The 288,358-nt window shown below is 45.8% G+C and overlaps 5 protein-coding genes across 10 annotated transcripts in view; 2 read left to right on the plus strand and 3 right to left on the minus strand.

Moving 5' to 3' along the window:
- The first annotated feature begins 40,761 nt into the window (after nucleotides 1–40,761).
- On the plus strand, nucleotides 40,762–73,988 carry LOC146046395 (histamine H3 receptor-like). The gene is made up of 4 exons (XM_083165675.1): nucleotides 40,762–40,946; nucleotides 41,989–42,228; nucleotides 43,992–44,158; nucleotides 69,502–73,988. Exons 2-4 carry the CDS (start codon nucleotides 41,991–41,993, stop codon nucleotides 70,390–70,392), a joined length of 1,296 nt encoding a protein of 431 aa, XP_083021801.1. The 5' UTR covers nucleotides 40,762–40,946; nucleotides 41,989–41,990; the 3' UTR covers nucleotides 70,393–73,988.
- Nucleotides 73,989–82,654: 8,666 nt separating this feature from the next.
- Nucleotides 82,655–163,337, minus strand: VPS35 (VPS35 retromer complex component). Its single transcript, XM_083164914.1, has 17 exons — nucleotides 163,198–163,337; nucleotides 150,725–150,823; nucleotides 127,432–127,528; nucleotides 124,578–124,701; nucleotides 123,144–123,326; nucleotides 122,481–122,715; nucleotides 118,478–118,561; nucleotides 116,911–117,020; nucleotides 116,535–116,631; nucleotides 115,245–115,393; nucleotides 111,400–111,607; nucleotides 109,747–109,902; nucleotides 92,456–92,578; nucleotides 89,573–89,752; nucleotides 89,013–89,252; nucleotides 86,446–86,589; nucleotides 82,655–83,739 (listed from the first exon to the last, which is right to left on the minus strand). The coding sequence occupies exons 1-17, from the start codon at nucleotides 163,198–163,200 to the stop codon at nucleotides 83,560–83,562; spliced, it is 2,412 nt and encodes an 803-aa protein (XP_083021040.1). The 5' UTR covers nucleotides 163,201–163,337; the 3' UTR covers nucleotides 82,655–83,559.
- Nucleotides 163,338–168,730: 5,393 nt separating this feature from the next.
- On the plus strand, nucleotides 168,731–176,649 carry ORC6 (origin recognition complex subunit 6). The gene is made up of 7 exons (XM_083164174.1): nucleotides 168,731–169,045; nucleotides 169,722–169,851; nucleotides 171,264–171,427; nucleotides 171,985–172,074; nucleotides 172,239–172,351; nucleotides 173,760–173,834; nucleotides 175,851–176,649. Exons 1-7 carry the CDS (start codon nucleotides 168,981–168,983, stop codon nucleotides 175,982–175,984), a joined length of 771 nt encoding a protein of 256 aa, XP_083020300.1. The 5' UTR covers nucleotides 168,731–168,980; the 3' UTR covers nucleotides 175,985–176,649.
- Nucleotides 176,650–181,112: 4,463 nt separating this feature from the next.
- Nucleotides 181,113–268,794, minus strand: MYLK3 (myosin light chain kinase 3). Of its 3 annotated transcripts, none has more exons than XM_083163695.1 (13): nucleotides 268,519–268,794; nucleotides 216,598–216,688; nucleotides 216,036–216,399; nucleotides 213,725–214,116; nucleotides 213,062–213,167; nucleotides 209,291–209,384; nucleotides 206,797–206,906; nucleotides 201,128–201,269; nucleotides 199,958–200,028; nucleotides 199,749–199,877; nucleotides 198,986–199,138; nucleotides 184,142–184,274; nucleotides 181,113–181,979 (listed from the first exon to the last, which is right to left on the minus strand). In XM_083163695.1, the coding sequence occupies exons 1-13, from the start codon at nucleotides 268,609–268,611 to the stop codon at nucleotides 181,908–181,910; spliced, it is 1,950 nt and encodes a 649-aa protein (XP_083019821.1). In that variant the 5' UTR covers nucleotides 268,612–268,794; the 3' UTR covers nucleotides 181,113–181,907. The 3 variants fall into 3 exon arrangements, with proteins under 3 accessions (XP_083019821.1, XP_083019822.1, XP_083019820.1); XM_083163696.1 differs by lacking the exon at nucleotides 268,519–268,794 and adding an exon at nucleotides 268,223–268,303; XM_083163694.1 differs by lacking the exon at nucleotides 268,519–268,794 and adding an exon at nucleotides 240,491–241,151.
- A 17,480-nt stretch (nucleotides 268,795–286,274) lies between these two features.
- C11H16orf87 (chromosome 11 C16orf87 homolog) overlaps nucleotides 286,275–288,358 on the minus strand; it is a 20,699-nt gene continuing 18,615 nt past the window's right edge. For all 4 annotated transcript variants that reach the window (XM_083164200.1, XM_083164202.1, XM_083164201.1 and 1 more), the window contains one exon: nucleotides 286,275–286,750. In XM_083164200.1, the coding sequence (XP_083020326.1) occupies nucleotides 286,632–286,750 (119 nt within the window). In that variant the 3' untranslated portion in view covers nucleotides 286,275–286,631. The remainder of the gene's footprint in view (nucleotides 286,751–288,358) is intronic.

Below are 288,358 nucleotides of genomic sequence, written 5' to 3' on the forward strand. Positions count from 1 at the left end.
ACTTTTCTTCCCCCCCAGACCGTAGAGATTCCATCTTGAAATGGTCTACCCACAGATGGAGATTCAAAGACTTTAAATTTAAGATTGGTCTGAAGGACCCGTCTGGCTAGGGCACCAAAAACAGAGTGGAATAAAAGCCTTTCTTCCACTCCGCTCGAGGGACCGGGATCACCACACTTTTCTCTAAGAGAGATTGAGCCGCTCCCAGAAGAGCAGCACGGAGCCAAGACTCCTTTGGCAGTGGTGTAGGAATGAATCTTCTTGAAGGAAGACCTTTTGAAGGGAATCCTGTAACCCTGAGATACAATGTCCAACACCCAAGGATCCCGGCCCAACAATGCCCAAGCGTCCCTGAACCATCTCAGACGCCCCCCCCCCCACCTTGACTACCGCTGGGATATTCCCCAGGTAGTCATGCTGAGGTCTTGTCCTCACCTTTGGTGCTTGGTTTCTTATGAAAGGAACCGAACTTTGACTTTGGGGCCTTGCCCCTGGAGGACTGAAACTTTCACCTAAAGGACTGTCCTCGAAAGGACGCACCCCCTCTAGGGGAGGGCCGAAAGGACGGCCTAAAAGCAGAAAACCTTGAGGCCTGTTTAGCTGCAGGAGCCGGCAGGAAGGTACTTTTGCCTCCCGTGGCCTGCTTAATAATCTATTCCAGCTCTGAACCAAACAACAGCTTTCCTTTAAAAGCTAATGCCTCTAAAGCCTTTTTTGATTCATTATCCGCCTCCCAGGCTTTAAGCCAAAGCACTCTCCTGGCATTGACGGACACTGTGGATACTCTGTAAGCAATCTTGAGAGCTTCCTCCTCAGCCTCAAGTACATACTCCGCAGCTGCTTTTAGCTTCTCAGCAAGCAGTAACACACCTGGATCAGCATGCAAAATTGTACATATGTCCTTGGCTCACACAATCATGGCCTTAGAGACCCAGGCTGATGCAATCAGAGGGCGTAAAGTAAAGCCCAACCCTTCAAATATTGCCTTGAGGTTACCTTCAAGCTTCTTGTCTACGGGGTCCTTAAAGGCTGCCCCCCCCTGGACAGGTAGCACCATGGCTTTAGAAAGCCGTGCAATAGAAGCGTCTACCACCGGAACTTTTTCCCAGAGGTCTTCATGAGCCTCAGGCATGGGGTATAGACTTAAAAATCTCTTTGGCATCTGCAGCCTTTTATCTGGCTTTTACCAAGCCCCTTCCAATAAATCCTGTAAACCTTCATCCGCTGGGAAGGTAACAGTTCCTTTACGCTGCCGTTTAAATACACCTTTTGCAGGAGTTTTATCCTCCACAGACAAATCCAAAGCCTGTTTAACAGCAGTAATCAAATCCTCCACCCCTGGGGCAGAGGAATCCTCAGAGTCATCACCCTGATCCCAGGGGATGTCTGTGTACTCTCCCTCCTCTTCAGCAACAAGCAATGGCACTGAATAAGACCTTTTTGGGGTCCCCACAGTATCACCATCAAATTTGTCTAACAAATCATTAAACCTGCTGATCCCCTTAGCAGTATCCTGCATGACCTGTAAGAAACCAGGATCTGCTTGGGTCAGAGGCAAGGAGCCAGAGGACTGCTGAGATGATGACATAGGTCTAGGGGAAGCTACCAACACATTACTCTGCCTGTCCAGCAATTGCACTAAGGCATTTACAGACCTGCCCAGGGCACTGGCCCACGCTCTACCCTCTGGGGTTCACTGCCCATGGGTCTCACACCAGCGCAAGTAATACACAAGCCCCCCTTGGCCATCTGCTCAGGGACAAATTTTAGTGTACAAACACTACAAGCGCACAATGCATTAAGGGCTCCCTCCCCCAAAGCCACAGACTGTTGCTCAGACATGATGCAAAAAGTAATAGAAGCTGTAAGCGCTGCACAGGGAGACCAGACAGTGTCTCCCCTGTGCGCAGTGAGCTGACAGGACGCGCTTCTGCCAGCTCCTGCTGCGCTGTCAGTGTGAGGATTCAATGAGAATCCTCCCACTGTGCCTACCTAGCTAGTGTAAAAGTTAATAAAATAAAAAACTCCTAACTAACTCTAATCCTTTGGCTGCTCCAGCAGCCCTTTAGAATAGCACCCACTCCAGTGGGCACCTAACACAAACTGAGGAGTCTGGGATGCAGAAGGGGAGGAGCCTACCCTCCAAAAGCTTTAGGATAGGTGCCTGGCTCCTACGGACCCTCCTACATCCCAATGTTGAGCTGTGTCACCAGGACCATTGAAAGAAAAACCCCATTTTGACCTTTTGACTGTCAACCTGGACCATGTCGACCTTGTGCCATGTTGACCTAGAGCCCTGTCGACCTTCCAGTATGTCAACCTAGCGGTGTCGACCTTCTTTAGGTCGACCAACCGTATCCCGTGTGATGTCTGGTCCGACGGTCCGGGGTCTTGTCTCGGTCCGGTTTTTACCCAATAACCTGACTCAGTTGCACTGGATGCACATCATCCAACACATATGCAGAAGGTTTCTAGGGTTATAAACTCAGAATATTTTGTATAACAAAAGACAGTTCTTACCCGGAGAACTAACCTTTGCAATTTACTAGGCACATATTGGCGGTATTACCACCGGTATTTATTTTATTTATTAACAGTTTCTTATATAGCAAATACAGTTTCCACAGCGCTTTACAGAGTATAGTTGAACATTCACATCAGTCCCTGCCCCAGTGGAGCTTACAATCTATATTCCCTACCACATATACAGGCACACAGACATTGTAGGGTTAATTTGTTGGGAGCCAATTAGCCTACCCGTATATTTTTGGATTGTGGGAGGAAACCGGAGTACCCGGAGGAAACCCACACAAGTACGGGGAGAATATACAAACTCCGCACAGTTAGAGCCATGGTGGGAATCGAACCCATGACCATGCTAACCATTATACCATCCGTACTGCCCATACGGCACATATTGGCAGTATTACCACCAGTAGCTGAATGTATTGCGTTCAATGCATAGTACATTCGGCCCTGAATGAAAAAAGACAGTGCAAGTATAGAGTAGTCATTGATTAATGTGTTATAACTATATACTTGTATCTATAAATACCATTCCTTGTTTTAAATACAGATATAATAGTTAATAAAGGCTATTTGCTTATACCTTGCAATGTGCTGGCTGTAGGAGTTACATCACCATAGAAACTGTTAGATGATGCAGCTCCCATAGCAAATGCTGTGGACAAGACTGTGCTAAATATATATAAAGCAGCGTGCTTATCTTTGGATCAGAATGCTTACACACTGCAGCTACCGTACATGTTATGTGCTTCTTTCATTAGGAAATATTTAACCAAATGAAAATAAATGTTCTTTTTTTTTTTTTATATATATAGTCTATCAGGGGGTCACAATGGGGGCACAGGGATGTGAAAGTGACTGTAAGGCCACACAGGTAGACCTTAACCAGAATGCCAGGTTATTGGTATCAGCAGGTAACAGTTTAACAGCAATAGCGCAGTGCTGAACAGCAGTAGCGTAGTGGTTATCAGCAGTAGTGTAGTGGTTAACAGCAGTAGTGTAGTGGTTAACAGCAGTAGTGCAGTGGATAACAACTGTAGTTATGTGGTTATCAGCAGTAGTGCAGTGATTAACAGCGGTAGTGCAGTGGTTATTAGTGGTAGTGTAGTGGTTAACAATGGTAGTGCAGTGGTTATCAGCAGTAGTGCAGTGATTATCAGCAACCATACAGTGCTTTTCAGCAGTAGTGTAGTGGTTAACAGCAGTTGTGCAATGGTTAACAGCAGTAGTCCAGTGGAAACAGCAATAGTGCAGTGGTTAACAACTGAAGTTAAGTGGTTATCAGCAATAGTACAGTGGTTGTGCAGTGGTTAACAGCAGTAGTGAAATGTTATCAGCATTAGTGCAGTGGTTAATAACAGTAGTGTAATGGTTATAAGCAGTACTGCAGTGACTAACAGTGGTAGTGCAGTGGTTATTAGTGGTAGTGTAGTGGTTAACAATGGTAGTGCAGTGGTTATCAGCAGTAGTGCAGTGGTTAACAGAAATAGAACAGAGGTTAACAGCAGTAGTGCAGTGATTAACGGCAGTAGTCCAGTGGAAATAGCAATAGTGCAGTGGTTAACAACTGTAGTTAAGTGGTTATCATCAATAGTGTAGTGGTTAACAGTGGTTGTGCAGTGGTTAACAGTAGTAGTGCAATGTTATCAGCATTAGTGCAGTGGTTAATAGCAGTAGTGCAATGGTTATCAGCAGTACTGCAGTGACTAACAGTGGTAGTGCAGTTGTTGTTAGTGGTAGTGTAGTGGTTAACAATGGTAGTGCAGTGGTTATCAGCAGTAGTGCAGTGGTTAACAGAAATAGAACAGAGGTAAACAGCAGTAGTGCAGTGATTATCAGCAACCATACAGTGCTTTTCAGCAGTAGTGTAGTGGTTAACAGCAGTTGTGCAATGGTTAACAGCAGTAGTCCAGTGGAAACAGCAATAGTGCAGTGGTTAACAACTGTAGTTAAGTAGTTATCAGAAATAGTGTAGTGGGTAACAGTGGTTGTGCAGTGGTTAACAGCAGTAGTGCAATGTTATCAGCATTAGTGCAGTGGTTAATAGCAGGAGTAGTGCAATGGCTATCAGCAGAAGTGCAGTGATTAACAGCGGTAGTGCAGTGGTTATTAGTGGTAGTGTAGTGCTTAACAATGGTAGTGCAATGGTTATCAGCAGTAGCGCAGTGGTTAGCAGATATAGAACAGAGGTTAAAAGCAGTAGTGCAGTGATTATCAGCAACCATACAGTGCTTTTCAGCAGTAGTGTAGTGGTTAACAGCAGTTGTGCAATGGTTAACAGCAGTAGTCCAGTGGAAAGGGTAATAGTGCAGTGGTTAACAACTGTAGTTAAGTGGTTATCAGCAATAGTGTAGTGGTTAACAGTGGTAGTGCAGTGGTTAACAGCAGTAGTGCAATGTTATCAGCATTAGTGCAGTGGTTAATAGCAGTAGTGCAATGGTTATCAGCAGTAGTGCAGTGGTTAACAGAAATAGTGCAGTGGTTATCAGCAATCATGTAGTTGTTATCAGCAGTATTGTAGTGTTATCAGCAGTAGTGCAGTGGTTAACATCTGTAGTGCAGTGGTTAACAGCAGTAGTGCAGTGGTTAACAACTGTAGATCAGTGGTTATCAGCAGTAGCGCAGTAGCGCAGTGGTTAACAGTGGTAGTACAGTGGTTAACAGCGGTAGTGCAGTGGTTATCAGCAATCATGCACTGGTTATAAGCAGTCATGCAATGGTTAACAGCAGTAGTGCAGTGGTTAACAACTGTAGTTCAGTGGTTAACAACTAGAGTTCAGTGGTTATCAACAATAGTGTTGTGGTTAACAGCAGTAGTGCAGTGGTTAACAGCAGCAGTAGTTAACAGCAATAGTGTACTGGTTACAGCATTAGTGCAGTGGTTATCAGCAGTATTGCAGTGGTTAACAGTGGAAGTACAGTGGTCAACAACAGTAGAGCAGTGGTTAACAGCAGTAGTGCAGTGGTTAACAGAAATAATACAGTGGTTAACAGCAGTGGTCAACAGTGGTAGTGGAGTGGTAATCCGTAATCATACAGTGGTTATCAGCAGTAGTGTAGTGTTTAACAACAGTAGTGCAAGGTTTAACAGCAGTAGTGCAATGGTTAACAGCAGTAGTGCAGTGGTTAACAACTGTAGTTAATTGGTTATCAGCAGTAGTGTAGTGGTTATCAGTGGTAGTGCAGTGATTAACAGCTATAGAGCAGTGGTTAACAGTGGTAGTGCAGTGGTTATCAACAGTAGTGCCATGGTTAACAGAAATTTTGCAATGGTTATCAGCAGTAGTGCAGTGGTTAACAGCAGCAGTAGTGCAGTAGTTAACAGCAATAGTGTAGTGGTTATCAGAGGTAGAGCAATTGTTACTAGTGGTAACATAGGACCGAAATAGCTTCCTAATGTTATTTTATGGCCATAGTAGACGAATTAAGCTGGTTGCTTTGGGGACTTCCGAGGTATCTCTCTCCAAGGCTTGATATATCTTTCCCTTTGTGTCCTTTCTCCTACAAATGCAGGCATGGGATACATACAGGCAACATGGAAAGTCATCTCTAGCCAAGAAGAAGACATTGCAAAACAATTTTCATGTAGGTTCTGCGATTCTCATATGGATAAATGTATCATTTATTCCTATTGTAAAATGGATTCTGGGAGTTGACGGTTCAGTTGACGGAAATGTTTTCTTCCCTGCAGTCCTGTTCTTCATCAGTGGCTATGAATTATCCTGTAGGTAATGGGAAAGTTGGTTCTAAGGGTTTGTGGGGGAATTTAACTAGGTACTGGGTGGATTCACAAGGTGAATCTGTGCAGGACTGCTGCACTTTATGGCGGTGTTGATCTCGTTCAAACGCACTCGCTGCCCCAGTGGGCATGCACTTATAGACAAACCTGTCAATCAGCTGAGCGGGCAAAAGGTGCAAAAATGGGCACATCATTTTGGCTTTGATGTTGACACCTGTCGAAATGGACCCCCAATTAGTGTATTGCATGCTCGCCCTCCTGCGCACGCGGCCATCATGAAAACCGTCGGCCCATGCCAACGATGATGTTGTATTCAAATGAATTCTTCGGAACTATGTAAAAGCCGTACCCGGACTAGACCCCGGACCGCCGGACCGGACATCACAATCTGCAGTCCGGAGCTTGTAGTGTCTGGTCCAGGGGGTGTCCCATCCTGGGGGTGTCTTGTGATAGCTATCACCAGGGACATGGTAAGGGTAGATTACAGCCTTCCCGTGTGGTCCGGACCGTCCGGTTTTTGCTACATGCCTGGACCATACAGGGAGGCTTTATTCTCCCCCTCCTCCACTCCCTGGAGACAGGTGTCACAGACAGCCCCCCCGGACAGGACACCCCCTGGACCGGATGCTACAAGCTCCGGACTGCAGATTTTGATGTCCGGTCCAGCGGTCTGGGGGTCTTGTCCTGGTCCGGTTTTTACCCATACCTGAATTCTTCCTTTCAGCTGCAAGAGTAACCAGCGCAGAGACACATCCGCCGGAATAATAAGCACGACTAAAAAATTTTAAAAGATTTAAAAAACGCCGGGCACCTGAGCTGAACATTTAAATATGCTTTAATTTTATACTAATATATGTTAATCCTAATTGCGAAACGCATTAAATTAACTTGTTCTTATGTTGGAATATAACCAGGGGATTTCAACAGATGACTGGAAACACATCCGAAAGCTTCTGACAGAATTAATTACACCACTTGAATATACAAATCTTCAGGACTGGAGGACAGGAATCCAAATTTGCCCAATTTTGGACACAGCAAAAGCAGATTCCCTAGACAGAAATGCGCCCCCCAACATCAGTATATCAGTATTAACCCCTTCCCGACATTTGACGTACATTTACGTCATGGTCGGGAAGCACTTCCCGACACATGGCGTAAATGTACGTCATGGATTTAAACTGTCACCGCGTCTATAGACGCGGTGACAGTTTCAACATGTCTGCTGTCCCTGACAGCAGACATGTCCGTGCATGCCCCGGGGGGGCTGCGATGCCGCCCCCCCGTCGGCGATCGCTGTGATTGGCTGTTCAGTGTGAACAGCCAATTACAGCGTTTTCCTGTGTCACCGGCGAATAACGTTCGCCGGTGACACGGGATCAGAGGTGATTGGTGCTGTAAAGTACAGCACCAATCACCGCGGGGTGTAAGGGTGACACTGGTGTCACCCCACCTCACCCCGCCCGCCCCCAAAGGCCGTGATTGGTCCGTCAGACCGACGGACCAATCACAGCCAAGGAGGGGGATTTAAACTAACGGTGACTGCACTGCAGACGCCATTCCGGTCTGGAATAGCGTGCAGTGCGGTCACCGTACCCCCCTGCCGCCATACTGACCAGAACCTTGCTCCATACTTGCTCCATACTTACCTGATCGCTGCTTCATCACTGCTTCCTGGATCCTGTTGCTACTTGTGCCTTCCTGTGAAATTGTGCTGCTGCAGTGTACTAGCTAGATAGAGAGATAGAGAGAGAGATAGAGAGAGATAGAGAGATAGAGAGAGATAGAGAGAGATAGAGAGAGATAGAGAGAGATAGAGAGAGAGATAGTGTCAGAGAGTGCTATATTTTGTGCTGCTGCAGTGTGATATAGTTATAGATAGAGAGAGAGAGATAGAGAGAGAGAGATAGATAGAGAGGCCTAGTGACAGAGTGCTATATTTTGTGCTGCTGCAGTGTGATAGTTATAGAGAGATAGAGAGAGATAGAGAGAGAGAGATAGAGAGAGAGATAGTGTCAGAGAGTGCTATATTTTGTGCTGCTGCAGTGTGATATAGTTATAGATAGAGAGAGAGAGAGAGAGAGAGAGAGAGAGAGAGAGATAGATAGAGAGGCCTAGTGACAGAGTGCTATATTTTGTGCTGCTGCAGTGTGATAGTTATAGAGAGATAGAGAGAGATAGAGAGAGAGAGATAGAGAGAGATAGTGACAGATTGTGCTATATATTTTTTATATAACTGACTGCTGCCCCCTCCTTTTGTGCTGATCAGTATAAATTAACTGATCAGCAACTTTTTGGGGGCGCAGGTTTTTTTTTATATATAGATATACCTGTCAGTGCTGCTGCTGCAGTGTCATAGAGTGATAGATAGTGAGAGATAGAGAGATAGAGAGAGATAGTGACAGAGAGTGATAGAGAGTGCTAAATTTTGTGTCTGCTGCCCCCGCCTTTTGTGCTGATCACTATATCTGAGGTGATCAGCAACTTTTTTGGGGGTACAGAGGTTTTTTTTTTTTTATATATATACCTGTCAGTTGCACCAAAGGTTGTGCACCTGCTGCACCTCACTGGTAATCAGTGTCGCATCACTGATCACCTTTTTTTTTTGTGTGTGTGCTGTGGGGTCTTTTTTTAATTTTTTTTTTACACACACTGTGATTTTGTGGGTGTCCTGTGGCCGCTGTGCGCTGATCAGTGACGTACATCACTGATCATCTTTTTCGGCACAGGGTTGATCTATTTTTTTTTTTTTTTGATCAAATTCCTGTTGCCTTTGAGCGCTGTTCAGTGACAGACGTTACTGACCAACATCTGTGCTCAATTTTTGGCGCAGGACCTTTTTTTTTTTTTTTAACCCCTTAAATTTTTTATTTTTAACCCCTTCATTTTTTTTTTTTTTATTGGTATAAAGTATTTTTTTTTTTCTGCACCACATACACACTACACACTACATACCCCCCGGATTGAAATAAAGTTTGTACCCCCCCCTACACTATACACGTGTTGAAACATTTCACTACCAGTAACACAAAAATAAAAATGGCATCCCAAATGTCCTCCCAAATGTCCTCCCAAATGTCCTCCCAGTCATCCAGGAGAATGTATTCAGTGGAGGAGGCATATGCCATGCTTGCTTCTGACTCTGACACAGCCAGTGATGCAAGCGGGGAATTTGAAGGATTCGCCTTAAGCTCCTCTTCCTCCTCTGGTGATGAGGGACCCCCTCAAAGACGCCCCCGTAGAGCAGCTGAGACCCCCCCCCAATAATTGATCTCGTATGGACCCCACCACCAGACAATTTTGAGCCCCAGGTTCCTGAGTTTTTGGCCATGCCAGGAATCCAATTTGATTCCACAGGTCTCAGAGAAATTGACTTTTTCAAATTATTTTTCTCTGATGATTTTATAAATTTAATGGTGGACCAAACTAATTTATATGCCCAGCAGTTTATTGCTCAAAACCCCACGTCATCATTTGCTAGGTGGACCCCTGTAGATGCAGTAGAGATGATGACGTTTTGGGGTCTGGTGTTTCATATGGGCATAGTAAAAAAGCCAGAAATTAGGCAATATTGGAGTACAGATGTTCTGTACAGTACTCCATTTTACCGTATGGCCATGACCCGGACTCGATTTGAGACAATTCTTAAATTTATACATTACACCGATAATGCACAGTGCCCACCCAGAGATGATCCCACCTTTGACCGGCTATTCAAAGTCAGGCCGGTCATTGATCATTTCAGTGCCAAATTTGAAGAGGTGTACATCCCTGAAAAATTTATTTGTATCGACGAGTCCCTTATACATTTTAAAGGAAGGGTTAAATTCCGCCAGTACCTTCCCAGTAAGAGGGCAAGGTATGGCATAAAAATGTATAAACTGTGTGAAAGCACCTCAGGGTACACCCACAGGTTTAGGGTTTATGAAGGGAAGGATTCAAGAATTGAACCGCCAGAATGCCCCCCCTCCCTCGTAGGTGTTAGTGGGAAAATTGTCTGGGATTTAGTGCACCCCTTCCTGGATAAAGGTTATCACCTCTATGTGGATAACTTTTACACCAGCATCCCCCTGTTTAAGGCCCTTGGTTCAAGAGGTACAGCAGCTTGCGGTACTGTGCGCAAGAACCAAAGAGGCCTCCCAAAAACGCACATTGCCCAAGTAATGAGAAGGGGTGAAAGCAGGGGAATATGCAACGAAAATATGTTGTTGGTCAAATATAAGGACAAGAGGGATGTCCTTATACTGACAACAATTCACGGAGACAGTACCACCTCCGTCCCTGTACGAGGTACCAGTACCCACACCTCAAAACCTAATTGTATCCTGGATTACAATAGGTACATGGGCGGAGTGGATCTTTCAGATCAGGTACTGAAGCCGTACAGTGCCCTGCGGAAAACAAAAATCTGGTACAAGAAGGTGGCCGTGTATATCATCCAGATGGCACTGTATAACGCTTACGTGCTATTCCGTTCTACCGGCCAGAGGGGGACATTTATGCACTTTCAAGAGGAAGTCATAAAGGGCCTAATATTTGGGAACCAGCAGGCAGAGGGCCCCAGTACTTCTAGTACTGGCCCCCGTATTGTACCAGGGCAGCATTTTCCTGATGAAATCCCCTCCACTGGAAAAAAGGGCAGGACACAAAAAAGGTGCAAAGTTTGCTATAAAAAGGGAATAAGAAAGCAAACTATTTTCCAGTGTGACACTTGCCCCGACAAACCCGGCCTATGTATAAAGGAGTGTTTTAAAATATACCACACATCTATGGAATATTAGGTTCATAATTTCACCGTGCTTCGGGGGTCTTGCTAATGCCACATAGCACCCACCATTCATTCCACCAGAATCTGAGCCGCAAAATCCAAAAATCACTCCTTCCCTTCTGAGTCCTGCCATGCACCCAACTGGTATTTTTTGGTCACATGTGAGGCATTGCCGTACTCGGGAGAAATTGGGGCACAGATTTTGGGGTGCTTTGTCTCCTTCATTCCTTGTGAAAATGAAAAATTTTGAGCCAGAACTGCATTTTTGTGTAAAAAAATGTAATTTTTCATGTTCACTGCCCACTTGTATCAAAATTGGTGAAACCCCTGGGGGTTTGAAATGTACACTATACCCCTAGATGAATTCCCTGAGGGGTGTAGTTTGCAAAATGGGGTCACTTGTGGGGGGGTTCCACTGTATTGGTGCTTTGGGGGTCTTGCTAATGCGACATAGCACCCACCATCATTCCACCAGAATTTGTGCTGCAAAATCCAAATATCACTCCTTCCCTTCTGAGTCCTGCCACTTTTTGGTCACACATGAGGCATTGCCGTACTCGGGAGAAATTGGGGCACAGATTTTGGGGTGCTTTGTCTCCTTCATTCCTTCTGAAAATGAAAAATTTTGAGCCAGAACTGCATTTTTGTGTAAAAAAATGTAATTTTTCATTTTCACTGCCCACTTGTATCAAAATTGGTGAAACCCCTGGGGGTTTGAAATGTACACTATACCCCTAGATGAATTCCCTGAGGGGTGTAGTTTGCAAAATGGGGTGACTTGTGGGGGGGTTCCACTGTATTGGTGCAACATAGCACCCACCATTCATTCCACCAGAATCTGTGCTGCAAAATCCAAAAATCACTCCTTCCCTTCTGAGTCCTGCCATGCACCCAACTGGTATTTTTTGGTCACATGTGAGGCATTGCCGTACTCGGGAGAAATTGGGGCACAGATTTTGGGGTGCTTTTTCTCCTTCATACCTTCTGAAAATGAAAAATTTTGAGCCAGAACTGCATTTTTGTGTAAAAAATTTAATTTTTCTTTTTCACTGCCCACTTGTATCAAAATTGGTGAAACCCCTGGGGGTTTTAAATGTACACTATACCCCTAGATGAATTCCCTGAGGGGTGTAGTTTGCAAAATGGGGTCACTTGTGGGGGGGTTCCACTGTATTGGTGCTTGGGGGGTCTTGCTAATGCGACATAGCACCCACCAAAATTCCACCAGAATCTGAGCTGCAAAATCCAAAAATCACTCCTTCCCTTTTGAGTCCTGCCATGCACCCAACTGGTATTTTTTGGTCACATGTGAGGCATTGCCGTACTCGGGAGAAATTGGGGCACAGATTTTGGGGTGCTTTTTCTCCTTCATACCTTCTGAAAATGAAAAATTTTGAGCCAGAACTGCATTTTTGTGTAAAAAATGTAATTTTTCATGTTCACTGCCCACTTGTATCAAAATTGGTGAAACCCCTGGGGGTTTGAAATGTACACTATACCCCTAGATGAATTCCCTGAGGGGTGTAGTTTGCAAAATGGGGTCACTTGTGGGGGGGTTCCACTGTATTGGTGCTTGGGGGGTCTTGCTAATGCAACATAGCACCCACCAAAATTCCACCAGAATCTGAGCTGCAAAATCCAAAAATCACTCCTTCCCTTCTGAGTCCTGCCATGCACCCAACTGGTATTTTTTGGTCACATGTGAGGCATTGCCGTACTCGGGAGAAATTGGGGCACAGATTTTGGGGTGCTTTGTCTCCTTCATACCTTCTGAAAATGAAAAATTTTGAGCCAGAACTGCATTTTTGTGTAAAAAAATGTAATTTTTCATTTTCACTGCCCACTTGTATCAAAATTGGTGAAACCCCTGGGGGTTTGAAATGTACACTATACCCCTAGATGAATTCCCTGAGGGGTGTAGTTTGCAAAATGGGGTGACTTGTGGGGGGGTTCCACTGTATTGGTGCAACATAGCACCCACCATTCATTTCACCAGAATCTGTGCTGCAAAATCCAAAAATCACTCCTTCCCTTCTGAGTCCTGCCATGCACCCAACTGGTATTTTTTGGTCACATGTGAGGCATTGCCGTACTCGGGAGAAATTGGGGCACAGATTTTGGGGTGCTTTTTCTCCTTCATACCTTCTGAAAATGAAAAATTTTGAGCCAGAACTGCATTTTTGTGTAAAAAATTTAATTTTTCTTTTTCACTGCCCACTTGTATCAAAATTGGTGAAACCCCTGGGGGTTTTAAATGTACACTATACCCCTAGATGAATTCCCTGAGGGGTGTAGTTTTCAAAATGGGGTGACTTGTGGGGGGGTTCCACTGTATTGGTGCTTGGGGGGTCTTGCTAATGCGACATAGCACCCACCAAAATTCCACCAGAATCTGAGCTGCAAAATCCAAAAATCACTCCTTCCGTTCTGAGTCCTGCCATGCACCCAACTGGTATTTTTTGGTCACATGTGAGGCATTGCCGTACTCGGGAGAAATTGGGGCACAGATTTTGGGGTGCTTTTTCTCCTTCATACCTTCTGAAAATGAAAAATTTCGAGCCAGAACTGCATTTTTGTGTAAAAAATGTAATTTTTCATTTTCACTGCCCACTTGTATCAAAATTGGTGAAACCCCTGGGGGTTTGAAATGTACACTATACCCCTAGATGAATTCCCTGAGGGGTGTAGTTTTCAAAATGGGGTGACTTGTGGGGGGGTTCCACTGTATTGGTGCTTGGGGGGTCTTGCTAATGCGACATAGCACCCACCAAAATTCCACCAGAATCTGAGCCGCAAAATCCAAAAATCACTCCTTCCGTTCTGAGTCCTGCCATGCACCCAACTGGTATTTTTTGGTCACATGTGAGGCATTTCCGTACTCGGGAGAAATTGGGGCACATATTTTGGGGTGCTTTTTCTCCTTCATACCTTCTGAAAATGAAAAATTTTGAGCCAGAACTGCATTTTTGTGTAAAAAAATGTAATTTTTCATTTTCACTGCCCACTTGTATCAAAATTGGTGAAACCCCTGGGGGTTTGAAATGTACACTATACCCCTAGATGAATTCCCTGAGGGGTGTACTTTGCAAAATGGGGTGACTTGTGGGGGGGTTCCACTGTATTGGTGCAACATAGCACCCACCATTCATTCCACCAGAATCTGTGCTGCAAAATCCAAAAATCACTCCTTCCCTTCTGAGTCCTGCCATGCACCCAACTGGTATTTTTTGGTCACATGTGAGGCAATGCCGTACTCGGGAGAAATTGGGGCACAGATTTTGGGGTGCTTTTTCTCCTTCATACCTTCTGAAAATGAAAAATTTTGAGCCAGAACTGCATTTTTGTGTAAAAAAATGTAATTTTTCATTTTCACTGCCCACTTGTATCAAAATTGGTGAAACCCCTGGGGGTTTGAAATGTACACTATACCCCTAGATGAATTCCCTGAGGGGTGTAGTTTGCAAAATGGGGTGACTTGTGGGGGGGTTCCACTGTATTGGTGCTTGGGGGGTCTTGCTAATGCGACATAGCACCCACCAAAATTCCACCAGAATCTGAGCTGCAAAATCCAAAAATCACTCCTTCCCTTCTGAGTCCTGCCATGCACCCAACTGGTATTTTTTGGTCACATGTGAGGCATTGCCGTACTCGGGAGAAATTGGGGCACAGATTTTGGGGTGCTTTGTCTCCTTCATACCTTCTGAAAATGACAAATTTGGAGCCAGAACTGCATTTTTGTGTAAAAAAAATAATTTTTCATTTTCACTGCCCAGTTGTACCACAATTGGTGAAACCCCTGGGGGTTTGAAATGTACACTATACCCCTAGATGAATTCCCTGAGGGGTGTAGTTTGCAAAATGGGGTCACTTGTGGGGGGGTTCCTAACTTTTAGCATCTTATGGTGCCTTGAAACCTACATGGTGCCTAAAAAATAATCTCATAAAAAGGAGGCTCCAAAATCAAGTAGGTGCTCCTTCTATTATGAAGCCTGTGGTTTGGTCACCGTGCACACTAGGGCCACATATAGGATATTTATGAAAACAAAAGAATTGGGGGAATCAATTTTTAGTCACATTTCTCTAGTAAAATGTACTGTGTTCCTTATAAAAATGTATTAAAATTGCAAATCTGCAAAAAAAAAGAAATTTTGAAATTTCACCTACACTTTGTTTTAATTCCTGTGAAACACTTAAAGGGTTAACAAACTTCCAAAATGCTGTTTTGAATACTGTGAGGGGTGCAGTTTTTGAAGTGGCATCATTTATGGGGGTGTCTCACATACAAGTCCCTCAAAGTCACATCAGAACTGAACTTTTGAAAATTTGAGAATTTGCTATTCATATTGTAAGCCTCCTAGTGTCCCAAAAAATTAAAAGGAAGTTGAAATAATGATGTCAACATAAAGTAGACATATGGTCTATGTTAGTTATTCACTATTTTGAGTGGTAAGATTATTTGTCTCACAAGCAGAAAATTTAACATTTAGCAAATCGCTAAATTTTCCATTTTTTCACGATATTTTGGTATTTTTCACAAAAAAACACAGACTGTATCGACCCAAATTTACCACTAATTTGAAGTACAATGTGTCACGAAAAAACAATCTCAAAACCACTGGGATAAGTAAAAGCAAAAAAAAGTTATCCCCACTTAAGTGAGACATGTCAGATTTGAAAAAAAGGGCTCTGTCAGGAACGCAAAAACTGGCTCTGTCAGGAAGGGGTTAAGGATCCACTGGTTGGCACTAAACATCGATGTTTGCATTGATACTATTTGCTTATATAATAATATATGTGATTAGTAACGCACAGGACAGCTCTTTCGATAAGAGGTTACGTTTGCGATGCTGGTCCGTTACTGGGCTTCCAGTTCTGTGACCCGGGAGTCCATCGGCACATACACAAGTGATGCCAGTAGATGCAGGATGTTGATCCGTTTCGTATACCTTATGCTAAGCACCTGAATATTACTCCACGTTATATAGAAAAGTTTATTTAAATTATTCTGAATAGCAGTGTTTAGTGTTTAGTATTTAGCGTGTGCACCTGCAATTTCTCTTTTTTCTATGTGGAACTACAAGTCTCAGCACGGTAGCAGCTCTCATTATGTTTAGATTGAATTAGGCAGTGCAACCGAAAATCCCCACTATGCCACCCCCACCCGTATATACTGCCTGCGAACTGAACACTCCAGCTGACCACTTCCAATTGGCTGCTTGTGAATCAACCTCTCCGATTGGCCATTTCTGATTGGCTGCTTGTGAAGCATCCTCTCCAACTGGTCACTTTTGATTGGCTGCTTGTGAACCTACCCCCTCTCTCCCTAACCATTTTTGATTGGCTGCTTGTGAACCAACCTCTCCAACTGGTCAATTCTTTTTGGCTACCTGTGAACCTATCCCTTTCTGGCTAGCCACTTCTGATTGGCTGCATGTGAACTTACTCCTTTGGCTGGCCACTTCTGATTGGCTGCATGTAAACTTACTGCTTCGGCTGGCCACTTCTGATTAGCTGCTTGTTGGCCACTTCTGATTGGCTGCTTGTGAACCAAACTTTTTGCTGATAGAATTTAGCTTTGGGAATATATTATGTAATCTTGCTGCTGTCTACTCCTATCATTGAACTGACATTTCCTTCTGGAGAAAATAAAATTCTGCTTTGAGTTTGTAAGCAGTAAACAAGTGGTGTTTGTATTTAATTACATTTTATACTGGAATTGCAACTTTTGCAATTATTAATAGTTGTCAAGGCAATATTCTCTTTTGTGTATATGACACTTCATATCATTATATACAATATAGTAACTGCTTCATTAATTACTGACCACATTTCTACATCTGAGATACTGTGCACAATAGGGGGGGGGGGGGGGGGGGCATATTTTCCAAAGTCCAGTACGCGATTTATTAATTTGCAGTTCACTACATTTTGCAAAATTATAGGGGGCATCCAATTATTAATGATGCCCCTGAGATGCCAGTGTTCCAATGTTCCTCTGGCATCTACAGACTATTAGCCCTTCCATATCTCACTCAACAGGTGCGCTTTAAAGTCTACAATGCTGGGTTACCTGTAATTAGGGGTGACGTGAGCAGTAGAACATGGGCAAATTCAGTAACAACCAGGACAATGATGGTCTGTTAATTCTGCTCTGTGGCTAGGTTGGCGCAGGAGCTGCCACACTCAAGCCGAATGGTGAACGTGTCACGGCCAAATGCACAGGATAGTAGTACAGTCATTCCTCAGAGCCCCAAGCAGTTTGACAGCTGAATTTGCCCCATCACCACATCAGGGACAGCTCTGCCCCTGGCTGCTGGACTCTTGGCTGCATAGGAGATCTCACACATGCCCCAGGTGCCAGCTGGGTGGAGAAACGCAGAGTGCCAGCACTAGGCTGAGGTGCTGTGCTCTATGGTGGGGACCACAGAAGGATCCAGTCTGCACTTGCGTCTTGTGAGGGAGCACTGGGAGGGATTTGATTGGTTAACTTATGTTCATATGTTTGTAATTCCAATTATTAGGACAGAGAATCACTGCTGGACTCCTTTATTACGTTGCTAGCTTTAAACGCACAGTACACTGAACTACACCCACTTCCCAGCACCCCCTGGTCCTTGGGACTGTCACTGAAGATTCATGCTTACACATACAAGTAAGGGAGTGTCTGCAAATATAAAGCGTTCTAATGCAATAACATCACAGTAACACTGGGGGTTATTCAAGGCCGGACTTTGCAGCCTTATGAGTCCACCAAACCCCCGCCATGCAAATGGTGGCCTGGCTGCCACCAATTTATAGAGTGTGTTCACACGCACTGACTGTGAATGGATGTTTGACATAAACAGCCATTCGCAGGCTGCGGCAGAACACCCACATCATTCGATGGTCGCTGACCATCGAATGATGTGGAAGGCGCACGCACATCTAAGGTTGCTCAGAGCAACGTTAGATGTACATGGGCATTCTGAAGGAAGTTGGCGGGCAGTTGACATCAGGTGATGTCAGCTACCCATCCAGGGCGCCCACGTCATCGGGCGATGTCCATGGGAACAGCCAGCGTTTTCATGGCAAGGTCCTTGAAATGCTGGACATTCCCATGGGTGTGTCCCCCGGCCCGCCCCAACCCCCATCGGCCACAATGTTGTGTGCGTGTTAGGTGGATGCACGCATACGGCGGAGGCACATGCGTAGAAATGTGCATGCACATTTCATAAACATTGCGCTTACATGCGAGTGTACGTACCTGAATAAGGGCCATTGTCTGAAAACGCTGTTCTACATCTGGTCGCAGCTCCGGGATGCATTACATTCCAGAGCTTGGTACATATGAGGTACGGGCTCCTGTATCCCGGCCATGGGGAGGCTCAATAATAAAATAATGCTCCATTTTGCTTTTATTTGGTAAGGAAATGTATCATGTTTCTTTCTTCACTTCACAATTAAGCTTTCTTACATAAACTAAAAAAAATACCTTTAAATAAACAAATATATATTAAAAAGAATAACTGCTAATTATTTCTAAGATGTGGGAGAATTAATGTTTTGAGCAGATTGCCTCATTATCAACTGACAATACATTTATAACATGATTATCCAGGACACAGATAACCTCTCACACAGCTACAGAGACCCGAGCATTTAGTATTCCAGAGCTATCCGCAGGAAACATGAAGACGCGGGATAACGATGTGTCTGCTAATTAAAATTGCAAACAAAAGGGAGCAAATATCCCCAAGTTTCTCTTTATACACAACTATATAAAAAGTTTTGAGATAGATAGATAGATATATAGAAAGATAGATACAGATAGATAAGGACAGATATATTTATTATTTATTTATTACCAGTTACTTATATAGCGCACACATATTCCGCAGCACTGTACAGAGAATAGTTGCACATTCACATCAGTCCCTGCCCCAGTGGAGCTTGCAATCTATATTCCCTACAACATATATACGCCCACACTGACATTCTAGGGTTCATTTAGTTGGGAGCCAATTAACCTACCAGCATATTTTTGGATTGTGGGAGGAAATCGGAGTACCCGGAGGAAACCCACCCAAGCACTGGGAGAATATACAAACTCCGCACAGTTAGAGCCATGGTGGGAATTGAACTCATGTGACTAGATAGACAGACAGATAGATAGATAGATAGATACAGGGCCGAAACTAGGTGTTTCGGCGCCCGGGTCGGCAGTCATTTGGTCGCCCGTCGCCCCCCCCCCCCCCCCCCCCCAAAAAAAAAAATCACTGCCTTGGGGTCAGGCAGCGGGGGACTGGAGAAGGTTAACTCCGGCTCCTAGCGCTGCCGGGCGGTGGGCGGGAGGCATATTTTGAAAAGACTTGCCGGACGCTGATTGGCTGAATTCAGCCAATCAGCGTCCGGCAAGTCTTTTCAAAATCATCAGCGCTTCCTGCCGCCAGGCACATAGTGAGCGGCTGTGTATGTGAAAGCCGCCAGGCAAATAGCGAGCGGCTGTGTATGTGAAAGCTGCCGCTACACCAGTCCCTGGACCCCCCGCTGCCAACATACCTGTGTGTAGCGTCCAGGGGTCCAGGGACTGGTGTAGCGGCAGCCTTCACTCACTCCGTCTCCTAGCGCTATATGCCTGGCGGCGGGAAGCGCTGATGACTTTGAAAAGACTTGCCGGACGCTGATTGGCTGAATTCAGCCAATCAGCATCCAGCAAGTCTTTTCAAAACCTGCTTCCCGCCCACCGTCCGGCAGCGCTAGGAGCCGGAGTTAACCCACCAGTCCCCGGGACCCCGCTAGGACTTGGCGTTAACCCACCAGTCCCCGGACCCCCGCTGCTCATCCCAGGGACCACGCTGCCGGGACACCACACTAGCACCCCACCCTCCAGCGCCCGGTGCGCGTGACCCCCTAGCCCCCCCCCCCCCCCCCCTAGTTACGGCCCTGATAGATAGATAGATAGATAGATAGATAGATGATATAATAAACCTGCAATGGTTGATGATATTAACATAACATGCTCACAGACAATGCAACTAAATGCAACTATTTTATGGTATACATCAATAATAGATATATACTGTAATTACCATGTTGTAAGTGCCCCAATGATGTCATAGATTCCTAATGAATTGATAGGGTGCTGTCACATGAATATTAATTAGTTCAGGAAACAAAATAGTCGCCTTGTATCAAAGTTTCTTTGCTAATAACTCTGGTATTGTGCTCAGCGATAGAACAGTAGTCTTTACACGTTTACTTCAGAGTTCTATGTACAATTATAAAGGCGTGAAGAGGCTTTTATCAAATGACAACTATTTATGCAGATTCTGTTCTTATATATACTCTTCGCAGTTGAATAGGCGATTGTTACAGATTTACAAGTGGTACATTAATTACAGCCTAATAGAATGGTATCGAGTGTAAATTATATTCACATTATTCTGTCACAGAATGTGACAGCACAGGTAAGAACGGTGGCAGATTGGTGTGTGTATAGTATAGGTAATAAAGCTAATAGAAATATCTATTGCAATCAGGAACAATGCCATGACTCACAGCTGATGGGATCCCCATGATTGGCGCTACACTGAGAGACAGCGAGTCAGCTACTGGAGCAGACCTTCTGCAAAGCTCCGGGGAATGTAGTATATAAAACAGCCACACTTCTTACTGTAATATTATTATTGGCGTGTCAGAATTTGCTTTGACATGCATCTAGATGGGATTGGGAATACACCTCCATCTGCAGGTTCTGAAGTGCCCATTCTCTCCTTCATGTGGAAAACATTTCTACTACTGTATATAAGGGTAAAAGCAATTACAGCAGATAGCAGGCCACAGCGCAGACCTCTATTATCTGTGAGAACAAGAGAGGGCCATAGGGCAACACAGAGGTTTAGCCGCCTGTGATAGCATTACACAGACATAGAATGTGATGGTGGATAAGAACCATTTGGCCCATCTTAACCAGGGGAAACATGCACTAGGACAAAGTGTACAAGGAACACATTGCACAACAATAATTTTCCATGTTTACCCTCAAGGACAACAGCAGCAGCAGCAAGGCAGAAATCACCAGGGAAATGGCATGGAGGCCATTTTTCTGGGGTTTTGTGCCGGCACAGAAATAAATCACTGGGAATATGGCAGAAGCATAGGCGTGCGCAGCACATTTTATTAGGGGGTGCACCGTCAAGGGGGTGTGTCTAGCACCACCTTTTGGGCATCTCTAACACCACGAACTGGGTGTGTCTAACACCACCAATCAGTCATGTCTACCATCATCTATTGGCACTCGCTACAATATAAAACTTCTCTCAGCCACACCAAAATCTCCTACCTAAGTTTTAATCTTCTAATTACTCTGTGTAACATGCAAAAAAAGTCAGAAACATAATATGGATGATGCAGGTATGTAATGATATGACAGTTGTCTAGCACAATTATTAATGCAAAACACACATTATTGATTGATAGGTGCTTATTTTAATGGAATACAAATCTAAAAAGCAAAAGTCTGGTAAAAGGTATTGCTAGCGGCAGGGAGGTGTTCATAAGGGTGTGCACAGCATTAGGGGGTGCCTGTGCACCCTTAACACTCAATGTGCGCACACCTATGGGCAGAAGCACCATTTTCCTGGAGACCTGGAGCACAATACACTCTGGGACAGAACTAGGGCCCCCTAGTGGCAGGAGTCTACAGCGAATTCCACCCTGACCGATTAAACCAGAATGAGGGCCAGTGTCAGCTCCATTCGCTGCCTCCTTTCTCACCAGGGCAGCCGAGAGGGGGGTGGGGGTAATAATTACCTGGGCCCAGGCATGCTGGAGGGGACCCGGGCCCAGGCTTGCTGGAGGGCCTCCCTTCCCCCTCCGTCCCTCCCGGGTAGCAACAGCAGCACACACTTCTACAGCATGTACTGTGCTGTCTCAATGACCATGTGAGAGGTCATGCTGAGCCTGCTGTCTGCACAGCACATGCTGTAGGTGTGAGTAGGGATGGCCATCGACCATCTATGATTAGAACTCATCAAAGGTTTACGGCCGATGTCGAATAGTTTTTCCATCGATAGGGAGAACCAGATGTTTTTCCACCATCGATGTAAAGCTTAAACGAATAGTTTCGTTTTTGCTTTTTCCCTAAAGTGCCAGGACACAGAGCATAGCTCCGCCCCCAACACCCACGAAGCCTCGCCCCCTCATTTTGATTGGCCCACAGGCCACTCAATCACAGAATATGGATGACTATCGATATACAAAAACATCAATTGTCATCCATTGAATAGTTATACACTATCGATGGCCAGTTGCACTTTTGCCATCAATGGCAACAATCGATGGCAAAGGCAATGATGGCCATCACTAGATGTGAGCTGCTGCTGAGATTATAGTTTTTAGCGTTTTCTTTCACCCACACCTCCCACACTTAGGCCACGCCCCCAAAATTTTACCAGGGCCCAGCATTCCTCCTGGCTGCCCTGTCTCTCACAACCAATCAGCTTCTAGTTGTCATTTACTAAAACAGTCGGTCATGACAGTAAAAAGCTGATTGGTTTCTTTGAGACTACTACTACTCCAGTTTTGCTCCCTCTGTGGTTTGATACATCTCCCCTTAACAAGTTGACAACCAGGTTCGTGAACTGTAACGTTATTTCCCCAGCCATCCCCGTCTAATAAACGCTATCAGCGGCCGGAATATGGTTTCTACTAATTGACACTTTAATTGCGAGGATTTCCACATGAAAACCCCGGATACATTTCTCTTGGATTGTTTTAGAGGATTAGAAGAGATTGTGCGATAGGGATGGATAAAGTTCTCCTATCAGAGTTGTGGCATTAATTACTGTTTGTGAAAATGATCGGAAATGATGAATTTCCTCCGTGGAATGAGCGTCTCAGAGCATCATTATTCCACAATATCACAATCCCAGCCGTGAGTTCCTGTCTACCATTCATGGTCAGATACCCTGCACAGTACAATGAGGTGGATTCCTGGAAACACGGGATCTAATAACGTCTCTATGTCATTGTTATCCCCTGCGCTGCGCGGTGGAAAACTTCTACCTTCCAATGACGGATTTCAGGCAGAAAATAGATGTATGATAATAGGTTCCTTTAACCCTTTGAGTGCCAAGGGAATTGGACAAAATAGGTGTGAAAATTGCCAAGCAAACATTTGTATTCATCCTAATGACCTGTAATGTTACCTTATATAGGAAATACAGTATATGGCGAGATTTAATGGGATGCGATGTTATCGCATTTTCCGAAATCCCACCATATCGCACGTTTTAAAATTGCATTTTTTGCCAGGAATCGCATATTTAATGAGATGCTAATTTACGGCAAAAAAGTGCGATATGGTGTGATTTTTAGTCATGAAAATATGCGAATTTGAGGACATTTTGTGTTAAAAAATGAAAAATAAATGGCATGGGGTCCCCTCTCCTAAGCATAACCGGCGCTCACCCTCTCCGCCACGGGGGGGGGGGGGGCTACTTTGCTCCAGGCAGGGGGGGGGGAATATGTTGCCGGAGATGAGGGGGGAGAGAGAGTGAGGGAGCAGCGTCCCGCTCCAGGGAGGGAGGGGGCGGATACAGATGAGGCGATAGCCGCAGCTCCGGCCGGTCTCCAGGGACGTCAGTGGAGTGCGGGTGCTATCCAGGGGTGTGGGGGTATGGCCATAGTTGTCGACTTTCTGGCTGCTCTCTCCGGGAGAGAGCAGCCAGCTCAGTATGGCAGGGGGGCGGGCCCAAAACCGGGAGGGAAAAGGGGCGGAGCCACTGCTGCGATGAGCCATTTAGGGGCGTGGCTAGAGCGAGCGCTTCATTTTAGCCACGCCCCCTGTCGTGCAATGCCGGTATTTTATGCATTGCACTGAGGGGAGCGGGGTTTAAGTGACACGATTGCGTCATTTAACCCACGGAACCCCCCACGGACCCCCTCGCGGCCGGAGAGGTAGGACAATGCGGGAGAGTTGCCGTGCTTTCCGGGGGGCCGGGAGGGGGACCCGATTTCCGGGACCCTCCCGGACATTCCGGGAGGGTAGGCAACCCTGGGTATGGCTCACTCACCTGCTCCAGTCCCAGCTGCTTTCTTCTTGCTCTCCTCGGGCACCGGCGGGAGCTCTGTTGCTGCTGCTGCTTCTGCTGCTACCGCCCTCCAGTGGCCTGCGCCCTAGGTAAATGCCTAAAGCTGCCGAGTGGTGGCGTCGGCCCTGATCCTCCTCTCCCATGGCCTAATCATCCTCTCCCGTAGCCTAGCCCATTCACTACCGCAGCCTAACCCTAATTCTCCGCTCAGACGGCCTAATCCTAATCCTCCCTTCCCACGGCCTAATCATAATCCTCCGCACCCGTGGTCTAACCGTCCTCTCCCACAGCCTACTCCTAATCCGCCACTCCTGCAGCCTAAACCTTCTCGACCCCAGCCTAACCCTAATCCTCCGCTTGCGCAGCCTAACCCTCTGCTCACGTTGCCTAACCCTCTGCTCGCTCAGCCAAATGCTTCATGATACACGCATCAAATACACTGAGAATGATTGTGACATAAACTTTATTGTGACCAATTCATGTAAAACTTCATGACATAACATTTAGAACTAACAATAAAGATTACAGAAGAGTGTAACCTGTCACTATAAAGAAAAAATATACATTGAAAGCTTAGGGCACAGCGCCACCTACTGTCTCCTCCATATAGTAGCTCAATTAATGCTCACGTTATTCTCCAATTCTATAAATATTCACATTTGGGATTTTTAATATCTATTGAATGTTGCTGTGACGTAGATGTTTCAGAATGCTATAATTTGGCAGCATGGAAAGCATCAAACTGGTGCAGGATTGTGGACAATTGGTTCCAATGTTCTGTAAAAAAAACACTTTGGGCCTTATTTTGGTTCACTCTTACTGACAAAATACTTCTTAGATGGACAAAACCATGTGCACTGCAGGGGGGCAGATGTAACATGTGCAGAGAGAATTAGATTTGGGTGAGTAATTTTGTTTCTGTGCAGGGAAAATACTGGCTGCTTTATTTTTACACTTCAATATAGATCTCACTTTGAAATAAAACCCCACCCAAATCTAACTCTTTCTGCACATTTTGCATATGCTCCCTTGCAGTGCACATGGTTTTGTCCATCTAAGAAGGATTTTGTCAGAAAGAGTGAACCAAAATAAGGCCCTTTATCAGGACGCAGCATGCAGCATTTCACCAACTGAGGAGCTTCTTGGGTGACATGAAAATCCTGGGGAACAGTCGTGTCACACATGAGTCGTGTCACACATGAGGTTGTTACAGTAAATATCTGAATACAAAGAAGAGTTAATGGTGGATCTGAGTTTAGACAGTCTAAACCAGTGGGATTGGGATTTAGCAGTAAGAGGCTAGACTGGATCCAGTGAGAAGGTCTAGGACAGCGGATCTCAAACTACTGTGGGTCCTGACCCCAAAGTGGGTCCCGACCTTCTCAGAATGGGGTCGCGACTTCATGTTTCTGACCACCAGGCTGATAACTTTTCTAATCTCAGTCAGTGATTTAAGGTGTCTGAAAAATCTGTTTTATTGTCTGTTATTTTAGGCTCCTCCCATCATTTTGTGCCTCCACAATGCTGTCATGTATGTGATGTCTGCTGACTACACATGTGATGTGATGACCTTCTGCAGTAACTTGCTGGGGTCTTGTAATTATTTTTATTGTCTGATGGGGTCACAGAGCAAAATAGTTTGAGGAACCCTGGTCTAGGACATTAATGCAGGACAGCAAGCTGCTGGGATCGGCTATCTGGAAGCCAAACTGGAATTGTTAATGCTAGATTATGGGCTGGGGCTGTCTATGCTGGATACCAGGCTGGAACTGGCAATGCAGAATGAGGAGCTGGGACTGGTACTGGTGAAACAAGGCTGGAACTGGTAATGCCAGAGGCTGTGCTGGGACTGGCTTGCTGGATCAGAATGAAACAGTAACCCAATGGTTGGACTGGAATTAGAATACTGAGCTGGACTAGAACCAAATTATTTGGACTGGAATCAGAATGGTAATTCATACTGAACTGGATGACTGCTGAGGAAGACTGGATGATTGAACTGGGCTGGAGCCGGAATGCTGACGAAGGAACTAGGTAGGAATAACTGTTTAGTCTGCAGACCGCAAGAGACCAGGTTGGTGTCTGGAAGATCAATGTTGCACTGGCAACTGGCTGGTGCTCAAGGAAGTCCTTTCATAGGGCTGGCTGTTTTCTGATTGGATGATGTGACCAGCTGCGCTTTAGAAGACTGGCTGAGAGCAAACAGGTGATTGGATCCAATATGGCGACATCCACACACTGATTTTCTTGGAACGTGGAAACAGATTGGACAGCACAATGTGGGAAGGCCTGATTCTGACAGAGGTTGCAGACCACCTGGATAAGCAAGAGAAACAGCAATGAAGCAGGTAACAGACACTAACAGTCTGGCCGCAACATCATGCAGTTTTACTTACAGATACATAATATATATTTCATAGTCTAGTCCAAATCCCTGTGAGTACTACTTTTTATTTTAAAAACAATTGTATGGGCAATTTTTTTAATGCCCCTCCAGGGCGGCAATTAGCGGTGTGGGAGTGGTGTTGCCAGCTCAGGGCTGTGGGGGTGGTACCATTGTCACCAGCCTGCCACCTGCATTTGGCCTGCAGTTTTCCTGGAAATCCGGAATATAAGTATGTGGGTGGGTTAGCATTTTGCTGAAGAGGAGTTTAGCACTAGCTAGGCACTAGCAGGGGACTTAGGGTTGGGCTGCAGACCTGTGACAGGAAACTGGCTTCCACAACCTCACATTTGTAGCGGAGGTTGGCTGTTCCTCACCCGGTTTTACGCCTCCTATACAGCTGTTTCTGTTTCAGTTCATAACTGTGTTTCAACCTACATAAGAAAATGATTATCATTATCACCAGTTTGGAGTAGAGATGTGCAGGTTCTGATTTACTCTGATTTATTCTGATTTCAAAGCAGGATCTTATTGGCTATTCCAAATCACATGACAGTTGTTGACAATTGATAGCCAATAAGATCCTACTTTGAAATCACAGTAAATCAGAGCCTGCGCATCTCTAGTTTGAAGTGATTGGTTAATCATACAATTGACTATAATCCTACAAAATCCATTTTTGCAAGTGTACCTAGAGTCACACCAAATTAGAAAATGATATATATCACCTATATATATGTCTAGTGTCTGTGAGTCTCCGAAACACTGCCATCTGCTGGCAGAGAGTGAAACTCCATCCCTTTCTCACACATGCACAAACATAGAAGGTAGCAGACTAGCTTTCGAAGCATTTGCTTTGAGTAGGCTTACTATGCATGTATTGTGTGTATATATATATATATATATATATATATATATATATATATATATATATATATATATATATAGGCGGTGATGCGGCGGCACTCGGTCAATAAACACACAGAGAAACGGCCTGATATGCCAACGTTTCAATGATTTCTCATTTTCGTCAGGGCAGCAATACAAAAATAAAACACTCACCAAATATGTAGTGCTCGCCATCACCAGAACCTCCTCCAGGCGGAAATCGGCCGGCGCCGCAGTCGCCCCCGGAAGCTGTCACCCCGTGCACCCATCACCACCATCTTGAGTACTGGAAACTGCATGTTAATACAACATTAAGTACTGGCAAAAATTGACATACTCTTACACAACTGAATGCAGTCAAAAATACATAATTATGAACAGTACAAAATATTAGTTAGAGAAAACACTGAAGTCCCATGGTTTCATTAAGTCCGTTTGGACTTAAGGTGTCTAATAGAAAAATCCATTTGGATTCCTTTTGAAGCAACAACTTAGATCTGTTGACTCCCCTTCTAAGCGGGGGAACGTGGTCTATTATAATGTGTTTGAATGCGGTGGGAGAATGTCCCTGTTCCGCATAATGTCTGGCTACCGGCTGCGTGCTGGTGCCAGACAGAACAGCGGCACGTATGGCCTGCCTGTGCTGGGCCATCCTAATTTTAAATTGACAGTCCGTCTTACCTATGTAGTATTTCCCACATGGACATATGAGGGCATATACCACATAGGTAGACGAACATGTGAGTCTGTGGTAGATTTTGAAAGTTTTGGGTAGAAATGGATGTTTGACAGTACTACCTGTCAACATATATCCACAGGTTGTACACCCCGTACATTTCACACAGCCCAATTTTGGTGTACCCCAAAATGTGTTAGTGGCCCGGGTTCCCTGATTGGTGACATCGGTGTGTACTACATAGTCACGCAAATTTTTCCCTCTGGAGAAACTCATCATAATTTTTTTTTTTTCTTCTTTTTTAGGGTGGTGAGGCTATTATCCGTGGTGATAATTGGCCAGTGATTTTTTATGGCTTTACGGGCTGCATGACTGGCAGTATTGTACCGGCTGGGCCATATGATGGTGTTAGATAGGTCCTTTTTATCTTTTTTGGTCAGGGTGCTTGCTCTGGTTCTTTGCATCACCTGTTCCTTGATTTTAACCAGTACATTCCGCTCATAGCCCCTGGCAATGAATTTCTCTATCATGATATTAAGTTGCTGATCTGCCTCTGTGTCATCATTACATATTCTTCTCACCCTAAGAAATTGGGAAAGGGGTAACCCTTTTTGTACTGATTGGGGATGAAAAGAAGAGGGGGGCAAAAGAACATTACGATCCGTCGGTTTTACATAAAGGGTGGTTTTGATTTGGTTGTCAAACTTTTGTATCTTGACGTCCAAAAACTCTATTTCGGTATGTGACAGTTTGAGTGTCAATTTGACAGGACTGTCACTGCAATTCTGGTCGTTGACCAATTGCTCCAGGGCTTCGGCGTCTCCACCCCAAAACAACAACATATCGTCTATATATCTGGAATAATAGACTATGTTGCTGGAGATGGCACTGTCCGAGAAGAAGATGTTACGTTCTACCATTAGCATGTATGCATTGGCATAGGCTGGCGCGACCGAAGCGCCCATCGCGCAGCCCGCCAATTGTAGGTAGAAACTACCATCATACATGAAATAGTTCTTGGTCAGTACCATCTCCAGCAATCCACAGAAAAACTCAATGTCAGGTCCTATGTAGGCAGGGTGACTAGAGATCAATTGGCGGGTAGCCAGGATCCCTTGGGAATGTGGGATACATGTATATAGCGAGCAAACATCAATACTGGCTAATATACATCCATCAGGGATTGACACCAAATTGTCAAGGGCTATCAAGAGAGCAGTTGTATCCTGTAATACATATTCAGACTGTTGTATACACGGCTGCAAATATGTGTCCAAATACATCGACACAGAGTGGAAGATGGATCCCCTGGCAGAGATGATGGGTCTGCCAGGGGGATCCACCAAACTCTTGTGCACCTTGGGTAAGGTGTATAACAAGGGCTTAGTTGGATATTCAGTGATCAATGCATTATAAATCTCCTGATTAATGATACCCGCATCCACTGCAGATTTTAAATACCCCTCCAACTCTCGTTTATAGATGTTTGTAGGGTCACCCGACAACCGGGCGTAAACTGTGGAGTCAGCCAATTGTCTTTGGATCTCTCTCTTGTAGTCACTTAAGTCCTGCACCACAATGGACCCCCCCTTGTCCGAAGCACGGATCACAATGTCCTCCCGTCTCCCCAAATCCTTCAGGGCCCTACACTCTGATTGGCTCAGATTAGAATGGTGTCCTTGCTCAGGTTTGTTGGCCAATGCAACCGTAGTTTCGACCATACGCGTAAATGATTTGATGGACGCGTTTAATACAGGTGGATCAAATGAAGATTTCTTTTTTAATTTCTGCAGCTCAGATGGTAACTGTGGTTTTGTAACAGGTCTAACATGGTCCTTGAAGTGTTCCTGTAGCTTTAGCTGTCTGTTCAATTTGTATATCTCAGTTTTCCAAAGGAAAGGGTCATGTCTGGTAGTTGGAATAAAATTCAACCCTCTGCTCAGAACGCTGGATTCGTCTGGTGTGAGCGGGCTAGTAGAGAGGTTAAATATTAGGTCCTCTTGCCCCGAGCGGGGGGTTTTTGTCCCCGTGTTGCGCCGCCACTGGCCTCCTCTCCGACTGTACCGTCTGGGAGTTTTAGCTGGGCCCTGGTTCGTGCCGCTAAAGGGATCGGGGCCTTTTTTGCCCTCCGTGTATTCCTTTCCCCCTCACTGGCTGAGGTACCAGATTCATTCGAGGTGTCAAAACGATATCCGCGTCTTGGTCTTCTCGTGTAGCCCCCACGGGCTTCTGATTGTGTGCCCCCCGTTAGCCATCCGTACACATTGTGAGATTCATAGTCATTATTGACCTTGGTGAATTTCTCACGTTTGTATTTTATGAGTTCTTTCTTGTACGTATCCATTTGGCTTTGTAGCTTCTGGAGCCAGTCACAAGATTTGTCATCCACAAAGGCTTGTTTATGGGATGTTTCAAAAGAGGCAAGCTTCTCTTTAGTAACGTTAAGCTCCCTGGTTGACTCCTCTATTACTAGCAGGAGCAAATCCAGGGAGCATTTGTTTAAGATGGCACACCATCTCTTACAGAATGTGACGTTGTTGCGTCCTATCGTGGGTATGTTTTTAACTCGAAACCCGCGAGGGATCTTTTTGGCAGTAAAATATTCAGAGAGTGTGACTCCATGGTAATAGAAGTCTGTCTCCCTTCTCTTTAATTTAGCCCAGTCTCTAAAGAGATCCTGCAATGCAATGTCTTCAGTAGTAGCAAGTACTTTTTCTGTATAGACAATGCCAGACGCCTCCACATCAGAGAAGGTTAAAATATCTCCCACTTCCAACGTGACCCGTTCAGATGCTTGTTCCATGCTGTACACAAGACGGCTACTATATCTTTAAAAGCACTCCGTGTTGTCCCCAGACATACACCAGCATACAAAACTGTAAATCACCAGTCCTGAAATAGCAAGCCCAATACACGGGTATAATTACACCAGGGTGCACTGAATAAGTGATGAATCCAAGGTAACTTGTATCATCCACATGTAAAACAGCGTGATTCTGGCACTCACTGCATAAGCGTTATGCTTCTCCCGGTGCCCTCCGTACAGTTGCTCAATACATGAGGTGACTGGATATGGACGGTGATGCGGCGGCACTCGGTCAATAAACACACAGAGAAACGGCCTGATATGCCAACGTTTCAATGATTTCTCATTTTCGTCAGGGCAGCAATACAAAAATAAAACACTCACCAAATATGTAGTGCTCGCCATCACCAGAACCTCCTCCAGGCGGAAATCGGCCGGCGCCGATTAGACACCTTAGACACCTTAAGTCCAAACGGACTTAATGAAACCATGGGACTTCAGTGTTTTCTCTAACTAATATTTTGTACTGTTCATAATTATGTATTTTTGACTGCATTCAGTTGTGTAAGAGTATGTCAATTTTTGCCAGTACTTAATGTTGTATTAACATGCAGTTTCCAGTACTCAAGATGGTGGTGATGGGTGCACGGGGTGACAGCTTCCGGGGGCGACTGCGGCGCCGGCCGATTTCCGCCTGGAGGAGGTTCTGGTGATGGCGAGCACTACATATTTGGTGAGTGTTTTATTTTTGTATTGCTGCCCTGACGAAAATGAGAAATCATTGAAACGTTGGCATATCAGGCCGTTTCTCTGTGTGTTTATTGACCGAGTGCCGCCGCATCACCGTCCATATCCAGTCACCTCATGTATTGAGCAACTGTACGGAGGGCACCGGGAGAAGCATAACGCTTATGCAGTGAGTGCCAGAATCACGCTGTTTTATATATATATATATATATATATATATATATATATCACATCCGTGGTGGTACCAGCGCTAAACCAGCAATAAGTAGGTCCAAATGAAGTTTTTTCAGGCAATCAATTTTTGCCTATCTGAACACGACACTCTCCCTTATTTTAGGGCGGCTGCTCTTTTCCAACGGGTTGGTTCAAAACTGCCACTTCAAGAGAATCTGGAAAAAATGGGGTGAAAAAAGCGCCTCCTAGTGTAGTATTTTAGTAGTACACACACACTACACCTCCACCAAAGGTATATAACACCCCAAATTCAAAAGGTGTACCATAGGAAGTGGTCTCCAACCACTTTGTAAATAGCTTGAATGATCACTCTCATGAGTCCGTCAGGCAAAAAACTCCCCCTCTCTTCAATCACCAATATACATCAGATGGACCAAGTAACCACAAAGGAAAAAAGAGAGATCCTAGCGTAATATTGTTATGTACAATTTTTAATGAATAAAAAACATAAGGCAAGTGCCCGTACAATAATAAAAACAGATGAGGCTTATCTGTAATGCTTTCGGCCAAAGCATAAGATCCCGGGGTGTCTAGTGCATCTCCCCTCTCTGCTCAACGCGTTTCGTCCTACAGCTTGTGCCTGGACTTCCTCAGGAGCGTATATTCTATCCAGAACTAATGCCCTTATTTATAGTGCTCTTAATAAGATCAAAGCACTTCCAAGCATAATTAAGAGCACTATAAATAAGGGCATTAGTTCTGGATAGAATATAGGCCTTATGTTTTTTATTCATTAAAAATTGTACATAACAATATTACGCTAGGATCTCTCTTTTTTCCTTTGTGGTTACTTGGTCCATCTGATGTATCCTGGTGATTGAAGAGAGGGGGAGTTTTTTGCCTGACGGACTCATGAGAGTGATCATTCAAGCTATTTACAAAGTGGTTGGAGACCACTTCCTATGGTACACCTTTTGAATTTGGGGTGTTATATACCTTTGGTGGAGGTGTAGTGTGTGTACTACTAAAATACTACACTAGGAGGCGCTTTTTTCACCCCATTTTTTCTATCTATATATATATATATATATATATATATATATATACACACACATTACATATATAATACATATATGTCTATGTCAAGGTGAGCAGGTAACTAGGTAAAACTACAGCCATGTAATACATTAATTACGGGAAATGTTATACGGTATTTGGCTGTAGACGTGACTGTTGCAATATTCATGACGGTTCCAATACTCATGACAACTCTCACGTATGATAACCCTCCACACACACATCATGAAGCCACAATTACTACCGGCTGACTGACTTTCCTTGCAATCTTCAGTTGACGTCAGGGACATTATGTGACATTGTTTTCTGTCAGGGAAATTGATTGATGTAGAGAACTGTGAGTGTGAAATGGAAATGGGGACTGAGAACGGCTCCCCCCGGCCTCATGGCTGAGTGATTTCCCCTCGTGCCGAAACACATGAAATATAAAAGATAATATTTGGCTACAGCTCTCAGACTCCAAACCCCCAGAGAGGCCGGCAATTAGTGTATGCTAAAGATGGGCCGTCGCAGAAGAATGGAAGTGACTGGCGGAAATTGTTGTCATGTCATCGCCTATAGATGCAACATGTGTCACACCGTGCGGCTGACCTAATGTTCTGCCACAGAAATGTTGTGGAAAACATTTCTCCCACTGACATAAATTACAGCCAGGCACACCGCATAGTGTCATGTAATCACTGCTGTAGAATGTTTCACAGTGACACAGGCAACACAATAAACCATATACTACCTGTATCCCATCTTTCTGATCTGCTAGTGTTCCATGCGGGCCAGGGACAAACGATGTTTGGGATCATCTGTTCTAATTATAATAATAATATATTCTAGTTTTAGGCACTGGGGGGGGGGGGGGTTAGGGTCAGGCACTATGGGAAGGGTTATGCACTAGAGGAGGATTAGAGTTAGGCACTAGGGGAGGATTAGGGTGAGGGTCAGGCACTAGGGGGAGGGTTAGGCACTAGTGTGAGGGTTAGGTACTAGGGGGAGGGTTAGGGTCAGGCACTAGGGGGAGGGTTAGGGTCAGGCACTAGGAGCAGGATTAGGGTTAGGCACTATGGGGTGGGTTAGGCACTTGGGGGGTTAGGGTCAGGCACTAGAGTTAGGGTTAGGCACTAGGGGAGGATTAGGGTAAGGCACTAGGGGGAGGGTCAGGCACTAGGGGGAGGGTTAGGGTCAGGCAATAGGGGGAGGGTTAGGGTCAGGCATTAGTAGGAAGGTTAGGCACTAGGAGGATGGTTAGGGTTAGGCATTAGGGGGGTTAGGGTCAGGCACTTGTGGGAGGGTTAGGGTCAGGCACTAGGAGGAGGGTTAGGCATTGGGGGGTTAGGGTCAGGCACTAGTGGGAGGGTTGGGCACTAGGGGGAGGGTTAGGGTTAGGCATTAGGGGGGTTAGGGTCAGGCACTCGTGGGAGGGTTAGGGTCAGGCACTAGGAGAAGGGTTAGGCATTAGGGGGGGTTAGGGTCAGGCACTAGTGGGAGGGTTGGGCACTAGGGGGAGGGTTAGGGTCAGACACTAGGGGGAGGGTTAGGGTCAGGCACTAGGAGGAGGGTTGGGCACTAGGGGAGGGGGGAGGGTTAGGGTCAGGCACTAGTGGGAGGATTAGGGTTAGGCACTAGGGGGTGTGTTAGGCACTGGGGGGTTAGGGTCAGGCACTAGGGTTAGGGTTAGGCACTAGGGGAGGATTAGGGTAAGGCACTAGGGGAGGATTAGGGTTAGGCACTAGGGGAGGGTCAGGCACTAGGGGGAGGGTTAGGCATTAAGGGGGGTTAGGGTCAGGCACTAGTGGGAGGGTTGGGCACTAGGGGGAGGGTTAGGGTCAGGCACTAGGGGGAGGGTTAGGGTTAGGCACTAGGGGGTGGGTTAGGCACTGGGGGGTTAGGGTCAGGCACTAGAGTTAGTGTTAGGCACTAGGGGAGGATTAGGGTAAGGCACTAGGGGAGAATTAGGGTTAGGCAGTAAGGGGAGGGTCAGGCACTGGAGGGAGGGATAGGGTCAGGCACTAGGGGGAGGGTCAGGCACTAGGGGGAGGGATAGGGTTCAGGCACTAGGGGGAGGGTTAGGGTCAGGCATTAGTAGGAGGGTTAGGCACTAGGAGGATGGTTAGGGTTAGGCACTAGGGGGAGGGTTAGGCATTAGGGGGGTTAGGGTCAGGCACTTGTGGGAGGGTTAGGGTCAGGCACTAGGAGGAGGGTTAGGCATTAGGGGGGTTTAGGGTCAGGCACTAGTGGGAGGGTTGGGCACTAGGGGGAGGGTTAGGGTCAGACACTAGGGGGAGGGTTAGGGTCAGGCACTAGGAGGAGGGTTAGGGTTAGGCATTAGGGGGTTAGGGTCAGGCACTAGTGGGAGGGTTGGGCACTAGGGGGAGGGGGAGGGTTAAGGTCAGGCACTAGTGGGAGGATTAGGATTAGGCACTAGGGGGTGTGTTAGGCACTGGGGGGTTAGGGTCAGGCACTAGGGTTAGGGTTAGGGTTAGGCACTAGGGGAGGATTAGGGTTAGGCACTAGGGGAGGATTAGGGTTAGGCACTAGGGGGAGGGTCAGGCACTAGGGGGAGGGTTAGGGTTAGGCACTAGTGGGAGGGTTAGGGTTAGGCACTAGTGGGAGGGTTAGGCACTAGTGGGAGGCTTAGGGTTAGGCACTAGGAGGAGGGTTAGGCACTAGGAGGAGGGTTAGGCACTAGTGGGAGGGTTAGGCACTAGGGGGTGGGTTAGGGTTAGGCATTAGGGGGTTAGGGTCAGGCACTAGTGGGAGGGTTAGGGTCAGGCACTAGTGGGAGTGTTGGGCACTAGGGGAGGGTTAGGGTTAGGTACTAGTGGGAGGGTTAGGCACTAGTGGGAGTGTTGGGCACTAGGGGAGGGTTAGGCACTAGTGGGATGGTTAGGCACTAGTGGGAGGGTTAGGGTTAGGCACTAGTGGGAGGGTTAGGCACTAGGGGGAGGGTTAGGGTTAGGCATTAGGGGGGTTAGGGTCAGGCACTAGTGGGAGGGTTAGGGGTCAGGCACTAGTGGGAGTGTTGGGCACTAGGGGAGGGTTAGGGTTAGGTACTAGTGGGAGGGTTAGGCACTAGTGGGAGTGTTGGGCACTAGGGGAGGGTTAGGCACTAGTGGGAGGATTAGGGTCAGGCACTAGGGGGAGGGTTAGGGTCAGGCACTAGGGTGAGGGTTAGGTTCAGGCATTAGTGGGAGAGTTAGGCACTAGGAGGAGGGTTAGGGTTAGGCACTAGGGTTAGGGTTAGGAATTAGGGGGGTTAGGGTCAGGCACTAGTGGGAGGGTTAGGGTTAGGCATTAGGGGGGTTAGGGTCAGGCACTAGTGGGAGGGTTAGGGTCAGGCACTAGGAGGAGGGTTAGGGTTAGGCATTAGGGGGGTTAGGGTCAGGCACTAGTGGGAGGGTTAGGTCAGGCACTAGGGGGAAGGTTAGGGTTAGGCATTAGGGGGGGTTAGGGTCAGGCACTAGTGGGAGGGTTAGGGTCAGGCACTAGTGGGAGGGTTGGGCACTAGGGGGAGGGTTAGGTTCAGGCACTAGTGGGAGGATTAGGGTTAGGCACTAGGGGGGGTGTTAGGCACTGGGGGGGTTAGGGTCAGGCACTAGGGTTAGGGTTAGACAATAGGGGAGGATAAGGGTTAGGCACTAGGGGAGGATTAGGGTTAGGCACTAGGGGGAGGGTCAGGCACTAGGGGGAGGGTTAGGCACTAGTGGGAGGGTTAGGATTAGGCACTAGTGGGAGGGTTAGGCACTAGGGGGAGGGTTGGGCACTAGGAGGAGGGTTAGGTTTAGGCACTAGGGGGAGGGTTAGGCACTAGGGGGAGGGTTAGGGTTAGGCATTAGGGGGGGGTTAGGGTCAGGCACTAGTGGGAGGGTTAGGGTCAGGCACTAGTGGGAGTGTTGGGCACTAGGGGAGGGTTAGGGTTAGGCACTAGTGGGACGGTTAGGGTAGGGCACTAGTGGGAGTGTTGGGCACTAGGGGAGGGTTAAGCACTAGTGGGAGGGTTAGGCACTAGTGGGAGGGTTAGGTACTAGGGGGAGGGTTAGGCACTAGGAGGAGGGTTAGGGTTAGGCACTAGGGGGAGGGTTAGGGTTAGGCATTAGGGGGGTTAGTGTCAGGCACTAGTGGGAGTGTTGGGCACTAGGGGAGCATTAGGGTTAGGCACTAGGGGGAGGGTTAGGGTTAGGCATTAGGGGGGGTAAGGGTCAGGCACTAGTGGGAGGGTTAGGGTCAGGCACTAGTGGGAGTGTTGGGCACTAGAGGAGGGTTAGGGTTAGGCACTAGTGGGACGGTTAGGGTTAGGCACTAGTGGGAGTGTTGGGCACTAGGGGAGGGTTAAGCACTAGTGGGAGGGTTAGGCACTAGTGGGAGGGTTAGGGTTAGGCACTAGGGGGAGGGTTAGGCACTAGGAGGAGGGTTAGGGTTAGGCACTAGGGGGAGGGTTATGCACTACACTTTAAAAGATTCCTCTCAGATGTAGCAGTGCACACCCATGCTTCTAGGTGCCACGTTCACATTCTCTTTGAACCATCTCTCCATATATGGAACTAGACACGTCCTTTGTGTGGAGCATGACACGCCCCCTTAACGGGGAGCTGTGCAAAATTCTGCTACCAACTATAATCTCATGGAAACTAGTTTTCAAAAGTAGGCAAGTATGAATAACAGGTATGTCCACAGTGTCTAGGTCAGTAGTCAATACCTCACACCAGAAGGTCGACACACAAGGTCAGCACTGGAAAAAGTTTAACACAAGCAGAAGGTCGACACAGAGAGGTTTAACACCTGAAAAAGGTATCGTGAGTTTTTCATGCTCTTTGGCGTCAACAATGTTGACACCGACCTGAGCATGTGAAACCCTGATTATTGTACCTTGTACCCTCTAGTGCAGTGGATACCAACCTGGGGTAGCTGTACCACTGGGGGTACACTGCAGACCAATTGGGGGTACTTGAAAAAAATATTGGTAATGGTGGAGGAAGAAGAAGTCTCCAGATGGCGTAAGAAGTCTTCCATTGGCATGGAGACGAACCACACCGCGTCACTTCCGGTTCAGTCTGCAGCCTCATTCATATTTTTGCCTGACCAGCAATCCACTCCCGCTCTGCCCTCAGACATCAGCAATCATCTGCTCCGCGCTGACACGGGTGGAGGAAGCTGTGGATTTAATCCTACAGGCATTAGCGGGAATCCCGGAGACAGTACGCAGTTGGTGCCCGGGCACAGACACATCTGCCTGTAACAGAATTATCGCGTCCGTAAGACTCGATAAACGCGCTCTAATCCTGTCAGTGACGAGATGTGTACATTCCCCTCGCTTCAGTCATTAGTGGAGGGTTATCAGTATAACAGCAGGGATAACTAAATAGGGGCGGCATCCTTTTAGGGTTGATGCAGATAATGGGCTCACCGGGGGGCTAGCTAATTAGCACAAACACGGGGAGAACATGCAACACACCACACACACACACACACACATACATACATACACACCACATCAGACAGAGAATGAACTCACGGCAGCAATGCTAGCCACTAAGCCAACCCTGCGGAAAAGAACTCTGAGCTGCAGGGAGGCTCTGAGAACACACTTCTAGCTAATACCAGTGGAGGCAGACGGCCATGCTTGGAACAGGTGTTGTTTATCACACCATCTGTACGAGCCATTGAAAATGGAAGGAGCCTGCTATATTCTAATGTTGCTTTTTTGATCACATGGAAGCAGAATAATCTAAAGCAAATGTTACTAAATGAGGTAATCTGCTGAAGGACATGAAGAATTCTATGCGATGTCAGTTTGCTGGTCTCCCGGATACAGGGTGATGTAGAACCAGAGCCCAAATATAAGGCCTGATCGCGCAATTTGGTATTTTCTACCCATGCATGCGTCCCACATGGCTCCAATATGCTGCCCAGCACCACAGCATCTATTCACTGCCCGGTTGACAATGGGTCTCCCAACTGTCCCCCGCTGCTGATTAAGGCCCATACACACTGGGCGACTTTGAGCTGAAAGTCGCTCAAAACAGCAGGTTTGAGCGGCTTTCAGCTCAAAGCCGCCCAGTGTGTATGTCCCGGCAATGAGCGGTGAGTGCTGCTGCGCGCTCCCGCAACATCGCCGGGAAAGCCGCTCATCTGCTGGTTATATTAGATGAGCGGCTTTCAGGACGGCTTTGCATAGTGCTCCGTTATTCAACGCCGTCCTCCCCCCTCCGTCGGCGCCGGGCAGGGGGAAAGCCGCTCAGTGTGTATGCACTGAGCGGCTTTCCCCGCAGAGATGACAGCGGTCATCACTGTCCATACATGCTGGGCATAGTCGCCCAGTGTGTATGGACCTTTATTGTTGCTTTTTTCATGTTCCGATCTATAGAAATATGTATCTATATAATAGGCTAACTACTCCTCACCTCTATCTATGAGGTGAAGTACCGCCACTGACCACTATAGACCACTCAATATACCAAATTACTCCTTTGTACACTAAAACAATGTCATAATAGAAAGTGAAAGCAATCTTTGCAGGGACACTGGTCTGTTGTTTCAAACCTGCTGGACAAGGAGAGAGGGAGCTGTGAGGACAGAGATTGGAGATAGGAGCAGATAGGGACTGGGGATGGGATGGAGAGATTGTGGGCTAAAAACTGTCACCGCTCAAAGTGCAAGAAAAAACTGTCACAGTTCAAAATAACAGTAGAAACCGTCATCGCTCAAAGTTAAAGTACATTGCAGGAGCTGTCATTTTGACAGGCTTTTAATTAGTATAATATATTTACTGCAAACAATGCTCAGTGGACACCTGATGCATGGATGTAGGGTTAATATTTTGTGACATATGGAACTGTCATGTAACATATGCACACATTAGGAGTTAGCACAGTCTGTGTAACACATATGGGTTACTGGGCACACATATGGCAGTACGGACGGTGTAATGGTTAGCATTACTGTCTCACAGCGCTGAGGTCATGGGTTCTATTCCCACCATGGCCCTAACTGTGCGGAGTTTGTATATTCTCCCCGTGTTTGCGTGGGTTTCCTCCGGGTACTCTGGTTTCCTCCCACAATCCAAAAATATACTGGTAGGCTAATTGGCTCTCAACAAAATGAACCCTAGACTCAGTGGCGTAACTATAGCACCGCAGCCCCCGCAGGCGCGGGGGGCGCTGTGTATATGGGGGCGCCGGGGGAGCTGCGGTGCTATAGTAATCCCCCCGCCCCCCATCCCCCGCATGCTTACCTGTCCACGCGTCCCGACTCCCCTCCTGGCTTCAATCAATGATATGGAGACGGAGCACGATAAAATGGCCGCCACATAAAGCAGACTGTTCTCTGAAACTGTCTGCGGTATGGGGGCGGCCATTTTATCGTGGTCCGTCTGCATAGAATTTATTGAAGCCAGGAGGGGAGCCGGGACGTGCGGACAGGTAAGCATGCGGCAATGGGGGGAGGGGGCACGGGGGGCCGGCCGGAGAGGGGGAGGCGCCCCCCCCATTAACGGCGGGGGGCGCCCCAAACAAAGCTACGCTACTGCCTAGACTGTGTGTGTATATGTGTGATAGGGAATATAGATTGTAACTCCACTGGGGCAGGGAATGATGTGAATGTTCAACTGTACTCTGTAAAGCGCTGCAGAATATGTGTGCGCTATATAAGAAACTGGTAATAAATAAGTAAAGCTATAGGCACAATTTCTTCTTTATAATAAATTCCAAGTAGCTTCATCCTAGGTTTTAAAATAAGCTAGTGTTGTGCATTGTCACCCCCATTATAGCACATTGACACCCCCATTATAAAACATTGTCACCACGATTATAGGAAATGTACCTGCATACTATAAAATCCATGTGTTTAGGGGGATCTGAGCTTGTCTTATTTGATGCAGCCATGCACCTTTCTTCCTGCAGGTGGCGCAGCTGAGCCGCTTCTCGGTGCTTAGTCCTCCTCAGTGCTATGGATCGTCTGCTGTGTGCCGGGATCCCCCCTGTTCTGCAGCCAGAGGGGCAGTAAGTCTGGTGACATACCCTGTGTACAGATGCAGTCATAGGGGAAGGAAGGCTGGGACATACCCTGTGCCCAAATGCAGCCAGAGGAGCAGTAAGAGGTGAGTTACCCGGGGGCAGTAAGAAGTGAGCTACTCTGTGCACAGATGCAGCCATAGGGGCAGTAAGAGGTGATACCATGTGCACAGATGCAATCACAGGGGCAGGAAGGATGAGGCATACCCTGTGCACAGATGCAGCCATAGGGGCAATAAGAGGCATGTTACCCAGTACACAAATGCAGTCATAGGGGCAGGAAGGCAGGTACATACCCTGTGCACAGATGCAGCCAGAGGGGCAGTAAGAGGTGAGTTATCCTGTGCCCAGGGGCAATAAGAGGTGAGTTATCCTGTGTCCAAGGGCAGTAAGAGGTGAGGTACCCTATGCACAGGGGTAGTAAGAGCTGAGATACCATGTGCCCAGGGAAAGTAAGAGGTGAGGTACCCTGTTCCCAGAGGGGCAGTAAGAGGTGAGATACCTTGTGCCCAGGGGCAGTAAGAGGTGAGGTACCCTGTGTCCACTCCCCAGCACCCCTGGGAGCCTGTGCCCAGAGGGGCAGTAAGAGCTGGGGTACCCAGTACCCAGAGAGGCAGTAAGGTGAGATACCCTGTGCCCAGATGGGCAGTAAGAGCTGGGGTACCCTGTGCCCACTCCTCAGCACCCCTGGCAGCCTGTGCCCAGAGGACAGTAAGAGCTGGGGTACCCTGTGCCCAGGGGCAGTAAGAGGTGTGGTACCCTGTGCCCAGAGGGGCAGTAAGAGGTGAGACACCCTGTGCCCAGGGGCAGTAAGAGGTGAGTTACCCTGTGCCCACTCCCCAGCACCCCTGGCAGCCAGAGCAGTAAGAGCTGGGGTACCCTGTGCACAGAGGGGCAATAAGAGGTTAGGTACCTTGTACCCAGAGGGGCAATAAGAGCCTGCTCCCCAGCACCCCTGGCAGCCTGTGCCCTGAGGGCAGTAAGAGCTGGGGTACCCTGTGCCCACTCCCCAGCACCCCTGTGCCCAGAGGGTAGTAAGAGCTGGGGTACCCTGTGCCCACTCCCCAGCACCCCTAGCAGCCTGTGCATGATATGACTGTCTCCTGTATCCCTCTGACTTGTCGGCAGCTATGTCAGGAGCGAACATGTCGCAGCCCGGAGAGCATTGCCCGGAGGGAGAGCAGTTTCAGCACTACGGACAGTTCTCCCCCAGTGTCTCCATCCTCCTGGCTGTGCTGATGATTCTCATGGTTTTGGCAACGGTCCTGGGCAACGCGCTGGTCATCCTGGCATTTATAGTGGACAAAGGGCTCAGGACGCAGGGAAACTTCTTCTTCCTCAACCTGGCAATCGCTGATTTCCTAGTGGGTGAGTGCAACTCTAATAAAATCACTATATCTATCTATCTAATTATATCGATTCTATGTATCTATATAGCTAGCTAGCTATCTATATATACCATTTCTGTATCTATCTATCTATCTATCCTTCTAACTATCCTTCTATCTATCTATATCTATTCTATGTATGTATCTATCTATCTATCTGTCTGTCTATAGTATATATCTAACTTTATATTCTATTTATCTCTATATTCTATCTATCTATATATCTAACTATATATCTATGTATCTATCTATATATCTAACTATATATCTATTTATCTATCTACATATCTATCTATTTGTTTATCTATCTATCTACATATCTATCTACTTGTTTATCTATCTATATATGCTTTCCCTATCTATCTATCTATCTATCTATCTATCTATCTATCTATCCATCCATCTCTAATGTTTTATCTATTTATCTCTCTATCTTCTCTTTATCTACAGGATCTATTAATCTATTTATCTATCTTTTTATCTATCCATCTATCTTCTGTCTGACACTCTGGGCCAAATGTAATAGGGTGAGAGTTTCAGAAAGTGAGAGATTTTGGGAGAGTTTTCCCCTTTTGTTTAAAGCAGCAATCAATTACACTGCAAAACCAGGTTGATTTTGCCATGTAAATGATTGCTGCTTTAAAAAACATGGGAAAACTCTCCCAAAATCTCTCACTTTCTGAAACTCTCATCCTATTACATTTGGCCCCAAGTCTCTATTTGTCTGTCTGTATGTCTTTCTGTCTGTCTGTCTGTCTGTCTCTCTCTAACTATATAGGGAACTAGATAGACACCCTGTGCCCAGGGGCAGTAAAAGATCCAGTAAATCGAATGTGTACAATGTACCATGAATGTAAATCGAATTCGATATCTAGTGCAAAAGTATAGATCTAATGCCAAATCAAATGGAAAGATCCAATGCCAGATCTAATAGAAAATCAAATGTAACATCGAATGTAAAGCAAAACGAAGTGTGTGTACATAGCTTTCGTTTTGCTTTAGATTCGATGTTAGATTTGATTTTTTATTAGATCTGGCATTAGATCTTCCCATTCAATTTGGCATTAGATATCGATTCCGATTTACATTCACGGTACATTCACACATTCAATTTACTGGATCGAATTCGATATTTCCTTGGCTGCACAGTTGTTGTTTTTTTGTTTGTTTTTTTGAGAAAACGGGAGCGCGCATCGAATCGAATGCAGATAGAAAGTGTCCTAAAAAACATTCGATGTGGATTCGATTGTGCTTCTATAAGCAAAATCGATTCGAAAACAGGGAACAATCGAAGTATGTGTACACAGCTATAGATAGATGATTCATTGATAGATAGACAGACAGACAGATAATAGATAGATAGATAGATAGATAGATAGATAGATAGATAGATAGATAGATACGATGAAAGATTGATAGATAAACAGTTAGATAAATGAAAGATTGATAGATAGATAGATAGATAGATAGATAGATAAACAGACAGATGGATAGATAGATAGATAGATAGATAGATAGATAGATAGATAGATAGATAGATAGATAGATGGATAGAGAAAGATAGGGTCAATAGGGACAGATAGATAGATAGATAGATAGATAGATAGATAGATAGATAGACAGACAGACAGACAGACAGACAGACAGACAGACAGACAGACAGACAGACAAATAAATAGTTAGTTATTCTTCATAACTCCTAGCTTTGGGCGTGTGACGCTGAGTTTTCCGTGTCCCTCCTAGGTGGCTTTTGTATCCCACTGTATATTCCCTACGTGTTGACGGGACAGTGGACCTTTGGCAGAGGCCTGTGTAAGCTGTGGCTGGTCATGGACTATTTGCTGTGCACAGCATCTGTCTTCAACATCGTCCTCATCAGCTACGACAGGTTCATCTCTGTCACCAAAGCGGTAAGCCGAATGCTGTACTATAATCATAGCGTCTCACCTACATATACTAGCATATCTCTCCTGTATATACAAGCATATCTATCCTGTATATACTAGTGTATCTCTCCTGTATATAATAGTGTATCCTGTGTATACTACTGTATATATCTTATGTGTATATACTAGCGTATCTCTCCTGTGAATATACTAGCATATATCTCCTGTGTATACTAGTGTATATCTATGTGTATGTACTAGTGTATCTGTCATATATATAAATATATATATATATATATATATATATATATATATATATATATATATATAATCCAATGCAGTAACAGCACTCCACCCACTTGAAAACAGAAAAACATTAAACACAGCGTGTTTGGACGTGGATTAAAGTTGTTCTGTTTTCATGTGGATGGAGTGCTGTTACTGCATTGGATTGTGTCTTTTTTGGATTAAGGGCACCCTCCCCCAAAGGATTCTAAGTGACTGTGCTGGACCCTGTGGAGATTATATATATATATATATATATATATATATATATATATATATATATATATATCTATAGTGTTCACCCTAGGAGTGACAGCGGGCAGGGCGCTGGGGGGGGGGTGGACCGGGCACGCCGACGTCACAGCTGGGGGCGTCATGAAAGGGGTGTGCCCGGGCCGCCGACGTCGTGAAGGGGGCGTGCCCGGGCCGCCGCCGTCATGAAAGAGGCATGCTTGGGCCGCTATTGTCATCAAAGGGGGCGGGCCCGGCCGCCACCGTCATCAAAGGGGGCGGGCCCGGCCGCCACCATCATCAAAGGGGGCGGGCCCGGCCTGTCCGAAGCCACTGTGCTGCCGGGGAAGCGCCAGGCATCGCCGTCTACGGCGACGCTGGGCTTCACCGTGAGGCTATTTTAGCGGGGCGCTGCAAGAGGGGCAGGGCGCATTTTGCCCTTTAAAAATCGTGCAGGGCGCAGCGCCCCGCTGAAACAGCCTAGCGGGAACAGAGGGGTACACCGTGGAGGTTGCCTTGATCCATTATATGCTTTGGACAAAAAGCATTTTCAGATAAGCCTCATTTGTTTTTTATCTTGTACGGGCAATATTTGTCTTTTGTTTTGAATAAATTCCTTTTTACTATAATATTGCACTAGGATCTCTCTCTTTGTTTTCTTTCCTCTGTGGTCTTTGGAGACACATTGCCAGTGGATTCTGGGATAGGATCTTCTCCATACATGCTGATTGTGGCTTGGGAGTGACGTTAAAATGCGATATATGAGGTGGTTGGATACCACCGCTAACGGTACACCTTCACGATTTGGGGTGTTACTTGATTGGTGGAAGTGTAACTCTGAATACACTAATTACTACACTAGGAGGCGCTCTTTTCACCTCTTTTTTCTATATATATATATATATTAGTGTTCACTCTAGGAGTGACAGCGGGCAGGGCGCTGGGGGGGGCGGACCAGGCACGCCGACGTCACAGCTGGGGGAGTCATGAAAGGGGCGTGCCCAGGCCACCGACATCATGAAGGGGGCGTGCCCGGGCCGCCGCCGCCGTCATGAGAGAGGCATGCTTGGGCCGCTATTGTCATCAAATGGGGTGGGCCCGGCCGCCACCGTCATCAAAGGGGGCGGGCCGGCCCGTCCGAAGCCACTGTGCTGCCGGGGAAGCGCCAGGCATCGCCGTCTACGGTGACGCTGGGCTTCCCCGTGAGGCTGTTTTAGCGGGGCGCTGCGAGAGGGGCAGGGCGCATTTTGCCCTTTAAAAATCGGGCAGCCTAGCGGGAACACTAATATATATAAATATATATATATAGACTGGGGGTTGCGGCTTGGCACTCCTGCTCTCACAAACAAATTCCCAGGTGCCCTCAGGATCCAGTATGCAATGTAGGTGTAACCAGGTGTGATCCAGGTAACAGACAGACAGCGGCACTCAATGGGTTTTTCAAAAGTAGATTTAGTGGTACTCCAACGTTTCGGGGACTAGCCCCTTTGTCAAGGTGTAAGAACAACAGCAAAAGTGAACAAACATAAAACTTAAATAGGGTGATATTACCGTGAGGCGAGACCACTGCGACGCCGGTAAGTCCGCTGCCGGAAGCCGCTGGGACCGGAAGGCGGAGGCCGGAAGTGAGATGAATCATGTTCTGCGTGTCAGCGCCATGGTGCTGAACCGCAAGCTTTAAAAGTAAATAGAGGTTCACGGAAGCGTCTGTCCGGCGCTGTTAGGTCAGCCCATCAAAAACATCCTGTGAAATAGGCAAAGTTATGCAATATAGTCCAATATCATGAAACACATAGCAGTGAATATACCATAGGTGTGAATATTAGGACAGCCAAATTGGCTGAGATCACGAAAAGTGTGAGAATACCTGGGGGATTTAAAAGTGCAATCTTGGCCGGCACGTAATGTTATGTGAATAACGGAATGTCTGAAGATGATGTGTAATATGTGGTATAGTGTGTGCCCGGACTGTCGTGTCAATCAATCGACATGGGTCTGGTGTCGGTCCGACCTGATGTCGACCGATCCTTCATCCAAATGAATTCTCTAGCGCTGTGTGTGTAAGACAAGACTTACAGAGGCTGGGATGTTATTCAAGTCATAGGCATGGAAGTACCTATGTGTTAAAAGGTGTTTGTATGTGTCAAAAAATCAGCCTATAAAGGCTAATGTCAATGCAGATATTGTATCGATCATTGATTATGGACACATTTGTATCTGTATATGATCTGGATCTACAGTGTCGACTCCGTTATGTGTCGACCACCAGGTCTGTTCAACATGTTTAAATATAAGAAAAATGCGTGAAGAATAAAGGATAGCGAGAAAGATCAGAGATGAAAAGAAAGCACACTACGATCAGCCTGTATGGGCTGGTTATAAATCAAGAATGGCAAAGAAGCACTTCATCAATGAATCTGCCTGGGCTGTTCATTTTCACCATATCAGGATCATTGTGGCCTGTTTGGACACGATAAATATACAACAATGGGAAAAAATAAAGGATAGCGAGAAAGATCGGAGATGAAGAGAAAGCACACCAGCGATAGGCCTATAAAGGCTACTAATTAAATGTCTTCATATCTAAATCGATGTTGACTGATTGGGCACAATATACAATAAATGGAAGAATACAGGATAGCGAGAAAGATTGAAGATGAAAAGAAAGCACACTAGCGATTAGCCCGTCTGGGCTCACTAAACTGGTTGTTCCGTGGGGGTCTATGGCGGGCACAGAGCACAACGTATGTGCCTACAATAAAGAAGTTCAGGAAAACCAGGTGGAAATCTATGGCACATTGTCATGGACCAGATGAGGCACTGTCAACATGTTCGATGGTTTTGAATTCGAGGTCGTATCAGAGTCACATGTAGTAGTTCAACATGGTGTGGTCAGAACTGCAGACAAGACTCGACTTCAGTGAGAATGGAATGGATTAGAGAAATACACTCAGGGGTAATTAATCATTAAGGCCGTGTGGCTTGGTGGTGTTCAGACGATGGATCCAAACTGACTCTCTCTTGAGTAAAGCTCCATCCCTGTCCCCCCTTCTCATGGTTTCTGGAATGTGGTCCAGAATCATGTGTTTAAGATCTGTCAGCTTGTGTGACGCTTGAGCAAAATGTTTCGCCACGGGTTGGTCATTCTCTTTCCCGGCTAAGGCCTTTCCGATTGCTGATCTGTGGAGGGCCATTCTGGTCCTCAATGATCTAATCGTCTTACCGACATATAAAAGTTTACAAGGACATTGTATGACATAGACCACATGTGTAGTGGTACAAGTCACTACATGTCTGATGGGAAAGCTTCTGTCATCACCAGGATGGATAAATCTGGGCCCAGTCACCATATGCTGGCAGGTTGTGCAATTAATGCATTTATAACAGCCATTGGCTTTCTTTAGGAAATTCTTGGTCTTCAACTCAGAGCTATTCATGAAGCCGGTAATGTCATTATGCACAAGTATATCCTTTAGATTTCTCCCTCTGGTGTGGCATATAAGAGGGGTTTTGTCCTTTAGAGCCGGCAGGCTTGAATCAGTTCTCACAATCGGCCAAAGGGCCCTTGAGGCTCTCGGCAAAACAAAACTGGCAGTACTGTATCTGGACACAAAGGGTAGGGCTTTGTCATCTGTTATTTTGGTTTTAGATACAAGCAATGTGTCTCGGGGGATTTTCATGATCTCATCTTTCTGTTCCAGTAAGGTTTTTTTGCTGTAGCCCCGTTGGGCAAACTTGTTGACCATGGTGTCAAGGGCGTCTGGTAGTTTATCAGGATCACTGACAATTCTGGCCACCCTCAGCATCTGGGACTTGGGGAGGGCTTTCCTCAATGGCATTGGATGGAAGCTATTCGCCTTGAGTAGGTTATTCTTGTCAGTCGGCTTGGTATATAGATTGGTTTCAATTCTTACACGAAAAGAAGGGGGGAGATGATGCCCGCACCAGTCTTTAATAATGTAACTTTCTTATCTCTTACAATACTGATATTTTTTTGGGAATACTTTAACCGCTATTTATCAGTAAGAGGTGCTACCTACTACTTGAATATAGACTCATAACAAAAGGAGGGGGGAAAGAAAGTATATTGCAGGTGCACTGAAAGTCATTTAATGTCGCTTAAAATTTAGCTTTTAATTGGTATGCAATAAAATCGGTGAAATATTAAAATATATAAGAATGAAATAAAGAGCAGAAATAAGATTAAAATTTGATGGCCACAGTGCTGCTCTGTCCTGTATTTGCAGGGTTAATAATCCCTGTGTGTTGTCACTTGTGTCCTATTGGGATTATATCACCTTGGATTATTTTCCGTGATATTTAGCTCCTTGCTGCATATATTTACAGTGGGAGAGGTAGTAATATCCTATACTTTACAAGGACTTTCGTTCAGGCTACAGTGGCCTTCCAATAGGATTTGTGTTACTTCTGTGTGTCAGGGCTATTGTGATTTTTGCTTTTAATGTATGATTTCTTTAAGCTTTTCAGTGGAGAGATGTCTCCTATCACCAATAAATTCAAGGCTGTCTTTAGATTGGACAGTGTGTATTTATGCCGTCATTCATCCAATTCGTTATTGGATGAGGCTTATATATACACGGGTCATCTGCTTGTATTATGATAAAGAGGAGGTGTATCTCATTCACAAAGTGCAGTGTTGTTTGAGCTAAGGGAGATAAAGTATATAAACCACTTAATACTAGTTGGTAATTACCCCACTCAGACAGTACACTTATATGTCTGTCACTAATATTGTGCAGTATGTGTTACTTCCACCAATCCTTCAATCTGCAGTTTTACAATTAGGCTTTAGTTGAACAAATGTTTTATAGATTTTCTTATCCTCTATTGACTTTTAGAGAGAAGATGTTCGTATTTCACCTATATTCATACTGTTTAGTTTAGGGTGGACACAATTTTTCAGCCGCTTTCTATTTATTGGCTAGTGTCCCCTTTAAACAGTATCTTTCGATGTGTATGGATGACAACAGTTCTTCAATCTCTGGGAAACCTGCTTGTCAAAATAGAGCCTTAATTGTACAGATATTCTTCGCACTTTTAGGATAGATGACCAGTGATCAATATTACACAGAAATTGGTACTATTAAGTTAAGGGAAAGTAATTTAGCCGTCACTTTATATTCAACGGTTATTGTCCCACTCAAACAGTGTCTCTGTGTGATTGTCACCGCTTATTGGACGGTGTGTTTGGAGAGCATCAATCATCCAATTTCTTGTTCTTTTTAATCATAAATTAAACTTTTTATCATACGTTTATAACGAATAGATGGTGTCACAGTTTATTACTGAAAGGTATAGCAATTAGGGATATATGTTGTGTTTAATTATTTGATCGTTTTATTAATTGTATTCACAACAATGATTTCCTCAGATTGCTACTGAATATTTGGGCAGTGTGTACCCAATTTTGTAGCAATACAACAATTTGTACAAACAACCAGGTTTATTTATTGGAGATGGCAATATCTCTACATTATATACATATTCATTCCTGGGCTGTGTGGAGGTTTTTATCAAGCCGTTCATTTACCGGCAAATATCCCCGCATATCTAATCCTCATACAGTAGCTGCCGTCTATATAATAGTAGGCGGCTTTCTCCTATTGCTGCCGGTCTTTAGCGGCTGTGACTAGCCACTCTTGTGGTGATATTCAGCGGCTGTCTGGTGTGCCGCTCACCCTCTCAGACTCAGTATTATGCCAGCGAGCCGCAATGGGCTGTCAGGCTGCTTGGATATCACTTGCGCTGCACCGTTTATCCGTTATAGGCTAAATGTACTTTACATCAAACATAGTCCTGATTTACACATATTATTACACAATTACACATTTGAACAACACAAACAGAGGAGCTGTGGTCATTGCTAGCCAACGGCCGTTTCACCTAAGCTTCCTCAAGGCATGCCTTGAGGAAGCTTAGGTGAAACGGCCGTTGGCTAGCAATGACCACAGCTCCTCTGTTTGTGTTGTTCAAATGTGTAATTGTGTAATAATATGTGTAAATCAGGACTATGTTTGATGTAAAGTACATTTAGCCTATAACGGATAAACGGTGCAGCGCAAGTGATATCCAAGCAGCCTGACAGCCCATTGCGGCTCGCTGGCATAATACTGAGTCTGAGAGGGTGAGCGGCACACCAGACAGCCGCTGAATATCACCACAAGAGTGGCTAGTCACAGCCGCTAGAGACCGGCGGCAATAGGAGAAAGCCGCCTACTATTATATAGACGGCAGCTACTGTATGAGGATTAGATATGCGGGGATATTTGCCGGTAAATGAACGGCTTGATAAAAACCTCCACACAGCCCAGGAATGAATATGTATATAATGTAGAGATATTGCCATCTTCAATAAATAAACCTGGTTGTTTGTACAAATTGTTGTATTGCTACAAAATTGGGTACACACTGCCCAAATATTCAGTAGCAATCTGAGGAAATCATTGTTGTGAATACAATTAATAAAACGATCAAATAATTAAACACAACATATATCCCTAATTGCTATACCTTTCAGTAATAAACTGTGACACCATCTATTCGTTATAAATGTATGATAAAAAGTTTAATTTATGATTAAAAAGAACAAGAAATTGGATGATTGATGCTCTCCAAACACACCGTCCAATAAGCGGTGACAATCACACAGAGACACTGTTTGAGTGGGACAATAACCGTTGAATATAAAGTGACGGCTAAATTACTTTCCCTTAACTTAATAGTACCAATTTCTGTGTAATATTGATCACTGGTCATCTATCCTAAAAGTGCGAAGAATATCTGTACAATTCAGGCTCTATTTTGACAAGCAGGTTTCCCAGAGATTGAAGAACTGTTGTCATCCATACACATCGAAAGATACTGTTTAAAGGGGACACTAGCCAATAAATAGAAAGCGGCTGAAAAATTGTGTCCACCCTAAACTAAACAGTATGAATATAGGTGAAATACGAACATCTTCTCTCTAAAAGTCAATAGAGGATAAGAAAATCTATAAAACATTTGTTCAACTAAAGCCTAATTGTAAAACTGCAGATTGAAGGATTGGTGGAAGTAACACATACTGCACAATATTAGTGACAGACATATAAGTGTACTGTCTGAGTGGGGTAATTACCAACTAGTATTAAGTGGTTTATATACTTTATCTCCCTTAGCTCAAACAACACTGCACTTTGTGAATGAGATACACCTCCTCTTTATCATTATACAAGCAGATGACCCGTGTATATATAAGCCTCATCCAATAACGAATTGGATGAATGACGGCATAAATACACACTGTCCAATCTAAAGACAGCCTTGAATTTATTGGTGATAGGAGACATCTCTCCACTGAAAAGCTTAAAGAAATCATACATTAAAAGCAAAAATCACAATAGCCCTGACACACAGAAGTAACACAAATCCTATTGGAAGGCCACTGTAGCCTGAACGAAAGTCCTTGTAAAGTATAGGACATTACTACCTCTCCCACTGTAAATATATGCAGCAAGGAGCTAAATATCACGGAAAATAATCCAAGGTGATATAATCCCAATAGGACACAAGTGACAACACACAGGGATTATTAACCCTGCAAATACAGGACAGAGCAGCACTTTGGCCATCAAATTTTAATCTTATTTCTGCTCTTTATTTCATTCTTATATATTTTAATATTTCACCGATTTTATTGCATACCAATTAAAAGCTAAATTTTAAGCGACATTAAATGACTTTCAGTGCACCTGCAATATACTTTCTTTCCCCCCCTCCTTTTGTTATGGTTTCAATTCTTCCATCTCGGATGCTCACACTGACATCTAAATAATTAATTTGGTGCCTTGAGTGCTGGTAGGTGAATTTGATAGGTGATTGTCGTCCATTCACCTCTTCCATGAGATTTGCAAAATCTTCCTCAGAGCCGAGCCAGACCATAAATAGGTCGTCTATATAGCGGGTCAATTTCAGGATTTTCCCTGCTGCCAAATGGTTTTCTAAGAACATCTTTCTCTCCTCTTTGAACATATAAATGTTGGCGAATGAAGGCGACACATTGCTGCCCATTGAGCAGCCGGCGAGTTGCTTATAGTAACAGCCGTTGAACAAAAAGTAATTTTTTGTAAGTGTCATTCATAGCAGGTCGAGGAACAACTCTCGATCAAGAGTATGCATCTGGTTTTCAATCAAGAACTCCTCCATAGCCAGCAAGCCTTCATCATGGGGTATACTTGTGTAAAGGCTATTTACATCCATGACGCAGAGGAGGGCCTCAGCCGGCATCTCTGGAATTAACATTAAGGTGTTTAAAAAGTCGGTAGTATCCTTAATGTAGGTAGACTGGTTACAGATGAGAGGCTGTAGTATCCCATCTAGGAATTGAGATATTGGCTGGAAGATTGAATTCTGTGCCGAGATTATCGGGCGTCCCGGGGGATTATGCATACTCTTGTGGATTTTCGGCAGAGTAAAGAAAATTGGTACGGTGGGATTCTCCTGAGTAAGTGCTTTTTGCAGCTGTTCGGAGATGAGTCCTTGTCCAAGCGCCCTAGACAGACGTATATCCAAGGTTTTTTTGTATAATTCTGTGGGGTCTCTGTTCAGCTTTTCATAGACATTGGTATCACTCAGTTGTCGTTCACACTCTTTGATGTAGGTAGTCAAGTCTTGTATGACAAGGCCGCCGCCTTTATCGGCGGCTCTAAAAACCACATCTTGGTATTTGCTCATCTTATTCAGGACAACTTGTTCGGTACTGGTTAGGTTGTGATGAGTAGGATGTGGGGCATTGACAAATCGAGTGATAGATGCGTCCAATAAGCGTGTATAGGTGGAAATTGCCGCATTCTGAGACTGGGGATCGAATGTGGACTTGGACTTACTCCTGATGAACTGCTGATGCGGTGCCTCAATAGTGGTGCATGGTCGGTGCTGGAAATATTCTTTTAATCTTAGATTTCTACTGTGTCTGTGTAAATCAATTCTCCAGGTGAAATCATCATGGGGGGTTGTGGGGACAAAAGAGAGTCCATAGTCGAGCACTCTTTTTTCGATGTCACTGAAGTGTCGACTGGAAAGGTTGTATACAAGTGATTCGTTCATTCAGGTGTCTTTCTTGATGATACGCGAGTTTTGCCCGCCCCTGCGGGTGGTCTGCCGACTCCTCTTTTTTTGGAAGTAGTGGGGGTATTTTCCCCTCTCGAGTTCCCCAAAGGGGCTAGTTGGTCCGGAGTGTCAGAGTCGACATTGAACTCGCTGTCACTATTGGATGACGGTTGGTTCTTCCTGCTGTTGTAATGTGGGTTTCGTCTGAAAGGGCGATGTTTCTGTGGTCTGTTGCGGGGGTGGCTATCTGTGTCAACACCCGCCAGCCAGCGGTAGACCCTGTTGCTTTCGTAGTCTTCCTTTACAGTATAATATTTATTTCTCTTAAATTTCAAAAGATCTCTCTGATAGTCATCGACTTGGATCTGTAGTTTATTGAGCCAATCTTGGGTAGAGTCTTGGATAAAATCGGCTTTATGCCTGTGTTCGAAGTTGCTAATGGCTTCTTTGGCTGCTGTCAACTCGTGTCCGGCTTCTTCTATAACTAACAGTATTAGGTCGTGACTACACTTATTCAATATCCCGATCCAACGGCGGCAAAAGTTGGGATTATGCCTGCCTATGGTCGGGGTTAATTCCAGAGATGCCGGCTGAGGCCCTCCTCTGCGTCATGGATGTAAATAGCCTTTACACAAGTATACCCCATGATGAAGGCTTGCTGGCTATGGAGGAGTTCTTGATTGAAAACCAGATGCATACTCTTGATCGAGAGTTGTTCCTGCTACGAATGACACTTACAAAAAATTACTTTTTGTTCAACGGCTGTTACTATAAGCGGTACTTGTTTCCTAGCACGGCCACAACGATCATGATCGTGGGCATCGTGAGGAAAAATCGGGGGCATCGCGGCCATCGCAAGCACTAGGAAACAATGTTAAATGTCTCAATTTAGCCGCGATGCCCCCGATTTCCCATAGGAAACAATGTTAAATGGGTCAATTTACCCAAATCATCATAGGGAACAATGTTAAATGGGCCATAAACCCCCCAAAACACCCCTGAACAGTGAAATGTCCCCCCAAAAGTATTTTACGCCACCCCACGATCAACGCGAACCTGAAGCGTGGTGAGCGCCCTCCGACCTTTTTATACCCCCACTATCCACGTCGGCTTGGAGTTAAGAATAGTATAGTGTGGCGAGCGCAGCGAGCCACCGAGCCCGAAGCGTGGCGAGCGCAGCGAGCCCCGCGAGGGGACGCGGATACCTGTGAAGCCCGCGAAGGGAGGCGCTTACCTGTGAAGGTATCTGCGTCCCCTCGCCACGCTTCGGGCTCGGTGGCTCGCTACGCTCGCCACACTACTCTATTCTCAACTCCACGCCGACGTGGATAGTGGGGGTATGAAAAGGTCGGAGGACGCGTACCGCCGCCCCTCGCGGGCTCGCTGCGCTCGCCACGCTTCGGGTTCGCGTTGATCGTGGGGTGGCGTAAAGTAATTTTGGGGGGACATTTCACTGTTCTGGGGTGTTTTTGGGGCTTTCTGGCCCATTTACCATTGAGCCATTTAACATTGTTTCCTATGGGGAAATCGTGGCCATCGCGTCTGGACCATTTAAGGCTTTTTTAGCCGCATACGACGCGACCGACGCGATTTTGACTATTTTCAATGCATTTCAATGGGAAAATCGGGGGCATCGCGTCGGTCGCGTCGTATACCACTAAAAATGACACACGATGCCCGCGATTGTGGCCGTGCTAGGAAACAAGTACCCTATAAGCAACTCGCCGGCTGCTCAATGGGCAGCAATGTGTCGCCTTCATTCGCCAACATTTATATGTTCAAAGAGGAGAGGAATATGTTCTTAGAAAACCATTTGGCAGCAGGGAAAATCCTGAAATTGACCCGCTATATAGACGACCTAATTATGGTCTGGCTCGGCTCTGAGGAAGAATTTGCAAATCTCATGGAAAAGGTGAATGGACGACAATCACCTATCAAATTCACCTACCAGCACTCAAGGCACCAAATTAATTATTTAGATGTCAGTGTGAGCATCCGAGATGGAAGAATTGAAACCAATCTATATACCAAGCCGACTGACAAGAATAACCTACTCAAGGCGAATAGCTTCCATCCAATGCCATTGAGGAAAGCCCTCCCCAAGTCCCAGATGCTGAGGGTGGCCAGAATTGTCAGTGATCCTGATAAACTACCAGACGCCCTTGACACCATGGTCAACAAGTTTGCCCAACGGGGCTACAGCAAAAAAACCTTACTGGAACAGAAAGATGAGATCATGAAAATCCCCCGAGACACATTGCTTGTATCTAAAACCAAAATAACAGATGACAAAGCCCTACCCTTTGTGTCCAGATACAGTACTGCCAGTTTTGTTTTGCCGAGAGCCTCAAGGGCCCTTTGGCCGATTGTGAGAACTGATTCAAGCCTGCCGGCTCTAAAGGACAAAACCCCTCTTATATGCCACACCAGAGGGAGAAATCTAAAGGATATACTTGTGCATAATGACATTACCGGCTTCATGAATAGCTCTGAGTTGAAGACCAAGAATTTCCTGAAGAAAGCCAATGGCTGTTATAAATGCATTAATTGCACAACCTGCCAGCATATGGTGACTGGGCCCAGATTTATCCATCCTGGTGATGACAGAAGCTTTCCCATCAGACATGTAGTGACTTGTACCACTACACATGTGGTCTATGTCATACAATGTCCTTGTAAACTTTTATATGTCGGTAAGACGATTAGATCATTGAGGACCAGAATGGCTCTCCACAGATCAGCAATCGGAAAGGCCTTAGCCGGGAAAGAGAATGACCAACCCGTGGCGAAACATTTCGCTCAAGCGTCACACAAGCTGACAGATCTTAAACACATGATTCTGGACCACATTCCAGAAACCATGAGAAGGGGGGACAGGGATGGAGCTTTACTCAAGAGAGAGTCAGTTTGGATCCATCGTCTGAACACCACCAAGCCACACGGCCTTAATGATAAATTACCCCTGAGTGTATTTCTCTAATCCATTCCATTCTCACTGAAGTCGAGTCTTGTCTGCAGTTCTGACCACACCATGTTGAACTACTACATGTGACTCTGATACGACCTCGAATTCAAAACCATCGAACATGTTGACAGTGCCTCATCTGGTCCATGACAATGTGCCATAGATTTCCACCTGGTTTTCCTGAACTTCTTTATTGTAGGCACATACGTTGTGCTCTGTGCCCGCCATAGACCCCCACGGAACAACCAGTTTAGTGAGCCCAGACGGGCTAATCGCTAGTGTGCTTTCTTTTCATCTTCAATCTTTCTCGCTATCCTGTATTCTTCCATTTATTGTATATTGTGCCCAATCAGTCAACATCGATTTAGATATGAAGACATTTAATTAGTAGCCTTTATAGGCCTATCGCTGGTGTGCTTTCTCTTCATCTCCGATCTTTCTCGCTATCCTTTATTTTTTCCCATTGTTGTATATTTATCGTGTCCAAACAGGCCACAATGATCCTGATATGGTGAAAATGAACAGCCCAGGCAGATTCATTGATGGAGTGCTTCTTTGCCATTCTTGATTTATAACCAGCCCATACAGGCTGATCGTAGTGTGCTTTCTTTTCATCTCTGATCTTTCTCGCTATCCTTTATTCTTCACGCATTTTTCTTATATTTAAACATGTTGAACAGACCTGGTGGTCGACACATAACGGAGTCGACACTGTAGATCCAGATCATATACAGATACAAATGTGTCCATAATCAATGATCGATACAATATCTGCATTGACATTAGCCTTTATAGGCTGATTTTTTTGACACACACAAACACCTTTTAACACATAGGTACTTCCATGCCTATGACTTGAATAACATCCCAGCCTCTGTAAGTCTTGTCTTACACACACAGCGCTAGAGAATTCATTTGCATGAAGGATCGGTCGACATCAGGTCGGACCGACACCAGACCCATGTCGATTGATTGACACGACAGTCCGGGCACACACTATACCACATATTACACATCATCTTCAGACATTCCGTTATTCACATAACATTACGTGCCGGCCAAGATTGCACTTTTAAATCCCCCAGGTATTCTCACACTTTTCGTGATCTCAGCCAATTTGGCTGTCCTAATATTCACACCTATGGTATATTCACTGCTATGTGTTTCATGATATTGGACTATATTGCATAACTTTGCCTATTTCACAGGATGTTTTTGATGGGCTGACCTAACAGCGCCGGACAGACGCTTCCGTGAACCTCTATTTACTTTTAAAGCTTGCGGTTCAGCACCATGGCGCTGACACGCAGAACATGATTCATCTCACTTCCGGCCTCCGCCTTCCGGTCCCAGCGGCTTCCGGCAGCGGACTTCCTGGCGTCGCAGTGGTCTCGCCTCACGGTAATATCACCCTATTTAAGTTTTATGTTTGTTCACTTTTGCTGTTGTTCTTACACCTTGACAAAGGGGCTAGTCCCCGAAACGTTGGAGTACCACTAAATCTACTTTTGAAAAACCCATTGAGTGCCGCTGTCTGTCTGTTACCTGGATCACACCTGGTTACACCTACATTATATATATATATATATATATATATATATACTAGTGTGTCTCTCCTGTGTATATTAGCGTATCTCTCCTGTATATACACTAGTGTATCTCCTCCTGTGTATACTAGTGTATCTCTCCTGTGTATACTAGTGTATATCTCCTATGTGTATATACTATTGTACCTCTTCGGTGTATATATACAGGTTGAGTATCCCCTATCCGAAATGCTCGGGACCACGAGCATTCCGGATAGGGGAATTTTTCGGTTTTTAGAATATTTTTATTTTAGGCTTACTTACCTGTCCCCCGATGGTGTCCGGTGGTCCCTCGGCGTCCACGCAGTCCCCGGGCATCCACAGCAGGCCTCCGGCATCTTCTCCAGGGTCTCCAGCGGTCCCAGGTTTGCATTGCGCGGGTGTGCGCCCGCACCGGTGACGTCACCGGCGCGCGCGCACACTCGCGCAATGCATTCCTGGAACCGCTGGAGGCCCTGGAGAAGATGCGGGAGTCCTGCTGTGGACGCCCGGGGACTTGGTAAGTATGAAAAGAGGGTTAGGGGGGTAAAAAAATAATAATAATAATAATAATTCGGATAATAGATGCACAGATACAGGATACTCAACCTGTATATACCAGTGTCTCTCTCCTGTGTAAATTAGCATATCTCTCCTGTATATACACTAGTGTATCTCCTCCTGTGTATACTAGTGTATCTCTCCTGTGTATACTAACGTATCTCTCCTGTGTATATACTAGTGTATCTCTCCTGTATATACTAGTGTATATCTCCTATGTGTATATACTATTGTACCTCTCCGGTGTATACTAGTGTATCTCTCCTGTGTATACTAGTGTATCTCTCCTGTGTATATACTAGCATATCTCTCCTGTATATACTAGTGTATCTCTCCTGTATATACTAGTGTATCTCTCCTGTATATACTAGTGTATATCTCCTATGTGTATATACTATTGTACCTCTCCGGTGTATACTAGTGTATCTCTCCTGTGTATACTAGTGTATCTCTCCTTCGTATATACTAGCGTATCTCTCCTGTATATACTAGCATATCTCTCCTGTATATACTAGTGTATCTCTCCTGTATATACTAGTGTATATCTCCTATGTGTATATACTATTGTACCTCTCCGGTGTATACTAGTGTATCTCTCCTGTGTATACTAGTGTATCTCTCCTTCGTATATACTAGCGTATCTCTCCTGTATATACTAGCATATCTCTCCTGTATATACTAGCGTATCTCTCCTGTATATACTAGCATATCTCTCCTGTATATACTAGTGTATCTCTCCTGTATATACTAGCGTATCTCTCCTGTATATACTAGCATATCTCTCCTGTATATACTAGTGTATCTCTCCTGTATATACTAGTGTATCTCTCCTGTGTATACTAGTGTATATATCCTGTTTATATACTAGTGTATCTCTCCTATAAACACCTTGCGTATCTCTCCTATACAGTATATACTACTGTATATCTCATATATATATATATATATATATATATATATATATATATATATATATATATATATATATATATATATATATAGTGGGTCCAGAGGGTGGCCGGCACAGAAAACAAGACCCACTCCAATATATAACAACACGCAGACGGGTGGCACTCCAAAAAAAATGTCAATAATCAAACGATCAGGTGATCCAACGTTTCAAATGTTATTACAACATTTTTTCCCTGATGAAAAATGTTGTAATAACATTTGAAACGTTGGATCACCTGATCGTTTGATTATTGTCATTTTTTCTGGAGTGCCACCCGTCTGCGTGTTGTTATATATATATATATATATATATATATATACACTAGGTGATTCATCGCGCCCTACGGGCGCTCTACACACCGTCGTAGGGGGCTGCGCCCCATTAAAATGACACTGACGGAATCTGCTGCGCTATGTAAGACACTGTAACGGAATCTGCTGCGCTATATAAGACACTGACGGAATCTGCTGCACTATATAAGACACTGTGACGGAATCTGCTGCGCTATATAAGACACTGTAACGGAATCTGCTGCGCTATATAAGACACTGTAACGGAATCTGCTGCGCTATATAAGACACTGTCACGGAATCTGCTGCGCTATATAAGACACTGTAACGGAATCTGCTGCGCTATATAAGACACTGTCACGGAATCTGCTGCGCTATATAAGACACTGTAACAGAATCTGCTGCGCTATATAAGACACTGTGACGGAATCTGCTGCGCTATATAAGACACTGTAACGGAATCTGCTGCGCTATATAAGACACTGTCACGGAATCTGCTGCGCTATATAAGACACTGTAACGGAATCTGCTGCACTATATAAGACACTGTAACGGAATCTGCTGCGCTATATAAGACACTGTCACGGAATCTGCTGCGCTATATTAGACACTGTAACGGAATCTGCTGCGCTATATAAGACACTGTCACGGAATCTGCTGCGCTATATAAGACACTGTAACAGAATCTGCTACGCTATATAAGACACTGACGGAATCTGCTGCGCTATATAAGACACTGTGACGGAATCTGCTGCGCTATATAAGACCCTGTAACGGAATCTGCTGCGCTATATAAGACGCTGTAACGGAATCTGCTGCGCTATATAAGACACTGTAACAGAATCTGCTGCGCTATATAAGACGCTGTAACGGAATCTGCTGCGCTATATAAGACACTGTAACAGAATCTGCTGCACTATATAAGACACTGTAACGGAATCTGCTGCGCTATATAAGACACTGTCACGGAATCTGCTGCGCTATATAAGACACTGTAACAGAATCTGCTACGCTATATAAGACACTGACGGAATCTGCTGCGCTATATAAGACACTGTAACGGAATCTGCTGCGCTATATAAGACACTGTAACGGAATCTGCTGCGCTATATAAGACACTGTCACGGAATCTGCTGCGCTATATAAGACACTGTAACGTAATCTGCTGCGCTATATAAGACACTGACGGAATCTGCTGCGCTATATAAGACACTGTCACGGAATCTGCTGCGCTATATAAGACACTGTAACGTAATCTGCTGCGCTATATAAGACACTGACGGAATCTGCTGCGCTATATAAGACACTATACTATATACTAGATATATATGCCCTCACACTGGACACAGCCTGTTACACTGGACACTGGATACAGCCTGTCACCCTGGACACAGCCCCTGGACAATGGACACAGCCCCTGGACAATGGACACAGCTCCTGGACAATGGACACAGCCCCTGTACACTGGACACAGCCCCTGTACACTGGACAAAGCAGTCATTTGTCTCCCGGAGTGTATCATTTATCTCCCAGAGTGTATCATTTATCTCCAGGAATGTATCATTTATCTCCCGGAGTGTATCATTTATCTCCCAGAGTGTATCATTTATCTCCCAGAGTGTATAATTTATCTCCGGGAATGTATTATTTATCTCCTGGAATACATAATTTCTCTCCCGGAATGTATCATTTATTTCCCAGAATGTATCATTTATCTCCCGGAATGTATCATTTATCTCCCAGAGTGTATAATTTATCACCCGGAGTGTATCATTTATCTCCCGGAATGGATCATTTCCTCAGCGCCAAAGAATCTAAAGAAGAATTCAATGGCTTTTCTTGTGAGAATTCTGCATTCTGGCTACAGAAATGTAACTAATTGTGTTTGTATCAATCGCTAGATAACATAATGTTTGGAAACAAATAATTCCATTCTAGTGTTAGCAACATGTGGTTATACTGGTTTGTGTACTTGTGTGCTTTCACGGGGCCAGCATGGTGCCGTACATCAGTGGTCCCTTGCGGTGCTCGCTGCGCTTGCCCGCGCTGCGATCGCCACGCTATCAAAAATCAAATCCATGCCTTCTCAAATACGCTGTGTTCTCTTCTCGCCCCAATCGCCCTCATGTCCTGCCCGAACCTCGCCGCCTCCCTCTATAATGACACCCTATCTTCGGCATTGGACTCTGCCTGCCCTCCCTCCTCTATCCCCCTTCGATGCTCCAACCCCCAACCGTGGCACTCGCCTATCACCCGATTCCTTAAAAAGTGCTCTCGCACTGCTGAGCGCTTCTGGAAGAAATCACGCTCCCTTGCGGATTATCTCTATTTCAAATTCATTCTTTCCTCCTTCAGCTCTGCCCTTGCTCTGGCCAAGGAATCCTACTTTAATTCCCTCATCCTTTCCGAATCATCCAATCCCCGCAGGCTCTTCGCCACCTTCAACTCCTTGCTCTCCCCCCCTCCTCCAGCTCTTCCGTCCTCCATCGTAGCCGCTGATTTTGCTACCTACTTTTCAACCAAAATCTCCTCTCTCAGGACTGCCATCACTGCTGCCATGACCTCACCCTCTCCCTCCTCCCCTCCTACATCTCCACTCCCCTCCTTCCAACCCCTGTCCTCATTTTACCCCACCACTGCTGCTGAAGTCCACTCTATCCTTCAATCCGCTTCTCCCTCCACCTGCCCGCTCGATCCTATCCCCTCCAATATTATCCGTTGTCTCAGTCCGTCAGTCTGCTCTCACCTGGTTCACCTCTTTAATCTTTCCCTATCCTCTGGGATCTTCCCTTCCTCCTTCAAACATGCTCTTGTCTCCCCAATTCTCAAAAAAACAAATCTGGACCCCAACTCTCCATCCAACTACAGGCCCATCTCCCTCCTCCCTTTTGCCTCCAAGCTCCTAGAACGCCTGACCTATAATCGTCTCCTAAGCCACCTTACTGCTAACTCCATTCTAGACCCCCTCCAATCCGGGTTCCGCCCTTTACATTCCACTGAAACTGCCCTGACCAAAGTCACTAACGATCTACTATCGGCTAAATCCAAAGGCCTCTTCTCTATCTTCATCCAGCTTGATCTGTCGGCTGCCTTTGACACTGTTGACCACCCTCTCCTGCTCAACACCCTCCGCTCCTTTGGCATCACTGGCACGGTCTTCTCCTGGTTCACCTCATACCTCTCCGATCGCTCCTTCTCCGTCTCCATTTCGAGCTCCTCCTCTCCTACTACTCCGCAGCCAGTCGGTGTTCCCCAAGGGTCAGTCCTTGGCCCTCTCCTCTTCTCCCTCTACACCACCTCTCTTGGCACCCTCATCAGCTCCTATGGTTTTCATTACCACCTTTATGCTGATGATACCCTAATCTATCTCTCCTCCCCCGACCTATCCCCATCACTCCTGTCCAAAGTCTCCGAATGCCTCATGGCCATCTCAGCCTGGATGACCCAACGCTTCCTGAAACTAAACATGGCTAAAACTGAACTTCTAATCTTCCATCCCCCGAACATCCCCTCTTCTCCCACTATCTCCATCAGCATTGGTGAAACCGAGATCACCTCCACCGACCAAACGCGCTGCCTCGGTGACATCATTGACTCCTCCCTCTCTTTCACCCCCCACATTCGTGCTCTCTCACAGTCTTGCCGCTTTCACCTACGCAACATCTCACGCATCAGACCATTCCTCTCCACTGACGCGACCAAAATTCTCATTCATTCTCTTGTCATCTCCCGCCTTGACTACTGCAACATCCTTCTCTCTGGGCTACCTCTCACCCGCCTCGCACCTCTCCAATCCATTCTTAACGCTGCTGCTAGGCTCATCTTCCTCTCCCGCCGCTCTACCTCTGCCTCCCCCCTCTGTCTATCTCTTCACTGGCTCCCCATTCCTTTCCGAGTTCTCTTTAAACTCCTCACCACCACCTACAAGGCTCTCTCCTCCTCCACTGCTCCTTACCTCTCTTCACCGATCTCTATCCACACTCCCTCCCGTCCTCTTTGCTCCATCGCTGACCGCCGACTGACCTCTCACCTAATCACCTCCTCCCACTCCCGTGTCCAAGACTTCTCTTGCGCTGCCCCCCTGCACTGGAACAACCTCCCGCCACCCATCAGGCTTTCTGATTCCCTTACCTCCTTCAAGCGCTCCCTCAAAACCCACTTTTTTCGACTAGCCTATCCCTCCTCCTAACCTCTTTTGATCCTCCTATCCTGCCTCCGTTCCCCTCTGTTCCTACTTATCCTATTGTTTTTCGTTTGTCCACCCACCTATTTTTAGCATGTTAACTCTTATGAGTAGGGTCCTCCTTCCTCACGTACTCACCCTACCTCTTTACCTCACCTGTGCTCCTGTCCTGTTCTTCCCTTCCTTTACTTCATCTTCAGTCTCCTCGACAATTTCAGTCTCCTCGACACCTACTTCTGAACTGATGCTGATTTTAGTTCTACCAGCTATACCCCTATTCATACTGTATTTTTCAACACACCCTGTACGTTACCTTGTAATTTGTTTATTGTTAGCTATGTACGGCGATGCGGACACTTTGCGGCGCCTTATAAATAAACGTACTACTACTACTACTACGCCAACGTGCCATGAAACTACACAAGTACCCTGATTTGTATATAGGAGTAATCTTGACCGATTGTATGTAAAGCGGACGTGTTTTGGGCCATTTCGCTGCCCTTTTGATGCGATCCCGATCCAAGGCGCGGCCCCGCGGGTCGGTCGGTCAGTCTTTTTCTGACATCCTACCTGCTGCAGATAGGATCTCAGAAATGACCATTGTAGTGGGCAGGGGTCACGTACGTTCCTGTGAGGACCTGCTCACGAGCACCATCGTCCTGGTGTGTACCGGGCATAACACAATTGCAGATACAATGCAATGCCTGCACCAGCCTAGAATCAGTGTTCCAGCCTTTAGCCAGTATTGCTTCTGGCACTTTATGCCAATGCTGCTTAACCCCCCCAACGGCCATTTTCCAGGAGACCTGCACATGCACACTAGAATCTGGGACAGCGCTAGGGTCTCCTATGACATTAGTGTCCAGAGTGAATTGTTCTGGTGGCAAGAGGGGTGAGGGACTGGACTAAGACAGCACATGGGGCTTCCTCTTTTTATTTTAATGCGTCCCTGCTCCAGTGTCAGCAAATAAACACCTGTTCCGGGCCACAGTTCAGCAACCAAAAGACAGACCATCTCTGTGCGTCCGCTTATAGACCTCACAGGCCTGGGGGGAAGAGCAGCTCCTGCTCCTGGCGCTCTGTTAGTCTGCCCAGCAAACAGATATGGGCGCCAGGCCCCTGTGAAAAACTCATGTTGACATTTGTCAACCTTTTTCCTGTTGACCTTTTGACCATGTTGACATTTTTTTCTTTGTCAAACGGTGACGCCCATGAAAACGCCAGGCTGGCGTGAGTTCTGTGGAGCAGCATTTACCTGCTTACTAGGCTGCAAATATATACGCAGCCTAGCGAGCAGGACTGAATTACCCCCTATTTCTGCATGTGTAAATAAATCGGTACTTGTTTCCTAGCACAGCGCCCAATCTTTTGATCGTAGTACATCTTATACAATCGCATCGCATCACATGCAATATAGCGGCATGCGATGCGATTCAATTTTTAATTGTACAAGCACCTAATGTTTAATGCACCCCCATTGGCAATGCCACCCCCACTATCAACGCCAACCCGAAGCGTGGCGAGCCCGCGAGGGGTGGCGGTACGCGTCCTCCGACCTTTTCATACCCCCACTAACCACGTCGGCGTGGAGTTGATTTTAAATAGTGTGGCGAGCGCAGCTGCCACCGAGCCTGAAGTGTGGCAAGCACAGCGAGCCCCGGGAGGGGACACAGATTACTTTACATGTATTCCGCGTCCCCTCGCGAGGCTCGCTGCGCTCACCACACTTCGGGCTCGGTGGCTCGCTCCACTCGCCACACTATCAAAAATCAACTCGCCGACATGGATAGTGGGGGTATGAAAAGGTCAGAGGACACGTACTGCAGCCCCTCGCCACGCTTCGGGTTGCCGTTGATAGTGTGGGTGGCGTTGACAATGGGGGTGCATTTAACATTGTAAGCACCCATCATGGTGCTTGTACAATTAAAAATCGCATTGCATGCCATTTGCTGGCATGCAATGCTATGCGATATTTCACTGTACAAGCACTCCTGTTAATTTCACGTGAATATCTCATCCCACACATCGCACACCACTAAGTATGGTATGCAATGGGCGCCGTGCTAGGAAACAAGTACCAATAAATCTGTAAATGTATATATATATCATCAAACACGCAAATATAAGATGACTACATCGCTCTACATATTACGCATCTTGTATAGGTCAGGAACAAGTCCGTCATCAAGATCGCAATTAGTTCCTTCCAGTTCTTTTTCCAGAACCAATTCCAGCGGCACTTACAGATGCATCCAAACCCGTAATTACTATAATATACTCAGGGGAGACATTTGCTGTGAGCCATTTAAGCCCCCTGAACACAAGGCCGCGTGTAAAGCCTCATTTTACAAACAGCGTTACATTAAGGATTAAATAGCTTTATAAAAAGCATCTATAATTAAAAGTGCTCAGCCATTGCCAGAACCGGCACCGGGGTCTATAGTTAAGCAAATTATAGCATTAGAAGAAATTCTGCATTGTGATTGGCCAGCAGCACCGTGCAATGATATTAGCAACATTTAGAACGGCAGGTATTTAGAGAGCTCTATTAACATAACGTTCTAGCTGGAATTGTGGGTCTAGGAAATAACCGCCCAGACTAATCGCTGTGTTTGTATGAGTAACACATAATAATATACCGATAAACTTTATAACTTTACTGCAGCTTGGGTTTATAATTGGTGAGCAATGACGTCAGTAGGTTAACCCCTTCACTAAAATGGTGCTGAGATAGTCCTGATTGGATGTAGGAAGGATCCCAATGTGACTATCCTGACGGTCAAAATGCCGACGGATGCCGATGGTCAGTAATAGGGTTGGGCCTAGTAGTTTGGCTCTCTTGACGGGGATCGTAGCCCCCGAAGGATGAGACAGCGAAAGGCTCAGTCTAGTATCCATTCCCAAGGAGCGGAGAAAGGCTGGGACTGAGTAGATGGCTCCTGTTCCAGAGGTTCGTAGCTTCTGATGGGGAGACCGTGAAAGGCCCAGCTTAGTACCTTAACCTTGGGATCGGAGAAACACTGAGACTGAGTAGATTGCTCTTCCGAGGGGGCCGCAACCCCTAAGGGAGTCTTTCGAAAAGCTCCGGTGGAGTACCCATTTCCCATGCCAGGGGCTGGAAAGTGCCCTATGATGGAGCAGAGAAACACTTGGTCGGACGCTGATCGGTCGGCTGCTTGGAGTCCGAGGCTGCACTGTGCCCCCGGGGAAACTCGGGGGTGCCGAACATGCACGGGTGATCCCAAAATCACCATGCACTAGTATGGCACTAGCACTGCGCACTTCCTTCTAGGTTAGCGCTTCACGTCCTTACCTCATCCTTTTGGATGGGGTAGGACAATTTTTCACACCCCCACCCCGGCCTTCTGGCTGGGGTCCTCTTTATTATTTATTTCTCTTCCTTCTCACGTTCGTGCACTTTTCACGTTTTCTGTTTTCTGTAGTTTGTCACGTTTTTTTGGGTAGTGTGGTCGACCCTTACGGGCCTTCCATTTCCCCAATGTGCCGAAGCTCTCGCCTTTTGGGGACAGCTTCGGTCCCCTTGAGGACGACCCCGAGCCGCAAGGCGGAGGGAAGTCTACTGAGGGTCTCTCCAAACCTTCGGGTGCGGAGGACCCACCGTCCTAACCCTTCCGGGGGTTGAGGAACGAGGGTCTCTCTAAGCTTCGGCGAAGAGGACGGTTCCCTATTTTCCCCTCTTCGGCCTTATGGTTGAGAGGGGTTAGGGGAAAAACAGGGCCCTTCTCCTTCGGGAGAAAGCCCACTTCGATCGCACGGCCCCTTTTGCACGTGTTGAGGCACAGCACTGGTGGTAGGGAGCACACCTCGGGCTCCTGAGTTTCTTCAAACTCATAGGGTTATACTGTGGGAGGAGAGATGTTAGATTTAGGCTGTGGGAGGGGTGAGTTAAACTGCCAGAGGGGGGAAGTTAGGTTAGATTGCAGAAGGATAAGGTTAGGCTGCTGGAGGAGTGAGTTAAGCTGCAGAAGGGGAGGTGTTAGGTTTAGGCTGCGGGAGGGGAGATGTTAGGTTTAGGCTGCGGGAGGGGAGATGTTAGGTTTAGGCTGCGGGAGGGGAGATGTTAGGTTTAGGCTGCGGGAGTGGAGATGTTAGGATTAGGCTGCGGGAGGGGAGATGTTAGGTTTAGGCTGCGGGAGGGGAGATGTTAGGTTTAGGCTGCGGGAGTGGAGATGTTAGGGTTAGCCTGTGGGAGGGGGAGGTTAGGGTTAGTCTGTGGAAGGGGGGAGATTAGGGATAGTCTGTGTTAGGGTTAGGCTGCGGGAGTAGAGATGTTAGGGTTAGCCTGTGGGAGGGGGAAGGTTAGGGTTAGTATATGGGAGGGGGGAGGTTAGGGTTAGTCTGTGGGAGGGGGAAGGTTAGGGTTAGTATATGGGAGGGGGGAGGTTAGGGTTAGTCTGTGAGAGGGGGAAGGTTAGAGTTAGTCTGTGGGAGGGGAGATGTTAGGGTTAGGCTGTGGGAGGGGAGGTTAAAATTAGTGTGTGGGAGGGGGAGGTTAGGGTTAGTCTGTGGGAGGGGGGAGATTAGGATTAGTCTGTGAGAGGGGGAAGGTAAAGGTTAGTATATGGGAAGTGGGAGGTTAGGGTTAGTCTGTGGGAGGGGAGGTTAGGGTTAGTCTGTGAGAGGGGGAGGTTAGGGTTAGTCTGTGAGAGGGGGAAGGTTAGGGTTAGTCTGTGGGAGGGGAGATGTTTGGGTTAGTCTTTGCGAGGGGAGATGTTAGGGTTATTCTGTGGGAGGGGGAGGTTAGGGTTAGGCTGATAGAGAGGGGAGTTAGGCTGGAGGATGGGGGAGGTTAAGGTTACGGCTAAGGTTAAGCTGCAGGAGAGAATACTTACCAAAATTTGTTGTGATTTTGACCGTCTGGATTCCGCTGCCTGTATTGTGGCCATTGGGGTGACCACCACCAGAATATCATTCCCAACCCATCCTATATAGTTACGATATGCGTCAATAAGCAACAATGGTTTTCAAAGGAGTTTACCTTAAGCTAACTGATAAACAGGCTCCATAGCAACATCCAATGTGAAATAGAGCTCCCATCTTAGTAAATTTCCTCTTAGAGTATTATTTCATAGGGGGGAAGGGGGTGGTGGTGGAGGGGAGTAATTATTTTACCATTTGACCCGTTATTCTCAGTTATGACTCTGTTGTAATGCATAGTAACGGGCATATAACCTGCCTTATATCACTTTTTGTTTTCATGCACTAGGTATCCTACAGAGCACAAAAAGGAATGACCAGAAACGCCGTCTTAAAAATGTTGACCGTCTGGGTGGCTGCCTTCCTCCTCTATGGTCCGGCCATCATCAGCTGGGAATACATCGCCAGGACGACCATCCTGCCTGACGGGGAATGCTACGTGGAATTTTACTACAACTGGTATTTTCTTATGATCGCATCCACAGTAGAGTTTTTCACCCCTTTCATCAGCGTCACCTATTTCAACCTGAGCATCTACATTAACATCAAGAAGAGGACCATGATGAGGAACGAGGAGCTGGCCCAAGGACAGGAGCACTGCGAGATGAGCTTCCAGAGGAGGAGGAAAAAACATTTGATCTTCTTCGTTAAGCCAGCTGAGAAGCCTCAAGCCGACGCTAAAAAACAAACAACCTGCTTGACTTCTATAGAAACCTGTCCTACAGGCCAACGGACACAGAGGATCAAGGATCACACCTTGGACTTCAACATAAGCCAAGACCTTCCACCTCTGCAAGTCGAGGTCCAGGCCAGGAAACATCAAGACTGCTTTTACAAGGCCGTAGAAAACGCTTGTAGCAATGTCCGGACGGATATGGCCAGCAGCATTGCCAACCGGTTTAGGCTATCAAGAGACAAGAGGGTGGCAAAATCCTTAGCCATTATTGTATGTGTGTTTGGCCTTTGCTGGGCACCTTACACCCTGTTAATGATCATTCGGGCGGCTTGCCATGGGCGCTGTGTCCAGCATTATCTCTACGAGATCTCCTTCTGGCTTCTCTGGTTAAATTCAGCCATTAACCCTATACTTTACCCACTCTGCCATATGAGTTTCCGGAAAGCCTTTATGAAGCTTCTTTGTCCAGGAAAGGTGAAAATCCATCCCCATATTTATATGTAAACCTGCTAGACGTGCCCGCTCTGCCCTCTTCCTTGGCCAGATGGCGGCAAAACCTTGGGCTATGGAAACGTCTTCACGTCTATTCTGTTTACATGATCGGACAATGCAGCGATAGGGGAACTAATGATGGATTAATGGGAAATCCCCAGGAATCATTTGTGTCATAAAAGGGAGAGTAATAAACAACCAGCCAATCAGCTCCTACCTGTCATTTTAAAACCCAGCCTGTAACATGGCAGTTATGAGCTGATTGGTTGGTTATTTATCACTCTACATTTTATCACTTTTGAAGCTTGATACATCTGGCCCGTAGACTGTACAAATAACACTTTACAAATCTGGGCTCAGAGAGAACAGAAGCTTTTTTTTTTCTTTTTTTTTCAACGTGTCGGGTACACTTGGAGTATATTTTGTATTTCCTTCCCTACTTAAGAATGTTATATATATATATACATATAGAAGAGGGCTGATGGGGACACAATGGGCTTATTAGCATTACAAAATAAAGACATTACATTGTGCTGACTGCACAGTAAACTGTAAGTGAATTGGAACTGAAGATAGATATTTAATCTTGCACCCACAAATGGATCATTGGACTGAACCTAATTACATCAACAGGCACTGGGCTGATGGCGTATGGTGGAAGTGGTATAGGTCAATTGGGTCTAAAGGTTGATAGGGTCATTAAGTCATCATGGAAAAATGTTGATGCATGAAAAATTTTTACAGGTACAAAAGATTGACAGAAAAAATGTCAACATTGTAATTGCCGACACAACAATGTTCAACAATTTTCTTTAGCCACAGGTAACCCCTATTAGTGTAGAGCTCACATATCTTGCTTCGCTCAGTTACTGTTTCCAATCGTAGTCCACGTGGAGGGTAAAAAAATAAAAAGTTGGAAAAAGAGGGTGATTCAGAGATTCAGAGATTCAAAAAGTGAGAGATTTGGTAAGAAATCTCCATTTTTTTAAAAAGCGGCAATCATTTACACTGCAAAATCAAACTGGTTTTGCAGTGTAAATTATTGCCGCTTTAAAAAAAACCTGGAGATTTCTTACCAAATCTCTCACTTTCTGAATCGCTCATTCTATTAAATTTTATCCAGAATCCTTGTGTCAGCCAAACATGTTGACATCTTGACTGTGTCGACCTAAAGACCATATGGGATCGAGTTATTGAATGTTGACCTAATTGGGGGGGGGGGGGGGGTGGCGGGGGCGTTCACAGAACTAGGTAGTTGCATTAGATCTATAGCCACCTTTATAACCCCCTCCCACAGCCGCCCCACCCCCCCTCTCCCCTTCCAGTAGGATTGCCAAACACTGGAGCACACAGTCACCTGGAAACCCCAAATGCCTTAAATATACAGTAGGGGTTATGACATGTGGGTAACAGCAAATGCATTGTGTGAGCAGCTCTAGCCGGCCACTTCCAAGCATTTCTCCACCTTGCCTGTGGCTGGGACCAAATAGCTAAATAAAAGGAACACTTACGTAAATGAGGGCTACACATTGATTGCAGGTGCTTCCACGCCGTGGTCATCGTCATTCAGCAAAAGCTGTTACATGGCTTCTCACGCAGGCAATGTTCATTCATGGGACGCTGAAAGAGATTACGGGCTATGAAGAGCCTGCGGCTACAAAGATATTGCAACATTGCATGTGCAAGCTACCATTGCCAGGGGGACCTTACAGATCCCTCTCTCATAGGCTACAGTGTCTACACATACATTCATGGGATCGTTAGTACTTGTGGATGTTTCTGGGAGATTTCCTGCAAATGTGTTTTGATAAATATGCCTCAAAGGATGGCCCTGCATGCAAACAGGGCCTGCTTCATGTTTGATAGCAAAGCAACACAAACTGGGCAAAACCATGCTGCACTGTAGGGGGTTAGACAACATGTGATGAGAGAGTTAGATTTGGGTGGGGTGTATCTAAACTGCAGTGTAAAAATTAAGCTAACATCTGTGGGCTACATGCAAAAGCAGATGGTATTTACTCGGCACAGAAACAATATAAATGTAGTTGCTTCCCTTGATTGAGACCTGATCGGACAAGTGGTAATTTTCGGAGATCTGTGATCAGGGAGCCCCCACGCCGCTAGAGCGACATCCCGCCCCATGCAAGACTGCAAAAGGCTTGTAAAAATATAGCAGCCCTGTGATTTGCTGCAAATCCATACACAAGCTGGTCACCATCAAATGATTCCCCAATCTGTGCGTAGCCCAGGACATACTCGGCGGATGCGATAGAATCAGGCTGATCGGGGGCGGAGCTGACGTCACATGACTTTCCCTCACACACCTGACCACGCCTGTGTATTACCTGACACTCCCGGATAACAGCCGCTCACCATTGAATGATTTCCCAGTGTGCGCAGTCTGTGCATAGCCCAGGACTTACTCGGCGGCTGCGATAGAATCAGGATGATTAGGGGTGGAGCTGACATCACATGACTTCCCCTAACCACGCCTTCATTTTCCCAGACACTCCCAGAAAACTTTCAGTTACCACCCACAAACGGCAGCTTCCTGTGAATCAACTTGCGAATGGCCAGCGATAGTCTCTCGCATGCGTACTGTGAGCCGTACACATGTACAATTTATCGATAATCGCCAGTCCTGCGTTTCACAGCGATCATTTCTGAATTAGGCCCCCAGTTACTTGCTTTTCTTACAAACATGAATCAAGCCCACAGTGCAATGTTGACCTGATTTGGTCCATTTCAAATGTACTTGTGATGCTATTGTTATTCATTAAACACAAGGTATATATTGAATATAAAGACAATTATACTTATAGCCATCAGGAAGACCGTATACAGTTCTTTTTGGTTTGATGTCGGACAATGAGTATAGAGCGTCACACTGTCCGTGTATCAGGATAGATTCTGGTTGGATAATCACATCTTCTCCCCGTCTGTACCGGCCAATTATAGGTTACCGTATTGTGACCGCTGCGTGAACACTCCAGGCTAAGGCTTCTATCGCATAATTATAATTATTCACAAATGAGACAGATTGTGTTGTGCAATCTTTCATCCCATTGTTACAATTACACTGATCTTAATTTTTTAATTAGAGTTAAAACATGTTGAGCGATAATGGAATTCAACGCCACTATTCCCCTTCCTCTGTAGCATATGCCTGTAGATATTCACTACGATTGTAAGCTCTGAGGGACAGTGACCTTGCATCTAATGTATCGAATACATGGGCAATAAAAAATATGTGCAAAAATCTCCAAGAAATATTAGGAGCAAACATGGCTCTATACCTGCATTTCCCTACAGCGGATGTACATGCTTATATAAGACGCGGCTGTTTGACCTCTTCGGCTGATAGGTTTATTGCATCTATAATGATACAGACTCTGCAATCGCGCATTTGTATCTGACCACGTTCTGGGCATCCAGATTCCACCACCTGACCTTGAATAAAATAATGTTTACTGTACATCAGTCAATAAAATCCCAGAGTACACTGTATGATATATTTAGTGCATAGAATTAATCGCACATAATATCATGTAAATAAGAAATAAATACATATTTTTCATAGTTTATTGTAGCCAATAAAAAGTTCTAGAATATCTTAACCTCATTTATTGCACTTTTGTCGATTCATTCTGATGAATACTAATATAAAGAAGACTGAATGTGCATATATAGATAGATAGATAGATAGATAGATATACACACATTATATATACACATACTGTGTATATATATATATATATATATATATATATATATATATATATATATTTGTTAAAGAAATGGAGGAGCGCACGCCGCACAATCAGTAAATCATAAAAGCACTTTTAATGCAAAATTTACCTCACATACATGAAAGTTAACAGCAGTGAGTGCTATTATTCAGAGTCACCGGGTCACAGCCTGGATGCGCTTGGTGTTCCGCTCAGCAGCTGGGTTTTCAGAAAGCTCTCAGACACGGATTCTGCAGGTCAGCATACAGCATCTAGTGTCCGTGATTTTCTGAAACACTGCCATCTGCTGGCAGGGAGTGAAACTACATCTCTTTCTCACACATGCACAAACACAGAAGGTTGCAGACTAGCATTCCCAGCTTTTGCTTCGAGTGGGCTTACTAGTATATATATAAAACTGTGAGGGCGCTCAAGTGATTGGGCCAGTTTAAAATACAAATATCCCTCTGCGGCTCCAACTGTATTTTGAAGCTCCATATTTCCAATGGCCTAATATAAAATATTATTTAATATAAAATCTCTGGCGTTTGTCCAAGCAATTATCTATAGATTCTGAAATTGCTTCTTCACACCCAACAGACCCAAATTGTGGCCAAAACTAATAAAAAAAAATATATAAAACCAATGAGTACAGTGAATGGACATGAAAAGATTTTGTTACTAACACAACATACTGTTCAGAGTCCACATAAATGTGATGTGAAATCTCCACTCTTTACATTAGAGGTATATATAGCTCATAGATGTTGTGTCATTGCTATCATACGATAACGCATTTCGACTCTCAGCGAAACTTCTTCAGGGTCAATTTTGATTTGGATGCATCTGCAAAAAATTTGCAGGTGCGACTGAAATTCCCGCTGACTGTGCAATCTCAAACACTGCAAATTGAGGTACTTGTGAGTTATCTGGGCTGCCGATTTTTTGATTGTATGCGATATCGCATCGCATCGCATGCGATCATCGGATGCGATGACCCGATTTTTCAATAGGAATCAATGTTAAAATGGACTGAGTCCATTTTAACATGGAATTCAATGGGAAAAAGGGGTCCTTTTCATACCCCTACTATCCAAGTGGGCATGGAGTTGGATATAAACCTGTGGCGAGCGTAGCGAGCCACCGAGCCCGAAGCGTGGCGAGCGAAGCGAGCCCCGCGAGGGGACGGTATTCTGTGTCCGCTCGCCACGCTTCGGGCTCGGTGGCTCGCTACGCTCGCCACAGGTTTATATCCAACTCCATGCCCACTTGGATAGTAGGGGTATGAAAAGGACCCCTTTTTCCCATTGAATTCCATGTTAAAATGGACTTAGTCCATTTTAACATTGATTCCTATGGAAAAATCGGGTCATCGCATCGCATCGCATCCGATGGTCGCATGCGATGCGATGCGATGTGCCCGATCCGACCCGATTTAGAAATCGGCAGCCCGGATAACTCACAAGTACCCAAATTGAGTCTGCGCACATGTGTCTCTGCCACATTATAGGCATTCTTGGTTGACCATTGATGGATTAATGGCAGGGTTAGATTGTTTTGCCATCGATGGCCGAGGACCCCAGGTTCTACACCATCGTTGTTACAGAGACCACCCAGTGTTTTTTTTCTCCCTAGTTAGTGACAAGAGATGGCGCCTAGCTCCGCCCCCAACATACCTATGAAGCCCCACCCCCAGGTTCTGATTTGATCATGGGACAGCGAGTGAAATAGTATGGATGACCATTGGTGGGTGAAACCATTGGTTTTAATCCATTACATAATTTGCGACAGTCGATGGACATTAACAGTTGCAGCATCGATGGATATCCCTATTGATCACTATTATACCACAGAACAGCTACATTTAATGGGGGAGCCCAGTGGGTATAGCCGGACTTCTGTGCTTGTTTGAAGCATCAACCTGGGACGTCTCTGTCAGATGACCATTTTGCATTGCCCGGCAGACCTACCAAATTAGACGCTAACCAGGTGAAATGCAGGCTTGAAGTTGGCATGGTGGTAGTCTCTGCCTTGTATAGCGGGAGGTGTGGCTACAATGACACAATCTTGGCCGCCACATACCCATAATTGCATTATCATGCCACCTGCCACCTGCCCCCTTGTGATGGATCACACCCCTGCACCACCGCCCAGGTGAGTCGACCTGGTTGTTCTCTCAACAACTGTTCCGTGAGTACAGGAGCATACGTGCAGCACCTTCAGCTACATCCTCCTTTATTTATAACGCACATTACAGTAGGTGCCATGCTCTGTACAATGCATTGCAGCTGAGTAGATCTACTGTATATAGGGGGAAATTTACTAAAGGAAATGTGTAAAAAATAGGTGTATTTGTATCCAGAAATACACTTAATTTTGACATTTACTATCCCGAAAATACGGCAATTCGTATTTGTATTGATAGCACATCAATACGAATACCAATTGCCGTATTTTCGGGATAGTAAATGTCAAAATTAAGTGTATTTCTGGATACAAATACAACTATTTTTTACAAATTTCCTTTAGTAAATTTCCCCCATAGTGTCTGGCTGCAGTGGACTGGATGTGTGACTGCATACTACAGCTGCCATCACAGCATAGTCTGCTCCACCTGTACTGGGTCACACAAGTCCTGATGGCAGCCCTGCTGAGGCCTGACTTGTAGAGATCACAGCCCACTGTGTTCTGCCCAGACAGCTCAGTGGGATCTAAATGCCGCTATCGAGTTCATAGAGGTCAGCTTCTCGGAACAGCATATTAATCAGTCAGGCTCCAGAGAGCCGCAATGATGTTCTCTGTATCTATCTAGCTGTGTTATCCTTAATTCTCAGAGACAGCTCCAGCTTCCCAGGAATAGCGAATGGACAGATCCTCGTCATACGTTCTTATTCTCTAGTCCAGGGGTGGCCAAACAGGTCCTCGAGATCTACCAATGGTCTACATTTCCCATATCACCTAGCTGGTGCACAGGTGCAGTCATAACTAACTGTCACATTTCCCAGATCACCGTCCTAGCTGGTGCACAGGTTCAGTCATTAAAAACGGTCACATTTCCCAGACCACCAGATGGTGCACAGGTGCAGCTGTAGTCATTACTAACTGTCACACTTCCCAGATCACCTAGCTGGTGCACAGCTGTAGTCATTATTGTCACTTTCCCAGACCACCTAGCTGGTGCACAGGTGTAGTCATTACTGTCACATGTGCCAGACACACTAGCTGGTGCATAGGTGCAGTCATTACTAACTCTCACATTACCGGACCAACTAGCTTATAGGGTCGCCAACCCATCGCTCGCTAGCTAGCGGTAGCTTGTTTGAGCAAAACGGGTGGCTCGACCACTGTTGCCCACCTGCGTCTCCCATCTGGCCGCCTGTGTGTCCGGCACTCGCTCAGCCATGGCTTCACCTGGTGGGTGGCATGCAGCGGAATATGGCAGCGCAGGGTCAGGTAGCGCTGGCGGGCACGGGGTCCCCTGCAGCGTATGTGAGATCCCTTCCCTGGGCTTCCCAAGTAGGGGGTGATGCCTCCGTCCGGGGTGGTCCCTGCAGCGCCCACAGACCTTAACCCGACACGGTGGAGGGGTGTGAGGGAAGATGCAGTGACCCCTTGGCAACGAGCAAGAACCCATGGCAATGGACATTAACTCTTTGGTCACGGACATTAACCCCTTGGCAATGAGTATTAACCCCTGTCAATAAGCAGGTATTGACTTAGGGTAAGAAGTCATTACACAGCAGCTACCACAAAAGGCTCTGCAGCTGTGCAACCTGCGTCCATCTGTGAATGAGGCCCATGGTTTATCGCTACAGTGTGTATAAAATGACAGCTGAGCCAGACGCTCCTCCGTGCGATGTCTGTTCGGTAGAATAAACGGTTTCTTCTCCACACATTATGTGGATAATTGAAATGGTAACAATGTGTTCACCATAAAATAAGCAAAATGACGCTTTTTACAAAACTCTCTTGCTGTCAGCGGGTGGGAGTTTGTAGCAGTTTTGTCTGGCTCTATCCAGGGAAATGATATTAGTGTTTTAAATAAACTGTTCTACATCAGGGTTATTTAATTGCGTTAAACACAGACCAGAGGTAACAGATCTTCTGCGCACTTAACAAGACCAGAAATACAGAGATTGCAAACAGCCGGCTACACATGGACTACAATACCGCAACAGATACTCAGGTCTATGTATAAGCTTCAGAGAGAGATAAAAGTAGACATAAAATATCAGCCAACAGGCTCCTAACTGCCATGTTACAGGCTATCCATGAAAAATGTCATCTAATCTGGGTACACATTGGGCAATATATCATAAACTATATGGACAACACCGAAAGTGAACAACATCGCATGAAAAACATTCAGTGTGTACTGTCAATCCCCTTCCAGGTCATCTATACATGAAGTTCAATTGAACATGATCATCGGTGACTGCATGCAGAAAGCAGGGGGGCGAGTGGCATCAAATAGTGATATGCACTATATTGTTCTTCTCCCACTACACTATATCGGTGGCTGTGGGGAATTGGCTAGTGTGTACCCTGCATTATGGGCTGATTGGTTGGTACTTTATCTCTCTCCAAGACTTAGAACATCTGCCCCATTCGGCGCCATTGACATGTTGACACTGATGAAATGTCAACATAATTAAATTGTCAAAAACATGTCCCTGGTGGTCTAGTGGTGACTTATGTGGCACAGCGCGTTCTGGGTGTGACGTGGACGCTCTGGTAACTCCCAACTCATCGTGTCATGCTTCTAGGGTAAAGTAAATCCATAACTCTTCCGTGTCATGTCCCTGGTTAAACTCTGATACCACATCGCTCTTTATCATTAGGTGTCACCATTCTGGGAACATTCACCTGATCACACTTCCACCAATGAGGCTACTTCTGTTGCTCAGCTGATCTTGGCAACCAATGGGAACACCGAAGACCCAATGCAAAACCCTTCCAGGACATCTGCCAGTTGCCAGTGCAACGTTGCTTTTTCAGACGCCCATCCGGCTCAGTGGAGCTCTGTGCCAAGTTATTACCTTGCTCCTGCTACTGATTCCAGCCCTGTCACACTCACATTAACTGTTCCAGTCTGGTCCAAGCCTGATCTCCATTGCATGCACTACAGGTCCCAGAAGGGGAATCGGGACATCTGTCAGAATGAACTTAGGTCTACAGTCATTAGGTCAACTGGCAGGAAGGTCGACCTGACTTAAGGTCGACATGGGCCAAGGTCGACATGACTTAAGGTCGAATTTGCATAAAGGTCGACATGAGGAAGGTCGACTGGTCATAAGGTCGACATGTGTTTTTCACTGTTTTTTTATCCGAATGTCGACACAGTCGACATGGACACAGTTGGCAATGAGAATCGGACCCTCGCATCGCTCGCTATGCTTCGGGCACGGTGCCTCGCAGCGCTCGGCACACTATTTTATTCTCCCACCACGCCCTAGTGGATGGTAGGGCATGAAATACCGCCTGTCGGCACATGTCGGCTCAAACAACAGTGAAAAACCCATGTCGACCTTATGACCAGTCGACCTTCCTCATGTCGACCTTTATGCAAATTCGACCTTAAGTCATGTCGACCTTGGCCCATGTCGACCTTAAGTCAGGTCGACCTTCCTGCCAGTCGACCTAGTGGGGTCGACCTAATGACTGTAGACCTAAGTTCATTCTAATAGATGACCGCTTCCCCCAGAAGGCCAGTGTTGCATGTTACCATTTCCTACATAGGCTTTTACCAGTTCCAGCCTGGTACATTTGTAGACCAGTTATTTCCAATACCTCCTGTAACTCTTCTGTACTCTATGTCACTGTCTCTATGTAATAGAGCTTCCCAGCTTCCTACATGTAGCCTCCTGTCCAGTTCCCACCTCAAACTCTAATCCAAGTGGTAACCAGACATCAGGTTGACAGTCAGTTAGATCACCATTGGTCCACATATGAACCACACCCAATCAGAGTGCAGAGAATACCCAGATTCTGACATCCTACTAGTGCCCATCCCTACTCTCAGACCTTCAGTCCCTGCAGAACATCGATACGGCAAACATGTCAACATTCTGCAGATACTGACATGTTGAGCGTTGACATTGTAATTGTCGGCATTACGACTACATCTCGTCAGTTTTTGTCCCAGGTACATTTTTATTATTTTTAGCCTCAGATGAAGATTTTAAGAATCTGTGCACGTATCCGTTACAATGTGACATCCGTATATAAACGCCCAGGAGTTCATCTCTTCATATAATGCTGCTGTCACATTATAATCTGCCTCCTATTTTCACAGTCATTGTCGCTGCACAAGTAAAATCAACAACGGTAACAGCGGACTTAAAAAGGCACAAAATTGCATCGCTTACACCTAGGAGAGTAAGAACATTCTAAGTCTCACTGCTAAACTGACATAGATGAAGTCGGAGAAGGAATTAGGGGGGGGGGGGGGATTTGGAATAGTTTGTGCACCCACCATATATGTAACATTTGTGCTGATCTGTTTAACAAGATAGCACCAGGGTCTGTATATATCTTCCTCAGTCTCTTTCATTGTTCTACATTGTGGAAGGTTGTTTCTGAAGCACAAATCTTTGGGTGGTTCTCAGGTAAGCAGGTACGGTGTGCAGCGATGGACAAACAAAGACACAAGTAACCTGAAAAGGCAGCTTCCGGTAACTAGCGCTCTCCGGCCTGAGTGGTGTTAAAGTTATTTTGATACTGCTGCAAGTAAGGGATGGTCACCAAAGACTTCACCACCGATGGCCCAAAACCATTGATTCAACATGGTTTGTACTATTGATGGGTATCACCTTCCTGGCAGCTCTACTCTTGGAAGACAGCTGTCCAATCAGGGAATGGGGCAGGGCTAAGTGGCACAGCAGATAGGTGGAGCTATGCAGCTGGCCAACCAGGGAAGTGGCACAGCTATGTGGCATACCAGGGTAGGGCTAAGCGCCGTGCCCTCTGCACCCACTTAGAGAAATCAGTTCCATCGATGGTGAATGGTTATGACTGCCATTAATAAACAAATAAATGCACCAAGGTCACATCCCTAAATATACTTGTAATTATATGGGCACCACCTGGAGGAACTTGCACTAGAAACCAAAACCAAAAAACAGGGATCCGCACTCCATTCCTCAAACTCTTTTAAGAGTACTTGCAGGTCCATGTGCGTAGTGCAGAGTAACTCGTTCATGAAATTAAACAGGATCTATGGGCCTGATCACAGAACAAATTTGTTTTGAAAATGGGCAAACCATGCTGCACTGCCTGTGGGGCAGATGTAACAGGTGCAGAGAGCAAGATTTGGGTGAGTTATTGTGTTTCTGTGCCAGGTAAATACTGGCTGCTTAATTGTTACTCTGCAATTTAGATATCAGTTTGAACACACCCCACCCAAATCTAACTCTCTCTGCAACGGTTCCATCTGCACCAACTGCAGCGCAGCATGGTTTTACACATAATGAGAACACATTTGCAATCAGCTCTGAATTAGGCCCTATGTCAGGATGCACTGCCGCAGCTGGAGATTAGGGAGAATTCATCTGCACGCCCTCCCGGAGAGCACCTTAATATTCCACTAGCCACCCGGCCCGGCACACAGTTACGTCAGGCAGCAATAAGTGCTCAGATGAGATAGGAGACACGGCAGGGTTTCAATTTCCTCCGCCTGACCTTTCGCCGGCACTGGCGTATACAAGCGTGAAATCAAACACTTCTACATAATTTTTTTTTTATATATATTTCTTGTTTGAAAGAACACATGAAATACAATGATCCAGAGCATGGCTGGATGTAGGGGATATACTGCAAATGTCAGATATTTATATAGAATACAAGTGTGCGCGGCGTGGAGATTAGACAGAAATGCGATCCTGACAGCCGCGTGTAAACAGAGACCTTACTTTATAGGAACGTAATTAATGATACTAGTGGTAGATTAGTTAATTGTGCTTTGCAGGGGAGGCCCCACATCTGCCCCCCTGACACCCTAAAAATGCTTATCAGAGCTATAGCTACACAATACAGTCCACTAACCACCTCACTTTTACATGCACTTTAATAAAATACATGGTTATTCAAATTATTCTTACGGGCTGATCTCATTATAAATGAATGAAGTCATATTTTTATTACGTCTGCATGGCTTATTGTACATTTCTACCTTATACGATATTGATGTGGTTCTGCAACTCAGTCCCCAGGGCCCCGAAAAGCTCATATTTCCCAGATCATCCAGTAGGTGCACAGGTGTACTCATTATTCACTGACATTTTCCAGGACACCCGGTCAGTACGTAGGCTCTCCTCTAAGACCGCCCAGAAGTTGACAAACAACTGGCTAGGTTTGTAAGATTATAGAATGTCTGGTTTCAGGTGTAATATGGGTAATGGGTAAGAGGAGAGTGTGGTTGTAATCATAACCAACTTGTGTGAATGCTCATTATCGACCGCACAATCCAGCTCTGCAAAACCAGGAACGTTACTCCCTTCCGCCGTTGGGAAACTGGACCAGGCGGCACCACAGAAGAGGCACACAGCTAAGCTGTTAATAGTTATTTTATTATACCACAGGTGACTGAATAAATGTGCATAACGCATTTATACCTAATTTACAGCAATGGTTATACATACAACTAAATAGATCACAAACTGTCTTTACTGTATATTTCTCTTATACTATCTGGAACATGACAGCCTCTGATAAATAAGTTCTGTGCACAGTACTGGCCCTCACAGAACCCCACAGAACCTTATTAACTAAAATAGAACTTTAGGACTCTGAAATTTTAAAAGTCTCTCGGCGTGCTCCCATTCAGGCCGGAACCACCAGAGGAGGAGGAGGAGACGTTACAAGAAGTCGTTAACGGGGTTAAAAGAAAGTGGGGGGGGGGGGGTAGGGGGTGAAAGTCAGGAGGCCTTGCACGGCAGTCCATAAGGAAGATCACAGAGGGAATGTAAGCATTGTGGGACAGATACATAACAAGCATTGCCAGGATGGGTATACTGAACACCGACAGCAGTGGGCATATACAACTGGATTTTGGGCCACGCCCCTGGACGAAAGCTCCAACCAAACCTCCACATGCAGTCGCTGCCCATCTGGGGACGTTGGTAAACATGAAAGGGGAGGCTAAACAAATAGCGTGCCAGTGGAGCACACCCAGACTTTGCCATGGCACAATACCGAGAATTGAATTGTCCCTTTAATAAGTACTTAGATTGAGATCCACGCAGATTTACTATGAAACAGCCAATTAAGTCTTTTGAAGTGCTTAGAATATTTAATTTGGGAATTATCGGTTCTATCTGTTGCCATTTTCAAAAGACACAACCTATGAAAAGGAGAAATACAAATTAAAAAAAAGGAATAAGTTGGTGGATAGAGCAGATCAACTGAAGAAAGTGATGGAGGGGTAAAGACGGAACAAAAAGGGGGGTTTGGTTTATAGGACAAGACCCTCGTATACGGGGCCTTCGGCATCAGTGGACTCCTTCCGTAGACGTAAATGCTCCAGGGTGTTGTGAAAATGTTTGTTTATCTGTTCTGTCTCTTCGCTGGACTCGAGGTTCGGGAGGTCTTCCCGGATCTTCTGGATGAGCTGGTTCAATACCTGAACGGTGACCTGAAGGAGACAGCGGGAGGCATGAGGTTAGCAGTGCCGCAGTGACAGTATGGTGCAGGAATGAACAAGTGAAGGAAAATAATTTACTTCGACGTTTGTATATTTTTGGGTACATCAACTTCTTCGGAAACCATATAAAATTTACTTTGACATCACAAAATCAGTGGTTTTTCTCAGAATTTATAAAGTCCTTTTTTAAAAATAAATTGCTGAAGCAGCTGAATTAGTTTTTCACTGTAATGTTTTCTGCAATGTTTAGATTAAATGGCGATAGATAGAGATATAGACATACATATATACACACAAACGTACTACTACTACTAATCTGCTAGGTCCCCAGAGTGTGAAGACGGCAATACTATCATTTATTTCACATTTAAGCAGTGGTACGGCTGGATACGTTATTAAGCATTTTTAATCTGTTATTTTTTGGGCTGGGAGAGACTCCGGTTAGTTGATGGGGTCTTATTAATTCCTGCACTGCAGAGCTGAGAGTAAACCAGAGCGGATTTGTGATTTCACAGAATTACAATGGCGGAACAGTGCAGCCCAAGACTCTGATTTACAGGATGAGAACATGTGACATCACTGAAGTGACATCACAGGATTTGTCCAGGTGAGAAACAAGCACAGACACTATGCTGGGATCCCAAAGATAAATCATACTACCAAAAACTTGGGTGTTAAATTACCATTTGCATATGAAGGCTGTGGTGTCACGTACAGACGTTTCACTGATGCAACCCCCGACACATGCTATGAGTGAAGTATAACAGTACAGCCGGACACAGTAATGGTTATATAGGGAATGGGGCTGCTAAAGTGAATTTATGGATCATGTACATCAGTTTGCAGACGATCTTGACTGCGTCCGGTAATTGTGTTCATGTGAAATAGGGAATTCTTTTCAGTTTCCATGAAAACCAAGACATTAAAATGACAGTGTGGACAGGCTGCACAGGCTGTAGGTTAGGGTGATGGAGGGGAGGTTAGGGTTTAGGCACCAGTGTTAGCGATGCTCTCTGGAAGCAACCGCCAGTCAATGCGATTTACACCGGACCCAAGGCTGGAGCAACTGAACCAGGGACATCACTGCGACACCACCAAGAATGCTTCGTCATCATTCTAATCATGTATAGTGAACCCAATAAAATGGATGTCTCATTGTTTAAAACTGAACTTCTTCTCTGACCAGGAATGAGGGATATTAGAAGCTAGGATAACAAGCCTTTGTTAACTTAGTAGTAGAAGCTACAGATACATCTAGCCTCATTCTGCAGTGATCCGCAAGGTCCTGTAAACTCTGCAACATCGGACATCTTTTTTTTTTTTTTAAATAAAATACATGTTTGTAGGGTGTCCCAGCCACACTACATATAAGACGGCCAATGCTAACAGAGTCTCACGGGACCTGTCGTGCCAAGAAGCGATGCATTAGGAAAGCCGTTTGACATTCCCACGTATCCATGTGCGTTACCACTTCCTAGCGAATCCTAGTCAATAACACATTGCTGCAGCTTCCAAGAGACTAATCCGTGGTGAGTATTAAATGTCCTACCTTCGCTGTATGTATAGAAGGCTCTCTGTAAGAAGCTCAGATGTGGGACCTGGTCTAGAGCCAAATCCTCATCACTGAACAGCAACGAGCATAATGCCGGGACTAAAGGAACTTTCATGCAAAATAAACGACCGTAGATCACTTTCTAAGAATGGTCATTAAATGCAGGTCTAAGCAATTAGCCTGCAATCAGGGTCCAATTATAGCCCCATCTGCAGGAGATGAGCAGCTCGTGGCCTTGCAAGTAGGGTGGCCAATCCCGGGATAGGATTCGGCGCGATCCCGGCAATTGGCCCCAAAATGTCCGGGATTAGAGTATCCAGTCCTGGGATTTCGGGATTAGACTGCGCATGCGCAGTCTAATGCCAGGCAGAGTCTGAGCATTCCCTGTCCCCGACCCGGCGTGCGGCCTGCGCAGCGTGATTAGGTCACAGGTCGCACTGCGCAGGCCGTAGCACTGCACCCCCAGTGTCGGAACCCGCTCGCCGCCGGGCCTTCCCCGCTCCACAAAAGTGTGTGGCCCCGGCCCCTGCTCACGGCCAGGCCACCCACGTCATACCCGCCGCCTGTCTCCGCACCGCTGACACCTGCCCCCCTCCCCAAAAGTCAGCCAGTGTGGGGCACAGGGGCAATTTTCTTTTAGGCCTGCAAATCCCGGGATCCCTGGGATCCCAGTATTGAGCATTTTTCAATCCCGACTCCCGAGATTGAAACAATGCCCAGGATTGGCATCCCTACTTGCGAGACCCACAAAGCTCTGTAAGAGGTTAATCTGCAGACCTGGTAACACAGTCATTTGTCATTGCGCGTAACAATGACAGGGACAGAGATGGCCTGGGGGTGCATGTCTCCAATGTCATCTGTCATGTGACAAGAAACCGTAACCTCTGCAAGATCAATAAGCCATGATCTGATGTAGCCAGACGGATTGGCCCTCAGAAGTCCCAGCGATGTCTTGCCACATCCAAGAATACTTAATGATTCTCTCTTCAGATGTAGACGTGTAGCACAAGCGGCATCACACGCCTCCCCCCGGCATTCTCTAGTGTTTGATCCTAAGCCCAACTTCTCTCTGGATGAACATCTTAGCACCTCCTGAAAGATAATGAAGGGGGATAGGAGAATACATGATGAGAGTATTGACGTACCGCGTCATTTTCCTTCTCGTAGAAGTAGATGTATCTGTTCAGAATCTCTATGAAGAGCTGCACTTGAAGAGAAGGGTCCATGCACTGATTAGCGATCTTCAGAGCCTTCTTCAGACACTCCATAACCCGTTTGCCACTGTGAATCTGCAGAAGACAAACCAAGCAGACAGTAAGTGATATAGAATGGGTCGCAGACTTCCACTCGCCCCCATTAAGGCTCAGATCTGTTTGAGATGACTGTTTGTGGCAATGTTACCATGTGTGGGCTGCGTCGCACAAGGTTACACAGTAGATAATCAGAATGGGTGACAGACGAGGCAGGAGGGCAGACTGGGAACAGGGTGGGTAACGTGGGTTGGATGGAGACTGCAACACAATGGAGCTTGGACACACAAAAGGCCTCATCTCTCTGTGGAATGTATTGGATGACAACCTCTAGCAACAAGAGCAGCGTGTCACAATGAATGTATTACAGCCCACTACAAGGACCGCTGTATTAATTTTGTGGAAATAAGCACTTTAGATGGAGCCTAGAAAAAAGGTCTGCAAAGCCTTTCTCTACATAGGCATTCACTGGAGAAGTATCCATATAGTGTAGCAATGTGCCCTTGGCTTCAGTGTTATTTTATACCAATCCCGACACAGGATACCCTTACTAATGCTGAACCCCTGAATTATTATATTCCCCAGGAATGCAGGAGGTGTGGAGGGGTGCAGTTGCACAGGGCCCTGAGGGCAGAAGCTTTGCTGTTCCCTGGCTCCTAAATCTGGCTAGTAGGATGAGTTTTGAAGTATGGTCAAGCACGCTGCAGAGTGTAGGGGTACCACTGCTGCCCCTCATGTGACATCACTCATTGTGTGCAGGGTGCTGGCGACAGAAAGAATGGGGATTACAGTCTGTACTAATATTATGTTAATGAGTGCAATGAGTCTTACTCCATAGAGTGATTGGATTGTTATATCTTTACCATGGATAAATGGGATGTTGCTTTGGGCAACCAATCTGAATCGACTTATTATTACGAACCTTCTAGAACAGGCATTCCCAACCACGGTCCTCAAGGCACACCAACAGTGCAGGTATTAGTGATATCCAGGCTTCAGCACAGATGGATTAATCAGAATCCCTCAGATACTAATTAAGTCACCTGTGCTCAAGCCTGGATATCACTAAATCCTGTACTGTTGGTGTGCCTTGAGGACTGTGGTCGGGGATGCCTGTTCTAGAAGATAATAGATAAAATCTGATTGGTTGCCAATGGCAACATCCAATATTCAACAGAACTCCCATCTTAGAACAAACATCTCTGACAGAAAACATTTTTTCTCCGACAGATCCCATGTGTTGTGAATGGACAACCGCTGAGAAAAGAGGTGGGGGTGCAGATTGCACAGGCGAGTTATAACCACGCCCCCTGCGATGCCACGATCAACCGCCACAGTTATGTATAAAGAGACGATCTTGGCTGTGCCCCCTCCAGTAACTACGTCCCCACACTGCACAGGCCTAACCTGCACTCTCTTTACACTGGCTGCAGACTAACAGGAGGACAGCACAAACAGTCAGGAAGCAAAGAGGCGCGGTTTCTGCTAATGATATTCTATCATAAAGGAGGCAGCTGCTTTACTAGATGCTCATCACTACGGTGCTCTCCCAGGTCCGACAGATGCTTTAATAGGTGTCTGAGGAGCTTAATGGGTGCACAACATGGGAGAGCTTATGGAGAGGTCAATAACAGTACAGAACCATTACAGAGAATTATACAGGAGAGCGCCACTCTCGGAGAACCATTGGAGAATCACAGCAGAATACCACTAATGCCTTTTACCATTAATGGAGAAGTGATAATGGCTCAGTATGTGTTCTCCGGACAGGAGATTATTCGCAGAGACGAAGAAGCAATTTGTCAGATATGGAGGCCAGCAGGATACATCTCCAACACAGAATATTACATTCATTGGATATTCATCAAAGTGACCAAATGTGAAGAAGTTCAAGAGAAAAGGCAATCACTCCAAAGTTACAGCCCTATATATGGTAGGAACTAATATGATATACTCTGTGCTGCTGGGGGGACCCTGCTCCTCCCACTATATAACTCTCAGGCTGTGGCTTCCTGCTGCCTCCATTCCCCTCCACACATCATGTCACTGCCCCTGTCACATGCAGTCCTGTCTTCACTGACACATCACCTTTCTCCTGATATACTATGTGCTGCTGAGGGGAACCTGCTCCTCCCACTATATGACTCTCAGTCTGTGGCTTCCAGCTGCCTCCATTCCCCTCCTCACATCATGCCACTGGCCAAGTCACATGCAGCGCTGTCTTCACTGACAGATCCCCCATCTCCTGATATACTCTGTGCTTCTGGGGGGACACAGCTCCTAGCACTATGTGGCTTCCTGCTGCCCCCATTCCCCTCCTCACATCATGTCACTGCCCCTGTCACAGGCACCCTGTCCTCACTGACACATCACTGATCTCCTGATATACTCTGTGCTGCTGAGAACATTCCAATCATGTAAGCAGGTGGTTACAGCGACACTCTTGGTACATGTCCCTTCACCTCTTCCCCGTTCTTGTCCGTGTTGCACCCGGACCAGAAGAGATGAGCAGAGGTGCTGACGGCCCTGCACTGATCGGGCTTCTTCAGCAGCTTGGATGCAGCCAGGGCGCTCTGCGTCCTCAGAGGCTCGTGGTTCTCCTCACTAAAACACTTCATCTTCTCAAAGGTTCCGATGATGAGGGTAATGGCCGCCAGCTGCGCTTTGGAGTCACTGATTTCATCTTCATACAGCGAAAATGCCTGCAATACAATACAACAGCAATACATCACGATTATGCGTCAATACACAGCTCGGGGTCTAGCCTTATGCACTGCAATGCCCTGGCTGATACGAAGCATCTTGCCCGATATGGCAGTGTGCAGCATCTAACGCGCTAAAAGATGATACGGCAATCCCTACAATCACTGTCACGTGTTACACATAGCGCAAGATGCCAGTTGTGTAGCATTTAGGCATCCCTGTTCCAGAGATGTAACACTGCTACGGACGCACAGCAGCGCGGCAACGCCATCGGCCAAGCAACATCAAGAGAAACTGAAAGTGGCCCGCCGATCCTTACCTGAGACATGAATTCATAGGCCACAGTCTCGTGGTTCTCAAATCCGATTTCCCCTGCGGCCAAAGCCCCCTGGAGGAAAAGCCGGAGTGGCAACTCCGCTAATTCAGCTTTAATCAGCGCGCTGATCGTCTGGTGTGCAAAGGAGAATATCTTCTGGCACTTCTTATCCCACTTGTCATCCTGTACCGGTGGGGAGGAGAGAGATAAAGAGACCACATCATTATGTAAAGCGGGTTTCCTCCTTGAGATGGACTAATTTATTCGGCTTGTATGCGTCGTACTGAAAGTGTTTGTGAAACGCGCTGCTTTCCTTTACAAGCGCACTTCTGTCGGTCAGAGGTCACGTTTTACAACACTGGCTGAGCCATCTTATCCTGGAGACAACTGACATCAAAGAAGCGGTAAGACTTCAAGGAATCCTTTAATCTGCATTTAATAGATGGGGTAATCTGCTGTGTTCTAGATTTCATTATTGTTCACAAAAAAAAGAAGAGAGACTTTTTACACGGCAATCTTGTTTAACAAAAATGCCAGTATTCTTTCCTGCTAAGCATTTGATGACTGGTATAAAATGTAATTATTCATTATTTTATAATGGTGATTTACATGGTGATGTCCAAATCTATTAGTAGCGCAATCGCCAAGTAAGTCCTTCATTAAATAAAATCACAGTTATGGAAAACCGTTATTCTCTGCTTTGTCAAGCGCAGAGGATGGAATCTTTCAAATAAAAAGACACCAGGGACAACATTTTGTATACATTGCAATGGACAATGCATTTGAATGGGTGCTGGCAGCCCATTGAAAAGTGTGCCAACTAATTAAATAGGGAAAGTATAATACGAAGTAAGTACATAATGTTATTCGAATTTACCAAGGAAAAAAATAATGGAGAGATTATACTGTGTAGTTACAGAGGTGCCATCAGCTCTGCTTTTATCAAATTTATCGTTGCCAAGCTTGATTTATTCCCATTGACCAGGGCAGGGCAATTGCGGCCCTCCAGATGTTGATGAACTACACATCCCAGCATGCCTTGCATCAGTTTCAACATGGCCACATAGCAAAACTAATGCAAAAGCATCCTGGGATGTGTAGTTCATCAACATCTGGAGGGCCGCAATTGCCCAGCCCTGCCATTGACAGTACATTTCAATGGTCTTCTGCTTTCAATGAAACGTGTTGCCTATTTGGCAAAGTAAAAATTGTTGCTTTTAAAATAATCGCTGTGCAGAATACATATTTATTTAAACATGTGTTTTTATTTACTCAACAAATATCATCCAGTAATAAATCGCCCTAGAAGTATAAAAAAACAAAAAACATAAAAAAAAAACCACACATTTGATAGCTACGGTTTACCAACGGTCTATCAAAGTTTTTTTGGTACTTTTTTTCAATGGGTTCTGCTTCCTCTGCTTGAAGCAGGAGAAACAGACACCCGATCAGCCATGGCACGCGCTGGCTTATCAAGGTGAATTACATAGCCCCGGGCACGCCTATTACACGTGATAGGATATCCGCCATAGTCATGTCTCTGTACCAAATGAGGCGGATATTGGAGGCTAGAGTTCTTTAAACCTTGCAGCTTCTAAAATTACTTCACGCGAAAGCAGCCCTTCAAAAATAATTCTTTTTTTTGAAGCACGATGTATTAAAAACCTCCTAAAATCGTCCATCTGAAAAGCATTCCCTTTACAATGGCAGCAAAATCTGAAGTATTTTTCATGAAGAGGCAGATACATTTCCAAAGGACTTCTATATTAACAGCAGAGGAGAGTGTACCTCGGTGTACAGAGTGGAGAATGAGATGGGGTAGGAGAGCATAGAGAAGTGTGTGTTTTATTCAGAGAAAATACTGTGTGGTAGATAAGCCTGTACTGCTGCATATTTGGACTATGGTATCCTCTATGGACGCTGTGCTGGGTGTGGTCACTTGTCCGGACTGAGGGACTGGATCCGTGGACCTTATTTCATCCTCCTGCCTGCTACTTGCCGGGGACCATATGTCCTGTGTTTTTATAAAAGTCATTTTATTGTGAGTGTGGTGTATATATTAAACTTGTTTAATTGATCTGCACTGTGCTTGTGTCTATTCTCTCCCCTTATTTATATTAGGAGAGATCCATATTCATTGGTTCCTCTTGTGAAAATTGTGGACCAGAAATCTGCATCCTAAAAACGACTAAGTATTATGTTTGTGCACTAAGTCATCAGCATGTGTAACTAGTTGCTTTTCTCTATCCGATAGTTACCTTTGAGCACTATCCCTTCATTTTACACTCCTTTCTTGCACATTTTATTCGGAGAACCAAATTTAATGGAATGTTCTAGCCGCTGCGGCGTCGGCAAAGGACAAAGCAGCGCCGTAAACAGACTTGTTTTTTCTTGCAGGTACTGTCTGCACATAAGCAAGACTCTGCAAAAATCACATCCCACACTATTAAATAAAGCTATTGATACGTGGCATGGCCTACATAGTTTTTGCAGTGTTTCTCTGTAAAAGCACAAAATTAACCCCCAACTGGTAGATTTTCCATCCTTTTTTTTTTTTTTTTTTTTTTAAGGATTATTTTGGGCCTATTTCATGAGAAAAAAATTCTATCCTTTCTTACCGGAGTAAGTATAGATTAGGTTTTGCAGGCTTTTCTTTGATAGCAAAATCAGAGAAAAATATATACGCCAGCGTTATTTGGGAAGTAGCAGTTAAGAATAGGACAAAAATGCAGATACAACTGTTTCCATGGTTACGTTAATACAATAAGAGCAGGCCAGACCGCGTCCCTAGCGCTCGGGGATAAGGAACAAGATTTTTTAACCAAATGCATCTGCCTGGTTTTTAAGCACACTTGTTTAGAAAAGGGCGATGAAATCGTTACTTGCCACTTTGGAGTTCTCTTTGTAGCGGAAAGCAAGCTGATATGCCGCAAAGACCAGAGGGGGTAGCGTGTAACGTATTCGTTGGTTCCCGCCGGCTCCAAAGTGCTTTCGGGCCGTGTTGAGGATCTGAAAGGGAAGAAAGAAACAGAATTAAAGAAAAAAATTTTTTTGAGGCATTTGATCCAACGGGCACAATCACCCTTTTAAAAAACACGATGAATGAGGAGTTCATAGCGTCAGACAGATGAGGGACAAGACGCCTATTTGGCCCACAGTGTAAACCAGTGTTTCTCAACCTCGGTCCTCAGGACCCCCCAACAGTTCATATTTTCCAGGTCACCACACTGAGGGCCTTATTCTAGTTCACTCTTTCTGACAAAATCCTTCTTAGATGGACAAAACCATGTGCACTGCAGGTGGGGCAGATGTAACATGTGCAGAGAGAATTAGATTTGGGTGGGGTTTTATTTAAAAGAGATCTATATTGCAGTGTAAAAAATAAACAGGCAGTATGTGTTCCCTGCACAGAAACAAAATAACTCACCCAAATCTAACTCTCTCTGCACATGTTACATCTGCCCCCCCCCCTGCAGTGCACATGGTTTTGTCCATCTAAGAAGGATTTTGTCAGAAAGAGTGAACTAGAATAAGGCCCAGAATCACAAGGGAAGTCATTAGCCTCACCTGTGGATCTTTTAAAATGTGTCAGTGAATAATGAGTGCACCTGTAGGGTGACCTGGAAAACTTGAACCATTGGGGGGTCCTGAGGACCAAGGTTGAGAACCACTGGTGTAAACAACAAAAGCAAACCTCTTATGCAAACACACCATGAACCAATAGAGGAATAAATTTCATGTGTATAAGTTTAGAGCTTTGGACATCAGAGACTCCGAAAATACAGACAAGATTTATTATTGTTATTATACATATTCCCCCCCCCCCACATTTACTCCACCCCTCTCCAGTCTTCCTTCAACTCATGTGCTACCCACCCCCCTCTGCTGTTACTCCACTTACTTTAATTCTCCCCCACCGTGGTCCTACTACCCCGCCAATAAGACCTTATGCCCCCACCCCCTCCGCTCACCTCCAACCACATCACAATATCTCCCAACCACCTATCCCTTCCTAGCCCAGGATCCCCTCTGGTCATCATCTCACATCTCTCCCACAAACAATGTCCCTCTCTCCTGGCTAATCTGGATTGCCAGATCTGTGTGTAATAAATGGGTCCCCAGCCATGATCTTTTCCTCTCCAGCTTCTCGAATCTTCAATGTTGCTTCCTGGCTCCCTCCCTTTCTCTCTTTAGATCTTTCTTCCAATATCTTAGGTGAATTAATCTTCCAAATCGATGACCCCATAGGATCTCCCGCCTCTAAACTATTTACCCTCACATTAACGATTAGTCTCTCCCAATGGACCTTCTCACCTTCCCATGCAAGTGGGCATGCTCATGGGCTTCCCTCTCTTTACAGATGATTTTCAAGAGGCTCATCTGCTCCCAGTCCTTAGACACCTGGCATCTCTTGGCCACTTAACTCCCTCCTCTGCCCACCACCACCTCAACTTAAATTGACTCCATATGTCAAGACTTCACAACGAACCAGACCTACAGCACAACCCCCCCCCCCTACCCTCCCGCCCAGACTACCATTCCCCATTCATCTCACCAACCAGCAACATTGACTTCCCTTTCCACTGCATATGGAGAGGAAGCCGTGGTCTAAATCTGGACCATATGTGCTATCATCAACTTCATGCTTCCTTCAACGGCATCTACCCCTCAGTTTCTGCCACCTTGCTGTATATATGGGTGCTACAACCACTGATGCAGCAATGTTTAGATGTTATGTACTTGTACTTGTTTTTATGTACTTGTTTGTGCTTCGGCTTGTGCTGCAAGTAACCGTTTTCTTTTGTGCTCATGTTTATGTACTCTGTTAGGCGCCGTGGAACCCTTGAAGCCCCATAGATAGGAGAATGATAAATAAGTCATACACATTCATTTGGATTAGGACTAAATTTCTCAGAAGCGCTAATATCTGATACAGACAAATGACTAATGTGTTTACTAATATTTAATACAAGTGAAATCTGCTCAGTGGAACCACGGACTGCAAGCTTCGTGCACAGGACGGTCAGCGTTGCTAGGATACCTGTATCATTTTATATTATGTGCCTTATTCAGAGATGATGTCATGAGGATTTAAATTTGTGTTTTGCAGACAAATACAGACTTTCTGGGGAAAGAAATGACACTAAAGAAATATTTCAAAAGATCTAGTTGTAAGTATAAACAGTGCCATAAATGTGCATTAACCTCAGGGAGGTTATACTGTGCCTGACAGACTAATAAAGGTCCGGCCACCATGGAAGTGAGGTTATACTGTGCCCAACAGATGGATGAAAGCCCAGCCAGCAAACAAGAGGTTATACTGTGCCTAACAAACTACTGAAAGACCGGCCACCAAAGAAGTTATACAGTGCCGTCTTGGAGCCCAGAAATTCTGACCACAAGTAAGAGAGGTTATACGGTTATTAGTAAATTACTATAAACATAAATCACTATGGCAGGCTATACGGAGCAATTTGGCAATTATTGTTTTTTTCTTGGTCCTGTAACTACCATGGCAACCACTGTCACATTGGCCCTTATTCAGATATGATCGCAGTACAAATTTGTTTGGAAAATGGGCAAAACCATGTGCACCGCAGGTGGGGCAGATGTAACATGTATAGGGAGTTAGATTTGTGTTAGTTATTATTGTTTCTGTGCAGGGTAAATACTGGCTGCTTTATTTTTACGCTGCAATTAAGATTTCAGTTTCAACACACCCCACCCAAATTTAACGCTCTCTACACATGTTACATCTGCCCCACCTGCAGTGCACATGGTTTTGCCCATTTTCCGAACAAATTTGTACTGCAATCAGATCTGAATAAGGGCCATTGTGTAGTGACTAAAAGGAGACTGAGGGAGAGATTTAGTTTACAGTGAAAAGGCATAAATAGAGCAAATGAGTGATGTGAGAACACGTAAGTGTAAGTGATGAGGCATGAGACACTAAAAGGCGATGTTAGGGAAGTAGGTAAACCAGATGAGAATCTTACCATCACAAGACCTGAACAATAGTGTGGTTGACTATCAAAAAGCAGAGGCCAGGGAGTGTAGGATAAGGCGTAGGGACCCCCAGACTGTGCACTGAATACATTGTTAAGACACTGACTGAGGACAGTCCGTCGCAGAGTTTGGAAGCAAACGAAGGAGATGAATGGACCAGGACCTGGACAGAGAGACAGGGGGTCGTGAAATAGAGTGGGGACAATACATATATAAAAGATGGAGGGAAGAACCCGCACAGAGAAGAGAAAGTGCAGGCAAGTTAAAGAGGGAGAAGAGGAGATGGGAGGAGATCATGTCCAGCAGACAGGTGGAAGACGATGAGGGTAAAGTGTGAAGAGTCGATGGTGGCTGCAGGACGACGGACCTTGCTAATAGATACAGTCAAGCAACACAAGTTCTATAACAGTATAACTAATAAACGGAGCAGGGAATAAAGGTTATACGTTCATAGCCGGCGTATAATGTAGGAGAAATCCTCACCGCTTATTATGCTGGCTAATAACTATATAATTTGCGGTGTGAAAAAATTCTAAACTCTCCAAAGAAAAATGGAACTGAGATTAAGGCAAGAGTAATGAAACGGATGTGAGCCCCCCAGTTAGTCATACAATGGAGTCCAAGGTATCTGGGAAATTAAACCCACGAGAAACAGAACGGAGAACCTAATAAATGGAATACTTCAACATGCAAAGCTTTCTGGTGCAGAGCAGGTCTCCCCGGGACTCTTTGTGTATCAAAAGGCATTTAAAAATGTCTTCTATATAACAATGTGCATCTTGCAGCATGGGGGAAATAATTAACATACATTAGGTTTATACAGGTTTCTTAAAACTCATTTATTAAGAGAGGAAAAATGGAAGCAGCCCAGTTTGGGGTAAAGAATTATTAGTTTAAAGATGCAAGTCGAACATATTGATGCCGGGGCCGCTGTGGCCTGGATACATCATGCGCCTAATAGGAAGCAGAACCTGCAGTAACAGTGGAGGAAATCGTAGGAATTAATTACATGGAGGACTCCGGCGCCACGAGGGTGAGAGTTGGGAATTAGAATCCATTTTGTTGTGGAGAAACCGCCACCTGTTGCACAGTAGAGGCCGCTTGATCAATCCAAGCCAATTAAATGGGTAATGAATAAGATAATGAATCACTTAGCATTTACAGAAGAGGCCCCCTTGGTATTCTGGCTGGTGTACATTGTGGAGAATCAATCACTGCCTGCATTTGCAGAGCATGGGCTCGCTAGATTCCCAAGTGTTGATTTTGCATGCGATTACTGGATAGCGTTAGACAATTAGGAGACGTGTCATCTGCATTCACCAAAAAGATAAAAAGGGAGTTGGGATGAGTGCAGTCACACGGGGACAGAATCGTGTAGCTTTCAGCAACAGAAAACAGGCAGGCAGGCAGTGAGAGCTACAGGAGTTGTAGAGAGACTGTAGGCGCGGGGGTCGTCTGGTCTTTTATTCCAGCCGCAAAACAACTAAGGGGGGGGGGGGGGGGGGGGGGGGTCAGACATCATGTGACTTAAGTCTCCCGCTCCATGCAGGCATTCCCCTACCACCCCCGGACCTCCCTGTCCAGAGCAGATGCTCCCGGGGTTAGCACATGAGCATATTCAAGCATACACATGTGAAAACCCCCATAGTACACAACACTGTACAGAGAATATGGGTGTGGTATATTTTGTTAAGATGGTCATACTGTCGACATGATTGGTAGGTTCGGCATCCCTCCCTTGGCGAACCAGACAAACCCTCCCCGCCTAAGCGCCCCAGACAAACCCTCCCCGCCTAAGCGCCCCAGACAAACCCTCCCCGCCTTAGTGCCCCAGACTTAAGGTGCCCACACACTAGATAGATCTGTGATCTTGCACATAAATTAGCCTTGAAATCTTTTGTCCATCCTGGACAAAAGATTTCAGGCAAGCGCACATCTTCAAAGATTTATCTTAAGACCCCATGAGCGTTCCTATGGATCTTTTGCTAAATCTTCTAATCTTTCATGCAGCATGTAAGATCAGAACCGAAGATTTAGCGAAAGATCAGCGGGAGCGCGCATCCGATCGATATCAGCCAATTTGCGGCTGATTATCGGTAAAAATCGCGGTCGGAAATAGGAAAAAAAAATCGTTCTGGTGTGTGGGCACCTTTACCCTCCGCACTTAGCACCCCAGCCAAACCCTCCCCCCATAGCACTCCAGACTTACCCTTCCACCCACTTAGCACCCCAGACTTACCCTCCCCCGGGTTCACTTCCCTCTCCGAATGTTGACATTGTGTACACATTAATAAATTACAGCATAAATGATGACACCCCCAGGCTACTTTTAAAATCTAAAAAAGCCACCTGTCGCCCACTCTTCCCTGCATAACAATGGAGGGTCCCCTGAATCACCCCCAAGTAGACAGGACAATTTTCAAGATAGTTTTAATCTGCTGCCACAATTACTCACCTCTGAGCTTGTGCTACATCTGCAACACTGATTCTTGGTCACACAACGCACCAAGGTGACATATTACCTGATAACACAATGGTAGGATATCTCAGTAGCTGTGCACCATTCCACGTAAGGAAGCTATATTGTAGCCTTTATACACAATCTATCGGGCCTCGTACCGGTGTCTACTGGAACCATGGTTCTATTAAACTTTAACGGAACCTGAAGCATTAACTCTGTACACACGCATACAAGAACTTTTCTTGCTAGCTAGAGGACAGACCAAGTCATTACCTCCAAAGATACACTTGCTAAATGCAGCCACTCGAGCTTGACCTACACGTCTAGAAGACCACGGCAAGATACAACCTTGAGGGTATCTGATTAATCCTCCCCTTAACGCAAATTGTTTTTAAGAGATTTGTTAAACGTTAGAGCTGTAACTCTCAAAGTGCCTCGTGGCCAAATCTCTTCCACTTATATTTCACCCAGACGCCAGTCCGGACTTGAAATCACACTTCTACATCGTTCTAAGATTGGAAAGAATGCTGCCAAGACCTAGAATTCCGCAATAAGCGATCATTGGGGAGCATGGAGAGAACGGACCACAAAGTCACATTTTTCCTACATAAATACGAGAGAATGAGCGCCTTACAGAGAACTAAATCACCGTCTCCCGCTGTATTCTAGTTCCTCTCTATGCCCATTATCTCCGCCACTGCAAAAGAAGCTCAGGAACACCCAGTTCATATCGGACATAAAGCTGTTAAAAGTACGTCTTGTCATTTATTCAATACACCCGGGAGACTTTGGGAAATTGCTTCTTATTGTGAAAATGGAGATCTGTCAGTGTCACCCGCTACGTCCTGACAGCTAAACAAGTGCTGGAAATGTAACAAGTCTCCGTAAGAGCCAACTTAATCACTACCTTCCCGCTGCCGGAGGGAAGTGTGAGCTCCTAGACAGCGACCTTATTTATAGAGAAGCTGAGGAATAGATCTCAGCGCCTGCTCGTTGGGATAAGAGTGCTGTAGGTCAGGGCATTGATCCCCAGCAGACCTCCGATCCAGAGCTATGGACAGACCGAGTCGCACCAAGGACTATGAGCGGTTATAGAGGAAATGTTAGGAAGCTGCATTAATGGGACATTTGCATAGCCCGCTCTCACGTGCCGATTTACAAACACGACGACACCAATGAATACATTATCATTAAGATAATACAGGAGATTTTCCACCAGATTACATGTGTTCCGTAAACTCCCAAATTGCAGATTAACATTGAACGTGACATGTGTGGTCAGCACTTATAGATGCTGTGCAATGCGTAACACCCGGTACATCAGATTACACTGAAGTCATCATTACCTGTTACAGCCCACGTGTGGCCAGACTCTGACTGCAGCTGGAGCATCAGGTTACACAGACTCCATCAATATCAGGGACCGCTCACGTGTGGTCAGCATATCCCGTATAGTGTGCCATACGCAGAGGGGCACCATGCCCGAAGCATAGCAAGCCACGCTGTACACTTAGATGGTGTACCTGTGCTGACCTACTTCAGGTGTCAACCAAATGCATGTAGAGCTAAATTGGGTCGACCCAATGACCCATCCCCGATGGAGAAAAGGTACCAAACCAGTCAGTTCCTAACTGTCATTTTTCAAACATACTAACATGGCAGTTATGAGCAGATTGGCTGGAGCTTTCTCTTTCTCTGCAAGGCTTCGCACATCACCCCACAATCGTCTCTTCCTCGACAGCACAGCATTTGGCAGGACTTGAAGCAGTGTCAGCGCAGGATGCCGCGCGGCCCTGTCCCTAATAACACTCCGTGGCTGGCAGATCTGCTCTGGCGTGCCCCCCCATCTGCTGAGATGGCAGAAACCGATAAAGGATATTAAAAATGGATTGATAGGGTGGAGAACCAGGATGTTGTGAGCGCAATTTGAATAGACCAGAAAACTCAGATGAAAACGCACACAATGAAAGTAATTATTCCTCCGGCGTACGGCAACGAGACCTTTACACAATCTAGAAGCATCTGTCAGGCTAAACACTGAATAGCCGTCTTAATTACATTGAATACAAACCGCCTGTCCATTTAATACACAAGAGGTAACCGGCTTCCAGGCAGCTTTTGTTATAGGAGAAAATACTGTAATTAAGGATTTATAGAATAGATGATTAAATAAGGAACGCCTAACAGAATATTCAAAAACAACAAAAAAGTCTTAAATTTCTATCAGCAATTTGCATCCGTCTCCACTTCCAATTTGGTCCCGTACGTGTATGGGCAAGTCGGGCAGATTGAGGCTAGACCGCCAGCTATAAACAGAGCTCATACAACCATATCTTCCATCCATAGCGGTAAAACCAACCCTTATTGTTATAAAGATTCGATATTGTCATGCCACCTGAAATCAGCAACATAATTTCACGATCAACACCACATTTACTGCCCAGCTTTAATCTTCCGGCACAAATCTGAGTCCACTGCCACATATATATATAGTAAACAGCAGCCCTGAGATCTTATTTAACCAGTTTTTACACTAAACATTTTTGAACAGTACTAGCAAATGATCATTCTGTTTCCATAGGGGACACTGGTACTCTGGGGTATAGATGGTGAGTGGAACCTGGCACTTTAAAACTTCCTTGATTTGACTGGGCTCACCCTGTGTGTTGGGAGTGTGTCAGGTGTCTCCTATGAAATCGGAGCATAGAGGGATATAGTGAGAGAATCCCAGTCAAAATATAGGAAGACTGAGGCTTCACTCATCAACATCTATACCCTAAAGTCCCAGTGTCACCTATGGTTACACCATTCCTTTAGGCACCGTAATAAGCTCCAAGCTACACACAGCTACAGACCTAACCGTGTCGACATAATGACTGTTGACCAACATGTGGTCGACCCAATTATCACATTCACAATGAGCAATTGGTAGCAAAACAGCAAAGGTCCTAGGAGTGGACATGATGCTAAAAAGTTTCCCTCTGATCAACCACAATCTCTGCCTTTTTACACCGAGGAGGAATAGTTGGGCTCTTCGGAGGATACCACTCGTTAGAATGCCCAATGGTTAAAGTGAGAGCAGACAACATCTAAGAACATCTATACACTCCTAGACAAAAGCCATGTCTAGCAAAGTATGCGTAGAGCCGACATATCAGACATGCATGCACCAGCTATGAAGTCTCCCTGCAGAGCGTCACTGGCTGTAGGCAAAGGGTGCTGGACATTTTCCCGACAGTTGGGATCCCGACAGTCATTACCCAGAGGTCGGGATCCACACAGTCAAAACCCAGACACTCGAGGTCCCGACGGCCACCGGCTTTTCTACCTCTCGACATCACCAACCGGCGAATGTCCACCGCTTTGGACTCTGGGAGGAATACACGATGTAGATGTGTAAATGAGTGGGTGTTAAGTGAGATTTTGGCAGATTAAACATCCATCCCTGGTCTCGGAGAAATTGCGTTGCAATCGTCAGATGTTCCTGCAACTTCTCTGCAGATTCCGCCTTGAACAAGAGGTTGTCCAAGTATGGGATAATCACAATCCCCTTTAACCTGAGAGCCGCTGCCATGACAGCCATCACTTTTGTGAAAACTCTCGGTGCTGTGGACAGCCAGAAAGGTAGAGCCTGAAACTCCTATTGCGAAAGGCAGTAAAGATTGATCCTGTATGTCCACTGATGCTAGAAATTCTCCAGGTTCTATGCTTAAAAGCACTGACCTCAGAGATTCCATCCTGAAGTGGTCCACCCGCAGATGAAGGTTTAAAGACTTCAGGTTTAGAATGGGTCTGAAGGAACCGTCCGGTTTGGGGACTAAGAAAAGAATTTAATAAAATCCTTTCTTTCCTCCTGAGGCACCAGGATCACCACTCCCTTCACGAGAAGTGTCGTTGCCACCCACAAGAGGGCTTTTCGCAAGCGAGCTTCCTGTGGCAGGGGTGTTGGGAGAAATCTCTTTGGAGGAGGTCCCCTGAGATTGATCCTGGAAATGATGGAGAGAACACAAGGGTCCGGGATGGAGAGATTCCACACATCCCGGAACTGCAGGAGGCGACCCCCCACTCTGATCCTAGAGTCTCCGCTCCATCATGCTGAGGACTTATCCTCACTTTTGGACGGGTGCTTCTTCGCAAAGGCCCCGAAACGGGATTTGGGCTCCCTTCCTTTGCAAGAGGGAAACTTTCCCCTACCTGACAACCTCTACTGGACGCACCACCTCAAAAGGAGGAACGACATTATGGCCTAAATGCCCCAAACCTATACACTGAGTGCTTAGGTGTGGTGGGAAGGAAAGTGCTCTTTCCCCCCGTGGCTTGCTTGATAAGAGAATCCAGTTCTGCCCCAAAAAGAAGTTCTCCCTGAAAAGCCAATGCCTCTAGAGACTTCTTGGACTCACTGTCAGCTTCCCAAGCCTTAAGCCAGAGAGCTCTCCTAGCTGTCATGGAGGTGGCGGACACTTGGCACCTTCTTCACCAGCCTCACAAACATACTCTGCTGCACACTTCAGCTCTTCAGCCAAAGCAAATGCTTCTGTGTCAGGTTGGAGCTGAATACACAAGGCATCAGCCCACTTCATCATGGCCTTAGATACCCAAGCAGATGCAATAATCGGACGTAAGGTACAGCCCACGCCTTCAAACACAGCCTTAAGATAGCCTTCAATCTTTTTATCTACAGGGTCTTTGAAAGCAGTACCTCCCTGTACAGGCAAAGCAGTGGTTTTAGGACAACCTAGCAACAGGTGCATCCACCAGAGGGATCTTTTCCCACAATGTCACATGCTCCTCAGGCATGGGCTACATGTTTGCAAATCTCTTGGGCATGAGTAGCCTTTTATCAGGCATCTTCCATGGTTCCCCAAGTAATGCGATCATGCCCTCATGCAAGGGAAAAGTAACTGCATCCCTGCCCAGTTTCTTAAATACACCCTGAACTGGAACGTATCCTCATCTGAGAGATTTAATGTTTGTTTAACTGCTACAATCAAATCCTCAATACCAGGGACAGAAGACTCAAATCTTTCCCTCTGGTCCCAAAACGTATCTTCAGTACATTCCCCTTTATATTCAGACTCTAAATTAAGAAGGGGAGGCGTGGCTAGAGGGTGCCTAGGTGAAGTAACCTCAGGAGCCTAAAGCTGGCCATACATCAGAAAGATCGATCTTAAGATCGATTGCGCTCATGATTGTGTACAATTTCCCTTGAAATCCCCGGCAGTCCTTGGTGGTTTTTGGACACACAATCTACACACAATCGATCATACAATCAATCATACAATCCATCTACTGCATGATTGTGTACACAAGATGTGCACACAATCTGCATACAATCCATCTTACAATCAGTCATACAATCCATCTGCTGATTGATTGTATGATTATGTACATAAGATGTGCACACAATCTGCATACAATCCATCTTACAATCAGTTGAGATTGTATGATTGGGTACAATATCTTTCTGATGTATGGCCACCTTTAGATAACTGCTCCATGAAGGTATTCATTTTGTGGAGACACTGCGCAGTGTCCTGCATAACCTGCAATAAGGCAGGGTCCCCCTGAGATGGGGTAATAGAGCCCACAGAAGGTTGAGAGGAGGAAAAAGGCCTAGGAGACATAACAAGCTAATCGCTCTGCCTATTCAAAGCCTGTACTAAGGCATTCATAGATCTCCCCAAGGCAGCCACCCACGCAGGTTCAGGCTGCTCAGACCTCTGGGCTTGAGCCCCACTGGGCAGAGAGTCACAAACGGGGCACAAATCCCCCTGATCCATCTGCTCAATAGTTAATTTAACTCCGCAAAAACTGCAGTTAATTAACATGACAGACGCTCCCTCGCCAAGAGCAGCTGCACTACACCCTTCTGCCATGATAACACACAGTGCACAATGTCAGGCGTTTGTACAGAATAATATATATTCCAGTACTTATCTGTTTGCTGCAACGGACCCTCAGCGGTAACCAGGGGAAGCGCTGTCCAGGAGAAGCCTTCCACTCAGCTCTGCAGTGTGAAATCCTCCTTCAGCTCCGCAATGTGGAGAGAAAAGGCGCCCGAACAGAGTGCAGGAAGAGACCAAGTCTCTGCTTCAGCGGGGAGGGAAGCCTTTTGGCGCCTTCCCCCACTCAGCAGCTCCTACCAAGTGCTTCTCCTTTCTTCCAGTGTCTCCCCTCCATCTGGGACCACTTGGAAGCATCCAGCTGTGCTGGACTCCTGTAATAGGCATCAAATCCCTAAGGATTTCTGCCTATAAACCCGGTAAAATGACGGCGCCACAGCAGGGGGGGGTCCGTACCCCAAGATCCCCCCCTAAGCAGGGAGCCGGTTCAGGACTCACCTCAGGGCCCAAGAAACCTCCCATTATGGAAGTTAAAGCGATGTACAGAGAGGGCAGACAGCGTCTCTCTGCACACAGTGCTGACGGGACGCGCTTCTGTCAGCGCCTCTGCTGGGCTCTCAGTGTAAACAAACTTCCTCTGGAAGTTTCACACTGTAGCCTGTCACTAAGAGATAAAAAAAAAAAAACACCTAGCTACTCTACAAACTACTGCAGCCCGCAGCCAGTCAGCACAGGACCCACTCCAGTGGGCACCTAAAACGAACTGAGGAATGCTGGGATGCAGAAGGGAGGAGCCTGCCTCTCAAACAAGTTAGCATAGGTGCCTTGCTCCTGCGGACCCTCCTACATCCCATGGTTATGTGGCACCCCAGCCTATTTCTAGAGAGTCCCAGCAGCGGGACCTTAGGGGTAATGCCCGGATCATTTGGGGCGCGCAGAAACGTCCCCAGGCTGAGTGACAGCACTGGAGGACGAATAGGAGAAAGGAGGAAGTGAGGAGAGGCGGATGCGGAGAGGGATCAGAGGTCCCAGCACGGAGAGGAGCAGCGCGCGTGGCGGGGAGAAGGACGAAGAGAGACATGGCAGAGAGCAGCTGGGAATGAGAGAGGAGCCCGGCTGACGGAAGACGGGAGAGAGCCGCCGCCTCCAACCGACAGTGACCTGCCTGGGAAAGATGCGGAAGTGACAGCCCGGCGCGAGAGGGGAGAACAGGAGCCCCAGATACCCGGGCAGCAGCAGCGCGACGTGGCGGGACCGGAGAGAGCGCCTGAGTGTGGCAACGCTGCAGTAGCAGCGCCCACACTAGTGTGCCCTCCGCCGCCGAAGAGATTCAGCAGCCAGCCAGGCGGACGCCAGGCAGCAGCATCGTGACGGGCAGGAGCCTGCAACTGCCTCCGGCCACCAGGTACCGTCCACTGTGCCCCAGCAGAACCCCACTGTGCCCCAGCAGAACCCCACTGTGCCCCAGCAGAACCCCACTGTGCCCACAAATCCTGGGTAGCCCACTTTGACTAAGATACTGGGTAACCAGGGAGCCTGTTTGGCCCATACTCTCACCTTTGACGACCGACGTGGGACCTTACTGTATGTTACCCTACTCGCCAACCCTCCAGCCGTGTGATAGGGGTTCTTATGACCCAGTGAGGCACTCTAACGGAGTACCCGCACATGTACCCTCTATTGTGTTGTGGGAGCATTCCCCTCGTGCTTTGCCCCGGCACGTGGAGAGACAGCTCCATCTTGTGGCCCAAGTTTAGGTTGCAAGGGGTGCTTGATTAAATTACTAGAAGGATCCAGTAACTGTTATTCTGCCCAGGGACAGTATTCTGGACTTCACCCTAAGAAGAGTGTTCATCTAACCCTGTGTTTTATTGTGTCTATTATATGTTATGTGACCTGTTGCTATTGGTGTTTTAAATGTATAGTATGTCAGTGTACTCAGTAGATATACGTATCAGATGCCGAGGGTTATTCATTGTTAATTGCATAGCGAGTGAGTATGCTGTCACCTGTAAGGACCCAGTTGGCGGTTGACAGGATCAGTCTACCCACTCCCCAGTATACTGGAGGTTTACGTGAGAGTGGTACTAGAGTTTATTGACCCCATAGGGGTGGTAGTCCGCAAGGCGGATCTGATTGGTTACTAGATCTGTAAATTGTTCAAAATACTTTTTGTCGCTCACATGCCTATTGATTATTTGCGTCTTCTTTGCACTAAATAAAACATAAGCGGTTGTACCTGCTGGGCGCCTTGCTTGAGTCCCTGGGTGGTGTGTTCTCTACGGCCGACACGGCGAAGAACCGGCGTGGAACCAAGAGTATCCAGCGACTCAAGGTAAAACATACACCCCTGCCGTTGGCGTGTCACAGTTAGCTGTGTCACAAGGATGGACGACTGAGAAATAGATTCTACGAGCAAATATGGCAAATTCGCTCACCACTTACTGTATAGATATATTTGTATAGTTAATAGGTCTATTTATAGAATGATATCTATATATCCTATATAATAATAGCCAAACCCTGCTCCTCACCTCTATGGTGTGTCAGTGGCCAGTAGGTGGTGCCTGACAAAGCCCTGTTTGGGTAAACACACATCCCTACACACCTTAGCATGACAGAGTCCCGGTTGCCAGCAGGTCCACAATTGTGGACAGGCTGGTGACTAATATATCTACACACAAAGAGTGTGTATTTCTTTTGATAATTGTATATACTGTAAAAGCTTTATCGATGTGTCGCGTCTAAAAAAAGTGCCCTTCCCCTTCCGCACTAAAATGTGCCCTGCCAGCAATCAGCCCCCTGCCCTTGCAGAATCCTAGAGTGGGCACTAAGTACCGCCCGCATTGTGCCAGATATAACCTTTCAGCCTTATAACAATAGGCTGTAGGATGATGAATTGAATGCTGAACTGAAAGTGCATTTCTATGGTGTAACAATAGGAGGAGGAAAGGCGAGCACATTCATGTCACCATTATGTGTCATCTGTAAAATCTCGTTACCTATCCACATAAGAGCAGCTGTTGGAAGGGGCTCAATGCCGGCATCGGCGACAGCTAGGATGGAGAACGCTGCACACGATGTGATACACCCTACTGAGGTGACTCATACAGCTACAGGGTAGTGTAGGTAGGAGTACAGCAAACCATTGCATGCATTGGATCGACCACAGAAGGTCAACAGGCCTTAGGTCAACACCTGAAATAGGTCGAATTGGGTAAAGACGACAGGATCAGAAGGTTCTGGTGGAATCGATGCAATAAAGAATACAGTAACTATCCTTATGTATCAATGCCTATTTCCCTATAGATTGTAAGCTTTCGAGCAGGGCCCTCCTACCTTTTATCTGTCTGTAAATACCCTGTTTGTTTTATCACTGTCTCATTTGTAAAGCGCAACGGAATATGCTGCGGTATATAAGAAACTGTTAATAAATAATAAATAAATGGACAGAGTCTAAGTCAGGGGTGGACAAACCTGTCCTCAAGATCTACCAACGGTGCATGTTTTCCAGGCAACCTGTGGATCTGTAGTAGGAATGAATGCAGCTGGTTTGAAAATGTGACCGTTAGTATTGACTACCGCTGTGCACCAGCTAGGTGATCTGGAAAACATGGACCGTTGGTAGATCTCGAGGACCGGTTTGGCCACCCCTGGTCTAAGGGGTAGATCCTATTAGCCGTGAATAATTCACAAGTGCAAATCATCACGGCACCAGATGCACTTTACAGCCGATGGAATTTGCCAAAAAAGGGCAGCGAGCAATTTTGAGCTAATTTTCCTTCAAAGGGTGAGAAATCGTTGGAACGGCACCTCGCACCCGTAGCAATTAATAGGATCGAACCCTAAGTGTACTGCATCCCGTCGCTGTGCTCGGCACACTATTTTATTCTCCAATTACGCCGTAGTGGATGGTGGGCATGAAATCCGCCCATGGCGACACGTCTGCGCCCAAAAAAAAAAAGTGAAAAACTTATGTCAACCTTGACTGTGGACATTCTCATTGATGACCTAATGCTTGGGTCGTCCTTCTGACCTGTCGACCTATTTCAGGTGTTGACCTAAGGCAGTGGTAGCCAACCCTAGCCCTCGAGAGCTACCAACAGTTCACATTTTCCAGACAACCTAGCTGCTGCACTCATTAATCACTGACACATTTTAAAGGATCCACAGATGGAGCTAATTAGCTCACTTGTGATTCTGTGAGGAGACCTGCAAAACATGCACTGTTGGTAGCTCTCGAGGACTAGGGTTGGCTACCCCAGTCCTCAGGCATAAGGCCTGTCAATGGAGCATCATTCATCACTCATAACGTATCACGTGTTCGTAAATCAACTCCTTATGTGGATACCTATTGGCATCATTCAAAACACTGGCATACATACCATACCATACCCAATAACACGGGCTCCACTCCAGAACAATATAAAATCTTATTACATACATAGACAACTTCTTTAGCCCATTCACCTAACTATATTCTTCTCGTGCTTGCGTGGGTTTCCTCCGGGTACTCCAGTTTTCTCCCACAATCCAAAAATAAACAGGTAGACCAATTGGCAACCAACAAAAATTAACCCTAGAAGGTCTGTGTGTGCACATGTGGTAGGCAACATAGATTGTAAGCTCCACTGGGGCAGGGACTGGTGTGATTGTTCAACTCTACTCTGTAAAGCGCTGCGGAACATGTGTGCGTTATATAACAAACTGTTAATAAATAAATAATTAACTTAGTAATGCAATATCATACATACATTACTTTATTATATTTACTTAGTACATGCATCCCAGTAATGCATTGTACTTCGCACTGTGCGCTTCACTGCACTCAACTCTCCTCTCATAACTCCCATGTATCACAAGCCCCCCACAGGTCTGTGTCCGCACCTCTATAGAAATCCATCAACTGGACATCAAGTTACCACAAATAATAACTCTAATGGTGTGTACGCACTGTGAGATTCCCTTGCTATTCGAGTGCTATGCAATCTTTGCTATCTCTGTACTTTTTACATACAATCTGCATTAGATTTGCACTACATGGTCATTGCTGCTCTGTGTATCTGGGTTTCGATTTGTGCTGTCACAGGAGTGCGCATCGGGATCGCAAGGTAAAAAACCTGTGCGATCTGCATACGATCTGCATGCGATTTGGAATATATAATCAAAATGTAATGTCAAATCTCACCATGTGTACACAGCATAAGAAAGATCACAGCAACACAGAATATTACAGTTTCAGGACGTAAGGGGCGGAATGAAGGAAAGCGGGAAGGGTCATACAAAAGCATAACAGATACCCGAGAATTCCATTACAAAGACGGGGGATGTTTGCGTACAAAGTACATTTCTATTTGAAACTAGGTTCATTAAGGAATGAACCTCATGTCAGCAATTGTAGTATTTATCAGCATTATCGTATAGTTATATTAGACCAGGCATCGCCAAACTGTGGCCCTCCAGCTGTTGTGAATCTAAAAGTCCCATCATGCCTTGCCACAGTTTTGCTATTAGGGAATGCTAAAACAATCGCAAGGCATGCTGGGATGTGTAGTTTCACAACAACAACTGGCCATGTCCTCTTCTGTTTGGGGTTTGATAATAAGAATCTTATTAAAACCATGGTTATTTTATAAATTCTACAATGTCACAGTGCCCCCAGTGGCCATATGATGATTAACCTAATCCAATGCTTGCTTTGGTTAGACAGGCAATACCTTTGAGTACAGCATCTCTCTGGGCAGTGACTTGCAGCACCAGCAAACAGCACCGTAGAACAATTACCACTGTGGTGAAACCACTGAGCACTGCTTCACACAATAAGAAAACATCTGTAATCCAGAACCGAGTTAGAAATGCAAATTTACCAAGTACTGCTGATCGTGGTCATCCGACCGCAAAAGGTGAATAAACCGCCCAACGAGCGCCTGCTCATCTGCAAAGTCTTCTGGGTCGGGGTCTTCTGCCGGTTGGTCTGGCTGGTCCTGGATGAGTGTTGATACCAAGTTCATGATGGCATCCACCTGAGAAAATGCAGAGAAGGATATATCCCAGTGAAGATACTCAGTGGGGGTATCATAGGGTCGACATGCATTGGGTGGACCACTGAAGGTCAACATGAGCCAAGGTAGACACATGGGAAGGTCGACATATCATTAGGTTGACATGGGGTTTTTCACAGGTTTTTTTTTACCCGAATGTTGACGCAGTCAACATAGACACTGAAGTGCGGTGCTGCACTCGCCATACTTTGGGCACGATGCCTCGGCACACTATTTTATTCTCCCAACACGATCTCTTGGATGGTAAGGTGTGAAATACAACCTGTTGGCACATGGCTCAAAAATAAGTGAAAAAACCCCATGTCGACCTTTTGATGGTTGATCTAGCCCATGTCGACCTTCAATGGTCAACCCAATCACCATATACTCTCAGTAGATAGAAGGGCATTTCTAGGTGAAGGGCAGCAGGGCTTGGTGTAATGGTTTGTATATTGGGTTCAATCTCTTACCTCAGCCCTGTGTTGAGTTTGTATGTTCTCTATGTGTGTGGGTGGTAGACGTTCTCCTACAATCCAAACTATATTCTCTCGCTTTAAGAAGTCAGGCAATGGTCTATGGGGGTTATTCAGACCTGAACTCTGCTCTGATAAATTGCAGATCCCTGCGACCAGCCAGACTGAAATCTCTCCCTGTGCAAGCCTGAGAATAGTTTAGCGTGGCTTAAGCTGGATCGGTGATTCGCTGCAAATCCATCCGCAAGCCACACACACTGTTGAATGGTTTTCCCAGTGTGTGCAGTCTGTGCGTAGCCCAGGACTTACTCAGCGGCTGCAATAGAATCAGGCTGATCGGGGGCGGAGCTGACATCACATGACTTCCCCTCCCACACCTGGCCATGCCTGCGTTATCCCTGACACTCCCAGATAACAGCCTCTCACTATGGAACGATTCCCCCAAGTGTGTGCAGCCCAGGACTTACTCAACGGCTGCGATAGAATCAGTCCGAGGGGCACTATGGGCTTTACGCATGCACCGTGTATCAAATCGCCGTTCTGCAAACTGCAGCCATGTAGCATATCAGTTACAGGCTGACTGGCAGGTGGTTTATCACTTCTCAAGCTTAGTACATCTGGCCCCATGAGGGAACTGGTATTTGTGACTCTCTAACATGAAAGCTAGGGCCTTGAACGCTGAGGTTGGATAAGCGGACTCTGAGGCTGATTCAGTATCGCTCATATCAATCCAAATTCGGCCCCAGACCCGATGGTCTGAGTTTACGCATTTGTATTCTTGCGCAGTTACACACTTGCCGAGCCATTCGACGAGGCTTGCCCGTGGGAACACTAAGCATTTTATGGGCATCCGCCATGAAAATGCTGGGGCGTTCCCATGGGTATGCGGAAGGTCTCATTTTTGCTTTATACACAGAGAATACAATCAACAGAAAAAGTTAGTGAAAAGTTGGGACAATGAAATGTAGAAGGTCAGCGGATGGGTATCAGAGGGGGCGGCTGTTACCTGTTCCTGGGAGCCAACCTCTGTGTTGTACTCTAAGGCGCTGCTCAGTACGTAGCAGCTCATACTTTTCCTGGACTCGTAATCAAAGTACTCGAAGAGCGGGTGGAAGTGTTTGAGCTTCAGCACAGTCAGGATGTTATTGTAAGTGTCCACCGGGATCTTCAGAAGCCTGGTCAGCTCTTTGGAGACGGCGCTGCTCGTGGCTATGCTGAAAAGAGAGACAGCTTGGGTTACAGGTCGCTCTTGGCCCGGATTAGATTCCTCCTTAGCTGCGATGCCATTTGTAATACCGGGGATCTGCACTGTACATATTGAATCCTCTAGCAGTAAGAATACAAGTCCCTTTGGTGAGGTTCGTTAAACTAAAACTTGACATTTAGGAAGGTCTCGTGGAGGATATAAAAGTGAAGAATCGCTGTACAATCATGTTTCCAATGCCACACGGAATTAGGAAGAGGTGAGAAACTGACATTATAAATGGTCTAAGCCGCCGCGGTGTTATTAAAAATGTTATTTCATAAATGGCTTTTTAACAAACCGGAGAAAGAGGACAAAATGTACAATTCTAATTAAATGAAGGTGATTTATTTCCCCAGACCCTAATGTCTCCTCATACAGAATTATTATTATACAGGATCTGCCTCACACTCCACAATGATGATATAAAAGGTCAACAGGACAGTGTTTAGGTCAACAGTCTATAAGTCGACACCAAATAGTCAACATGGACATAGTGAAAAGGTCTAACACACACACAAAGATATATGGAAAAATAAAGAGTCGGGAAGCCATAGGAAGAGCGGATATCTCTGAGGAGAGGCGCCAATGACCTACACAGTGCGGGTAACAGAGGACCGCACACAAGGACATGAGGGGAGGGGCTGTGGGATCATACACGAGGGGGGATGGGGCTGTGGGGTCATACACAAAGACATGAGGGGAAGGGGGGCTGTGGGATCACACAAACAAGGGCATGAGGGCGGATGGGCTGTGGGGTCATACACGAGGGCACGAGGGGGGATGGGGCTGTGGGATCTTACACGAGGGCACGAGGGGGGATGGGGCTGTGGGATCATACACAAGGGCATGAGGGGAAGGGGGGCTGTGGGATCACACACACAAGGGCACGACGGGGAAGGGGCTGGTGGATCGCAGGCAAGGACATGAAGGGGGCCCTGAGAACCACAAACCCCTCCCTGTAAAACATTGTCTTACGGGTCCGATTTTTGTACTTTGTGTGCAATGTGTAAACCTGTGAATGACCATTGCTTAATGCAAACACTTGATCATTATGCACCTTACTTAAGGGGTGCAATAAAGGCCTGACACGCACTCGCAGCATTAGTCTCCTATTCATTATGGTTACTCAGGGCAACCACTGAGCCGTCCAGGTTCTGCTCTTGCAGCACACACATGACAGGGGAACACTAGTTAAAAGAGTTACCTAAGCAACGAGTAGTCATCCCTGGCATTACAGCACAATTGTGGCATAAAGTGTGTACCGAGGACTCCGAGCAGCAGTACAGCAGCCTACAGTAGTGCAGCAAAAAATAAAACATAAAAAAAAGGGAAAAATAAATCCTGGCGACCTTTTTATGTGTCAACCATCGCCATGTTGACCATTTGTCAATGTCAATCTATTAACTGTCTACCTAAACATGGTCTGTGAGCCATCCAGATGGGTGTGGATCTTTTATCGACCACACTTAGGTCGACAGTCATTACGTCGACACCGTTGGGTCGACAGGCGACAAAGTGGACAGGGTTCTAGGTCAACATGGGTGAAGGTCGACCGGTGTCTAGGTCGACGTGGGACAGGGTCGACACATGCGTTAGGTCGACATGGGTTTTTTCACTGTTTTTTTACCCGAATGTCGACACATTCGACATGGATACAGTTGGATACACATTCAACATGGATACAGTTGGAAGTGACATTTATATGTCATGAATGTCTGTTTGGCTAGATTCAAAACTAGGTCTGTATTATGTAATCCCCGACAAGATGTGAATTAGAATCTGGTCTGCCTGGTTCTAGCCCTGGAAACAGACAAGTGGGCCAGCAATGTGTCAGCTTCTTGGGATAAACTCTAGGCAGGTTGAGGAATCATATCTCCTACCAAAACGTCCTTTATCAGAGTGACAGGAGTTTAGTGGTCCCAGAAATAGCATCGTTTGTATCTACACAGGTTTCAGTGAGCACAAAAGGAACAGTCTTGCTCCGGTCTCTTGGGAGAATGCGAGCTACTGAGGAAGGAGTGCTTTGTGGGACTATAAGGATCAGAATGACACTGCTGGTTGTTGGCTTCAAGTAAGTAGCTTCATGCTAGGAGTGGTCCACTCTTCTGCTTATAGCAAGTCTCCCCTCTCCCAGAGAACACCTAATACCTCAGAGTATACACAGGACGCATTCCCGGCCATTTGCACTGATTCCAGTGTGCAACAAAGATGTAGTCAGACAGCCAACTACATCCTGCCTTCCCCTGCCGCAGCCAAATAAACAGTGCAGGCGTCTAGTCAAAAATATTGCTACTTGTTTCCTATACTTTACTCTTTTCTAATGCCATATTTCTCATCCCTAGAACTTCAATAGTTTTACACGGATATACCTGGTAAGACAATATAGCTTTAACACTGCTATACATTGGGGACAATTCAAAATGTTCTTCTTCCTTAACTTTCAATGTTCAAATATCTGTTCATTTGTTTCTTACCTAATAAAAACAGATTACAAAAACAAAACATTCTTGCTGGCACTGTCTATTTGGCCATGCGATAGGGACGCCGCAGGGCTGCGCATCGCTATCGCCTGCTGTATACACATGGGGCCATTCAGGCAAACCTTCTACACGATTTTGACGATATAGTCAAAATCGCTTAGAAGAATCGCCCCATGTGTATATGGCTTAAGATTATTTAGGTTTTCTGACTTTCCTCTTTATTCACTTGAAGTCGCTACATTTCTTAATAAATACTAAAATCCATCAGAGTTACCCCTGTTCTCTATGAACTCACATGCCAGGAGAGCCCAATGCTAAACACATGTAATACCTGTGAATTTATAAGTGTGATATAGACGTATGGTGATCACAATAGCGCTATTTAATAATCTTCGTGGTGGCAGCTCGACAGAAAACCACACGTATCAGCGTATCTGACCTCAAGTTGGGGTGCGAATTGTGACAATATATTAAGTGTAACAAATTGCTTCATCTTTAAGCAACACAGTATGCAAAACGAGCCTCTCTTTCCAGTTGCAGATTCACGCCGAACACCTTTTACATAACACCGTTTCCGCTCTTTGAAGGATATATGAAGGAATGAGCGACATATTGCTCCCGTCTTTATTTACATCAAACTAGATTGCTAGCATTATCGCCAGGTGTATACTCGGATTTATGAACACTGTGCTTGATCTGATATAGAGTGACCATACTACATACAGCACAACACAGACACCTGACACGCCGCATACCGCCCGCTCCCAATCAGACGGATATGAAGTCCATTAATAAAAAACTCCTCTAACTTCTGCATGAATTAATAAACTGAACAGTAACGCAACAGTTTGAAACAGTTCATTCGGTTTTCAGAGTCAACACACAATAGACAAAAGGGGAGGGGGAAAGAAAACACAAAAGAGCACACAAATTTGACTGACAAAGTGCAAGTTGCTGCAAATAAAACACACATTGTCCATTTGAAGGCCAGCACCGCTAATAATGCGACAGCGGAGAACAATTCATTCACAACATCAAGGCCGAACACAAGACAATCGCTTCTCTTTCAACTGAGTCCTTCAGCAACTTTTTCCTCTGCAAAGTCTATTATTTACATGTACTCACTGCTCAAGGTTAAGCTTGTTAAAGATTTCCACCGTCGTCTCCAGCACTTTATCAACATAATCCACCCGGTCAGGATAGCACTTCATGGCCAAGTTAATGAGAGACACTTGCAAAGACACCACGTCTTCCGAGGGCATGTCCTGCCGAGACTGCGTGCGCCAGGAGAAGACGAACAAGGAGCGGGGTCAGAATAATAATGATGATACTGACACACACGAAGCATACATCAAAGTAGGAATACATTATTTCCACGTCCTCAAATGCTTTACCGACGGTTATTGTAAAGAAACAAAGGACATAATGGATATAAAAAAAATTAAAAAAAAGATAAAATGAAAAACAAGATACTTAAAAATATACATTTAAAATTCATATAAAAAGATAATAAAAAAGCTTAAAATTAAAAAAATATATATATGTGTGTATAAAAGATATTTTAAAAACAAATGTCACATATGGATGTTGCCGTGTAAACCTGAAACCAACATGAAGACACCTGTGTATAATCAAAGATATTATCATTGAATGCCCATGTTGGAGTAGATTTTCTTTTTTCCATTGGAGGCTAACGTGTTTTCATTCTTCCTATCGAGGGCCAATGTGTTTTATTCTTTTCTGCCAGGTCTAATGCAATTTTATTTTTTCATGTGTTTTTATCTTGTGTGTGCCAATGTGTTATTTGGGGCCATCTTGCTATTCATTTCCAGACTGCGGTTGATGTTTTATTTATTTTCTTGCTGGGGAAACCAATTGGTTTGCATTTTGTTTGTGGAGGACAATATGCATGTTTGTTTCCTGTGGAGGTTAAGGAGTTATTTTTTTCTTGAGCTGTTTTTCAGACTCAGATGCGTGAGTACAGACTCAGATGCGTGCACCAAGAAGTGTCTTAGAAAAATGTTTGGCATTACTTAGCGGTTACAGGGGGTTGGCTAATCAGACAAAGATATAACGTAACAGATAGCATCTATAAAGCTTATTTAATTGAGGTTAAAGTGACGTGGGATGTGAAATAGTTATTCACAGGAATATGGAAGCTGGCAGTGAGCAACTTCTAAACAAATATCTGAGTACTGTATATGCTACTTTCTGATATCTGAAGATGTCAACGTAGGCAATGTGCCGCCCTCCCACTGCTGTGGAACTATTGTCCACCGATTCAGCACCCCTTGACAGAACATAAGTGGTCCATCAGCAAGTGGAGTGCAACGCGTGGTCTATCCCATAACGTGGCCTGTCAGAGTGACCACACAAATGAAGAAGCGAGGCCGCTGCTATTCTGGCACTTCTTACCTGGATGACTGTGGCCACCTGCTGAGAGAAGATGTCAAAGAGTTTTATATCTGAAGGAATTCCAGGTCCGTCTTCCCGATGTGCAAATAACGCGAGCCTGTGACAGACAGAGGAACCATTAACAGCTTCAACAGCTGCAGAAGGCCACAGATAACAAGGACAATGTAGCTGTTCCTTACAGCCCGACTGCTGAAGGGAATGAGGTCTATATTAAGCCACCCGACTGGGTTAACACTAAGACTTCCCCTAGTGCCTAATCCCCCCTCTCCTGTAGCCTAAGCCTAACCATCCGGAACATTTTTTTTCTTTCTTAAATACATGCTGTAATAAATCCAGCAGAAAGCGTATATTTGACAATAATTGTCGGCATATTTACCTGTCAATTAAAGCAATAATTATGTTCTTCACATTCACATTTTGGTGGAGCTCAGCACAGGCGCGAAGGAAAGGGTTCAGTGTCTGAAGGTGGAATTCATCAGGAAAAACCTGGAAGAGGAAGACACACAGGTAACACCGAGGTGCCACATCTACTGATAGGAGGGAGATCCGAACGGTAACAAGCAGGACCCTCTATCTCCACATTCACAGGTGTCCTAGCATCATGACCCATGAGTCCTCGTACCACTGATATTGGGCTGAACACAACTTATAAATAACAAATACTTCCAGCCTGGTCTCTGCTCTGGTCCTATAATCACACATTTCTTTAATCGAGTTAAATATCTACTCAACCATCTTACTGTTAATAACGTCGCCCAAGAATTACTCCAAAAAACAAATCGGATATGAAAGTTTCCTCGTTTCCAGGCAACAACTAGCTCCGTTCCCTTAAGGCATCCTCCGGCACCGGCTCTTCATTTCAGCTGACAAATGAAGTAGTAAATCTCCACACGTCTCCTTTTCCCACTCTCTGCCCTAGCGTATCTGGTACCCCCAGAACCTGAACACTTGCTGTCTCCTCCCCCCCCCCCCCAACATCCAACTTTATTCATGCAAATGGTAAATTACTATTATCTTGCAAATTAATTCTGACAAATATCAGCTCTTAAATGACAACAATAATGACCTCTCCTCTCCACAACCTATTTGTTCCACTTCAGTCAGAATTTGGACTGCGATACCCCACAGAACCGGCATTCATACTATGTACTAGCTAAGGTATATATTGTCTGTTTTACAGCGAATTGACATATCGCCTAGTGCATCGGCATGTTTGTACAGAAGATAGGTCTGTGACTGGTGTGGGCTGTTAGGTCTACACCAACTAGGTCGGCAAGCATTGGGTAGACACCACTAGGTCGACAGGCAGCAAGGTCGATATGGGTATAGGTCAACACAATCATAAGGTCGACAGTCAAAAGGTCGACATGGGGTTCTTCACTGTTTTTTTTACCCGAATGTCGACAGTCAACATGGACATAGTTTGAAGTGCACCGCATCCCCTCGCTTCGCTCGGCACACTATTTTATTCTCCCACCACGCCCTAGTGGATGGTAGGGCATGAACTACCGCCTGTCGGCACATGTCGGCTCAAAAAACAGTGAAAAACCCCATGTCGACCTTTTGACCTAGTTAGTGTAGACCTAATGACAGTATCCCTCTGTGACTATCCACTGGAGATCCACACTGCCTGGTGTTAGGACCTTTGCTGTTCTCTATCTAGATCGCATCTCTTGTACTACTAATGAGGAACGTCAATGACTATTTTGCCACCTACTTTTCCAACAGTATTAAAAATTGGGAAATTGCTGTTTGCCACGAACCGTAAAATGCTGCAGAGAACGCCGGTGCTTTATAAATAATTTGATAAGACTAAAAAAAAAAATAAACACTGCAAAAAATGACAACAATCATAACAATGAACGTAAACACAAAAAAGAAGGGGGATAAAAACAGTCTGTGGGGTATTTCAGCTGTCAGATGGGGCCGGGTCCTCTGCTCACCTGAATGATACACTCCATCAGATACTCCTGGGCCAGCGCATCCCTGCAATTGACCACCTGCTCCAGGATCCCGGGTAACACGATCTGAAAGGGAGGGGGACGAATGATGGTCACATATAAATTGAGTAAAAAACAATCTACCACTGATGCTCACAAGTCACAGAACAAGCATTTGCACATTCCTGATTTGATGAGACCAAACAGAGACATTTTCAGGTCATTAGAACCAAATTCAAGGAGATTGTTGGATAGAACTGAACGAATAACATCACTGACTGATAGGTGCCGATTATTTACCAATTCAATAAAAAGTGAGCAGACTAATATCCGCGGCACCCTATCAATTGCAACCAATTAATGACAGCTAAAGGCATTTTACTGGGGAACCGTGTGCTCGGAACAAACTGTTGTATTTGTTTGTAAATAGATGTCCTTAAAGATACAATGACATGGTCATCTTCAGGCACAAATGCCCTGGATCAGATATGTACGGAATACTAATGAGGAGGGAGAAAGATACCACAGACCTACAACAGTCAGTAAATCCAGTATGCAGGCCAGCACAACAGAACAATCATTTCCCATGCACGATCTAGCCAGCTGATATCTGTACATGCTCAGCCGTCCCTCTATAAGTGTCACTATGTAATCCATGCTCAGACCAGGCCCCGCGTTACCACGGGATGCCAGCAGTCATAACACCGCTGCAGGGAGGTGAAGGTTAGGGTTAGGCACTAGCAGGAAGAGTTAGACTGCAGGGGGACGGTAAGTATACTTATATGTACCCTGCCGGGATTTCCTCCTTCGGGATGCTGGAACCAGTATTATGACCAACTGAATCCTCACCGCCGGTCATCCGTATATATCCCATGACCACTTATAGTTCATATTAAAGCACTTGGCTACTTTTTCATTTCTATTCTGGCTACACCCTGGCCCTTATTCTGGTTGACTCGCAATTCTGCAAATTTAGCAGCGAGTCCACCAAACGCCCCCCCCACCCTCTCCTGGCTCGATCCCCGCACAGCTGCAAATGGATGTTTAGCATAAACATCCATTTGCAGCCTTAGGTGTGGGGACCAAATCATTAGATGGTCACTGAACATCGAATGATTTTGCAAGCGCTCGCTGATCAGAGGCACTTCTGTGGTGTCTCATATCTGCGGGCACCCTGTGCGGGAAGCAGGCACCCTGTGCGGGAAGCAGGCACCCTGTGCGGGAAGCAGGCACCCTGTGCGGGAAGCGGGCAGGCAGAAAACATCCGCTGACGTCAGCTGCTGGCCCCCCACACCATCGCGGAATTACCATGAGACCGCACAGAGTTTTCATTGGAAGGCCCATGAAACACTGGGCGTTCCCATAGGCCCGACACCCCCGCCCACACTGTTGTGTATGAGCACCCAGAGAATAATCTATTCGCTGTGGCCGCTCGCACACAGTGGATGCACATGTGCAGTTGCGAAAAACCACTCCCCAGCGAGTACATGCAGGGGAGCATGTCAATCAGAATAGGGGCCCCTGTCTAGTATGCTTATCACTTGCTACAAAGCCACAGTGCCAGCTAGCACAATACAGAGAACTGGAAAATAGCATAAAAATGGACAGGAAAACCCTATGATGAGATCAGGGACTAACGGGAAGAGAAGGTAAACAATGGAAATAAACTCACTGCTCCCATCATAGACACTAGGTACAGTCCTAGAAGATTGCGCACAGACAGCAACTATCTAGGTCTATGGTGCACGAACTTTAAATCGGTGCTGATTAAAGTTGACCACGGTGTAGATGCGCACAAGGGATGCTGCTAAAAGAATTGCCTGCTTGAGAACTGCTATATTTAATTAATTTTTAAAAAGCCATCACGTTTGTGCGCAGCCTGAGGTTTTACTCACTCAATTAGACTACAGCAAAGAGGGAAACAAAGTAGTGGCAAATAACTTGAATGTTTCAGCTTTTAATAAAAAAGAAAGAGGCGTCAAATACTGCAGGATCCTTCCAGGCAAGAGGACATTACTATAAGCAACTGGTCTTAGATTTCACTCCAGATGTGTATCCTGGATATGGAATAGAACGGAAAGCCTCACACGGCCACGTAAACCCGTTTGCAGATATTACCAGACACATTGTAATAGTTATTGAATGTTAGGAGAGTATTAAGGTCCCCATACACTAGGGCGACTTGTCCTTAGGACAAGTCGCCCCCAACTTCCCCCTGAGCTTCCCCGGCTGCTCCCCGGGGGAGCTTGATTAGATTGGCACTTGATGTGCCATTTTTTACATGTGATAAATCGTCTCGATTTATCACATGTAAAAAACCCGGGGGGCTGGGGACGCTGCGGGGGACACAGACGCTGCGGGGGACACAGACGCTGCGGGGGACACAGGCGGCATAGAGCCGGGCAAAGGGAGCCGGGAGCTGTCAGTGCTAGAAAAAAAAGCCTACTGTATACAATGAATGGGCAGCCTGTGATTGGCTAAACGCTCTCTCAGCCAATTGCTGACTGGCTGAGAGAGAGCTCAGCCAATCACAGGCCGCCCATTCATTGTATGAGCTTTTTTTTTTTATTCAGTGCTGACAGCTCCCGGCTCTATGCCGCCTGTGTCCCCCGCAGCGTCCCCAGCCCCCCCTGCTCCCTCCACCGCCGCGCCGCCCCACTAGGTCCCAAGTCGGGTGGTCGGACGTGCAGCAGGTCCGACCACCCGACGCGCACGGGACCGCGCATCGGATCTGAGGGGACATCAAAACTAGCCGATTTAGGCCAGATCCGACTGATCTGGCCTAAATCTGACCAAAATTGGCTAGTGTATGGGGGCTATTAGAGGCTGCATAAGACATCTATGCTGCAGCACAGTGGGTGTGGTGGTTAGCATTACTGCATCCAAGAACTGAGATTTTGGATTCAACGGCCAACAAGGATCTAACTGTGTGGGGTTAGTATGTTCTCCTATATATATTTCCAGGATAACACCGCACTCACACTTTAAATATTTGACAGTATGGGGTGCCAGACAAGGAGTACATGCTCAGTACATGACTCCTATTATAGTCCAGGGCGTATCCACCACTAACCCAGGGGGGAAGGTCAGGCACTCGCCTTTATAACAGAGAAAACAGTCCTTGTTATAAAATCCAATTTAGGGCTTTATTGGATCCAATGTTTTTACTCAGCATGAGGAATAGGAACAATTAAGTTTCCATATGTGCCCCGACGTTTCGGTCCATACATAGCGGACCTTTATCAAGGAGCTTGTTCAAGTCAAGATAGCAGCAATAAACGGTGTAGAAGGCAAAAACTCATGGTGAGGGGAGCAGCATGTATACATACACATACATACATACATACATACATACATACACACACGTGATCGGGGGTAGGTATTCAATGTGTGGCGATATTTACGACAGCCAGAAATATGGGCACACGCCTATTCAATGCTGCAAAGTCAAATCTGCAATGTCTAAGATGGACACTAAATTGTCATCTCTGAGGCCATTTTCCCCATTCCTCAGGGGATTCAGTATTGAATCCCGGCGGTCGGGATCCCGGCGTTCAGAATCCCGACGCCGGAATCCCGACAGCCGAAATGAAGACAAGGGGGGGACGTGGATCGCCCCCCCTTGCGGGCTCGCTGCGCTCGCCACGCAGCAGGCCCGGTGCCTCGCTACGCTCGGCACACTAATTTATTCTCCCTCCAGGGGTGTCGTGGACACCCACGGAGGGAGAAAGTGTCGGCATTTTGGCGGTTGGGATTCTGAACGCCAGGATGGTAACTGCATCCCTCCTCAGGCTCTCCGACATTTCAAAAGATTAAATAAACCGGATGTATGATTCCGCCTATCTTGTCCAAAAGTGCAAAAATTTCCGACCGTCGTAAATATACTCACACAATGACTATACCCCCACAGAGTGCAAGCTCCACTGGTGCAGGGACGGTGTGTATATTCTCTACAGTGCTGCGGAATGTGCGCGCTACATAAATCTAATACATAATGAATACCCACCTGCTTGTATCGATCGACATTCACTCCTTCCAGCTGGCTGAGCCGGACTAAGTTGGTTCCCACCAGAATCCGGAGCTCCTGCCTCTCCCGTTCCCGCTTCTCCTTATCCCTGCTGTGCCCCTGGTGCTGCATCCGCACCCACAGCTTGTTCATCTCCGCAAAATTGAGCAGCACAAAATCCATGGAATCACTGATATCCCCCGTGACTTCCTCACTGCATGACACCGGGATATCACTGCAGAACACACCAAGCAATAGATCAGGTTACCTTCAGTAATTGAACCAGTAATCCTGTGTGTCACAGGTCCAGCAGCCACAGTACCCAGCTTGTGGAAGAGAGTTTTAATATAATACTGTGGTATTTGTAAAACAGTTGAATTCCCCCCATAGAGTGGAGGAGCATTGTTATTTTTTTTAAATAGGATACCACCATTATTACCGATCACAAACTGTGGTAATTGTGGATAATCACGGCTCCCGCGATGTGCATCGCATGCGATTTGATTGCGATCGCATGCGATTTTGTAAAAAAAACTGCAAAAATCGCATCCAATCGCATGCCATCATATATGGCATGCGATGGGAGCCATGATACTCCACAAGTACCCCTCATTTTATCGGTCTCTATTGTACAGAGAAACATGCAGCCCCTCATTTTCTTACTTGGTTTGTTCCCCTTCGTCCGGCAGGATATTCCGTGTGCACTGTAGGAGGTAGTTGCGGAGGAAGAGTCCCCTTAGAGGATGTTGGACTCCCCGGCACATCTCCACCATGTCCTTCAGGATGTCCTTCCTTGACTGGGAAAAGGATTTGACATAGACAACGCCAACGGTGATCAGGAGATAACTGTCAGAAGAAGAACAGGGCAGCAGGTATCAGTTCGTAACCTATAGCCACCAATTACACAGCTACGGAGAAACCCTTACAAAGGGCGATTCAACGGCGTGCCAACTGCCACTGGGATGACCCAATGCAAACACGGCTATTGGATGATGAGTGCGGACACTGGCTTGGGACTCTAAAAATAAACATTTTAAACTAGTGACAGCCAACGTCTCGGAGATGCGGCACATTTGTGGTGAGCAACACGTGGATCGCTATTTGTTGCGGAACTACAAGACCCAGCAAGTACCACCAGCCAAGGCCTGACACATATACTGCGACATTGGAATACAATGACCAAGGCTTATCGGATCATTATTGGACAGAGCAGAAAATGCAGCCGGAACATGACTTATCTGCCTGTAGGCGCGTTCCTGAACAAATACAGATCATTAATACCCCATTTACACCAAGGAATAACCCAGGTTGGACCCAGGTCGGACCCAGGTCAACGTTGGTGTAAAAGGGGTCAACCCAGGTCCAGTAACACTGGTCTCCTACCCAGGTCCTGACCAGGGTTGAACACTGGTTGGACCTGGGTCCTGGGCGGTGTAAATGGTCCCAACCCAGGTTGGGACATCCGGGTAGTGCTGAAAGGATACCAGAAGTGCTGGACGCCTTTCCACAGTGCGCTGCAGTGGCAAAAGACAGCAGCCAGGAAGGATACGGGCAGTGCACACGGAAATCATAATTGGATGCAGTATCATTTATATTGGCTGGGGGGAGCACATGTGAGATTCGGTCTGCTGCTGCAGGGGAAGGGGCTGGGGAGAGCACATGGGTGATGCTGCACTTTTATACCGCTATGTGTGCTTGAGCCCTGAATAAAACTTTTTGAATAATATTTTACAAAATAAACAAACCAACATTTTTCAATGCTAACTTGTCATGTCTTTTAATTTTTATTTTAAATCATTGAGGGAAGGTTGGCTGGCAGTTTATCAGTCCTAAAATGGACATTTTTTTTGTCATCCATAGGGAAAAGCAGTGCTGACCCAGGTTCAGTGTAAACGGCGCAGACCTGGGTCCGACCTGGGTCACCGTGCTGCATAAATGGGGTATGAAGCTGGGTCCAACCCTGGAAACTCCTGTGTTCAAAGACCAGTGTCCGACCAGGGATTTTGGTGTAAAAGGGGTATAAGTTAAAAAACAAGAAGAGTTAAGTACAGAAACAACAACTGGAAGCGGAGAAGATGCAGAAACAAGAATACTTACAGCCTGGGGATGATATTTCCAGCATACTGAACAAGCTCATATAGATCTGCCACTTTCCTTCCTTTTGCAAACTCATCCGTCAGATACACCTCCAGGTAATGCAACTCATCGGAGATGGCCATGTCTGTTGTACAACGTTAGGGAAATTCAATATTCTAAGACATGTATAAATGCGTTCAGTAATATCCCCCACCTTGGTAGTTTTTTTGTGTTCTATTCTCCCTTCACTCGTCAAATGTTAGATGCTTAGCTTCAAATCTATTTTGATAACATGATGTGTTTTTCACTTTGGTGGCGCAGTGACCATGAGGTGGCGCTGTTACTATACTGCTTGCTGGCAAGGAATCATCTGACCTCAGTACCATACAGCCCACCAAGAGTTTCTGCAATCTGGTGGCAATTGAGCAACTGATAGCACCTATCCTCGTGTATCGCCTTTGCAACCCTGTCGGCCTTAGCCAGGTCGAACTAAGCCCTGTCGACATAATGTATGTCAACTTTCATAGTGTCAGTACGACTATCTCTTGACTATTCCAATTAGGTGGTGACTGTTTGGAGCTCAGTAAAAACGAGGCAGTAACAGGATCACACCACAAATGGCAAACTTTGAATGGGAAGACATCACAGACTACATTCATAGTTTCACAAGTCAGGGGCTCAGTAGAAGAGAGCCACCTCTTCATGGATTTCTGTTGCCATCGAATATCTTCTGCCATAAAGAGTCTACTCCGGTGGTTCCCAAACTTACTCACAGCGACCCAGATTATCAGCATGGTTTTCATGGCAGCCCTGGGACAAAAGTTTTTAATTGATCAACCTGGAAAACAAAACTATTTAATTGAATTGTGCCGATCGGTTACCCTTAGGCTCAGTTACCTGGTGGTGGGCAGAGATGTGCTTCCGAGTGCCCATATTTTATGACGGCAGCCACTAACACTGGTTTTGCCTAAATAAATTTGATTCAGTCCTGGAACAGCACCCCAGGGTGCAAGGCTCACAGTTTTGGAACCCCTGATCCTCTCCGCTAACTTCTAACCTAGTAGCCGGTGCCTATTTCTCACCAACAGCAAAATATAAATCCCTGGTATTCTATTTGAAGCCCCGAAATTGCAGAAAGGAACATGTCAATGTAAAAGATTAGACTAAGCCTAATAAACTGTACATTTTCCATAAACCCTATAAAAATATATTACTTATTCATTACAAAGCAAAGACAAGCGACAAGTGTACAACATTTTGGGGAAATAATGTAGACTTTGTAATTGACAATGAAGGACTCCGTAAAAAAAAAAAAAAAAGAAATCGCAAATTTGACAAATCATATTAAATTTGGCCAGAATAAAAAAAAAATCAGCCAGCATACAAGGGCTAAAGGGGGATAAAGATGCGGTAATGAAATCACAAATGTAAATCAGTGCGGATTGGTTGGTCCTGGAAATATAGCCACTAGATTTAAAGCGGCAAAAACCTTACTGGTTCTGCCTCAAAATGAATTGTTGCTTTATATCTAGCAGCTATATATCATTGGCATAGCTCCAGTACCATCGGATCAAAACCTATTACATATGGGACATGGTCTGACAAAGGAAGGAGGACAATTGTCCCGATTTATCAATGCGCAAAAGCCAGTCATTTTGTGCCTGGTACACACCATGTTGCAATGAAAGTGTAGCAAATCCTTTTATATTATTTCTGTGCAGGGTAAGCATGGTCTGCTACTGCATGTAGCCAACACATATGTTAGACAGCCTTATTCTTAAGCCAGATACACACTAGAGGATGTAGTGAAAAATATCGTTCATTACATCATCTAGTGTTTATACTCAATATCGTTAATGATTCGCGCTCCCATGCATCATTACCGATGATTGCTGTCTGCTGAGCATGCAGGTCAACTTGGCTACATAGCCTAATGACCTGCATGTTTAGCGGGTCCCAATGACAACATTGAACGATATCGTTCAGTGTGTACGCACAATAGCAGCCTAAGGCCGCTATAGTTTACTATATCGGCATTGGTCAGGAGGTCAGTTAGTGTGTACGGAGCTTTAGATTTCAATTTCAACAGCCCCCACCCAAATCTAACTCTCTCTGCACGTTACATCTGCCCCTCTGCAGTGCAGCATGGTTTTGCCCAGTTGTGCGCTTCTTTGCTTTTCAAACAAAGCAAAATCATATATTAGCAGCATTGTGTAGCAATGTGCTGAAACATTACCTAGAGAGCGATCTGTCTGTTTTCATGAGGTATTCTGTGTCTGACAGATCTGCCCGACAACAGGCGAACAAACAAGATTATTGATTAGTCTCTTGAACGCAGCCACCTGAAGTAGCAATCACTGCGCCGGGCTCATCCTGCAATCAGCATGAAGGGTTTGTGTCACAGTACAACATGTACAATTACATCAGTCAGAGGGTGCCAACATACACATTAGCAGCTCTCGAGTGATCTGACAGCACAACGCAGAAATCAAGGGGGAAGTCCCATTGGGTGGATCTCAGAGAAACTTCATTCGTATGTTCTTTTATTAACCAAAGAAACAAGAAAATCAAAGAATCTTACACGACTGTACCCAATACCTCGGGGGCCGCAAGATACTGAAATATCGAGAATTTAGGGCCAGATGTATCAAGCTTCAAAAGTGATAAAAGAGAGAGTGATAAACAGCCAGCCAATCAGCTCCTACCTGACATGTCACAGGCTGAGTTTGAAAAATAACAAGTAGGAGCTGATTGGCTGGTTGTATATCAGTCTCCACTATCACTTTTTGAAGCTTGATACATCTTGCCCTTAGTCTTTTGACGACACAGATGAGGCAATAGACTTTGGAAGAAACAAAGAGAGGGGAAAGGATACAGAGCTCATAGTAACTCTTTGGAGACAACATAGAGGTGCGTAGTTCTCCCAGCATGTTCGAGGCGTGCTTCAGGGCATCCATCAGTTTGTTCTTGTCCTACGGAACAAGAAGAAAAAAAAATGACAGAGGTTCACCAGCTTAACCGCAGGAAAGGATTATTAACCCCATCGGACTGACAATTTGCCTCTAAGAGTGAACTAGAATAAGGCCCATAATACGTCTGAAATAATTCAGCAGAAATAATACAACCTAAATAATGGTGTAAGTGCACCAGCCTGCTGATAGCGCCACCCAAACACCCCTCCTTCAAATGGAAGAGGTCTTCTGGTCTTAAGGTGCGTACATACGGATAGATTTGGCCAACGATCTGGGCGTTCCCGATCGATTGAAACGAGCAATCGTTCAAATCGTTCCGTGTGTATGAACAATATATCGAACGATGCGCGTACCCTACGGTCGTTGGTAGAGGTCGCTGATCTTTCCTGCATGCAGAAAGATCAGAGACCAATCGTTAACGATGTGTACCAATCGTTTCATGTGTATGCACGATGAACGATTTGGTAAGGCTAATTGACTGGCTCCCTCTCCCTCCACCATCGTTAAAGATCAATCTTTCATGTGTAATCGTTTGCTCAATCGTTCATCATTTGTCACCAAATCGTTTGTGCAGGAGGTTCAGAGGAAATCGTTAACGAGATTGAATCGTTGGACAAATCTATCCATGTGTGCGCACCTTTAGAGCTCGCTTGTTGCCAAGAGGAGACAGTTTAGAGAGTGACTCGTAAAAACCTTGTCCCTTCAAAATGCCACGGGTCTAATAAGAGTTGGAAGGACTCTCCTCATATTGGCTCCACCCCCACTGCTTGCTTTTGTTCTTCTGTCAGGGGGGTTTCTGGGTACTCAGAACCCCCATGTGTGCACTACTGTTAGTAAAGGATTCAATTTAATTTCCACGAAAACACTAATGTAAAAAATAAAATAAAAATTTCAACCCCCCAAAAAAAAAAAAAAAAAAATTTCAAATCCAATCCTGCTAAAACGAGAAGGACCATTAATCTATACCCACTAGGTAACTCCTTCCTCTGCTATGCATTTTACAGATTTACTTTAATAACCAAATTATTCCAAAAACCAGTCTCCAAAATGTACTTTTATTTTTATTTTTTGCTGTAACTGGCACTACTGGGGACAGGATATGTAACGGGCACTACTGGGGACAGGATATGTAACGGGCACTACTGGGGACAGGATATGTAACGGGCACTACTGGGGACAGGATATGTAACGGGCACTACTGGGGACAGGATATGTAACTGGCACTACTGGGGACAGGATATGTAACTGGCACTACTGGGGACAGGATATGTAACTGGCACTACTGGGGACAGGATATGTAACTGGCACTACTGGGGACAGGATATGTAACGGGCACTACTGGGGACAGGATATGTAACGGGCACTACTGGGGACAGGATATGTAACGGGCACTACTGGGGACAGGATATGTAACGGGCACTACTGGGGACAGGATATGTAACGGGCACTACTGGGGACAGGATATGTAACGGGCACTACTGGGGACAGGATATGTAACGGGCACTACTGGGGACAGGATATGTAACGGGCACTACTGGGGACAGGATATGTAACTGGCACTACTGGGGACAGGATATGTAACTGGCACTACTGGGGACAGGATATGTAACTGGCACTACTGGGGACAGGATATGTAACTGGCACTACTGGGGACAGGATATGTAACTGGCACTACTGGGGACAGGATATGTAACTGGCACTACTGGGGACAGGATATGTAACTGGCACTACTGGGGACAGGATATGTAACTGGCACTACTGGGGACAGGATATGTAACTGGCACTACTGGGGACAGGATATGTAACTGGCACTACTGGGGACAGGATATGTAACTGGCACTACTGGGGACAGGATATGTAACTGGCACTACTGGGGACAGGATATGTAACTGGCACTACTGGGGACAGGATATGTAACTGGCACTACTGGGGACAGTAAATATGTGCAAGAAAATGATTGCTTCGCATTTAAATTCAGTACCTGATATTGTACACAAACTGTTTAATGTTTTGAAACCGTTTCATGCACAAATAAAATATATATTTGTGTGCATTTCATGTGTTTGAGGTGTCTACACAACATAAATGCAAGAGACCTCATTCAAATATAAAAATATTCCAAAATACGGAATAATCAGTTATCCAAAATTCTTTGAGTATTTTTGATCAGGGATAATCAACCTGTAAAAAACAAATATCGCAATTAAATGAAAACTGCTTACATAATATTGGTAGTTTCCATAAATTGATATACAGTAGTTATGAAGCAGCGTCCAACCAAACCCTACATCCCTCATATTCCCGCCGATTGTGCACTTTGTTAATCCAGTGAATGAAACTATCACTAGATTAAATCAAAACCGTAAGAAACTAATGAAGAACTATGGAGCCTTGGGGCGGGATGCGACAGTGGGGCCTGCCGCCATCAGCCGGGCCAGTCAACAGCGCCGAGCCCAGACAGTGATTTACATTGATTAGGGGAGCAATTCCCAGCGCCGTCCTTTGGGAAATTAGGCAGATGAGGATTGATACGACATGCATTAATTTCAATGTGTTTTGTGGCTTATTTCCTTGCGCTGTATTAAAATAAATAGACCCAGAAATATTTTACTCGCTGTTAAAGGACAAGTAGATTGCAAATTTTATCTTAGAGAACAGATGGCATTTTGAAGAAGGAGTATCCCCCCCACCCCAAAAAAAGCAGGGATGTCGAGCGCAATCCAGTAGCTGATTTTTATGCAGAGACAGCCTTGTCATAACATATGGAAGAGACGCTGCAGACAGATTACAATAAATGACTGTAAAAGGGATCAGAACAACATGACACACAGGACGGCCAGCTGGGTCCTGTGTGGGTGGTAGGAAGTATCGCCACGGAGATCGTTATTAATGGCGACAACACTTACCCCAAGCCGAGGTATTATCAGTTTAGATCAAGAGTGCGGGAACCTTCCTCCACAGGGCTCCACAACAGTAAAGAAGACATCATAAAAGCATCTTTTCTTAAAAGTAACTGGAACTAGCCCAACATTCTTAATTAATGGAGAGCGACGGCTAGGACGGCTGCAAATGCACGTAATTAGCAGAGTCCTACATGCAGGTGCTGAAATACAGACCACACTGTGCTAAAAGCAGCACAGCAGAGCGGGACACTCCAGGCAGAAAGGGAAAATGGCCATGTTTTACAAGACGCAGGGTGCTGGAACGATCACTACTCTATAATAATCTGGTCACGTCTCTCACAAGAATAAAAAAGGAAGTTTAGCAGGTTATACACAACCATGTGAGCAGTCATTCCTCTCTAGAACCACCACACCAGAGAACAGACCTATATGCCGACAAGCAGGACCATCGTACATACATGTTGGACATCAACGTTCCGCAGGATTATTGGGAAACCATTGTTGCTATTGGTGAAAAATTATCTAAATGTCCCCTCTCATGGGCAGTGTACCAAGTAATGAAGACATCAATAATCAGGTCATGTACAATCGTGGCCGTGTACAATCGTGGCCATGTATAAGGGTTTCTTGGGATAATTAAATTAAACACAGCTTACATAGTATTCATGTGGTGAAGGGGGGTGGGGGTATGGACAGACTGGACACAGTTCAATAGCTCCGCTGGGTGGCTACTTATGTATAGGTTGAAATAAATTAAAGGCAACACAAGCAATGGGTCAACATAAAAATGGTCGACCTGAGTTCACAGGGGGGGGGGGGGGGGTGGTTGTCAACACACGGGACGCCAATTAGTGTGGCCCTTGTTGCCCATTGCTGTGTTGACCTGTTGCTTGCGTCAATCTTATATCGATGTCAACCTAGCACTTCAACCTTCTGCCTGTGGACCATTCATAGTCGACTTACTGACCAACGACCAGATACCGTCCACACTGGCTGATAAATTGTCGGTGCATCTGTGGGTGTGCCCCCAATAGGTCTGCAGTATAGGTGTGTACACTAGCTACAGGGGGCGACATCACAACTGGGCAGGCATATGGAAACGCTCACCTGCGAAGTCAGGCACGGCACGTTACCTTGGGCCATCGATCCGCAGGTGTGTTAACTTAATCGTCAAGACAGGTCAGTGGATATACCGGACAGCCTATTCATTAGCTTGGGGTGTAACCCAGATCTAGTCACATACAAGTGCCATATCACTTTAATACACAATCTCCTTGATGTATGTAAAGATACGTCCATAATAGATTATGGTGGAACAGGTAACATGACTTAGCACGGATACAGCTGTTACTTTGCAGCAATAGTGGGGGACGTCGTCCTTTCATAGTCAGGAACCACAAAAGTAGCAACTGAGTTTTGCGCCAAACACTAAAATAATGAAATCCCAGCCTGCTGCTTAATGATATTCTGGCATCCGGGCAGCATTGCTATAATCACGCATTTCCATTCCTAGAAAATACATGTTGCCCAATCACGCAGGTAGGAGCAACATATCGAAGACATCGTGCATCGATCTCACAGGCGTCTATCGACATCCTCAGTCGGCCTGCAGCAGGACTAGCAGTGGTAACTGTAGCATAGGAAGGTTGGGGATTAGGTTATGCTTGTACAGATGTAGCCACACTCAACATTGCTGCGCCAATTGCCACATGCAACTTCCAAGGTGATTGTCAAAATCCCTTCACTTCACACTTGCATCTAATTCGCTCCTGTGGCTCAAAGAAAAGCACTGATCTGCGATGTTGCATCGTGTCGATTCCACACCACTAGTGCGATCTTTGAAGCTGCAAACAAGCACTTGCGGCGGGATCGTGGCAACATTTGTATGTGCGACCTAACAAAACTTTGATTGAAAGCTTCCCGGATCTGTTGATCTGACGTCACTGAATGTCTACAAGCAACTCCCAACAGCTCAGTGCCACTTACTCCACCCATGTATTGCAGGTATACCCAGGCAGCACAAACCAATCGATATTAACCCCTTCCCGACAATTGACGTACATTTACGTCATGGTCGGGAAGTACTTCCCGACACATGGCGTAAATGTACGTCATGGCATTTAACTGTCACCGCGTCTATAGACGCGGTGACAGTTTCAACATGTCTGCTGTCCCTGACAGCAGACATGTCCGTGCATGCCCAGGGGGGGCTGCGATGCCGCCCCCCCGTCGGCGATCGCTGTGATTGGCTGTTCAGTGTGAACAGCCAATTACAGCGTTTTCTGTGTCACAGGCGAATAACGTTCGCCGGTGACACGCGATCGGAGGTGATTGGTGCTGTAAAGTACAGCACCAATCACCGCGGGGTGTAAGGGTGACACTGGTGTCACCCCACCTCACCCCGCCCGCCCCCAAAGGCCGTGATTGGTCCGTCGGACCGACGGACCAATCACAGCCATGGAGGGGGGTTTAAACTAACGGTGACTGCACTGCAGACGCCATTCCGGTCTGGAATTGCGTGCAGTGCGGTCACCGTGCCTAGCTGCCGCGATATACTGACCAGAACCTTGCAAAATACTTACCTGATCCTTGCCTGCTTCATCACTGCTTGTAGTGTGCTGGATGCTTCCTGGATCCTGTTACTTGTGACTTCCTGTGTTGTGAACTTGTGCTGCTGCAGTGTAATAGCGTTAGATAGAGAGAGATAGAGAGAGATAGTGTCAGAGAGTGCTATATTTTGTGCTGCTGCAGTGTGATATAGTTATAGAGAGAGAGATAGAGAGAGATAGAGAGAGATAGAGAGAGATAGAGAGAGAGAGATAGAGAGGCCTAGTGACAGAGTGCTATATTTTGTGCTGCTGCAGTGTGATAGTTATAGATAGAGAGATAGAGAGAGAAAGAGAGAGATAGAGAGAGAGAGATAGAGATAGTGACAGATTGTGCTATATATTTTTTATATAACCGACTGCTGCCCCCCCTTTTGTGCTGATCAGTATAAATTAACTGATCAGCAACTTTTTGGGGGCGCAGGTTTTTTTAAATATATATATATACCTGTCACTGCTGCTGCTGCAGTGTCATAGAGTGTTAGATAGTGAGAGATAGAGAGATAGAGAGAGATAGTGACAGAGAGTGCTAAATTTTGTGTCTGCTGCCCCCGCCTTTTGTGCTGATCACTATATCTGAGGTGATCAGCAACTTTTTGGGGGTGCAGAGGTTTTTTTTTTTTTTATATATACCTGCCAGTTGCACTGTCAGTTGCACCAAAGGTTGTGCACCTGCTGCCCCTCACTGGTAATCAGTGTCGCATCACTGATCACCTTTTTTTTTTTTGTGTGTGCTGTGGGGTCTTTTTTTAATTTTTTTTTTTACACACACTGTGATTTTGTGGGTGTCCTGTGGCCGCTGTGCGCTGATCAGTGACGTACATCACTGATCATCTTTTTCGGCACAGGGTTGATCTATTTTTTTTTTTTTTTGATCAAATTCCTGTTGCCTTTGAGCGCTGTTCAGTGACGGACGTTACTGACCAACATCTGTGCTCAATTTTTGGCGCAGGACCTTTTTTTTTTTTTTTTTTTAACCCCTTCAATTTTTTATTTTTTTTAACCCCTTCAATTTTTTTTTTTTGTATAAAGTATTTTTTTTTTCTGCACTACATACACACTACACACTACATACCCCCCGGGTTGAAATAAAGTTTGTACCCCCCCCCCTACACTATACACGTGTTGAAACATTTCACTACCAGTAACACAAAAATAAAAATGGCATCCCAAATGTCATCCCAGTCATCCAGAAGAATGTATTCAGCGGAGGAGGCATATGCCATGATTGCTTCTGACTCTGACACAGCCAGTGATGCAAGCGGGGAATTTGAAGGATTCGCCTTAAGCTCCTCTTCCTCCTCTGGTGATGAGGGACCCCCTCAAAGACGCCCCCGTAGAGCAGCTGAGACCCCCCCCCAATAATTGATCTCGTATGGACCCCACCACCAGACAATTTTGAGCCCCAGGTTCCTGAGTTTTTGGCCATGCCAGGAATCCAATTTGATTCCACAGGTCTCAGAGAAATTGACTTTTTCAAATTATTTTTCTCTGATGATTTTATAAATTTAATGGTGGACCAAACTAATTTATATGCCCAGCAGTTTATTGCTCAAAACCCCACGTCATCATTTGCTAGGTGGACCCCTGTAGATGCAGTAGAGATGATGACGTTTTGGGGTCTGGTGTTTCATATGGGCATAGTAAAAAAGCCAGAAATTAGGCAATATTGGAGTACAGATGTTCTGTACAGCACCCCATTTTACCGTATGGCCATGCCCCGGGCTCGATTTGAGACGATCCTTAAATTTTTGCATTACAACGATAATGCACAGTGCCCACCCAGAGATGATCCCACCTTTGACCGGCTATTCAAAGTCAGGCCGGTCATTGATCATTTCAGTGCCAAATTTGAAGACATGTACATCCCAGATAAATTCATTTGCATAGACGAGTCCCTTATACATTTTAAAGGAAGGGTTAAATTCCGCCAGTACCTTCCCAGTAAGAGGGCAAGGTATGGCATAAAAATGTATAAGCTGTGTGAAAGCACCTCAGGGTACACTCACAGGTTTAGGGTATATGAAGGGAAGGATTCAAGAATTGAACCGCCAGAATGCCCCCCCTCCCTCGTAGGTGTTAGTGGAAAAATTGTCTGGGATTTAGTGCACCCCTTCCTGGATAAAGGTTATCACCTCTATGTGGATAACTTTTACACCAGCATCCCCCTGTTTAAGGCCCTTGGTTCAAGAGGTACAGCAGCTTGCGGTACTGTGCGCAAGAACCAAAGAGGCCTCCCAAAAACGCACATTGCCCAAGTAATGAGAAGGGGTGAAAGCAGGGGAATATGCACCGAAAATATGTTGTTGGTCAAATATAAGGACAAGAGGGATGTCCTTATACTGACAACAATTCACGGAGACAGTACCACCTCCGTCCCTGTACGAGGTACCAGTACCCACACCTCAAAACCTAATTGTATCCTGGATTACAATAGGTACATGGGCGGAGTGGATCTTTCAGATCAGGTACTGAAGCCGTACAGTGCCCTGCGGAAAACAAAAATCTGGTACAAGAAGCTGGCCGTGTATATCATCCAGATGGCACTGTATAACGCTTACGTGCTATTCCGTTCTACCGGCCAGAGGGGGACATTTATGCACTTTCAAGAGGAAGTCATAAAGGGCCTAATATTTGGGAACCAGCAGGCAGAGGGCCCCAGTACTTCTAGTACTGGCCCCCGTATTGTACCAGGGCAGCATTTTCCTGATGAAATCCCCTCCACTGGAAAAAAGGGCAGGACACAAAAAAGGTGCAAAGTTTGCTATAAAAAGGGAATAAGAAAGCAAACTATTTTCCAGTGTGACACTTGCCCCGACAAACCCGGCCTATGTATAAAGGAGTGTTTTAAAATATACCACACATCTATGGATTATTAGGTTCATAATTTCACCGTGCTTCGGGGGTCTTGCTAATGCCACATAGCACCCACCATTCATTCCACCAGAATCTGAGCCGCAAAATCCAAAAATCACTCCTTCCCTTCTGAGTCCTGCCATGCACCCAACTGGTATTTTTTGGTCACGTGAGGCATTGCCGTACTCGGGAGAAATTGGGGCACAGATTTTGGGGTGCTTTTTCTCCTTCATACCTTCTGAAAATGAAAAATTTTGAGCCAGAACTGCATTTTTGTGTAAAAAAATTTAATTTTTCATTTTCACTGCCCACTTGTATCAAAATTGGTGAAACCCCTGGGGGTTTGAAATGTACACTATACCCCTAGATGAATTCCCTAAAGGGGTGTACTTTGCAAAATGGGGTCACTTGTGGGGGGGTTCCACTGTATTGGTGCAACATAGCACCCACCATTCATTCCACCAAAATCTGTGCTGCAAAATCCAAAAATCACTCATTCCCTTCTGAGTCCTGCCATGCACCCAACTGGTATTTTTTGGTCACATGTGAGGCATTGCCGTACTCGGGAGAAATTGGGGCACAGATTTTGGGGTGCTTTTTCTTCTTCATACCTTCTGAAAATGAAAAATTTTGAGCCAGAACTGCATTTTTGTGTAAAAAAATGTAATTTTTCATTTTCACTGCCCAGTTGTATCAAAATTGGTGAAACCCCTGGGGGTTTGAAATGTACACTATACCCCTAGATGAATTCCCTGAGGGGTGTAGTTTGCAAAATGGGGTCACTTGTGGGGGGGTTCCACTGTATTGGTGCTTGGGGGGTCTTGCTAATGCGACATAGCACCCACCAAAATTCCACCAGAATCTGAGCTGCAAAATCCAAAAATCACTCCTTCCCTTCTGAGTCCTGCCATGCACCCAACTGGTATTTTTTGGTCACATGTGAGGCATTGCCGTACTCGGGAGAAATTGGGGCACATATTTTTGGGGTGCTTTTTCTCCTTCATACCTTCTGAAAATGAAAAATTTTGAGCCAGAACTGCATTTTTGTGTAAAAAAATGTAATTTTTCATTTTCACTGCCCATTGTATCAAAATTGGTGAAACCCCTGGGGGTTTGAAATGTACACTATACCCCTAGATGAATTCCCTGAGGGGTGTACTTTGCAAAATGGGGTGACTTGTGGGGGGGTTCCACTGTATTGGTGCAACATAGCACCCACCATTCATTCCACCAAAATCTGTGCTGCAAAATCCAAAAATCACTCCTTCCCTTCTGAGTCCTGCCATGCACCCAACTGGTATTTTTTGGTCACATGTGAGGCATTGCCGTACTCGGGAGAAATTGGGGCACAGATTTTGGGGTGCTTTTTCTCCTTCATACCTTCTGAAAATGAAAAATTTTGAGCCAGAACTGCATTTTTGTGTAAAAAAATGTAATTTTTCATTTTCACTGCCCAGTTGTATCAAAATTGGTGAAACCCCTGGGGGTTTGAAATGTACACTATACCCCTAGATGAATTCCCTGAGGGGTCTAGTTTGCAAAATGGGGTCACTTGTGGGGGGGTTCCACTGTATTGGTGCTTGGGGGGTCTTGCTAATGCGACATAGCACCCACCAAAATTCCACCAGAATCTGAGCTGCAAAATCCAAAAATCACTCCTTCCCTTCTGAGTCCTGCCATGCACCCAAATGGTATTTTTTGGTCACATGTGAGGCATTGCCGTACTCGGGAGAAATTGGGGCACAGATTTTGGGGTGCTTTGTCTCCTTCATACCTTCTGAAAATGACAAATTTGGAGCCAGAACTGCATTTTTGTGTAAAAAAAATATTTTTTCATTTTCACTGCCCAGTTGTACCACAATTGGTGAAACCCCTGGGGGTTTTAAATGTACACTATACCCCTAGATGAATTCCCTGAGGGGTGTAGTTTGCAAAATGGGGTCACTTGTGGGGGGGTTCCTAACTTTTAGCATCTTATGGTGCCTAGAAACCTACATGGTGCCTAAAAAATAATCTCATAAAAAGGAGGCTCCAAAATCAAGTAGGTGCTCCTTCTATTATGAAGCCTGTGGTTTGGTCAACGTGCACACTAGGGCCACATATAGGATATTTATGAAAACAAAAGAATTGGGGGAATCAATTTTTAGTCACATTTCTCTAGTAAAATGTACTGTGTTCCTTAGAAAAATGTATTAAAATTGCAAATCTGCAAAAAAAATGAAATTTTGAAATTTCACCTACACTTTGTTTTAATTCCTGTGAAACACCTAAAGGGTTAACAAACTTCCAAAATGCTGTTTTGAATACTGTGAGGGGTGCAGTTTTTGAAATGGTATCATTTATGGGGGTGTGTCTCACATACAAGTCCCTCAAAGTCACATCAGAACTGAACTGGTCCCTAAAAAAATCAGTGTTTGAAATTTTCTTGAAAATTTGAGAATTTGCTATTCATATTGTAAGCCTCCTAGTGTCCAAAAAAATTAAAAGGAAGTTGAAATAATGATGGAAACATAAAGTAGACATATGGTCTATGTTAGTTATTAACTATTTTGAGTGGTATGATTATTTGTCTCACAAGCAGAAAATTTAACATTTTGCAAATTGCTAAATTTTCCATTTTTTTACGACATTTTGGTATTTTTCACAAAAAAACACAGACTGTATCCACCCAAATATACCACTAATTTGAAGTACAATGTGTCACGAAAAAACAATCTCAAAATCACTGGGATAAGTAAAAGCAAAAAAAAGTTATCCCCACTTAAGTGAGACATGTCAGATTTGAAAAAAAGGGCTCTGTCAGGAACGCAAAAACTGGCTCTGTCAGGAAGGGGTTAAGGATATACACAGTGAATCACTTCATTCTGACACAATATCAACCGTATGTTCCAGCACACATAGTAACATAGTAATTAGGACTGAAAAAAAGACGTTAGTCCATCAACTTTCAACCTATCTGACGTGTAACTACTGACTTAAGTCATATCTATAGGATTCCCTTAGTGGCCAAAAATGCATCCAGTTTTGATTTAAATTAATTAACAGTAGTTGCTGTAATCACCCCCCACCGGCAATGGGTTCCAGAGTTACTGCTCTAATGGTGAAGAATCCTCCTCTTAATTCAGTACAGAATTTATTTTCCTCAAGCCTCAGAACATGCCCGCGTGTCCTAATGTCCTATGTCCTTTTTAAGGTGCAGTGCCCAGATCTGAACACAGTATTCCAAGTGCGGTCTCACCAATGCCTTGTAAAGGGGCATTTATTACATTGGCATCCCTTGAATCCATAGCCCTTTTAATGCATGCCAGTGTCTGGTTTGCTTTTGCTGCTGCACTTGAACAGTGTGCACTATTACTTAATTTTTTATCTATGATAGTAGTAGTAGTAGTTTGTTTATTTATAATGTATATATAAAGTCCTTTTCTACAGCAGAATTGCCTATAATAACTCAATTTAGCCTATAAGTAGCTTGTTCATTTTTGTTCCCAAAATGAATTACTTTACATCTATTAACATTAAACCGCATTGTCCACCTTTCTGCCCACCATTTCAGTTTAATTAAGTCACTTTGTAGTGTATCCACATGCTCTCGAGTTAATTTTGTTACTCCGTGTCGTCCACAAATGTTGCAATTTTACTCACTACGTCACTTCCTAGATCATTAATGAATATATTGGTGGGTCCCAATATTGAACCTTGCCCCAGCTGGAATGTATACCATTTACCACTACTCTCTGTCCCTGATTGTGCAATCATTTTTTAATCCTATTACAAATGTTATCTCCTAACCCTAAATGACCTAGTTTTATTAAATAACCTTTTATTAGGCACCATGTCAAAAGCTTTAGCCAAATCAAGCAGTATGACAACCACAGATTTCCCCAAGTCCAGCCCCCTACTGACTTCCTTCATTTTCCCACAATGAATGTAAGGCTGACCGGTCTATAATTTTCAGGGTTAGTTTTGCTACCTTTCTTCCATATTTGTACTATGTCAGCTATGCGCCAGTCCCTTGGTGCCGTCCCCGAGATTATGGATTCCTGGAATATCAGATATAATGGTAGTGCTATGAAACAACTCCATTCTTTTAGTATCCTAGGGTGTATTTTGTCCGGGCCAGGAGATTTGTTACTATTTAGATTCTGTAATCTATTTTTTTTTTATGTTTTTTATTGCATAATGAAGTATAGCAACAAAATGTATCATTGAACAACATTACATAATGCATACATTTTCAATTTTTCTTTCCATAAAGTCAGCAATGAGTACATCTATGGAATTAACACCTATATAACAAAGGATTTAGGTATTTGAGATATCAACAATAATACATGTATAATGAGAATGTGTAATAAGGAGGAGGGGGAGGCTATGCGTGTCCGAGAAGACTTCCCCAATTTACTATTGAGCAATTGGTGGATCCTGCAGAAGCAGTCTGGTCTCGTACCACAGAGTTGTGTGGAAGCACTTATGTATTTGTCTTTTAGTTTCTGCTGGCAATGTGTCTATATAGCTTTCCCACACCTCGAAAAAAGTCTTGCATTGTTTTCCTGATGAAGGGTTGTTTCAGTCCATTCTAGATTGAATATTTGAAATAATATTTCTTTAAACATTAAGAGTGAGGGAGGTGTGGCAGATATCCACTGTTGTAATATACATTTTGTCGCCACCGAAGAAACATACAACAGCTTTTTACATCCGGCCGAAGTCTTTGGAGTGGCTGGCAAAAATCCCAAAATGGCCCATTCTGGTGTTAATAATAAGTCATTTACCAGATGATCTATTGCAAACTGCCGAACTGCCAACCAAAATCTTTGAATAGCTGTACATTCCCATAAACAGTGATACAAATTTGCATCAGAATGGCTGCACTTAGGGCACGTTGAAGAGTCGGTTAAGCCTATCAAGTTACAACGGTGAGGAGATAAATATCCCCTAAAAAAAACACATACATCTTTGTAAGAAGTGGCTGATATCCTTTTTAGTAAAATATAATAAGGTCTTTAGAATAGTTTTTTCTTCTAGGTTGGGGAAGTGTGTCCACTATTTAGTGATACCTGCTTGGAATTGACCATTATAGTGAGGTTCTTTTAGTATTTGATAAAAGTAATTTATGGCTCTCCTAGAGTAACCTACATTTAGAAAAGCGGTACTTATATGTTAGTTGGGCCCCCACTATAGTTAGTACGCTCATACCCCCACTATCCATGTTGGGATGGAGTGTATTTTATATAGTGTGGCGGGCGCAGCGAGCCACCGAGCCCGAAGCATGGCGAGCCCCGCGAGGGGACACGGAAAACAAAGCAAATAGCTTAGTGGGCGCCCAGCTAACATATAAGTACCAAAAAAGCTTTATCAAGTTGGTTATCCAAATCAGCGTCACTCAAAAATCTTATTACCCTATTGGTATAGTGTTGGGCCTGAAGAAAAGATAGATAACATGGTGGTAAGAAATCATAGAGGGATTTTGCCTGAACATAAGTGTATGGTTTTTTCTCTCATGTTTTGCGAATTGTCAGACAGAACGCAGAGAGCACCATGATCGAAATGGCTGAGCCGCCGTGCCATGTTGAGAATGGACATTGCCTAAAAGGGGAGATGTAAAGAGTATGATGTGTGTAGTTTAGCTTTATTACGTATCGTATGCCATGTAGACATAAGGAGAGGATTATCTAGCACTTGTTGAGGCAGTTCATATTTAGGCAGATGTAAAAGACACATTAGATTAAGAGTAGGAGAAGAAGTTGCTGTTCCAATGTATAATTAGCATATTGGTCTTTATGATGGAGCCAGTCTTTGATGTATCTACATATGGCTGCCTGATTGTATAGTTTAATATTACTCTAGATCTTTGTAGTATTTTTAAGCTAATCCTCGTCTTTTTTTGACCATATGAAATTTCGGTACTTATGTATTATCTGGGCTCCCATGTTAAATTCACCCCATTTTTTCATACCCCTACTATCCAACTACGCATGGAGTTGATTTTATATAGTGTGGCGAGCGCAGCGAGCCCCGCGAGGGGACGCGGTCTCATAAGAAAAACGGGAGCCCAGATATTACATATGTACCGAAATTTCTGAAAAGATCCGTAATTTTTTTTCGTCAGATAAAGTGAGTATAAGTGGAATGACTTAGAGTGGGTACAGGAGCAAATTATTTGGGTGTCCCATCTTGTTTAAATCGCTTTGAATGCCCTCCTTTTTTTAGCGATTTCAAATTTGACTTTGCTGTTAAGCCACATCGGTTTCCTTTTGACATTTGTTCTTTTATTTACTCTAAGAATAACTTTTTCAGTGCCATTCTGCAGTATTGTTTTAAAAGTTTGCCACCTTTTTATCCATACCTCTAAATAATTCCTTCCGATTTCTCAAACTTACCAAAGTTTGCTTTTCTGAAATGTAAGGACCTACCTGCTCCAATATAATTATCTTTGTTAAAATTTAAATCAAATGAGATAATGGGCAGTATACACTGTGAATAATGGCGATGTGCAGCGAATCCTGTTTAGAATTCGCTGCACAGTCAGTGTTTGGGAGGGCTGCTAGGGGACACTGATAGCTGTGAATCCCGCTAGGGGACACTGATAGCTGTGAATCCCGCGAGGGGACACTGATAGCTGTGAATCCCGCGAGGGGACACGGATAGCTGTGAATCCCGCGAGGGGACACTGATACCTGTGAAGGTATCCGCGTGCGCTCGCCACGCTTTGGGCTCGGTGGCTCGCTGCGCTCGCCACACTTTCTATTCTCAACTCCACGAAGACGTGGATAGTGGGGTATGGAAAGGCCGTAGGACGCGAACCGCAGGCGCTCGCCACGCTTCGGGTTGGCGTTGATGGTGGGGGTGGTACAGTGTTAAAAAAGACATTTGGGGTGCATTTAACATGTTTGCTAATAATTTAAATGCATTTGTGATCAAAATCGCATGCCATCGCATGGCATGCGATGCAATGCGATTTTTACAACAAATGCATAAAAACCCCAGAAAAATCGCATCGCATTCCATTACATATGGCATGCGATGGGAGCCGTGATAGTATACAAGTACCTATATATAGTAACCAACTGCGTTTGTTGCCTTATTTCCACGCCGAGTGCCGCCGCTACCCCATTTATGCTATATTCACTTTTTAGTGAACTGGAGGGCACCGGGACCTCTATTACTAGTACAGGAGTGATATATATATATATATAGCGTGGTATGGTCGGCGGCACTCCCAGACTGGGAAATAAAGAACAACTATATGCCCAAATGTGGATCAACGTTTCAGTGCCCGTGCACTTTTATCAAGATCAGCAGAGTGCACGGGCACTGAAACGTTGATCCACATTTGGGCATATAGTTGTTCTTTATTTCCCAGTCTGGGAGTGCCGCCGACCATACCACGCTATATTCTCCCCCCTCACCCGAGGGGAAACTTCGGAAGGCACCAGGCAAGTAACGCAGCACAGCATTTAGAGTGCCGGCCAGCGCGAACAAATATATATATATATTTATTAATTAAAGTACAGTAAGTACATAGCATGCCACTTCACAGATTCTTTGACACCAAATAATAAAAAAAAATATTTTAAAAGATCACAGTTCACCATAAAAATAGGATTTTAATACCTACCGGTAAATCCTTTTCTCGGAGTTCTTATGGGATACAGGGAAGTCGTTCATAACGATGGGGAAAAGAGGGTTTCCGTAGGAGACAGGCACTTATAAAACTTTATACAGGGTGTACTGGCTCCTCCCCTCTGCTCCCCTCCCTCTAGCCAGTTAATAAAAACTGTGCCGAAGGAGAAGTACAATATGAGAGGAATATGTGTAATATTTAACGTGGTGAGATTCATCCAGCACACCCAGACATAACTTTCAACATACAGAGACCACTGTAGCGACCATAGAACACGTGGAAGTCTCAGGGCCCTAATAATATGTCAACTATTGACAACATTTTTAAAACTTTGTGTCCCAACTGGGACAATTTGATAAGAAATGTCACCTAAGTGACAACATAAGCTCGTGAACAGCTGAGGTACACGATGTAAACAATAAAGGTTACCCATGTAACCTTCACCCTCATGACCGCAAGGAACACAGGGTAATGAAAGGACCTAGTATTGGTCCACGGCTCACCAAGTGAGTAAGGCAAAACTCCGCACAGAGGCGGGCGCCCTGTATCCCATAAGAACTCAGAGAAAATGATTTACCGGTAGGTATTAAAATCCTATTTTCTCTTACATTCTTATGGGATACAGGGAAGTCGTTCATAACGATGGGGATATACCAAAGACATCAGAACGGGCGGGATTGTGCGAAGATTGCCGCAGCACCGCTTGCCCAAACTGAGTATCTTCAGTGGCCAAAGCATCAAATTTGTAAAACTTGACAAAAGTGTGTTGGCCTGACCATGTAGCGGCTCTATACAATTGTAAGGCCGACACTCCTCGGGCAGCCGCCCAGGAAGTCCCCACTGAACGAGTTGAGTGGGCTTTCACCCCAGCAGGCATAGGAAGCTTCGCCACCACATAAGCCTGTTTAATGGTTGCACAGATCCAGCGTGCAATAGACTGCTTGGAAGCAGGGCGCCCGATTTTTTGGGCATCATATAAGACAAAAAGTCCTTCAGTCTTTCGAATTCTTGCCGTTCTCCGGATATACACACGGAGAACCCGAACCACATCCAAAGCTGTCGGCACCTCAGACTGAGGGCCACTAGCAGGAACCACAATTAGTTGGTTCACGTGAAACGCTGACACCACCTTGGGAAGAAAACGCGGATTAGTGCGTAATTCTGCCCTGTCTTCATAGAAGATCAGATAAGGGCTCTTGCAGGTTAACGCCCCCAGCTCAGAGACCCGCCTAGCCGAGGCTAAGGCTGATAAGACCATCAACTTCCATGTAAGATATTTTAAATCTATTTCCTCCAGCGGTTCGAACCAGGAGGATCGTAGGAACGTCAGAACGACATCCAAGTCCCATGGTGGAGTAGGGGCCACAAAAGGAGGTTGTGTATGCAAGACACCTTGCAGAAATGTCTGCACTTCAGGTATATTAGACAGCTTCTTTTGGAAAAAGACAGACAGTGCAGATACCTGCACTTTCAAGGAGCCTAAACGTAGGCCCAGATCCAAGCCAGATTGAAGGAATCCGAGGAATCTTTCAAGTTTAAACTCCGCCGGGGCAAACTTCCCTTGTTCACACCATCCTACATATCTCCTCCAGATATCATGGTAATGTGCAGCCGTTACTGGCTTCCTAGCACTCGTCATGGTCTTGATGACTGATGTGTGAAATCCTTTCTCTGTTAGGATCTGCCACTCAACCTCCAGGCCGTCAAACGAAGCTGCTCTAAGGCCTGGAAGCATGAGCAGGTCTCTTTGCAGAGGTAGATGCCACGAGTCCCTTTGAAGACTTAGAAGATCTGGGTACCACGTCCTTCATGGCCAGTCCGGAGCCACTAGAATGACCTCGGCACCGTCTCTCCTTATCTTCCTTAACACCCGAGCCACTAGGGGAATCGGTGGGAAGACATAAATCAGGCTGTTGAAAGCCCACGGTATGGACGTCCACTCCCTCTGCCTGAGGGTCTCTCGCCCTGGAGAAGTACCTGGACACTTTCCAATTGTGTCTCGATGCCATCATGTCTACTAGTGGGGTCCCCCACCGAGCCACCAGAGCACTGAACACCTGGTGGTGTAGACTCCATTCCCCGGTGTGAAGCTCTTGGTGACTGAGGAAGTCGGCTTCCCAGTTGTCCACCCCGGGTATGAATATGGCAGATCCTGACAGTGACTCTCTGCCCAGGACAGGATCTTTGTTGTTTCCCGCATGCAGGACCTGCTTTTGGTCCCGCCCTGCCTGTTCAGAAACGGCACAGTAGTGGCATTGTCTGATTGGATGTGGACTGCCTGCCCGCTAAGGAGAGGGGCCGCCTCCAGGAGTGCATAATACACAGCACGTAACTCCAGGTTGATGATATGGAGACGTGTTTCCCAGTAGGTCCATTTGCCCTGAAAGGACTGACCCATGGTTACAGCACCCCATCCCAGGAGGCACGCATCCGTGGTGACTAAGACCCAATTTTGGATGCCAATCCTTCGCCCTGCCAGCAGGTTGGGCGTGTGGAGCCACCACTGGAGTGATAGTCTCGTCCGAGATGACAACACAATCTGAAGATGCATCTGAAGATGTGAACCGGACCATTTGTTCAGGAGATCGAGCTGGAAAATCCTGCTGTGAAACCTCCCGAATTGGAGGGCCTCAAAGGAGGCCACCATCTTTCCTAGAAGGACAATGCACTGGTGCACTGACAACTGGGGGGTTTTCAACAGGTCTGTGACCAGCTGTTGAATGGCCACAATCTTTTCTTGTGGCAGGAACACTCTCATAAGAGCCGTGTCCAACACCATCCCCAGGAACTGGAGTCTCTGCAAAGGGATCAGAGAGGACTTTGCTAAATTTAGGAGCCAACCGTGACCCAACAGGGTCTGCATGGTAATCTGTAAGGCTGCCTGCAGCTCCTCCGATGACCACGCCTTTACAAGCAGGTCGTCCAAGTATGGTATGACACAGATCCCTTGCTTCCTGAGAACCACCATCATCTCCGCCATCACCTTGGTGGATATGCGCGGGGCTGAGGACAGGCCGAACGGCAGTGCACGGAACTGATAGTGATCGTTCAGCAGCGCAAACCTCAGATATTTTTGATGAGGTGGCCAAATTGGGATGTGAAGGTAGGCGTCCTTCACATCCAAAGATGCCAAGAACTCCCCTTCCTCCAGTGCCGCTATCACGGCCCGCAAGGACTCCATCTTGAACTTGGTTACAGACAAGAATGGGTTCAGGGATTTTAGGTTTAGTATTGGGCGAACCGACCCGTCCGGTTTTGGGACCACAAATAAATTTGAATAATAACCCTGCCCTCTTTCCAGGGGAGGGACCGGGGTTATTACTCTGGCCTGTACTAGTTTTTGGATTGCGTGCTGCAAAACCATTTGGTCCACTGGGGACACTGGAAGGCCTGATTTCAAAAACCTGTGAGGTGGTTGTATTGCAAACTCCAGCTTGTAGCCATGCAAAATAAGAGCCCGTACCCAAGAATTGAGGCATGAGGCTTCCCAAACATGGCCGAAGAACGCCAGTCTGGCTCCCACCTCGACCGGAGCTATAGGTGGAGCCCCACCGTCATGCTGCGGGTTTATTTGCAGCTGCCCCGGACGGCCGCTCTGTGGTGGCCGAAGCAGAAGGCTTCCTGAATTTACCTCGGGAGCCTCTGGCTGCATTTGAACCACCCCTGGCTTTTGGGCGGAATTTGCCAGTCCGAAAGGACTGCTGGGTGTGAGAAGGAAAAGGACGCTTGTGCGCCTGTGGGGTAGATGGCAGGAAGGTGGACTTCCCTGCTGTGGCTTTAGAGATTAACTCATCTAAATCGCTGCCAAACAACCGTTCGCCTGTGAAGGGAAGGTTTTCTACACTCCGTTTGGAGTCAGCCATCCATTTCCATCTGCGACCCGATACCGCCATGGCTGAGCTACGGCCGTTAATGGCTCCTAACTCCTTTTGCGCCTCACACAGAACCTTAGCTGTGTCCTGAATATGGTGTAATTTTTCCGACACCTGCGCCACTGTCATGTCACCCAGAAGGCCCTCCTGAATCTGGGAGGCTCATGTGTATATAGACTTTGCCATATAACAACTTGCTAACACTGGACGCTGACACGCGCCACTAGCATTAAAAATGGACTTAAGGGTATTTTCAACCTTTCTGTCCGTGGTGTCTTTCAAAGAGGAACACCCTGGTACTGGAAGCACCATCTTTTTTGCTAGACGAGACACAGAGGAATCCACCTCAGGTGGCTCCTCCTACACTTTCCGTCCCGCAGGATCAAATGGAAACGTGGCTTTGAATTTCTTAGCCACTTTAAACCTCATTTCTGGGTTTTTCCACGCTGACTTGAAAGTATTCTCCAAGTCAGTCTGCTCAGGGATAACAACCTGCTGTTTTTTCTAAATGGCAAAGAAAGAAAGAATCCCCTTCAAAGGACTCAGCTAAGGGACGGTCAAGCACCTCCCTGATTGCCATAATTAATGGCTCTGTGCCCCGGAGCAGTGACTGTGAAGCATCAGGCTCCTCACCCCCCATGTCTGCTTCTTCAATATCATCCTCATCCCCATCCTCTGCACCAGATTCAGGGGTTTGAGAGGGTGCACTTCTCTTACGAGATACCCCAGGAGTAGGAGTTATTATATCAACTCTAGCAGAAAGGATAGCAAGCTCCCTCTGCACTCTCTGGGTCTGTGCTGCTGTAGCAGCTAACTGTGTAGTTACAGTTTCTAGCATGGATTTCATCCCTGCTGCCCAGGCAGGCTCCTGTGAGATGTCCTGTGTGCTACTTTGCTGTCCAGTAAGTTGTGGGGGAACCCCACTACTTTGGGGGGACATGCATGGCCCACAAGTAACTTGTGAGGAAGAAGCTGGCACAAACTTAACACTGCACACCATACATGTAAGTTTCCTCACCATTGTGACAAACAAACAGTCTCCCCTCACACACAGAGCAAACACAGTGGATATGCAATGTGATTTAGACACAGATAATTACTATGTGTAGTACTATCTGACCAGTCTATAGCTTAACAAGCTAGTGGGGTAGTGTACTGAGGGTAATGGAGGGGACCAATACACCCAACAACCTGAGCTCTCCAATTTTAAGAGCTGGTAATACAGTACAGTAAATACAACAGTACTTTCAGTGTAAGCAGGCAAGTGCACAAGTACACAAGCGCTGAAAACCTGATGCTGTCGCTGCTAGCAGATTCCCTCTGTTCCACACCGCTGAGGAGTGTCTGGAGCAGTACAATGGCGTTTCCAGCAGCCAGGGAAGAAGCAGGAAGCAGGTTTTGGCGCCCTCACAGAGCTATGGTCCCACTCTGGGTAAGCTCCGCCCAGCGTAATGGCGCCGGAGCTTACCTGCATTTTTATACTGAGACTGACATTGAAAAATGTCTAACCTGTGGTAAACTGCCCTGGACAGTACAGGAGGCAGTACCCTGTCCCAGTGTAGGCAGGGGGTTGCGCGGTCCCTGTGCAGGGCACCGCCGACGCCATCTTGCCGCAGTCACCCGGGGACCCCACTGCGGGGGACCCCGGGGTAGTACTCACCACACGACGTCTTCAGACTGGACTAGGGGTGTGCGGCATGCCAGGGGTGTGCGTGCTGCAGCGCAATGCCCGCGGTAACATCACCCACGCAGGACAGTGGTCCTGTGGCAGGGACAGCTCGGTACCATGAAGTGGCCTGCAGCTGAACCCTTCCCCCAGTCTCCAACGACGCAGGACTGCTGTTGAGTCCAAAACAGCAGTCCCAAAATAATAAAGAAATTAAACAGAAGACAAAACTCTCTGGAGCTCTTCCTGATGCGTGCTTCTCCTGAGGCACATTCTTAAACTGACTAGAGGGAGGGGAGGAGCCAGTACACCCTGTATAAAGTTTTATAAGTGCCTGTCTCCTACGGAAACCCTCTTTTCCCCATCGTTATGAACGACTTCCCTGTATCCCATAAGAATGTAAGAGAAAAGATGGTGATTGCTACATGGTGACACACGGCGAAAATCAATTCAATTCGCCATCTGATCATTGAATACATTCACAGCGAATCACATTGAAAAACCACAGCGAATGACGGTGACTATCAGACGGCGAATTGTCCGTCATTCACTGTTCGCCGTTGGCGAATAGTGCATGCTGAATAGGGCTAATCACTGTTCCCCAATGTCTCCGTTATGGTTATGTTAGTAACAAAGGGACTTATTCTAGTTCACTCTTTCTGACAAAATCCTTCTTGTCAGAACAAAACCATGTGCGCTGCAGGGGGGCAGATGTAAAATGTGCAGAGAGAATTAGATTTGGGTGAGTTATTTTGTTTCTGTGCAGGGTAAAAACTGGCTGCTTTATTTTTACACTGCAATATAGATCTCACTTTGAAGTAAAACCCCACCCACATCTAATTCTCTCTGCACAAGTTACATCTGCCCCACCTGCAGTGCACATGGTTTTGTCCATCTAAGAAGGATTTTGTCAGAAAGATTGAACTAGAATAAGGCCCAATGTCCCCGTTGGTGCTCTTCAAGAGCCAGGATTTTATTATTTCTGGTTGGACTTTCAATAAATTGATACAAATAGTGGTCATTTAGGGCATCCAATAAAACATTTCCTTTAGCGGAACTAGTTGATCCATCTTTCCAATTTATTTCTGGGTAGTTAAAGCCGTCCATAATAATAATGTCCCCTAAGCTGGCCGCTTTTCCCACCTGTAGCAAGAGGGCTTTTTCCTCCTCCGTATTTATGTTGGGTAGCTTATAACATGTTCCTACTAGAAGTTTTTTAGCCCCTTTAATATTACCTGTGATTTCTACCCATACCGATTCTACTGACTCCATCGTGCTCCCGTATAAGTCTTCCCTTATGTATGGTTTTAAGGATGGCTTAACATATAAAACCCCCCTCCCCTTCTACCTAATCTGTTTTTTCTAAACAGGCTATAACCTTCTGTGTTAGCCTCCCACTCGTGATTCGTCCCACCAAGTTTCAGTAATACTTACAAGATCAAAATCTTCCTCCAAAACTAGGGTCTCTATAGTTCCCCCATTTTACCAGTTAAAACTCCTAGCATTCAGATAAAGGCATTTCAGATCTCCTTTTTCCTCTGCCCTTGTCGTTTTACCCATTACAGTTGCAACACCACATAGATCTCTGTAGGATGCAAGACACTGGCTAGGACTGCAGGAAACAGCCACTATAGGACAATGACACTACCTCTGGCAGTGGTTCACTTACCAGACATCTCTTCATCTGGAAGGACTGCACCTTCACGGCCTGCACAGCTTCATCCAAGAGCTTCTCCTGTTCATCCTGCGGGGACTGTTGTGTTGTTGGCTGGGAGGAAGGAAAACAAAGGAGAACATACTTGTTAATCATTCACTTCACGCAAATTTTTGTGTTTATACATTTTTTTTATTTTTCAAACCATACAATAGATATATTTTCTATATCTCATACATATCTACTACATTAATAAAAACGGGAACAAGCTGTGACAAATTTGAGGAGGAATTATTACCAAGGCTAACAAATCATTACCTCATTTTCAAATCCTTCTGGTCGGATAACAATTATTGCTGCCAGACGCAATATGGCCCAGATGTACTAAGCCTTGAAATGTGCTAAAATGGAGTGATAAACCACCAATCAGATCCTACCTGTCATTTTTCAAACACGGCCTGTAACATGGCAAATAGGAGCTGATTGGCTGATGGTTGATCACTCTCCATTTCATCACTTTTCAAGCTTAGTACATACAAACAAAATTGACCAAGCAAAAAACCTTAAGCTCTAAAAAATTTAAATTCTGCTGCTATTTGTCCATCAAAAAAAATAGCCCAACTGTAAACTATATACAAGGCACAAAAATTTTTTTAAAAAGATTATCAGGACTTCTCACAGCGCGGAATTATATGGATTTCAAGTGAACTAGATGTAGCATATATTTAATTTATAACTTATTCGTAATCCCGCTTTCACTTTTGTCTGTACGTATTAATATTTGGGAATTTTTTTTGATTAATAAGAGACTTTCGTGGTTCATGTTTGGACAAGCAAAGTGAAAGAAGGATTACGAAAAAGTTATAAATTAAATATATGCTACATCTAGTTCACTTGAAATCCATATAATTCAGCTCTGTGAAGTCCTGATAATCTTTTTGAAGCTTAGTACAGGTCTGCTACACACATTTGGTGACAAACACTCTCATAATATCATGTGATGGTAGGGAATCAATGAGGAGGGGGAGGATGTCACAGTGCAGGCAGAGATCAGAGATGGCATATCAACACCTCTCTGCTCTCTAAATGTTCTATGCAACGGTGGTTGTCATAGAAGTCCAATGACATTGCAGAATTATAAATCATTAATAGCAGCCTGGAAAACCAAAAGAGAAATGAAAAATATAAAGAATATTCTATAGCTCGCCACACTGATCTAGGGGAAAGTAAAAGTAATCCTCACTTTGACATAGGATTGCTGCGTTAAATACAGAATCAGTCAGCCTCTTTTTCAGTCACAAGATAAGGGGTCACTTACACTGACTACTTCTCATTGTTTATGACCAAAACAGTTTGGACCCAGATGATATAAAGGGAATCATAAATCCTAGCTGCACTGCTGCTTCCAGCTGTTTGGCCAGTTGGCTTGGCAAAATTCACCACGTGAATGCAGCATTGATCTTGCGCTGATGTACAATGAACGTAAAATATGAATACTATTGTGTCATGCATACATCAGGGAGCGGAATTCAGACAAGGCATCACTGTTCTAAGACGGTTGTAGCAGATCTGGGAAGAGGCTAATACAACACCCCTATCGTGTGTAAAGGATATAGTAGTTTATCCCACACTATGTCGCCGACGGGAAGCACCAACTTCAACATCCTCAATAGTCGGTACACGCAGGCTGACTGAGGACATCGTTAGCGTGGCTCCCACTCTAGGAACCTATATTGTAGGACTCAAAGCAAAGGTTTGTAAGGGCCTCCCATTGGTGAAATTGTGAATAAACACATGCAACTGTGTCAGGGAAGGTGGCCCTTCTCAGAATCGGGCCCCAAAGTAGCTGCACCTATGGCAGCTACAGCCCTGTATATAACGCGTGTAACTGTGACAGGGAAGGTGGCCTCTCAGCTCTGGATCCCATAGCCGCTACACTTCCTGCACCTATGGTAGCTATGGGTTGGGATCATTTGGTCTACAGCATGATGGCCGACACGGGGAATGGCCGACAGGCCGTTAGTTCAACAATGTCTAGGTCGACAGTGAAAAGGTAGACATGGGGTTTTTCACTTTTTTTTACCTTAATGTCAACAGTCGACATGGACAGTTTCACTGCGCTTGCAATGCGCCAGGCACATTATTTTATTCTTCCACCACGCCCTAGTGCAGTGATTTTCAACCTTTTTACCTTGCGGCACACTAAATAAGATTTTAAAATTGCCAAGGCACACCATGAGATCCCCACAGGGCAAAACACATTGGCCCCCACAGGTAAAAAAACAAACCTATTGCCCCCCATATGAAAAACAATCACACTGGTCCCCCCAGGCAACACAAATAAAATACATTGGCCCTTTAAATGAAAAGAAGAGACTAGTAAATAACACTTGAACTGGTGGTGGCTGTAAACTAGTTTGGGCATCTCTAGATCTGGAGGCACACTTGAGAAACGCTCAAGGCACACTAGTGTGCCACGGCACAGTGGTTGGTAGGGCATGAAATACCGCCTGTCGGCACATGTCGGCTCAAAAAACAGTAACAAACCCCATGTCGACCCTTTGACTGTCAACCTAGACATTGTCAAACTAATGACCTTTTGACTAAGAACCATGTTGACTTTTTCCCATGTCGACCTAATGACTGTCGACCATCATGCTGTAGCCCAAATGACCGCATTCCGGTAGCTATACCCCTGTATATAACACATGTAACTGTGACAGGGAAGGTGGCCCCTATCAGCTCTGGGCCCCATAGCAGCTGCACCCCTGCAGCTATGGTAGCTATACCCTGTGTATATAACACATGTAACTGTGACAGGGAAGGTGGCCCCTCTCAGCTCTGGGCTCCATAGCAGCTGCACCCCCTTCAGCTATGGTAGCTACACCCTGTATATAAGACATGTAACCGTGACAGGGAAGGTGGCCCCTCTCAGCACCAGGCCCCATAGCAGCTGCACCCCCTTCAGCTATGGTAGCTACACCCTGTATATAATACATGTAACCGTGACAGGGAAGGTGTCCCCTCTCAGCACCAGGCCCCATAGCAGCTGCACTCCATGCACCTATGGTAGCTACATTCTTGCAAAGGACTATTCTGAAGTGGCCTCTGCGAGCCGTGACCTGAATCCTGTGGGACATCTATGGACACAGCTGAAACATGCAGCCTGGAGAAGGCACCATTACACCCGCGACAGCTTGGCAGGGATAGTAGCCAAAACTACCCGGTGACCTGTGCAAAGTTCCCACTGACAGGTACAGAAGTCGTATGATTTCCTTTTAACATTGTGCATCAAAATATTAGGTTAAGGGTCCACTTTGTTGATGCCATCTTCATTGGTTTTATTACTTATAATATTCTGTTGGAAAATCTAACGCAAAATCTGATTTCTAGGAATTATGGGGTAAATTATGCTGTGTGCAGGGGGGCATCACAAGCACAGATCCCAGCAGCCTCACTGTGCACGGGAATCAGCATACAGTTAAGCCTGCTCCCTGGCCAATAGTAGTCCAGGGGGCTGGCTTAAGTGTGTAATGCATAAACAGTACAGGTCGAGTATCCCGTATCCGAATATCCGTTATCCGAATTATTCCGAAATACGGACATTCCAGAAAGTGAAAAAATTTTTTTTTTTTTGCTAAAAACTCACTGGGGACATATGTAACAGCACTACTGAGGACATGATATGTAACTGGCACTATATATGTACAAGAAAATGATTGCTTGGCATTCAAATTCAGTGCTGAGATAGTACACACATTTTGTTTCACGTTTTGAAACCTTGTTTTTTGAACAATTAAAATATATTTGTGTGTATTTTATGTGGTAATAAAATATATTTGTGTGTATATTATGTGTTTATACAGCATAAATGCAAGATACTTCAAAATACATCATTGAAATATTAAAATATTCCGAAATACGGAATAATCCGTTATCCAAAATACTCAACCTGTATTATGTTTAACCTCTTCAGTGGTATGGCCCGATATTTTCCGGGCTCAGCTGCGCCAGAATATTTCTGGTCATACCACCAATATGCAGGTGTGCGCCAGTGGTGCCTGCAGCTGTGCACCACTGGCACATCACCTCTCTGGACACCCCCTCAGTGTTACCACCTTCCCTCGCTCCCCCTCGCTGGCGATCATAACCTTGAGATCCCCTGCCACTAGTTGCATTGAGCAGGCGGCAGGCTTGGGGATGTTCGGCGCAGCTCAGGGGGACTTGAGAGCGCTCGGGAGTACAGGCGCCCAAGTCTTCGCGAGCCTTGCCAAACATCCCTGAGCCTGCCATCTCACTGTCTGCTGTGAATGGCAGCTGGGGCAGTTGCAGGAGTTTCGGTGTACAATCACCAGAGCAGAGATGAGGAGAAGAACGACAGGGGGAGGGGGGGTTGGCCATTCGTTCTGAACGTTGATCACATTCTGGATAAAATACGGCTGTGAGGGGCCTACACACTTGGTGATCTGAGCAATGCTACACTGCTCAGGTCGGTCAGCACACAGCGCTGCACAGTGATGTGACAGCCATGTGTGTTGAGTGATCTGTCAGGGCCAGTGCTGTCCGGTGAGAACACTGGTCTGACTGGCGATCTGAATAGATTTACCCAGCCGGCATGATCTACATCGCTTGGCATCAGCTCCTAGTGAACGCATAATACGGTGAATATACTTTCAGCCCTTGTTCTGACTACTTAGCAGGCCACGGTATAAAGCCAATGTGATCACACAAGTACTTAGATTGGCGACAGTCACATACTTCTGAGGGTTTGAGGTCATTCCTAATAATTGCTGTTTATTAAAGTAATACTACATACAATCTTTCATCTACAAGCGCAATCTCCCAGCGCTTTCAAGCTACTAGTACAAGTCACTTAATGGGGATATACAGCATAGATGTTCAAACAAAGCCAGCAGGCTGGAGCAGTGGGTAAGAGCACAGGACAACTTCTATACCAAAACAGCAGCTAGTTTTCAGCTCATAACTGTAATTTTTCAAAGGCAACAGCTGGGGGCTGATTGGCAGGAGCACATCTTATCATACACAACACGTTCCATTGTTTGTTAACAAATGGGCTCCTATGTTCCATACTTACCTTCAGAACAAGTATACTCTGCTGCTTCAGTAACACATGGGTCCAATTACCAACGGCCACAGTGCTATGCCCCCCCCCCCCCCCTCCTGATCTACATGACTGCTTCATGTATACATAGTTTGGTGGTCATTGCCTGCTACAGGTATATACCAGAGAAACCAGAAATGGTGGTGCGCTACAATTTGTTTCTGTCCTATACCTTTTATAAAAAATTAGGATCAATTTGGTATTACAGGTTATAATATATTATAGGAATTCGGAATACACTAGGAATTTTTTGTGGATTACAGTGCAGCATCATGCAGGGATGAAGGGGTGGGGATTATATAGAAACATAGAATTTGACGGTACATAAGAACCATTTGGCCCATCTAGTCTGCCTCTTTTTTATCCATCAGGTAATCTCAACCCTTTTTGATCCTTATTTCTTTGTAAGGATATTCATATGCCTATCCCAAGCATGTTTAAATTGTTCTACTGTCTTAGCCTCTGCCACCTCTGATGGGAGGCTATTCCACTTATCCACTACTCTTTCTGTGAAGTAATTTTTTTCTAACATTTCCCCTGAACCTACCTCCCTTCAGTTTCAGTGCATGTCCTTGTGTTCTATTTCTTCTTTTCATTTGAAGAAAATTTCCCCACTATGTTAAAACCCTTGATATATTTGAATATTGTCATGTCCCCCCTTTCCCTTCTCTGCTCTAAAGTATACATATTAAGATATTTTAGTCTTTCCGGGTAAGTTTTGTGATGTAGGCCATGCACCAATTTAGTTGCCCTTCTTTGTACACTCTCCAATGTATTTATACCCTTCTGAAGATATGGTCTCCAGAACTGGACACAGTATTCCAGATGAGGCCGTACCAATGACCTATAAAGTGGCAGTATTATTTATTTTTTTCTGCTTCCTCTCCCTATGCAACCAAGCATCTGATTAGCCTTCCTCATTGCTTTGCTACATTGCTTTCCTGCATTTAAGTCACTTGAAATAGTGACTACTAGATCCCTTTCCTCCTCAGCAGTTTCCATTGTAGTACCATTGATACTATATTGAGCTTTTTGGGTTTTTGAATCCCAAGTGCATAATTTTTCATTTTTTAGCATTAAACTGTAGTTGCCATGCTCTTGACCAATTCTCACGTTTACCTAGATTATCAGTCATTTGTTTTACCCCTCTTGAAATGTCTACTCTGTTGCATATCTATGTGTCATCTGCAACAAGGCATACTTTCCCTTCAATACCATTTGCAATGTCACTAACAAAGATATTAAAGAGCACTGGTCCAAGTACAGATCCCTGGGGTACTCCACTGGTAACATGTCCCTCCATAGAATGCACTCCATTTACTACAACTGTCTGTTTCCTATCCTGCAACTAGGTGCTTATCCATTTAATTGTTTTATAATCCAATCCCACACTTTCAAGTTTATTTAGCAGTCTGCGATGTGGGACAGTGTCAAATGCCTTACTAAAGTCTAGATATGCCACATCTACAGCCCCCCATTCATCTAGTATTTTGGTCACGGAGTCAAAAAAGTCAATAAGATTTGTTTGGCATTATCTCCCTGCAGTAAAACCATGCTGTTTTGGATTATGTAAGTGCTTTAATTTAAGATATTCCACTATTCTTTCTTGTAATAGTGTTTCCATTCATTTCCCTACTACTGATGTAAGGCTCACTGGTCTGTAGTTACTTGCTTCTTCTTTGCTTCCGCTTTTATGCAGTGGAACTACATTTGCTCTTTTCCAGTCATCTGGAACTGCACCTGTATCTAGTGACTGGTTGAATAAATCTGTTAATGGCACTACCAGCACATCTTTTAATTCCTTTAGTATCCTTGGATGCATTCCGTCTGGCCCCATTGATTTATACACTTTCAGTCTTGAGAGTTCTGTTAGGACTTTCTCCAAAGTAAATGTACTTCCCTCTACATTATTTTTATGAATGTCCTTGCAACTTAACTGTGGTCCCTTCCCTTCTCCTTCTATAGAAAATTATTTAGATGATTAATTGCTTAATGTCCCCATTTTTGCACAGCGCCTAGGCAGCCATCAGTGGCGCCACTGGTCGTTGCAGCAGCCCGGTGGGTAACAGTATGAGGTAACAGTGTGAGCAAAGACAGCACAGTTGGGTACTTATGTAATATCTGGGCTCCCGTTTTTCTTATGAGACCACGTGCGCTCGCCACGCTATATAAAATCAACTCCATGCGTAGTTGGATAGTAGGGGTATGAAAAAATGGGGTGCATTTAACATGGGAGCCCAGATAATACATAAGTACCCACAGTTGTAACAGAGACAGTACAGATATCACAAAGAAGAGAAGGGATACATATGGCTGAGTGCACAGTTCCTAGGCAGCCAATTTGACACCATCTTGAATCTTCCTGTAGGGAGAGCCGTAGCAAGGGTGGTGGGGGGTTGGAGGTGGTGGGGGGAGAGAGTCACTGAAGCCTGGGCAGAGTCAGTCAAGACTGGGGCTGGAGTTGGAGGGGGAGGGAGAGGAGTCACTGAGGACTGGGGTTGGAGTTGGGCCCTCCCTGGGCTGAGTTCCACACCACAGTGTCCTGGGGGCAGAGGCCCCATCTCCTTGGTGAGACAGGGAGGGCCCGAGACTGGAGTCTCTCTCCTGGGGATGCAAGCTGGAGCGCATGATCTGACCAGCGCTGGGGGGGGGGGGGGGGATCTACCACTGGTGCCCTCGCGCAGCTTCCCTCACCTCTCCCTCCGATGGGAGCCGGGAGCCTGGATGCCGCTTGCAGGTGTCTGTGTGGGACCTCCGCTAGGCCCGACCACCGCTTTCTTGGGGATCCTGGCTCTCTCTCCGATGTCTATCCCAGCTCACCCGCCAATGATCTAGCAGTGGGGTTGGGGGGCAGGGAGCTCCACAGTGTGCGTCCACCGCCAACCCCACAAGGGGGGGGGGGGCGGGCCGCACGCAGACCGATGGTGCTGCGCAGGGGGGGGGGGGGATTGCCGTGCTGCTGGTCTCCGGCCATCCTGCTCCAGCGGTTTTCAGCGCTCACCGCTGGGGTGTACAGCACTGCCTCTTCCCTCTCCCCCATCACCACCATGCTGCACGCTGCTCCGGAGGCCGGGGATTGTGGAGCTCCGTGGATGGGGGACCGGAGCTCCACGTGCATGCGACCTCCCCAGCCTCCGCCGGAAGTTAATAATACATATTGTATGCAATTACACTTGAATATTGTTTATGCAAATTGAACTAATAAAAAGGCTTTATATGATTGTAGTCCCGCTTGTTCCTATTGTGCTCTTTGTAATCAATGTGCTTTGTTATTAACCTTAACATCTCTGCCTGTTGGGCAACCATCACCTGCTCATTATTGGATTACAACAACCGGGTTGAGCTGCACTTCCACAGTGGGCTGTCCCGTTAAATTTCCGGGCATACCACTATGCAGTAGGTGTGCGCCAGTGGTGTCTCCAGCTGTGCACCACCTCTAGGGTTTCTCCCCCCCCCCCCCCATCACTTCCACGCCAGAGCTCCCATGCTACTTCCCCAGCCGCCAGCTACAGCAGTGATGAAGGCAGCAGGCTCAGGGATGTTCAGGGCGACTCGAGAGCTCAGGCACCCGACTCCTCCCAAGCCTGTGGTCACTACTGTGACAGCGTACAAACGCCAGAGCGGAGGTGAGGGGGGCTACATCAGGAAAAACCTGCCCTGGTAGGTTTGTCCTGCCCCAGCAAAACCCACCACTCAAGGGGTTAAAGAAGATCAGCTGAAGGATAAATCATTTGGTGGGTGTCCATATATCTTGCAGGATTCAATAACTGCTGGAGGATGTATTGTCCCTTTTAGTTTAGAAGAGTCCTCACGATTGTGCAGGTTGTTGTAATCCAATAATGAGACGGTGATGGTTGCCCATCAGGCGGAGATGTTCTAGCAGATCGCCTGATACACCAGCACTTTATTTGAATTGGACTTTTAAACTTATATCAGGCGATCTGCTAGAACATCTCCGCCTGTTGGGCAACCATCCCCTGCTCATTATTGGATCCTGCAAGGTAAATGGACATCCACCAAATGATTTATCCTTCAGCTGATCTTCTTTAATAACAAAGCACACCAATTACAAAGAGCACAATAGGAACAAGCGGGATCCCACAATCATAAGTATAAAGCCTTATTAGTCTAATTTGAATAAACAATATTCACGTGTAACTGCATACAATGGGGGTTATTCAAGTTCCTTCGGTCCTCCGTGCGATCGATGTAGCGCGTCTGCACATGCGCAGGTGCGTGCACCCTCTGCGAACTTTCGGTTCGCCGGGTGCACGTACCCATGATGGCGTGAGGGGGCTGGAGAAGGGCGGGGAGCGCCGGCCTGCCCCATTACCATATGGGAACACCCAGCATTCCATGGGCGTTCCCATGGTAATGAGGCGGTGATGCAGGAGCGGGCGGCTGCTGCTGATATCACCGGATGTCAGCTGCCCGCCCATATCTGTGCCGGGTGAGCACGCATATGTAAGTGACTTAAAAGTCCCTTCCACATCTTTTGATGGTCGCTGACCATCGAAAGATGTGGGAGGTTACCCGCAGGCATATGAATGGATGTTTATGCTAAACATCCATTCACAGCCTGTGCGGGTGAACCCGCGCTGTGAGGGGGGGGGGCGTTCATTCGCCGGGGCGGGGTTTGGTGGATTTGCAAGTCTGCAAATTCGCAGCCTTCCGAATCAACCAGAATAAACCCCAATATGTATTATGTTGTGTTTTTATTTAGCCAAATGCCGTCTTTATTTAGACAGAAATAAATATATAATCTGTAATACCGAATTGATCCTCATAACTTTAATTAACCCCAATTGTTATTTTCCCACAATTTGCCTATTCAATTGCAAACTCTTGAAACCTGAATTTCCATGAAAAATATTGGCAGCGGGAAAAAAAAGTAAAAAATGGGTAAAGCTGCATGGTCACGAGTGCCATAAGGATACATCATACCCTGGTGCAGTGAATGGGATTGCATACAATACAGCAGGGGTGGCCAACCGGTCAGAGGTAAAGAGGCGAAAAATATCTGTAGTCAAGCTAAAGAGCCAACAACATACGCGCGCCTTCGACGCGCGTGCCAAAAAAGGGGCATGGTCTATTTGGACCCCTTGGGTGGGTGTGATACACATATGCCTCCAAAAGTGCAGTGCCATATATACATATGCCCCCAATAGTGCCAGATATACATATGCTCCCACGGTGCTGGGTATGCCCCACGGTGCCACAAACCGCTATGCCCCCACGGTGCCACAAACCGCTATGCCCCCACGGTGCCAAAAAGCTGGTGTGCCCCCACGGTGCCAAAAAGCTGGTATGCCCCCACGGTGCCAAAAAGCTGGTATGCCCCCACGGTGCCAAAAAGCTGGTATGCCCCCACGGTGCCAAAAAGCTGGTATGCCCCCACGGTGCCAAAAAGCTGGTATGCCCCCACGGTGCCAAAAAGCTGGTATGCCCCCACGGTGCCAAAAAGCTGGTATGCCCCCACGGTGCCAAAAAGCTGGTATGCCCCCACAGTGCTAATTTCCCAGCAGCAGCACTCACCGTTGTTGCTGCTGCTGCCAGGCGTGGAGAGGACAGTCTGGTGTCCCCCTGCAGTCCTGTCATGTCACCGAGGGGAGGAGAGCACAGCACACCACGCGTCTCCTTCCCCCCTTACTTCCCTGTGACTGGGCCGCCCACCAATCAAAGCTCGCGGGCCGGCTCCTGATTGGCTGCAGGCCCGCGAGCTCTGATTGGCGGATGACTCAGTCACAAGGATGCACAGTGAGGGTAGGAGAGATATGTGATGCGCACTCTCCTCCCCTCAGAAGGAAAAGGGATTAGAGGAACCGGCAGCGGGCGATGGGGACATACGGTGGAAGGCGGGCAGCAGTGGGAGCAGGAGCCGCACTTTAACAGGGGGAGAGCCGCATGCGGCTCTAGAGCCACAGGTTGGCCACCCCTGCAATACAGTGTATGCAAAAGGAACTCAAATGATGCATCATATGCAATCCTAGCCACTGGGGCGGCCGGTGGAGATACACATACATTACCTCGGCCTAGTGCATGGGGTCCTTTAGTCTCAAGGTACATTTAATACACTTGTTTTAATAATTGAATTAAACAAAGATTGTGCACAACGAACCATCAGAAAGTAGGAGGTGTCACTATCTCAGCGACGTTGTGGCTGCACCACTACCGGTGCAGCGGAGGAGGAGTACATGCAATGTAGCTGCAAACCGCCTGCAGTGGAGGAAGAGCATGACCTCCAGAGCGCTGTACACAGCTGGTGAATGACTATTTGGTTTCATTAAAATATTATCCCACTGTAGTATTGGTATGAATAGTCTGGTTTGCGGCATACCATGAATTGGGGGCAGGAGCATACTGACAGCTCTGAAGGGGCATAGTGGAAGTATATATACACGGTCATACATTTTGAAGTTGCACGATGGTCTGGCCGCTAAAATTCAAAGCTGGATACACGATATGTGATTTTCACATCGTATAGTGGATATGCACGGTGGCGCAGGTCGTAAACAACAGCCTGTCATGGTAGAGACTAGTTCCCCTTCAATTTTGATTACAGGATGTGACGTTCAGTGAGGGCGGAAGTTGTTAGATGACCTCACAACATTTTTTTTTTATTTATCTGCAATTCCCGTAGGTGTTAGGTTATTTTGTTTTATTTTAGCTGCATTGTACACTTGCACACTTCGGGCACAGTGGCTCGCTTCACTCGCCACAGATTATATGCCCCCACGCACAGGGCATACATTGCACAGCCCCCCACGACCAGGGCATACATTGCACAGCCCCCCACGACCAGGGCATACATTGCACGGCCCCCCACGACCAGGGCATACATTGCACGGCCCCCCACGACCAGGGCATACATTGCACGGCCCCCCACGACCAGGGCATACATTGCACGGCCCCCCACGACCAGGGCATACATAGCACAGCCCCCCACGACCAGGGCATACATAGCACAGCCCCCCACGACCAGGGCATACATAGCACAGCCCCCCACGACCAGGGCATACATAGCACAGCCCCCCACGACCAGGGCATATATAGCACAGCCCCCCCCCCCCCTTGCACAGGGCATATATAGCACAGCCCCACCCCCCTGCACAGGGAATATATAACACAGCCCCTCCCCCCTTCACCTGTACAGGGCAACAGACAGACAGACCCCTATAGCCTGTAAGAGCAGGGAACTTTGCACACACAGGTCGGCAACACTGCAGGATGTAGGGCCTTGTGACACCCTCTGCCCAGATCGTGCCCTGCACACCCCCGGGCCCTCACCCGAGGGGTATGGGGTGCTGTACGCTCTGAGACCCGCCCCAGGCCCGGAATGCCCAGGTCAGGAACCCCAGAAACTCACCATGATGTATCAGCTTCACCTCCTTCCAGTCATGTGACCCTCACACGCCGCCCCGCCCTTCCCTATGACACCTCGCTACTCATTGGTCAGCTTTCGCCATTACCAGCGATTTACGTCGATTGGCCGCCGGACAGAATGATGAGCGGCGGCTGCGCCCAATCACAGAGCAACAAATCCTAGTGACGCGCAGGACTGGCTCTGCCCTGCTGCCGCCATTACAGTCTCTGGCACTGACTGTGCATATGTATGGTGGTACTGGTAGGCTAGGGTTTTGGTCTATAATATATATATGTGTGAGAGAGAGGATGGTGGTGGCTTCCCCAGTCAGCAGGCAGACCCTGACACATCTTACTGTATCACACATTACACAGCATTAGCAAAAAGCAGTGGTCTTTCCAAGTTCTCCTCAACCTGTATTATAAAGCAATATATAGCTAATAATGAACATAATATTTTCTACAGGAAACAAAAACACACCTTTTCTGCATTTAGTTACTGGCACTGTGTTTGTGTAAGAATAATGCAAGCGATAACGTGTTCAAACCAGGCATTGGACACGCTCTTCACTGGCAGCATTGGACATGAAACGCGATGGTGCTTTCACATGGGTTGGCATGTAGCTTTTACACAGTACTGTCGGTGGCTTATAAGAACAGTGTTAAAACCATGGTCTCTATTTTGTTATCGTCGGATCACCCACTGAAAACTAATAGGGTTTAGCGCACACACAGAGATAGTATTATATATACAGGTGTATTATGGGAGCTTCGCTGACAGTGCTTGTGTATTAGGCCATACACGGATGGAGGAAGTGCACCTGCCAAAGGGCTGGTGCAGGAGTTGATGGTGCGACCGATGGTGCATAGTTGCCTACCCTCCTGCATTCTCTGCAGCAGACTACCTGAAATAACAGCAATCTCCCTCTCTCCCTCATTAGTCTAGCAATCTCCCTCATTTTACCTAGTCCACATTACACTGTTACATTTTTGGGGAAAAAAGGAATGTGAGATAGATACATTTACATTGAATCATCAGCGCCATTTCCCATTTCTCTTACTAACTGCTTTGGGGACCATCTACATTTGGATGTAAGTCATTTTAAAAGATTCCTCTCAGATGTAGCAGTACACAACCACGCTTCTAGGTGCCAGATTCACAATCTCTTTTCACAATCTCTCCATATATGGAACTAGACACGCCCTTTGGGTGGAGCATGACACTCCCCCTCAATGGAGCCCTATGCAAAATTTTATTACCAACTATAATCTCCCTGAAACTAGTTTTCAAAAGTAGGCAAGTATGTGATGGTGGTGTCTAGGTCCGCCATCGCAGCAATCTGTATTGAAACATATACAGATGCTTGGGCGCTTCGGTCCTTGCAATTTTAGAAGCACAGATGTACACATGGGAAGAATGCATGGTCTTACGGGAAGGGGGCATGGTCTCGCAGCCTGACCCTCTTCATCGTCGTTTCAGGGTTTGGGGAGATGACAGACTGCGTCAGACGCTGCTGTGCTGCACTGCCGGTTCCTACACTGTGACAGGAGCCAGGTGCGTGTACATTTACAGTGCAGCACCAGGCTCCTGTCACAGAGCAGGAGCCAGTATTTTCGTCTCACCACTCGGCAGGTACCATCCGGGTGTGGCACACACCTCCTTGTGATGACACTGTCCGTGGGGCTTTAAGATTTGCAGTGTGCACATTTGGCTGAGCAGGCCCTGTATTTATACAGATAAGAAAAATTTGTTCCTGCCGTCTCTCTGGAATTATGTTTTGTTCCTGCCTTCTCCCTAAGTAAATCACACCGTCGACAGGTGTTCTGCACATGAGCACTGGGCAGATGTTGCCAGCTCTCACATGTACGAATGGCAAGAAAAGCATCTACAGGTCATTTCCTCCAGGACAGGACTTGGAGCACACAGCCAACAGGACTTGTATATAAATATTCTGCAGTAAAGGGGGCAAACGTTGGGATAAATACAGATGACCGTGATGGTGATGCCCGTGGTCAGAATACAGGTGTCAGGTAAGTATACTTGCAGCGCTGGCATCCTCATTGGTGTCAGGATTCTGGCACTGGGCTCCTGGTGGTAGTCAGGATGCAGCCATCAGTACTGTGACTGGCAACTTCCCAAAAACATTATCTTCACTATTTTGCTATTTATCCTTACACTGCTTCTCACCTCTTGGGGGGGGAGGGGGGGGGGCGTTTCAAGTGTTTTGTGCAACGGTGGTCACTAGTTGGCACCCGCATTAGCAATTCAAGGGCCAGATTCTCTAAGCTTCAAAAGTGATAAAATGAAGAGTGATAAACAGCCAGCCAATCAGCTCCTGTCTGACATTTTTCAAACACAGTTTGTGACAAGGCAGGTAGGAGCTGATTGGTTGTCTGTTTATCACTCTCTATTTGATCACTTTTGAAGTTTAGAGAATCTGGCCCCAAGTGTTTCTCCAATTAGCCGCGCACAGCCGCCAGCATTGGCATTAATGCTATCTCGTTCCATCATTTTGATGGGCTGGTATCAGTATTTATAAACCGCTTACTCATGACAGGTTTACGGAACCCTTTGCTTTTATGGCAATCATAATCTAGGGGGGGTTCAGGCAATATCGGCAACAACATCCCATCTTGCTCCATTCACCTTCCCAACTAAATGCCAAATTCTCAGCCCCGTGGCAGCGAGCACTGTGTACACGCAATGAGATTTTTCCTTCGATTTTGACTATATAGTTCAAATCAAATCGACATTGAATCAAAATCGAATTTGCATCTAATGTTTTTTTTGCCACATTCGATGCAGATTCGATCCCAATGTGTGCTCTTATGTAGTGCAAATTGAATAGAAAAGTAGACTTGTCAGGCAAGACTATATAGTATAAATATAACATCAAAAAGTGAAAAGCGAAAAGCAGTAGAGAAATCGAATAGGCCAAATTAAATCGAAAACCAGATCTCACAGTGTGTACACACCATTAGGTGCAAGATCGGGCTGCACTAAAGGTATGTACACACGCATCAATTTTACTTTGATTCGATTTGCTTTCGATTTCCCCAATTCCATCCCCTTTTGATTTGGCCTTTGCTTTCCATTCGATTTCACATTCGATCTGCACTTTAACATTCAATATCGAATTCGATGTAGGCACAGTGTACACATTTGATTTACTGGATCAAATTTGATATTTCCTTGCCTGCACAGTCTATTTTTCTTTTCAATATAGAGAAAACGGGAGCGCGCATCGAATCGAATGCAGATCGAAAGCATCTTAAAAACCATTCTATTTTGATTCGATTTTGCTTCTATAATTAAAATCGGTACTTGTGGATTATCACGGCTCCCATCGCATGCCATCGCATGCCATATATAGTGGCATGCGATGGGATGCGATTTTTGCCGTTTTTTTTACAGTTTTTGACAAAATCGCATGCAATCGCATCGCATGCGATCGCATCGCATGTGATTTGCTCGCATGCGATCGCATGCGTTTTTTAACAGAAAAGCATCCAAATGTATTGAAATTAGTATGAAACATGTTCAATGGCCCCCAAATGGCATTTTTGAGGCTGTACCACCCCCACTATCAACGCGAACCCGAAGTGTGGCGAGTGCAGCGAGCCCACGAGGGGCGGCGGTACGCGTCCTACGACCTTTTCATACCCCCACTATCCACGTCGGCGTGGAGTTAAGAATAGAAAGTGTGGCGAGTGCTGCGAGCCACCGAGCCCGAAGCGTGGCGAGCGCAGCGCGCCCCGCGAGGGGACGCGGACACCTGTGAAGCCCGCGAGGGGACGCGGATACCTGTGAAGGATTCGCGTTGATAGTGGGGGTGGTACAGCCTCAAAAATGCCATTTGGGGGCCATTGAACATGTTTCATACTAATTTCAATACATTTGGATGCTTTTCTGTTAAAAATCGCATGCAATGCGATTTTTTCATGTACGATGCCCATCGTGGGAGCCGTGATACTCCACAAGTACCTTAAAATCGAATCGAAAACCTGTCAAAATCGAAGCGTGTGTACACCCCTTTAGAGCACAACTATTGCCACACAGATTCTGCCAAGCAAATGTATGCTTCAGCAGTTTAATTCCTCACCTGAAGCTGCCCACATACAGTATGATGCTGCGCACTGTGCATTTTGAACTAGATGCGACGCAATCTAGTTCAAAAAGTACGTGCTGCGGATACTTTTTGGACTTTGAGATGTGATGTGCATCGCATCGGAAACCCAAAGTCCAGAAGCAGAGCATTGTGCATCTGGTGTCAGGGGGGAGGGTCATTTTGGGGATCTCTAAAGTTAATTATTTCAACTTTTTTATTTTTCAATTAAATTTAGGAGAAATTGTAACCTTTTTTTTTTTTTTAACTATTAAAGTAAAGCTGCCCATACACTGGTGAGATGTATCTCAGCAATTGGTTGAATGCATTGTGGGCAGGACCTTCCTGGGGAAAAGGATTGCATATGATACATTGTATGGGGTCATTTTTGCATGCAATGTATCTCATGCGATCCTATGAAGGCCCCCTTACATTAGAACTATTTTGCCCGGTTTTGGACAATTTCGATGTTTTGGGCCGATATATCTTCTGAAAAGTGCCACATCGTTTGTGTTTTCCATCCAATCCGATCCGCTGTCCCGTGAGAATTGGATGGGAGCCTCTAGGTTGGTCGGACCGCACCTGTGATTTGTCGGAATCAGATGTAATCGGATTTAAAATGGAGTGCTTTTGGCACATTGCAGAAAGTATAGTACACATGCAATTTGGCCAGATAAATCTCATACAATTTATTGGACCAAATTTATGCACAAAATCACCAAAGTACCAAATTGGATGCAATCACTCCCGGGAAGGTCCAGGGGGAGTTCAAGGGAAATTGCATCCAATTTCAGCATCAGATAGATTGTTCTAATGTAATGGTGTGTACACACAGGGGCGATATGCCGTGCTTTGCGAGTCCCAATGCGATCAGTTCGCATCAGGACTCGCATCGCGCGGCATGCATGGAGTGGCACAATTTAGACTATATAGTGCAGATCTGCACTATATAGTCTTGGCTGCCCTCTCTATTTCACTGCCGATTTGCGCTCACACGGGAGCACACATCGTCAGCGCATCGGGCTCACAAGCCCTAAAAAAGCATGCGATCTGCATGCGATATGGCTTCCGATGTTCACTATATCGGCAACATCGGAAGCCATATCTTACCGTCTGTACACACTATAAGGGGCCCTTTAGGGATGAACGGGCTGCGACAAATCTTTATGGCAGCCAGTGAGATCTGTGATTGAGATTTGAGCCACACGGGAGCACGCCTCGCATCGCAATCGCACCAAAACCACCTGCAATGTGCCCGTTTTCATTAGATCCATTGCAATCGCATGAAAAAACTGGCCATATCGCACAAGTACAATCACTGCTAATGCACCCCAGGCTGCTGCAACTGGAAAATGTGTGCTAGAAAAGAAAAGAAAAGCAAACGCTGAGCTGCACTAATACCAGGGGCAGCCCCCTCCCTGTGCTATGGGTCACATTGAGACTAGTGGTAGTGACTATTTATGCACACAACAACACTGTGATTACACTATCCCAGCACAGGGGGACGGTCTGAGGGCGGTGGACAACCCCCTGCCCCTTCTCAGCTTTTCCCCGGGCTCCAATCGTGTCGCGCGCGGGGAGGAGATTGCCGCAGCGACCAATCTGCGTCTGCCGTGCGTTTTTGCCGCGATTTTACTTCACCCGGCGGCAGACAAACAGAACGAAGGTGCACGCAGCAAGCATGGAAGCTGAAACATTGAGGAGGCTGGCACCGAAACTGGGGATCACCTCCAGCCGGGTCCTGGGGTAAGTGCCCAGGAGACTCCCACCCCCCGCCTCTCTGACGGAGCTGCTGCAGAACCGCTTGTTACTGATCCGTATCATGCGTCAGCTCACTGCTTATATGCTGCAGGACAGGGATTGCAGGGGAGGCAGACTGAGTTGGGAATCCAGAGTGTTAAAAAAATAAAAACTTTAGACCTGGGTAAACCATGGGGCAATGTAGGGGTGCAATTATTTAGGTGTTTGCAAATACTGCACCGCTTTGTTACTCTGCACATCTTACATCTGTCTGTCTAGTAGTGTATGGCCAGGTGTAAAGTTAAGAGTACTGTATCTATAGCAGAATGAAGGCGAGCCAGTTTATTAAGTGCATTAGGAATGACTGTCAATGGTTGGGAACCATCGATGGCTTGCTGGGACTGATCCATGGTGCGCACGCCATCGATGACAGAGCATGGGAATTTTTTATTTTTTTTACCTCTGCCACATTGGGCACAGTGCATGTAGTTCTGCCTCCCGATTGTCCTTAAAGCCTACCAAGATTCTCCCCCAAACTAAGCTCTTGCAGTGATGGTCATGGTGCAGTACAGGTGTGCACATACGTGTAACATTGTAGCCTCTTGCACACAGGGCCTCTATATCATGTTTTATGGATGAGGCTGTATATTACATGTTACAGAATGTCTTCCGTGTAATGTAGGAAAGCAGAGGAGTTCCTGCGCCTGTCCCAGATGAAGTGCCGCGGTCTCTCCGCCCTGACCACAGCCACCAGTAATGCTGTCATGTGTCTCCAGCTTGCAGCCACCTCATTGAATCACCCTATAGACAAGGTAAGGTTGTCTATGTGCCTCAATATTAACCTTCTGCGGCCTATAGGCTAGTCCAGAGTTACCCAGACTCTACCATTAACTCCAGGTTTTAAGGATATACATGCTTGAGTCCAGGTGGTTAAATCAAAGTGAGGTACTAATTAAGTCATCTGTGCTCAAGCATGGATATCGCAATAGCGGTGCTTGGGAACCCCTGGACTACCATGTATATCTGACTTGCTCTGATTAATGACCCTTTTTAAACGTTAAAGTGGAACTAGTTGTAAATGAACTGTGCAGCTTTCACTAATCCTGAATGTTGGAGTGGCTTTTTTAGTCAGATGTTGCTTATTACACACTTCCATGTTTCTGTAAAAGTCTGCCCCCTCCCACTAAATGCTCCTACTGCCAGAAGTGGGGTGTATGGGATGAGAGCGGCATATCCGCAGATCGCCCTAATAAAACATTGTCTATCTCTGAGCATGACCAATTATGATTCATTTTGGGCTGGATGTATCAAGCAATAAAAAGTGTGCAACCAATCCGTTTCTACCTATCATTTTATATAATGTAGGACGTAAACCTCGAAAGCTCATTGGTTGATATGAACAACTTCACCACTGCTCAATTGCATATTAAGTCAACTCCTATAGCATGGGCGTCTTAAGAGAAGATGGGTCTGTATGTAGCCTGTGTTGGGGCCCCCTTCTCTCTCTAGCTGGCAGCGCGGAGGAACCTAGCACTGTGCCAGAGTGCAGGGCACTGGGAAAGTGGTGGTGCTGCAATTTGTCTACTGCACATGCGCTGGGACATTTTCCCAGGGACCTGCGCGGGACTCTGGAGGGGTAAGGGTGTGCAGGGACTTGCGCAGGACTCTGGAGGGGTACGGGTGTGCAGGGACCTGCGTGGGACTCTGGAGGGGTACGGGTGTGCAGGAACCTGCGCGGGACTCTGGAGGGGTACGGGTGTGCAGGGACCTGCGCGGGACTCTGGAGGGGTACGGGTGTGCAGGGACCTGCGCGGGACTCTGGAGGGGTGAGGGTGTGCAGGGACCTGCGCGGGACTCTGGAGGGGTGAGGGTGTGCAGGGACCTGCGCGGGACTCTGGAGGGGTACGGGTGTGCAGGGACCTGCGCGGGACTCTGGAGGGGTGAGGGTGTGCAGGGACCTGCGCGGGACTCTGGAGGGGTGAGGGTGTGCAGGGACCTGCGCGGGACTCTGGAGGGGTACGGGTGTGCAGGGACCTGCGCGGGACTCTGGAGGGGTGAGGGTGTGCAGGGACCTGCGCGGGACTCTGGAGGGGTACGGGTGTGCAGGGACCTGCGCGGGACTCTGGAGGGGTAAGGGTGTGCAGGGACCGGTTATAAATCCACCACTGCCCTGTGACGCTTGGTGCCTCTCCTCCATCTAATGTGTTACTGTTCTGTTTTGCAGGATTATCTGGTCCGGCTGTCGGGACTGAATAAGAAAGTGTATCACAGCTGTCTGAAGTCATTTGAGTGTTTGCTGGGAGTGGATTCCAAGCTGGGACTTAGGGACCTGGCCGTTCAACATGGCTGCCTGGAGGCGGTGAGTGCTGCATCTAGGATCCTGAACAGGTGAGAATGCGCTTTATCCCCAGGTTACATGACTAGAACAATACAAATAGGATTATAGTATATTAGGAACAACTGTCGTTACTTCAGGAATGAAGCCAATGTAAACGGGGACATTACAGAATAAATGGGCCGCTAGCTCATGAATATTGGGTCGTCTCACAGATTTGGGATGTAATACTGGTTGATTATTCTGGGGGGTTAATCTGGTCAAATTCACAGCCTTGCGAGTCCACCAAACCCCCCCAGGCAAATGCCGGGTTGCCTGCCCCTCCATGCAGCATGTGTTCCTACAAATGGATGTTTAACATAAACATGCGAACGCAGACTAGCTGCAAACAGACCTGAATAAGGTCCTTGGTCTCTATTTTAGTGAGCAGACCTTTGCCAGGTGGTTGCCAGCTACCCTTTGCCACATGCTGCACATGGCATGGTCCTTGGGTGTCTGTTAACGTCCAAGTACATTGTACAGGTCACCAAGTTTATGATTTCGGTGCCTTTGTGATTGAGGTCTTGATGGTGTCAATGTCTATATGTTATGTATTTATTTCCATTGTCAGGTATGAGTCCAGTCTGACCCAGGCTCAGCAGGAAGACCTCGATTTATCCAAGCCTTTGTTTATCACCGCCTCCCTGTACGCTGCATGCAGGTATACAACACCGCTCCCGCTGAATACTAATTACACTAACTACATACCCTATATTATGACACAACATCCTGTACCTCTAGTAATAGCAGTGAGTGATTATTTCCCTTCCCTGGGAGAACTATGTAATCGCGTCACTGTGTGTAACCAGGAATTATGTCCTGTAGGTGCCTGAAGTTGAAAGTGGAGAAGACAAAGCTTTTGGCTGCATCTGGTGTGAAGAAGGGGATCTTCGATCGCCTGTGCCTACAGCTGGAGAAGATTGGCGCGCAGATCTCCCGTGAGTTAATCAACGCGTTTCACTTTCAATGTATCCAGTCTGATTCATACGCAAATCCAATGGAGGGTGGCTATGAAGGATGGACTCGGATACCTGCTGTGATCCTTTTATTGCTGCCTGCAGCCGGCTCCCCTATAGGTTTCTTTCTCAGCGAGGCGAAGCAGGAGGGGAGAGCGACAAGATCTACTAAGATCTTGCCTGCCAAAGCGGGGGAGCTGTAACTCCCCCCTCCGGCAATGCCGCCTCCAGCTGACAGCGCATCAGTTAACACTGACGCGTTGTCTGCTTCTTCCTGGCTGGCTGGACTGCGCGGGATCTCACTACTCTTGTGAGATCCTCAGCGCAGCTCAGAGCCAGCACTGTCCCTGCTGTAGGCATAGGGCATCGCTGCCTGCAGCTGTCGAAGTCGATATGCCGGAAGGTGCGCGCGCATCCCCTTCCGACGGTGCTGCCCTCGGTCGCCTGGTGCCCACACCGGGCAACCGCACCCCCCCCCCCCCCGCAGTGCCCTCGGGTCCCCCCAAGCCCCCTCGAGCGGGAGGCGGACAGTATTGCGTCCGCCTCGCCGCCCGGATACTGAGACGCGCGTGCGTGTGGGACGCACGCGCGTCTCAGTCAGATGGAGCGCCGTGCTGCTGGCTGTTCGCCAGCAAAGATAAAACCGGCCCCATCTGTATGCCCCTTATCACCCCTTAATAAATCTGCCCCTCAATTCCCCCACGTATATTCTTTATTTATTTTTGACATATTTATGCTTATCCAGCCTGATTTACATATTGCTAGTTACATGCAATTAATGTCAACAATTAGTACAATTAAGGAGCTTTAAGTGTGTGTGTGTGTGTGTGTGTGTATATATATATATATATATATATATATATATATATATATATATATATATATATATATATATATATATATATATATATATATATATATATATATATATATATATAATTTATTTATATATATAATTTATTTATTTATTTTTCTCCTAGGAACAGAAGTACAGTATACACCATGTATTTCTTAAATTTTATTTAAACTTGAACCCAAAAGAAAGCTGTATGAGATTTACATATAGAAGCATTCTAACACATTATTGTACAAAAATCTAACAGAGGTAGAGCGCGGCACCAACAAACCCCCCTCCCCAAACTTCATATTGTGGACATAGCTGACAGGGTTTCCATGGTCAGAAGCCCCTGTCCCTGCTTGTGCTATACCATCACCTAAAGTGACTGTGTTCTGTAATGTGATCCTGGGCACCGAATATCAGTCATACCGCATTACAAATGTGCCCATTGATAGATAGGCCCTTATACTGGGGCTTGGTGGGGTCATGTATCCTGTGTACTGCCATGATCCATTTCCTCTGTTCTAACACTAATCCTCTCCTGTATTTTAGAGGAGACTGCTGCCATCACACAGCAGCCGCGGAAGAGGCAGAAGACACTGCTGGAGTGCATAGATCAGGACTCTGGTGAGTGCTTTAAGCAGTCAGGATAATACGATGCCTCTGCATAACCCAGCGGCTCTCAAACTGTGGTACCTGACTCCATGTTGCTGACCATCAGGTTGATGACTTTTCGGTACTTGTGTATTATCAAGGCGGCCGCAAATCGCATGCAAAAATCGGATGCGGTTTAGCGGCCGATTTGCATGCTATTTCCATCGTAGTGCATCGCATGCAATATAGTGGCATGCGATGTGATTTTTAATTGTACAATCACCCTGATGGGTGCTTACAATGTTAAATGCACCCCTATTGTCAACGCCACCCCCACTATCAACACCAACCCGAAGCGTGGCGAGCGCAGCGAGCCCACTAGGGGCGGCGGTATGTGTCCTCCAACCTTTTCATATCCCCACTATCCACGTCGGCATGGAGTTGATTCTAGATAGTGTGGCGAGCGCTTCGGGTTGGCGTTGACAATGAGGGTGCATTTAATATTGTAAGCACCCATCAGGGTGCTTGTACAATTAAAAAAAGCATCGCATGCCACTTGCTGGCATGCAATGCTATGCGATATTTAATTGTACAATCGGGCATTTTCCCTAAAATTGCATCGCATACCATTGCGTATGTTATGCCATGGTATGCGATTGGCGCCATGCTAGGAAACAAGTACCTGGGGGTGTACAAGGATGGAAAAGCCTGCAAATCGGCAGGAAATGGCTGAATCGGACGCTAAATCGAATCGCGGATCAAATCGCCCGATAAATCGTATAGGATTTACATTAAATCGGGCGCCCAGATAATATACAAGTACCGACTTTTCTTATCTGTCAATGATCCAAGGAGTCTGAAAAATCTGTTGAATTGTCTGTTACTTTACACTTTTCGCATCATTTTGTGCCTCCACAATGCTGCCACGTATGTGCTGTCTACTGACTACACATGTGATAACCTTCTGCAGTTACTTGCCGGGGTCCTGTCATTATTTTTGTCTTATGGGGTCCCAGAGCAAAATAGTTTGAGGATCCCTGATCTAACCATTTCTTTGTTCCTTGCATAATCACCATATCTGTCCCAAATCACTGTTGTGGCTGTACTCATTCAGAAAGGGGAGTGGTATCCCCTAATTACAGGCAAACACCCAGATCAGTGCCCCTGGAGGTGGGGTACATGCTTAGATTTACCATCCCATTATAATACAGGTTACCCCATGCTTCATCGGGGTGTGGTATAACTCAGACCAGATCCACACGTGCAAGGTCAATGTTGACATGAGTTTCTCACCTTTGGGGTCCATGTCCACACTAAAAACTCTGCACAAGAAAATAGACTATTTAATCAGAAGTCTGGTGCGCACAATCTGCCAGCGCACATGTTGGAGGTGGGTCAGACCTCAGCCGATTTAGATGCTTTGATAGGTGCACACACTGTTTATGTTAAGTGCAGACCCAAATTCTCATTTATATGGTGCCACAAAGATTCTGCAGCGCCTAACTAAGTACATAAACAAATGAGAAAAACAGGTATTTATAGTACAAGACCATGCAGGACATGGTATATACACTTAAGGTCCATACACACTGTACGACTATGCCCAGCATGTATGGACAGCGATGATAGCCGCTCAGTGTACTCGAGATGTTCGCGCTCCCTGTTCTGATGGAGCCAGGCTCCCTGAAGTGGAGACGAGAAGGATGCTTGCATGCCCCCATCAGATGCAGTGCCTCTCTGCCAGTGACCACCAGTGCAGGGAATCCAGCTATTCCCTGGGCTGGCTGAGAAGCGCTACATCTGAAGGTGGCGTTTAGGTAGTAGATGAGAGGGAAGAGTACCCTGTGACACTCTATCTAATGGTTCGAGTCATTTTATAGATGTGACCGTACATACAAGCACATACACACACTGGTCATCCATGCCACTACTGACAGAAGATGGTTTATATTTGTTATTTGATAAGCGCCCTCAAACTTACTGTAGGGTGGGGATGTGATGCATCTAGTAATGACACATAATTTAATTGTTTTTCTGTCTTCCATACAGCATGTAGAGAATCTGATGAGGATGAGGTTCCCCGTAAACAGGCGTGCTCCGATCCGGACACCAAAGAGAGAGACTATGAGGAGTGGAAGAGGAAAATCTTGGAGAACGCAGCCAAAGCTGGCAACCCGGAATAACCTCCACCTGGCTGGATGCACTTTGTAGCGGTTTAATCCCTGCCATGGACTGACTTAAACCCCATGCTAATTTGTTACTGCATAAACTATACATGTTCAGGATAAAGCCAAGGCGCAGCGTTTAGGTTCTGCTGCTGCCGTTCAGGACTTTAGTACATCGGCTGCCTTCCTTAGCTGTGGCGGGGGTTAGTTACTGGGTTTCCTGCTCACTAATGCAATGGTTCGGATGTCGCTTTACAGTTCTGGCCCCAGAACACCGAGTCTGTTTCCTCATTTTGAAATGAGTGTGTTCTATATTCTGCAAGAATCCCGTTCATGTTGGATAAACTTTCCTGCAGTGATCTGGTGAACTCGTAGGCTCTGCTCCGAGGCTATTCGGTTTTCCATTGGTTGCTGTATTACCCTTTTATGTGTTCTTATTTTATTTATTTTCCCTCGCACAGTAGCACAATTATTGCCCCATTGGGGCAGCCAAGGTGGTGTATCTCCCTCCCTGGGATGTGCCTCGTCTGGACAGCTCTAATTATTGCAAAACCTTTAATTTATAGCGAGAAGTCAACCAGTTGTTTCTTATTAATGAACGTTGAATGTTTTTACTGTGTACATTGAATGGTTTTGTTTTATTGTATTTTATCAAATAAACAAGGCTCTTAGTCCTGTTCTGATCCTATTCTGGCATATATAACACTGATACAAAAGCGGTTTATGCTTTGAAAGCAACCTGCAGAAAGTCTATTTACACTGAAGGCCAGCGCCATCTTCTCAGTGATATCGTCGGAAAGATAGCACCCACATGTTTAAAACAAAGACTAGCACTGTGTCTGAGTCTTTGTGCTCTAGTGCACATGCGCTATCCCTCCAAATATCACTGGGAAGATAGCGGAGGAAGAGGAGCCACCTGCTACAGGGAAAAGTAGTAAGCGGGTGCCCCTTTCCCCAGCTCCAGTTATTCTTTGGATTACAGTGGCACACAATTATTTCCCCATTTTTAAGCTACCCCCTTATTCGCTACTGGAGCTGGGCTCTTTACATCCGTACTTAACTTTAAACTAGGTCTGGTTAAGCACATGTAGGTGTATGGATGTCATGGACAGTGGCAAATCTATACTGGGTGCAGGGAATCCACACACACCGTGCAACTATTTAATTAAACACCCCTCTAGACAGTCAAATGCCTTGGTTTTTTTTTTGGGTGTTTTGGGCATTGGAGGTGTCCCCGGGAATGCGAGACGTACGCATACCCAGTAGATTCTGGCACCATGCCAGCGTTTATGGCATTGCTGGAAAGAGCCTGCAAATGGGTCCCCCTCCTCTCTTAAAGCACCAATACTGTAGTCAGGGGCCACTTGTTTGTGACTTAATTACCCAAATGTTTTACACAAAATTGTCTTCTCACAAAGCTAATGGGGCCTACATACGTAGCGATGTGTGTAGATAAGCGATATGCGCGGCGCTAGATCGCTGAGTACACTGCTATGTGCCAGTGATCTGTCAGGGCCAGTGTTTTCAGGTGAGAACACTGGTCCCAACCGATTAATAACCAGCGTGCTGGTTATTAATCTCCGGGAGACAGCGACGAGTGGGGCTGTGCATCGTTATGGCCCCTACACACATGGCGATGTTGTTAAATTATGTAAAATAGTTTAGAAAATGGCTGCATATTGCCACGTGTGTAGGCCCTATAGAATTGACAAACCTTTACAAACACAGAGATCGGGGAAATGCTGATGTCTATTGAATTTGTGTCAGATTTCCCCTGATGAGTGCACTATATACTCACTCTAATTGTTAATACAAGAACATGCAAAGTATTCTATTGTATATATTTATTTAATTTACAAATCACATAGATCTTATTCACAGTCACGCAATGTCTGACACAACCTAAAATGTTAAAACTAACAAAATTAAACTGCAAATATCGCCATGAAGGTTACCCCATTAAATGACTGAAAGAGGCTGTGTTAAAACCCAAGTGACAGCCTAATGCTGCTTTCCCACTGCAGACCCGTTTTAAGTTACAGGTAATCTTAAACGGTATTTAGCATTCCCACTGCAGCAGATTACAGTTTTAAATACCATTTAAGTACCATTCCCATTGCAGGTAAAACGTTTTAGCTCTTCAAAACGTTTTTACAGCACAAATCTGTGACTTTAATGGGCTTTTCAGGGTTGTGGGGAGTGTCACAACACAGGCAACAACCAATCGCTTGAATTGTAGCCTGTTTACATTAAGAATACCGTTTAAGATGCATTCCCATTGCCTCTTAAACGGTAGATTACTGTTTAAAACGGGTTGAAATATCGTTTAACTTTAAACGGTATTTCAACTCTGGCGCTTTCCCACTGCAGCCTTAAACGGTATTTTGCCCTCAAAAATCGGCAATATACCGTTTTAAGGCTGCAGTGGGAAAAGGGCATGTCAGTGAGGGTAATAGTAATGGATACATTTGTATCATTTTAAAATGAATATTAAGTTATGCAAATGCTTCCATAACCCGGAACTTCATTCTGTAGCGTATAGTGTGTCATACAATGCAGCATAGCCGACACACGGAGCAGAAATAAAAGACTGTCGTCATCTAAACATTAAAATGTAAATATTTGGCTTTTGTGAAATGGTTGTAATGGGAACCACAACTAGGATATTGCCTGAAATCAGCTCTTGAAAACTAATGGTGTGTACACACTTGTACAATGTGCATGAGATTTTGACTATATAGTCAAAATCTCATCTGGATCTCATGCAAATCGCACAGGTTATAACCCTTGCGATTCCGATGCGCGCTCCCGTATCGCAGCCAGAAAGTCTTGGCTGCATTGACTATATAGTGCAGATCTGCACTATATAGTCTAAATTGTATATATTGTATGCAGATAGTCTAGATTGTACAAGTGTGTACACCATATCACTAACCCATAAGTATCTGACACTTCTCAATATCTGTAACCATGGAGACAATGATGGATATCTAACCCTGCTAACATATGTTGGTAAGGAGTGTCTGATTTTCACAAAGTAACATATTTAAGCAAAATTCAGTCTCCTGCTGATTGTGGGCAGCGTTCAAATATCAGGTGTTATTATATATAGGGAAGTCGTGGTACCTGACATAAGAACTGAAATTAAAACAAACACCTAATAATTTCAGTGTAATTATTCTTCAAACACACTTTCTTATCCCACAGTGGTGTATTTCATAAAATGGTTCTCTGGTGACGTACTCTATATAAATAGAGGTATAAACCGCGCTCTGTGACCTACTCTATTTATTATAGTGATATAGTTGTTGTGCATTCTAAAGCTTTTCAATTGTCTCCTCTTACCACACCAGGTCATTAGTAGTAGAGTATGGATTAACTCTGCACTCACCTTCTAACAACCTCCTCTGTGTGTATTAAGAGGGTTGTATTGCTGTGCCCTTATGTGAGTGCAGGATAAGAGATGGCTCAGTGACCATGTGTCCAATGAGATAACCGAATGACAAAAAGAACTGTACTGTAGAAATGATACATATCCACTACAACAGCACAAGTTCACATAAGTCTGCATCCAGCCTTCACCAAGTCTCCTCCCGTCCCAGCAGGGAGTCAAGCGCACATCGCTCCTACTACCCTGTCACTCCCGGCCGACGCTCTCCAGCCGAACCCGGAAGTGACGGCGGCAGTAGTTGCAGCAATGTGGAATCCTAGCCGGCAGACCTGCCATCAGCGTGGGCGCCGGTGAAGACATCAGGAACTCGCGGCGAGGGACATCTGGATAACACCGGCCTACAGGGTATTGGGTAAGTGTGCAATGCACCACCGGCTGGGTTAGGGACGCCAGCCCCCGGAGCCATTCACGCACTCACCTTGACCCCTCCGGACATTTCACACAGAGGGCAGTATTCAATGAGGCTGATTCGCCATGTTTTATGGCGATTTTGTGCTATTTTCGTGCTGTACGGCGATTTTTTGACTAAAACGGTGAATCACCCTATTCAATGACCAGATAGCGAATACATTTCAAGGTTTTTATGATTTACCGAGTAGCAATCGCTATCTTTTTATGGTGAAGTGGAATGTGAACTTTTAAAATAAAGAGTTTTGATTTTTACATTTGGTGTCAAAAAATCAGGAATTTTATTCTGAGGAGGGGCATGCCAGTACTGGGACTACTGTGAGGTCCACACACCGTGTACCTACCCCTTCCCCCCCTTGGCAAGTGTGCATCCATGCAGCTTCACATCTATTGTATGATATTGCACTTGTAAATAAACTCCACTTTTGCATCACAATATTGTATACCTCCTATCATTAACCCCACACTAGCAAGAGCCAGTTGCACTCACATTAATAACATTAGAAGGTGAGCACGGGGCGTATACCGTTTCCACAGTACATAGGTTTTTTTTGTTATTCAGTTATCTCATTGGGCACACGGTCACTGAGCCATCTCTTATCCTGCACTCACATAAGGGCACAGCAATACAACCCTCGTAATACACACAGAGGAGGTTGTTAGAAGGTGAGCGCAGAGTTAATCCATACTCTACTACTGAAGCTAAATCTTGAGCTAGGACGGCTCATAACTCAGCAGCCCCTGTACAGCAGTTATTTGAGCGCTGGCAGAACACCCTATCTGCAAACCAAGTCATTGTTTAATTAATCTATGTAGCTAGGCCAGTAATTTGCCCGCATGGGGTCTATAGAGTATTGGAGAGAGATTTAGGAGATAACATACCATCCAATCAGCTATAAAGACAGTAGCACAAACTTGGCCTGATGTGTCACTTCTATGCTGAATCGGAATGACATATTGGCCAGATTGAGTAGTGTGTAGTGCTATCTACACTCTCCTGTGGTCGTTAGCGATTTCATCTAGTCGGCCTTCCTGCGGGGTCAACTGGGCAGTATACATACCTTCCAACATGGCCCATTCCATTAGGTACAAAATGCTGTTTCTGGACTTACTTGCCAGTGGCAGTTGCAGAGGTTGGGCTGCAGCGCAATCCAATATTCAAAAAGGGGAGCCACACCTAACCCACTCCAAACATCACTGTCCTGGACTCACTGGCAGTTAATGTGACCCCACTCTTTGAATTTTGAACTGTGCTGGAGTCCAACCTCTGTAACTGCCACTGGCAGGAAAGTCCAGGAACGGAGTATTTTGTACCTAATGGAATGGGTCATGTTGGAGGGTATGAGTATAGCATGCAGAACTACACACTGTTTCTACTCTCCTTCATTACATTGTTCTGATGTGTACCACGGATACGATTTGTTGGCCAGTTGCCACCATATCATCTGGGTATACAGTGGTTTAACTAGCGCTTGCAGCTCCCTGTCCTGGCCCCACCCTCTTTGCCTGTGATGTCATGCACAGCAAGCAGCGGTGCCTGCACCCAGAAACCACATTGGTCTCCGGAGTCTGGGCTGCTGTATGGGGCACTACTGCTACGCTACTGGCATGCAGAGTGCCATTCCATGCAGCCTGCAAGGGGAAAGCATGGCAAGTGAGGTGTGCAATGTTGCATCTATACTATAGCATTATTATTGTCATTTTAATGGGCAGGTAATAAATATCATATTTATTTCACTACAATCATTTTTTATGATATGAATAAAAAATGTAAAACGTAACACGAGAAGGTATTTATATGTAAAGTTACTGATGCCGCAATTTTTTGGATTTGGAGAGAGTCACTATGTTTGAGAACGAGGCTGAGGGAGAATTGGAAAACCTACACAGCCAAGGCTTGACCTCCTGAAAATGTCTATGTACATATTCTAAAACAAAAGACTTATATTGTGTGCCCATGGCTGTGCCGGTACTTCAACTGTCCACGTGTCTGTGGTGTAAGTCCCACAGTCCTCTGTGTCATTCAGTTGCCAGGCGATTATGTACAGTCCATGAACTGTATGCTGATGGTCTTGTCCAGCTTTATGAGGGTTTGATGGACAGCATTTGGAACTTCCTCAGGCGATTGGCAGCAGTCACAATATAGAAATACTTCTGTAGAGGAAGAATCCGGAAAGTTAAGTCATTGCATTAATGCATATTGTACTTGTCTGGCACAGAATATCAACGCACGCGGTCTGCATCGGAAAGGAACACGCCAAGATACTTTGCGATGTCCGAGCATGAAAAAAACATTATATCTTTATAAAGGATTAGTGACAGGTATTAAGTTCTTCATGGAGGCTGCCATTTTGTGGGCCTCGTTGACTGAAAGTTGCTAGTGAATGAGTAACCTCATATCAAAATGGCTGCCTCAGATACGTGTGAGGAAGAGGACTCTACAGGGTAAATTTATTAATGCTTCAAAAAGTGCAAAGCGGTGCTTTACACTCTTTGAAGCATAATACATTTACCCAGTAGAGTCATCTTCCTCACACATAGTTGAGGCAGCCATTTTGATAATATGAGGTGACTCATTTACTAGCAACCTTCAGTCATCGATGCCCACAAAATGGCAGCCTCCATGAAGAACTTAATACCTGTCACCATTTCCTAGAGAATTACTAGGCTCCCTTTATAGCAGGCATTCCCAACCATGGTCCTCAAGGCACACCAACAGTGCAGGTTTTAGTGATACCCAGGCCTCACCACAGATGGTTTAATCAGAATCCCTCAGATACTAATTAAGTCACCTGTGCTCAAGCTTGGATATCTAGAAAACCTGCACTGTTGGTGTGCCTTGAGGACCATGGTTGGGAATGCCTGCTTTATAGGAACAGTGGCATGGTCGACTCCATTATTTCTAGGTTATATTTTCAGAGAGTAAAGGCCCATACACACTAGAAGATTATTTTTCTAATCTGGCTGGTTGGAATGAAAATCTGGAAATTTTTGGGAGCAAATGACAATTTGCTCCTAAACATGTAAAATAAACACAAATTGGTCCTAAAGACAAATCGGTCAATTTTAGGACCATACTAGTGACATACACACTAGAAGATTTGAAAGACGAAAGATATTGGTGAACAATTTTCCTTGAGCTGATCCCTCTCCCCCCTCATGGGTGAAATGGCCCCCCATTGTTAACGCCACCCCACTATTGACGTGGCGGTACGCGTCCTCCGACCTTTTCATACCCCCACTATCCACGTTGGCGTGGAGTTGATTTTATATAGTATGGCGAGAGCAGCGAGCCACCGAGCCCGAAGCGTGGTGAACGCAGCGAGCCCCGCGAGGGGACGCAGAATACATGTAAAGTAGTCCGCGTGCGCTTGCCACGCTTCGGGCTCGGTGGCTCGCTACACTATATAAAATCAACTCCACGCCGACGTGGATAGTGGGGGTATGAAAAGGTCGGAGGACGCGTACCGCCGCCGCCGCTCGCCACGCTTCGGGTTGGCGTTGATAGTGCTGGTGGCGTTAACAAGGGTTATTGGGGGCTCACAATTTTTTATCTCATGGATCTCATGCATTTCATGCATCTTATGGATGCATAAGATCCATGAGATTAAAAAAAACGGGTCCATCGCATTGATTGTATGCCTTAAGTACCTTAAACTTAAGGCATACAATCATTGAGACGGGCGCCATGCTAGGAAAGCAGTACCGATATCAGGCATACACACTAGAAGATATTGCCATCAATATTGTTCAGAAGCCTCTTTCTGAATGAGATTGATGTCAATATCCTCTAGTGTGTATGGGCTTTAATGCAGATGACTGCTTTTGTCCATTTTCCAGTCAATTTGTTCCCAGAAATTTCCAGATTTTCATTCCAACCAGCCAGATTGGAAAGATGATCTTCTAGTGTGTATGGGCCTTTAGTTACATCATTATGGGGGAGATGTATCAAGCAATCCAGAGAGATAAAGAGTCAGCTACTGGCATTTCATAGCCTGTGCTAGATAAAGAATAGCTAGATCAGGCATTCCCAACCACGGTCCTCAAGGCACACCAACAGTGCAGGTTTTGTACATATCCAGGCTTCAGCACAGGAGACTTAATTAGTATCTGAGGGATTCTGATTAAACCATCTGTGCTGAAGCCTGGATATCACTAACACCTGCACTTTTGGTGTGCCTTGAGGACCGTGGTTGGGAATGCCTGAGCTAGATGCTGGGATTGAAGGTTTGATACATTTCCCCACGTGTGCGAGAAGAACAGCGCTTTGGGCGAGCAGTAGGTAATTGGGCTCAGATGTGAGAGCAAGGACGTACCTTCCATTTCTTTTGGGCCATGTATTTTTCAAGTAGAATCTGGGACTTGAGGCGAACTTTGTGTTTTTTGGCTTTCAAAGGCATGTTGAGCAGCCATTCGTGTTTCAGACACTGTCCAGCGCTGAGCCGGCCACTGCAAGAAGAAAACTTGGGATTTACCATTCGGTTTGCAGGATCAGGGGCAAACGCAGGATTTTTGGAGAGGGGGGGGGGGGGGGGCTGTAATTGTTTGATTGTCACCAGCCCAAAGCTAGCCCAGGCATTAAGGGGTCCCCAGAACCACAAAGCTGTAACGCAAAGCTAGCACAGGCATCAAGGCAGGGATGGGGAACCTTCAGCCCTCCAGCTGTTGTTGAACTCCACATCACAGCATGCCCTGCAACAGATTTAGCATGGCCAAATAGCAAAACTGTAGCAGGGCATGCTGGGATGTGTAGTTCCACAACAGCTGGATGGCCGAAGGTTCCCCATTCCTGCATTAAGGGGTCTCCTGTAACGCAAAGCTAGCTTTTATGTGCGGGGGCCCAACTTTATGTGCGGGGGTCCACGAACTCCACCTCTTTTTGATTCCAAACCTCAGGTGAGAAGACAATAGCTGTTCAGGTGATGTAAGATAATCAGCTGTTAGTAGATGCATCCACTGATTCACCTCCATCTAATAAACGTGCTGAGCAGCAATAATAATGCTCTTCAGCGGTGAAATGAGTTTGTTCTGCTGATTAGGATGTGCTGTTCTGCTAATTACACCAAGCGTCCTCTTCTGTCTATGACAGCTCCGAGCTCCTTATTTGTTTCTAACTCACTTTTCCAAGTACTGACCCTGCTCAGCTGTCACCCGGACGCTCTGGAATCAGAAGATGTAATGATGCTCATCTAACTCCTTAGCCTGTAGTATTAAACTCGGCCCCGAGTATTTAACTCTCCTGATTGTGGGGTGTATTAATGTAAGTTACCTGACTGCTCTGCAATTCTCACACCTTCACAAAGCCCCTTTTCCGGTGAAACGATCGTTGGTTGAAACAAAGGCCCTTATTCTGATTGATGCGGACTTTACCGCGTTCTTACGGATTGCGTCTTTACGGCGTCTGCGCATGCGTGGAGAACGCTACGCGCATGTGCCACGCCTTGACTCGGTACCAGTTCGGACAAAGACCGTCCAAAACTGGTCACCGCTATCAGTCGGGAAATAGGGGCGTATTATGGGCGTCATGCGGAATGACACATGGGCGTAGTTTCAAAGTGGGCAAAACGGGGCGGAAACATGGGCGGACACGGGGGAGTACACTTATGTTGGGGGGCGTACATTCGGAAACCACTCCGAATGCACGCGAGCAAAAAGGGCTGAAATGTGCGGTGTCCACAAGTGTACTATTGCTTTGCGGACACCACTCGTTCATGCGGTAGGCGAACGTACGCCTAATGACTACAACCATTAACACCTGAACCCAATAGAATCTACTCCTTTACTCATTACTCACTAATAGGCCGCTTGTCAGTGCTTTAATAGAAACCATTGCACTTACATTGCTGTAAGGGTTAATGTGTGCTATGCATGTGTTAGGCATGCTTGTAAGGATATATTGGAATCTAATTGATTCCAATTCCAAATAAGCTGTTTTTTATGAGGGTAGGTAATTGAATAAGTGGGTCATGTGATGTATTGCAGAAGATACTTCATAGTGGGTTGTTTGGCGGAAATCCTCCGCTTACGTGCGGTAGCACCGCTTGGCTCCCGTTCGGATGCGGTATTCCCGAGCATACTCTGTAATACTCTGTAATACCGTGCCGAATCGGAGTGTTTCTCCCGCACACGCATGGTTTGTATGTCGTCCGTAAACACGCCCTGTTCTTAAAGAGTGAGTCCGTCCGAATGCGGAGGACACGTGGGCGTTTCTACGGACGATGGCCGCATGCGGAAAAACACCGTGGCGTGCGGACCGCTCCGTAAGAATGCGGGAATTTCCGCACAGATCAGAATAAGGGCCAAAGACGCGGCTCCTCCGGCGTCTTTTGCATCAGTAAGAGGCAGATTTATTAAGCTTTGGGAAGAGATAAACTGAAGATAAAGCGGAGAAAAGGTAAAAGGAGATAAAGCACCAGCCAATCAACTCCCAACTGTCTTTTTCAAACACAGCTGATTGGCTGGTGCTTTATCTCCTTTTACCTTTTCTCCGCGTTATCTCCAGTTTATCTCTTCTCCAAGCTTAATAAATCTGCCCCACAGATTGACGGCAGCCGAGTCCACCAGTGGAATTGACGGACAGGGACCTCGTGTCTCTGTTACGTCCCCAGCATGGACTGCACACTACGTAACGGCAGCTGAACCCGCATTTGATTGTACGGTACAAATACACCTAAAATCTCATCCTATACCTGCTCCTATTTACCGGCTAATTTCTTTCTGCTTATCTCGCCTTTTCTCAAGCAGGGATTAACTCGGTATCACCTTTCTTTACCACTTCCCTGCCCACTACCATTCAATTCTTCTTATCTATAGTTACTTTTGCTACCATATCCATTACTACTAAAATCCTACTGATCTCTACTCTGCCTAAGCAGCCAATTGTTAGCCAGGTGCCGCTCACCCTCCACCACCACAGCTTGTCTGCACCACAGCCAGGTGCCGCTCACCCTCCACCACCACAGCTTGTCTGACTGCACCACAGCCAGGTGCCGCTCACCCTCCACCACCACAGCTTGTCTGACTGCACCACAATCCAGGTGCCGCTCACCCTCCACCACCACAGCTTGTCTGACTGCACCACAGCCAGGTGCCGCTCACCCTCCACCACCACAGCTTGTCTGCACCACAGCCAGGTGCCGCTCACCCTCCACCACCACAGCTTGTCTGCACCACAGCCAGGTGCCGCTCACCCTCCACCACCACAATTTGCACCACAGCTAGGTGCCGCTCACCCTCCACCAGGGGCGGATCCAGGATAAAATGACAGGGGGGGCACCATGATAAAAGAGGGTTTAGGTGAGGGAGGGGCGGTGTTAGTGGTGCCAGTGTACATGCTAAGAGAGCGGCAGAGAGAGGGTGGGAATGGGATTAAAAATAGGCACTGGCATTTAAAGTACGCAGGCCCACCATGGCGACAAAAGCGAAGGATGTAGTTGTACGCACGCCGAAGGCGCGCTCCGGAAAAGGGGTGTGGCCACTCAACAGAGGTGTGTCCTTGAGTGTAGTCTACAACACCATATACAACTTCTACACATTATGCAACAAAATACTAGACCCCTTTATACTTCCCCCTTACACATGATGCCAAATGGAATGAAACTAAATTCACATAATTCCACATGGATTGAGCCAAAATTCAAATAATGCCACATGGATTGTGTCAAAATTCACATAACGCCACATGGATTGAGACAAAATTTACATAATAACACACGGATTTAGCCAAAATTCACATAATGCCAAATGGATTGAGCCAAAATTCACATAATGCCACACGGATTGAGCCAAAATTCACATAATGCCACACGTATTGAGCCAAAATTCACATAATGCCACACAGATTGAGCCAAAATTCACATAATGCCACACAGATTGAGCCAAAATTCACATAATGCCACACAGATTGAGACAAAATTCACATAATGCCACACGGATTGAGCCAAAATTCACATAATGCCACACGGATTGAGACAAAATTCACATAATGCCACACGGATTGAGCCAAAATTCACATAATGCCAAATGGTTTGAGCCAAAATTCACATAATGCCATATGGATTGAGCCAAAATTCACAATACGCTTCATAAACAGGGACATTGTCCACCAAAGGCACGCATTAAACATTTACACCATAATGTCCATTACACGTTAAGTTACACGCCATTATGTCCATTATTTATTATGCCAAACACCATAATGCCTATTAAAAATTATGCTACCTAAGTGCTGCTTATCTACATGCTCATTGCCAAGGGTTCCATGCTCATTGCCAGAGGTTCCATGCTCGTTGCAATGTGGGATTACATGTTCATTGCCAAGGGGGAATACATGCTCGCGGTAAATGGGGGACAGCCGCCGCCAGGCTGAAGTGATAGCCACTGACAGTGGCAGAGCCTGGCTGTATTCAGAACACTGCAGGTACCGGCTATTTGAAATAATACCCCTTTCACACCAGAAAATGCATTCCCAGTTTGGCCCCTTTTACACCAGCCTAGTCCCTGCATTTTCTGGTGTGAGGGGGAGAGAAAACCACCCCTCCCCCCCCCCCCCCTTTAACCAGTTATCTCATTTATCCGGCTACTATATCTTCGGAACCAACTGACCCATTTACATGAGTATCATATTGAAGAACTTTTGAGTGGGCTTTGAATGATTTTGGTCCAGTGAAACTGGAACGTTTGGTTCCAGAGTAATCTGCCCTCAAAGAACATGAACAGCCATGAAATTAAATTTCAAAAATAAAAAAATCGGTTTACACGCAATATCTCTGGAACCGATTGACCGATATGGACCAGCCTGAATCATATTGAAGGCCCAGCGATTTGGAATTGAATGAGATCAACCAAAAGCTTCTGTGGTGCCAGGGCGGGAACTGGCAGCCGTCGGAACCGGGTGGGGGTCGGAATTGACGGGACCCATATTATCCTATGTGAAAAAAACGTTACAGCTTTGCCAGGCGATATCTCCGGTTCCCGGGGGGCTAGAGACACGGGGCTGGGCTCGATGGAAAGCCCTGGTCCTCACCTACAAAATGAAATGACAGGGGGGGCACGTGCCCGGGTGCCCCCCCCCCCTGAATCCGCCACTGCGGCCTCCACCACCACAGTTTGTCTGCACCACAGCCAGGTGCCGCTCACCCTCCACCACCACAGCCTGGCTGCACCACAGCCTGCGGTTACCACCCTGCACTGGAGCGTAATCTATTCAGGGGGGCTGCAGGACTACTGGGAACAGCAGTTGTTCAAATTTCTCTGAATATCCCAAATACAGAGCGTGCTCACCCACAATACCTTTAAAGCCCATCATAAATATTTAGATGGCAGCTGGCAAACTGTGGCAGTTTCATGATAAATTGAGAGGGTGACCTTTATGACTTTCAATGGAAACATTTCCACTCTATGCCATAGGTATATAAAGTCGGGGCGCAGCATCTCAAGTATAGGATCAGTAGGAGATTTTCCTTCTCTATCCCTCAAAACCCAGTGCAAACTGAGATTTCCCACAATACCTCACAAGCCCACTATTGTATAGTGGAAGCTAGCAAAGGTTTTTTGTTTTTGTTTCTGATCAAGAAAGGACTAGGTGACTCCCCTTATATAAACAGAACTACCCACCTTTGCCATAGGTATACAAAGTCGGTTTGAATATCTCTGACTGGGGCCTTACAGGGAGAATACAACCTACTACTTCACCATTAAACTAACCCCCCCTTCTCTTTGTATATCTACTAAACCCTGTTCAAATATCTGTACCCTATTACTTACGCACTTCGGTATCCTTTGCTGCAGAGTAATTATAGCATATTTTGAAATGCCAACATATTGAATGAAAATATTCTTGTTTGAGAATATTTTTACTAGGGGATACTTATCCTTAAATTGGCTGGATATTTGAAGCCATTATACAGATTTTTTTATATATATCTTTGAAACCATTATCTTGTGATACTATCTAATTACTTGTCCAAACCTTGTCATATCAAGTATCAGAAACTTTCTTTAATTGAGGACTCGGTGACATTTAATATGAAATAATATGCAGATCCTGAGACTGCCTCATTAAAACCTCAAACAAACAGGCTTTACCTCTAAAGCCATATTCGATACATTGTCTCTCTATTAGACTCTGTGGAACACTGTTAGAAACATTGTAAATATTTCTACTTTCCTGCTAGAACAAGCCAGGTTTTACAGGGTACTAACCCAAAACGGAATCGGTACATCTGCCAGACCAGACTTAGGTCTACAGTCATTAAGTCGACCCCGGAAGGTCAACTGGCCCCAAGGTCGACAGGGTTAAAGGTCGACATGAGTCAAGGTCGACATGAGTCAAGGTCGACATGAGTCAAGGTCAACATGACTTAAGGTCAACATGACTTAAGGTCAACATGACTTAAGGTCAACATGGGCCACAGTCGACATGGGTTTAGGTCGACAGTCATTAGGTCGACATGAGTTTTGCACTGGTTTTTTACCCGAATGTCGACACAGTCGGCATGGACACAGTTGGAGTTGAACCGCAGCCCCTCGCTTCGCTCGCAATGCTTCAGGCACGTAGCCTCGCTACGCTCGGCACACTATTTTATATTCTCCCACCACGCCCTAGTGGATGGTAGGGCATGAAATACCGCCTGTCGGCAAATGTCGGCTCAAAAAACAGTGAAAAACTAATGTCGACCTAATGACTGTTGACCTAAACCCATGTCGACCTTGACCCATGTCGACCTTTAACCCTGTCAACCTTGGGCCCAGTCGACCTTCCGGGGTCGACCTAATGACTGTCGACTTAAGTGTGGTCTGACAGATGACCGTTTCCCCCCAAAACGGGAGCCTTTTCCCCAGCCATCATGTTGGTGAGCTAGGGGATCAGAGACAATCTCAGCATAGGTTGTCCATATACATATGTACGTACCTTTCAGAATCACAAGTGTGGTTTAAGAAAATATGTTGTGGTGTGTCTAACCATATAGGTCTGTCTAGTACTTTTTTAATGAAAATTATAAATAAAAGTTAATTTTTACTACACATAACCCTCATCTTTACACCATCTTTCTATATTTACTTGTTATACTAGTATTGACGGTTACAATAAGGGGCGTCTCCAGAGTACTCCCATTTGGCGTTTCCTCTTTTGACTACCCATGAAGCAATTTTCTAAACTGAGATTATGTTTATTAATCTCCAGACAAGAGTGTCCCAACAAAAAAGAGAGTCTTTCTTCTTCCTCTTCGTGAAATGCTCTGCAATTCTATCAATGCAACAAGCTCCAGACTAAAAAATCTTATTAACTAAAAAAAATATAGATATTTTTAAACTAATGTGCACATTCCAAAAAAACTGTGTGCTGCCTCTCTTCAAGGGGTAATGCCCATTACACAATATGCCATACACCGTAATGCTCCTTACACATTATGCCACACACCATAATGCCCAATACACATAATGCCACACACCACAATGCCCATTACATAATATGCAATCCTGTAACCATCCTGACTGCTGTCAGAACATCGGAGTCACTAAATTGTGTTTTTAAGGATTTGGGCTAAGCAGTGTGTTTAAATTTCCTTTCTTGCATACACCTCAGGGTATTGTAGTGTACCCTCACTCAGCAGCTGCCTACCTTAACCCATATAGTCCACAGCGCAATCCCTCTCAATACATCCCAGTGCCTGAACACACAAGTCACCCCTTGCTCCCTGGGTCCCATTGGCCAGTGCACTGCACACAGAGCATGGGGGTCAGTGGCATCATCTTCCGCGGCAAATTAGCAGAACACAACCAGGGCTGGGACAGCCTTCAGCAGTGCAACAGGCATTGTGTCTCTCCATCATTGCCTTCTCCAGTAGGAGTGCAGAGAAGAGAGAGATGCCCGCCACCAATGGCCAGCATGCCACTCAACTGCTGCAGCCTGATCCGGGTATCTGCCCGGAATTACCAGGCTGCACAGCCCCACTCTAATTAGTGGTCACCTTCAATGCTCCAGAACAATCACTTCCTCCGCTGCCCGGCTACCAGTGCCTGTGCTCCCCGCGGCCAGGGCAGGCGACAGGGGGGGTCAAAGGGGACACCTGTACCGGGCCCTAAACTTGTTAGGGGCCCCAAGGTTCTGAGGTGCTCAGGGGCTGTTAGCATAGCTGCGGCAATGCAGTGACTAGCAATGGTTTATAAAGGCACCCCCCTGGTTCCTGTAAGGGTACTTACTCTGACCCTCATCCGGTATTAGTGAAATATTGTAACAATAAAAAAAAAACATTCAATATGTAGTATACGAAAAATGTTTTGCTCAAGGGGGCGGGGTTAGGGGGGCCCGCCAGAGATATCAGTGTACTGTTGCCGTTCCTGCCCGCGGCACCTTCCATCCTCCAGAACGATCACTTCCTCCGCTGCCCAGCTGCCAGTGCCTGTGCTCCCCACGGCACCTATTGGCATCAGCACCGACTCCACCCCACCGACCGGGGCCTCCGGGATGTTCATGGAGGCCACATCTCCACCGCCATTACTCATGTCTCCAGCAGCAGGGTCCTCCGCTAGCGAGTCACCTGCCCTGGCTCCTGGAGTGGCTGCTATTTCCGGGTCCTCAGGCAGGGGTGGATTACTCCCCTCCACTGTATCCATCCCGGCCTGGCTAGGAGAGACTGCACCAGGCGCAACAGTGTCCTGGACGGCAGCGCTCCCCGCAGACCCGCCAGCGCTGGCTCCTCCAAGCCACCGTGGGGTCTGCAGTAGCTTAGTTACGCCACTGCCTCTATGTATATAGGTACGTATTGCTCATGAGAGCAGATTGATTCACTGTGAGGCTTTAGGTGCCCATACCCTCATACGATATGGCCCATTTTTACATTCTTTCCACCCATTGGGCTGATAAATCTATAAATCGTGTCAAAAGTGCCATATTGTACGTGACTAACCTCCAATCCAATGATTGGTGGCTGTCACAAGGACTCACTGGATCCAGATTTAGAGATAAGCCCTTATTTATAATTGGTGTTGCGGCCTGGCAGGTGAGTCCACACAAGTAATGAAGCTCAGGGAACTTGTCATGCCACTGCCTACTGTAGTTCCCATTCCTTATTGCATGGGAGCTCTGGGGGTGATTCAGGGCAGCTTGCTAAGCAGTGGGCCGTAGAGGGCGTCTTAGCACCGCACACCGCCTGGCCAAACACCCAATATTTATCCAGTCTATAGTTGGGGGGGGGGGGGGGGGGGGTAGGTAGATCATTTGGTCTAAAATAGTTAGATAGACAGTCAATAGGTTGACCACTTTTGGTCAACATGTAAAAGGTCAACATGGTCTCTGGATCAACACAATCAAGAGGTTGAGTTTCCTATGGTCGAACCCGGGAAAAGGTCAACGTGCGTGTTTCATGGGGTGTGTTGTGTCTATGTCAACATATATAGTCATGGACACTGTAAGGACAATGGAGGGGAGTGTGTGGGTGAATGATCATTGAGGGTAGTGTGTGAGTGACTGATCATTGAGGGGAGTGTATGAATGAATGATCATTGAGGGGAGTTTGTGGGTGAATGATCATTGAGGGGAGCTTGTAAGTGACTGATCATTGAGGGGAGTGTGTGACTGAATGATCAATGAGGGGAGTGTATGAGTGACTGATCATTGAGGGGAGTGTATGAATGAATGATCATTGAGGGGAGCTTGTGGATTAAGGACAATGGAGGAGAGTGTCTGGGTGAATGATCATTGAGGGGAGTGTGAGTGACTGATCATTGAGGGGAGTGTATGAGTGACTGATCATTGAGGGGAGTGTATGAGTGACTGATCATTGAGGGGAGTTTGTGGGTGAATGATCATTGAGGGGAGCTTGTAAGTGACTGATCATTGAGGGGAGTGTGTGAGTAAATGATCATTGAGGGGAGCTTGTAGATTAAGGACAATGGAGGGGAGTGTGTGGGTGAATGATCATTGAGGGAAGCTTGTGGGTGACTGATCATTGAGGGGAGTGTGAGTGAATGATCATTGAGGGGAGTGTGTGTTTGTGTGTGTGAATGATCATTGAGGGGAGTGTGTGTGTGTGTGTGTGTGTGTGTGTGTGTGTGTGAATGATCATTGAGGGGAGCTTGTGGGTGATTGATTATTGAGGGGAGTGTGTGTGTGTGTGTGTGTGTGTGTGTGTGTGTGTGTGTGTGTGTGTGTGTGTGAATGATCATTGAGAGGAGCTTGTGGGAGACTGATCACTGAGGGGATCTGGTAAGTGACTGATCATGGAGAGGAGTGTGTGAGTGACTGATCATTGAGGGGAGTGTATGAGTGAATGATCATTGAGAAGAGTGTAGGAGTGAAGAGTGAATGATCATTGAGGGGAGTTTGTGGGTGAATGATTATTGAGGGAAATTTGTGGGTGAATAATCATTGAGGGGAGCTTGTGGGTGACTGATCATTGAGGGGAGTGTGAGTGAATGATCATTGAGGGGAGTGTGTGTGTGTGTGTGTGTGTGTGTGTGTGTGTGTGTGTGTGTGTGTGTGTGTGAATGATCATTGAGGGGAGTGTGTGTGTGTGTGTGTGTGTGTGTGTGAATGATCATTGAGGGGAGCTTGTGGGTGATTGATTATTGAGGGGAGTGTGTGTGTGTGTGTGTGTGTGTGTGTGTGTGTGTGTGTGTGTGTGTGTGTGTGTGTGTGTGTGTGTGTGTGTGTGTGAATGATCATTGAGAGGAGCTTGTGGGAGACTGATCACTGAGGGGATCTGGTAAGTGACTGATCATGGAGAGGAGTGTGTGAGTGACTGATCATTGAGGGGAGTGTATGAGTGAATGATCATTGAGAAGAGTGTAGGAGTGAAGAGTGAATGATCATTGAGGGGAGTTTGTGGGTGAATGATTATTGAGGGAAATTTGTGGGTGAATAATCATTGAGGGGAGCTTGTGGATTAAAGACAATTGAGGGGAGTGTGTGAGTGAATGATCATTGACGGGAGTTTGTGGGTTAATGATCATTAAGGGGAAATTTGTGGGTGAATGATCATTGAGGGGAGATTGTGGATTAAGGACAATTGAGGGGAGTGTGAGTGAATGATCATTGAGGAGAGTGTATGAGTGAAGAGTGAATGATCATTGAGGGGAGTTTGTGGGTGAATGATTATTGAGGGAAATTTGTGGGTGAATCATCATTGAGGGGAAATTTGTGGGTGAATAATCATTGAGGGGAAATTTGGGGGTGAATCATTGAGGCGATCTTGTGGATTAAGGACAATTGAGGGGAGTGTGTGGGTGAATGATTATTGAGGGGAGTGTGTGGGTGAATGATTATTGAGGGGAGTGTGTGGGTGAATGATCATTCAGGGGAGCTTGTAAGTGACTGAAAATTGAGGGGAGTGTGTGAGTGAATGATCATTGAGGGGAGCTTGTGGGTGACTGATCATTGAGGGGAGTGTGAGTGAATGATCATTGAGGGGAGTGTATGAGTGACTGATCATTGAGGGGAGTGTGTGAGTGAATGATCATTGAGGGAAATTTGTGGGTGAATGATCATTGAGGGGAGATTGTGGATTAAGGACAATTGAGGGGAATGTGTAGGTGAATGACCATTGAGGGGAGTGAGTGTGTGTGTGTGTGTGTGTGTGTGTGTGTGTGTGTGTGTGTGTGTGTGACTGATCATTGAGGGGAGCTTGTTGGTGACTGATCAATGAGGGGAGTGTATGAGTGAATGATCATTGATGAGAGTGTATGAGTGAAGAGTGAATGATCATTGAGGGGAGTTTGTGGGTGAATGATTATTGAGGGAAATTTGTGGGTGAATCATCATTGAGGGGAAATTTGTGGGTGAATAATCATTGAGGGGAGCTTGTGGATTAAAGACAATTGAGGGGAGTGTGTGGGTGAATGATCATTGAGGGGAGTGTGTGAGTGAATGATCATTGAGGGGAGTGTGTGAGTGAATGATCATTGAGGGACATTTGTGGGTGAATGATCATTGAGGGGAATTTGTAGGTGAATGACCATTGAGGGGAGTGTGTGTGTGTGTGACTGATCAGTGAGGGGAGCTTGTGGGTGACTGATCATTGAGGGGAGTGTGAGTGAATGATCATGGAGGGGAGTGTGTGAGTGAATGATCATTAAGGGACATTTGTGGGTGAATGATCATTGAGGGGAATTTGTAGGTGAATAATCATTGAGGGGAGCTTGTGGATTAAAGACAATTGAGGGGAGTGTGTGGGTGAATGATCATTGAGGGGAGTGTGTGAGTGAATGATCATTGAGGGGAGTGTATGAGTGACTGATCAGTGAGGGGAGTGTATCAGTGAATGATCATTAAGGGGAGTGTGTGAGTGAATGATCATTGAGGGACATTTGTGGGTGAATGATCATTGAGGGGAAATTGTATATGAATGACCATTGAGGGGAGTGAGTGTGTGTGTGTGTGTGTGTGTGTGTGTGTGTGTGTGTGTGTGTGTGAATGATCATTGAGGGGAGCTTGTGGGTGACTGATCATTGAGGGGAGCTTGTGGATGACTGATCATTGAGGGGAGTGTGTGTGTGACTGATCATTGAGGGAAGCTTGTGGGTGACTGATCATTGAGGGGAGTATGTGGGTGAATGATTATTAAGGGGAAATTTGTGGGTGAATGATCATTGAGGGGAGCTAGTGGATGATGGATAATTGAGGGGAGTGTGTGGGTGAATAGTCATTGAGGGGAGCTTGTAAGCGACTGGTCATTGAGGGGAGTGTGTGAGTGAATGATCATTGCCGGGAGTGTATGAATGAATGATCATTAAGGGGAGTTTGTGGGTGACTGGTCATTGAGGGGAGTGTGTCAGTGACTGATCATTGAGGGGAGCTTGTGGGTGACTGATCATTGAGGGGAGTGTGAGTGACTGATCATTGAGGGGAGTTTGTGGGTGAATAATCATTGAGGGGAGTTTATGGAGTAAGGACAATTGAGGGGAGTTTGTAGGTGAATAATCATTGAGGGGAGCTTGTAAGCGACTTGTCATTGAGGGGAGTGTGTGAGTGAATGATCATTACCGGGAGTTTGTGGGTGAATGATCATTAAGGGGAAATTTGTGGGTGAATGATCATTGAGGGAAGATGGGAGAGGGGAGCTTGTGGATTAAGGAAAATTAAGGGGAGTGTGAGTGACTTATCATTGAGGGGAGTGTGTGAGTGACTGATCATTGAGGGGAGCTTGTGGGTGACTGATCATTGAGGGGAGTGTGAGTGAATGATCATTGAGGGGAGTGTGTGAGTGACAGATCATTGAGGGGAGTGTGAGTGAATGATCATTGAGGGGAGTGTATGTGTGACTGATCATTGAGGGGAGTTTGTGGGTGAATGATTATTGAGGGGAGTTTATGGGTGAATGATCATGAAGGGGAAATTTGTGGGTGAATGATCATTGAGGGGATTTTACGGAGTAAGGACAATTGAGAGGAGTTTGTGGGTGAATAATCATTGAGGGGAGCTTGTAAGCGACTGGTCACTGAGGGGAGTGTGTGAGTGAATGATCATTGCCGGGAGTTTGTGGGTGAATGATCATTAAGGGGAAATTTGTGGGTGAATGATCATTGAGGGGAGAGGGGAGCTTGTGGATTCAGGAAAATTAAGGGGAGTGTGAGTGACTGATCATTGAGGGGAGTGTGTGAGTGACTGATCATTGAGGGGAGTTTGTGGGTGACTGATCATTGAGGGGAGTGTATGAGTGAATGATCATTGAGGGGAGTTTGTTGGTTAATTGAGGGATATTTGTGAGTGAATGATCATTAAGGGGAAATTTGTGAGTGAATGATCATTGAGGGGAGCTTGTGGATGAAGGACAATTGAGGGGAGTGTGTGAGTGAATGATCATTGATGGGAATTTGTGGGTGAATGATCATTGAGGGGAGAGGGGAGCTTGTGGATTAAGGAAAATTAAGGGGAGTGTGAGTGAATGATCATTGAGGGGAGTGTGTGAGTGACAGATCATTGAGGGGAGTGTGAGTGAATGATCATTGAGGGGAGTGTATGTGTGACTGATTATTGAGGGGAGCTTGTGGGTGAATGATCATTGAGGGGAAATTTGTGGGTGAATGATCATTGAGGGGAGCTTGTGGGTGACTGATCATTGAGGGGAGTGTGGGTGAATGATCATTGAGGGGAGTGTATGAGTGACTGATCATTGAGGGGAGTGTATGAGTGACTGATCATTGAGGGGAGTTTGTTGGTTAATTGAGGGAAATTTGCGAGTGAATGATCATTAAGGGGAAATTTGTGAGTGAATGATCATTGAGGTGAGCTTTTGGATTAAGGACAATTATGGGGAGTGTGTGAGTGAATGACCATTGATGAGAATTTGTGGGTGAATGATCATTGAGGGGAGAGGGGAGCTTGTGGATTAAGGAAAATTAAGGGGAGTGTGAGTGAATGATAATTGAGGGGAGTGTGTGAGTGAAAGATCATTGAGGGGAGTGTGAGTGAATGATCATTGAGGGGAGTGTATGTGTGACTGATCATTGAGGGGAAATTTGTGGGTGAATGATCATTGAGGAGAGATTGTGGATTAAGGACAATTGAGGAGAATGTGTGAGTGAATGATCATTGAGGGGAGTTTGTGGGTGAATGATCATTGAGGGAACTTTGTGGGTGAATGACCATTAAGGGGAAATTTGTGGGTGAATGATATTTGAGGGGAGCCTGTGGATTAAGGACAATTGAGGGGAGTGGGTGTGTGTGTTTGTGTGTGTGTGTGTGTGAATGATCATTGAGGGGAGCTTGTGGGTGACTGATTATTGAGGGGAGGGTGAGTGAATGATCATTGAGGGGAGTGTATGAATGAATGATCATTGAGGGGAGTGTGTGGGTGACTGATCATTGAGGGGAGCTTGTAAGTGACTGATCATTGAGGGGAGCGTGTGAGTGAATAATTATTGAGGGGAGCTTGTGGGTGACTGATCATTGAGGGGAGTTTGTGGGTGAATGATCATTAAGGGGAAATTTGTGGGTGAATGATCATTGAGGGGAGCTTGTGGAGTAAGGACAATTGAGGGGAGTTTGTGGGTGAATAATCATTGAGGGGAGTTTGTGGGTGAATGATCATTGAAGGGAGTTTATGGGTGATTGATCATTGAGGGGAGCTTCTGGATTAAGGACCATTGAGGGGCTTGTGTGTGTGAATGATCATTGAGGGGAGTTTGTGGGTGAATGATCATTCAGGGGAGCTCGTTACCTCTTTTCCTTGACTAAAAGTCTGGAAATAAAATCTTTGGCTTCTTCAGACACTTGAGCAAATGTCTCAGAGTCGAATTCCCAGTTGCAGTTGACGATGTAGTTCATGGTCTCTGCGTCACTTTCACCCAGAAACGGAGACAGGCCGCTAAGCCTGCAGACAAAGGAGCATCATGTTGGTTAGTAAGGGCATGCCAACAAGTGCCGACAGGTGCAAACAAACAGTGCCTGCTAGCACTAATGTTCTCTTTCCGGGTGTGGACCTCACGTGGATACAGCTTAGGCTGTGCATGCCTTAGTGGGGGGGATCCAGATCCCTCTACGAGAATACAAAAATTGCTACAATAGGCTAACGCCATCTTTAGATATCGTAGGAGCCGAACATTCAGAGCCTGGAAAATCGTTTTACCCTTTCATTAAACAGTAGAGAAAAACTCACCACAGTGTAGCGTGGTTTCCCTGGGACTCTCAGAGTAGCTCTGGCATGATAAATAGCAGCGGAGGATTATCTATAAATGGGTCCAAGATGTGCATCATACATGGGCTCCTGGGTCCATGGGGGCCCACTGGCCAATTTAACAATGATTCGCGCATGCGCAATAGAGCTGTCCTTTTTTGGGACACCGTTGTTTTTGGTGGCCTAGGAGGCCGAGCCTTTGCCCACTACCTTTGTAGCTACAGGATTCTAGTCAGAGGTTTGGCAGTAAGTCTGGTGATTCACATAACAACCTTTGTAGTGTGATCCAAGCCAGTGAGTGACTCACAGCATGTAAGTAATGACTCCCACACTCCACATGTCGGTTGGGAAGGACACAAAATCGTAATTCACCACTTCAGGGGCCAGAAACTCCGGGGTACCAAAATTCACCCTCAGCTTCTCTCGCGGCTTGTACCTAGAAATGACCAAAAGTCAATAATGTCTCAACCAGACCCAAATTGTTATCATCCTGATGACCAGAAAGAGGTCAGTTACCTTCTCGCCAATCCAAAATCAATTATCTTTATCTGGTTTCCGATACGACTGACACACAGAATATTTTCAGGCTGAGGGAGACAAATAATGTAGTTATTACCAGTGTTATAATGGCTTCTATAACCCCAACTAGATTACGGTCTTCTTAAGCATTGACATTTTAGGCTCCTAAAGGTTATCGGCTGTGTTCTTCAGTAGAGTCAGGGACATGCCGCACAGGGCCGGACTGGTGAACCGGAGCACAGGGAAAAGCCCAGGTGGTCCCCACTGGGTAGAGACTACATCCCCTTCAGTTTTGCTTACAGGATGTTATATTCAGTGAGGGTGGAAGTTGTTAGGGGTTGGTATCATCGCTGCACTTGCTATGCTTCGGGCACGGTGCCTCGCTACACTCAGCACACTGTTATTCTCCCACCATGCCTGTCGACCTAAACCAGGCATGTCCAACCTGCGGCCCTCCAGATGTGCTAAAACTACACATCCCAGCATGCCTTGCCACTATTTGGCTATTAGGGAATGCTAGAATGATGGCAATACATGCTGGGATGTGTAGTTTTAGCACATCTGGAGGGCCGCAGGTTGGACATGCCTGATAAACACTGTCGAACTAATGACATGTCGACCTAGAACCATGTCGACCGAATGGTGTCGACCTAATGGCTGTCGACCATCATGCTGTAGACCAAATGACTGCATCCCGTTGTTAGATGCCCTCACAACGTTTTGTATTTTACTGTAATTCACGTAGGCGTAGGTTATTTTGCTTTATTTTAGCTGCATTTTACGCTCGCACGATTCGATTGCAGGGTAGCGTAAGGGGGCAATATCCTACGATGGTCACTGAACATCGAATGATGTTTCCCCTGCTTGCAAATGTAAGTCAGTCTGGGCTGAATTAGACATGTGGCATCCGGTCCGATATCGGGGCGGACAGCTGATGTCCTGTGACTGTGGGTACGCCAAGTTCCAAATTCATATAGGGGATCCACGTCAACTGCCACCAACTGCCATTCCTAACTGACCCTCTGGCAGGGGGCGTGGCTCTATTTGAATTTTGAACTGTGCTGCAGCCCCCTTGCCCTGGATCCACCACTGGTGTGTTCGGTTTTAACTAAATGGTTCCACTCACCACCAAAACCACGTATAGGGTAATATACAGTAGTGCCTAACCTTGAGGTCCAGATGGAGAATGTACTGCTGGTGCAGGTAGTATATCCCTTCACAGATCTGCTTGGTGAACATTATAGCATCCAGCTCAGTCAGGTTGTAGTCATTGTCCGTTATCCTGTCAAACAATTCTCCACCATCCAGACTGGGAAAGAAGTTTATATATTAACAGTTTCTTAAATAGCGCAGCATATTCTGTTGCGCTTTACAAAGGAGACAGTGATACAACAAACTGGGTATTTATAGACATTCAAAGGTAGGAGGGCCCTGCTCGCAAGCTTACAATCTATAGGGAAATAGGCATGGATACGCAAGCATAGATATTCTGTACTGCATAAGGTCCACCAGAATTCAAAGGTTCATGGTGTGCTGTAAGATAAAGTGACCCGGCAGTTTGGCCATGGGTCAGTAGGATGGAAAATGTGAAGAAAATAATGGTTATCTGTGGACTATATAGTGGGTGTCATGCTTTTAGAAGCACCAGCTGCAGAGTAACGTAGGCTGGGTGCTTTAACATATGGGGGTTGCATCCACGACAGAATGGAGTGAAACAAGTAATGTAAAATGAAATAGATTTAATAAAGGAATTACAAGACAATGATACTGATGGCATGAAATATATATGGCAGATATGAAAGCACAAAGTCAATAGTCCAATATATTATTGTAGAAGATGTTGATGCTTGGTCTTGAAAGAATATTGCAATATTGTTTGAAGAATTGTAGTAAAGAATTGGTTTTGAAGAATGAAGGATTGGTTGAAGATTGGATAATTGGATAAAGAATTGGATGATTGGACGAGGATTGGATAATTGGATGAAGAATTGGATGAATGGATGAGGATTGGATGAAGATTTGGATGACGATTGGATGGTTGGATAAAGAATTGGATGATTGGATGAGGATTGGTTGATTGGATGAGGATGAAGAAATAAATTAAGAAGACTTGGATGGTTGGATGAATTGGATGGTTGGATGAGGATTGGATGGTTGGATAAAGAATTGGATGGTTGGATAAAGAATTGGATGAAGATTTGGATGACGAGTGAATGGTTGGATAAAGAATTGGATGATTGGATGAGGATTGGTTGATTGGATGAGTATGAAGAAATAAATGAAGAAGACTTGTCCTTGCTGAGTATGGTTGTGGCTGCAAACAGAGGTGACTGTGGAAGTAACCGTCGGGAATAAAGACAAGGCGAGACCCCTTGGAAGGGCTAACCTTGGAAGGTCCGCTTTGGCGGTAGTGAGTCCTTTTGCACTTGAAGCAGTAGACGACCAGCAGGGGATCTTCAGTGGAGATGCTCAGGATGGTAGCGGAAAGCTACAGAGCCAGGCAGGAGCAATGATGCTGAGGGATAAACATCATTGTACTGACTGCCGGACTAGCCTGGTCAGTCAGTACTTAACAGGTGGACTGCGCGGTGATTGGTCAGGCAATCTGACAGGGGAGGCGGAGCCGCACAGGAGAGGCAGAGGTAACCAACAAGATGGCGCCCACCAGTGAGGGCGACAGATTTCAGCCGGCCTGGATGTACGCAACTACGCAATGCCGGCATTCAGTCAGAGAATAAACCAGGCACAAACACACATGGCGGCACGCCACTCATACCCTGCATAGTAGTGGAGCACATAGCACCAGTGTCACCACGCGATGACAATGCGGCCACATGTACCCCACCGGAGCCAGGGACACAAGCGGAGGTGAGCGCCATGGTTTTATGAGTGCGACTAGAGTGCCTAGGGCTGAGTACAGCACAGGGGTTTTGGGTAAACGCCATGGTGGATGTGACAGTGGGGATGTGATTAGATAGGAATGGTATATGAAAGTTAAGTGGCTGGTTCTGGAATTTGATAAGCTTGCCTGAAGAGGTGAGTTTTCAGGGAACACTTAAAGGTTTGGAGACTGGAGGAGAGTCTTATTGTGCTTGGGAGGGCATTCCACAGAGTTGGTGTAGCCCGAAGAAATTCCTGCAATCAGGAATGGGAGCAAGTAATGAGTGTGGATGAGAAATGCAGATCTTGTGAGGAGCGTAAAGGTCGAGTTGGAAGATATTTTGAGATAAGAGAAGAGATGTACAGTATGTTGGTGTAGTTTGGTTTATGGCTTTGTGTGTAAGTAAAAGGATTTTGTATTGATTAAGGTAAAATACAGGTAACCAATGAAGTTACTGACCAGTGGCGTAGCTATAGCACCGCAGCCCCCACGGTCGCGGGGGGGGGGGGGCGCTGTGCATATGGGGGCGCCGGGGGGGCTGCGGTGCTATAGTAATCCCCCCGCCCCCCCATCCCCCGCAGGCTTACCTGTCCAGTGTCCGCGCGTCCCGGCTCCCCTCCAGGCTTCAATCAATGCTATGGAGACGGACCACGATAAAATGGCCGCCTCATAAAGCAGACTGTTCTCTGAAACTGTCTGCGGTATGGGGGCGGCCATTTTATCGTGGTCCATCTGCATAGAATTAATTAAAGCCAGGAGGGGAGGGGAGCCGGGACGCGCGGCGGACAGGTAAGCCTGCGGCAATGGGGGGAGGGGGCATGGGGGGCACGGGCAGACGAGGGAGAGGGGGGCGCCCCCCCCATTAACGGCAGGGGGGCGCCCCAAATAAAGCTACGCCACTGTTACTGACAGAGTAGCTTTGCAGACAATGAACGTCTGGCTAGGAAGATTAACCTTGCAGCTGCATTCATAATGGACTGTATTGGGGAAGGCCAATAAGGAAACTATTGCAATAATCAATGCGTGAGATGATGAGAGCATAGATGAGAGTTTTTGCAGTGTTTTGTGTAAGGTAAGGGCGAATTGTGAATATGTTTTAGATGCATGTGGCATGATTTTGAGACAGATTGAATGTGGGGAACAAAGGAAAGTCAAGGGTAACACCTAGGCAGCGAGCTTGAGAGGTAGGAGTGAGTGTCATATTCTCAACAGCAATGGAGATATCAGGTTGGTAACTACTTTTTATTATCGGAAATATAATTAATTCTGTTTTCGAAATATTAAGTTTGAGGTGGCGAGATGACATCCAGGATGAAACAGCAGAAACAGGTCCAGGGAGCATAGGTAGAGCTGATTATCATCCGCATACAGATGATACTGAAATTCAAAAGAGCTGATTAGTTTGCCAAGAGATGAGGTAGACAGTAGATTGAGAAAAGCAGGGGACCTAAAACTGAACCCTGAGGTACTCCAACTGAAAGAGGTAGCAAAGAGCAGGTAGAATCAGAGAAACGAACACTAAAGGAGCATTTAGATAGGTAGGATGAGAACCAAGAGAGGGCTGTGTCTTTAAGACCTATGGATTGTAGTGTTTGTATGGAAAGTGTGTGGTCACAGTGTCAAAAGCAGCAGAGAGATCTAGAAGAATTAGTAGTGAATAGTGGACGTTAGACAGCATTGACCAGATCATTCACAACTTTAGTCAGTGCTGTCTCTGTGGAGTGTTGGGAATGAAAGCCTGACTGAAGCGGGTCCAATAAGTTGTGTGCGTTAAGAAAGTGTGTGAGGCAAGTCTTTCCAGTAGTTTGGAGGTGCATGGAAGTTGAGAGATGGGACAGTAGTTTGAGAGAGAGAGCTTGGTTCAAAATTCTGTTTTTTTTTTTTTTCAGATTTGGAGTAATAACTGCATGTTTGAACAAGGAAGGAAAGATACCAGTAGAGAAAGAGAGGTTACAGATTTTAGTTAAGATTGGCATGAGCACAGGAGACAGAGATTTACTTATTTGTGAGGGTATAGGGTCAAGAGGAAGGTAGTAGAGTGGGAGGAAGTGAAAAGTGCAGATACTTCATCTTCATTTGTGGGATCAAATGAAGAAAATGCGTCAGAAGGCTCAGGTAAGGAATTGAGCAGATCACCAACTGAGTTGGAGCGTACCAATTCATTTCCCTACAGGCCAATCAGTGACCCAAAATGGATGACCATCGATAAGTAAAATTATTGATGGTCATTCATTGCATATTTTAATACTATTGATGGCCCGTTGCACTATTGCCATCGATGGCAACCAATGATGGCCATGCCAATCTGGAAGGTGCTGGGATCGATGCATGCGCAGGAGCGTTACTTCCATATGGGTGTACGCTGGGACGGATATGGGCGCGCAGCTGTCATCCGGTGATGTCAGCTGCCAGCCCCCCGCACCTGCGTCACCGCCTCATTACCATGAGAACACCCAGCGTTCTCATGGGAACGCCCATGTAACGCTGGGCGTTCCCATATGGTATTGGGGCAGCCCGGCGCCCCCGCCCTTCTCCGCCGAAAGTTCGCCATGGTTGCACGCACCCGATGTCTGCACATGCGCAGAAACGCGCATGCGCAGACGCGCAACATCAGTCCTCCGTACAAATGCACGGGGGACCGAATGCGCTAGAATAATCCCCTCAGTACAGCATGATTTGAAAACACTTTTCTAACATTATCACTTCTATAATTTCCTTTTGTGGACTTAAAAATAGCGCAAGTCCCCAGATAAGCAGCTATCAGGTCAGTCCACTTTGGTGCATTGTTGCCTTTGGAGTTGTATTCATGGGCATATTTCCGTCTAACTTTTGTGAGTTTTATGTATAAAATGAAATCTGCTTTTACAGTATATTATAAATACTACACTATCATGGCTTTTTGTTACTCACCCCCCAATGTGATACCCACATTTTGGGTTAAGGGTGTTTTATTCTTGTTTTTTTTTTTTGTTCAGGTTCTTTTGTCTCCCAAATGAAGAAAAATGTATACATTTTATCATCTAAAGTTATGTATATTTGACCCCTGTCACTTAAGGGTGTCACATATTGTACATTCAGACAGCACTAATCAGCCACAGATAATTTCCTTTTATGTTACAGTTTTCTATAAGATACATTTTAATTGGTGATGGGGGCCTCAGGAAATGGGACAGGGGACCTTAGGAAAGACGGGGCCACTGTGTGACCGCCACATGCAGGCAGGATATAACATGGCAAATAATCCCCTGTAAGTACAGCAGCTGCCTAGTATAGCGGTAGCAGCCAGTGGCGGGACCCCTTGGTGCCGGTGCCCAGTACCTGAGGCCCTGTAGTCCCTTTTTGATCTCAGCCCTGGCAGCTGAAATAGCAAATGCATTCGTGTTCACTTCTGATTCAGGCTCTAGGTAATGGACGGGATCTTAAAAATGCAGCCAAACCTCTGAAAAATCAGTTTTTGGAGGTTTACCCACTTATTGCAAATACACAAAACTCCAGAATGCGTAAGATTCCAGAACCTGGATGTGGAGATGGCCTTACCCTATAGCAGGGGTAGCCAAACCTGTCCTCAAGATCTATCAACGGTGCATGTTTTCCAGGCAACCTGTGGATCTGTAGTAGGAATGAATGCAGCAGGTTTTAAAATGTGACAGTTAGTAATGACTACAGCTGCGCACCAGCTAGGTAACCTGGAAAACGTGGACCGTTGGCAGATCTCGAGGACCGGTTTGGCCACCCCTGTCCTATAGAGACATGTCCTTCCCTTTCCCCGCAAGCAAATTGCAATTGGATCAATCCCAGAACCTCCAGTGGTGCCACTACACTTTGGCCAACCACGCATGGTCCTTAGATAATACATGTGGTTTCCCAATGGCCCTGGAAACATATCACAGTCAGCTTTATACATAGGGAACATTACCCATTTCATTTCCAAATCCCATCGGGACATCATACGTACTATTCCATGATCAAGGTGAGGTCATTCTTGCACTCAAAGGCATCGTACAATTGAATCAGGTTGACGTGATTTAACTGGTTCATCACATTAATTTCATTCTTCACCTCTTCCTGTTAAAACAAAGACTAAATCTCCATTGTATGAACATTTTACTCCTCTGCATCCACCCATAGAACAAGATTAAGCTCCTGGCCATCTAGACCTCTAGTGAAAGCAGTAAATAAACTGATAATTAGTACACAGAATAACGGCAGAGAGCCTCGGCGCTAGGTGCCCTTTTCCATCCCCCGCCCTACTCTGTTCAAGTTATGGCGCACTGACAGCAACTCCCACTGCGAGACTCATGAATATGCAAATTAATTCCACTCGTCAAAAATTCTGGCTTCCCCTCGTTTCTTAGTTGAAGGGCAAATATATTAGAAGGATGGTTTAAAGTATAGCAAAGACCATTACTGCCAGGCTTTGCTACAGATTTAACGAGGCAACTGCGGCTTCAGAGGATCACAGGAACTAGATTACAGTTCGTTTGTGACTCAAAGTTTAATTATATTTTATTTGACAATTTTTTCATTATTATATTTTATTTATTTTTTAAATGATGTAAAATGTAGAATTTTGTATAGCATGAGTTTCAACTGAGGTCACATTTCAGTGTCAAGAAAATATAGGTTTGCGTGTATAAGGCGCGGTTACTTCAGGCAGTTGCTCTGTGCTGTTGTCTTAGTAGTTAATGCACAGTGTAAGGCATTTTTGATGCTGGATTTTATCCATCTGTTCAAGTTATACAAAATATAGGAGTTTGTGCTTCAGATATTTGGTGGGCTTCTTAATTTGGTCATTCCCAATTATGCCAGGTCTACTGCAGAACACTGACACCAAACTATAAAATAATTTTTCCACCCGGTCTGCAGATCTCTGTAATCCGGCTATGTTAGCAGAATCAATTTGCCTATTCTGGCGGTTCTGAAACTGTGGGTCCCGACCTTCTCAGCATGGGGTCGCGACTCCATGTTGCTGACCATCAGGCTGATGACTTCTCTAATCTCAGCCAGTGATTCAAGGAGTCTGAAAAATCAGTTGAATTGTCTGTTATTTAGTCTCCTCACATCATAAACTCACATTCGGGTATCTCCAGGCCCACAATTTAAAACTTTCCAAATTACCTATAACTTAACCTTAACTTATCTAATAACTTAACCTAAAATAAAGACATGAACACAAAGTGCTGGCGTTTCAAAATGAATGTCAAAATTTATTTTGACAGTTAACTATATAACTATAAATGGTGGCGTCACCAAAGAACGTTCAATATAGGAAAGTGGGGGTTAAACATCACCAACCATGCATACACATCGCTGGTGATCACTCTCCCTACACAACCACCCGGGCAGATGGTGTGGCCATCCCCCGTGCAGAAGCATGGCCCATGACAATCTATGTCAAGGGTGAGTGCACCCACTATCTACATACACACAGATCTATTAGAGATGGCCTTTCTTTACCGCCGCCGAAGAAGAAAAATAGGGAAGGTGGGTGGGGCTTCTCAGGACAGAGGCAGATCACTCTAGCACGTGATCACTCCTAACCATTCTAAACCCTCCCCCCTGCTCTGATTGGCCTTATGCCCACCTTCATTACCATAACACATGACTAGCTACTAAAGTGCTGCCATGCATGTGCAGTCTGCTGACTACACATGTGATATGATGGCTTTCTGCAGCAACTTGCTGGGGTCTGTAATTATTTTTATTGTCCGATGGGGTCCCAGAACAAAATAGTTTGAGGAGCACTGGCCTATTATAATCATGAGACAGGGACAAAAACAATGGCACTCTGCTTGCAGAAGTTAGCATCGCCTTGGAGAAACTGTAAAGAGTCATCAAATGGGAACATTTTATACATGTATCTCATAATGGGGCAGATGTATTCAGCCTTAACAAGAGATAAATACAAGGGTGAAAAAGAGAGATAAACGTCCAGCCAATCACCTGCTAACTGCCATGTTACAGGCTGTGTTTGAAAAAAGTCAGTAAGGAGCTGATTGGCTGGATGTTTATCTCTCTATCACCCTTGCATTTATCTTTTGTTAAGGCTTAATACTGGGGTAGCCAACCCTAGTCCTCGAGAGCTACCAACAGTGCATGTTTTGCAGGTCTCCTCACAGAATCACAAGTGAGCCAATTAGCTCCATCTGTGGATCTTTTAAAGTGTGTCAGTGATTAATGAGTGCAGCTGTGCAGCAGCTAGGTTGTCTGGAAAATGTGAACTGTTGGTAGCTCTCGAGGGCTAGGGTTGGCTACCACTGGCTTAATACATCTGCCCCCATATTTGAATTAGACACATAAATGACTTAAGAAAAAAATATTAAAATGTAACATGTATCTGTTACGTACATACAACAACCAGTGTTGTAAGTTAGTGATGTCACTGACTTTTGCTGAGGTCATACAATGGCTCCTAATAATGATACTAATAATAATTTAACATTACATACCCTATCCTTGGGCCCTTTGACTTTGATGATTTTGGCAGCGAGCCGAAGTCCGGACGTAATCTCAATACACTTGTGAACTTGACCAAAGCGCCCCCTGTTGACAGAGCATAAGAACAAGATGATGGTTCAAAAACACATAAAACAAATATAGCCAGTCATTAACATGGAGAAATAGTTCATACTGTACATATAACACATTGCGCCTTCTCTCCGACATTATCGCTGGTAGTGCTTTGTACAGCCTGCAGGTGTCACTGTTCTTACATCTTTTCATGGACTTTCCTCAGTGGGGCTTATTTTAAATGTGCAAGCAATGCCCCAATGTAACTGGAGGGTCGTTCAAATTAAGGGGGACCAGCTCTGTAGCAGTGGCACATGGAAAATTTTCAACACATGATAAAGTCGAGTTCTTCACATTTTTTTGTGTGTCACATTCCCAAATTGATGTGCGCAGCAAGGCGAAAGCTGTCTGCACATTTGGGGACAACTTCCCTTAGGTGGCGATGTCAATGAGAATAGAAACATCCACATTTCAGTAATTGTATAAACTGAGTTGCTTTTAAGTTATTCACAAAAGCTCAGGTCCTTAAATCCTCTGTATCCAGCACTTAGAATGGCAGATAAAACACTATTTGACTCCGACCCTGCCGCAGAGGACACAACACGGTTTTGTGCTGCACAACATAGGCAGACGGAACGGAAAAAGTTACACAACCTAACTGCGTGCGGGGACGGCTTTCCGCTGCTTAAGGCAAGACCTCAGAGGTGTTTTGGGGGCCTCTGAAAGTGCTGCTATTATCAGGGATTATAAATAGCCTGACACATGGTAAACACCCTGCAGAGGCCTGAGTCCTACAGCTCCTCATTCTCACAATCCAGTCTGGATTAGGACCTCGCCCAGCTGTTCCTTTACCCTGTAATAAAATGATATAGCGCGTTTCAGCGTGACGCAGTGACATGCTGGGTGTAAATATATCAGCTACTGAAAAAACTGTCTTAAAGGAATATTATTGGTTGTCTGTGACATATACAATTATCATACAGATTGTAAGCCTGCGAGCAGGGCCCCTTACTGTGTTTTGATCGCATCCTGTTCCATCACACAGCGAAACGCGTCATGTCTACTTAATGGGATCTGGGGGGTATTTTTAGTTTACCTATGGCAAACTGAATGCGTGCTGTAACCCACGGCAATGGCTCAAATGTAAGCTTCCATTAGTCTGACTACAGTTGGCTTCTTAAAACTAATATGTGTTGCTATGGGCAACAGCACGATCGCTTTATCCAACATTATGTTAAATGGACCTTTCAGTAAAGCTCACTACAGGTAGTTTCTGCCAAGAACACAGAGATAGCGGGTTACATTCCTGTCACCTTTAGGAGGGATTTGGTGACATTTAGGAGTCAGCCAACACAAACAATGTGGAGGTGTGTTATATATATGATGTTCAGGATTAAATATCTTATGTAAAGTAATGTCTGTGCTCCTAAAAATGGTGTCGCAGTGATCATGCAAACACCTGTTCTCCTCTCACTCCCTCGTCATCATTGCTCACTATAGAATAAACGTGGATGGTCGGCGGATGGGATGCTGACAGTCAGGGGTATGGGTCATAGGGTCAACTAACTGCACATTAAAAAGGTTGACATGGCGTATGTCAACAGCTCGAAATGTGGACACAAACAATAGGTCGACATGGAAACGGTCAACATGAGGTTTTCAATTTTTTTGGTTGTCTATGTCGACTTACGTCAACATGGACACATGGACTATGTCCACCTGGATAGTAAAATATGAAAAAACACATGTGGAACACACTGGAAAAAAATTTGAAAACTCATGTCAACCTTTCCCATGTCGCCCTATTGAATGTGTTGACCTTTTGACCATGTCAACCTAAGGAACATCAACCTTTTCTCATGTGTTTACCTATAGCTTGTTGACCAATAATGGTTGACTTATTGACTGTCGACCTATTAAACCTCTACCTCCCCACCCTCAACAGTCAGAAGCCCGACAGCATATCCCAATGATGAGAATCCTGACAGGGGTTCAGTAAGTAAACTTGCTTTCTCCCTGACAGCTGCATAATTTGGGTTAGGTGAAATCAGGGAGATTGCTAGACTCTGCAGGGAGTGGGGGAGATCGCTACCTGTGCAGGGAGTATCCTGCAGAATTCAGGAGGGGAGGAGACTATGCAGCAAGTTGGTATGGCCACGCCCCTTCAGAGGAGCAGTGGGGACCTATTATTCACATGGGAAGCGGTCATCTATTAGAATGAACTTAGGTCTACAGTCATTAGGTCGACCCCACTAGGTCGACTTGCAGGAAGGTCGACCTGACTTAAGGTCGACATGGGCCAAGGTCGACATGACTTAAGGTCGAATTTGCATAAAGGTCGACATGAGGAAGGTCGACTGGTCATAAGGTCGACATGGGGTTTTTCAGTTTTTTTAGCCGACATGTGCCGACAGGCGGTATTTCATGCCCTACCATCCACTAGGGCGTGGAGGAGGTTATTAAAGCTGTGGCGAGCGAAGCGAGCCACCGTGCCCGAAGCATTGCGAGCGAAGCGAGCGTTGCGAGGGTCCGATTCTCATTGCCAACTGTGTCCATGTCGACTGTGTCGACATTCGGATCAAAAAACAGTGAAAAACCCATGTCGACCTTATGACCAGTCCACCTTCCTCATGTCGACCTTTATGCAAATTCGACCTTAAGTCATGTCGACCTTGGCCCATGTCGACCTTAAATCAGGTCGACCTTCCTGCCAGTCGACCTAGTGGGGTCTAACTAATGACTGTAGACCTAAGTTCATTCTGATAGATGTACCGATTCCATTCACATGATGTGGCCATTTTCTAACTTTGAAAAAGTTGTCAGAAGACAAAGAAACGTGTCAGAAAACACTCCTGTTGACAGAGCTTTGGGGACATTCTTAATTCACCCATCTTGGACCAGCTTCCACCTAGACCATTCATCCCCAGTCCATCTGGTTTATCTGGATAACATTAATTGGGATACCACTACCTGCTTATTTTTGGGACTCCAGCAAAGAGGAGGCCACTCACCCAGTCAGGTTCATGGACAACCTTATTAGTACCTCTAACTCAGGACGCTACAATTGGGGATTACGCATTTCCATCAAGGAAGCATAATTAGGAACAAGCATGACTTCTACAAGTATATCTTGATTTATATTTTCTTTCCCAAATCTGTCAACTTTAAGAAATTATTTCAATGAAATGTAATAAATGATTTTATGCAAAATATTGCCTAAGCATTAATCCTATATGGTTTTTAATAAGTATTTTATGTAATAAAATAATATTTGTATATTAATGTGATACCCAGTTGATCTACTAGTTTTCTTTAAGCGCTCCACATATTATCTTTTTAAACCAATTCCTAACTTGCTTGCTAGTCTGCTCCTGCCTGAGCATGCCTGAAATTCCTCTTCTCAGATTTCTCCTCTCAGATGACTTGGTTGCTATGGGCAACACCTCTTTAGAAAATTTTATATGCTAATGAGCATTTTGTTAATTAGTCGGATGATAAAAATAACCATTATTAAACATGTCATTGTGAGGTTAGAGATGGAGGACTTGGTGACCAATTTAGCATTACAGTAAATGCAGTACATGTAAGTGACCATAGACAAGGGCGATACTCAGCTGCCTGGCGGTGACGCTGTTGGCGCGGTGACGCTGTTGGCTCTGTTAGTGCTTATGTCGCTGCTATACTGGGACTGGCTGTCCCGGACAACTTACCCTCCCAGGACTTCGTGCTGGCAAACCTTATAACAGGACGATAAGATAGCCTGCTTCACGCTCACTATCCGGTGGCTGAAGGGTGCAGGCGGAGGTGGGCAGTCATCTGTAACGAGATAATATGCCAATCTGAGAGACTGTAAAACTGTATTGTGCTGGTACTCGTACCAAGGACAGGCCTGTTGGTAAGACCCAGCGGGGGGTCCCCCACTCCCATAACAGGCAACTGCGCAGTACATTGCCCAGGTAGAAAGAAGTGACTGCTGCATCAGCCACTTCTATGACAAGCCCATTACACACTGGATAACATATCTGCACAGGGGGCCTGTGGCTGTTGTGTGGCCTGCGCAGCGTGACCTCTGACGGGAGAAGCCGGGCAGCGTCTGAGCACCAGCTCAGACGCTGCCTATCATTAGACTGCGCATGGGCAGTCTAATCCAGAAATCCCGGGATTGGACACTTCAATCCCGGGATTGAAATCCCGGCGTATTAGGGGCCAAATCCCAGGATCCCGCAGGGAGAAATCTCTGGCAGTTGTTATGAATCCTGGGCACCACATGGCCACAGTGGATCGCTCCAGCACCTATATTACTTACATGATAACATGTATGTTTATATGTGCTTAGCGAAGTTAAGCGAACGTAACTAATATTATGTACCTACCAATGATATGCAAGGAGGAGGCTTCCAGCAATGCCGTTGAGCTGCTTGGTAAATCGCCAGTAACAGATTGGCCTGGTGCCTGGCTGGGGCAATCCTTCTTATTCACTTCTCCCTTCTGGATCTTCCCTGCTCCCTTCTTTCCAGGAACTGATTCTTTACCATCTCCTCTCAAGTCTTCTTGTTCCACGTTCGTGTCTCCCGTTTTCTGCTGTGGAACAGACTCTTGGCCGCCATATTTCTGAAGCTCATCCTCAGAGGACGCCTGGTTGTCCTTACCCGTAACTTCCACGCTCTGACATAGTGGCTCCAGTCTGCCCTTGTGCTGGTCTGGTGCATTTTCTGCTGCTGTGCTGCTGACTGCTCCTTTATACCCCACGGCACCAGCACCTTCCCTGGAAAATATATCATATTGGTTTATTGCCTCATTCACACAGTTATTACTATTCAGTTATAATGAAAACAGCAAGATATTGGTGCAAAATGTATCAAACCATGCAAACAGAACAAATTTATCTGGAACATTCTTTAAATTCATCGGTCATTTTTAGAGGATACCGGGAAAATGTATGAAGAAGGTTCCGCAACGGATCATTTACAATCGCAAAAACAGCCACCATAGGTTTCCATGGCGGCTATTAAATTACTAAAGTTATTGATGGTGTTTATTTTATTACAAAGAGGGATCCTATCAGATCCCTCCCCACTGGCCCTTACTGTACAGCTTTCAGCTCAGCCAGTCTGTAACTAGAAGCAACCTATCAGAGCCGGTATAGAAGCAAATGTGGTAAATTCTAGCAACATTTATGAATAATAAATGATATGGGGCCTGATCCAGAAATGGGCCCAGGTCTTGCAGCTGTCAGAGGCTGCGAGTATATGCAAATGCTGGTAAAAGCCCTTTTCCTGATGTACACGCATGTCTATGAATGTGCAATACCCCACCATAGGTCATGCCATTGACACTGGCATCAGCCTTATGCAAGGTCCCTGACTCTGGCCTCCTATGGCTGTGTCTGTGCTTCTGGAAACTTTCACTGACATGCCCACAACAATCCCAGAGATGGACAATTTTTGTGTGCACTTCTAGGAACTGCCCAGGAATGCTCATCACTGCCCAGGAACACCCAGGAACGCTTTTCACTGCCCAGGATTTCCTTCACTGCCCAGGATCTCCATCATTAACCAGGATATCCATCAGTGCCCAGGAACCCCATCACTGCCCAGGATCTCCCAGGAACTCCATCAATGCCCAGGATCTCCATCAGTGTCCAGGAACACTATCATTGCCCAGGATCTCTCAGGAACCCCATCACTGCCCAGGAATGCTTATCTATGCCCAGGAATCACATCACTGCCCAGGATCTCCCAGGAACTCCATCAATGCCCAGAAATACCATTTACTGCCCAGGAATGCTTATCTCTGCCCAGGAACCACATCACTGCCCAGGAATGCTTACCTCTGCCCAGGAATGCTTATAGCTGCCCAGGAACCCCATCACTGCCCAGGAACCCCATTAATGCCCAGGATCTCCCAGGAACTTCATCACTGCCCATAAATGCCATTTACTGCCCAGGAATGCTTATCTCTGCCCAGGAATCCCATCACTGCCCCGGAACCCCATCACTGCCCAGGATCTCCATCACTGCCCAGAAATACCATTTACTGCCCAGGAATGCTTATCTCTACCCAGGAACACCATCACTGCCCAGGAATGCTTACCTCTGCCTAGGAACACCCTCACTGCCCAGGAATGCTTATCGCTGCCCAGGAACCCCATCACTGCCCAGGATCTCTCAGGAACTCCGTCACTGCTCAAAAATACTGCCAAGGAACACTCAGGAATCCCATCACTGCCCAGGAATGCTTATCTCTCCCAGGAACTCAGTCACTGCTCAGAAATACATTTACTGCCCAGGAATGCTCATCTCTGCCCAGGAACCCTATCACTGCCCAGGAACACCCAGGAACCCCATCACTGGCCAGGAATGCTTACCTCTGACCAGGAACCCCATTACTTCCCAGGAATGCTTATCGCTGCCCAGGAACCCCTTCATTGCCCAGGAACCCCATCAATGCCCAGGATCTCCTAGGAACGCCAACAATTTGTGCGTAAGTTCTGTGTAACGCATGCGCCATAAATGTCAGAAATTTCAGTGCATGCACAAAAGACAAATAAGTGCTCAAATACGTGAACATTGCAGACAATTTGACTCATCACAACGGCATTAGAAATGCAGATTGTAGTGCATATGTCAGTAAATGGATGTTAGGGATGACTTCAGGTATTCATATTATTATTATTATTATTACCTTAGTGGCTTCTCTTCTACACCAGGAGGAGATATGAAGGCTGCAGGATTTCTAGTGACGTAACTGCTATCTCCCCCTGGTTCTGCCAGTATCTCCTTAGGTTCCTCAGGCCTGGTATCCTGGTCTGTGGTAGGGTGATGAGAAGGTTGGATATGCTGAGGATCTGTTTGAGTACTTTTCTCCTCAGGCCTTTCGCCCGCCACCTTCTGTGTCCATGGCTTGGAGCTATCAGGGCTGCTGAGGTGTTGAGATGTTTCTAGCGGAGACTGACCACCTGCACAGTTGGTTTTGCTGTAATGGCTGCCATAGGGAGCCATCTTCTGACTGAGTCTCTTCTCTTCTTGGGATTTGCTCCGGTGGGTAGCTGTAATGCAGAGTGCAGCATGGGTAAGTGGGCAAAAGTAATACAATACATACCTACGCTGGGGAAGTAGACATGTCTAGAATGAACAACCATTGCTGGATATAGTACTATGGAGGACCTACTACTTTGTATTACTGTAGAATTAGGTCTACAAAATTGCTGCTTTCACCACGTGAAAGAACATTAATGGACCTTTACCAGCTGCAGCTCTCTGTATCTCCGTCTGTGAGTCTCTGCTGGTAAATACATTCTTCTGCTTGGTTTCTTTCTCCTCAGAATTATCCTTAGCCTAAAAAAAAAACAAAAAAGGAAATGAAAAGATGAAGACATAACATGACAACTAACATAACGCTGGCTGGACACCATCTCTACAGCTGATGTTGCGTACGTACAGCGCAGGCAGCCATTTTGTCAGTCGTACCAATATTCAAGCAAATGCGGTCCATCATTTCAATGATGTCACTGTGATAAATAGGGCTATCTGAATGCAGTAGATCCGGGTAATAATTAAACACTATTCCAATGCTGTTCTTATAATCAGTTTACGGTAGCTATATTGAGCTGTCACGGGTGATGGGCTGGATGAAATCGTGTGGTGCACAGGAGCCGGAGACGGACCAGAAGGAGAAGGGTTGAAACGTGCAGGTTTAATAACAGATTTCATCAATGATAAACAACTTCACTCAAATACTTCTTTAAGTGGCAGTTAGGGGTAAACAATAATAAAGTCCAGCACGGTACTTAAAAAGGGGCAGGCAGTTCTGTGAAACGTAACCCGAATGGCCAGAGGACATAGAAGAAGATAATGATCCGGAAAGAGACTGATATTGGTGGCAGAAGAAATGGATCCGGAAGACTGAAAGATGATGGAGATTGAATCACTGGATGGAGAGAGCCAGAGGAATGCTGTGCCGGGTAGCTCAGGGATACGAGCAGGTACTGGAGCTAGGCAAGACTTGCAGCATTGGTGTCAGGAGGGTGACTTTCCCAGTAGCAGAGCGCAGAGAGCAAGGCACCAGAGTCTGGAGAGAAGAGTCAGGATTCGGGAGTCAGCTGGGAGCTGTGAACGACTCTAGAGACTCATTGTACTGACTCTGAACAGCCCTAGGCAGATCCCCTATATCTCAAGAGGGCGGCTGCCATTGGCTGTCAGAGCAGTATGGGCGGAGACCTCGGACCTGGGCCAATCTGCTGCTGCCCTGAAGCAAGATGGCGACGCAGGCCTCCCGGCACCGCCAATGACACAAGCCGTCCGTGCCTCCCGGGATTCCCCTGCTGCCGTCCCCACACTAGGCCGCCGCTGCCCGCTACCCAGACGCCGGAGCCCGCAACACGCTAGCCGACGGCGGACGGGTGAGTAATGTGCCCGCCACGCTCTGCCGCGGCTGCGTGTGACATTGAGCTGTATGACATGGTCAAAAGGTCAACCTAGAATGTCAACCTAATGGCCACATACCGTGGTAAAAAGGTCCAATTCATCTACGTGACATATTGCACTAGTGTACTATAATATATTACTATACTGAGATTAGAGGATTTAGAAATATGGAGGAAGGAGGAACAATTGTCATATCCACATAAGCAAATGCCATAACTTGGGCATCTTTTCATAGTAGCACCACAAGATGGTGCTTGAGGATATTTTGTGTGGCACCTGTGGGGTCAGTCCTTCTCTTGCAATGCATTCTGGGCTTCTCCTTCCTTCTGCTCCATTTACTTGTCTTAAATCCGGAAAAGCCAATTGTGGCCTGCATTTAAAGATGTCTGGGCCTCTGCAACAGCATACTCGTAGATGTGGCCACTGAGAGTGACGTAACAATGCTACCGCAGTCCAAGCAGTGGTTTGGGGAGCCCGCACAGCATGGGGGCATGGTCTCTGATGACTGCTTGACATCTAATGTGTGTGATTGAAATGCAGCGTGTTCATCGCTACCCAGGAGTGCCAGATGCCAGGAACGTTTGCGCACCTGCAAGTATGATACCCCTGGAAAGAGCATGTAAGTCCTGGAAATGAGCATGTAACCCTCTGGCAAGGATCATGGTGTAACCGCCTGGCAATGAGCATGTAACCCCTGGCAATGCGCATGTAACCCCCTGGCAATGAGAATGAAAAACCTGGCAATGAGCATGTAACCCATGGCAACGGGTATGATGTAACCCCTTGGCAATGAACGTGTGACCCATGGCAACAAGTATGAAACCCCTGGAAATGGGGATGTAACCCCTGGTTATGAGGATTTACCACATGGCAACGAGCATGTATGCAAAAAATTATAATTAATGTATTGGCGGCACCAGAAAACTTTTTTGGCAGGGGAGGTGAAAAAATTCTAATTACGCCACTGACAATATCTTTTGTAGGATTGCACAGTGTGTATGCTCTATATCGGTTGTCCGTATGTTCAAGAGAAATTGTGGAGAACATTGAGTCGTTGGCATGTTGTCTAGTGTGTACCCAGCCTTGGGTTTCTTCTACGTCCCAGAGCATGCTAAGTCTATGCTCAGTTACAGAATCAACACAAATAAGGGGTTAAAGATAGGAAATAGACTGGGTGGTGTGGTATTAGTTCCAGCAGGACTTTCTTTTTGTTGGCAGTTCACCCGTCTGGGAGGATTGCTTTAACATTTACCAGACTTATTACTGATCCTCTCCCGCTTGATCTCCGAGCAGCAGGTGTTTTACAAATCAACGTTCTCCGTCTCTCCGCTATTAAAATGAGGAAATATTGAACAAACACTCAGCAAACAAAGATGTTCATTGGCATTTGATGTACGTTCCCTTCCAGATGCCATCCAGACTTCACAAGAAGGACGCTTAAATTCCCCAGAACTTTTTTTTTTGTTGTGACCACTACGAATGATGTGACTGTAACAAAGGCCTTATCTTGACAATGCCACGGAGGTTACTGGCGTGCGTTCATATAGGTCTGATCCGATTGGAATGCAGCATTTAGATCTCATCTCACGGTCGTCTCAGAGAGTATAAAGGCGGCTTGAGCTTAGATTGAGCAAGACGGGTTTTTATTTTAAAGGCTTTGAAAACTTTCCATCGACACTTTAAAAGATCTCAGTAGAACTTTCCAGCTTTCTCTGTGGCGACTGTGACATGAACGCGCCGTAGATTGATAAGAGAAAAATGAATGAATTTATGTACAGTTATGGCACCGGAAGCGGCTCTCTGTTGGCAGAAGCGTCATGTATTGGATATTGTACATGATATACCCCGCAACCTCACATGCACAGCTTCAATCAGTAATGCCGCATACAGGAAGACATCAGAATATTTACATTTTGGAGCAGCTTTTCCGTTGCGTTGGGAGGACCTCCAGCGTTAGGACTCGGGAGTCCTATTGCTCATGTCCAAGCCACGGGGAGGGATCTTTAGGAGCTTGATACATATGGAGATTGTGCCAAACCTACAAAAAATGATGTTTGTCCACATTTTGCTGTTAGTACCTCCGGCCCTAGGGCTGCAGTCTGTAACCTACCTGAAGTCCCAAAATGTAGTATGCAATATATTCTACTCGGAACACAATTTATTGAGCTGCAGAAAGATGGCATGCTGCTATGCCTTGGTGTCCCAGCTGCAATGAATCAATAAATGGGTGCCAAAGAGGTATGAGGTGACTGCACACCTCACTTCTCTAGTGCTAATAACATTATCATAAGAATTAAATGGAGAAAATTCTATGGGACCTTCATTTAGTATGTGTATACTGAAAGAAGCTGAAGGTAAGTATCCAGTTAAAAGTGTATACTGAAGGAAGTTGAGGGTAAGTATACAGGTAAAGGTGTATACTGAAGGAAGTTGAGGGTGAGTATACAGGTAAAGGTGTATACTGAAAGAAGCTGAAGGTAAGTATAGAGTTAAAAGTGTATACTGAAGGAAGTTGAGGGTGAGTATACAGGTAAAGGTGTATACTGAAGGAAGCTGAGGGTGAGTATACAGGTAAAGGTGTATACTGTAGGAAGTTGAGGGTAAGTATACAGTTAAAGGTGTATACTGAAGGAAGTTGAGGGTGAGCATACAGGTAAAGGTGTATACTGAAGGAAGTTGAGGGTGAGCATACAGGTAAAGGTGTATACTGAAGGAAGCTGAGGGTGAAGGTAAAGGTGTATACTGAAGGAAGCTGAGGGTAAGTATACAGTTAAAGGTATATACTGAAGGAAGTTGAGGGTGAGCATACAGGTAAAGGTGTATACTGAAGGAAGTTGAGGGTGAGTATACAGTTAAAGGTGTATACTGTAGGTAGTTGAGGGTAAGTATACAGTTAAAGGTGTATACTGAAGGAAGTTGAGGGTGAGTATACAGGTAAAGGTGTATACTGAAGGAAGTTGAGGGTGAGTATACAGGTAAAGGTGTATACTGAAGGAAGCTGAGGGTAAGTATACAGGTAAAGGTGTATACTGAAGGAAGCTGAGGGTAAGTATACAGTTAAAGGTGTGTACTGAAGGAAGTTGAGGGTGAGTATACAGGTAAAGGTGTATACTGAAGGAAGCTGTGGGTAAGTATACAGTTAAAGGTGTATACTGTAGGAAGTTGAGGGTGAGTATACAGTTAAAGGTGTATACTGAAGGAAGTTGAGGGTGAGCATACAGGTAAAGGTGTATACTGAAGGAAGCTGAGGGTGAAGGTAAAGGTGTATACTGAAGGAAGCTGAGGGTAAGTATACAGGTAAAGGTGTATACTGAAGGAAGCTGAGGGTGAGCATACAGGTAAAGGTGTATACTGAAGCAAGTTGAAGGTGAGCATACAGGTAAAGGTGTATACTGAAGGAAGCTAAGGGTGAAGGTAAAGGTGTAGACACATGTGGCAGTAACATTATAAAGGGGTTAGTGAAATCTAGTTCTCACATTGAAAAATTTATGAGACTGTTCTACGTGGTATATCTAACACCAGAAAAGCTTAACAAATTTTGTCCTGAACAACCAAACATATGTTGGAGATGTATGGAGGAAAGAGGTGACCTGCTGCACGTCTTTTGGGCATGCAGCAGATTAAAAGACCTATGGCACGAAATTGAACGCCTAATCTGGCAAGTAACTGGAGTAAAAATAAACTTCAATTTCGGTGAATTGCGCACTCGCTGAGTAGACCAATACTGGTGGACCTCTTGTGCTTCTAATATAGATGATGGTAATAATGTACTGCAAAACTGTTGTTAATCGTGAACAAATGCTTTTTATTAACACTTGTAAAAAAAAAGTTTGTCAAAAAAGTGCTGGGTGGGTTGGGGGTAGGGTAAGTCTCATGGACCTCCAATGCTGCAGATCTCACTTCAGTGTCTTCTGCAACTTGGGTTGTGTTGTTACTCCCTGGGTGGGAGGTCGGGGTGGTTCTCAGCAGACCTCTGTGGTTGGGCAATGCACAGGGTTTGCTAATGTGGATGGGGCTGGGTGAGGTAGGTGGTGGAAGGCTGATCGGAATGGTGGATGGGCACTGGCAGACTTCTGGTCACAGCGGAAGTCTCTTTGTAGACAAAGTCTGGGTGGTCAAGGAAAGTGACCGGTGGTACCGGTGGGCTGGCGTCCCTGACCCTCCGGTGGTGCACCGTGCACTTACCCGATACCTGGATATGTTGCTAGCAGGAGATGCTTGCCGCTTCTTTTCCTCGAGTCTTCACCGGCGTCCTCACTCGATGCGATAGCCGGCAGTCTGATCCGCACCGCTGTTGCAGTTGCTCACGGCACTTCCGGGTTCGGCTTGACGGCGTCACCCGGGGTGTCAGAGGTCCTGCGGCGGTGCACGCTCAACTCCTTCTGGAGGAGACTTGTGGGTTGCTGGGTGGGTGCAGGACTTGTGTCCTGGTGTCCAACGCGTTTCGGCACGTGTGTGCCTTTATCAAGGATGCAGTAAAGTCTTTGGTGTTCCTGTATTTCTACCCGCCCGGGTGTTCAGCCATTGGTTGCTGGCTCTATAGTGGGCGGGGTTATTGCCTGTCAGCTGTGTTGTTAGTGCTGATCTGTGTTATGCAGCTGTAACTGCGTCCTGTGTGGTTGATGTGTAGACACACCTGTGTGTGTTGACTATGTCGACTCCTCTACTTTTGGTTCTTCACTGGGTAGTCGGCATAATGATGGTTATTGGGGAATTTTGGACATTAATGCGGGGGTTCCTATGTTAATCTCAGAGGAGCGCAGATATTGGGAGTGCTGCAGTAGGAGTGCTACACTCTACATTCTATATATAGGTAGATTTCTGATGATGAAAACATAGGGGTGGAGGAATGGAGTGGATTGATCACAGACTGGTGCTTGGAAAAGTAAAAGGGATGTAATAAATAAATAAAATGAAAATAAAATTACAATGAATTGAAATGAGATGAAATAATAAACCTTCAATGTACATGTTGATGGTAATGATGATTCACAAAATAAATAATAAAGATTAAAAATTAACTAATAGTTTGAGGCGTGAAGGAAAATTTCTTTCCTTTAACCATAAATGCACATGATGGTACAGTGTTGGGCGCGAAGGTTTCTGGATAGAAGTGTGTTATGTCTATACTATGTCACTTATATTAAAGTCAATGTTGTGTCCTTTGGGTTGCATTGTCTGTAGTTTGTATATCCACCTAAGTTCTTCTTTGTTTATTTTTTTGAAGTAGCCCCCCCCTCTCCAATTGTGTGGTACTTGTGTGATGGCGGTGAATGTCATCCCTTTGGGGTCTCTGTTATGTGTTTCATTGAAGTGTTGTGACAAACTATGCTGTTCAAATCCCTTTCTGATGTTGCGGATGTGTTCATACATTCTTGTTTTAAGGGGTCTGATCGTTCTCCACAGGTCAGATATACACAATTAAACAAGAGATGACGTGCCACACTAAAGGGGTGGTATATCTCATATCATGTCCATGCAGTAAACAGTACATAGGGAGAACGATCAGACCCCTTAAAACAAGAATGTATGAACACATCCGCAACATCAGAAAGGGATTTGAACAGCATAGTTTGTCACAACACTTCAATGAAACACATAACAGAGACCCCAAAGGGATGACATTCACCGCCATCACACAAGTACCACACAATTGGAGAGGGGGGGACTACTTCAAAAAAATAAACAAAGAAGAACTTAGGTGGATATACAAACTACAGACAATGCAACCCAAAGGACACAACATTGACTTTAATATAAGTGACATAGTATAGACATAACACACTTCTATCCAGAAACCTCCGCGCCCAACACTGTACCATCATGTGCATTTATGGTTAAAGGAAAGAAATTTTCCTTCACGCCTCAAACTATTAGTTAATTTTTAATCTTTATTATTTATTTTGTGAATCATCATTACCATCAACATGTACATTGAAGGTTTATTATTTCATCTCATTTCAATTCATTGTAATTTTATTTTCATTTTATTTATTTATTACATCCCTTTTACTTTTCCAAGCACCAGTCTGTGATCAATCCACTCCATTCCTCCACCCCTACGTTTTCATCATCAGAAATCTACCTATATATAGAATGTAGAGTGTAGCACTCCTACTGCAGCACTCCCAATATCTGCGCTCCTCTGAGATTAACATAGGAACCCCCGCATAAATGTCCAAAATTCCCCAATAACCATCATTATGCCGACTACCCAGTGAAGAACCAAAAGTAGAGGAGTCGACATAGTCAACACACACAGGTGTGTCTACACATCAACCACACAGGACGCAGTTACAGCTGCATAACACAGATTAGCACTAACAACACAGCTGACAGGCAATAACCCCGCCCACTATAGAGCCAGCAACCAATGGCTGAACACCCGGGCGGGTAGAAATACAGGAACACCAAAGACTTTACTGCATCCTTGATAAAGGCACACATGTGCCGAAACACGTTGGACACCAGGACACAAGTCCTGCACCCACCCAGCAACCCACAAGTCTCCTCCAGAAGGAGTTGAGCGCGCACCACCGCAGGACCTCTGACACCCCGGGTGACGCCGTCAAGCCGAACCCGGAAGTGCCGTGAGCAACTGCAACAGCGGTGCGGATCAGACTGCCGGCTATCGCATCGAGTGAGGACGCCGGTGAAGACTCGAGGAAAAGACGCGGCAAGCATCTCCTGCTAGCAACATATCTAGGTATCGGGTAAGTGCACGGTGCACCACCGGAGGGTCAGGGACGCCAGCCCACCGGTACCACCGGTCACTTTCCTTGACCACCCAGACTTTGTCTACAAAGAGACTTCCGCTGTGACCAGAAGTCTGCCAGTGCCCATCCACCATTCCGATCAGCCTCCCACCACCTACCTCACCCAGCCCCATCCACATTAGCAAACCCTGTGCATTGCCCAACCACAGAGGTCTGCTGAGAACCACCCCGACCTCCCACCCAGGGAGTAACAACACAACCCAAGTTGCAGAAGATACTGAAGTGAGATCTGCAGCATTGGAGGTCCATGAGACTTACCCTACCCCCAACCCACCCAGCACTTTTTTGACAAACTTTTTTTTTTTTACAAGTGTTAATAAAAAGCATTTGTTCACGATTAACAACAGTTTTGCAGTACATTATTACCATCATCTATATTAGAAGCACAAGAGGTCCACCAGTATTGGTTTACTCAGCGAGTGCGCAATTCACCAAAATTGCAGTACCAAAACCCCGGGTTTAATAGGCGAAAGAACCCAGAATCTGCTGCACCGCAGAAACATTAAATAGTGGAGCGCAGAACCAACCCCTCAGAACCATAAAAATAAACTTGACCCCCCAAATGGTATTACTACACATATAGAATAAAGAAGTTAAAGTAAAAAATAAATATGTATTAAACCAGATATATATTGCAGCTAAAACAGCAATAGCCCAGAACTGGAAACAGAACCAAGCACCAAACTTTTAAACTTAGTAATAAGCAAAATAAACTATGCGTATAGGATGGAAACACTAGGTATACAAGAAAGTAATGCAACTAAAAAATGGCAAGTGTGGGAAAAATATATTGAAAAGGAAGGAATAACACTTGGGGGGATCCAAGACTAGATCTAAGATTAAGGAACCTATAGAACCCAGAAATAAATCACCATATAAACACCGTGAAATAACCGAGATTAGTGAGCACGGACCTGTAAACGTTAAATGTTTGTATGTAAATGAATGTAAGTGTATATATGTGAGATATAGGACATGCATGTGCAAGTCAAATATATTTAAATGTATGTAATTGTTTTAAAAATGAAATAAATAAATACAAAAATAAAGGGGTTAGTGTATAAATAGATATTTCTCTTTCATTAGTTATTCGGCTAGTCTATGTTAACTTACTTATTATTCCCAGTAACTAATTACTAGAATGCTAGAGCATTTGTCATTATTTAAAGAGTTATTCACTTATAATGCATATACCTTTCACATTTCATATTCATAAAACAACACCCGCTGTCCTTTTGCCCTTAACCCCTTACCGCCGCAGCCTGTTTTTGCCTTCCTGACAGAGCCCTTTTTTTCAAATCTGACATGTATCACTTTATGTGGGGATAACTTTTTTTTGCTTTTACTTATCCCAGTGATTTTGAGATTGTTTTCTCGTGACACATTGACCTTCAAGTTAGTGGTAAATTTTGGTCGATACAGTCTGTGTTTTTTTGTGAAAAATACCAAAATGTCGTAAAAAAATTGAAAATTTTGCAATTTGCAAAATGTTAAATTTTCTGCTTGTGAGACAAATAATCATACCACTCAAAATAGTTAATAACTAACAAAGACCATATGTCTACTTTATGTTGCCATCATTATTTCAACCTCCTTTTATTTTTTTTGGACACTAGGAGGCTTAAAATATGAATAGCAAATTCTCAAATTTTCAAGAAAATTTCAAACACTGATTTTTTTAGGGACCAGTTCAGTTCTGATGTGACTTTGAGGGACTTGTATGTGAGACACCCTCATAAATGATGCCATTTCAAAAACTGCACCCCTCACAGTATTCAAAACAGCATTTTGGAAGTTTGTTAACCCTTTAGGTGTTTCACAGGAATTAAAACAAAGTGTAGGTGAAATTTCTTTCATTTTTTTTGCAGATTTTCAATTTTAATACATTTTTCTAAGGAACACAGTAGATTTTACTAGAGAAATGTGACTAAAAATTGATTCCCCCAATTCTTTTGTTTTCATAAATATCCTATATGTGGCCCTAGTGTGCACGTTGACCAAACCACAGGCTTCATAATAGAAGGAGCACCTACTTGATTTTGGAGCCTCCTTTTTATGAGATTATTTTTTAGGCACCATGTAGGTTTCTAGGCACCATAAGATGCTAAAAGTTAGGAACCCCCCCACAAGTGACCCCATTTTGCAAACTACACCCCTCAGGGAATTCATCTAGGGGTATAGTGTACATTTCAAACCCCCAGGGGTTTCACCAATTTTGGTACAACTGGGCTGTGAAAATGAAAAATTACATTTTTTTTACACAAAAATGCAGTTCTGGCTCAAAATTTTTCATTTTCACAAGGAATGAAGGAGACAAAGCATCCCAAAATCTGTGCCGCAATTTCTCCCGAGTACGGCAATGCCTCATATGTGACCAAAAAATACCATTTGGGTGCATGGCAGGACTCAGAAGGGAAGGAGTGATATTTGGATTTTGCAGCACAGATTCTGGTGGAATGAATGGTGGGTGCTATGTCGCATTAGCAAGACCCCCAAAGCACCAATACAGTGGAACCCCCCCACAAGTGACCCCATTTTGCAAACTACACCCCTCAGGGAATTCATCTAGGGGTATAGCGTACATTTTAAACCCCCAGGGGTTTCACCAATTTTGGTACAACTGGGCTGTGAAAATGAAAAATTAAATTTTTTTACACAAAAATGCAGTTCTGGCTCAAAATTTTTCATTTTCACAAGGATTGAAGGAGACAAAGCACCCCAAAATCTGTGCCGCAATTTCTTCAGAGTACGGCAATGCCTCATATGTGACCAAAAAATACCATTTGGGTGCATGGCAGGACTCAGAAGGGAAGGAGTGATATTTGGATTTTGCAGCACAGATTCTGGTGGAATGAATGGTGGGTGCTATGTCGCATTAGCAAGACCCCCGAAGCACGGTGAAATGATGAACCTAATAATCCATAGATGTGTGGTATATTTTAAAACACTCCTTCATACATAGGCCGGGTTTGTCGGGGCAAGTTTCACAGTGGAAAATAGTTTGCTTTCTTATTCCCTTTTTATAGCAAACGTTGCACCTTTTTTGTGTCCTGCCCTTTTTTCCAGTGGAGGGGATTTCGTTAGGAAAATGCTGCCCTGATACGGGGGCCAGTACTAGAAGTACTGGGGCCAGTACTAGAAGTACTGGGGCCCTCTGCCTGCTGGTTCCCAAATATTAGGCCCTTTATGACTTCCTCTTGAAAGTGCATAAATGTCCCAGTCTGGCTGGTAGAACGGAATAGTACGTAAGCGTTATACAGTGCCATCTGGATGATATACACGGCCAGCTTCTTATACCATATTTTTGTTTTCCGCAGGGCACTGTACGGCTTCAGTACCTGATCTGAAAGATCCACTCCGCCCATGTACTTATTGTAATCTAGGATACAAATAGGTTTTGAGGTGTGGGTACTGGTACCTCGTACAGGGACGGAGGTGGTACTGTCTCTGTGAATTGTTGTCAGTATAAGGACATCCCTCTTGTCCTTATATTTGACCAACAACATATTTTCGGTGGATTGTGCCCTGCTTTCACCCTTTCTCAGTAATTGGGCAACGTGCGTTTTTGGGAGGCCTCTTTGGTTCTTGCGCACAGTACCGCAAGCTGCTGTACCTCTTGAACCAAGGGCCTTAAACAGGGGGATGCTGGTGTAAAAGTTATCCACATAGAGGTGATAACCCTTATCCAGGAAGGGGTGCACTAAATCCCAGACAATCTTTCCACTAACACCTACGAGGTAGGGGGGGCATTCTGGCGGTTCAATTCTTGTGTCCTTCCCTTCATATACCCTAAACCTGTGGATGTACCCTGAGGTACTTTCGCACAGCTTATACATTTTTATGCCATACCTTGCCCTCTTATTGGGAAGGTACTGGCGGAATTTAACCCTTCCTTTAAAATGTATCAGTGACTCGTCTACACAAATGAATTTTTCGGGGATGTACATCTCAGCAAATTTGGCGCTGAAATGATCAATGACCGGCCTGACTTTGAATAGCCGGTCAAAGGTGGGATCATCTCTGGGTGGGCACTGTGCATTATCGTTGTAATGCAAAAATTTAAGGATCGTCTCAAAACGAGTCCGGGTCATGGCCATACGATGAAGTGGGGTGCTGTACAGAACATCTGTACTCCAATATTGTCTAATTTCTGGCTTTTTAACTATGCCCATATGTAACACCAGACCCCAAAACGTCATCATCTCTACTGCATCTACAGGGGTCCACCTAGCAAATGATGACGTGGGGTTTTGGGCAATAAACTGCTGGGCATATAAATTACTTTGGTCCACCATTAAATTTATAAAATCATCAGAGAAAAAGACTTTGAAAAAGTCAATTTCTTTGAGGCCTGTAGTATCAAATTGGATTCCTGGGTTGGCCAAAAACTCAGGAACCTGGGGCTCAAAATTGTCTGGTGGTGGGGTCCATACGAGATCAATCATTGGGGGGGGGTCTCAGCTGCTCTACGGGGGCGTCTTTGAGGGGGTCCCTCATCACTAGAGGAGGAAGAGGAGCTTAAGACGAATGCAAATTCATCGCTTTCTTCACTGGCTGTGTCAGTGTCAGAGGCAATAAGGGCATATGCCTCCTCCGCTGAAAACAGTCTTTGCGATGATTGGGACATTTTTATTATTTTTGTGTTTGTGTAAGTGTAGTGTTTCAACACGTGTATAGTGTAGGGGGGGGGTACAAACTTTATTTCAACACGAGGGGTATGTAGTGTGTATGTAGTGCTTTAACACATGTAAGTTAAAAGAAAAAAAAAAAGCTCCTGCGCCAAAAATTGAGCACAGATGTTGGTCAGTAACGTCCGTCACTGATCAGCGCTCAAAAAAAAAAATAGATCAACCCTGTGCCAAAAATGCTGATCAGTGATGTACGTCACTGATCAGCGCTCAGCGGCCACAGGACACCCACAAAATCACTGTGGCTGTAAAAAAAAAAAAAAAAAAACCCCCACAGCACCCTCAAAAAAAACAACAACTGTTGATCAGTGATGCAACACTGATTAGCAGTGAGGGGCAGCAGGCACACAACTTTTGGTGATACCTGACAGGGTATATATAAAAAAAAATCCCTGCACCCCAAAAAAGTTGCTGATCAGTTAATTTATACTGATCAGCACAAAAGGGGGGCAGCAGGGGGCAGCAGAGACAAAATTATATCACACAATATTATATTCTCTGACACAATGACGCTGCAGCAGCAGCAGGAAGCAACAGCAACCACAGCAACCAGGAAGCACCAGCAGCTGGCAGCACGGATGCCACCAACGCTGATCAGGTCAGTATAAGGGGACAGATGGGCATGGAGACCGCTCTGCACGCTGTTCCTGACCGGAATGGCGGCTGCAGGGCTGTCTCCATTATTTTCTGTGAGGTGTAATGGCTGTGATTGGTCCGTCGGTCCGACGGACCAATCACAGCCTTGGGGGCAGGTGGGGTGACCACCAGTGAGCCCTTTACACCCGGTGGTGATTGGTGCTGTACTTAACAGCACCAATCACCACCGATCCCTGTGTTACCGAGCGACGTTATTCGCTGGTACACAGAAAACGCTGTAATTGGCTGTTCACATTTGAACAGCCAATGATAGCGATCGCCGATGGGGGGGGGGCATCGCTGCCCCCCCTGGGCAATGAGGGAAGATGTCTGCTGTCAGGGACAGCAGCCATCGTCCCTCTGTCACCGCGTCTATAGACGCGGTGACAGTTTACATTCATGACGTACATTTATGCCATGTGTCGGGAAGTACATCCCGACCATGACGTAAATGTACGTCAAATGTCGGGAAGGGGTTAATACTGCATGGATTCTTCTTGCCATAGACTCTGAGATGTTGGTAGGTGGTATGAGGAATTTGAAACCATATCCGATGAACTGCACTTTCCAATTCCTTAAGATTTGATGGTACTTGATCCAGCTGCCTGATGTCCTGTTCGATCTCATCCCACAGATTCTCAATTGGAATGAGAACTGATGATTGTGCAGGCCAACTAAGCAAGGTGGTGGAGAAAACACTAAGTAGGAACGGTATCTTTTACAAAGAATATATTAATAATAATATACTAAAATATATTATGGAATTCCATAAAAAAATATTGTGGCTCAACACGTTTCCCTGGGATCAATCTCCCAGCTTCCTTCTGCTCCTGAGGAAGCTGCGCAGTTGATCCCAGGGAAACGTGTTGAGCCACAATACCCTGCAAATGCTACTGAGGGCTACTATATGGACGATGGACATTGTTTTATCTTCTACTATCAAATTTCCATAAAAACTTATCCGGAAGGCAATCCGAAGCAGCTAAAGACTTGCACAAGTCCATTCAGGTTTTTTCCCCTTTCTCTATGCGTGTGGCTGCTATCACCCACCTGGGCTTCCGAAATCTCAATTTCTGAAAGATTTCTCTGCCTGGCTCCCCCATTTCTTATCCTCTGACATCTCCACTATCATCCTGGGTGACTTCAATATTGCTATTGACAGTCCACCATCTTTGCATGCTTCCAAACTCCTCTCTCTAACCTCCTCTCTCGGCCTCTCCCAGTGGCCCGACGCCTCTGCTAATGAGGGAGGCCACTGCCTTGACCTTGTTTTCACCAGGCTGTACTCTCTGATTTTACGAACACTCCCTTCCCTCTCTCTGATCACAATCTCATTACCCTCTAGCTCTCCTCCTTTATCCCAAGCTCACTGACACAGAAATCATGCATGCCTACTTTAACCCGCAGAAATACTATTGCTATTCATTTTCCACAACTTTCCACCTCCCTGCAACAACAGCTTTCACTAATTTCTACATTTACCTTTCCTAACTCTGCTGTTTCCCACCTCTCAAACAAAAATATCCAAGATAGGATATGAAGAAATCTCCCGGGTGGGGCACAGCCTTCTAGTACAGTGTTATAACTCTTTATGCCTTCACCTGTTAACTGTTTCCCACCTCTACCAGACTCTTGAAACAGCCCTTGATGACGTGGCTCCAGCTACCCACTATACCCCACGTAGGCTTAGATGCCAACCGTGGCACTCCAAAACAACAAGACAACTACGAAATCAGTCATGCAAAGTAGAACGCCAATGGCATAAATCTCGTAATATGACTGATTTCCTCACATATAAGACTAGCTACCACTCCTACTGCAATGCTTTGGACACTGCCAAACAAACATACTACCAATCTCTCATCTATTCTCATGCCACCAACCCTAAGCGACTTTTTAACACCTTTAAGTCTCTTCTGTACTCTCCCCCTCCTCCCCCACCGGCTACCATCAGTGCACAAGAACTTGCCTCCTTCTTTAAGGACAAGATTGATAACATCCGAGATGAAATGGTATGCTCTTCCACTACCTCTAACCCACTCTCTTCCCCACCTGAACCCTCCGGCACTTTCTCTTCATTTGAGCCCACAAATGAAAAGGAAGTATCCGCACTCTTCTTATCCTCCTACTCTACTACCTCTCCTCTTGATCCTATACCTGCACAAGTCATTAAAAATCTATCTCCTGTACTTTTTCCAACCTTAACTAAAATCTGCAATTTCTCTCTTACTACTGGTTCTTTTACATCTCTGCTCAAAAAAACCCCACAATTCTGACCCTAACTCTCTCTCTCTAACTATCGTCCTATCTCTCAGCTCCCATGCCTCTCCAAGCTACTGGAGAGACTTGTCTACTCTCGCCCCACAAACTTTCTTAACTCTCACACCCTAATAGACCCGCTTCAGTCAAGCTTTCGCTCTCAACATTCCACTGAGACAGCACTGACTAAAGTGGTGAATGATCTGGTAACTGCTAAGTCTAAAGGCCATTACTCACTACTTATTCTTCTAGATCTTTCTGCTGCATTTCACACGGTGGATCACACTCTTCTTTTACAAACACTACACTCCCTAGGTCTTAATGATGCAGCCCTTTCCTGGTTCACATCTTACCTATCTGATCGCTCTATCAGTGTTCACTTCTCTGACTCTGACTCTACTTCCTCTTCACTACCTCTGTCAGTCGGAGTTCCGCAAGGCTCAGTCTTAGGTCCTTTGCTCTTCTATATCTATACTTCCTTGCTTGGCAAACTAATCACTTATATGTGGATGATACTCAAATCTATCTATCAACCCCAGAGTTGTCACCAGTGGTTTTGGGCCGAGTCTCTGAATGTCTCTCTGCCATCTCATTGGGTGTGGTATAGGGGTCCGACACAGTGGCGTAACTATAAATTTTGCTCCCCCCTGTCAAAAAATTTGTGCCCCCCCCCGGAATCCTCTCCAGCATGCTTCCCCACGCTTAACGGAGAAGCTGAAGCAGGATAGAGGAAGAGAGACCAGCAGACACTTGGCTCCGACGCATCCCAGGTCGCCCTATCACGTCCATCCATTCTGTACACAGTGGCCAATATCTCTGCCATGGCCGCACCCATGCTGTGGCTGACTAGCCTCTGGTGCTCAGCAAGTGGGCGGCGACAGGCAGCATCATATCAGTGCATTGAGCGGGTGCCTGCGCCCACACAGACCACACTGTGGCTTGCTCCCCCAAGCTCAGCTGGGGCTGCCTTACAGTAGTTACGCCACTGGTCCTACAGTCAGGATCCCGACAGTCATTATCCCGAAGTCGGGATCCCGACTTGCCGGACGCAGACAGCATGGCGAGCGCAACAAAGCCCCTTCGGGGCACGGTGGCTTGCTGCGCGAGCCACCTATTCTATTCTCCCTCTATAGGGGAAAATAGCCGTCGGGAACCCGGATGTCGGTGTTTTGACATTCGGTAGCCCGACGTTGGGTGAATGACTGTCGGGACCCCATCCGGCACCTTTCTTATTTTTTTTAGATGTCTTCTCGCCAACTCAAACTCAATATTTCCAAAACAGAATTACTTGTATTCCCACCAACTAAGAACAGTTAGCACCCTGATATCTTCATCACTGTTGACAACTCGACAATCTACCCTACCCCACAAGCTCATTGCTTAGGGGTCATCCTCGACTCTGAACTATCCTTTCTTCCCCACATTCAATCTGTCTCCAAATCATGTTACATGCATCTAAAAAACATATCCAAAATACGACCGTATCTCACACAAGACACTACCAAATCTCTTATCCATGCACTCATTATATCCCACATTGATTATTGCAATAGTCTCCTAACTGGTCTTCCCAAGAACAGACTCTCACCACTACAATCCATTTTAAATGCCGCTGCTAGGCTGATCTTCCTTGCAAGACGCTCATCGTCTGCCGATCCGCTCTGCCAGTCCCTACATTGGTTACCTGTATCTTACCGTATTTAGTATAAAACACTTCTACTAGCATAAAAAGCTATTAACCATACTGCACCAGCATATATCTCTGTACTTATCACAAAATATCTCCCATCTCGACCACTCCGTTCTGCACAAGATCTGCGTCTCTCTTCTGCACGGATCACTAGCTCCCACTCACTATTACAGGACTTTCATTGGGCTGCTCCCATCCTATGGAATGCCCTTCCACGCACAATAAGAATCTCCACTAGCCTCCAAACTTTCAAGCATTCCCTGAAAACTCACCTCTTCAGGCAAGCCTATCATATTTAAGTACCACATGCATAACCCTCTGAGGCACTTACTGTATGTATTATAAAGCTTTTCTTCAGGACTTGCAACTTGTTGGGACTGCTATGCTATTACTGGTGCTTGTCCTTGTGTTTCCTATGTCCCTATAGATTGTAAGCTTGCAGCAGGGCTCTCCTACCTCCATGTCTGTCTGTTGTTACCCAGTTTGTTTTATCACTGTCTACCATTGTAAAGCGCAACGGAATCTGCTGCTCTATATAAGAAACTGTAAATAAATAATAAATAAATGTCATCCAGGTTTACCTATGCCCCTTCAGAGGAACTCTCTGCTTTTGGGACTTACTGGCCACCTGGTGTCCATCTGCTGCTAAATTGGGAGATAATCCAGTCCAAATCTTCATGCCCGTATGGTAGTATGCATCATACAACTATTTTTAAAATGATTATTGGTTTACAAATGCATTGCATTATTTCATCATATATGTATTGATGTTCATTTTTTTATATTTTTTATGGAATTCCATAATATATTTTAGTATATTATTAATAATAAATTATTTGTAAAAAATACAGTTGAGAACCCCAGTACCAGCTGCAGTTAGTAGCGCACCCAGGGCTGGCAACAAAAATCTTGGGGCCCGGAACACGGATATCTCGGGGGCCCCCAACACTGAACGCGGATTCTTATTACATTGCATATTGAATGTATTTTTTTATTATTAGAAGTAAATAGATCATTAATATTTACAATGCAATACAGGTTGAGTATCCCCTATCCGGATAGGGGAATTTTTCGAATACATTTTTTTTCCATACTTACCTGTCCCCTGATGGTGTCCAGTGGTCCCTCAGTGTCCAGTGGTCCCTCGGCGTCCACGCAGTCCCCGGGCGTCCACAGCAGGCCTCCGGCATCTTCTCTGGGTCTCCAGCGGTCCCAGGAATGCATTGCGCGGGTGTGCGCGCGCACCGGTGACGTCACCGGCGCACACTCGCGCAATGCATTCCTGGGACCATTGGAGACCCTGGAGAAGATGCCGGAGGCCTGCTGTGGATGCCCTGGGACTTGGTAAGTATGAAAAGAGGGTTGGGGGGGGGAATAAAAAATTATTCGAATGATTCCAAAAACCACGGTTTTTGGAATAATTCGGATAATGGATGCCCGGATACGGGATACTCGATCTGTATAATACGGCAGAGATGGGAGGGCACAGCCTTGTGTGTTGTATGGTTTAGTGTGTTGCGTGATGTCACTAAACTCATTAGTACAGGTAGCCAGACGAGTGATTAGGCAGCCATGCTTTCAGACCCTCAGTCCCTCAAAGTCTTGGAGCCCCTCAACTGGTCGGGCCCGGTACGAGTGTCCCCTTTGACCCCCCCTGTCGCCTGCCCTGAGCGCACCAATCACACCTTTCTATTTATCAACTAAGCAAGGTAAAGTCTCTGTCATGCTCTTTGAACCATCTGTGGACAATGCCAGCTTTATGACAGGGAGCATTGTCCTGCTGCAAGTATCCATCCCTGGCAGGGTACACCATTAACATAACAGGATGTACTTGATCTGCAATAACACTCAAATACCCTTGGCCAATCAGACATTGTTCCATAGTAATCAAAGGACCCATACAATGCCAAGAAAACATCCCCCAAGCCATAATATTGCCTCCACCAGCTTGAAGTGTTGTGGAAATGCAGCTGGGGTCCATGCTTTTGTGTTTTCTCCATATTCGCACCCTGCCATCTGCATGGTAATTGAAAACGCGATTCATCGGACCACATGACCCTTTTCCAGTCATCTACTGTCCAATCCTTGTGCTCCTTTGCGAACTGGAGACATTTTGGAGACATTAATAACTGCTGCTCTCAAACACTTCACGTGCAGCCGCTTTGCTGATATTGGTTCCGACGGTTCGAGCGCCTATAATCGTCCCACGTTCAAACTCAGTTAAATTACATTTTTTGCCCATTTCTTCGCAAGCAACACAGTGCAATTGATGCTTCAGTTGTCCTGCATTCCCTACAGCTATCCTGCCCTCTAGCGGCAACAACATGAAGTTATGGCCGATCTGCGTGTAAGTGTCAAGTGGTCATAATAATTTGGCCACTCAGTGTATATACCTAATCATTGTTCATTTATAGGGCACCAGAAGGGTTCTGCAGTGCCTTACAGACACATCAATGAGCCAAAACTCACCGTCTCATTTCCTGTGAAGTGGTTTAAAATCTCTCATTAAATTGAAGTGGGCCCTTGGCCCTTGGTCTTGCCGGGATCACTGGAGTAGGTAAAGGGTTACAGGGACTGAATATTTAATCCTTCACCTCTTTATTGTATAATGAGAGCATGCATCAGAACTGTAAGGTGAGTTATAAAGGACAGCTCTTACACAAGGACTCTGATTAGTTTGGTCCCCCTGCGTTCACAGGGGGGACCAAGGATTTTCTTGTGCGCATGTGCATAATAGCTTATGCGCATGTGCAGGTTCCATGGGCGAGCGGCTTCGGCGACTTGTATAATTGCCAAACTGTTTGCACGGAGTGGTGCAGGCCGGAGGCGTGTGACTGGGGAATCAGATGTTGCCCATAGGAACACCCAGCATTTCATGGAAATGGAAATGCTGGGCATGGGCATGCGGATGTGTGGTGGGAGGCTGACATCAAGGTGTCGCTCAGCGAATTGCTTACATACACAATGACCTACCTACATACACAATGATCCCTCACCTACCTACTGCACATACACAGTGATCCCTCACCTACCTACTGCTCATACACAGTGATCCCTCAGACAGGACATTGCCTACCTACTGTACATCATACTTGCCTACTTTTAAAAACTAGTTTCAGGGAGATTATAGTTGGTAGTAGAATTTTGCACAGTGCCCCATTGAGGGGGCGTGTCACGCTCCTCCCAAAGGGCGTTTCTAGTTCCATAGATGGAGAGATTGTGAAAAGAGATTGGGAGCGTGGCACCTAGAAGCGTGGGTGTGTTCTGCTACATCTGAGAGGAATCTTGTAGAATTACTTATATCCAAATGTAGATGAGGCCAAAGCAGTTAGTAAGAGATACTATACTTGGTACAGTGCTGGGAAATGGTGCTGATGATTCAATGTAATTGTATCTGTCTCTCATTCCTTTTTTCCCCAAAAATGTAACAGTGTAATGTGGGCTGGGTGAAATGAGGGAGATTGCTAGACTAATGAGGGAGAGAGGGAGATTGCTGCTATTTCAGGGAGTCTCCTGCAGAATGCAGGAGGGTAGGCAACTATGCTGTACATATACAGTGATCCCGCACCTACCTCATGTACATACACAGTGATCCCTCACCTACCTACTGTGCATACACAGTGATCCCTCAGACAGGACATCGCCTACCTACTGTGCATACACAGTGATCCCTCAGACAGGGCATCGCCTACCTACTGTACATACACAGTGATCCCTCACCTACCTACTGTGCATACACAGTGATCCCTCAGACAGGGCATCGCCTACCTACTGTACATACACAGTGATCCCTCACCTACCTACTGTGCATATACAGTGATCCCTCAAACAGGACATTGCCTACCTACTGTACATACACAGTGATCTCTCACATACCTACTGTACATACACAGTGATCTCTGAGTTAGGACATCACCTAACTACTGTACATACACAGTGATCCCTCACCTACCTACTGTACATACAGTGAGTGATCTCTCAGACAGGACATCACCTACTCACTGTACATACACAGTGATCCCCCAGACAGGACATCGCCTAACTACTGTACATACACAATTATCCCTCACCTACCTACTGCACATACAGTGATCCCTCACCTACCTACTGTGCATACACAGTGATCCCTCAGACAGGACATCGCCTACCTACTGTACATACACAGTGATCCCTCAGATAGGACATCACCTACCTATTGTACATACACAGTGATCCCTTACCTACCTACCGTACATACACAGTGATCCCTCAAATGAGAGATTGCCTACCTACTGTACATACACTGATCTCTCACCTACCAACTGTACATACACACTGATCCCTCACACGGGACATCGCCTACCTACTGTACATACACAGTTATCCCTCACCTACATACTGTAGATACACAGTTATCCCTCACCTACCTACTGAACATACACAGTGATCCCCCCGACAGGACATTGCCTCCCTACTGTACATACACAGTAATCGCTCACCTACCTACTGTGAATACACAGTGATCCCTCAGACAAGACATCGTCTACCTACTGTACATACACAGTGATTCTTCACCTACCTACTGTACATACACAGTGATCCCTCCCCTACCTATTGTACTTACACAATAATCCCTCCCCTAACTTCTGTGAATACACAGTGATCCCTCACCTACCTACTGTGCATACAGTGATCCCTCACCTACCTACTGTACAAACAGTGATCCCTCACCTACCTACTGTACATACAGTGATCCCTCACCTACATACTGTACATACACAGTGATCCCTTACCTACCTACTGTACATACACAATAATCCCTCACCTACCTACCATACATACACAGTGATCCCTTACCTACCTACCATACATACAGAGTGATCCCTTGCCTACCTACCATACATACACAGTGTTCCCTCACCTACCTACCTACCATACATACACAGTGATCTCTCACATACCTACTGTACATACACAGTGATCTCTGAGTTAGGACATCACCTAACTACTGTACATACACAGTGATCCCTCACCTACCTACTGTACATACAGTGAGTGATCTCTCAGACAGGACATCACCTACTCACTGTACATACACAGTGATCCCCCAGACAGGACATCGCCTAACTACTGTACATACACAATTATCCCTCACCTACCTACTGCACATACAGTGATCCCTCACCTACCTACTGTGCATACACAGTGATCCCTCAGACAGGACATCGCCTACCTACTGTACATACACAGTGATCCCTCAGATAGGACATCACCTACCTATTGTACATACACAGTGATCCCTTACCTACCTACCGTACATACACAGTGATCCCTCAATTGAGAGATTGCCTACCTACTGTACATACACTGATCTCTCACCTACCAACTGTACATACACACTGATCCCTCACACGGGACATCGCCTACCTACTGTACATACACAGTTATCCCTCACCTACATACTGTAGATACACAGTTATCCCTCACCTACCTACTGAACATACACAGTGATCCCCCTGACAGGACATTGCCTCCCTACTGTACATACACAGTAATCGCTCACCTACCTACTGTGAATACACAGTGATCCCTCAGACAAGACATCGTCTACCTACTGTACATACACAGTGATTCTTCACCTACCTACTGTACATACACAGTGATCCCTCCCCTACCTACTGTACTTACACAATAATCCCTCCCCTAACTTCTGTGAATACACAGTGATCCCTCACCTACCTACTGTGCATACAGTGATCCCTCACCTACCTACTGTACAAACAGTGATCCCTCACCTACCTACTGTACATACAGTGATCCCTCACCTACATACTGTACATACACAGTGATCCCTTACATACCTACTGTACATACACAATAATCCCTCACCTACCTACCATACATACACAGTGATCCCTTACCTACCTACCATACATACAGAGTGATCCCTTGCCTACCTACCATACATACAGTGTTCCCTCACCTACCTACCTACCATACATACACAGTGATCCCTTACCTACCTACCATACATACACAGTGATCCCTCACCTACCTACCATACATACACAGTGATCCCTTACCTACCTACCATACATACAGAGTGATCCCTTACCTACCTACCATACATACACAGTGATCCCTTACCTACATACCATACATACACAGAGATCCCTTAAATGAGACATTGCCTACCTACACATTGATCCCTCAGACCGGACATTGCTTACCTACTGTACATACAGTGATCTCTCACCTACCTACTGTACATCCACAGTGATCCCTCACATGAGACATCGCCTATCTACCGTACATACACAGTAATCCCTAACATGGGACATCGCCTACCTACTGTACATACACAGTGATCCCTCCCCTACCTACTGTACTTACACAATAATCCCTCCCCTAACTTCTGTGAATACACAGTGATCCCTCACCTACCTACTGTGCATACAGTGATCCCTCACCTACCTACTGTACAAACAGTGATCCCTCACCTACCTACTGTACATACAGTGATCCCTCACCTACATATACCGTACATACACAGTAATCCCTAACATGGGACATCGCCTACCTACTGTACATACACAATGATCCCTCACATGACATCTACCTGAAGAGAATTCCAGCATTGCCTCTCACATGAATGAAATGCAGCCATGCTATCCAAGTAACCCACCTCTTCCTGCGACTCTCTCCGCCACGGCACTGTACCATTGAGAATAAAATCCATAATTTTTGAATTCCTTAGCGTTTTCCCTACAAACGCCACAACCTTATCAACGGTGGAGACCATTCTTTCCAGGCTGTCCAGCTTTCCCTGCTGGATGATGGAATCAGCATGCAATATTTTCAGCAAGTGCACAAATTCATGGCAAGCTCCTGGGCCAGTGACCTGCTGAGTGTCACCTTTGTGGTCGCATCCCCCTACAATTTCGAGGTTAGGCCCATGGAGTGCCGATAGCTTATCCATTATCGTGTCCATGCCGTAATGGACCAAAGCCAACTTGTCGATGACATCTTCCTGGATGTTTAAGAGTTTGTCCATCTTCTCGTTGAGGACATTGACCTTCTTGTCCAAGCTGTTGACCCCTCCTGGACTCTTGGTTGGAGCTTTTCCAGGCCCTGCAGCATGGTCACACTTGCTCTCGTACATTTTGGCCAAGCAAGATGTTAGGGAATCCTGTTTACTCATGGTTGTAATGGCGCACACAAATACACTTAATCTGCCCTCGTCCTGTTTATCCCTCTAGGGCATCAATGAGTATTTATGGTCCTACAGGAGCCTCCGTGTGGTAACTGTAGACAGCAGGACAGGCATTAAATTACTTGTGTGCTATCTGCTTTTTCATTGTGAGGCCTCTAAACAACTGACTAAACTTGGCACTGAACTTTTATTGGGGGGGGGGGGGGTACCTTTGGACGTCACAGAGACATTTTACATTCTTTCCTGAGAGGCCGGTGATGGATAAGCATGCTGAGAATTGACAGGGTTGGTATCTGATATGAGTGAGGGGAGGACATCAGCTTTTCCTAAATCCAATCTATGACGTCTTGTATAAAACAAAAAAGCCATTAAATAGAGTTTTGCAGACACTGACGCAGAGGCACCAATATGTCTTTTTACAAGAAACATCCACATTGTAATAGGCTGAATGCACAATAGGAATGACAAAGGTCGTCAATTTGGCTGTCACTTCCGGCTAAAAATAGACCACAATTACAAGTATACACAGCTCACATACTTTCAGCTCTTTGTAGACGGAATCTGATGATAGCGGGCCCTGCGTCTCCCAATACACTGACTTACTGGCTTAAGGGAATCAGTTCATTTATGTCTAATTTTATTTTCGAAATATAAGGATTCCGCAGAATTACATTCAAAGGTTGTCCTTTAATGTACTGTTATTTATCATGCACCCCCCCCCCTCCCCCCCAATATGCCCGTTATGGTTTCAGGACCTGCCATGCCGGTGTGGTAATCGCATCTGAAACAGGGGCGGGTCTTGAGATGGGTGGTTTGGGCTAGGGTCAAGGGGGTGTGACCCAGCACCACAGCCCCCATTTATATTATTTTGAGGGCATGTTTAGTGCTCTCTGAGCAGCTGGACTGCCCCCCGGGTCTCGTCCCAGCACAATTACCTTAATATTTCTATGCAGCAGTATATGCGTGCTCAGGGGCGGATCCAGGATAAAATGACAGGGGGGGGCACCTTGATAAAAGAGGGTTTGGGTGGGGGAGGGGCGGTGTTAGTGGTGCTAGTGTACATGCTAAGAGAGTGGCAGAGAGAGGGTGGGAATGGGATTAAAAATAGGCCCTGGCATTTAAAGTACGCAGGCCCACCATGGCGGCAAAAGTGATGGATGTAGTTGTGCGTGCGCAGAAGGCGCGCTCTGGAAAAGGGGGTGTGGCCACTCAACAGGGGGCGTGTCCTTGAGTGTAGTGTACAACACCATATACAACTTCTACACATTATGCAAAAAAATACTAGACCCCATTATACACATGATGCCAAATGGAATGATCCAAAATTCACATAATGCCACATGGATTGTGTCAAAATTCACATAATGCCACATGGATTGAGCCAAAATTCACATAATGCCACACGGATTGAGCCAAAATTCACATAATGCCACACGGATTGAGCCAGAAGTCACATAATGCCACACAGATTAAGCCAAAATTCACAATACACTTCATAAACAGCGACATTGTCCACCAAAGGCCGGCATTAAACATTTACACCATAATGTCCATTACACGTTAAGTTACACGCCATTATGTCCATTATGTGTTATGCCAAACACCATAATGCCTATTAAAAATTATGCTACATAAGTGCTGCTTATCTACATTCTCATTGACAAGGGTTCCATGCTCATTGCCAGAGGTTCCATGCTCGTTGCCATGTGGGATTACATGCTCATTGCCAAGGGGGAATACATGCTTGCGGTAAATGGGGGACAGCTGCCGCCAAAAGTGATAGCCACTGACAGTAGCAGAGCCTGGCTGTATTCAGAGCACTGCAGGTCCCGGCTATATGAAAAAATACCCCTTTCACACCAGAAAATGCATTCCCAGGTTGGCCCCTTTTACACCAGCCTAGTCCCTGCATTTTCTGGTGTGAGGGAGAGAGAAAACCACCACTCCCCTCCCTTTAACCCATTATCTGATTTAACCGGCTATATCTTCGGAACCAACTGACCCATTTACATGAGACAAGTATCATATTGAAGAACTTTTGAGTGGGCTTTGAATGATTTTGGTCCAGTGAAACTGGAACGTTTGGTTCCAGAGTAATCTGCCCTCAAAGAACATGAACAGCTATGAAATTTAATAAAAATAAAAAAAAAATTGGTTTACACGCAATATCTCCGGAACCAATTGACCGATATGGACCAGCCTGGTATCATATTGAAGGCCCAGCGATTTGGAATTGAATGAATTCAACCTCAAGCTTCTGATGCCAGCTGGGGAACTGGCAGCCGTCGGAACCGGGTGGGGGTCGGAATTGACGGGTCCCATATTATCTTATGGGGAAAAAACGTTACAGCTTTGCCATGCGATATCTTCGGTTCCCGGGGGGCTAGAAACACGGGGCTGGGCTCGTTGGAAAGCCCTGGTCCTCAGCTACAAAATTAAATGACAGGGGGGCACATGCCCGGGTGCCTTCCCCCTAAATCCGCCACTGTGCGTGCTGCATGTTTTATCATGCACCAGGGTTGAGCCCAATTAAGTCCTCTCCCTCCAAACCATATAATATGTAGGTGGTCATCCACTGCGCATTTTGCATAGACTGTCACTGCTTTACTGTCCTATGATGACATCTACACACACCCCGGCTCCAACCCCTGGCCCGGCTCCCTTTGCTGTAAGGATTTGTAAGTACCAGGGTACATGCACAGCAGTAATATATGGATGCGCAAGATAACAAAGGCCCTTATTCTGGTTGGTGCGGCCAGAGCCGCACACGGGGCTCCGGCCGCACAAACCAATCCCCGCCCACCCTACGGATCGCCACGGCCGTCCGTACACGGACGGCTGGCGATCCGCATAAAAATGGTGGAGGCGTACGCCTCCACCATGGTGGGAGCTGCCCCCTGCATTCGATGGTCGTCGACCATCGAAGGCAGGTCCGCACGCCCCGGCAGCTCCCGCAAGCTGAGACCACACGGACAATCGTCCGTGTGGTAGCTTGTATGGGGGCTGAAAGCTGACATCCGGCGACGTCAGCTTTCCGCCCCCATGAGTTGCGTCATGCCCTCATTACCATGCATACGCCCCGCGTTTGCATGGGAACGCCCATGAAACGCGGGGCGTACACATAGGGAAATGAGGGCATGAAGCCTCTCACGCCCCTATACGCCCCCTTTGCGGCGGACGAAATACGTCTGCGGCGAAGGGGGCTGCACATGCGCAGATTGACCTCTGCGCATGTGCAGAATAAAAACATCGGCGGTACGGCCGCACGCGGGCCGTACCGTCCGAATTAGAATAAGGGCCAAAGTTAGGACCAAAGAAATGGCCATTGGTGGTTTATCTATTGATGATCACCATCAATGGTTCTATTGATGTATAACCTCAATGGTGTGAAACTACCTGTAAGGGAACCATCAATGGTTTCATCCACCGACAGTCACCCCTGCTTTAGTTTTCATTGAGCTGCAGGACAATAAGAGCCCCAGGGTGGGGCTTCATGGGTGTCAGTGGTGCAATAGAACAAAGTTATTATATAATGCAGTAATGCTATATATATATATATATATATATATATATATATATATATATATATATATAGACGTAGAATGAAGTGGCGGAACTCACGGAGTTAAGGTGAAAAAACGGTTGTATTTAAAACACAAACAGTGGTCACATCAGTTGCCCGACATTTCGAGGCCAGAAGCCCCTCCTTCAAGGTGTGAACAATGTGAGGATAGGTGCGCTTACCTTAAATAGCCAGTGCTAAGTGTGCATTAACTGTGATCAGCTGGCCTGGCGTCCCCCTGCCGCGCGCGCGCCTCGTCAGACACTTCCGGCGGTCGGCTCCTGATGCTTCTGGGTGTACGCCGTGACCACATCCGGCCTCTCCGTCTCCAGTGTTTCCGGGTGCGTGGGTTAGGGGGGCGTGCTTCGTCAGTTGCGTCCGGTTACCTTGGTGATGTTGTCTGTTACCTTGGCAACCTCAGGACGTCATCTGTCTCTTGCGTAGTATTTGTTGCATGGACACGTGATGATATAAATTATGTAAATACTGGAACATGTTAGTACATGGTTAATCTTCACTTCAATGGGTTTGTGTGGATGTCTGCAATTTGAAGTGAAGATTAACCATGTACTTACATGTTCCAGTATGTACATAATTTATATCATCACGTGTCCATGCAACAAATACTACGTGGGGAAAACCACCAGAACCATGAAAGAACGCATGGCATTGCATCGCTCCTCAATAAAACAAGCTTTGGCAGGGAAGAGTTCTGACCAGCCAGTTGCAAAACACTATGTCGCAGCCAAACATACATTGACCCAATTGAAATACATGGCAATCGACCACATACCCCAATCACTAAGGGGAGGAGATCGAGCAAGGAAATTGTTGCAAATGGAAGCTAAAAAAATCTTCAACCTGAATACTCTACACCCCAATGGGTTGAATGAGAGGATGCCCTGGAATGTCTTCTGAGAATAACATCTAAAACACAGATATGGAGCAACACCTGAGCATATAACAACAAAAAACCATCCTAAAACACTACCCCGTTCCAGTTATATACAGAGAATACACTATGTTGCAGCCTTTTAGAAAAATCCTAGAAATACCTCTAACATAGCCTTGCCGTTCCAAATCAGGAAGATCAACAGCTTACAGACCCGGAGACACAAAGAACAGAGGACAATTGAATATATAAGAAGAAAGTGTCCAATAAATGGATCTGACAAGAACCCTGCCTGAAAGGAAAAAATAGCGTAACAGCATTCACACAGACAATCTAACAATTAGGCTGTCTTAGTAGTAGTCTGTGCACCTCACTTCACTATATATGCACATATCACTACAAAGTTAGCATAGTAGAAACAAAGCAGCAGAACGAAGGACTTCCTAGTAGCATGGCGTGGAGTTGAGAATAGAAAGTGTGGCGAGCGCAGCGAGCCACCGAGCCCGAAGCGTGGCGAGCGGACGCGGACACCTGTGAAGCCCGCAAGGGGACGCGTATACCTGTGAAGGTGTCCGCGTCCGCTCGCCACGCTTCGGGCTCGGTGGCTCCACACGCTCGCCACACTTTTTATTCTCAACTCCACGCCGACGTGGATAGTGGGGGTATGAAAAGGTCGGAGGATGCGTACCGCCCCCCCACGCGGGCTCGCCACACTTCGGGTTGACGTTGATCGTGGGGTCGCGTCGGTCGCATCGCATGTGATTTTTAGTGCATGCGATGGCCGCGATGGGCGCCCTTCTAGGTAAAGAGTACCAAATATTTTATAAAATTAACCAAATTCTTAACGCATAATAATTAGTCGCCGGTTTCTTTATACACTGTTTTACATTTTTTAAGTAACGTACCATTACTTTATCTTAAAGATTGGCTGACACCCTCCATAAGTAAAGGGAATATTATTGTCTTAACCATTATTTAAGCACAGGTGGCGCCACTCATCCAAAGTGTGTGTATATATATATATATATATATATTGCTCACTCAGCACAGAGAGGTCTAATTACCACCATTGCTGGAACAAAAGAAAAAAACAGAACACATTTGCAATGTTAAGTGCAGTCTAAATATATTATGTTGGGTAAGAAGATACTCTGGAATTGTGATTTTGCACGCACTTGTTCATTTTGATTTAGATTTTACAAAGTAATGGAAAATTGGTCCGGTTGTGTAATACTGCCAGTCATACTACCCATGTGCATGTAATGCTGCTATACACACGTGTATGGGCGCTCAGGGACTCACCAGTCATACTACCCATGTGCATGTAATGCTGCTATACACACACGTGTATGGGCGCTCAGGGACTCACCAGTCATACTACCCATGTGCATGTAATGCTGCTATACACACGTGTATGGGTGCTCAGGGACCCACCAGTCATACTGTCCATGTGCATGTAATGCTGTTATACACTCATATATGGGCACTCAGGGACTCGCCAGTCATACTACCCATGTGCATATAACGCTTATAAAACCCACGTATATGGGCGCTCAGGGACTCGCCAGTCATACTACCCATGTCCATGTAATGCTGCTATACACACATGTGTATGGGCGCTCAGGGACTCGCCAGTCATACTACCCATGTGCATGTAATGCTGCTATACACACATGTGTTTGGGCGCTCAGGGACTCGCCAGTCATACTACCCATGTGCATGTAATGCTGCTATACACACATGTGTATGGGCGCTCAGGGAATCGCCAGTCATACTACCCATGTGCATGTAACGCTGCTAAAACACACGTGTATGGGCGCTCAGGGACTCGCCAGTCATAGTACCCATGTGCATGTAACGCTGCTAAAACACACGTGTATGGGCGCTCAGGGACCCGCCAGTCATAGTGCCCATGTAATGCTGCTAACACACGTGTATGGGCGCTCAGGGACTCACCAGTCATAGTGCCCATGTGCATGTAATGCTGCGAACACACGTGTATGGGCGCTCAGGGACTCGCCAGTCACACTGCCCATGTGCATGTAATGCTGTTATACACACGAGTATGGGTGCTCAGGGACTCACCGGTCTTACTACCCATGTGCATGTGATGCTGCTATACACACGAGTATGGGTGCTCAGGGACTCACCAGTCATACTTCCCATGTGCATGTAACGCTGCTAAACACACGGGTACGGGAGCTCAGGGACTCACCAGTCATATTGCCTATGTGCATGTAATGCTGCTATACACATGTATATGGGCGCTCAGGGACTCGCCAGTCATACTACCCATGTGCATGTAATCGGTTGACAGGGTCAAAATGTTGACCTGTAAAAGGTAGACGTTAGTTTTTCATACTTTTTTGGTGTCAATGTCGACAAATGTCAAGTAGTTTAACAAGTACCCTGCGCTAGTCAAGCTTCGGGCTACTGCCCCCCGCCAGTATTGGTGCTTTAGGCTGCAGCCTAATCAGCCTATTGGTTAATCAGGCACTGCTTTTCTTTGTGTAATGTAACATAAAGAGAGAGAGGAAAAAAGAGTGTCCTTCAGTGGGTGCACAACAAGAAATAAATAAAATATAACCTTTATTAATATTTTCTAAAAGGCTGCGAAAATATTAAAAACATAGAACACACATTAAAACGAAGGTGGCAGGCAGATGTTGCTTGAAATGATTTATTTATTCACGTGTAGTGGTTATACAGTGTGTGGCTACCCAGGTCTGTGCAGTGGATCGCAATCTACATGAGATCCAATCCCTCCCTGCTAACAGAACCTGATGGGTGCCATGAGAGACTGGGTTAACATGCCTCTAGTCACTCAAAATGTCGACACGAACTCAGAACGGGGTGTGATTCAAATGACACTATCACTTAAATATAGGGTGCTGTGTTTAGTGAGTCACAGTCACCCAATAGGTCTATCTGGTCTGACTATTAGGGGTGTCTTCTCTGTATAAATGTCAGAGAGACCTCAACCCCGGGAGACCAATAAACAAATCACAAATAATTATTGGTGGTTTCACTGAGTGTCTCCATGTAAAGGAACCAGGGGCGCTTCAACCTCCAGAGAACACCACGTAGTATGGGGTGTATGTGAGAAACCCAATATATAGGGTGTCCTCACTGGAGCACACGTGTGAGTTCGAGCCCTTATAAGGGCATCTGAGACACCACTCTGTAGGTACACAAATCAAAATACAGTATAAGAAAAATAACAAAACAGCAACCAATCTGCCTGTGCACCGCTAGCCGGCATGCGCTTCGCAGTTAAGCTTCCTCCGGGCCAACAGTGATAGTGTCATTTGAATCACACCCCGTTCTGAGTTTGAGTGACTAGAGGCATGTTAACCCAGTCTCTCATGGCACCCATCAGGTTTTGTTAGCAGGGAGGGATTGGATCTCATGTAGATTGCGATTCACTGCACAGACCTGGGGAGCCACACACTGTAAAACCACTACACGTGAATAAATAAATCATTTCAAGCAACATCTGCCTGCCACCTTCGTTTTAATGTGTGTAATATCACCCTTGTATGTTTTATGTTTTTAATATTTTCGCAGCCTTTTAGAAAATATTAATAAAGGTTATATTTTATTTATTTCTTGTGGTGCACCCACTGAAGGACACTCTTTTTTCCTCTCTCTCTTTATGCTTCAATTACTGTGTCCAGAGGTAGCACACCCCTGCCCATACAGTTTATAAAACACTTAGGAATTACCACAGGGGTCCATCCAGACAGAAGTGTTGTGCGATTGACCAAACCCCCGTTTCCTTTGTGTAATGTAAACAGCAGGGGCAGGATGAACTATAGAGCAGATTAGTGAAGGGGTGGGGCTGCACCAGATCAGAAAGGAGCTGGTCCAGGTGGGGATCGGAGGGAGGTGCCGCCCACTAATGTCCGCTGCCTGTCAGTCATCTTCCACATCTGCCAATGCCACATCTTCCACAGAACTCCCGATATAATGTGTTACCCACTGACAGCTAAAACTAATGATCTGAATTATTCCAAACCCTCGGTAAATAAAATATTTTGCTTTCCAAAAGCAACTGTGTGGGTGCTGGTGCGTGTACAGCGTTCACATCCAGGTTGTCAGCTGTCTGGGGAATACATGAATATATTTCTAGTTATTAGGTAACCCTGTACTCAGAAACATATGGCTCCTACCCACAGATCTTGGCATCGCTGTGGTTATGGAGGAGCCAAACCCAAAACTCGCTAAACTCAGACAACTTCTCTGTAGTGGCATAACACTCGTATAATTTTATTATTATTATTATAATGAATATTACTACAATTATTATGGGGGAGGGGGTTTAACTACTTCACTGACAATTTGAAATCATATTTTTTTTTATTTAAAAGAGTTTTCAATGTATTTATGCTGTTTTGCACCCCATATGGCCATTTTAAAATAAAATCACATTGCACCTCCCCCCAATAGATCCCCGGTAGTATCACCCCACCACCCCTATAATGGTAATAGAGGCAGAGTACTCACCCCCTGTGTCAATGACACCCGTGTATTTTAGAGATGAGCAGGCTCTGATTTACTCTGATTTCAAAGCAGAATCTTATTGACTATAAACTGTCAACAACTGTCATGTGATTTGGGATAGCCAATAAGATCCTGCTTTGAAATCAGAGTAAATCACAGCCTGCACATCTCTAGACTGTATTTACACCCGCCCTACCATACACCCGTCCTACCATACAGGGCTGGAAAGATTGTACCTGGTAAGCCCATTTGGATTACATCATGGTTGATCCTACGAATCATGACTGAACCCTACGGAAAGTTGCCATGAAGAGCAGATTGGGAAAGGTGTATGATCTCCCAGACAGGATTAATCTAGTGCCAAAACCAGTAGCGGATTCACCACAAATTTACATGCGCTCAATACCATTTTTACATACATGTTCGTTGTCAGTGGTTTCTTGCTGGTTGCTGGAATTTTATGTTCATTTTCCGGGGGTTGTTAGCGGTTTCATGCTCAGGATTTCTTGCTTGTTGCCAGGTGTTTCTTGTCCATTGCTAGGGGATAATTTTCCTTGACTGGGGTTTCATGCTTGTTGCCAGGTGTTTCATGCTCGCAGGCGCTCCAGCTCTGCTAGGTAATGTGCCGCACTTCCTTGATAGACCCTTAAGGCCAGTAGAACCTTATCTTCTCCTAGGTGGCAGACATTTTTTAAGGCATTTTTGGAGCAGATTCCATGCAGACGGCCAGAACGCATGGAATCTGCATAGAACGCGCCCGTGTCCCCCAAGCCACCACTTGCCATTGCTATGCCACTGGGGTAGGGGGGAACCTGCTACATTCAGTGAGGGGAGCACTGACCTAATGCAGTAACTGAGGGGTGTAATCATTGGGATTAGAGGTGAGGGGACATGGTGCAATCAGTGATGGTGAGAAGTAATATACTGTAATAGCGTATAAGGAGGACAAACAACAAGGGGCATCTATCAGGAATGAAAACATAGTGCTATGAATTGTTTGAGGGTGGGGCCCTAAATCGTATCTAGCTTAGGGCCCCATGAGGTATAAAGGTGTATATATATATATATATATATATATATATATATATATATATATATATAATGTATATACAATGTTTGCTCACTGCCTCTTCCACATTCTTTCTGCCTCTCCGTTCATGCAGCCACATTTGTAGCGTCAGATCTCAGCAGATCAGAACGTAGGGATGGGGTGCACCTTCCAGTGCTCGGGGTGAACATTTAGGCGCTCGGTTGCAGAACCAAGGAACCGATTCTAGTTGAATCGGTCCCCTCAGTGTATTTGCACTGGGGAACAATGTTTTGGCTCTGCGCATGTGCAGGACCACTGTACGGACACCTTCAGTGACTTAAACAGCCATTGTGGTATTCATACAGGGGGGGGGGGGGGGCAGGATGGAAGCAGGCAGGGGACGTTCGCATGGGTGTCCCCATGTGAACGAAGGCCAGGCATCTGCCTTCCAGGGACGGGCGGCTGATTCGCTCGCCCGGCAGGGGGTGTTGGATAGCTCGCTAAGCAATGACTTTACACTGCTTAGTAAGTCAATCAGAATCAGGCCCCAAGTACCATTTAACTGCACGGACAGCAATTAACTTTGGCTTTTTAAGAATGACAGACAACTGGCTGAGTCTCTGTCATTACACGGGGAGGGAACGAGGTTACATATCAATTAACCTGACCCATCAGTGCGACACACAGAGGTGTGGACAGGGCTACTGTATCTCCTGCCAAGTAAACACATTCCCAGCACCCACCCTCACGCATCCTTCCCAGCCCTGGGTGCCAACCTTCTGCCAGCTGTAGAAATGACTAAAAACATTTTGAACGGTGATCAAATTGTGATTTAATTCACAGTGGGCACAGCCTGAGCAGGGATGACTAACGCCTTCGGTCAGCTCATAGGCAGAAGTAAGAAGGTCTGACAGAACCCAGCTGTAGGCACTGGAAGGTCTAAATGCCCCTGCTGGGTGTAGTGTGAGATGGATTTCCTGCACCAAGCATACTCGTAGACCCCCCCAAGAATCCGGCATTTATAGGCTGTCCAATTTAGGTCTGACAGTCCCGATTGTATGGGACTGCACCACAGGGGAGGGCAAAGGACAACTCCGCCGGCTACTTGTAACGAGATGCAGCGCTGATTTAATGGACCCTTTGGGGAGGACGTCATGGAGTAATCCCTTCCATATTACAGCAGCCCTAGAATCTCAGACAATATTGGCAACGTCTATATACCCTAGTGGCACCCCTTTGGTATGGGGCCTGGAGGCGTAGGGGGCTAAAGAGGTAGGGGGCCTGTCTCTAAAATTATCCATTAGTCTAATGTAAACTAGGGGTTCAATGTGGTATATTGTGAACTGTGGGCATTACAACATGGCCTAATAAGAACCGGAGATACATGGGCGTTTTAATAGAGGAGGAGGACCATGTGCAGCCTCCTCTGGCCCGGACCCCCTCCTCTTGAATGAATCTTACAGCACAGGTACTGACAGGACCTGGACTGGAGGAATCTTACAGCAGAGCACAGGTACTGATAGAACATGGACCCTAGGAAAATTACAGCACAGGTACTGATAGAACATGGACCGGAGGAAACTTACAGCACAGGTACTGACAGAACATGGAACGGAGGAATCTTACAGCACAGGTACTGACAGAACATGGAACGGAGGAATCTTACAGCACAGGTACTGACAGAACATGGAACGGAGGAATCTTACAGCACAGGTACTGACAGAACATGGAACGGAGGAATCTTACAGCACAGGTACTGACAGAACATGGAACGGAGGAATCTTACAGCACAGGTACTGACAGAACATGAAACGGATGAATCTTACAGGACAGGTACTGACGGGACATGGACCAGAGGAATCTTACAGCACAGGTACTGACAGGACATGGACTGGAGGAATCTTACAGCACAGGTACTGACAGGACATGGACCGGAGGAATCTTACAGCACAGGTACTGACAGAACATGGAACGGATGAATCTTACAGCACAGGTACTGACAGAACATGAAACGGAGGAATCTTACAGCACAGGTACTGACGGGACATGGACCAGAGGAATCTTACAGCACAGGTACTGACAGAACATGAAACGGATGAATCTTACAGCACAGGTACTGACGGGACATGGACCAGAGGAATCTTACAGCACAGGTACTGACAGGACATGGACCGGAGGAATCTTACAGCACAGGTACTGACAGGACATGGACCGGAGGAATCTTACAGCACAGGTACTGACAGAACATGAAACGGATGAATCTTACAGCACAGGTACTGACGGGACATGGACCAGAGGAATCTTACAGCACAGGTACTGACAGGACATGGACTGGAGGAATCTTACAGCACAGGTACTGACAGAACATGAAACGGATGAATCTTACAGCACAGGTACTGACAGGACATGGACCAGAGGAATCTTACAGCACAGGTACTGACAGAACATGAAACGGAGGAATCTTACAGCACAGGTACTGACGGGACATGGACCAGAGGAATCTTACAGCACAGGTACTGACAGAACATGAAACGGATGAATCTTACAGCACAGGTACTGACGGGACATGGACCAGAGGAATCTTACAGCACAGGTACTGACAGGACATGGACCGGAGGACTCTTACAGCACAGGTACTGACAGGACATGGACCGGAGGAATCTTACAGCACAGGTACTGACAGAACATGAAACGGATGAATCTTACAGCACAGGTACTGACGGGACATGGACCAGAGGAATCTTACAGCACAGGTACTGACAGGACATGGACTGGAGGAATCTTACAGCACAGGTACTGACAGAACATGAAACGGATGAATCTTACAGCACAGGTACTGACAGGACATGGACCAGAGGAATCTTACAGCACAGGTACTGACAGAACATGAAACGGATGAATCTTACAGCACAGGTACTGACGGGACATGGACCAGAGGAATCTTACAGCACAGGTACTGACAGAACATGAAACGGATGAATCTTACAGCACAGGTACTGACGGGACATGGACCGGAGGAATCTTACAGCACAGGTACTGACAGGACATGGACCGGAGGAATCTTACAGCACAGGTACTGACAGAACATGGACCAGAGTGGTGGGAGAATAAAATAGTGTGCCGAGCATAGCGAGGCTCTGTGCATAAAGCATGGCGAACGCAACGAGCCATGCGAAGGAATGCGGTGCAACGTTACGAATGTCAACATTCGGGATGGGAAAAAAGTGAAAAACCCCATGCCGACCTAATGCTTGTTTCGACCTAATGACCCTGTTGACCTAACCTCGTGTCGATCTTCTGGGGGTGTTGACCTTGGCCCATGTCGACCTAATGCATGTTGACCTTCCTCCTGTCGACCCTATGACCCATAAACGGTTAGACAAGCGCAAGTGTGTCTCAGCACAAGTGTATCTCAGAACAGGTGTATCCCTGTAAGGGGCAGGGAGATGGGAATAGGTAAGACAAGCTTAGATGTATCACAGCAGGGGGGCAGAGAGCTGCCGGTCGGTCAAACAAGCACAAGTGTATCTCAGCACAGGTGTATCTCAGCAGAGGGACAGGGAGATGGAGCCAGGTCAGACAAGCACAGGTGCATATCAGCAGAGGGACAGGGAGATGGAGCCAGGTCAGACAAGCACAGGTGCATATCAGCAGAGGGACTTGGAGATGGGAGCAGGTCAGACAAGCACAGGTGTATTTCAGCAGAGGGGCAGGGAGCTGTGGACAGGTCAGACAAGCACAGGTGTATCTCAGCGCAGGTATATCTCAGCAGAAGGGCAGGGAGATGGGGGCAGGTCAGACAAGCACAGGTGTATCTCAGCAGATTGGCAGGAAGATGGAGCCAGGTCAGACAGGCCCAGGTGTATCTCAGCAGAGGAGCAGGGAGATGGGGACAAGTCAGACAAGCACAGGTGTATCTCAGCAGAGGAGCAGGGAGATGGGGCAGGTCAGACAAGCACAGGTGTATCTCAGCAGAGGAGCAGGGAGATGGAGCCAGGTCAGACAAGCACAGGTGTATCTCAGCAGAGGAGCAGGGAGATGGGGACAGGTCAGACAGGCACAGGTGTATTTCAGCAGAGTAGCAAGGAGATGGGGGCAGGTCAGACAAGCACCGGCGTAACTCAACAGAGGGGCAGGGAGATTGGGGTCAGACAGGCACAGGTGTATCTCAGCAGATTGGCAGGGAGATGGAGATAGTTCAGACAGGCACAGGTGTAACTCAGCGGAGGAGCAGGGAGATGGAGGCAGGTCAGACAGGCACAGGTGTATCTCAGGACAGGTATATCTCAGCAGAAGTGCAGGGAGATGGGGGCAGGTCAGACAGGCACAGGTGTATTATCTCAGCAGAGGGGCAGGGAGCTGTAGATAGGTCATACAAGCACAGGTGTGTCTCAGAAGAGGGGTAGGGAGCTGTAGATAGGTCAGACAAGCACAGGTGCATATCAGCAGAGGAGCAGGGAGATGGGGACAGGTCAGACAGGCACAGGTGTATTTCAGCAGAGGAGCAGGGAGATGGGGGCAGGTCAGACAAGCACAAGTGTATCTCAGCGCAGCGCAGGTATATCTAAGCAGAAGTGCAGGGAGATGGGAGCAGGTCAGACAAACACAGGTGCATTTCAGCAGATTGGCAGGGAGATGGAGCCAGGACAGACAAGCGCAGGTGTATCTCAGCAGAGGAGCAGGGAGATGGGGGTAGGTCAGACAAGCACAGGTGTATCTCAGCAGAGGAGCAGGGAGATGGGGGCAGGTCAGACAAGCACAGGTGTAACTCAGCAGAGGGGCAGGGAGATGGGGACAGGTCAGACAGGCACAGGTGTATCTCAGCAGAGGAGCATGGAGATGGGGACTGGTCAGACAAGTGCAGGTGTATCTCAGCAGAGGAGCAGGGAGATGGGGGCAGGTCAGACAAGTGCAGGTGTATCTCAGCAGAGGGGCAGGGAGATGGGGACTGGTCAGACAAGCGCAGGTGTATCTCAGCAATGGAGCAGGGAGATGGGGACAGGTCAGACAAGCACAAGTGTAGCTCAGTGCAGGTATATCTCAGCAGAGGAGCAGGGAGATGGGGACTGGTCAGACAAGCACAGGTGTATCTCAGCAGAGGAGCTGGGAGATGGCGGCAGGTCAGACAAGTGCAGGTGTATCTCAGCAGAGGAGCAGGGAGATGGGGGCAGGTCAGACAAGCGCAGGTGTATCACAGCAGAGGGGCAGGGAGATGGGGACTGGTCAGGCAAGCACAGGTGTATCTCAGCAGAGGAGCAGGGAGATGGCGGCAGGTCAGACAAGCGCAGGTGTATCTCAGCAGAGGAGCAGGGAGATGGGGGCAGGTCAGACAAGCATAGGTGTATCTCAGCAAAGGTACAGGCAGATGGGGGCAGGTCAGACAAGCACAGGTGTATCTCAGCAAAGGTACAGGGAGATGAGGGCAGGTCAGACAAGCACAGGTGTATTTCAGCAGAGGAGCAGGGAGATGGGGCAGGCCAGACAAGCACAGGTGTATCTCAGCAGAGGAGCAGGGAGATGGGGGCAGGTCAGACAAGCGCAGGTGTATCTCAGCAGAGGAGCAGGGAGATGGGGGCAGGTCAGACAAGCGCAGGTGTATCTCAGCAGAGGAGCAGGGAGATGGGGACAGATCAGACAAGCACAGGTGTAACTCAGCAGAGGGGCAGGGAGATGGGGACAGGTCAGACAGTCACAGGTGTATCTCAGCAATGGAGCAGGGAGATGGGGACAGATCAGACAAGCACATGTGTATCTCAGCAATGGAGCAGGGAGATGGGGACAGATCAGACAAGCACAGGTGTATCTCAGCAAAAGGGTAGGGAAATTTCTCCCTGTGTTATAAAAGTGGATCAGATTCCCAGTCACTGTGAATTATAAGGATATAATGTACAGAGGCATGTACTTAGCTATTAGATCCATTGCCTTCCAATCAGCCTTGTTCCCAAGTGAGGAAGTTATCACACCCAGGAACACAAGTGATGAGATTTGGTAAGAAATCTCCAGTTTTTTTTAAAGCGGCAATCATTTACACTGCAAAACCAGTTTGATTTTGCAGTGTAAATGATTGCTGCTTTAAAAAAAAACTGGAGACTTCTTACCAAATCTCTGACTCTCTGAGGGGCGCATTTATCAAGATCGCCTGGGTGGAATATTACCGCCCAGGATCGCATTGTAAAATGCGATCATATCACCTGAATGTATCAAGTTTGAGGGTGCAGGGACAGGGCTCCGAAAGGAGCCTGTCCCTGCGAAGCCCTGACCCGGAAGCCGGGAGGTCTGTGCATGCGCGGTTATGCGCTGACCCCCCCGTGACCCCGCTGACCGCACTGCCGCTCGGGCAGTGCGATATGTAGCCATAGGCTACAACGGGCTATCGCCATAGAATGGCGATAGCCCATGGCTGCGATGCCGGGCTGCCCGATGTTGATACATCGGGCAGTTTTGCATCCCCCATAGAAACCTATAGGGGATGCGGCCGGCAGCTCTGCAGGGGGGTATCGCAGCAGGGATCGGAGATCCCTGCTGAGGTCCCCTTTAATACATTTAGGTGATACTTAGTAATTGCGGCTAAACCCCGAAAACGTGTGTTTTCGGGGATTTAGCCGCAAATATTGCTTGATAAATGGGCCCCTAAATCTCTCATCCTATTACATTTCACCCACACAGTCCATAAGAGGACAACATCCTCGCAGAAGCTAGCAATGTTTCTGCAACATGGATAGCATTGTACAATCCCCTCTCAATACTTACTTTGAGATTGAATATTACAATAAATACAAAGGCAATATAAAGAATAACTGGTTCCCATATTGCGACCATATTGACAGTGATGGAAGTGTGCCCCGGCGATAAATCTCTCTGGTCGCTGATGAAAAGGAGACACTGAGCAATATATTGCTCAGCAATATATCTCCCCCCCCCCCCCCATCCCCCCCGTGTGTACGCACCTTAGCATACTGTCACACAGGAAACAAGTGCAAACACAGGTGCACACTCTAAGTACTAAACACTGTAAAGGTGGTGTACAAACGGGGCGATATATCACTAAGTGTCCCGTTTTCATCAGCGACCAGAGATGTCGGGAGAAGATGCAGGGGAAGTCGCTGGTCGGAGGAGAATGCTCCTCCGACCAGCAAGCATTAGGGGGCTGAAAACCGGAGCGCGTACCTGGCGAGTTATCGCTCTGCACACTCCAATCGCTGGCAATATGGTCACTCAGTGCTCACTTTAGTGCCCCACCTGATGACGTCACCTGGGCGCGGCTGCTATGCCTCAGTTTTACTCTGTTATATTGCAGTTTATTCTAATTGTCCTGAGTGGCAGTGTTTGGAAGTTAGGGTGTAATTTTGGTTGACTCAGTAAGCTGCGAAGCTCGCAACTTACCGAGGACCAAAGTGCCCGTCCCGTCACCCCGCTGAAAAAACGCCCCTCCCGCCGCCATATCCCCTTGCAACCATGCGAGGGGATGTGTTGTGAAAACACATCTCATCGCATGTATCCGCAGCAGGAGAAATGATTTCTCCTGGGCTTGCAAATAGAAGTCAATAAAGACCAACTTATATTTTGCAAGCTCCGGGATGAAGACAGGGCGGGGAGCTAACATCATGTGACGTCAGCCGCCTGCCCCTGGTACACTGCAGCACATCTGCATTTGCATGGGAACGTCTGTGTTTGCATGGGGACATCCATGAAAGGCTTTCCCATGCCCCATTGCCGCCACCGCCTGGACCCGAAACCTGCCCCCCCCATGACCACAGTGCAGGTCGGTGATGGTGCCCGCACAGAAGCCCTGTACATTCGCATCGGTCCCCTGTGCGAACACGCGGGGAACAGATCAGATCAAGTGTGCATTTTCTCTTTTTTTTCCCTGTGTGGATCTACAAGCTCAGCTTGGTACTATGGGCCTTATTCTGATCGGTGCGGCCGGATCCGAATATGCGGCCAGGACCGTGCGTGCGAAACCCCGCCTTCCATACGGATCGCCAACTCCGTCCGTACGCGGTAAGAAGCTGGCCGAACGGACCGCACGTGTATTTTTCATGGAATACGCCTCCTCCATCTCAGGGAACCTCCCCCATCATTCGATGGTCGCAGACCATCGAATGCAGGACCGAGTGGTCCACCAGCTCCCGCAACCTCAGACCACACGGACATTTTTCGGTGCCAAAGCAGGGATCTGGCCGGGCAGCTGACATCCGGCGATGTCATATGTCCGCCCCCTACACGTGCGTCACGACTGCATTACCATACGTACGCCCAGCGTTTGCATATGGTAATGAGCCCATATAGCCCTTCACGCCCCTCTCCACCCCCTGTTCGGAGTGTTCACATTTCATGCGGGATTTGGCTGTACGCCCCGCTCGCACATGCGCAGAGACGCCTCTGCACATGTGCAGACACAAAACATCGGCGGCACGAACGCACGCGGATATAACGGCACCAACCAGAATAAGGGCCAAAGTCTCATTAAATATAGAATTAAGGTGTGCAGGCCAGTCCCCGTCCCCTGCCATGTAATCTAACATACGCAGTAATACAAAAATATACAGAAACATGGCATTTGGAAAATAATTATTAACAGTTTCTTATACAGCGCACACATATTCCGCTGCACTTTACAGAGAATATTTGAACATTCACACCAGTCCCTGCCCCAGTGGAGCTTACAGTCTATATTCCCTATCACATGAACAAACAGACATTCTAGGGTTAATTTGATGGGAGCCAATTAGCCTACCAGTATATTTTTGGATTGTGGGAGAAAACCAGAGTACCCGGAGGAAACCCACGCAAGTACGGGGAGAATATACAAACTCTGCACAGTTAGAGCCATGGTGGGAATGGAACCCATGACCTCAGCGCTGTGAGGCAGTAATGCTAACCATTACACCGTCCTTACTGCTGTAATTCACAAGACTGAAAACGTAAGAGACAATTGCCTTATTGTGCAATATGGGGAACAAGAATTCATGACCCTATTTACTATTAAGATGCTGTTTGTTTTTATCTTGAATATAAAAAGGACAATAAAAATAACCCGACTTTTAAGTTGCTAGTTGAATTAGATCATATTAATAGTAACCAACACCCCATGTCACAGATACGGATCAATGTTAGCAGATAGTACATCATTAAACAAGTATTAAGCCGATAGAAGAGCAATGGAAATAGGTTCCACCATAGCTATTGAAGCTCAGACATAACACCAGGTTGGGATTTACTATTGGGGTGACTTCAGAGCGGCAATGATGTTATACAATGGTCTTGGCCCTTGTGGACTACCAATATACTGTTTTATATATTGCTGCCAAATCAATAAGTCATTGATATCCGTTTTCTATTCTCTCGCTCCTAAAGGGTTAAGTATAAAATGAACAGATCTGACATTAATGACAGCGCACATCACAGCCGGACCGAGCCCTCATCTCCTAAATGTATCTCAAATCAGGATCTATACAATTGCTGTAGAAGCCTGAAACGGTAGCACGGTTCTACCACGTTCTTATAGTACCAGCTACTGTACATTACCCAGCAAGGCTGTCATTGAAGGAATGAGACCACGGAATGGAATAATTCAGATAAATGCACATTTCCCACGAAGAAGATGTTCTACAGGGGTCAGTTTGTCAGAATTTTTTGGGTTGATCAAACACAACAGGGAAAGCTCCAGGTTTCAAAAGGCTCTTCTATGGCTATATTCAGAATAATACCTTTTATTCTGTACACGTGGGTTCCGGACTGCCTATTTGCATGGTGTCATGTATTTGTGCATTTAGGGGGTCATTCTGGATGACTCACAAAGCTGTGAATTAAACCAGCCAATTAAAAGTCGCCTGCATGAACACCCGCCCCAGCCTGCATGGTGAATATGGCCGACTATAGATGATTTCTTAAGCGTTCGCAAATCTAAGTCACTCTCTGGTGACTCAGATTTGCTGCACCCACCTACGTGAACAGGGCGGGCAGCTGACATCCAGTGATGGCGCCATTAGCATGGGAACCCATGGACACGACCTGTGCCCTCTGCTCCGAGCGAACGGGCCAGCGGATCCGTTCGAAAACAGAGCCTGCACATGTGCATAATTGCTTATGCGTGGTAGCAGAACATTGCTCTCCCGTGCGAACGCGTGGGGAGTCAATAAACTGGAATTACCTCCTTAGATCACTTTACAGTAAACCTAGACATGAGACATGTTTCCAGTGCTCAGAGGTCCACATAGAAATCTGTCCTATGTGTCTAGAGCAATGGTTCTCAAATTCGGTGCTCAAGACTCCACACAGTTCACGTTTTCCAGGTCACCTGACAGGTGCACTCATTACTCACTGACACATTTTAAAAGATTCACAGGTAAAGCTAATTATTTCACTTGTGATTCTGTGAGGAAACCTCCAAAACATGCACTGAGGACCGACTTTGAGAACCTGTTGTCTAGAGCAGTGGTTCTCAACCTCGGTCCTTAAGGACCCCCCCAACAGTAGAGGTGAGCAGTTTTGGTTTTGGATCTGTATCTGCCTCCGATTTTGGATCTGTATTTGGTTTGCCAAAACCGCCCTTTCTAGTTTTGGATCTGTATTTTCTTTTTAAAACTCATAAAAACAGCTAAACTCACAGCATTTTGGCCTGTTTTTGTTCCTATGGTGTTATTAACCTCAATTACCTTTATTTCCACTCATTCCTGTCTATTTTGAACACTTTCAAAAATAATATTGTGACACTTTAATAAACTATATGAAGAAATGCTCCCAACAGCGCCTAAAGAGAAGAGGAGCAAGATGGAACTGTCCTTGGGACCTCCCAACCTTACGTTGTATAAACAGGCAGGGCCGGATTAACAATGGGCCTGATGGAGCTACAATAGGCCCATTTTGTAGCTGAGGGCCAGGGCTTTCCAACGAGCCCGGCTCCGCATCACTAGACCCCCGGGACCCGGAGATACCTCCAGGCAAAGCTGGAACGTTTTCCCCATAGGATATCATGGGACCTGCTAATTCCGACCCCCACCCAGTTCCAACGGCTGGCAGGTCCCCCTCCAGCATCACAGAAGCTCAAGGATGATCTCAGTCGAACCCAAATCTGACCAAACCTTCAATCTGATACCAGGCTGGTCCATATGGTTTCATTAATTCTAGCGATATTGTGGGTAAACCGATTTTTTCATTTCTAAAATGTAAATTCATGGCTGTTCATGTTGTTTGAGGACAGATTTCTCTGGAACCTTCAATCTGATACCAGGCTGGTCCATATGGGTTCATTAATTCTAGCGATATTGTGGGTAAACCGATTTTTTCATTTCTAAAATGTAAATTCATGGCTGTTCATGTTGTTTGAGGACAGATTTCTCTGGAACCAAATGGCGCAGTTTCACATGACCAAAATCATTTGAAGCACACATGTAAATGGGTCAGTTGGTTCCAAAGATATAGCGGGTTGTTTAAAGGGGGGGTGGGGGTGGTTTTCTCACCCCCTCACACCAGAAAATGACTAGGCTGGTGTAAAAGGGGTGTCCCTGCATAATCCTGGGACCATATTCCCGGGTAAGTCCCTGCATTTTCTTGCGTAAAAGGGGTATTATTTCAAATAGCTGGGACATGCAGTGCTCTGAATACAGCCGGGCAGCCCCCTGCTCTCTGCCTGGCTGTCAATGGCTGTCATTTCTGCCCTGCGGCGGCTGTCCCCCAGTTACCGAGAGCATGTATTCCCCCTTGGCAATGAGCATGGAACCCCAGGCAATGAGCATGGAACCCCTGGAAATGAGCATGTAGGTAAGCAGCACTTATGTAGCATCATTTTTAATAGGCATTATGGTGTTTGGCATAATACATAATGGACATTATGGTGTGTGGCTTAACATGTAATGGGCATTATGGTGTAAATTTTTAATGCATCATTGCTCATTCTGTTTGGTATTGTGTGTATTTTGGCTCAATCCATGTGGCAAAATGTGAATTTTGCCTTAATCCGTGTGCCATAGTGTGAATTTTGGCTCTGTCTGTGTGAATTTTGGCTTATCCCATGTGGCATAATGTGTAAGAGGCAAATACAGTATAAGGGGGTTACTATTGTGTTGCATGATTAGTATAAGGGGTATATGGTGTGGTAATCTTAGGTGACCACATAAAAGGTGCTGAAATGTTGTCTACCAAGTTTCGGCTTTCAGTATTTTTTTTATGACTGGAGTGCTGCCTCACCCTGCAAGTATCTTAGGACATTGACATTCTGCGGGTGGACCTTTGGAGGACACCCGTTAATATATCTCCCTGCATTTTTGCTATTCCAGCCCCCTGCCTTTTCCAGGCATATATAATTAGTTAAAAGTATTCACACAAATAGAGACACACCCATGATCAGACCACCCAAACAGAACACTGGTCACGCCCCCCACATTATTAGGTGCTGGCCACAACCCCTATTATTGCGCATAATAGGCCCTTGATAATTTTCAGCTCCTGGCCCATTTAGACCTTAATCTGGCACTGTAAACAGGACATGCACACTTTAACAAACCAATCATTTCAGCCACAGGGTCTGCCATATGACTGTGGCTGTGTTTGGGTCCCCACAAAAAAAAAAAAGCTCCAAACAGAGCGTAATGGTCACCACAGTCTCACAGTATCGTAATAACACAGCTAGGGTATGGACAGCAGTCACAGTACCGTATAAACAGATGGGGCACAGAAAGCAGTCACAGTACCGTATAAACAGATGGGGTACCAGCAGTCACAGTACCGTATAAACAGATGGGGTATGGACAGCAGTCACAGTACCGTATAAACAGATGGGGTACGGACAGCAGTCACAGTACCGTATAAACAGATGGGGTACGGACAGCAGTTACAGTACAATATAAACACATGGGGTACAGACAGCAGCCACAGTACCGTATAAACAGATGGGGTACGGAGAGCAGTCACAGTACCATATAAACAGATGGGGTACAGACAGCAGCCACAGTACCATATAAACAGATGGGGTACGGACAGCAGTCACACTACTAGAGCCGGCCCTAGCCTAAATGACGCCCTAGGCAAGATTTTGGCTGGTGCCCCCTAGCACGGCCACTAGTTCCGCCTCTGACCCTGCTCCCCTTTCCCATCACCATCAACCCTCATCATAGCAGTCATCATTTTGGTGCTCCTACCCGCAATATTTTAAATAGAAACAGTGCACACATTCGGTGCGCAGCAGTGGTCGAAGTGGAAATTTTGAAGTGGGGGTATGAAAATTTTGAAGTGGGGGTATGGAAAAGTAAAGAGTGAATATAGTGCGCACCTTCGGACACCCCCCTGTCCATCAACGTCCCCTGCCAGACTGCCCCGTTGTACAGGGGTATTACAAAAGCACAATATGTGCTGCTAAGTGATCAGAGAGCATCCTGAGGGGGAAAAAAAACTTTTTTTTTTTATCTTCAGATTAAAGTGGGGGTATGCCATACCCCCGTATACCGCCCCACTTCGACCACTGGTGCGCAGCCCAAACAGGGGTGTGTTCTTGCTGGGAAGGGGCATGGCCACCCAATAGTACCCCCAATTCAAATTATGCCACACAGTAGTGCCACTTTATTCACATTATATCATGCGATGGTGTCCCTTATTCACTTTACATCACACAGTAGTACCAATTTGCCTTATGTACATTACTCCTCACATTATTCCCTTAGAAAAAAACCCTGAGAAAATATTGTATTTTAAGCACCTCCATAACCACACTGCAACCCAGCACAAAGCAATGTGTGCTGGGCAGAGGAGAAGAGCTGCAGCTGCTGCTGTCACTTAAGGGGAGGGTGCCCGGGGCCCCCACTGGGCCCTTCCATCAGACTTTGGCCTGGGTAATTTGTACCCCCTACCTCTTTCTCTCGGCACCCCTGATAATACCACACAGTAATGCCCCTTACACATGACACACATTATTAATGTCCTTATAACCATAATGCCCCTTACACATTATGCCAATCTTTATTAATGCCCTTCATACACATAATGACACACATAATGCCCCTTACACATATGTTGCACATTATTAATGCCCTTATACACGACACACATAATGCCCATTACACATATGTCGCACATTATTAATTCATGTATACATGACACAAATAATGCCCCTTACACATATGCCGAATACTATTGCACAACCAACCCACCCGCAGACAGCTCTCGCACAGCCGCTAACACTGTGACCTCTGCCTCTGCTTGGATACAGATGTTTCCTCATACATCTTGCTTCAATAGGCCATGCAGCTCCTGGCTAAAATGGGTGCATTTTTTGATGAAAATTCATCATATTTGCATTATTATGTGACCAGGACACACAATGAGCTTCCGATGATTAAAATGATATGTGGCATGCCTATATTCTGTGTGCGACTGTGACTGTATCTGCATACGGAATGCTATGTTACAGTGATTTCCATGAATACACTATTTCATATGCAGATACAGCCTCACTCACACACAGAATATAGGCATGCTGCATATCATTTTAATCAGCAGAAGCTGCTGATGCCCCTAGGCATTCCAAATGACCTAGGCAATTGCCTAGTTTGCCTATGCCTAAGGCCGGCTCTGCACACTACCGTATAAACAGATGGGGTACGGACAGCTGTCACAGTACCTTATAAACAGATGGGGTACGGACAGTACTCACAGTACCTTATAAACAGATGGGGTACGGAGCTATGGAGAGCAGTCACAGTACGTGGGACAGAGAAACATTATTTTTTAAAACTTTTAATAATTTTAACCCCTTCCCGACATATGACGTACATGTACGTCATATGACGGTTGCGGGGGAATCAAGCCAGCTCACGGAGTGAGCTGGCTTGAAAGAGAGCAGGTAATGGCTGTATATTACAGCCAGGTACCTGCTCTCACGGCCACGAGCGGCGAGTTCGCCGATCGTGGCCGTTTAACCCTTTAAGCACCGCGGGCAAAGCGCCCGCAGTGCTTAAATAGCTGATCGGAGGGGGGGCGCCCCCCTCCGGCGCCGATCGGGGCCCCCCGCGGCGAGATCGGAGGGTGCCGATCGGTTGTCATGGCAGCCAGGGGTCTAATGTAGACCCCTGTGCTGGCCATGTCAGCATTCCTATTACATCCTGCCTGAGGCAGGATGTAATAGGAAGTGCTGAAAATCACTATGTTCAGCCATAGAGCTCTATGGCTGAACCTAGTACAGGCGATCGCGCCCCCTAGTGGTCAAGTACACTAGGGGGCCTTGTAGTAAAAGTAAAAAAAAAAAAAAAAAAAAGTAAAAAAAAAAAAAAAAAAAATATTAAAAGTTCAAATCACCCCCCTTTCCCCATTTCACAAATAAAAAAAAAATAAAAAATAAAAAAAATAAACATATTTGGTATCGCCGCATTCCTAAAAGTCCGATCTATTAAAATATAACATTAGTTATGCTGCACGGTTAAAGGCGTAAACGGAAAAAAATTCCCAACGCCAAAACTACGTTTTTTGGTCGCATCGCCTACCCAAAAAAATGTAACTAAAAGAGATCAGAAAGTCGCACATATCCCATAATGGTATTAATTAAAAAGTACACTTCAGCCTGCAAAAAATGAGCCCTCACCCAGGTCCGTAGGTGGAAAAATAAAAAAAGTTATAAGCCGCAGAACATGGCGACGCGACGCAAATTAGAAAAACCGTAAAATTTTCTATTTTTTTTTTGTGGTAAAACGTAACGAAAACTATATAAGTTTGGTATCACCGGAATCGTAACGACCCATAGAATAAAGATAACCCATCATTTTAAACGAACTATGAACTCCAAAAAAAACGTAAGTATCGGCACATACTACACACAGTGGGTGTACAGTATGCAGTGCACTGCACACACTGGGTTATGTGGAGTTATACACTATAAAACAATACTGCTGGCGGTGCTACTAAATAAAATTAAAACTTGTGGCCACTGCCTAAAGTGCCTATGAAACAAAGCTAGTGCCTCTGCCCACTGCCAGTGCCTTTAAAATAAAACAAAGCTGCCCACAGTTTTTTTGTTTAAAACAACTTTTTAGCAGAGCGCGCCAGCGGAACGTGATGTCTGCAGGCTTGGATCCCATATAATGGCGCAAGCCGCTGGCTCAGCGCCTTATATGGAATCCAAGTCTAGCGAGAATCCGACGGTGGGAAGGCACCGTTCGGCCTCGCTTTGGGATCAGAGTCTGGCGGGAATTGCCGAGCCGCGACTCGGCAATACTCTCGGATCCCCAAGTTCGTAGAGGTTCGTATTCTTCAGAATACGGACCGCACATCTCTACCCAACAGTGCACATTTTCGAGGTCTCCATGCAGAATCACAGGTGAACTAATTAGCTCCACCTGTGATCTTTTAAAATGTGTCAGTGAATAATGAGTGCACCTGCCAGGAGACCTGGAAACCGTGCACTGTTAGGGGTCCTTGAGGACTGAGGTTGAGAACCACAGAGTGATGGGGAACCTTTGGCCCTCTAGCTGTTGTTTAACTACACATCCCAGCATGCCCTGCTACAGTTTTGCTGTTTGGCAATGCTAAGACTGTTGCAGGGCATATTGGGATGTGTAGTTCAACAACAGCTGGAGTGCTAAAGGTTTCCCATCACTGGTTTGAATGCATCAGCCTAGCAGTAAAGTGTCCATGTAAATGATTATAACACATTACAGGTTGAGTATCCCTTATCCAAATATATTCCAGAAAGTGAAAAAAATATATATATTTTTTTTGCTAAAAGCACAATATGTAACTGGCATTAAGTATGTGCAAAAAAATTATTGCTTTCCATTCAAATTAAGTCATACTTGCCTACCTGACCCTCTCCATGCGGGAGAAAATGCTCTGTTCCTGGACTTCCCTGGTAATGTATGATTGCCATCACCTGTGGGGAGCTAGGTAAAGGTGTTTCACCACAGGTGATGGCAATCATACATTACCTGGGTAGTCCAGGAACAGAGCATTTTCTCCCTCATGGAGAGGATCAGGTAGGCAAGTATGTGATAGGCACTCTATAGTGACATATTCATATAAATAAACTATATTCCATAGCAGTGGTTCCCAAACTCAGCCCTCAGAACACCATAACAGTCCAGGAGGTTTAAGGATATCCCTGCTTAAGCACATGTGACTTAAAAATCACCTCAGTCAGTTTGATTGTACCATCTGTGCACAATCATGAGGATTGAGTTTGGTAAGCCCTGCTCCCGAGCATGCTTAGGTCACCTGTAGCTCACGGTTGCCTACCTGACCCTCTCCTTCAGGGAGAAAATGCTGTGTTCCTGGACTTCCCTGGTAATGTATGATTGCCATCACCTGTGGTGAAACACCTTTCTTTTCAATTACCTAGATCCCCACAGGTGATGGTAATCATACATTACCAGGGAAGTCCAGGACAGAGCATTTTCTCCCTGAAGGAGAGGGTCAGGTAGGCAACCCTGCTGTAGCTCTCCAGCTGGTGTAGAACTAGACGTGCAGTGACTGCCTCTATCCCAGACAAGTAACCGTGCTGTAAAAGCATAATCTATAGACCAAAAGCATACCGCAAATTTCTTTATGTAGTCAGAGACGCTGAATCCTCCCGTTGCCAGGCGGATGGACCTGTGGAGGGTAGATTCCTGATACAGGGTCCCCATTTTCTCCCCTGGGGACCCACCTGCCACCAAAAGTCCTTTGCGAAAGTGGAAAAAAACAAAAAGCTTCCAGTCTGTCGGTCTGTGTGGATCATGTAGGAATTGTGTTTTGAAGATAGTAGAGGAATGTCTTTATCAGGCTCAGTTCCAGGCCTCCCAGCCCTGTCAGAGCCTTATCTCTTGGCCTGCGGAATATAGCTTCCTGCAGAGGAGATACTGGCAGGTGGCAAAATCTCCCAACACTTTCCCTAGAAAGGACCTTATGGATGGGCCTATTTATCATGAATTATTTGGAGGATTTGACCAGCAGTATTATGTACTGTGGAGGTATTGCAGCAGATATTGCCGATAACTGTCACGGTCCTTCCATTTTTATCTGCTATTGCAAATATGCAGTCTCAGATCACAAGCCATGGGAGGAGGGCTGGTTGAGGGATAGGAAGACCCAGGAGAAGGATACAGGCAGGTTGGGAAGACAAGGTATTAAGCAGCCCATACACGCTGCTATGAGTGCTGACCCGATGTGTGCTTTGAGGTGCGCGCTCCCGCGCACCTCATCGCACAGTACAAAAAGTATGTGCTTGCACATACGTTTTGTACCTAGTTCTCATCAAATCGCATCGCATTGCATGCACAACGTGTGCACATGCAATGCAATGCGATCCGTGCTAGTACAGCACGGAAAGCACGCTTATAAAGCAGCGTGTATGGGCTGCTTTAGGGCTTTTGGATGGGGAGGTGGAGCAAGTAGGAGGAGATAAGTGTGTTGGGAAGAGGAGGTGGAGCAAGAGGAGGACACGGGTCGGTCAGGTAGAGTAGGTAAGCAGGTTGGCTGGTGCAGGGGGAGGCGGAGCAAGAGGAGGACACAGGCTGGTCAGGTAGAGTAGGTAGGCAGGCTGGTGGAGGGGAGGCGGAGCAAGAGGAGGACACAGGCCAGTCAGGTAGAGTAGGTAGGCAAGCTGGTGGAGGGGAGGCGGAGCAAGAAGAGGATACAGACAGGTCAGGTAGAGTAGGTAGACTGGCAGGATGGTTGAAGGGGAGGCGGAGCAAGAGGAGGACACAGGCAGGTCAGGTAAAGTAGGTAGGCTGGTGGAGGGAGGGTGGGTAGGAGTGCTGGACTAGGGGTCAAAGGTTGCCATTGTGGTTAGTTATTCTTTGTTGTGAATAGACATTTTAATGGTATTTTATGAAAATGTGGCTTCCCCATCTCAGGGGATCCGAATGTTTTCTTCCATACTAATGTAGTGATGTTTTTCTGTACATAGAGCAGCATAAATAAAACTGATTAATAATCCGATGTGTAATAATCTTTTCTTAGGGTTATTTGTCATCCTAGAACAAAAGGTACATTCAGTCCACACCATGGAAACAAGTCAGCGCCTACGCGCTTTATAAGCTGGTGAAATGTATTAAAAACTGCATATAAACAATAGTATGAAGACTTGGATGTATGGTGTACACTGATACAAAGGAAGGAAAGACCAGCGGCAGAATGAGGCAAATCTTACATGAACATAACATTTATTCTGCTCTGACTTCCATAAAGTTATTAATACCTATATCTCTCGCTACAGCACCCATTGTCAGATGCGTTAGGCCGGCTTACAGCTGTACAATACTTAATACATGCAATGGGATCTGTAGTCATAATGTGAACACCACAGTGTAGGTGAGGGTTAGTGTTAGGCAGTAGGGGGAGGGTTAGTGTTAGGCAGTAGGGGGAGGGTTAGGGTGAGGCACTAGCAGGAGGGTTAATGTTAGACACTAGAGGGAGGGTTAGTGTTAAGCACTAGGGGCTGGGTTAGTGTTAGGCAGTAGGGGGAGGGTTAGTGTTAGGCAGTAGGGGGAGGGTTAGGGTGAGGCACTAGCAGGGGGGGTTAGTGTTAGGCACTAGGGGGAAGGTTAGGTTGAGGCACTAGCAGGAGGGTTAAGGTTATGCACTAGGGGGAGGGTTAGGGCTAGGCACTAGGGGGGTTAGGCACTATGGAGGGTTAGGGTTAGGTACTGGGGGGGTTACTGGGGGGGTTAGGGTCAGGCACTAGGGGGGATTAGGGTCAGGCACTAGGGGGTTAGGGTCAGGCACTAGGGGGGGTTAGGGTCAGGTACTAGGGGGGGCTAGGGTTAGGTACTGGGGGGGTTAGGGTCAGGCACTAGGGGGGATTAGGGTCAGGCACTAGGGGGGATTAGGGTCAGGCACTAGGGGGGATTAGGGTTAGGCACTAGGGGGATTATCATAAATTATATCTATTGGAAGCTCCCCATCCCCCTCAACATAAGGATTCAAGTGGATAAGAGCACCGGAGGTAAAGTTTGATGATATTTGACTTTTGGATAAACTTTTGGAGATATTAAGTTGATCTTTATTATGATATATTTTTTGTCTTTCAAATTAATTGTTTTAAACTGTGTCTTCATATTAATTAAAGATATATTGATATATTAAGTGCGCTCTCTCTTTTTAGTTTAATTCGGTTGTGTTGGTTTAACTTTTGGGAGCAGCACCTCAACTAATTACTGCTGTGGAATATTTATTGTTAGATAATATCTACTTATTTATTTATTTTAAACTTACAATTTGCGCCTGATATACTATTGGTATGTTCTAGGTAGTATAACTGCATTCCGTCTCTACGTACAAGTGTGTGTGAACATTATTATTTTTACCCATACTGCAATGTGGCAGTTAGGGCCTGATTGACTGGGACCTTGGGGAAATTTACTAAGATGGGAGTTCTATTAATCATGGGTTGTTGCTATGGGCGACCAATCAGAATCTACTTCTTATTTATTTAACACCTTCTAGAAGATCATAGGTAGTATCTGATTGGTTGGCCATAGCAACATCCCATCTGAAATAAAACTCCCATCTTAGGCTGTGTACACACGGGGAAGATTTTGGGTACTTATGTATTATCTGGGCTCCCATGTTAAATGCACCCCATTTTTTCATACCCCCACTATCCAACTACGCATGGAGTTGATTTTATATAGTGTGGCAAGCGCAGCGAGCCACCGTGCCCGAAGCGTGGCGAGCCCCGCGAGGGGACGCGGTCTCATAAGAAAAACGGGAGCCCAGATATTACATAAGTACCAGATTTTGTCTGAGCGACCATATTGCCCGCGATGGGAGTGTGCACCGGCGATATATCGCCGGGAGCGCGCTCCCATTTTCTCCCCGTAGTGATCGCTGGTCGCAGGAACATGATCCTGCGACCAGCTGATTTCCACTGCTGGGTTCCCCCGGCAGTTTCTTTTTCATCCGCGACCATCTCTGGTCGCTGATGCAAACAGGACTCTGAGCGATATATCGCTCGGCGATGTATCGCCCCATGTGTACGGGGCTTTAGTAAATTTCCCCCTTTATCTCTCTCCACTATATCACTTTTTGAAAATGAATACATCTGGTCCAATATATCTTTTGTACAGTATAAACAAGTAACTATCACATACATGCTATGATAAGCAGAAGCATGTATGTATGTATGTATGTATGTATGTATGTATGTATGTATGTATGTATGTATGACTGTTGAGGAACGTAGCAATGTTACTGAATCCCAGCAAATGGTCACTTACCTTTGGTCTCTGGTACCAGCCATGTAGACACCTAGTACTGGACACCAGCATATATCACCCCAGCAGGAGAAATGCCACCACTGGGTCTGTGTGATAGGCTGCAGGTGGGACCGGAGGGCAGTGAGAGGCTGCAGGCGGGACCGGAGGGCACCCAGCATCCAGCTGTTATTGTCTCTGAGATCTGCAAAACTGGGAATGAATCATGGTTATAAATGGGTGGAATGTGAGGGCATATCTGTTTTAGCTACTGGCCATGTGCTGCACAGATTAATAGTAAAAGGTCATCCCCTGCCAGCCCCGGCCAACAGAGTGCTACAACTCAACGGTGTAAAAATAGGGAGACTCTTTGTGCATCACTGAGTGATTCAGGTGCACGGTGCTGCAGGACCTAGAGATACATCCAGCACTTATTGTCCCCCTACTAACACTGGGCCCGGGACTGGAGTCCCGTAGTTCCCCCCTGATGGCGGCCCTGCTGCCGACTCTCTCGGTCTTCTATCCAGGAAAAGCTTGGAGAGGAGACGCTACTGGACACTTCGGGGGGAAGGACCAGGAACTCACGCCATTAGGTTCCACACGTACGACAAAGTGGGTAATTCAGACCTGCTCATTGGGCTGCGTATATTTGCTGCCAAGGGAGCAGGTAAAAAGCCAACCCCCCCCGCTGTCCGAATCCCCACAAAATCCGCTTGCATGTGGCCGCACAGAGGAAAAAACATTTAATAGTCGCTCACCATCGAATGATTTTTCCTACCGTCACAGATTAAAGTAAGCCTATACTTACTTTTATCCTGCGTGGAGATTGGCAAATTGGGGGCAGGCTCTGATGTCATGCATAGGCGAGCGCACAATGAGTGTTAGGGGTGCACAGGCACCCCCTAATGCTGTGCCCACCCTTATGAACACCTCCCTGCCATTAGCAATACCAGCAATAAGTTTTACCAAAGACTTTTGCTTTTTAAAACTGGGATGCGGTTAATTTCCCGGCGGTCGGGATCCCGGCGGTCGGAATCCCGACACTGGAATCCCGACAGCCGAAATCCCGAAACTTTCTCCCTCCGTGGGTGTCCACGACACCCATAGAGGGAGAATAAAATAGCGTGCCGAGCGTAGCGAGGCACCGGGCCCGCTGCGTGGCGAGCGCAGCGAGCCCGCAAGGGGGGGCGATCCATGTCCCCCCCTTGTCGGGATTTCGGCGGTCGGGATTCCAGTGTCGGGATTCCGACCGCCGGGATCCCGACTGCCGGGAAATCATATCGGATCCTTTAAAACTGTATTCTATTAAAAGAAGTGCCCATCAATCAATTATATGCGTTTTGCCTTGTGAATTGTACAAGACCATTGTTATATCACTACATACCTGCGTCATTCATATATTTGCTTTTGAATTTATTTGCATGTACTGTTACACAGAGTAATTACAAAATAAAACATTTTATAGGTAGGAGATTATGGTGTGTCTGAGAGACGTTTTATATTGTAGCGAGAGTCAATGGATGATGGAAGACACGCCTGATTGGCGGTGTTAGACATGCCCAATAGGTGGCGCTAGGCACACCCCCTAATAAAATATACTGCACGCACTTATGATGTCATGTGATGTCAGCCGCCCACCCTGAACAGGCACGCCCATAAAATGCTGGACGGACCCCTGCAACTGTCCCTCCCTGCCTTATTATGTAAACACCCCAGCGGGTGTAGAACTCGCCAAAGGCATTCGCTCCGGGAGTGTGCATATGCGCATGAGCACTCCCCCGCCATCAGGGACGGGGCGGAATCGGCAGCAAAATACTGTGATTCGCACTGAGAGGGTGGAGCTAAAAATTACGTGATTCTATGTATTTAGCCCCGCCCCCCCATATGTTGTTGCATTTCCCATAATAATCTCTCAATCACTATATAGCGGGTAGAATGTGGGAAATTAGTCAGCTCTTTCAAGGGTGCGAGGGACTACCAGGTGAGTAAGACAATTCTTGTCAGCTCATTCCCCAGTAATTAATGTTTGGAGGAGATTCTCTTAATGAGTCAGCAGACCTCAAGCCATGAAAAAAGCATAATGTGTTACACTGGCAACCAAAATGCTGGCTCCTCCTCAGTGAAAGGAGCAGAGTGCTGCACCTTACGCACAGCACTTGGCTTCTGTCACAGTGTAGGAGCCAACAGTGTCAGGCAGTCTCCAGGGGTCATCCCCCGGACCCCCAGAACAATGAAAATGGCAGTTAGGCTGCAGGGACACCCTTCTTCCTGTGGAGACACACCTCTTCCTGCAATGTCACTTCATCTTTTGTTGTCGCACAGCGCTGGTCAGTTTCAGCCGCCCCTGATATAGCCCTGTTATAAAACCTGTGTGATACCTGGTGGCAAATGATGTAGAGTCCCTGTAGTGACGGACCAGCAGGAAGGAAGACTATACTAAAGGGGTGATGGAGAGGGAGAGTAAAAACCATTAGCTGTGCAAAATGCTGACCTACCCCCAAGTCCCTCTGTCAACAATGACAAAGCAGTCCCTCTGTAGACAAAGCATCTATTGACAGAGCATCAAGTGATAGGGGGAGTCTACAAGCTACCCCACCACCACCATGGGATACTGTAGTCTGCATGACATTTCCAGAAAAAAATGGTCTATCCAGAGGAAATCAAGACATTTGGGAGGTATGGCCAAGATCCAGAATGCGCTCAGTAAATCTGACAGGGTTGTAGGTTATATATAGCAACCTATTGGGTCTGCTACCAGAAATGGAGGGTCCTCAGCAGGGATGACACACTGGGTGTGGTATATTTCTCAGACAGTCATTACTCAGACGTCGGAATCCCGACTGCACAGCGTGGGGAGCGCAATGAAGCCCCTTGCGGGCTTGCTGCGCTCGCCACGCTGCGGGCACGGTGGCAAGCTGCGCTTGCCACCTATTTTATTCTCCCTCTATGGGGGTCGTGGACCCCCCACAAGGGAGCAGTCGGAATCCCGACTGTCAGGGAGCCGTCCGGCACCCGACACACTCAGGGGTAGATGTATGAAGCAGTGATAAGAAGTGCCTGGTACTTTATTACCGGCCAATCAGCTCTAACTGTCCCTTTTTAAACCAGCCTGCAACTTAACAGTCAGGAGCTGATTGGCTGGTGATAAACTACCGGGCACTTTATCACTTCTCCATTATCACTGCTTCATACATCTACCCCTGAATTGGTCTGGGTTGGCTCCCATACTGCCGGTATAGGGGCCGTCTGTCTACATGCTAGACTGGCATTTTCCTTTCCTCATTTTCATTATAACTTCTGTAGCACAGAGAACACTGCACCCCCACTGAGAAACAGAGGTCTATTAGAAATCACCTTGGAGACCTGGGGCTTGAATTAAAGCAAGTGGCTTTCCGCCTCGTTCTCTATACGTTCATGGTAGTCTTCAGCATTATACAGCAGGCACCTGCTCTTACAGTAACACAATACATATCTGTGTTCATTGCTGCTCGCTCGGCACAGCCACTCGTAAGAGAGCCTGCTATACAAAATGGGCCTGATTCAGACCCATTCGAAGCTTGATCAATTATCGAACAACCATGCATGCGCAAGGTCTGCAGTGCGTATTCACGAGCCGTCCTTGCATTCACAGCCAGCAATGGCAAACAATCGATGGACATTCACAAGTTGATTGACAGGCGCCGGACGGTTGGGAGTGCCCCAGAAAACGCTGGCATTGCCCGGCAGTTGTGAACATCGAGAAAATCATTCCATGGTGAGGGATTAAGAATGGATTACCCCGTGTGCGCACTGCAAATGCATTCGCAGTCATGCACAGAGGTGGCATTTTGTATGTTGAAAGTGGCATTTACCTGATCGTTGGGCTCCGAAGACTTGCAGACAGATGATCAGGTCTGAATCAGGCTCAATGTGCTGGAAGAAAATGGACTTGTGAAATGCCTGATATGTTTGCACCCTTGCCTCGGATTTGCCCACTTCTATCACCACGCTTACGCCACACATCCTATGCGTGATAGGCCCGTGCCACAATCGGAGATCTGTCTGATCATTTCCCCACGGCTATGCATGAGCAATGCATCAACAAGCAACGCAAACACCCTGAGTCAGACACACCAGTTCTCTTACAGACAGGAAGTGCAGTCAATAGATCGGTCCACATACACAAGATCTACCAGGTCAAACATTTAACAGTAAAAAGTTTCGACAAGATTGACATGAGAATGGTCAACACAAAAACATTGACACTTTTTTTTTGTTTTTACCAAAATTTGTCCATTCCAGTCTGTGACCACATAATCTGGCGAGTGCAGCATTAGAAGCATGCTGCTCTCGCCAGATTACTATTCCCAGTCAGAGTCCATGTTGATGGTAAAAGTATGAAAAATTCAAAAAATAAATAAAAAAACAAAATTGCTATAAAACTCATGTCAACCTTTTATGTGTCGAACATTGGCATGTTGACCTTTTGTCAGTTTCGACCTTGTGCATGTCAACCTAGACACTGTCTGTTAGCCGTTCGGTTACCTACAGAATTCCCCCAGTTGAACCACCCACTAAATCTAGATGGTTTTCCTACAGTCATAACGTCCTTTGTGCTCTCTCATGACACCAGCGCCATCTAGCTGCAGAAAGTGTTCATTACCCCATTCCCTAATGCTACAAACTACCACCTCATACATTACAGTAGTGTGGAGGTGCCCATACACTAGTAAGATTTATCTTCAGATCTGGCTGGTTGGAACAAAAACATGGTTATGGATGAGTGACAGTGTCAGTTTTCCAGCATTTCCAAGCAAATGGTCAACTGTCATTTGCTCTCATCCATAACCATGTTTTTGTTCCAACCAGCCAGATCTGAAGATAAATCTGCGTGTGTATGGCCACCTTTAGACTGCTGGTTCCGCCCATCCCATGCTAAAGCCCATTGCTAAATATTTTTGGTATTTATATACAAAACCAGGACATAAATGAGCCTGAATCTCTTTACTCAAATCTAAATTGCGGTGTGCAAATAAAGCAGTCCAGCAATCTCCATTCCCAAGCAGACAGTATTTACCCTGCATGCAACAATGATAAATGCATTTGCCCCACTCGTATTGCTGCATGGTCATTTATGGCTTTGTTATGCTTTAATTCCAACTCCAAATCAGTGTGGTAGCATGTACCACTGATGGGTTATATAACCATCAGTGATACAGCATCTGCAGAAATGCAGGTTAGTTCCACCTTGGAAGCAGGGCCCGGAGAAGGAGTCTAGTTCAGGACTTTGGCATCCTAGCACACTGTACGTGTACCACACACACCAGCGTGCCAGGATACCATTATCTTACCTCACTCTACAGCAGACTTGACAGGCTCAGGTGTCAGTCATCAGCGCTGCACCTCCCCAAGCTAATCACATAGAGCAGGCATGTCCAACTGTGGCCCTCCAGCTGTTGTAAAACTCACATCCCAGCATGCCTTGCCATATTAGTAGTAGTTTGTTGATTTATAAGGCGCCACAAAGTGTCCACAGCGCCGTACATAGCAAAGAAAAAAACAAATTACAAGGTAACGTACAGGTTGTGTTGATAAAATACAGCATAAATAGGGGTATAGCTGGTAGAACTAAAATCAGCATCAGTTCTGAAGTAGGTGTCGAAATTGTCGAGGAGACTGAAGATGAAGTAGAGAAAGGGAAGAACAGGACAGGAGCGCAGGTGAGGTAAAGAGGTAGGGTGAGTATGTGAGGAAGGAGAGCCCTACTCATAAGAGTTAAAAAAGTGGGTTTTGAGGGAGCGCTTGAAGGAGGTAAGGGAATCAGAAAGCCTGATAGGTGGCGGAAGGTTGTTCCAGCGCCATAGTTTTAGCATTCCCTAACAGCAAAACTGTGGCAAGGCATGATGGGACTACGAATAAAGTTCCAAATGAATTTTCATCCACGTAATAGAACACCTTCCTCTCCAATCCAGATGAAATGACATGTGGAGAAAATAAAAAAAAACCAACAAATGTAATGATGCAAGAATTACGGAGAAAAGTCTATAATTTTCTTCTCAGTGTTGGGATGATATGGAAATAGTGCTCCCAAGATGTATCAGACGTCCAGGGTATATTAGGGGTCACCCAAACCGTGCACACATGACAATCAGGCTTACATGTATGCTTACATGCCAATGCTGCGGAACCTCATATAAAGGTATCTTTTTTGGAAGGAGAGTCTCACCATCCGATCCAAAGGTTTATGAATTTTATTATAATATAATAAAATGACAGAATATATACCAGATACAACCAACAGTGTATGTACCACTCTAGATGTAACCCGGGTGTGAGTATGGCTACAAACTACTGTCAGATATCTGGACACTTTTCTGCCAATTAAAATATGCTTGATAATGATTCGACGCGTTTCGGCATACTGCGATGCCTTTTTCAAGAAATATCTATAATAAAAGTGGACATACTACTATGTAGTCACACATATTTAAAAAAAAAAAAATCTTGTTTTTTCTATTTGTCCAGTGGGTGGTTCGGTGACCACATATATAGTCTCTTTGCTGCTTGAGCCATTTTGCAGCGCCTAAGGTGAAAAACATTTTTCTTTGCTATGATGGGACTACGTTTCACAACAGCTGGAGGGCCATGGTTTGGACATGCCTGACATAGAGCAATGCTGAGTAAGGAAAGAGAAGGGGGGGGGGGGACGTCTGGGACCTTGGCAACCATCGATGGTGGAATCCCATGCGGATCTCCATCATCAATGGTTAAACTATTCATCATCGGCTGAAAACCATCAATGGTTTTAAAGCAATAAAATTAAATTGCCATCCCCTACATCCTCTCTCTAGCACCAGGGCCCGCAGAATGTCTCGGTGTCCCCCCCTTAACATTGTCTGGAACCAGAACTTGTAAAGAGAACTAAAGCAAGTATAAAATCTGGTACCAACGTGTAAATGGATTTATACTTTTTGCTATTGGTGTAATACCAGCAGCATAGCCTCTCTATAGCTATAGCTGGGGCTTGACGCAATCTCAGAGAACGCAGCCGGTTACTGCACAAGGAACTGACAACCACCAGAAGGGAACATTACAGAAAACCTGGGCTGCTTGCTGTACCTGTTATGCATGGGAATGTTGTATCACAAAACCTTAGGGGCACTGGAATTGGGACTCTCACATATTAGTGTAGACCATAGGAGCCAGCTCTGTGGGTGCACGAGCACCCGGATATATCCATGCCTATGCACGACACCTCTCAGTAGTAAGTCCGACTGCATATCAGTTGCACTTGGGATTCACTGGTTTAGTAGGCCATTATACTGCGGCTCTTACGTACCACATAGCTGCGGCCGTATCCACTTATCTAGAGAATGTTGGTAGGGTTTTACCTCATACTGCAATCTGCTGGATATAGTTTGTGCACTCTATGTAATGCCTTGTATGTTGCACATTTAGGGAATGCACTTCATCTTGGGCCCCATTCAGATTTGCTAGCAAAGCAAAAAAGCTGTGCAACACCATGCTGCACTGCAGGGGGGCAGATGTAACAGGTGTTAACAATTCTAAATTGCAGTGCAAGTAATAAGCTGTCTTAACATATGTGGGCTATATGCAAAAGCAGCCGGTATTTACCCCGCACAAAAAAACATATACCCGGTATAAATATAAACCACTGCACATATTACATCTGCCCCGACTGCAGTGCAGTGTTGTATGCAGCTCTGAATCAGGTGCCAACAAACTCTATTTCTACACATAAGCGATTTCTTGGACACACACACACTTTTGTATAAAGAAGCTGTGCGACACCCACAAAATACAGCTGATTAGGGACACACTAATCCCTAAGTAATGCCAGGTTTGTGGACAGAGCTATAAAATATGCAGGACAGTCACGCACTTTTCTAAAGCTGGGTACACATATATACAATCCCTGTTTCTTGCAAACGTTCGGCCAACCGTACTCCCGTCGGACCGTCCACAAACAACAGCCGATCACGCGCGTACACACCTGTACAATTTTACTTGCGACGTCCGATGTACTCCCGTCCAAACAGTTGCAAGAAAAAGATTGTACCACCGTATACACTCTCCCGATTTGGGCTTTTGACACTATATTTATATTTATTTATATATATATATATATATATATGTTTCAGAATGGAATAGAGAAGCGCTTCATAGTGTAAAACTGTATTTATTTTAAAACACATACAGTGCTGCGGCACATAAAATCAATGTGGACTCGTACCGTTAAGGTAACCGCTGTGGGCTGGTTACCACAAGATATTTCAATAAAAGCCTCAGGCAAAACTCCAACCTCCGTCAGGACTCAGCCGGGTAACTGGACACGCTCACCGCACGGGGAGTGAGGGAAGCGCGCCGGGGACTCCAGACAGGAACGGACGCGGTGGGGAAGCCGGGGCACAGGTACAGCAGACGTCACCAAACCCCGCCCTAACGCGTTTCGTATCAAACTTCGTCAGAGGGCGTGGTTGGTGACCGTCTGCCGGCGGCTTAAGAGTGAGCAGTGACCAATAAGGCTGTGGGCTTGCCGGAGGTGTGTATTTCCAGACAAGAACCAATCAGGCTGTGGGTTTGCCGGAGGCATATACTTCCCAAACAAAACAGTACATTTGTACAAACAACGAACAATTTCATAAAAATTGTAAAAATACAACATAATTGCAATAAACAGCAATATTATACAGTAAAAAAGGCAAGTTAATACAGTGTAACAAATGAATGGACAGTATATATATCCAATTCCAAACAGTTTCTGCGGAGCAAGAACTGACAATGAAAAGCAAAAAATACATACAGATGGCCAGAAAGCCAGAGGACGAGGCTGATAATAAAATATAATATAATGTAATATATTCATAAAGACCATACAGGAATAGTTATTCACAAAACCATGTACAAAAATTACAAAACAGTAATATATATAGAAAAAGAGTAATCTTTAAAAAGAGAGATTTAACGATTAATGAACGGCGTAATTTCATACCCTTCATTAAGGCCTTGGGGTACTAGGCTACCAAGGGTGAGGATCCAGAAGGTCTCACGTCTAAGCAACGCGCGATCTCTGTCACCCCCTCTTTTCCCAATCGGAACCAGCTCGAGGCCCATAACCTTAGTGCCCTCTGGGTTACTATTGTGACAAGACTTATAGTGTCGAGGAACACTGTGGTTAGTCACGCCATGTTTTATGTTCCTCAAATGTTCCAAAATACGAACCTTCAAGGGGCGTTTAGTCTTACCAATATATATGGACCCACAAGGACAAATTAATTTATACACAACATAGGTTGAGTTACAATTAATAAATTAATTTATTCTAAAAGTGGTGCCATCATGCGACAAAAAAGATGAGCTCTTTTTAACCAAAGAGCAAATCTTGCATCTGCCGCAAGAGAAACAACCCTTCAGAGTAAGGAAGGATGATGAAGGGTTAGCAATGGATGACACAGATGGGACAGGCTCTAATTGGCTCTTAGATGTCCAGGCACTGATAGTTTTGGCCCTTGTAAAGACAATTTTAGGGGCATCTTCCAAATGTTTACCCAATACAGGATCACATTTTACAATATGCCAATGTTTCTTTAAAATAGTAGAGATCTGTTTTTCCCCATCATTATACTTTGTGATGAAGAGGCAGTCACTATTTTTATTTTCAGGATTTTTGACTTTATATTGAAGCACCTCTTCACGTACTGAGTCCCTTGCTTTAATAAGTGCCGACTCTACTATTTTCGCCGGGTACCCTCTTTCCCTAAACCTTTGAGTGTAAATTTGAGCCTGTTCCTCAAAAGTTTGTATGTTGGTACAATTCCTGCGCAAGCGCAGGAATTGGGAAAAGGGGATGTTATTCTTCCAGGGTTTTGAGTGGCAACTCTCATACTCCAAATAACTGTTGCTGTCGACACTTTTAAAAAATGTACATGTCTCAACCTCTGGGATTTGTGGAAAATTTTCAATACTCAAAAGGAGGTCCAGGAACTCAATTTTTACACTCTGGAAATTTGACGTGAATTTAAGATTGAAAGAATTATCATTTATTTTAGATGCCCATATACCTTTATCTCTTTTATAAATGTTATTTCGATTCCTCTGTGGGACCTCTTTCCAGGTATTAGATTCATTTCTATAGGGGCGTCTCGGGGAATTGAACCTCCTGTTATCATTAACCCTATAGTTAGTGGTTGGGCGTTGATAATTCTGGACAGGCTCCTTTTTATCCACATGCCATGATCTTACTTTATTGAGCTCATAGTCCATTTTATCCCTTTGATACTTTTTATGTTTAGTCTCAACCACTTTACTCTCAATACTTAGAACTTTTTTATCAATCTCAGCCTTCCTCCTCTTAAAAACCTCAGTATCCTTCTGCTTCTCAAGATCAGCTCTTAACTCCCCAAGCTGCTTCTCTGTATCCTGAAGGATTTTCTTTTTTTCCGTTATTAACAATTTAATTAGAGAAAATGAGCATTCGTCTAATATATTAAACCATTGTTTCATAAAATTTTCGTTGTCAAGACCCAACGTGGGCATTTTGTTAAGTCTTAAACCACGGGGGATTCTTCCACACGTTAAATAATTATCTAGACTTTTAATGTCCCACCAGGACTTAGTCTCTCGTACCAACAGCTGTGGGGCACAGCTATGGGGACGATTTGTGCCCCCAGCCTAGCCAATCTATATATGGGGGAGTGGGAATGTGATTTGCTTAAAGGTATATGGGCATCTAAAATACATTTTTTTCATCGTTATATCGATGATATTATCCTTGTTTGGAAGGGGAATGAGAGTGAATTTAACCAGTTTATGGGTGAAATAAATGATAATTCTTTCAATCTTAAATTCACGTCAAATTTCCAGAGTGTAAAAATTGAGTTCCTGGACCTCCTTTTGAGTATTGAAAATTTTCCACAAATCCCAGAGGTTGAGACATGTACATTTTTTAAAAGTGTCGACAGCAACAGTTATTTGGAGTATGAGAGTTGCCACTCAAAACCCTGGAAGAATAACATCCCCTTTTCCCAATTCCTGCGCTTGCGCAGGAATTGTACCAACATACAAACTTTTGAGGAACAGGCTCAAATTTACACTCAAAGGTTTAGGGAAAGAGGGTACCCGGCGAAAATAGTAGAGTCGGCACTTATTAAAGCAAGGGACTCAGTACGTGAAGAGGTGCTTCAATATAAAGTCAAAAATCCTGAAAATAAAAATAGTGACTGCCTCTTCATCACAAAGTATAATGATGGGGAAAAACAGATCTCTACTATTTTAAAGAAACATTGGCATATTGTAAAATGTGATCCTGTATTGGGTAAACATTTGGAAGATGCCCCTAAAATTGTCTTTACAAGGGCCAAAACTATCAGTGCCTGGACATCTAAGAGCCAATTAGAGCCTGTCCCATCTGTGTCATCCATTGCTAACCCTTCATCATCCTTCCTTACTCTGAAGGGTTGTTTCTCTTGCGGCAGATGCAAGATTTGCTCTTTGGTTAAAAAGAGCTCATCTTTTTTGTCGCATGATGGCACCACTTTTAGAATAAATTAATTTATTAATTGTAACTCAACCTATGTTGTGTATAAATTAATTTGTCCTTGTGGGTCCATATATATTGGTAAGACTAAACGCCCCTTGAAGGTTCGTATTTTGGAACATTTGAGGAACATAAAACATGGCGTGACTAACCACAGTGTTCCTCGACACTATAAGTCTTGTCACAATAGTAACCCAGAGGGCACTAAGGTTATGGGCCTCGAGCTGGTTCCGATTGGGAAAAGAGGGGGTGACAGAGATCGCGCGTTGCTTAGACGTGAGACCTTCTGGATCCTCACCCTTGGTAGCCTAGTACCCCAAGGCCTTAATGAAGGGTATGAAATTACGCCGTTCATTAATCGTTAAATCTCTCTTTTTAAAGATTACTCTTTTTCTATATATATATTACTGTTTTGTAATTTTTGTACATGGTTTTGTGAATAACTATTCCTGTATGGTCTTTATGAATATATTACATTATATTATATTTTATTATCAGCCTCGTCCTCCGGCTTTCTGGCCATCTGTATGTATTTTTTGCTTTTCATTGTCAGTTCTTGCTCCGCAGAAACTGTTTGGAATTGGATATATATACTGTCCATTCATTTGTTACACTGTATTAACTTGCCTTTTTTACTGTATAATATTGCTGTTTATTGCAATTATGTTGTATTTTTAAAATTTTTATGAAATTGTTCGTTGTTTGTACAAATGTACTGTTTTGTTTGGGAAGTATATGCCTCCGGCAAACCCACAGCCTGATTGGTTCTTGTCTGGAAATACACACCTCCGGCAAGCCCACAGCCTTATTGGTCACTGCTCACTCTTAAGCCGCCGGCAGACGGTCACCAACCACGCCCTCTGACGAAGTTTGATACGAAACGCGTTAGGGCGGGGTTTGGTGACGTCTGCTGTACCTGTGCCCCGGCTTCCCCACCGCGTCCGTTCCTGTCTGGAGTTGCCGGCGCGCTTCCCTCACTCCCCGTGCGGTGAGCGTGTCCAGTTACCCGGCTGAGTCCTGACGGAGGTTGGAGTTTTGCCTGAGGCTTTTATTGAAATATCTTGTGGTAACCAGCCCACAGCGGTTACCTTAACGGTACGAGTCCACATTGATTTTATGTGCCGCAGCACTGTATGTGTTTTAAAATAAATACAGTTTTACACTATGAAGCGCTTCTCTATTCCATTCTGAAACAGATTTTCCTTAACCCTACGAGTCCTGGGTTCTTTGCTGGAGAAAGCTGCAGTCCTTTATACTCTTGGACTTAGTGTCTCACAGGAAAACGTCTATCCTGTCTACTATTCGTCTGGTTGGTGACCACACACAAGCGCAGATTCATCTTTCCTGTTGTTCTACATTATATATATATATATATATATATATATATATAATTATCATAATGGGACTGGAGTCGGAGGGGGGACAGAGGGGAGGAGCCTGTCACACTCCAAAGAAATTTAAAGTGCCGGCTCCTGCTAACACTCACTCTATCCCTAGCATAAGCAGCCTTCAGTGTCCCCTGTGAATGAAGGAGAAACATTGGTCGGGTTATAGGTCTCAGTCAGTAGGTCTACCCCCAAAAGGTCGACATGGTCAAAACATAGACATGAGTTTTTCATGAGTTTTTTTAACCCGCTTGTTTGTACTTCACCATCAATGTCACCATAAAGGGGGCGTTACAGTAATTGGGGGTCTGTGTCAACAGTTGTCAACATTGACACCCCCCAAACAATGAAAATGTCTACTCGACATTTTGACCCTGTCGACCTATTGCATATCTACCTTTTGGGGTAGACCTATTGACCTTCTATCTAGACACTGTCTATCTAATAATCTGAAAAACGGAAAACATTTCCTTTCGCTGTCCGTATGATCTTTTCTCTTATTTCCTCAACATATTGAGCCTGATTTAGGGCTACAGTATAAGCTTATGCAAGTGCGGTATTCTCCGTAAAGCAGCTGCTGACATCAGCAAGGGAAGCTGCCACCCAAAATCAAAAGAGACGCTCACCTGAGCAACAGAAAACATGGACTGCTGGAGTAGGTCTCTGGCTATGCAGACTGGCTGCAACAGTAGCAACGCAGGTGCCATCTTTATGTACGCTAGTACTTGCAGATGATGTCAGATACACACCCCAAAAACGGCCATGACACGCCTGCTTTTTTACAAGCACTCCCTGCTAACACCATGTTAACATCCCAAACGGTCACCTCCTGTCAATCACTGTGCGGAGGCATCCTCATTGTGTGCAGGTTCTTACAGGAATACAGGACAGCTAATTCATGTCAATGTTATATTTCATGTTTCATGGATTTAAATTGAAGACCATAAACCAGTTTGAAGTGAATGCTGCATAGTGCTCTATAGATCAGAACGTACTGTGGAACTACACATCTCAGCATGCCCTGACGAAGTTTAGCATGCAAAATGGTGATGGGGCATGCTGGGATATATAGTTCCACAGCAGCTAGACTGCCACATTGCCGAATCTGGTCTTAAGCTGTATATGAAAATGAACTGGGTCAAATCGGCCTTTGGCATCAACAATATATAAAGGAACGAATACAAAGAACAGTCTGATGGCGGCATCAGTTTAATATATAAAGGTTATATAAAACTGTACATTTATCATTCTCTATTTTTCTTTAAATTATAAAATTGCAATATATATATATTTTTTTATATCAAGCATTTAAATACACAGTCCGGCTGCTGGCCGGATTCACTCCTGTCCTTAAAAAAAAAAAAAAAAGGATTAAAATGACAGTATCTAACAACGAAGGTCTAAAATATAACATTGTGGCATTTGTCGGTAGAAAACGGTGTTTAGTGCAGGGGCTGATTTCATGTGAATATCTGATGCCCAAATGACAGTTCTGAACGTTGAGGACTCCACATGAACGCCAACCGCGTCCGTCCTCATCTCGCAGCCGGTCATAGAATAAGTCTCTGATTGATGATTTTTCTGTTGATTTCTGCAAGGGCCACGGAGAACACGAAAGCCTTTTCATCTGACAGGTTGGCGTACATGTCCACCTCCTTTTCCTGTTTCTCTGGAAGAAAAAAAGGGGGGGAAAAAACAAAAACGTTAAAATCGATTATTTAGGATCAGCACGAATTTTGGAAACGAGGGAGTCGTTAGCAACGTAGGAGCTCACAGCGCATTTATATATAGAATGGGCTAACCAGACGTCTTTTCTGCTACCCGCAGCACTTGTAAGATTGTTCTAGGAAGGAATCCAGAACAAGTAGAAGCTGTTGTCTTTTGTGCTGCTAACAAAGATGGCTGCCACTCCACTACGGATCTCTAATGTACAAGCATATACTCAGCTCTGATTGGCTGTTTGTAATTAAAACAGGAGAGCAAACCAACATTTCTGCCAATACCTGTCGTAGCTGTAAGTGTCCAGGTGGGTGACATCAGAGAACGGCCCTTTATTACATCATGTGACTATTATGCCTGCATATCATCATACTGGATATTTATCATGCGAGAAAATGAGGCGGTAACAAGTTATATGTAATAAGACGGCCACAGCAGCGCCAGTGTCCCCCAAGTGTTTGGCTGCTAAACCAGAGCACCATAAAGAGCCAGATCTAGTGCAGTTCCGCCACCGACGAGCCAGATGGTGGGCTCTCTGGTCTGGCAAGCGTGAGTATTACAATGCCTACTCGCTGTCAGTTTGTGGACAGGAGACAGATCTGGCCAGTAACACATGTGCATGGCCAACCTAGAAACCAGCTCGGACATTCTACATCACTGGCATTTATCATATATATATATATATATTGTCACTGCAGGAGGAGGAGGAGTGCCGGGTTACTGCTATATACACAGATATATCTATGTATATAGATATATACACTGGTATGGGTCATTGGATTGACCCATATTAAGTCAACCTGGCTTAGGTCGACACACAAAATAGGTAAATATGCCTAAGGTCCACATGGGTGACCGGTCGACAGTCAAAAGGTCGACATGGGTTTTTTTTTTGGTCCCGAATGCCGACATGGGCGCTGTATCGGTGTACCGCGCCCCTCGCATGGCTTGCTGCACTCACCATGCTTTGGGCACACTACTCTATTTTCCTCCATGCCCTGCCGGCACACGTCAGCTAAAAAAAAAAAAAAAAAAAAACCCACGTTGACCTTTTGACTGTTGACCTAGCTATTGTCGACGTAATGCTTGTGTCCACCTTCCACCCATGTCGACATTAGGCACGTCAACCTATTTCATGTGTCGACCTTCAGCGGTCTACCCAATGCATGTCGACATTAACTGTCGACCCAACGACCATATACACACAATTTTAACATTTATTTATTTGACAGCATGAGGGGCGGGAACAATACACACATGTACAGGTATATAAAAGGAAACAGTGTAGATCAGGAGAATGAGACAGGAGCAGGTGGGAAAGACAACCACACAACACTGCCATACAGTGGGGAAGGACACACACAATGTACATATGGAATAATGTAGATCCGGCTGCGCCCAGTCACAAGAGCACGGAGCAGGCCGTAACAATAAGTGCATTATGGAAGCAGAAACAGTCCTACAACGCAATGTCCCCTCACAGGTGTGGGAGACATTCTATAGACAGACAGCCAATAGGTCCACCCCAAAAAGGTTGACATGCAATAGGTTGACAGGG

The sequence above is a fragment of the Crinia signifera genome, chromosome 11, assembly GCF_055691185.1.
Source record: "Crinia signifera chromosome 11, ASM5569118v1, whole genome shotgun sequence".
Taxonomy (NCBI): domain Eukaryota; kingdom Metazoa; phylum Chordata; class Amphibia; order Anura; family Myobatrachidae; genus Crinia; species Crinia signifera.

Bases quoted from the DNA above. Each gene is read 5' to 3' on its own strand.
- LOC146046395 (XM_083165675.1), top strand. From the start codon at position 41,991: ATGTCAGGAGCGAACATGTCGCAGCCCGGAGAGCATTGCCCGGAGGGA. The intron at 42,229-43,991 runs GTGAGTGCAACT...TGTCCCTCCTAG, and splicing joins AATCGCTGATTTCCTAGTGG to GTGGCTTTTGTATCCCACTG. The intron at 44,159-69,501 runs GTAAGCCGAATG...TTCATGCACTAG, and splicing joins TCATCTCTGTCACCAAAGCG to GTATCCTACAGAGCACAAAA.
- VPS35 (XM_083164914.1), bottom strand. The intron at 122,716-123,143 runs GTAAGAAAATGA...TGTGTTCTGCAG, and splicing joins GACGAAGGGGAACAAACCAA to TGATATCCCGGTGTCATGCA. The intron at 117,021-118,477 runs GTGAGCAGAGGA...TTCCTCTTCCAG, and splicing joins TGATGGAGTGTATCATTCAG to GTTTTTCCTGATGAATTCCA.
- ORC6 (XM_083164174.1), top strand. From the start codon at position 168,981: ATGGAAGCTGAAACATTGAGGAGGCTGGCACCGAAACTGGGGATCACC. The intron at 171,428-171,984 runs GTGAGAATGCGC...TTCCATTGTCAG, and splicing joins GCATCTAGGATCCTGAACAG to GTATGAGTCCAGTCTGACCC. The intron at 173,835-175,850 runs GTGAGTGCTTTA...TCTTCCATACAG, and splicing joins GTGCATAGATCAGGACTCTG to CATGTAGAGAATCTGATGAG.
- MYLK3 (XM_083163694.1), bottom strand. From the start codon at position 241,006: ATGAGTAAACAGGATTCCCTAACATCTTGCTTGGCCAAAATGTACGAG. The intron at 213,168-213,724 runs GTAGGTACATAA...ATCTCGTTACAG, and splicing joins CTCCTCCTTGCATATCATTG to ATGACTGCCCACCTCCGCCT. The intron at 200,029-201,127 runs GTTAGGCACTAC...TGTCTCCCTCAG, and splicing joins TTCTCCATCTGGACCTCAAG to CCTGAAAATATTCTGTGTGT.